This window comes from Python bivittatus, unplaced genomic scaffold, assembly GCF_059951505.1.
Source record: "Python bivittatus isolate LINGU-HERP-01145 unplaced genomic scaffold, Pbiv_v1 ctg000700_np1212, whole genome shotgun sequence".
Classification (NCBI taxonomy): Eukaryota; Metazoa; Chordata; class Lepidosauria; order Squamata; family Pythonidae; genus Python; species Python bivittatus.
This window is the reverse complement of record NW_028277098.1, coordinates 20,932,841-21,146,451: the sequence shown is the minus strand read 5'-3', so window position 1 is coordinate 21,146,451 and position 213,611 is coordinate 20,932,841. Positions and strand designations below refer to the sequence as shown.

General features: G+C 38.3%; 4 protein-coding genes across 10 annotated transcripts; 3 read left to right on the top strand and 1 right to left on the bottom strand.

The window, feature by feature from the left end:
- The first annotated feature begins 881 nt into the window (after positions 1 to 881).
- SLC30A7 (solute carrier family 30 member 7) lies at positions 882 to 32,170 on the top strand. Its single transcript, XM_007420248.4, has 11 exons — positions 882 to 1,173; positions 1,966 to 2,067; positions 6,219 to 6,332; positions 8,163 to 8,250; positions 9,373 to 9,499; positions 10,853 to 10,996; positions 13,221 to 13,271; positions 17,435 to 17,570; positions 29,263 to 29,353; positions 30,226 to 30,375; positions 31,451 to 32,170. The coding sequence occupies exons 1-11, from the start codon at positions 1,094 to 1,096 to the stop codon at positions 31,496 to 31,498; spliced, it is 1,131 nt and encodes a 376-aa protein (XP_007420310.1). The 5' UTR covers positions 882 to 1,093; the 3' UTR covers positions 31,499 to 32,170.
- A 5,282-nt stretch (positions 32,171 to 37,452) lies between these two features.
- DPH5 (diphthamide biosynthesis 5) lies at positions 37,453 to 72,953 on the bottom strand. 3 transcript variants are annotated; one of them, XM_007420245.4, is made up of 8 exons: positions 72,854 to 72,953; positions 70,432 to 70,614; positions 69,313 to 69,437; positions 64,927 to 65,035; positions 47,824 to 47,944; positions 41,446 to 41,485; positions 39,480 to 39,583; positions 37,453 to 37,865 (listed from the first exon to the last, which is right to left on the bottom strand). In XM_007420245.4, the coding sequence occupies exons 2-8, from the start codon at positions 70,564 to 70,566 to the stop codon at positions 37,660 to 37,662; spliced, it is 840 nt and encodes a 279-aa protein (XP_007420307.1). In that variant the 5' UTR covers positions 70,567 to 70,614; positions 72,854 to 72,953; the 3' UTR covers positions 37,453 to 37,659. The 3 variants fall into 3 exon arrangements, with proteins under 3 accessions (XP_007420307.1, XP_007420309.1, XP_007420308.1); XM_007420247.4 differs by lacking the exon at positions 72,854 to 72,953 and adding an exon at positions 72,692 to 72,847; XM_007420246.4 differs by lacking the exon at positions 72,854 to 72,953 and adding an exon at positions 72,534 to 72,673.
- On the top strand, positions 72,941 to 164,738 carry LOC103049047 (putative oxidoreductase ZK1290.5). Of its 3 annotated transcripts, XR_015798449.1 has the most exons (9): positions 72,941 to 73,171; positions 103,581 to 103,829; positions 111,932 to 112,033; positions 133,280 to 133,371; positions 137,976 to 138,158; positions 139,277 to 139,336; positions 145,491 to 145,593; positions 148,927 to 149,742; positions 163,111 to 164,738. XR_015798449.1 is itself a non-coding variant. In XM_007420244.4 (8 exons), the coding sequence occupies exons 1-7, from the start codon at positions 73,051 to 73,053 to the stop codon at positions 145,584 to 145,586; spliced, it is 903 nt and encodes a 300-aa protein (XP_007420306.1). In that variant the 5' UTR covers positions 72,942 to 73,050; the 3' UTR covers positions 145,587 to 145,593; positions 163,111 to 164,738. The 3 variants fall into 3 exon arrangements, 2 of the variants coding, with proteins under 2 accessions (XP_007420306.1, XP_015742911.1); XM_007420244.4 differs by lacking the exon at positions 148,927 to 149,742 and having other exon boundaries at positions 72,942 to 73,171; XM_015887425.3 differs by lacking the exons at positions 145,491 to 145,593; positions 148,927 to 149,742 and having other exon boundaries at positions 72,942 to 73,171.
- A 6,543-nt stretch (positions 164,739 to 171,281) lies between these two features.
- S1PR1 (sphingosine-1-phosphate receptor 1) lies at positions 171,282 to 179,419 on the top strand. 3 transcript variants are annotated; one of them, XM_025164163.2, is made up of 3 exons: positions 171,282 to 171,509; positions 174,873 to 175,130; positions 175,466 to 179,419. In XM_025164163.2, exon 3 carries the CDS (start codon positions 175,597 to 175,599, stop codon positions 176,734 to 176,736), a length of 1,140 nt encoding a protein of 379 aa, XP_025019931.1. In that variant the 5' UTR covers positions 171,282 to 171,509; positions 174,873 to 175,130; positions 175,466 to 175,596; the 3' UTR covers positions 176,737 to 179,419. The 3 variants fall into 3 exon arrangements, with proteins under 3 accessions (XP_025019931.1, XP_007420303.1, XP_007420304.1); XM_007420241.4 differs by lacking the exon at positions 174,873 to 175,130; XM_007420242.3 differs by lacking the exons at positions 171,282 to 171,509; positions 174,873 to 175,130 and adding an exon at positions 171,516 to 171,801.
- Positions 179,420 to 213,611: the final 34,192 nt, after the last annotated feature.

Below are 213,611 nucleotides of genomic sequence, written 5' to 3'. Positions count from 1 at the left end.
GTGTAGTAGGGGCTTCAACCACTCTGTAAGTGGATTTTTTTTTTTTTTTTTTTGGTGCAGGCTCTGCAGCCTATACCTCTGTGGGAAAGGGTGAGAACTCCAGTTTCCCCTCCTTCTCCTCCCCACTTTGCCTGCTTCCCATGATAGAGGTGGGGGGAACTGGTGACAGGAGAAATGGGGGTGGAGTGGGGGTGGGAGAGAGAAGTAGGCTGGTGAAGAGCAGAGGTGGAAAATGGCTCCTTTGGTGCCCATTATTGGCAGCAAAGGACCTGTGGATAGCTAAGGTTACTGGCACCAAAGGAGGTACTCCCTACCCAGCTACTGTCTTCCCCCAGGATCTCATTGCAGAGAAAAACCAATTCTCTTTTGTTGCCAGGCTGAATAGAGGTCTGAAGTACGCTCAGCATGAACTTTATCCCTGCTACTGCACTTGATTTTTATTTTTGATTGATTGATTATATGCCATCAAGTCAGCATGGACTCTTAATACTTCTTTGGGAAAGAGCCCTTGAAGCTCACTGGTTATCTTAGTTCCTTAGCCTGGTAAAATAGAAATTCTTAGGCAACACAATCCTAGACCCGTTGGCTTGGAATAGACACCTATTAACTTAATAGAATTTACTTCCGGGTAGCATACCCATCTGTAACGTCATGTAGACTTATTCCCGCTGTACTCAGTGGGGATTACATCAAGTCCACATGTTAAGGATCAGCTGTAAAGCTGTATTAGTTGAAGTCAATATACCTCTGCCCTCCTAGTGTACCACAAGTGTCACAGATTGCTATACACAGATGAACAAATCGCTATACAGTACATCACACAACTATTTTTACAGCATTAAATCCCTTCCTTCCTTCCTTCCTTTCTTTCCTTCCTTCCTTCCTTCTGATGTAACTTAGCCACCCCCTCCTATCGCGCAGGCTCACTAGCGACGCTTAGCTCCGGCTGTGCCGGAAGTTGCTGCTCAGCGAAGAGGCCGGCTTTGCCTTGCAGGCGGCTGCCTGGCCAAGAAGCGAGAGTTGGGGGCGCCGCAGCTTTTTCGGCCCCTCACGCTAGGTTAGGCCCCGGCTTTTCCCTTCGCCGCCGGGAAAGATGCTGCCTTTGTCCATCAAGGACGACGAATACAAGCCTCCGAAGCTTCATTTGCTCCGAAAGATCTCGGGATGGTTCAGGTGAGGGCGAGGGGAGCCGCATCACCCGGGGCTGCCGGGAGAAGCCCCGGGTGGCCGGGAGTTGGGAGCCACCAGCGGGTGGGATGTGAACAGGCGCCCGAGAAGAGGAAAGCGGGAGCCCCCTTGTGCTCAATTCGAGGCCGGGGAATGATTGGCTTTGACTGGGGGCTGGGGAGGAAGGGAAGGAGCCTCGTTGGGTGGGCTGAATATTGAAATCGAATTTAGCTGCGGGCTTGCAGACTTGCAGGATGAAGGAGCCGGATCCACGGGGTGCGGGGCAGGGATCTCTCAGTTCCTCGTCTGAGTGGCGGAGCCGGCTGGCCGCAGAGGGAGGGAGCCGTGGGTTGACTGTAGCGGCATGTTTCTCCTATTTGGCGTGGACTCCAACTCCCATCGCACCCAGCTTAGCTTAGCTGGCAGAAGAGGTGCTCGACCAGGGTGCGCGCTGGCGCGCCACTCGGGGCCGTCGCTTGCGGGGCGGGAATACGGTCGAGGGAAGGGGCCGGTGTCCCCTCGGCCGGGCAAGGGGCTTAGAGAGGGAAGAGGCGGCGGCGTTTCGAGGCCTGGCTGTCAAGGACGTGCCTCCCTCGAACGTTTGCATGGAAACCGGAGCAAAGGCTCTGCGGGCGGGTGGCAGTTTGCAACCGTCGTTAGGCTACTCGAGCGTGGGAACGGCCCGACGACCTTCTCTTCTTCCGCTTCCCTGGAAGGCCTTGCTGGCTTCTGCCGCAGAAAACCGGGGTCTGGCCTCCTCGCTTGACCCTCTCCCGCCCTCCCCGTCCCTGTTTCTAGGTCGATCCTCTCGGACAAGACGTCGCGCAACCTCTTCTTTTTCCTCTGCCTCAACCTCTCCTTTGCCTTTGTGGAGCTGCTGTACGGCATCTGGAGCAACAGGTACAAAGGGGAGGCGAGGGAGGCGGCGCTTCGCCCTTGAACGTCAAGTTCAGCTCCGCTGGTGTTGCCACGTCTTCCTCTGGCCGGGCTGAGGAGGAAGCCCCGTTGGCCGGCTCTGAAGGGGAGTGCCCTTAGCTTTGGGAAAGGGTGGTCTCAGGCCTCCCCTCTTGGAGTACTTGAGATCTTATTATGGAGCTGATTTTTATGCTTCAAGGGGAAAACCAGAAAGGTTTGGACAGATCGCTGACATTGTCATATGTACCTGGGAAAATTCTGCAGGGATTATAATTTGTTATCTTTTAAATTGTCCAACTACAGTTTATTCAGTCTGGACAGAACTGTTGAAATGTGGTGTCTAAACATGTTCAGGGCAAAGGATCAGTGATGAACTGCCCTTCTTTTGTGAATATGCAATTACTCCATAAAATATCTAATGGCAATGCCATTTACACTGCGTTTATTGTTGAAATAGATCTCAGCGAATGTATAGGCCTTTTATATTTTTGTTGCAGGTATTGATTTTACATAAATTAGTTGTAGTTGATAATGGCTGGGACTTGCATGCTCCTGTATTTGCATCTTAGGTTCAGTTCAAAACCAAAATTGTGCAAACATGTATCATCCTATCACCCATTTAGTTGTCTCTGTTTCATGTGCCCAAACTGACAAGGGCAATAGGAGCTCCAGAGAAATCATGACGCAACGGATTCTGTAGAATGCAGTGATTTTATTGAAGTGATAAAATTGGTGTTGTGGACCATGATGCAAGATCCATCCCCTTTGTGTTATGAAATTACAGCAAATGTAGAAATGTAGAAAAGGGTGGCAGCTTGGATTGTAGTGGCAGTCATCCCCACCTTTCCATAGGCTCTTTTTAATTTCCTGTATGCTAAGGCCTGTTTCTATGTGCATCTCCCTCAAAATATGTAATTATCAGTATAGGAAGCCAGAGTAGCTTCGCTATTTAGGCACGTGTGCAGTATAAACTCTCATATTGTGTACACATTGTGTATGCCATGAATGGCATGAATGATGGGAGAGCAGGGGTAAGTAATCCATGACCCTCCAGATGCAGTTAGATTTCAATTTCCATCTTCTCTAAGATTGGCTGAGGATTATAAGAACTGAAGTTCAACAATTTCTAGGAAATTGTCACTCCATGAAATAGGAAAACACTATATGTAAAATGATCTTATTGCTATAGGTATCTAGTAAGCTAAAACAAGAAAGCAAAAAAACCCCAAAACTTTGAAACAAAATCTACCACTTTGGGATAAGGTCAAAGATGACATACCAGATTAGCTTATTCAGTATTCATTAGTTTGGCTGGTGTATTTAACAAAGGTACTGTACTACACAAATCAGTAACAATTGATTTTGCAAATGAGTTTCTGCATTTGAGCATGTATCTATTACGATGGTATATCTTAATATAAGATATTAGAGAAATGATTGGATGTCTTTATGTCAGGACATACACAGTTACAATCTAAAGAAATATGTATTTCACTTTTAATACTAGACTGTTTTTTATTCCCTATGATATTTCTCAACCTTCAGCATTTTGGCCTGCCTAGCTAGTGTGATGTCTGGTGAGTGTGCTAAATAGCTTAGCTTCCTTCAAACTTTGAAGCAGTGGAGATGAATGAAAATTTCCAAAGTACTATGATACCTATCACCTCCTAAACTCCAAAGTTGAATGGAAGGTGTAGCCTTTGTATGAAGTCATACCTTCATAATAAATACTCTTTTTCTTCTGTGCTGCCTATTCTAAATAATCAGAGAAGAGGGTTGGATTAAGTGTAAACAATTGGTAAATTGATGGACAGGGAAAGCTGACGTTTAAATTGTGTATTTCTATTAAATTTCAGAGGGCGTTTGAAATAAATTACTTTGTAATTACAGTATTTATTTCAGAGACTTCCAACATGGAGTTTAGCTTGATTTGATTGATGGATGGATGGAGGGTACTTGTGTCAGAAAAGTTTAAAACGCCATTAAATTTCTAGTGCTGAACTAGATCAACTTTAAAACACCTGAGAAATGGTCAAGAAGCAGTGGGAGGCATTCATGGTGAGAGTGTTCCATAATAAATATACCTTGGTAGAGAAAGCTTTTCTTCCAATCAACACCTTCTTTGCTTCATGGATGGATAAAGAAATTTGGAAGGGAAGGCCTCTAAAGCTAATGCAAGTTATTGGGCAGCTTTGCATGGGCTAAGAATGCATTCTGTCAGTGTCTCAGAATGGATCCTGATTAATTCCATTTGACTCAAATGAGTTTATGGAATGAGCCTAATGAAAGGGATTATTCCTTTTTTTAAATTCAGTTATAAATCTGAGGATTTGTTAGTAACTCTTGGTAACATAGTTCATTGTAAGAAGGCCAAAATGAAAGCTGCACTTTCAAATGAAGGCTAAATCTACCAAGAGATTATGTATGTATGTATTTATATCTGATGTTAATAATAGTTCCAACCCAATCAAATCTTTTCTCATCATTCAAGAAACTGTGAGGCATAGCATCACATGCATTGGTGGCCTTGTAACAAAGTTATATAATGGAATGGTATTGTTCGGTACTTACTTTTTAAACTAAACTAAACTAAACTAAACTAAACTAAACTAAACTAAACTAGACTAAACTTGTATTTATGGATAAATTAGAGAATAAGATGGAGTTTTCCAAGCAGTGCTGTTTTGGGATTATTACTGGAAGACTGTATTGGAAGATGCAGTATTACAGTTCATCCTATGTTATAATGCCTGGGAATGACTGGGAATGTACCACGTGGAAGACATTAGACTGTGAGAACTAATAAGCTTCATTATAGTTCATAACTATTGAATTGTGGACATTGAGAGCCAGCTTGGTGCAATGGTTAAGGTGATGGACTAGAAACCAGGAGACTAAGAGTTCTAGTCCTCTCTTAGGTTGGGTGGCTCTGGGCCAGTCATTTCTCTCAGCTCAACCTATCTTACAGGGTATGTGGAAAACAGGAGGCAGAAGCATTATATATACTGCCTTGAGTTGCACACAATAAAGGGAGAATATAAATCTAATAACAACAACTATGAAGGGCTAAACAAACCCTTCAGAAGAATGTTTTAGTACGACACTTTCCTATATATAACAAGTTATTGTATCTATTTGAATGGGATATAGACAAAATAATTCTCTATAGAATTTTATTAAGTGACTAAAGCCCTCTTAATCTTTGGCTGGCTTCATAGTCGTCATCTCTCTTGTGAAGATGGCCATTGAATGGACTTGCTCAGAAAAGACTTTCCAATAAGTCACTAATCTTTAAATTTTTGAACCCTAATGATCCTAACATTTGTTAGTGAAATCTTGGGTTTTTGAATAATGGATTCTCAAGTGTTTGTACAGATTGGTTTCCAAAGACAGATTTATATTTTGGCTGGTATTGGGCTAAAATGAATCTCTGCTAAAGAAATTAACACTTCTTATAGCTTCTTGTATTGAATGTTCCTAATACTTATGCATATATCCAGGGGCCCAATCTTTTAGAGACAGTGGACACATTCAGAATTTTGAGAATGTCTGATGACCATGTCTCATAAAATGTTTGTGTTTGGCCAATATTAACATGCCCATATGCCAGAAGGTAAACAAAGCACTAAGCTGCAACTACTTAATATTTTATTTTCTAAGAATGCCTCTAGGGCCTATATGGTGACCAGCAGCATTTTTGGAAACAGATTATTTTTAAGGTTGGTGCTTTGTTTTGCAGAATATCATCTTCCTATTTTTTTAAAAAAAATAAAAACAAACAAACCAAAATTAAAATGGTTAAGGAGTTTGGTTTATGCTGAGTTATGTGTTGGCAGGCACAGGACTGGCCTGGGTGCCAGATTGGGGACCCAGGGTGCCTATAAACCTAGTAATTGGGTTTACTTCATTAGTTCTAATTCAGTTAAATGGGTTATTGGTCTTGAATGGGCTGTACCTTTACTGTAGCATATTATATGTATATTCTGAGAGAATTGGGGGGATAACAACTTCAGTAAATGCAGGGTCAAATGGACCCTGACACTAGTACTGGGAGGATTTTTTTTTTTAATGTTCTAATGTACTGTACCTTCTGTAACCTTCTGTACTTAACTGATTTTTTATCTTTATATTCCCAGTCTAGGTTTAATATCAGATTCATTTCACATGTTTTTTGACTGTACTGCTCTGTTAGCTGGACTTGCAGCTTCTGTTATTTCAAAGTGGAGATCCAATGATGCTTTCTCCTATGGGTAAGCTTTCATGTTCTGAGAAGCTTTTTGTTGAAACATTTACCTGTTGATGATAATTGGAAAGAAGGTGCAGTTTTATTACAACATGCTGATAAAGCAGTCTGGCATTTGTATTAAAGTGGTTAATGGAATCAGCCTATAAATACTTCTTGTGTAATTTGGCTAATGTATATGAAAGATATACTATATTTCAGCACTTTTTCGCAGGAGAGGAGCCAAGTCTACAATGCTTGCCTTGAATATTTTCCTTCTTGATATTAATGACAATGTTGTTAAATTAACCATGCTAAACTAGTCAACTGTTATTTAATGCTGATATAGGCATATTTTCTAAACTCAGGAAACATTTGGTAAGCCCCAAAAGTCTGAAGCTTCCATTATTTTCTCTCAAAATAGATAATGAATATTTAATATGGATGCATAGTGCCCAAAGATCTAACTAGCACCGTTCTGGTTCCTGTTCTTTATAGGTTATTTTTTATGTGGGATTGCCACTGCCTACTCTGTGTGAGAGCAATAGGATGCACTTTGTAGCTGCCATTGGCCTTCATCTAATATTATATAATAACACTTCACTTTGTGTTATGGAATTTATTTCTGCTTTCATCCTTGAATGCACTTCAACTTTCCTCTCAGGAGTCCCCCATGTTCAGGATGTTGGTGGATATAAAGTAATGGAATGGATCAAAACCAACATATATTGGATCAAAACCATCATATACTACCAAGTATCAAAGTTATTATTTGTTCATATACCTTATTTGTTCTCATGATAGTAGTTTTTAGTTGGTGATACAGAAACTACATACATAAATTTATGTTTATATGTATGTATACATGTAAATATGGTATCTCTCTCTTTTTTAAAACGTAAAGTTTCCCCGCCCCTTTTTTTCTGGACTTCTGGTGATTACATAAACACATCCATGTCATTTTCTTGTCAATAATACATGAGAATGGCTTGTCATTACGTTCTTCTGAATCATGCACAAAAAATAATACACTTAAGCACAGAACATAATACATTTAGAATTTAAGAATTCTGAGTTCAAGAATTTGTTTGAGTACCAAAAGTAAACTGCAGATGCAATCTTCCCACACAAAAATCCATTCCTGGTTTTACCCCCCAGGAAGTTATTTTGGCAATATAATTAGGAAGTGATGAACATTGTTGTTTAACAGTAGGATGTCAGTAATCCTTGAAAACTACTTCAGATCATCAAGAAATCTACTCTTAGGTGCTGATCTTTCTTCTGTTGATCTCTATGCTAAATATATAGCTATCAATTTTGCTCTAAAGCAAGGATGTGCAGTGTACTTTTATTGCTGAATGGAATATGTGGGAGGTAGGAATGAAGCCCATCCCTGTCTAGCTGTCTACTTATTGTTTTTCCCTACACTTTATTTAATTCTATCAATTTCTTGTTCTAATATCAGATGTAAATGAAATGAAATGAGGAAGAGTTGAAATAGTTGAAGTGCTGTACTTTAAGACTAAAAGGGGGGCACTTAATTATGTACTGTTTAATGATAAAAGTAGGCTTCCTTGTGAATGATATCTTGAGAATCAAGGAATAATCTTGTCTGTTTTAAAAGCAGAAGCAGTGCTGTATTTATTTTCCAGCGGTTATCCTTTCTGGAAAATGAGACATTATTATAGGGATAATTCTGGGATGATATAGTTCCTACATGTCTGTCATTTTATTTGGCTGTGACTGATCAACCATGACTACCTTTGTGTTTGTCTTCTATATGTGGCAAAAAACAAGACATGAAATTAATTGTGGATTTTGCAATCTAGAATGGTACTATCTGCTTTTTTCATCTTAGGTACGTTCGAGCAGAAGTATTAGCTGGTTTTGTAAATGGCCTATTTTTGATCTTCACAGCTTTCTTCATTTTCTCTGAAGGGGTTGAGGTATGTTCTGAAGATGGTTAAAAATATTTTCCTCTGTTGAATGAAAAGATTTTTGCAGAGCAGTTTTGTGGCTTTTTACTTAAAATCCAGTTATACTCACTTGGATGAAGTTACTGCCAAATGCAGCCCAGAAAATGTAAGAGAATCACTTGATTATGGCAGGGTATAAATTCAATAAATAAATAATTCTCACCCCAGTTAACCAAAAGTTGTCACCATTTGGATAGGAAGTGAATCAAAAGGCCTTCAGGATTTAACAATGCAGTTTTAAATATGTTGCAGAAATAAGTAACTTGAAATTCAGTGGGGTTTACTCAGTACTAATTGTGCTTAGGGTGGTAGCTTTACTTACTGACACTAATTCTTCAAGAAATATTATTCCACCCTTTTTTCCATAACAGTGTTAAAAATCTGACATTTTCAAATCTTCAAAAAGTCTTTTGTATTTTCAAGTAGTCTCTTTGATTACACAATATATTACTTTTATTATGTTTACTTAACACTACAACACTCGTGAAATTTTTTTCTCGTTCTGTGAAGACTAGTCTGTGACTTCTCTTAGATGTGCAGTAATTTGCTTAAAAATTATGTCACAGACTGTATAATTTATCTGAAAAAAGCCCTTTTGGATCAGATAAAAAATCCATTATTCCAGTATCTTGTTTCCTTCTGTAGCCAGTCAAATGGCCTTGAGAAACAGGACATGAAAGCATTGGGCTTCATACAATTGCTCTCCTGTAACTGGTATGCATAGGCAGTATGTTTTCTGAACCTGAATGCTACATGTAGCCAGTTGTACCTAAAATTATTAGTTAACTTTTCATCATGAGTATGTTTAGTGTCCATTAAAAGCCGTGTAAGTTGCCAGCATCCTTACCATATGTTACTTATGCACGTGGTAAACATGTCCCAAATCTCCCATCAGCCAATTTCATGGAATGATTTGAGTTCCAATGTTAAGTGAGATTATACTGTGAGCACTTGGAAATCTAGCTTTAGTTTCCAATAAAAATAAAAAATCTTCTGAATTAGACAGTATTAATATTTATGAAAATTTGAGGAAAGCTTATTGGTGAGGTCTATACATGACTTTCGTTGAAACAGTTTGTTTCACTGTTGTAGAGAGCACTTGAGCCTCCTGATGTGCACCACGAAAGACTCCTTCCTGTTTCCATACTTGGCTTCCTTGTAAACTTGATAGGAATCTTTGTGTTTCAACATGGTGGACATGGCCATTCCCATGGTTCTGGTAAGAAGTGTTACCAATTCATTGTATCAGTGACTTCTCCCCAGTTGTAGTAGAAGGATCCTTATTGTATAGATAAACTCAGGATTCATTGTTTTAATCCTAGTAGGATTGGTTGTGCTTTATTGTATAGGTGCAGGGTGACCCTGTCTCTTATGCTGCATCGTCAGGAATCATTGGTCTGATTTAACCAGCTTGGTAAAAACCTTGGAATACTTTTGCTTCATTTCATGTCCTTTAGCCCAAAGCCTCAGAATATATTTTGTTCCATGTGTTAAGGCCATTCAAAGAGGTCATGTCTCTTTAATTTAGTCAAAATGGGATAGAAGCTTACGTTTTACACCTATTATTGAGCCTCCCAGAGTCACCCGCTGGGGAAGATAGGCGGCATACAAATTTAATAAATAAATAAATAATAATAAAATTATGTCATTTAAACAAGTGGAACTTACTTTGTTTAATCAACTAGTTTGTTTTAGAAATATATAAAATGTGGGAAATTCCTTGCAGAAGAATTGTGGTGCTTAAATGAAAAATTTTATACTTTGCAATAATAAAGGTGTAATTATATAGAAATACGGACCTTTGCATTTGAACTGGTATGGTATGCTTCACTTCATAGCTAAGCCCAGGACAGAGCCGTGTTCCCTCCATACTTTTCTTATATCTCTCGCATGTTGTTTGTATTGTGACTTACTAAACTACAGTTTCCCATTGTATCTGTCCAGATCAGGGTGGTTCAGTTGGTGCTTCAAAAGAAATAAGTAAAGCCAAGATAGCTTACTGATATAACATAGTTACATATAAACTGTGTTAATTAATGAATTCCTATTAATCAAGGGCACTTTTCAATCAGAAGACTTAACTTGTCTTCTAGTTAACTTGACTAGTCTGGAGACATTTTTTAAAAAATACATTTTAATATAAATATTCATGAAACTGATAATGAAGACGCCATCTTAAGGACATCCTTTCCTGCGAGAAAACAAGGTCAATCCTCCTAAAATGTCTGCTGCGATTCATTAATTCATCAGATAAAAATATTTTTTTCAGAACTGTTACATAGCTTGGGATAGTATAACTATTATGCAAATAAATAAAATTCACAAATGCAGTTAAAATTGTTCCAATGTAAATTAGTCTATTTTAAGTAGATTTTGGGGTCTCTAAGCGCAGCAGATCGTCTGCTTTAACCTTTGTGCTGGAAAGGGAACATCTACTTGCACGGGCATTGGAATGTATCTGGCTATTTCTGCTTTATTTTCTCATTCTTAATGTTCAACCTTTTGTTGTAATCCTGATAAAATCCAGAATCTTTATTTTTAATAAATGACATCAATGAATTTCTTTTGGCAGGACATGAGCACAGCCATTCACTGTTTAATGGGACTCTTAGCCACGGTCATGGAGGACATGGCCACAGTCATGATTCCAAACATGGGCATGGCCATAGCCATTCCCATGGTCATGGGCATGGCCATTCTCAAGATTATTGTCATGGTAGGTATGTGGGTATGTGTGGCAGGCATGCACATCTATATGCTATCTGTCTTCAAAATGGGATGCCTCTATAGATATACTGAAAAGATGCTAAAATCTTCCAGTAACAAAGATAATATAAACATTGTTGAATCTTATCTTTGGCTACCTAATCTATTTCCTGTTGTTTCTGTAATAATGATGATTTGAAAGGAAATGGTAGGGAAACCTTTGGTCTTGCCTCAGTTATTAGAAAAGGTGGATCTACATCATGCATTACATGTTTGCTCCACAGAAATTATGTATGTGCAATATCTTACATGATATGCACACATATTTCCATTTGGCTGTATGATGCTGTGCCATATGTATGTGGTATGAAGGTGGTAATTACTCAAAAGGTTTCTGCATTGCCCTTCAGTTTATCAACATTCCCAGAGCCAATTTACAGTAATTTGGAAAGAGTAAAAGGTACAAAAGAAGCATATGTAGACTGAGTATGTACAAGAAATCTTTGTGAACACTTTTCCTTAAATGACTCAGTATCAGACATTTTCTTTGCGATTGCTTGAAAAATACCATGATTTCAAAGTCCATGGGAATCCTGTATTGTGTTTGTTTTCTTTAAGTTACAGGATTGTTTTAACCACATTTAAAAAGAACCAGGGAATTTTGGTTTTGAGAGGTAATGAATGCAGGGGAAAGAATGGTATATTCTCCTACTGCTTGAAACCATGTTTTTATTATATGAAGCAGGTGCTTCATGGTCAGTATGAACGATTCAATATGCTGTAATGGTTAAGAGTCTAAAACTAGGATCTAATTTCTATGAACTAATTCAATAAGGCTTTAGCTATACACTTTCCCTTAGCTAATTTTTTGATAGGATAGTGGTGAGAATAAAATTGTGCACTGGTACTATCTTTCTTCCCTGGAGGAAGATAGAGCTAATTGTGGTGGTGTGTATTACATTTTGGCAAGCATTCTTAATGCATCTATTAGAGGAGGAACAATGTGGGGCAGTTTTACATATGCAGAGTTTCTTCCCTCTGCATAACTAAACAAACAAAAAGAACCCTTGCTATGTGAAGGTTTAATAGCTCTTTCTGCATCATCCTGTTTTTAAGGAAAGTTACTTGAAATATTTATTTACTCTGAGAAAACTCCTGGTAGTTTACAGCATCAAAATCAAAATATCTGTAAGATAATACATAAAACTGATAAAATGCTGATTAAACTATGAACCCAGCCCAGTGTCTGAAGTCCATGTGACAGTTATTATTGATTAAAGGCCATATGAAGACGAGTAAAAAGAGCCATTGGAATATCTGGGGACAGGCCATCCACAGACTTCACACATGCAGGGGCGGGACCCTCAATATACCTGTTGAGAAGAGAAGACTAAATACTTTTGTTTGAAGGAGATTGCCTAGGGGCAAAGCCATAAGGGGCATTTTATTGGTTAAAACTAGCACACTGAATTGTACTTGGAAACCTATTGAGATAACAATAGTGTAGTTTTAGAACAATATGAATCCTTGCAATATCATAGGATAAATCTTTCCTGAATTGTTGATGTTAATTTTCATCTCATATTAATTTTCACTTAATATGACCTGATTGTGATTTGGCTTCTTGATTTTTAGTCTAGTGATTGACTGTACTTGGGCATTGCACACATGCCCTTGCAGTACTTTTCATTTGATTCAAAAAAAGGTGCTTTCAAATGCACAGGAGCATTAACACCACAGCTGTCTGTCATTCATTAAAGCAGCCACATAATTTTCCAGAATTGGGTTGGCCCTGGCAGCCACCTGGCTCTGGAAAAAGATGTAGCCCTTTGCAACTGGGCTTATGTTCATCCTCTCATATGAATTGGAAATTTACTCAGACCTACTCACTCACTATCTAGAAATCCTGTCTCTGTGTTCTGCTTTAGTAGACAATAAGACCTTTAGCATGGTTGAGTCTACATTGCTTCTAGCTTTCTCTGTTTTCTACCTTATATTAAAACAAAGTGTAAAAATGCTTGGAAACATCCTGTGCTTTGGAGGATTAACTGATTCCTTTTGTTTAACATCTTCTCTTTTTATGTTAAAAGGTTAATTTTTAACTTAAAAACTTCCTGGTTACTTTTAGTTAAGACGGTCTGGAGGTTGTACTTGACATACCTTAAATACTTTCAACAATAAACAAAAGACACATTGAAAGATAAATTACTTTTTCCTTGGTTCTGTTTTTACAGCTGATCACCCCATTGAGATGGCTGCAGGATCCAGCAAACAGATTTTAGAAGGTATGATATAGATATATTGTGTTAAATTTCAGGTGATGCTAACATGAAACAAAAGTATTGTATGCACTTGGAGAAAGTCTAAAGCCAAGCATTGGATAATGTTATTTATTGAAATTAATAACAAGTAAACTATTTTATTTCTTTTATTTAGTAATTATCTATTTGGTTGTATCTTAATGAATTAATAAATATGAAGTCTTTCTATTTCCAAGCTAATATTCATGTATATGCAACCTGGTGATGTCTGTCTTTCAGAATCCTATTAAAATTATATCAAAGCAGTAAGAGAAATGGGTTATTCTTTTCTTCCTAAAAGTTACATGAGCTAATACATAAAGAAATAATGGATTTTTTTTAGAATATAGACTTGCTTCTGGTTTAATATATTAATAAATACTGCTAAACTTTGGGATACTTTGAATAATTTCTCAAGGACAAAAAGATAAATGAGGCAAACAGAAAGCAACTGGGGAAAACTTACAAAGATTGTATTAAGTTGTCTCCTTTTATTTGGAAGTATACTAATATTTTACAGTCTTAGGAAAAGTACAATTACTTCAATGTCTATATTGCAATACATGAACTTTAGGAATTTTTGTAGAACCAGATCTTTTTCTGGTAGTACAGAAACTAGTAATTTAGTAAAACTTAGTAATTTAGTAAACAAAATTCAGAAATTCCAAAGAAATGAACCTTTGACATCACTAACAAGCTATGCTGCAGAGAGTAGTTCTTAGTGATCAACAGAACTTATGATTTTCCAGCTTGTTCATGGTTGTTTCAACTTCTTTTGTTATAATATTTTAACTACAAAGACATTGGAAAATTTGAAAAAAATCAGTAGAATAATTAAGTTTATAATCAGTGTTGTTATAAATGACTTCCTTTTTGTAACTTTGTGTACTGCATTTAAATTATGACTTGAATTTACAAATGTAAGCCAGTGTTTGTTTGTTTGTTTGTTTGTGTATATATATATATATATATATATATATATATATAAAGAATTTTGATTATAATAGTAAAAAAGATAATAGAAAGAAGGAGTAAAAAGTGAAGAAAAAAGAAAAGAGAGAGAGAAGAAAGAGAAAAGTAGGAATATAATGAAGGAGAAAAGAAATATATAAAGAAGTGACTTCCAACCTTCATTACAACAAATATAAACAAATTTAGTGACTCTTCACCCCCTTTAAGGTTACAAACATCTCTTCATCCCATGTCCCACCTCTTACCTATAAACAAATCCATGAAAAATCATCTTTTCAGTTCTGGTGTCAGCAGAAAGTTTGTAAAGGGTTGCCAGAGGTAACAACATGCATTGTTTTAACCTTGATCAAATAAACCAACTTTATATTCCTTCATTTTACTTGAAACAATCTTAATGTTTAGTTCATTCAAATATTGTTCTAGGATTTGATTTCTCTTCATTTCTTCTTTGTCCCATCTCACAGAGTTCTTCAAAGCTTTAACAAGCCTTTTTTGTAAATCCAGTAGGAAAAAATTATCCAAGTTTGTCTCTTGGTTTGTCATTTGTATTTCTCTTTTGAATTTTAAAGCCTCAGCCAATTTCATTTGTAGTGAAAATTCCTTTTCTAAGTCATTCTCTTGGCCTGTCATCTGTAAATCCACTTTCAATATCACCTGTATCTTGTCAGCTTAAATTTGTTCTACATCTGTGGTTTCTTCAATAACATATTTTGGGCATAGTCTATCCATAGAAGCAGGCATTATTACTGACATTTTTGATATTGTGGCTGCTATTTTCTGATTCCATTCTTCAATATTTTCATTGTTACAATGTTTTGCAACATTTTACAGGTTTGTAAATCTTTCCTCCTTCTAAAAACTTTAGTCCCCTCTTGTGTCCAGTTTTTGAAATCATGAAATTACTTAGCTTTGTTTTGTCCTGTAAAAACCAAAACAGAATGTATTTTCCACGAGAAGCTTCTTCTTCTTTATAATTAATTTCAAAATCTTATTGTAAAAGTTTCAGTATTCCAATTTTATCTGGACCCTTAGTCCGTTTATAACTTTCTAAGATCAAAATCTTGTTTAACTTTTTGCTGTTTATTTCAGATTCTTTAAATTCTTAAGCTTATGATTAAGATTTTTGAGATTTTCTTTCATTAAGGATTGAAGGCAGACTCACCCAGCTTTTTCAAACTTATCTGTCTGAAGGGCTCTAGTAGCTTGGAAGTAATTAATTAGCAATTTCTGAAAGTGATAGAAAGTGAGGTTTGTGAACTTAGCATCCTTTAAAAATCTCTGCCACAGTTGTGAGCAAGATGGCTAATTCTGTCATCTCCTGGTGCTCAAACCTGCAGAAAACTGCTGTCCTGTGGTCTCCTTGTGAGAGCAGCCATCCCATCCTCTCATTATCCAGAGAGGTTTCAGGGAACTGGTCTACTCACCAGTTCGTTGGGCTTTGCCGTGGTCATCGGCTCTGCTTTTACAGAGCTGCCTTCAGTTTGCCATACCTCCCCTGTAAGCCCCACTAGTGTTTGATATTTGGAGTATATGCAATATCTTGATACTTTATCTATTTTTTAAAAACTACTTTCTTATCTGTGTTTCCACTATGTGACTGCAGAGGGTGCTAGATGATCTTCCTATACTACTCATATGCTGTGCAGACTTTTGTTCTTGAAAACTTCTGACTTGCTCATGTCTATAAAATGACTTATTTGATTATTGTGTAAGTTTTATTTTTCTCTGATTAAATGACAAAACATAAAGTAGCATTTTTACCTTCAATTTATCAGCAGGGAGAGGGGTTATTTTCCTTATTTTTAGACAGCTGCAACACATTTTTTTGAGGGGGGGGGATCTACTGGCTTTGAAACTTGCTCAAATCTGTGAAATGTATAAGAACTTAAATACTATAATTCACCTGGCAAAAGAATGTGTGGCCAAACTGGAAAAAAATGCAACACCTGAAGTACAGAAAGAGCCATGAAAACTGCTTGGAAAAGCTTCTTTGCCAAGCTAATTAATACAACAAACAAACAAACAAACAAACCCTTTGCCAAAAGAAAGTTTTGCAAAAAGCACATTTCCTGATTTCTTAACTTTGTGGTATTGCTAATAAATTATTTGGAGGAATGTATTGTAGATAGAATTATTCGTTGCAACCAAATATACACTGAAGCAAACGATTTGTAAAAATAATTACTCTAAAAAAATGTTAACTTCTCAAAAATTGCTTGTCTCATGAAACAGTTGATGAACATGTGATCTTTAGGGGCATGTGAGAGAAATTTGTTGGGAAGCTATTTCACTTGATTGTATTTTTAACACATCTATTCCAAGAGTCATCCAGATGGCTCTTTGTTAGAAGGGGGCATATGAATAATAAAAAATGGTTTCTGTGTTTATTTACACCTACTAATAACCAGGAGTGAGGTAATTTTCCTTGCTAATGGAGCTCTGTTTCTCTCAGGAGCAACCTGTTAACTACTGAAAGAGCTACCATCTGATTTTCACTTAGGAAAGCTTTCAGACCTCCTGATAACATCCAACTTGTCCAACAAGCACAGTGCCTAAGGCCCATGAAAATGTTTTTCATTTTTTTTCAAATCAGAAAAATAAAACTGAAATAGTCGTTATCTTTATGTCTCACTTTTCAGCCTTGAAAATATACACAATAAATAGAATACAGGTACATAAAAATACAAATAAAATATACATACAGTTCAAATTAAAAGCTCAGTCATATATTAAATAACACCGAGATAATTTAATGATTCTCATAATTAATTGGCAACAACTGATTATTATTACCAAATAATCATATATCATTTACTATTCCCCATCTCTCTGTAAAAATATAAAGAAAACATTGAAGATCATATGAAATATAATTTTTATGATTATTGATTTTATGGAGGGAGGGACCACAAAGGTAAAAGTATCTAGGGCCCACAAACGACATAATGTGGCCCTGCTCCTATTGCTAGCTTTGTAGCATGGACTGCAGTAGTTATTCTGCTGAAAACATTACAGAAGATAACTGTCAGATACTAGTTATTTGAGGGACATGGTTAATATGTATTAAGTAAATGATGGTGTATTGTTATCCTCTGGCCATTTATTTAAAGCCTCTTTGAAAATTTGATCTTGGAAAAAAATTGTGTCCCTCTTACTCAGTATGTATTTTCTTGCAGGTGTATTTTTACACATTCTTGCTGATACGCTTGGAAGTATTGGTGTAATCATATCTGCACTATTGATGCAGAACTATGGTTTGATGATTGCTGACCCAATATGTTCGATGCTTATAGCTCTGCTTATAGGAGTAAGGTAAGTCTTGCAATCGATGAAGATTTAAACTCATAAGATTTAGAACTGTAACAAATATCACTGGCCTTGTTGTCAACTGTTCCAGCTATAACGATTCTCTTTTTTCCTTAGTTTGTATACCCCAGGAAAACTTTCTACTGTTAGAAATCACTTTTGCTTGTAATTATATATATTTTAGCATTGCAGAATGGCTTTTCTGACTCACATTATGAAATATCTTTATGTTATGGTTCATATAAGCATTCTACTATATTATTAAATGAAGCAGAATGGTCTCAAATTCAATGGATCCTAGTCTGCTGGCCTTGCCTTTAATTTTTAATATAGAAATATAGTTATACATATAATAACTTTGCTTTAGTATGAGATTACTTTCTATATAGAATCTACGTTTATGTAGAAGTGTGTTTATCAAAGAAGCAGTAGAGGTTATCTTATAGGTACAAAAATCATTAGGTAACCTGGCAAGGTCTGCAGCAGGCTTAATGTGGCATATCAAGAGCTGCCATTTAAAAATGGGCAGGGCCAGAGCCTGCTTTGGGAGGGGTTTCAGGAATATTAGAGATTTGATTGTGTCTAAAGCATTGGGAAGTTTTGAGGCCATTTTGTGATCCTGTCCATTCAGGGGATGGGGGTGGAGATGCTCTGAGGTCCAGAAAAGATGTTGATAATTGTGTGCCTTGCCCAGGCTGCACTTTTTACAACCATCCTGGTCAATCTCATGTAAACAGAATCAAATAAAAATATAGTCAGTTATTCTGATTGTTTTGTCTGAGCCATGTGCTATGCTCCTTGGAAATTTGCAGTCTCAACTATTAGAACTCCATTTCCATTTTGTTTATGGGAATGTTATCCTAATGGATTAGCATAGTTATCATTTTTTAAAAGTGGTTTTCTGGTGCAGTCTGAGTTTCAAGACTCTTTATTTATTTATTATTTATTTATTTAAAACATTATATAGCCACCCATCTTACATCAAACTCCCAACCAACAGTTGGTGGCTCCCAACCAACAGTTAAAACAGCATCAATATACAATTTGTTGTCTTAACACAGTGATTAATAGCACTTCGTTGCTTAATGTTGGCACTAATGACATTCTTGGCAAGGCAAGAAAAACATAATTTCTAAGTATTGTATGTGAATGCAATATGCTCATTTTAAAATGGAAAGTTTCTTGTTTAGTTCTGAAATAAAATGTTGCTGATGGCTTTTTGGTAGGTCAATGCAATATATTCATGTCATGCAGGATTAATGTACTTATTAGAGTTATAATCATGATTGTCCTTTTAAAGGCCAGAAATTGATATTAAGTTACAATTACTATTTTTAATAGTGGTCCTATTAAATATAAATAACAGTGTATACATGTGATTGTTAATTTTATTAGTACAATTTTAAGCTATTTTCTTTTTCTGGAGAATACTTCAACTCTTTATACTACCAATAGTGGCTTTGGTTGTATATTAATTATTAATCATCAAGCTACTGTTTTACAATTACTAACTATGGTAGTTGTAAAACAGTGGCTTGATTCATATGCTATGCTAAGTCAGGGATTCACCAAATATCATGATCTTCTAAAATTATAAATCAATTTGTGCAATCCTCCCACCCTCCCATTAAAGCTAGGATTTCACTGGGTAAGAAATAAATAAACTTCCCTTATAATAATTAAATTTTAATATTTATATTAAGTAAAATAATAGTAGAACCTTACATCTTTATAAAACTCTTTCCTTTGGAATTACTAAAATCAAATCAAATGTAAACCATATTTACAATGGGAAGGTTAAATTTGCTTGCTTTTACCTAATCCCTGAAATCTGATTTCATTTTTGAAATTAGCTACAGGTAGTCCTTGACTTATGATCACAATTGGGACCAGAACTTCTGTCACTAAGTGATGTGATTGTTAAGTGAGTCACACCCGATTTTACCTTTTTTGCTGTGGCTGTTAAGCAGATCACACAGGTCTCTTATATTTTATATAGTGTTCATGTTGACCATAGGATAATGCCCCCAAACAGTTGATACTATGAGAAATGCTGCAAGAAAATAATCAAGGCATGCTTGGGGTAAAATCCAAATCCTATTGATAGTGTAGGCTTCCAGTGTTATACTTTGAAAGAAATCTTACATTCTAAAGCTAATGGCAGCAAATTCTGCCTTGCTTCTCTTGACTGTCAAGTCACATTTCTCTTAGTCTCTTAAAAGCCACATGTCAGCATAAATAGCACTTTTGTACCAAGTTCCCTTTAGGTAGTAAAGTGCAGTGTCATTGTTTAAGTTGAGTGTGTTCATGTTTTGCTGCATTTGAATGATGTAACATGGTCTTGTTGTGCAACACACATATTTAATTCAGTTTTGAGGCCACCCAACTCCTCAACAACTCTGGGCATCTTACAATTAAAAAAGGAAACAACTTATATAAAAAAATACAACTGACTGGAAGACTGACTACTTATCAAACACAAAAATGGGATTCCATATCCCTTGTGGAGTCCTTTCTGTATCTTGATGGAATTTGGTGGTTTTCTGTTTAAAAGACTGGTGAAATTGTTTTCTTAATGTCTGGATATTGCCATTTTAGTGTCGAAATGATAATCACTCCTTTTCATGAGTTGGAGGAATAACCCATTGGTCCTATATAAGCAGGAAAAGGGCAGTGTTAATAGGTGGTTGCACACATCATGGAGAAAGACCTGAAGAATAATCTTGAATTGTTTGGCTGCTAATTCTTGTAAGGGGACAATCTAAACAGATGAAGAGCAGGGACAGGCAGCTCCTCTCTTCCATCTCTATCTAACATTACTACACTTCTGAGTTTTGAATAGAAAGATGTTGAAAGCTCCTCAAGTAAGACTAAAAATCATGTCTGGTTTATAAGATGAACAATACCTCTTGTAAATCCAACTTAAAGAAGAAATATATGTCCCATTTCCATATGGTCTGAATCTGAAATGACCCTGGGCAGTGGAGCAAGTCTTGGGTTGTGTATTTTTGTGTATTGCATGAAGAACATTGTATTGTATTAACCCATCTGTTTAAACAAAGTTTGGATGAACTGGCCTTCAACTTGATTACCATTATGCTTTGACTCTGCAGACTTCCTGTATTTTGATAATAGGGATTGGTTTAAACTGTTCATTATTACAGTTTAATACTGAGAACAGTGAGATCACTCTGTTTCTCCAGCAGAGCATTTCCAGGCTGTATAATATTGGGTTAACATTTGCTGGATCATAAATTCAGTTTGGTGTAAACATCACACTGAAAACTGCTGAACCACACATGCATAGTGCTAGACATACTGCATTTGTTTCTGCAAATCAGAAAGAAGGTAGATTGATGGCATAAATCAGTAAGTAGAGAGAATGTGGTGCTGAACTGAACATAGTTGGTAATGTGAGGATTTCTTTAGAAGGATGCTTAGAGTGAAAACATATAGGCCAGCAAGCACATTTAGAGAATGTATTGAAAATTTAAAAATAATTACATACTTTCTACATTATCGCTTTCAGCATTCTAAAAATGGAAAATGGTTGAATTTAAAGTTGGTCATAAAAAATCTATAGGAAACTTCTCAACTCAAAATAATGTGCTATGACAATTTATTTGTTAGTTTTATATTGCAGCTTTTGTTTAGAAGCTGAAGTCCATGTATATAGTGCTCACTCTTCCATTTTATCCCTACAACAGCAATCCTGTGAGGTAGGTTGGGCTAGTGGCCCTCTTTAGGATGTCTAGTTCTTTGCTGGAGGGGTTGGTGAGCCACAGGAACATCTTTCGGGCTACATTCTAGCTATCTGGTGGATAACATTGCTCAGATCTACTAGGAATTGCACTCTGATTGGTCATCCAGTTAAGGTGCCTGGGGCAGAGTCTTGTGGATTTAACTGGGATGAGTGAACTTGTGACTCCCAGTGAAGTGGGCAGGATCCTTCACGTTGTGAAACTGATCATCTGTTTATTAGTTCCATATCCCTCCTAGATTTTTAAGGCTGCCTTGTAGATGACATGTGGTTGGGTCAGTGTGACAGTGTTGGCTTCTGTGAGGGAGGAGATGGTGGATGTTTCTTTGCTGTTTCTGTTGGAAAGAGGGTGGGATGTGTATGTGCTTAATTAATATGTTTCTGGGTATGCTTAGTGGATATGAGAGAAAATGGTTCATTTATGCAGGTGGTGATAAAATAGGAGACACCTTATTTTATAGGCAATTTATTTCGATCATTAGGTATTAATCTGGATATTTGTTTGTTTGTTTATTTATTTATTCATATCCTTGCCCTCTTTTAGAATATGGTTTCTGATAGATAGACAGACACACGCACATACACTGGGACAGTTCAGTGCTCTGAGAAAGATGATTCGGAATCTGTGGGATGATATAAGTTGCACATTTGCAACTCTCTACTGGGGCTGCATTTTTTCACAGCCACATGGTCCTGGAAAAAGGCTTGTTTGTTTTAGAGCTGCAGACAGATGCTATTTTTATCATTCCACATATTTCAAAGCACCTTTTTGAAATTGAATCTGAAGTCTTACACAATTCTAACACAGACAGAATTTTTGTGGCAGCTGTTAAGCGAATCACCATGGTTGCTAAGTGAATCATGTGGTCATTAAATGGTAGTCCTCACTTAATGACCATTTGTTTAGCAACCGTTTGAAGTTACGATGGTGCTAAGCTACTTATGACCAGTCCTCACACTTACGGCCATCTCAGCATCCCCACTATCATGTGATCGCGATCTGGGCGCTTGGCAACCAGCTTGCACTTATGATGGTTGCAGTGTCCCAAGGTCACATGATCATATTTGCGATCTTCCCAGCTGGCTTCCAGCAAGCAAAATCAGTGGGAAACTGTGTGATTCATTTAATGATCATATGATTCACTTAGCAACCATGGTGATTTGCTTAACAGCTGCCAGAAAAATTGAGTGCAGTCATGTGATGCCTCATTTAACGACCACCCCAGTTAACAATGGATTTTCCAGTCCCTATTGTGGTCATTAAGCGAGGACTACTTGTATATATGTATTCGCATATATGCATGTGTGATATACATATGCTAATTGCAAGTGGGGAAATCCACAGGATTGGTTTCATCTGAAGTTGGCAGCCCTACATTGACAAAGTAGATTGCCATTGTGCAAGATTTTTCTTTATCTCTACTCTTTCTTCTTTGGGTAAGAGAGAGTCATTGTAAATTTAGGGATATCCTTCTGGATCAGTATGGTAATTAATACAGTATTACATTATGTATATGCTATATAGTTTATACTGTGAATAAATTATATATATATATATATATATATATATATATATATATATAGTCATATTGTGGGCTACATCCAGTGTTAAGTGGGTGCACTTAAGTTTGTATAATGGGACTGTCTATTGTAGCGTGTGTGTGTGTGAGGGAGTGTGTAAGTATGCATCGGTTTGGATGACAGAATATCAACTGTCAGGAGAATTACCCCATTGGATCCTAAACTAAAACTTCATGTACATACAGTGTCTTGTCTTTCCTGTCTGTGTTTTCCTCTCTCATGCTTAGCTGAAGTGATAGATTATGCTTTGAATGGCTAACAAAATAGTGTTGAAACAACTCTCTGGACCATCTACGGCAAAGATAACTTGTTTCAAAGGAGGATTGCAAAATGTTATTCTGGAAGCTGCTACAGAATGTTTTTACATTTACTGTTTCTGAAATTCTGAAGTGTGATAGTTTCAAGAGTTAATTCACCACAGTATAAACTAGAAAACTTTTTATTATCTTATTTTGCAGAAGACTTCTCTTTTCTGAAAATGAAACTTGATAGGGTTGCATCCCGTGGTGTCCAACCCTAATAGTATTTGCCATTGCAATTTAAAATAAATATATTTATTTACGATAGCTGTGCCTGGGAAATATAAGGATTCATATTATGCTTCACCTGCTCTTTTTATTTGACAACATGATAGAAAAGTAGTAACCAGAAGCACATAAAAATACATTGATTTGGAACTCAAGAGTGTTAGAAAATGTTATTCAATTTTCTAAAAACATTTCATAGTTCTTATATTGTTTTTGTAGGATTCATATTGACACTAGGTACACCTCTTAAATCTTCATGATTAATTGATTGATTAATAATTCTAGTCAAGCTGTCCTACCGTTTTAACAACATAAAATGGGCAATAACTCTGCCTGTTGCTGTAATAGCTTCAGCGCTAGTTCACTTCTTACATCAAGACTTGTTTCTAAACGAATGCATCAATCTTTTAGGTTAAAAAGAGCATCCATCACAGAAAAAGCATTGGTAAAGAGCATGCAGTGATGAAAGTCGTGGGTAATAAGACATTTGATTCCAAAAGCCAATTATCTAAACTCAGTGTTTCACTTTAGAGCAAACTTAATTTTCCTGTCAAAACCCTCAAGTGTAATGCATTTTGGAAATTTGCTGTTGTTCTTATATAATTATTTGGTGGTAGAATGATCCAGCTTGAAAGGAAATTATTTTGAAATTTAGCTCAGGACTGTTTTTAATACAGTAGAGGGGTGGTTTTTCCTGTATAGTCAGAAGAGATTGTTTTCTTTTAAAAAAAAAAATCTGTGCCATGTAAATTGCTCATCGTCTTAAATTTCCATTTTTGGTTTGAATGTAATGGCTCATTCTTCTCCATATTCTCCACATTTTTGATCTAGGTCTATATTAATACATTCCAGATACGTTTTGCTCTGATATATTAGTGCCTGTAATAGCAGACATTAGGCTATATGGCATGAAGTGATGTAAATATTGCAACTCTATTCCGTTATATCCTTATCGGTGAAGATCTGCAGCAGAAAACTCACTGGAGAGCTATATTAATATAGCTGCTCATTGCTGTAGATTTTGGGGGGGCTGTTTATGGGATCTTTGAGAATGTACTATGGCTGCTTAGTTCAGTGTCAAACCATGACTACATGAATAAACACGCAGGTATATATTACACGTAGATTGTGTTCATATATCATACTAAGGTGTCATATGTGCTTTTGGTTTTGGCTTAGCATGTTGTATCAATCCAGCCATGATAATGTCTTCCTCTTCTTGACTGAAATCATTTGCTTTGTTTTGTTAGAACTAGAGAACTATGCATTGAGTCTACCTGCATAGCAAGATTAAGTCCTCATATGTCTGAACCATCACAATATAGTGGCATAACAATGTTGTGTCAAACATTTCTTTCTCTTTTATTGTCTTTGTCCAGGTTAAGTGGCCATTAAGCTTTGAAAATTTCATAATCCATAGTAAGAACCGTGAAATCAAAATACACAGCTCTTAGGCAATATATCTAGATAGGGCAAAAGATTTTATCTTGGCATTGTTTACTTTGGTCTGGAGCAAGAACTAATAATAGCAAAGAGAAGTTACAGGCATATGCTGTCTCACAGTTGCGGTTTTCCAATACTCACATGACTAATTAAAAAAAAAAAAATTCAAAATTTATAATTTTCAAATGTGACTTTAGAGGTGGAAGAGGACCTCTCTTTAATTTACTCTATTTTTTCCTTAAAAAAAACCTCCCAAAAACCTCTTCACTTGAGTATTCAGCGGCATGTCCCCCCGTTCCAAGCCCCCGTCCCCCTGGCATGTTGAATTATTTGCTTTATTCGACTGAATATGGTAGAACATTTTTCCTTATTGTGCAATCTGCTTGTTATTTGAGGAAAGCCACTATTTTCTTTCATTTGCACTTTAATCACAGTAATAAAAAAATTCAGGGATTTCTAGAGTTTTCCTTTCCTGCGAGTCATGTTGTTTTAATTTCTAAGCTGCTTTTCCCCATACGTGTGGTCCAGGCAGCTCACAGCGCAAGAATAACTATATAGGGCAGGAATACTTCTCAAAACTTTATTAAAATAAAGCCAGTGTCCACCACCTTTTGGGGCTAGGGGGCACATTTGGAATTCTGAGAGCGTCTTACAGACATTCTAGTATGTGGGAGCTTGCATGTGAACAAAATGGCTGCCCTGAAGGGTGTGGCCATTACAAGGCTCATTACCCTTGAACCCAAAGGGAAATTAGTAGAATCCGAAGCAAAATAAAATTAGATGGACAAGGGAGATTGAACTAATACACAGTTTGGAACCAATTCATTCCGAAAACATAGAACAGCAATCCAATAATTCCTTTGACGTATGAAAATAATATTTTAAACTCAGGAAAGGTAAAATCTCCAAGTGGGACTTGACTCCTGTGACTTCATGGCCATGCCTGTTTTCTTTTCCTATAGGGAAGTGGTTTGTCATTACCTTTTTTTTTATGCGATGTTTATTGCCTTCCCAATTGTCAGGCCTAGCCCAAGGAACTCCAAGAGACAATGCCAATTCAATCCAGCTATGTTTATTAGCTACAACCTCTAGCAAGAATCTTCTCAGACTAAAACCCCAGTTCCCAAAGTCCTCCAGCCACAACAGTGTGAATTCCTCAGGGAGGTGCCAGTCTCATCCTCTTGTTCCTCCCAAGCGGTTCTGGCAAGCTAAGAAAATGTTTATCTGCCTGAGCTTGGCCTTCATAATTCCATTCCATCACACCAATCTAACTATAATTATGGAACTCTTTGATGTCTCCCATCCAAATTCTAAACTAGGCCCAGCCTTTCTTTGCTTTTCGAGATCAACCAAGGTCAAGTATACAAATAGTATAAACATTATACCATAGTATGAGCAACATTATCAAATGCATAAGCCAAAATTGCATCTAATACAACTTTCCACTGCAGTCATATATTAATAAGCAGTATAACCAGCAGACTATTATTTGAAAATGCCAAGTATAGGGAACAGCAACCAGATTTCTTATAGTTGTTAAAAATGTTGTATGCAGAAATACCAAGAGTCTTTGTTAAATATTGCAGGTGGGCTATCTGTGTGTTTTCTAAAGACAAAGAGCTTTACATTTGGATAGTCTTTAGTATATATCAGGCCTTGTACCACCCGTGATCTAGATCACCTCAAACGGTTTATGAGGCCATCTAGATAAAGAGGTTTTGAATTGATTTTGCAGGGTTTTTTTTAAAGGAATAATTGCTCTGATTCACTTTTTCCACACTGTTTCATCTGAACTTCATTTTAAGTTTTCTTGTATGGCTCTACTTTTAAAGTGTCCCTGAAATGTTATTAAAGCTAAGAATAAAATGGTTCATTGCCGAGGGTAAATCTACCCTCTCTGGGATCCCATTAAACCTCCCATTAACCATCTGGCTCTCCTCCTGACACTAGGGAGACTATATTTTCTTTTCCTTTCAAAAAGAACAGTTTTGCCTTCATGTCCACACCCTGGCAGCAATAACTTGATTAGGCTACATGGATTAAAGTCCTTCTCCTCTCTTTTGTTCTTATAGCTGCTGAAAACCATGTAGTTGGCTGGCAATTAGTAATCTCTTAGCCTTATAGAATTCTTAGGCCTTTATTTGGTGTTAAATATTCGTCTGTGCATCACATTTTGCACAGAAGAAATTATTTACAGTAATGCTGATGTTGAATGGTTAATTTCCATTATGTACAAGCTTCTGATGGGAAGTTGTAATGTGAACAATGTTTACAGCAGAATCGCCAGACATAATTTTCTCATTCATCTAGAGAATGAATTTTGAAAATTTGAAGGTATACCTTTTCTGCCTAGGAGCTACTTGTCTAATTCACTTTCTTTCCACTGAATGTCATTTAAGCCCTATTGTTACCCTATTTGGCCTAAAGTGGGATTAAAGCTAAGGAAAAAGTGCTTAATCTAGACTGGAAACTACACATTCTTTCAATCCTTTTTATGGTGTTATTAGAAAATTCCAAACCAGCCCTCTGAAGAATCCTGATAATGTTCTGAATCTGAGAATATTGGGTAGTCACACATATAGGCATTTGTTCCCAATCATAATGATACCCAAATGACAAAATGTGCATCGTGGTATCACAACACAACCCTTTTGTATTTGCAGTGTGATATCACACATAAATAGTGAAGTTTGCATAGCAACATCTTGATGCCTGTTTTGTTGTATACCCACCCTCCACAGATGCCTGTGGTGACCTCAATATTCCTGATATTAGAGTCATAGAAATCTCAATATTCTGAGTGGTGCAGTTGTGTATAATCTGTGATTCTAAGCCCTTTATCATGGGAATTGTGTGTCTCTACTGATACCTCAATATGCTCATTTTACAGTTGTCGAAAGGAGCCTCTAATTGCTTCCAAATGCTCCCTGCTTATGCTCTGCTAAAATCCCCGGGTTCCCTTATTTCAAGAAGTGCAGAGTTGGCTGTTTTAAACAAGTCATTTAATTATGGCTGAACTTGTACCTACTAATTTAGTTCTAGGAACTTTCTTCTCCCACTCGCACCCCATTCCTTATTATCTTGGATTGTAAGAAAAACATTTTCTAAACCAGAGACAAAAGCAAGCATGCTTTTTAAAAATTCATGTATTATATATCTTGATGGTTGTTTTAATTACTATTGTAACTGAGCCTGGTTTAAAGAACCATCCGTATTTTTTTTTCCTATTAGTGTTGTCTCTTCTGTCAAGTGCCTGAGTCACAGCTGAGTTGTATGTTGCAGCATAACAATCTTGATCTCCATTTTTCTCTGTGGGAAATTACCATAGTTAGTAAATGGCTTTTTTTTAGAGAGCGAGGGATGCATATTTAGGATATATAAATTGAATCACTCCATAATGGTTAAATTTGGACAATCAAATTTCACCATAATGTTTTGAATAAACCTTATTGCTGCTCACATGGTTTCACTGATCTTTTCTTTTTCTTGAAAGTGAATCAAACCAGGAAAAATTCATTTGATATTTTGTCTAATCCAACCAAGGATGGTATATTGTATTATATCACCATGTTGGTTTGGTTCTGAAGTTGCTTGATGTGTGAACCCAACCATTGTGGATTGTAAATAGGGCTTATGGCTTAGAACAGGTCATGAATGAGATCATTGTGAGTTGCTTAGCCAGGTATACAGAGTTAAAATAAACTGTCTTAGTGTAATGTGTAAATCCAGCAGTCATTTTCTGGTTTGGATGAATTGGAGAAGATCATTAGTCAAAGGATTTCTGTTTTAATTGCTTTGGAAAAGTGAGGGGTAAAGTGATACACACGCACATAAACGCGCACACAGAGAAAACATACATACAGCCATTATCTTTAGAGTCTGAACACTCTGAGAATACTGTTTCTTTTAGAAAGAGTCCATGCACTTAAAGGATAGTGTTTCTGCTATGTTACTTACAAGTAAAGAAACTGCCTAATACTACAGACATTTTAGAATGCTGGTGATTTTAATGATTGAATTTATCTCATTCTAATTTGTACTTAAATTTCACCATGATTTGTGGGGTACAGCTGCCATTACAACAATTTCATTACATTTGTTTTGTGTCTACTAAGAGTTCACAATCCAAATCATGAGTGTGGATGTATCCAGGCAATAAAACAGAAAAAAAATAAAAAATCATAGACTGTGTTTACTGATTAAAAAAATATTCTGCTGATTGGTCTTTTTTGCTTTGTTTTTGTTTTGCTTATTTTAGTAGTTTTTATTGCTCTAACGTAAGAAAGTGTATCTTCATGAGAATGAAGGAACCTAATTCCGATCTGTTGCATAAATATACCTTTTTTTAAAAGTGACATTTAAAATAACTTTAAAAAAACATTTCTAGCGTTGTTCCACTTCTGAGAGAATCCATTGGAATTCTGATGCAACGGACGCCTCCTTCTCTGGAAAGTACTTTGCCTCAGTGCTATCAACGGGTAAGTTGCAGTATCTTGATTGGTTTGAAACATACTCCTCAAATAGAGCAGCAGAAGTTCAACATCTGGAGAACACTTGTCCTTCAGGAAAGCCTGTACAATTCTTTTGGTAAATGAACAAAACACTAAAACTAATCATAATTATCCAATGAAACAAATTTGTGAATTTGTACACTTTTCATCCTATACAAATTGAAACCTGATTCTCATAATTGCAGAAAGAATGAATAAACAAGGAACATTCGTGTCCTGTCTAGCTTTCAGTTATTTATGCCAATATAGTCTTCTCCAATATGAAGCCTTGTAGGTGTTTTTTAGACTTTGGCAGGTGGTCTAAAACATCTGAAAGCAAATTACGTGAAAAAATGTATTACCAGTGTCTCTCAGTATTAAGATCATGTTGAGTTATAACCCTGTTTCTCTCATAATGTTTAAGCCATAATGTGGTGTGGTTGTTTTGGGGTTAATGTATGAACATAATTTTTGTTTAGGGTTATGTGCAAAGCAGATTTTATTATTTCTTTAACAAGTTATGATTTTAAAAAATCTGGTTTAGTATAAGATACCGTAATGTTCCTAACAGCAGGAAAGAAACATTTTGTACTCTGTGGATTAAATTTTGGGAACAGAAATTAAAACAAAAAAACAAAAAAAACTCCACCCTCTCTTCAGAATAAGATTGAGACTGATTTACTATATTTGGTCTTAGAAGAAAAATAATAATTGGGCTTTTTTTTTTTTTGTGAATTCATTTTGCTTATTATGTAATATTACATAGAATTTTTCAGGGTTCAGATTAATTGGTTCTTATAAATCACTCTTATGAATCATTTAAAAGAAGGAAAAACTAAATACTAACTTCTGTATTTTAGGTTCAGCAGTTGCAAGGAGTTTACAATTTGCATGATCCTCATTTCTGGACCCTTTGTACTGATGTTTATATAGGGACTTTGAAACTGTTTGTAGCTCCAGATGCTGATGTAAAGTGGATATTAAGCCAAACTCACAACATTTTTACTCAGGTAAAATTTGTACATCTAGGTTATAAGTTGCAATGCTGTTTTTAACAACTGAGGAAAATATTATTAAGGTAGAATGATTTTTAACATGTTTTGGAGTCTTCAAAAAAACTAAGTTGAATTATAAAATTCAGGAGTTGCAAGAAGCCTTATTTCTGGATTTAAATTCTAAATAATCTAAATTCTACATTAATTTATATTTACACTTATTTCTAGATAGATGCTGTTTAGCTTTACAAATATCTGTCATTTTTCTGTTGATTGTTGGTCTATGGATCACTTCTGTTCTAAGGGAGAAAATTTGCCTCTTATTTTTCTTTTGCTAAAAATTATGAGATGTATGTTAAAGTACCTACACTGTCTAGCATTTTTAAAAGTTTAAAAGCTGCGCTCCATAAATCTTTGGCTATGGTTCTTAACTTTAAAAATAGCGTCAATCTAGTAATATGTATTATATATGTGTGTGTGTATGTATGTGTGTGTATTTTAAATTTTTCTTTGTGACTATTCACAAAAATCTTTTCTATTGGCTAGTTCTCATTTTCATTACATTAAGTGTTTTACACAAGCAAAACAACCTTTTTCAAGCATTCTTATGAAAATATTTTGAACCAGAAAAATCCATTTGTTTTTACAATCATAAAACCAAGGGACAATGAAATTAAGAGCTTGCTGTAGGGCCATTTTATTAATAAGAACCATGTATACATAATACTGGTCATGTTTATTGAATTTACATCCTGCCTTTCTGCTGGGAACTCAAGGCAGCAGACATGGGAACCTCCCCTCATTTTATCCCTGCAACAGTCACTTTCTTTGGGGAGCTGGGATGAGAGAGTGACTGACCCAGTTATGCAGTGACCTCTGTGGTTGAATGACGAATTGAACTTGGGTCTCCCTGATCCCAGTCCTATATCTCAACCACTGTACTACACTGGCTGTTTTCCTAAATGGAGCAGACCTCAAGTGGTTTGCAAGTCAGTTCCATGATCGATCATACTGAGTGACTTTATAGCATTTGAAATGTGGCTCATCTGTTCTCATTACTGACTTATGTGTTTCTTCCTTGTGTTTACAGGCTGGAGTAAGGCAACTTTATGTACAGATTGACCTTGCCACTATGTAGCGAACCTTTTCATCTCCTCCTTGGACCAAAGCTTTCTAGTACTGTCATTTTAAGACTTTGCTCTTCCTTTGGAACTGAAATTCCTTGTCTCAGTTGTCCAGCATACTCTCTTGCTGTCTGATTAGCAAAAGAGAAAATGAAGGGGGCCTCATCTTGATTACCTGGGATTGACTTTCAGGAGCCCCAAACCTTTATGGATTCCTTGCCAAGTTTGTTCCTACCTACAGCAGACTTAAAAATACAGATGTGGTATTGCAATCATTGACTGTGCTTTCTGTAAAGCTGCTGCAGAGATTTCTCATTCCCACAGAGCCGGTATTATTGCAGGGAGGGGGATTAACGGAAATTACTTTGGGGTGTAATGTCACAGTGGTTGACATTCTACAGCATAACTGTTTATAAGACTGTTTGTACTTTGCAAACTTAACGAACCAAACCATATTGGGTTTTCAGAGTGCCTTTATATCAAAGTATCTGTCAGCACAGAGAGGAAGCATTGGGGATTTTTATTAATTTTTATGGCTGTGACTAGTACCAGTAAGGTTTTTGCCTGTGATAGATGTGATGTAAATGTGTAATTGAATAGAGAGATGATGGATTCCCTCTTAATGTTACATTTTTAAGTTTCTGGGGAGGTGACTCTTCAGTTTTCAAATACAAAGGTAAAATGAATACATAAAACTTGTTTGCAGATTGTTTGATTACTATGAAGTCTTGGCTGTTAGTTCTGCAGCACCTGACAGTAATTGGGCGTTACTACATGTAGCCACCATGCAAAAGGATGGCTTGCAAGAATGTGATGTTTCTCTCTGATCTGAAGTCTTTTAATTGTTTTTCATACATGGACAAGTCTCACAGTGAAGAATTAGGTTTTTTTAATTTAACTTTTATGAAGTGCTCAAAAGGAGAGATGCTTTTATGGATTTGCTTCTTCCTGCATTACTACTTCCTATTTGGAGCCTTTATGTTGGATACATTTATTTTAATTGAAGGGGTTTTTTTATGCTAGCCAACAGACAATACATGCTTTTGCTTCGTACTCTATATGTTTACTTAACAAATTATTTGATCCTCTTATGAATGTTAAGCCAGGATAGTCTGGCAATCTCATCAGTGTCTGCATTGTCTTAGGTTTACACATTCACATTTTAACTGAATATAATGAGTTTTCCTAAATCATACCCCATATTTGAAGTTTGACTTTTTCCATCAGATTCTTAAAGGACCTTTAAATCTTTCAGCAACATTTTCTGGCACTTAATTATTTAGTGAATTGTTCTGCCAACGTTGGTTCTGTGCTGCTGTTGTCCATCATAATTGAAGTTCTTTTAAACTTCACAGGGACACTCTGGGTAATATGTCTTCCGTGTGTATCCCACAGTGCCAGTGTAATATTTAAAGGTTTTCTTTGGACAGTATAACAAAGATGCCACATATGCATTTTGCTGTTTCTAATGCTGGAACTAAAGCTGCTTAGGAGCTAGTCTCCATTTTAGGTTAATAAACAAAGCCCTGATTAATTGTTTGTCACTTGACCTTGCAACTGGAACAAAAGTGTGTCATGCAAGCAAGATGAGCTTGCCTAGAAAAATGAAGGTTAGTGTTAACTCATGGTCAGAAATTGTTTTCTTAACACCAAAAATTGTTTTTGTTGCTTGCATGAAATTGCGTTAGGCATCAGAAATACATAAAATGGATCTGAATTTTATACTGGAAAAGACTGTAGTATCGATTTTTGGTTTTTATGGGAATAACTTCCCTTTATTATTTTTTAATCCACTTGTTCTTAGATAACTTATTACTGGCTGATTAACTTCTAAACCCTGCTTTGTTTGGCTTACTGTTAATATAGAAATATGAGTATTTTTATGCAACCTGTAATTTAAACCCTAATAGAAATTTTGATTCATTATTTTTGCACAGTAACATATTTGGGCCTCATTCCTTTCCATAAGACACAACTGAAACTGTTTGCTTATTACTGTTTTCTTATGGAGATTCCCATCATACGTGAAAGACAATAGGAGTAGATCCCTGGAGACGAGAGCGGAAAACATTTGTGCTGTTTTCGCCTGGTGCAGAAATACCATTTCCCCCCCATATGGAGATAATTATTTAGCTCTGTGTAGACGAATGTGAAATCCCATTGCCTCTGAACCTCTTTCAGCAAAAGAGTGCTGAAATAGATTGTTAACTCGTTGTTAAATAGTTAATTTGTAGTCACTCCTTCAAAAAAGAAAATCAACCTCTTCCACTGAATTGTGCATCTGCCTGAATTTTGCTTATGCTATAACATGACTGCTTCTGTGGTTTTTGCTGGCATGTTCTAAATCCTTGGGCGTGCCTAAATAAGAGAGGCTGGAAACTGCTTAACCTTTTTTAGTGGGGTTAATATGCTCTTTGTTTTCTTCCTGCAGGATGTCATCCTCTTTATTGTTGCTGACTTCTCTCAGCCAAATGTCAAATAGTAAGGCATGTTAAATTATACTTGGCCAAACATGTGGCACTGAAACTTGCTTTTATCTAACTTTGGCAAAATAACATACATTGAATGTGTTGCCTTTGCATAATGTCATGCAGCAGAGGGCTCACTCAGTAAACAAATGTGCATTTTTGTCTGTCATCATAAGACAAGGTATTTAATTTACGAGGTGAGGTTTATTATAGAACGTTATCGCCCACCAAGCTCAAAATAGATAATATGAAGGAAAAAAGTGTCCTTTATACTTTTAAGTTCAAAGTATTAGGCTTAGTCATAGGATCTGTTTAATTCTTGAGCGAAAGTAGGCTGCCCAACATAGCTGAGGGCTAAGGGCATCATTCCTACAGATGGAACCAGCAACTTGAGTAACATTCTTCTTTCAGTGCTTTTTCATTACTAAAAATGAACACTTGCAATCACATTCAGATATTCAGAGTCTTGTCTAGTAAACAAAACACTGTGGTATAACTGTGGTTGAAGTTTCAGAAGAGATGGAAGAAGAGATGCTAACTGCACTTTATCAAATGAATAGTGTTGGCATATGAAGAAACCAAGACTGGCAGTTGAACTATCAACAGCCGGTTACTCCACGATAGGGGTACTAAAACCAGTGAAATTCATTATCATGTTTTCCAAGGGAAAACTGCACTACTACTACATTTTTTTTCTTTCAAATATGGTTGGTATGATTTAGATGAAACCCAGGGTTGTTACATGCCTTATCCAATTTAGAAAATATCCTCTAATTAATTAGTTCAGTTCTACTTTTTGTAAATCATGATTCTGCTTCTATTTTGCTGCAGAAAGTGCTTCAATATGGATTTTCCTCAGATTCTTGCATCCTTTCCCTTCCTCCATTTTAACTGATGCTTCCTACTTTGACCGAACTATCTTTTTGCAACTGGTTTTTGACCTTAAAGGAATTGTGTCCCACTAATGATTAATTTTACTATGGAGCTCTGTGTCTAAGCTTTAGTAGAGATGGAATTTTGTGTTTTTATTGTCCCATTGTTGAGGGGAGGGGACGGAAAATCAGTTTCGACATAAAGAAATACTTAAGAGCATTGTTTGCATATGTTAGTATGGTATCAGTTCCCAAAAATTTTATGCAGGGATCAGCAATCTTTTCAGGCAGTGGGCACCACTCTGCAGCCTGTAGCTGTCAAATAAACTTCTAATAGGCCAAAATCTGACATGAGAACACTGATCTAATGAGGTTTCAACCATCTATTTTTAATTTTTGAGATCAGTAACCACCGTTTAGTGGTAGTGTGTCTTGTTGCCAAGCCCCAATTTAAATTATAGATTATAGATTGTATTTATGGCCTAGCCATACATTCTCCTGCATGAGAAAATGGCTGAAACTCTTATTTCCTGAAAATGTATTTGTATTTTCAGATAAAATGGAATTTTGCTGCCAACCAATCTTTTATTCAGTTTCTAAAGGCCTGGTGTTCTGTAGAGTTTAAGGAGTTTCCTGTACTGGTAAATTCAAAGTGGTGGCTGAATATACTGAAAATAACTTGAAAATACTATAGCTAGTGGCCAGTCTTGACTTGGCGTCAGTGCAATATTGACCATTTTATTGCATCTTTTTTTTTCTATTTTAATACAGTCTTGATTGAAACAGCAAAAATGTTTGACACAATATTTGGGATCAATTTTTCCTATCAATAAACTCTTTTTTTCAAAAGCTCAAATGTTGTGTGTGCAGTTATTGGGGCCAAATACATCCTTTTAAATCATTCTTAAGCTCTCTTCTAATTGGCAAAAAACAGTGGTGTCATAGGCCCTAATGAGTTGTAAATTGTGGATTATGCATTACAGCAGCTGGTCTTGCACAGCACGCTAAGCCACATTTTAGTAGAACACAATATGTGAATCAAAGAATACAGAGATACTGTGAGGTTGGTTGGCTTGTTAGATTTATATCCCACTCTTTCTGCAGAAACTCAAGGCTGTGTTAAGGCTCCTCCTCATGGAAATAGCACAGAAGAGATGACATCCCTTAATCTCCCTTGAAAATCATTTCGAGAAACCTCCAAATCTCCAGAAAACAGTATGGAGAAGGAGGACTCAGTGAAAATAGTACATTGAACCAACTGTCAAGGTCCATTTTCTACATCAGAGACAAGATGCTTGAAAGTGGATACTTCCTGCTTGCTCCAGAGGCAGGGCCTAGAGATCTTTTTGAGTCTACTTCCTTTGGGAGGAGACAGCCTCTTCTCCAGTTTTGAAAGGACAAGCTGTAAAAAGAGCTTAAAGAACACTTGAGAAAAAAAGGACAAATAAAGGAGAGCTACATGAGAATTATGAACCACTAGCTGCATATACTGATGGGGCCACAAGACCCTTTCCACTTTTGAAATGGCCTGGCAGCCTGGATGCCTTGTCTCAGCTGTACAAAATTGACCTTGGTAAATCTGCGCAGTGAACTAGTAAAGCAATTCTAACACAGCTTCTGCAAATATACTACTTTTGTCTGTGAGGAATTTTTTTGCATGGATTCAGTCCAGAAATCTCCATCTTGCACTTCCTCATACACAACCAGTAAGCAACCTAGACTCGTATCTCATTTAAAAAATGGTAGCTAAGGCATTTAACATGGATTCATTATGCCCGTTCTTGGGCTGACAGACCCTTCTCATGGTTACTCATGCTTTAGTCACCTATCATTTGGATTACTGCAATGCGGTCTATATGGGGCTGCCCTTGAAGACCACTTGGAAAATACAGTTGGTCCAGCATGGAGTTGTATAAGTAGGTATGGACACAACTCATGTGCTCATGCAGCACCTCTGTCTGTGAGCAGGTGCAATTCAAGATGAGGGGTATCTGTAAAGCCCTACATGGTTCAAGGCTTGATTATCTGTGGGACTAACCTTCCCCAATTGTCTCTGCCCATCCTGTAAGATCAGACAGGATAGGCATGGTTCAGTGCTTTCAGTTAAACAGTGTCATGGGATCCTAGATGCATGTCTTCTCTGTCACAACTCCTGCCCGCTAGAATACCATTCCTCCAGATATCTACTTGGCCCCATCCCTACTCTGCTATGGAAAATACTGAGAACCTGGCTTTTTGAATTTCCCCAAAGCGCTGATTATTTCCTGTTTTTGTTTTTGCTGAATCTTTAATTGTAAGTTTCATTAAGTTTCTCTGATCCAATAGCCTTATAAGAATGCTCAGCAAATACTGGTATTTAAAGTTCAATTCAAGCTTTATCTACTGCTACTATTATCATCATCATCATCTGCAGTTTGAAATGGTACAGTTCAGGCACAGGCTTACTACCTTGAGATATTTACATCTCCATCGATATAGGGACAGATTTCTTCTGAAAATATCAAAGTCTAACACTGAAAACAATCAGCCATTCTAGCCAAGTGCTATATTTTAACTATTGAAACTTCTCTGTCTTCTGCCATACTGATGGTTCTCCCAACACCTACTACACAGGTGGAATCAAGACACTACTCTCAATTATTTTATTCTAATTCTGTCAAGTAACAAAACATTTAACAGTTGTAAGCAGTGAACCTGAGCCATGAAGAATCGCAACCGGGCTTCCTAGGTGTCTTCTTTGGCAAGATACGGGTTACTTCTTTGCAGAGTAGCTTTTATTACTAACAAGGATTTTACCAGCTTCAATTCACAATAGGGGTACAAAGAGTTTCCAACTCAGTGGTGTTCAAAGATGGATTTATCTACTGCAAAGAGTTTAAGCATGTCCACTTCCAGGGGATGCAATACTCCAGTTACGATCATAGAGTGCAGAGGATCTCCAAGTGCCACTGTAGTCATTTCCTGTAGAGTACCTGAAGCAATCTTCTGATCCACTGCACCAACTCTTGCTAAGCCTACACAGATGGTGTTTTCTGTTACTTCTGCAAAAAAAAAAAAAGGACCATGATATTCAGAAAATTTACTTTAAACTTCTGATAATGCAGCACTTCTAAGTGATTCTCCCTCTTTATTTTAGCAAAAAAGTTACATCATCCTTATATTGACACCAGGCAACCTTCTGAAGAACTCCACAATCACTTCCTTGAAAATTGGACAGCAATTGAGCAATGCCTGTAACATTGCCTTGTAATAGGATATGGCAAAACGTGTAAAGAACAAGCACAGGAAATATGGTGTTCTATCAGGAATCTGAACTTCAGATATAATAATTTGCCAGGTAGGTTCTCAGTTATTTAAGTGAATGCAGCCCACCAGAAAGACTATTCTATTCCTGGTAACTGGGGAATTTTCCTAAAAAAACAACATTCAAAGGACAAGGGAGTATTTATGAAATATCTGTGGACAGGATTTCATACCTGAAAAAGGTTTCTGTAACTAGAGAATATGAAAAAGAATTTGCTGGGATTTTCACTCCCATTTTTCTTGCTGTTTTGATGGGGTGTGTGTGTGTGTGCCTTCACTTACCATAATCTGTACAACATGCTAAATTGTACTGTTTTATGTTATTTGAATCAAGATTATGAATTAAATTGTGGTTAAGGCTCCCCTTAACCATAATTCTTATTTTTATGTGCTTTTGCTTCATATGAATGAAATGTGCTTCCAGGTTTACTTTTGATAAATAGTGTATCTAAACTAGCATCTTGCCCTTATATGGAAAGTAAGTGTCCATAGTTTGGTTTGCTGTAAATTGCCTGGGATCAAACCCCAATGGACCAGAAGCTTTATTACTTTAAACCTTAAAGCAGGGATGGGAAATCTTCAGCCAATCAGATATCGTTGAATTTCAGTTCCCATCATCCCCAGTTAGAATGACTGGATCATAACAAGGATGATGGGAGTCATAATGCAATCCTGGTTTTCTATCCCTGATCTACAATTTTACTATTAAAATGCTTGAGGATCAAACCAAGGTCAATTTACTTAACTTGATTTTTTCTTCTACAACACAAAAATATTTTACTAACAGGACTACTTTTGGTTATATTTTTCCCACCAAAGTTTGTATTTCTTAACATGATGTCAAATGATTAGTTGAATACAAGATGGCAACGTATGGTATATGTATTTTTTTTTTTGTGCTGATCTGAGGCTGTAATATTCATTCAATTATTTATATTAAAAGTGCTTTCCTACTCTTGATGCATTCAGGACCAATGCTTTGTGGCATGTAGTATGAAGGGAAATGCATCATTTCTTACGAGTGTGGGAAATGATTAACGTCAATGTGATTCATTCTTGAAATACATCCATGTGGAATGCTTTTTTTAAAAAAATAAAATAAACTGGGTCATTGAGCTTGTGGCTGGTTTGTGTACAGGCCAACATTCTGCGGCCTTTAGATATGTGCTTCCAGGCTAGTGACGTACACTTCATTATGGATGATGAGCCGGTGTAAAACTTTGGCTTCCATGCAAGCTATATCTTTGCCAAGTTCAGGATGGCCCATCTCCATACCGCCATGGGAGCTCTTGAATTCCGAAGAAATTTCAGCCAGGGTACCTTTCTAGCAGAAAAGATAGACATGCATATACCTGGCTCTTGGCCCTGTAGCCGCCTATTCTGGACAACTGCAAGAAGCTGCTCTGCTGCTTGATTCACACTCATGTAGCGTGGTGGCTCAAAGATCTTCTTTCCCCTGACGGAAGAAAGTCAACGATGTCAAAAAAGGAGCTTCTACATCCTAGTCACATTGGAATTCATGAGCACAACAAACTGACATCTATACTAGCTGGTCTGCACATTGTGGTTTATTCAACAAATCTTGGTTATACTCAACCGTGACTTAGGTTGGGTTCGCTCATCACGCTTTTTCTATTCCAGATTTTTCTTTTTCAGATGAAAAGTGGTGCACACTATGCACAGTAGAAGGAAATGTATTAGCACGCTCTTCTATTGACCTCACTGGCCTAGGTTTACATGTGCATACAAAGCTGCACCCAACACTTAGGTCAGTGGGAACAAAAATCACTCTTAGGCAGCTGTGGCTGTTTTGAAGCTCTTAACCAAGGAATTATAGCCTGCATGAATCAAATGAATGTATTCTCCACTTCTAAAAGAGGTGCCACATGTTTACCCTTGCAGTACAATCCATATCTATTCCTCACCCCCTTAAATGTAGTGTTACTTCTCCTGCACCAGCATCTGAGCTATTCATGCCAAGTTTAAAGGAAAGCCTGTATTTTTCTACCACATACTCTATAGTTGTATAATTATAGTCCCCCAAATCCAGTGTTCAGGAGTTGTTTTCAGCAACGTTTGCCAACCCTGGACTTGGCCAAGCAGAGTTTATGAAGAAGTTCCAAAATAAATCATCTCCAGAGATTGTCAGTCCATATGAATATGAAACAAAACCGAAGTAAGGATGTGTCCAGAAACCATCAACTGTTCCATACGATGAGCTGGCAGAGAGACTAAGGAAGCAGACTGATCCCCCCAGATTAGAAATACTGAACTGGGAGCGGAAAATAATCATACCATGGATAAAATGACTTGGGTTAGAGCTAATGTTGCTCTATTCGCTTCTTTAAAAATGGGAGACAGTTAATATATGCTGAATGCAATATGAATTAAGTTTGCTTATGAACCAGGCAGTTTATCTTTAACAGAGAAGGATGACTAAAAAGAGGTTTGGGGGCATTGGCCAATGACACTGCCTGAAGCAGAGGCCAAGTGATGCCTCCAATCCCAGCTAGCACAAGACTTTAAAGCTACTTAAAACTACAAGGAGAGAGGTCTGGGCTAGATATCGAGAAGAACTTCCTGATTGTGGAACAGGCGGCTACCTAAATAATGAGCAATTCTTCAGTAGAGGTCTTCAAAAAGAGACTGGACAGTCATCTGTCAGAGGTGATCTGGTGTATCTTGCACAGAACAAGAGGTTGGACTAATGTTCTTTAAGATCCCTTCCAACATGAAAGCCAAGGGTGCTGTCTCTTGGAAACCTATTCCTGGTGTTGCTTCCTGAAGTAGGTGGTGTTTCATCCTACAATGTGGTCACACTGTTGTGAACAAGACTAAACTAGCTACTATTAAAAGCCTCCTAAGAGTGGATGCAATAAGAAGTCAGGCCTCTGCATTTCAGAGAAGTTGAGAATGGATTGCAGTAATGTTTCTGATTGTGCAAAGGCCTTCAACTGCATTCAACTGATGAGAAAAAATATATTTGCAAACCTCTTTTTGGATCTTTGGAAAAGCTTATACTGGAGGCAAGGTCTGGGTACATATTTATTCCAGATTCTCTACATATATTTAAACCTAATATTTGTAGAAATACACTTGTAGGGTTCCAGTGGACTTCAAATATGATTTAACTCTGCTATTGATCTGTCCCATAACCCACATATAAGTGATGACAATTCCTTCCCATCTCCTGCATTAATTATGTATATAATCCTACAGACTCCTTTAACAGTTATTCTACTTTCAAGTGTTCAACTATCTACACACACTACTCAGTGCCACATGCTGACAGTCCAGATGCCTAGTGACACAACTTACCTCATGAGATTCTCCAATGACTGCTCCTTCACTTTAATGTCTGCAAAAGAAAAAAAAAGTGCACATACACTGGAAGTTAATTTATGTAGAGACTATTAAGATTCAGATTTTATTTTTCCTTTGCGTCTGATACAGAAATATTCCCATAGACTGTTCTCTCTGACCCACTTCTGCATGTGTGATCTTACAATCTCTGTTCCAGAGAACATTTTTTTAAAATGGGACTAATTCCAGCCAGCCAGCACAATAGTATTCATTGCTCTATTGTCTAATGCATGGTTAGCATTTTGTTGCTGATAGCATTTTCAATTGTCTTTGGGCCGCGCTGTGTGTGTGAATTAATGCCCCCTCCTAAACACAGCTCTTTGCAAAAATAAAACAAATAATTCCAGAGTATCTCTATTCAATATTAGTACATAACAAGCGGTGATTTTAACAAAGAGTTGGTATTCAGGTTCCCAGACAGCCTCAACCAATTCTTCCATGGAGGTCTAACTGTTCTCCCTCCTTCCCAGTTTTCTGTTCAGGAGGCTCTCCAAGCATTCTACGGGTATTGAGCAAACTCTGTCTTTGCTACACTTTTGGATATGTTTTTGCTGGACTTTTTCCTTTGTATTTCTTCCAACACTGGGGTTGACACTGACACATCCCTCTTCTGTGTGTGGATTGGCTTCTTAAGGTCCACTCTCAGAGAATGAATTGCCACTAGCATATAACTAGCATTATACACACACACACACACACACATATATATACACAGACACACACACTCTCTCACACAAACTATATCTATGTATCTATAGATATATATCTATGTCTATGTCTATGTAATGTAATGTAATGTAATGTAATGTAATGTAATGTAATATATAAAAATAAAAAACTGGACAGCCACTTTGGTCTAGTGGTTAAGGCACCAAGCTAGAAAGCCGGCTGGGTGACTTTAGGCCAGTCACTCTTTCTCAGCCCAACCCACCTCACAAGGTTGTTGTGGGGAAAACAGAAGGAGGAAGGAGCATTAGATATGTTTGCCGCCATGAATTTTTTATAAAAATCATACAAGGTGGATTAAAAAAAACTAAAAATAAAAAATAACACAGCATGTAAGACACAATCCATTTTTCATAATTAAAAGGATTTCCTTTTGCATTAGACCAAAGTACCAGTCTTAACTGAAGTCTGTTAGGTAGACATTAGCTTTAATGAGTTAAAGCTGTTCCATCTGGAACCAAATGTGTGTTTATAGGACTTAAGGTTGAAGAGATCAATAATATACTTGAAGTTTTTCATCTTATCTTCTAGTAGAAAAACATATTGTCTGTCATGCTTCCTTCAGACTATTGGTTACTGAATTTGATACTCTATCAAGCTTAAGCAACATGAATGAGCTATGAAGAGAAGCCATGGATATAAATATAAGTGCTGTTTTGTTTCTATCAGCTGTCTGCCTCCGGACAGTGAGAGCCACTTTAGCAGGATAATACTGGAATCGCAGATGCTTCATTGGCCTCCAATCATTTCTGAATACAACCCAAAGGGCTGGTATTAACCTCTACAACCCAAAGGGCTCAACTCCCAGGTATTTTAGGGAATGTCTCCTTCCACCTGAGCCTGCCTGACCTGAGCACTCCATCAGAGAGGGAATGGTTCTGGCTCTCCTCACTCCGAGGCCTGCTCAGCAACATTCCCTCCCCTTTGCACTGGCTACCCCAGCCCCCACCCCAAGATTCAATGAAGGCACCAAAGCAGTGTTGACTGTGTTGTGTTTGATTACAATGGGCTATTTATGGAAGTTTTACTGAATTGCTTGTGGGCGAGATTGTTGGATTTGTTTTATGGATTTTTATTGTGAGTCACCCAGAGTCATGTGATGGATTAGTAAATACATAATGTAATAAATTAAATGAAAGAACATTCCAAGTTTGCTTTTTCTGTAAGAACCGAACTGCCCCCTCTCTCTATTCTAGTGCCATTTATATCCATTGTTTATTTCATTCTAGTCATCCAAAATCTGGATCTAATTCATTTTCTATATGTAACCAATGACTTTATAACTGCATTTTAGTTTTTAACCAGCTGCTCATACCTCATGTATCAGCATTCCTGACATGGAACTTTTACCATGATAAAGTGAATTAATCAATGACTGTATTCATACACTATGCTAAGCCATAATACACTTTGATTTTGATGTGTGGGCTGAGCAATTGTAATTTGCAAACCAGGCTTGCAGCCGAGCACTCTATGTGAACACAGCCAATTGTACTTTATTTAAAAATGGTTATCCTAGAGTGGCTTAGCATGATGTGTGTACCTAGTTAATAAAATGCTCAAGTAATTTTCCTCAATGAATATTTTTTTAACATAGAAATGTTTGTGTGTACGTATATGAAAAACACACAGCACCCTGTAGGCAGATTAAATTTTCTCTAATCTTTTGCCCTCTGGATATAGTTCCTATAGCCTCCCTGTGGTGGAGGCTTATAGAATCTAAATCTGATGTATCTGGGGGCACTAGGGAAGAAATCATATAGTAGAGAAAATAGAAGGATGTTGAGCATGGTGGTATCAAGAAAAGAGACTGAAGAGATTGGAAGATGTGCTGAGTAGAACACTGTCCAAAACATCTGGCAGGCTGCTGTTATACAGAAAGATTGTGACATTCTTCTTTCACTCAGCATTAATTACAGAGAAGAAATGCATTTTTAAATCTCTTTCTGAAAATGCATTCCAAATGCCCAACATCTGTGCAGTTTAAATAGCTATATGGCTGTTGATACATTTCAATAATTGAGGAACAATTCCAGTAAATTCCCCAATGTATAAATTATCTCCAGACCAATTTCTCCAGCAATCATGTTGACTGATTACATGCTGGCAGAATTCAGATCTTTCCAAAACATACAGAGAAATTGCCTTTGGACTTAGAGGTTTTGGGACATAATGCTAGAACTTCTGGCTTTTAATCAAGAAAAGCAACAGAGGTCATAAGACCATTAGTTGCTTGCAAGAACTCACCACCAACCTACGTTCACTGAAAAGGCTATGGTTAAATCAACCCCAGTATCTAAAGAACACTGAATGAGCTAATTGCATCAGTCCAATTTCCATCTGATAAAAATTCCATGTGTGTTTGTTTGGCTCTGTATAATGTCTCTTGCTGGAAGATTACATGTGAAGTCCCATTTTGTCTGAAAACTCTGGTACAATTTTAAAAAATCGTGCCTCTCTACAAAGCTCACTGGGCTGCTTCCTTTTCTGCAGGCCAGATCTTTGTAGTTTTAAGAAAAGTACAGAAATGAGTAACTTGCGTCCCCCTCTGCAATAGATGAAGCTAAATCCCTTTATATCATATTACTGTTAAAACTCAGGAGCAGAGCCAGTAAATAGCCTAGCAATCCCAGTGAAGGGATGTGCCTTGCTAAAACTTCATTTTAAACATTTCTTTTAGATGTTTCAGGACCAGCTCCCTAATTAATGGAAGCACATTTGCGTGGCCCTCTTGATTGCAATTTAAGACTTCTTATTGCACAGTTCTGGGGCAATTTAAAACTCTGCAATACTCTGCAATATTCAGTTATTATTCAGACTCAGGTTTCCTTGCAGCTTAATATTAGATAAAGTGGTATGTATTTCATAAAATTAGGAAGTTAGTGGATGAGGAGAGTCAGACTTCTACTTCTTCCAAGTGTTAAGAGAACACTGCAATTGATTACTATACAGATCTATCTATCTATCTATCTATCTATCTATCTATCTGATCTAGCAGTAACACTTGCTCTAGCCCATTCTACTAGGCTTTAGATGAACATTTCCATAAAGAAAAAAAGCCTGAAACAAACTCTGCCCTGGAGCAAAAATAAAGGGAAGGCTAAGCAAATACTCTTTTTGGCTTATACTATTTTTCAGTGTATAGGAAAATGCCTGGCTTGCTTAGATAAAAGAACAATTAAATATCCTATTTTCCTTTTAGCAGCACAAAATGGAACACTCCCAGAAAAAAAAAAAAATTGCAGATTTGATGTGTGTGTGTGTGTGTGTGTTATGTATGTGTATGTATGTGTGTGTGTGTGTATATATATATTCCTAGATCATCATCACTGATTCATTCATTCATTCATTCATTCATTCATTCATTCATTCATATATATATATATATATCTTCATATATATATATATATATATATATATGAATGAATGAATGAATGAATGAATGAATGAATGAATGAATGAATCAGTGATGATGATCTAGGAATCACTGATGTATGAATTTGGATTTTTCTTTTAGAAACAGCAGTGGTAAAGGATGGGGTTGCATCTAGACTGGGATACTTTTTTTTTTTTTGCACCTTTGTACTAAATTCTATTGTGTGGATAAAGAGGGTCAAATTCATATGCCATTATCCTAATGCAGCTTTCCCAGCCACTTGGTCTAAATGCACATTTCTATGAGCAGAGCCATTTGGAATGGACTAACACATGGTACTGGACCATGTAATCTGGGCCTCAGAATGGTTCAGAAAGAGATCAGACGATTCAAGTCAGCTGACTCTTTCTTAAGCTACTTCTCACTGGAGCAGAAGCCAGCAGTTATTCCACCAGGCTGCAAGGCCAGCCAGCCCACTGGCTCAGCTATAACCAGCCAATGTAGGCTTATCTTCTTTTTAAGTTGCTTCGAATAAAAAGAAAAACAATATTTGGCTACATTATAGTAGTCTAGTTCCATGCTTATGCCTGCATTTGCTGTTATAGCTGGTTGACTAAATGAACCCAATTTTCTGGATTTGCAAAATATAATGAGCTATACATTGACTGGGGGGAGGGAGGTCATGCCCTTAGCTCCTCAATTGTGGGATGTCTCTAGGCTTGAGGGTCTCTCCCTGTTTAATATCTACATGAAATGGCTGAGGGAGGTCATCCATCTGTTTGGGGTCTGGTATCATCAATATGTGGATGATACCCAGCTACATATCTCGATCTCAGGCCAACCAAGTCATGCTCTCAAGGTCCCGTCCCAATGACTGGAGGCTGTGTGGGACTGGATGGAGAGGAACAGACTCAGGCTCAATCCTGACAAGACTGAGCGGTTGCAGATACTTGGGCCTCCTGGGACTAGGATTTTCCACCACTGAGCTTGGAAGGTGTTGCATTTCCCCATTCAAGAGTAGTGCGCAATCTGGGGCAATCTTGGACTCACAGCTCCTGTTCAGATGGCAGGTGTGGCCAAGAGGGCCTTTACACAAGCACATCTAGGGTGCTTGTTGTGCCCTTTCCTGGGCCAGGAGGCCTTTCAGACAGTCATGCATGGACTACTGTAACAGGGCTGCTCTTGAAGACCACTCAGAAGTTACAGCTGGCCCAGAGTGCAGCAGCACGGGCAGTGATCAGCATGCCTCATTATGCCCATGTGACCCCACTGTCTGTGAGCCGCACTGGTTATTGTTTGGCTTCCAGGTGCAATTCAAGATGCTGGTTATCACCTAAAGCCCTTCATGGCATAGGGCCAACTTATTTGAGGGCCACTCATCTCCCATTGTTTCTTCCTTTCCAGTAAGACTGGGCAGAATTGATGTAGGTCAGGTTCCTTTGTTCAAACAATGCCATTTATTGGGACCTGGGAAGTATGCCTCCTCTGTCATGGCGCCTGTCTTTGGAATAATATCTCTCCAGAGAGCCATTTGGCTCCCACCCTGAGGATGTTCTGGAAGTCTTTAAAAACTTGGCTGTTCTCCCAGGCCTTAGGAAGTTTGCTTGTGTTTTGTGGTATATGGAGTGTGGCCTGCCCAGACATACACATTTTTTTTCTTATTGTTTTGTATCCCTTTTAAAGCGTAAGTCACCCACAGTTGTCCTGGAGTCACGTGGCCTCTAAATAAAATAGATAAATAAACCTTGAACAAGATGTTCAGTTAAGTCATTTATGGCTCAGTGTGTCATGTAAACACAGCCTACAAGACCCATTATGAGGTTAAAAATTGATCTCTCTGCTCTTTTCTTTTCCTATCCTTTTTTATTGATCTGAAATCCTTTGGGAGTCTTTTCACTTGAAGAATGGATGAAGTTTATAAGTAACCAACAAATACATCAACAAAGGCAGCAGCCATACAAGGCAAAAGATGCTCATCTCTTTCCATTCCACTTTTATCTACATTTTGATGCTTCTTGTTTGATCAGGAAGGATGAATTATTCAATTAGTCGTTTATTCACAAAAGTGCAGTAGTTTGCACTGATGAAGCATGATAATGGACAGCATATTTATGACAAACATTTAATTCAAAAATTCTGGATGGTATATGAGCAATTTAAAAAAGGCATCCAACAATTGCCTCAATTAATTAAAATCTCACAATGCAATCTAAATACTAGATGTTTCTTACCAAGTAAGCACAGAGTGTGCATCCCATTTTTCCTGTTTTTTATGATTTTGTCAAAAAAACTCTCAGGCTTCCATGTGTCTGTCCAGAACACAATAGAAACTGTTTCTCCAAAGTTGTAGAGCTGTGAAGAAGGAGGGAGAGAGGAAAGAAAATCTTCAGTCATCAGTATACTGTAACCCATAAAGTAATATAAGATGGGGTTACAAACATTTAGTATTGTGGGATTTTTCAAGTGTACAAGAAATGGTGAATTGTACTTATTTTTACATGTCAAATGCAGTGTCTGGAACCAACTGAAGTACACTGGCCAGAGATGTTTTTGAAAATTGGTCCTCCATATGTCCTGGAACTGCCCCAATTTCTTCTTTGCCTATTCCTGCTATTTTAAAATGGTATAATTATATAACTACTGAGTGTCAATGTAAAGTAGTAGTTTGGATTACGACCAGAGAGAATCAGGCTCAAATCCATCCTCAGCCAATGAGGCTTACTGGATGGCTTTGGGTCAGTCATTATGGTTCAACTCAACCAATCTCAGGGTTTTCCTACAGAGAAAAATGAGGAGCCGCTATATACACTGCCCTGAGCTCCTACAGGAAAGTGGAAAAGAAATACATCTAGTGAGTGAGTGAATGAACACATAAAATTACAGATAACTGTGAAAGCAAGCAGATGCTATCAGTTTTTCAGTCCCATCAAAAATGAGTAACTGAGTGGGACTTCCGGGGGAAGTATGGCAAATGAAGATGATTCTGTGAAAGTGGAACAGACTACTGCAGCAAAGACCAAGGAACCAGTGGGTAGACCAGTCCCATGGAACCTTTCCAGGTAAGAGGACAAGAGATTGCCCACATGTGCTGTAATGGCTGCTCCTCACACGGAGACTACAGGACAGCAGTTTTCCACGGGTTCGAGTGCCGGGAGACGGTGGAATCAGCCATCTTGCTCTCAACCACAGCAGAGCCTTTTAAAGGACACTAAGTTCACAAACCTCACTTTCTAATCACTTTTGGAAATTGTCTATTAACCATCTTAAAGCTACTAGACACCTTTGGAACGACAGGTTTGAAAAGTCTTCATCAGGTGAGTTATCTTCAACTCTGAACAAAAGAAAAATTAATTACAGGCTTACAAACTTAAAGAATTTGAAATAAACAGCAAAAAGCTAAATAAGATTTTGATCTAAGAAAATTAGAAATGGATTAAGGGTCCATTTGTTTGGACATTCCAATATTCCAAGATAAATTTGGAATATTGACTTTTACTATAAGATTTTGGAATTAATTATAAAAATAAACAACCTCTCATGGAAAATACACTTATTTTGGATATCCTGGCTATTGCAAGTCATAACAAAAGATAAGTGATGATTTTAGAAACTGGACACTAGAGGGGACTAAAGATTTTAAGCAGAAGAAAAAAAAATACAAGCCTGATGTCAGTTAATATTGGGACTCACAAAATGACACAAAATGTTGTAACAGCAGAAATACTAAAGGAGATCTTTGAAGAATGGAGCCAAAAGTTAGTAACTACAATATAAACACTGTCAGTAATGATGTCTGCTTCTGTCTAAAAGAAATTAATCAAGGAATGATAGATGTGGAACAAATTTTATCTGACAAGATAGAGAAAGTACAGAATGTGGAACTACAAATGACAGGCCAAGAGAATGTTTTAGAAAAGGATGCTTTATTGGCTGAAGTTTTAAAAATTAAAAGGGAAATATAAATGATAAATCAAGAGAATGACCCAGAAAATGTTTTGTTACCAGATTTACAAAAGAGGCATGTTAAAGCCTTGAAAAGATCTGTGTGATGGGATAAAGATGAATTGAAATCAAATCCTATGACAATATTTGAATTAAAGGTTAAGACTGTTAGAAGTAAAAAGAAGGAATATAAAGTTAGTTTATTTGAACAAGTTAAAATAAGACTTTTGCAGTGTTCTGGTAACCCTTTATGGACTTTTTGCTGACACCAGGATTGAAAAGTTGATGTTTTATGGATTTGCTTATACAGGTGAAACTCGGAAAATTAGAATATCGTGCAAATGTTCATTTATGTCAGTAAGGCAACTCAAAAGGTGAAACCAGTATATGAGATAGATGCATTACATGCAAAGCAAGATATGTCAAGCCTTACTTTGGTATAATTATGATGATTATGGCATACAGCTTATGAAAACCCCAAATTCACAATCTCAGAAAATTAGAATAGTGTGAAAAGGTTCAATATTGTAGGCTCAAAGTGTCCCACTCTAATCAGCTAATGAATCCATAACACCTGCAAAGGGTTCCTGAGCCTTTAAATGGTCTCTCAGGCTGGTTCAGTAGGAATCACAAGCATGGGAAAGACTGCTGACCTGACAGTTGTGCAGAAAACCATCATTGACACCCTCCATAAGGAGGGAAAGCCCCAAAAGGTAATTGCAAAAGAAGTTGGATGTTCCCAAAGTGCTGGATCAAAGCACATCAATAGAAGGTTATGTGGAAGGGAAAAGTGTGGTAGAAAAAGGCGTACAAGCAGCAGGGATGACCGCAGCCTGGAGAGGATTGTCAGGAAAAGGCCATTCAAAAGTGTTGGGGACTTTCACAAGGAGTGGACTGAGGCTGGAGTTAGTGCATCAAGAGCCACCACACACAGATGAATCCTGGACATGGGCTTCAAATGTCGTATTCCTCTTGTCAAGCTGCTCCTGAACAACAAACAACGTCAGAAGCATCCTACCTGGGCTACAGAAAAAAAGAACTGGTCTGTTGCCCAGTGGCCCAAGGTCCTCTTTTCTGATGAGAGCAACTTTTGCATCTCATTTGGGAACCAAGGACCCAAAGTCTGGAGGAAGAATGAAGAGGCGCACAATGCACGATGCTTGAAGTCCAGTGTGAAGTTTCCACAGTCTGGGTTGATTTGGGGAGCCATGTCATCTGCTGGTGTTGGTCCACTGTGCTTCATTAAGTCCAGGGTCAATGCAGCCGTCTACCAGGAGATTTTGGAGCACTTTATGCTTCCTTCCGCAGACAAGCTTTATGGGGATGCTGACTTCATTTTCCAGCAGGACTTAGCACCTGCCTACACTGCCAAAAGTACCAAAACCTGGTTCAATGACCATGGGATTACTGTGCTTGATTGGCCAGCAAACTTGCCTGACCTGAACCCCATAGAGAATCTATGGGGCATTGCCAAGAGAAAGATGAGGGACATGAGACTGAACAATGCAGCGGAGCTGAAGGCCGCTATTGAAGCATCCTGGTCTTCCATAACACCTCAGCAGTGCCACAGGCTGATAGCATCTGTGCCATGCCGCATTGCAGCAGTCATTGCTGCAAAAGGGGCCCAAACCAAGTACTGAGTACATATGCATGCTTATACTTTGCAGAGGTCCGATATTGTTCTATTTCCAATCCTTGTGTTATTGATGTCATGTAATATTCTAATTTTCTGAGATTGTCAATTTGGGGTTCACAGCAAGTATAAACAAATTTAATAACTCTTCACCAATTATAAGGTTAAACAGGTATCTCTTCATCCCATATAATTTATTTTCTTTTTCTTTTCTTTCCCTGCACTTTTTATTCTTTCTTTCCATTCTATTTTCTTTCTCTAAGTGTACTTTGTATTAGGTTCTATTACTGTAATTAAAATTCTTAATAAAAATTGTATTTAAAAAAAAATGAGTAACTGAGTAAATTTGAAGGGAGAGTAAGTTCTAAAGCCAGGATTGGGTAACTACTAACAGGCTATGCAAGTACACTGGCTTCCGCCACACACTTTAAATTTAATATAGGGAACTCTGCCTTCTTTGTTTAAAAAGAGTGACTCTCTAGCACTCATTGTGCAACCTAAGTTTTAAAATACATCTAATCACTAAGACATTGTTAGGAACCAAACCTGCAAACTATACACATAGTGTTATAATACAGTATGCCTATTAGTAATATTCATTCATTTTAACTGTTTATTTAAATAATATTGGCTCCCATATTACAGATACCTTGTGACAAGCATGATAAAATAAGATATAAACTGAAGTAACAACAATATAAACACTGCATTAAAAATCCAAACATTAGATAAACTTTCCAGCTATTAAAATATTCAAAGCATTAAAAAGATGGAAGAGGGAAGAAGTGGCTATAAGGATGGAAAAGGAGCGGGAAAAAAGTACTATTTGTGAATTGGTGACCAGGAGACAACTTAGCTATGCAAGCAGAGTTTATAATGCATGAAGCAACCCTCATTGCAATGGCCAGGTACAAGAAGACACTGCTCAAACAGAAAACCTATGCAGAACTCTTATGGAAGAGACAACATCCCTTCTGTAATCCAGAGACAATACTGAATTGGCCATTCAGGGAAGCTTTACTGCCCGTGTTTTATCACATGTTCACAACTCAAGTTTGCCCCATCATCCTTGCTTTGGTCAAGAGATCTAATATGTGGTTACTGGACAAGCCATGCTTGAGAAGAAGAAGAAGGACACTTATCTGAGGGCCACATTTTTGCAATGCCCAAAGTTATTAGGACCTGGGAAAATAATTTGATTTAGAAATAGGGTTTAATATTTTCAGATATCCATATCCTCCTTCTGGCTGGTGTACAATCTCTGGGTGTTGGACTTGGGGTGGAAACCTTTGTACATTGTGAGGAGCTTTCAGGTCTTCACATTGGCAGCGTCCGTGTCCTCCTTTGGCCAGCTCAATATACTGGCAGGGTATTTGATGATGACTGGCAGGGTGTACGTGTTGATGGCATGGATCTTGTTCTTCCCATTGAGCTGGCTTTTCAGGACCTGCCTTATCCTTTGGTGGTACTTGGATGTTGCTGTCTTCCTTGCCTCCTCATTGTGGTTCCCATGTGACTGTGGGATACCAAGGTACTTGTAGCTGGTCTGTATGTCTGTCATGTGGCCTGCTAGCAGGCCACATAGCAGACATACCCCTTCAGTCTTACCTACCTACCCTCTCTTTACTACCATCCGGCCACACTTCTCCAGTCCGAATGATATCCCAATGTCCTCGTTGTAGATCTGTGTCAGGTGGATCAGCAATGTCTAATTCACTCTTAGTATACAGCTTGATGCCATCCATGTAAAGGAGGTGGCTGATGGTAGTTCTACTCTTGAACTTGTATCTGTATCCAGTCCTTGTGATTATCTGGCTGAGTGGGTTTAAGCCTATGCAGAACAGCAGTGGGGACAGTGCATCACCTTGGTATATGCTGTACTTGATGGCCACTTGCACAAACTGTCTTAAGTTGACTTCCGGTATTGTCTTCCACAGTCCCATTGAGCTCTTGAGGAAGGTCCTTAGTGTCCTGTTGACTTTGTATAGCACCAGGCATTCACAGATCCATGTGTCTGGCATTGAGTTGTAGACTTTCCTGTAGTCAATCTAGGCTGTGCTCAGATCAGTCTGTCTAGACCTTGAGTCTTAGGCTACTGCTCTATCTATGAGCAACTAGTGTTTTGAGCCTCTGGTGTTGTTCCCAATGCCCTTCTGAGCTGTGCTCATGTACTGGCCCATATGGTCTTGTAGCTTGGCGGCTAGGATGCCTGATAGGACTTCCCATGTTGTGGGGACATAGGTTATTGACCAATAGTTGGATGGTGCTGCTCCCTTGTGGGGGTCTTTCATGATCAGCACTGTACTTCCTTGTGTTAGCCAGTGTGGGTGGGATCCTGCTACTACAGCTGGATCATCTGTGCTACTAGGGGTTCATGGACTGCTATTAGTTTCTTTAGCCAGTAGGTGTGGATCATGTCCAGGCCAGATGCTGTCCAGTCCTTCATGTTCTTGAGCAGCTGTTGGATGTCTGCTACTATGATGGCGACTGGTTCCTGTTCTGGGAGATTGCTGTGGTCTGCTCTCAGGTCTTGCAGCCACTCTGCATTGGTGTTATGTGTCTTCTCTTTCTCCCATATATTCTTCCAGTACTGTTCAGTTTCTCCTGTTGGTGGCTCTGCTGTTACTGTGTTGTTGCCTGCAGTTAGGAGTACACCTTGGATGGTTCTTTGGAGAACAGGGCATTTATCTTCTTACGCTCTGCTTCTCTAGTGTACTTAGCCTGGCAGCCAGTGCTGTGAGCCTTTGTTTAGCAGTCTCTAGGGCTCCAGATGGAGCAGGCCCTTGTATTTTTTTCAGTAGCTGAGCCTTATCCTTAATTTCCACACCTTTTTGTAGTTCCACCAACTGACTAACTTCTGAGTTGTCTTAATCTTAGCTTCCTACCTCATTTTCCTGGGGGTGGGGGTATGTACTGCTGTTCTTCTTGATTGTGTAGCCAAGCATCTCCAGGATTACAGTGGCTGTAGTGTATATCAGTTCACTGGTTTGAGTTATGGTGGTAGCAGGGATTGTCGTGAGAGCTCTATTGGCAACTTCTAGCATAGTATTTGATGGTACTTCTCTACTGAGCCTTGGTAATCGGACTCAAGGGTTGACTGTAGCTAGTTTGTTCATGATCTTATGCCTCATGTCAGCTGCTATGCTCTGCAATGGAGGAGGTGGCAGTGATGTTCCAGCTTCAGGTGTTGGCTGCACATCCAGTTGTTCTTCCAGGTCTTCTTGAGTCCAGGACGTAATGTGTAGTTGGTCTATCTCAAGTTGTGAGAGCAGCTTCCTCTTCACTATGTCGACACATTGGGTAACTAGCTGTTTCTCAGTTAGTGTGGATGTAGGTCTTCTGTCCATCCATAGTTCCCTCACACATTTCATATCCCTTTTCATTAGATCTACTGTTGTAGTAGCGTTCCATCAATTCCAGGTTCTCTTATCTCGTCCAAGTATGGTTTGTTCCAATAACACACTTATCGTCAGATTGTCCTGGTTCCCAACATCTGGCATGGACCTTGCAAATAGGGGCGATGTCCAAGCCAGCATCACTCTCTTAGTTCGTGTCACTCTCATATCCCAGGTAGGCAGGTAAAGCATTGGGGGGCCTTTGCCCATGGACTCCTACTAATAAGGTAAGTACCAGCCGAGATTCAAACTCCAGTCTCCTGCGTCAAAGTGCAGCACTCTAACCACTATACTATCCAGCCGTTAAATATATTGCGCTCTCTCTCTCTCTTTTTTTCTTTGTTCAGTTTCATTAAACAGCATTTTTTAAAAATCTGAGGCCAAAAGCTCATATAGTAAATCCCAGTTTAATTCCTGCAACCCCAAAATTGAGTTAGGAAAGGCCACACCATGTATCTTGGGTTACAGCTATCAGCACTGATCTAAGAAGGGTGGCCTGTAGGCTTCCTTTCTATGGCCTTTCCTAAACAGTTCCCAGTGTGGCAAACAAGGAACAGGAAGCCTAGGAGAAAAGCACAATTTTGTACTTTTGTAAGGCACTGCTCCTATAGATAGTACACAAGCTACCTGAAGCATTGCTGAATATGTCTCTGAGCACTGCAGTCTCAGAGATGTCCGCAGGTGCTCTGTGTTGCATTCTTGCCAACACTTCTAATTTTCCTCCTGGCAACGCAAAATAAGGGAACTGCACAGAGGGAGGCAGGAACAGGGAGAAGGACTGAATGGAAGTGAGAATGAATGGATGAACTGAGGATGAAAAGAGGGAGGGCCACTTTTGCCTGAAGGCCTAACTCCTTTGTCTGAGGCCTTATCCGCTACAGCCAGAATGTAGCCCAACTACTTTGCCTGGAAGATATACAACCCTCTATCCCCAAACACTTTCACACCCTTTCTTTGCCTTGTAATGAGCTAGATGAATTAGTGGCCTGGATTTTGCACACGACAGCTTGCTTCATTCACACTCCTAGAACAGTGTGCTCTGTTGATGGTTCTTGGAATAGTACACAAAACATCTTAAACACTACACTTGGGTAAGCCAAACGAGAATGAGCAATCCAGATTTTGCATTTCACAACCAAAATTGCCCTGCCAGGAACTTGAGAAAAAAAAAGTTACTCAAGATAGGGGGAAAAGGTCAAAATGCAACTTTTAACTCTTCAATGCCTCTTAAAATATTCAGTTTTGCTCCCCCCACCACATTGTAAAAGTAGCTGAATGCCTTTTTTAAAAAGGGAACTGATTCATCATTGTGAGTTATGCAACTCTATTCCATGCCCAGCTCAATTGGTAAGGACAGAAATTAGAGTGTTTGGAATGCATGACCCAGACATTTGGGAACTGAATTAGAGTACAAAGGAAAATAAAAATGAAAATTGGAGAGCTGTGCAACGTTCACAGATGTAACACAGTTACAATGCAATCAATGTCTAGTAAAATGAGCCAAAGGAAATTACTGAAAAGAACTGTACATTCTTAAATACTACACTTTAATAAGAGAGCTAGCTTGTTGTAGTAGTTAAGGCACCAGGCTAGAAACTGGGAGACTTTGTGTTCTAGGCCTGTCTTAGGCATCAAGTCAGCAGGATGACTTTGGGCCAATCTTTCCCTCTCAGCCCTAGGAAGAAGGTAGTGGCAAACCACTTCCGAAAATCTTGCCAAAAAAGCTGCAGGAACTAGTCCAGGCAGTTGCCAGGAGTCAACACTGACTTAAAGGCACCAAAAAACAAAACCATGTGAATAAGCAAGAATGAACAAGCAAAGAATGTACAACAGTTCTTTTCTGAGTTCTTGCTAGATATTCTGCTCAGGTATTCCTTCCACCTGCAGGGCCAATACATGCAAGATAAATTGAGGATGTACTCCATGGCCCTATACCAGGATGCCCTGGTGGGTTTTTAATCTAACAGAGAGTAACAGGGAAGCAAACTTAACCATAGCCTAGACATATTTTCAGAGAAGTCCCACTGAACATATTGGGGTACAGGTAGTTCTCGACTTATGACCATTTGTTTAATAACTGTTTGAAGTTACAATGATGCTGTAAAAGGGACTTACGATCAGTCCTCACACTTATGACCACTGCAGTGTCCCCATGGTCACGTGATCAAAAGCCAGGTGCTTGGCAACCAGCATGTATTTAGGATGGTTGCAGATCATCACGTGAACATGTTGTGGGGTAACGTGATTGTCATCTGTGACTTTCCCAGGGGGCTTCCAACAAACAAAGTCAATAGGGGAAGCCAGATTCACTTAATAAGCACATGATTTGCTTAATCAACAAGGCAAGAAGGTCATAAAATCGGGTGCAACTCACTTAACGACTGCATGACTTAGCGATGGAAGGTCCGGTCCCAACTGTGGTCGTAAATCAAGGACTACCTATATATGATTAATATGAAATTCTCTCTCTCTCTCTCTCTCTCTCTCTCTCTCTCTCTCAATATGCTGTTCTATTTCATGTTCTCATTCTTGAAATCACCTATGTGAATAAATAATGACCACTGAATAATTGTATTTAGAAAGTAAAGACGATGACCTTGAAGGAAAGATGAGCAATCTGTTAACAAAGCAACAAGCAGTTAAACATGGCTTAAATCCAGAACAAGAAGGAATGTGTAAACATCTCAGATTGGCACCCCCCTAATTTACAGGGTGAGTATAAGAAAGGGATGTGGCAAAGCATAATCAGATTTGCAAGATTCTGTTACAATAGTTCATCTTAATAAAAGTAGATTTAGGCTTCTGTGGAGTCTGTTTCTTAGCCTGGTCTACATTGTGGGGCTTACATCATATGATGATGTAATGAAAACAATTCTTCAGAGGCAAAATTACTCAAGTTCTAGCCTAAGACTCTTATAAGGAAAGAACCATACTTTCTATATAGATAGGAGATGCTGGGTTCAAATAGTGCCTAAACCATGATGCTTTCTGTATAAACTTAGTCCTAATGTACTTCACAGAATAGTTAAAAACTCTTCATAAGACGCTTCAAACAGAACTTGACAATGTAGAGCTTTGCAGTCAACTCTTTGATGGGAATAGATAGTTCAGTGCTTGCAAAGTCCATAGCTGAAGGGCAAAGAGAAAAAAAATGAACCAAATGCGTGGAAAATGGTGATCCCAGCTATAGCTTTGTTCAGATAAGGTCAGTGATGCTGCACATCTGCATTCGGTTGGAATAGCAAATATCTACTCCATCTAGTGACCTGAAATGCTTCCTGATAGTGATATAGATTTTGGACCTTTAAAACCAGGCCAAAGATAATAATTTTTACAAAGGTAGCATCTTAGCCTTGTAAGAGAAGTTGCATTTGCTCAGGACTTTCTCTTCAATTTATCACTCCAAGGATGGGAGATCCATCTTCCTTTGCAATTGGTCATCTTAATTTCCAGGCCAAATTGAACTCTGATTTTTATCAGGAGACGGTTTTAAGATGTCACTAATTTGCAGATCATCATCAGGAGAAAATGTGGTCTATGTGGTCCCTAAGAGACGACAACGACTTGATGGTACTTAGTCACTCAAATTTGCAGGCATGATTACAAGTATCTTCATACATAAAAAGCTGATATTCAACATGTCAGAAGCTTAGTTCTCAGTTGTTTGCTTTTGGCTTTAGAGGAGTTCCACATATTGCATGTATTGCAGTAAACATTGAACAAACCTTCAGATAAACATGTGTATCTGGCCATTAGGTTTCCTAAATGTGTGCATCTGAGTGCTCCATATCCATGTTGCATGCATTTGCTTCTAGAAACATGCTGTAAAACCAATGCTTCCTGCAACAGCTGTAAGAACTGCCCTTCATTACCAACTGTTACCATAGGTGGGCACATCTAAACTACTTATCCAGCAGCCAGGTGAAACTAAAAGGATCTCGCTTAGAGTCTGTCAAAAGCTATCTGAGAAGTAAAGTCGCATAAAGATGTTCTTCGTGACTGCTCATGCAGAACTCCTCCACTGGAAAGATGCCAAACCCACAGTCTTTTTCAGAAAGGGTATATGAACTTTTTGCACAGGCAGCTTTGGTGGCAGAGGTTGAAGCAGTGAAAGAATAAGTTTCAGTACATATTAATTATGAGGTTTGACTCGAACTGAGAATTTAAAATACATAAATTGCTTCTATTTTCAGAAAGGGGTTCAGGTGTCATTACATTGAGAAACATCATGGTTCTACTAATGCAAGCTGCATAATGATATTCAGATAACATCTGAGAAATGATGGATGGGATGGTTAGATATCATTGTGGTAGAATTCAGCCTCGATCTTGCCAATAAAGCTGGAGTGATTTAAAGCCTATGATATGTAAGACAGGTGAGGCAATGTCCTGCTTGCTCTTTGTTCAGAGTTTTCTATCCAAAATATCACTCCTCTATTTTAATTACAGTAATACCTCGGTTCACGAATGCTTCTGTTCACGAACAATTCGGTTTGCGAACAGCAGCGTTCGCAAAATTTTGCTTCTGTTCGCGAACTCCGCTTCGGGTGACGAACACGACCCGCGGCCATCTTCCCTGCTCTGACATGTGGTTGTGGCTTCCTCTAGGTGAGATCGCAGTCGCAGACAGACACTTGCTGTGAAGCTTATTAGTGTCGCCTCAAGCAAGGTTAGTGTTCTCTCTCTTCATACTGTACTGTACTGTACTTTGTTTCATATTTTTGTGGTTAAACAAAAAAAATACATATGGTTCAGAATGGATTAACCTTATTTACATTGAACCTTATGGGAAAACTTGATTCGGTTGGTGACCAATTCGGTTGGTGACCACGTTCGTAGGGGTCAGAACGTATTAACCTTATTTACATTGAACCTTATGGGGAAATTTGATTCGGTTCGTGACCAGAATCGTGGGACGAATTAAGTTCGTGAACCGAGGTACCACTGTATATCTTACCACTCAACGAAAAATGGCACTGATGAGTCAACAGCAAATGGTAAATCAAGCCCACACATTGCTACTGTTACTTCTAGCTGTATCCCCAAGCTCAGCATATCAAATAAAGCACATATAGTATTAACCATTTAACCTGTCTTTACTGAACCCCTCTTCAAAAATCACTTTCAGCCTTAACTAGCACAATCTCTTGCACATCACCTTTAAGTCTTTCAGCAGTATAGCGCTCATCCTCACCTACAGCAACCTCTCTTGGCCAAGCTGTCTCCCTCATATGAAATTTATTTTTTTAGCTATGTTTCTTTTCCTTTTTTACAAAAAGGAGATAACTGGAAAGCTGGTATATTGCAAAATGCCCGCTATTAACTTCACCTATCTTCACAAAAATGCCCCTGAACCCAACACAGAGACAATCATAGAAAATAAAGATGTTAGGTGGCTGAAGCAAGTGTTTCACTTGAAAGTGCAGCAGGTGGTAGGGAGCAACATTGCCATCTTTCCATCTGGTAAATGGGCTTTTTGCCACTGGCCACATCCCCATGACAGCTCATTTGTGACAGTGCCCTCAAGAGACTCTTTTTTTTTTTTTTTGCTTCACCCTCAAAAGACTCCTTGGAATTTAGGTGCACGCCCCAGCCAAAAAAATTGCCCACCCCTGACTGAAATGAAGAATAGGATACAAGTGGAATAAAAGATGCATGCACTATGATGAAACAATCCTAATATACTATCAATGATACAATTATACATTCCTGCAACTTTGCTGTCTTCAAACAACTTTGATGTCTTCAAGCTGGACGGGTGGGGGATTGAACAAAGGTGGTAATAATGTGTTGAAAGAGGAAAGAGGACCCAGGTCCAGGTCAGCGGAAGGCAGTTTCATGCCTGCTACTATGTCGTGTGAGTCAACTGGAAGGTTGTTGTGATGAGACAGTAATCTCAAGGGGGAAGGAGCATTCCAACAACTGAGAGAGCCCTGAGCACTGGTTGATATAGAACAGTGTTTTTCAAACTTGGCAACTTTCACATGTGTGAATTTCAGCTTCCAGAATTCCCCAGCCAGCATGTTCCCCCATTGCAACCAGCAGTTAATGCAGATAAACATTTCATAGAGGAGAAAGAAAACCCCAATATAGGGCTGCCATTGTTAGGATCAGCCACATATTTATGTAACATCTGTTCTACCCTCTACCTGTGGCAACTGTAGAAATTAACCTCTGTTGTGGTCTCCTAACCATGATGGTTTAAGCCCAAATATCCCTTCATAACAGCTATAAGAAAAATTTTCAGAAATAAATATGCCCTTCTCAATTCTGCACTGAAATTGAAAAAAAAAAGAGATTAAAAAAAAGGATGTGTATTCACATGTCATAATGCAATAACTTGACAGAAATCATGAAGTAATCTTTTCAAAACCAAATGTCTATTTTTGCAGCATCCTTTCCCAGCATGATTGCTGCATTCACAGCTGTAAGAACAGTCAATGCATTTCTCCAGGTCATCCTAAGCATTTATGATTCCCATTTTCAGTAAGTGTCTAAAACAGTGTTTCTCAACCTTGGTAACTTTAAGATGTGTGGATGTCAGCTCCCAGAATTTCCCAGCCAGCATGCTGGGAAACATCCTAGATCATTACAAACTAACCTAACCTAACCTAACCTAACCAAACCCCTGATTAGGGGCAAAAAACAAGTCTTTTATCTCATTCCATAAGTGAACAAAACTTTTCAACAATCTGATTCAGTTTCTAAATGCTTCGGGACAAACACACAAATAATTGTCAGGCTAGGGATCAGATGCTTCCAATTGTATCTGTCTCTGAACCATTCCCACTCCACTGAATTATTATAAGATACTGGCACAGCCAAGGTAGGTGCCAGAATTTGGATTAGAAAACCCATCATCCCCACCCAACCAGGTCACTGGGAGCCTTTAAATACCTAAATCAAATAGGTGGGTGGTTATGTGAAAATGTTGATGAGGCCTGCATTACATCCAAAGTGGAGAGTTGTAGTTTTGAATGAGATCTCCCAGAAAAATAAACAAACATGAACTCACACAGAAAGAACTACACCAAACTTTTCTTGATACATTTAAGTGAATGAATAGTCAGCAAATGAGAATTACTTGCAAGCCACCATCTCAGTTCTGCATAATATGCAGAACTTTAATTTTATGCTTGTTCCTTTAATCCACAAGTGGTACATGTATGACGGAATTACATACGTGGCTCTCTTTTGTTAGGTGAAAGCTAAACTCATTGACCTAGGCTCTACCACACTTTCTTCAAATTATTTCGCAGAGATAACAAAATAAATTCATGAGATTAAAATCTGATCACTCCATCTCGTTTGAAAGGACTATAACCGTCGAACATGAAAATATATACTACAGCACACTTGTCAGTATATAAGACACTTTTTGCTTCTGCGTAATAGCTGCCACTCTCAAGTGTTCATGAAACACAAACCATAATTTTCTCCTACAGCTCTTGTGCAACTGGCTTAAAACTGGCTTCCCCCAACACAGGTCATGCTGGCACAACTGTTGTAAAGGTGTTTATAAGAAATAAATTAGAACTCAAAATGTCATTTGCTTAGATATCACACATCTGCTGCTCTCCAAGGCAGAATTACACCATAGGGTTCAGCGCACCCTATGTAAGCTTTTTTTTTTTTTTAAAAAAAAGTAAAGGTGTTTCCTGTTTTTCAGTATTGGAGTATGAGCCTCTGCATCAAGACCAGTCTTGAATACATACACATACAAACACGAGCTCTTATTTTGGGAAGTGGATATAAGATAGGGTGAGGAACATGGTTCTCCAGGTTTCAGTGGACTCCCACTCCCTTAATCCCCAGCCAAAATGGCCGAGGGTCTAGAATGATGGGAGTTCTTTTAATTTTTATTTTCTATTTAATAAATTTATAAAATTTATAAAATCTATAATAGATTTATAAAAGCAACAGGCATCTTGGGTTTGCCATTAGAACTAAGATCTTTCTGACTGATTTCTTTTAATCCATTTTAAAAGCTGTTTTAATTACAAACCTTTGCCACTTTGACAATTCCAATAATGAATTATGAAATAGGCAAAGATCAAAGATTTTTCCCCCCATTTATCCTTAACCTCTTGCCAAGTAAATGAGATATTTATTTATAAAAATGTAACCCACTTTGCAGTATTATTTTACCATTACAAGGTAAATAAAATAAACAACAATGCAATTAACAATTTCAGTGAAAAAACAACAGTAGGGAAAATGTTGATACTACCTTTGCAATACATATCTATACTTGCAAAGTACATAAACACTGGTAAATTAAAACAAGAACTTGTATATTTTAATCTTGCGAAGATTGACAGAATTTGTGAAATTTCGGTATAACATGAAATTCTGGGGGAGAATGCCAAAATCTTGGGATATTTGGCAATCTCCTAAGATTTTGGCCCTTAATCTTCATGTTATTTCGCAGCTGCATAAGGGAACATCTGGATTTCCTTTTTATATTACCAAGGATACTAGACCACAAGCTGGATGCTATTGTTCTAGATATCCTATTTTAAGAAAAGCCCTAAAAGTGCTACACCAGAGTAATTCTAAGAATTATCTCCAGCACTGAAGCAGTGCAACTATTTCACTCAGCATAATTCTCTCTCTTTAGGGCTCCAGCCTTTGTTTCATCATTACCTAGATTCTGATAGCTACATCAGCCTTCTGCAACTCAGTGCCATAATCAGATTGACTATATGGTTATGGGAAAATATCCAGAAGGCATCAGATTTGGGTACTTGGTTTCTATCAGATCTGGGGTGACTAGCATAAACTGACTAGCCTTGACAGGGCTCAACAGAGTGCCTCAGAATGGGTGTGAGTCTGCTACTGGCAAGCCCTTAACATGAAGAGATGGAGTTTCTTTAAAGAGGTGCTAAGGACGCAGCTATGTGCCTCCATACTCGCCTGAAGCATTCTTTCAGTTTTGGATCTGAAGTATACCATCTCTCTATGACAGCTATCCAGTCACAGGAATGAATCTGTTTAATCCAGTGCAAAAGGAGGTGGTGGTAGTACAGTATACCATAGGAAAGAGGTACATAAAATACAAATCAAACAAGAGGGAAAAATATACTGATCCTAAATCCTTATCAAGTTTGCCCAATTCACAATCCACCAAATGGCAAAATTTTGACAGTACACAATACCATAACAGTTACATATTATATTTTGCATTCATAATGCTTCACCCACTGTTTCTTCTCTAGGTCAATACCACTCTAAATTATGGTCAGGTTGCTACAAATCTATCTTAAAATGTTGTAGATCCCCATCAAAATTGGGACTGTCATTGTAAAATTCAACATCATAATCACCTTCCATTTTCAGGGGGCATGGCTGTGACAATATGGTATTAACTAGGATGGAGAGTATATCTGAAATTTCTGACTGTTTCAGGGTCAGTATTTTAAGAAAACAGTCCTGTAATGCTAATTATTCCTATATTACAAATGTACAGCTGAGGCTAATAACATCTTAAACTCAAGAAAGTTTCGTATTTAAGTCAAGATTTGCACAAGAGAAATTTCCAGCTCTCAACTTACATTTTCTGCCACGTCACCATAGAAAATATCATCTAAATTGGAGGTATACAACATAAGCCCCCTTTGGTGTGTACCCCCCAGAGACCTCCACAAATTATCAAATTCTAATTTTTAATGTGACATTAACAGGAAATATTAACTGAGTGTGAATATAAAGTAAATCAAAGAAAATTTAAAATTTATATTGGCTCTACTCATTACTAAATAAATTTAACTAAATAAGCTAAATCCATTTATTTAGGTGGGCTTTTGAACAGAAGTGGTGATGTATGATGCTATTTGGAAGGAATGTTTTAAATTATAATTTTAAATTATGTTTTTAGGGTATACTTTAAACCAACCAAAGTCTTGGGATGGGGTTGTATATGAATTATGCAAATAAATAGATTCATTTGAAGAATGTGGCCTCTGCGTGCTACTGAAGGGTCAAGCCAGCAATACCTACAAAGAGTGGTATATCCCTGGTCTTAGATTATGAGTTTTATTCCCAAGGTCTATGGGAAAAGCACTGTCCATTCTTATCTTGCCCATTAGAAAAAAAGGAAGCTTTTACTGTTTAGAAGTTCAGTTACAATATCTTATCTTATAGTACTTTGAGAAAAAGGAAAAAAGAAAAAAGGGAGGGAGGGAGGGAGGAAGGGACCACAACTGATTCTGAAACACAAGACCAAAAAGTGCACAACTTTCATAGCTATTTCTTATAGATCAATGGCCTGTTATCACCTGCTTTCTACAACCTCCCTGATTAAAAAAAAAAGACAAAGCTGTGGTTTTCTTAAGAACAGAATGCCATGTGCTCAAGACATATACCTGTAGACCGGAGCAGCCAACAGCATTCAATATGGAAGCATTGTGGACCACTCTGTAGGGAATTCCCAGCTTCACAGCCCGGAGAACAAGGTCACTGTGTGTAGTTGCCCTGCAGTAAAAAGGTGAGGTATGAAACATGGTAGCCTACTGGATAATTTTCTGTAGCACTGCAAGGGTTTGCAACTCCCTCCCCAAAACATAAAGCTTTCAAAATTCTTCTTTTCCAATTCAGATGCAGAATTTCATGTATCATGGGCTGTGATAGATGTTTACCTCCATATCCCAACTCCCTAGTTCTGTTCCTGCTCCTCAAGCACCACTGTGTGCCTGATTACAACTCATGGCCTGCTGCAAATCTACAGACCTACAGATCTCATGGCATCTTGTACAATATGGAGATGGGATGATAGTTATCCCAAATTGAAGGTGAATGTATACAATCAATAAGTTCAAGTAATAATTGTTTCCCTGAACTGTATCATTCCAAGTTATAGTGTAGGTGAGTCACACTGCAGATTAGATGCTTTCCTTGGTGAGCAGGGAGAAGATTAAGTTGAATCTTCTTCCTAACTTGTTAGTTTTCTGGGCAAGGAGTAGATTCCTTATGTAAGGCCACATACCTTTTACATTAAATAGTTTATTCTTGTGATAGCTTTGCCATTTAGTCCTCTCAATTATCTTACACGGTTCGAAAGGAGAAGTTCACTACCCCAGGATTGTATGTGACCCCAAAAGTCTTGGGTACAGTCCCAGAGAACTTCTAAAGTTGTTATTAAACTGTAATTCTTAATGCGATTGAAAAGAAAAAAAGACTAAATATGTAACAAGAGCAATTGTATTAATTAAACATAATGAATCTATTTATATAATGCAATGCAGTTGAAATAGAAACAAAATCAAATCAAATCAAAATGTGTTTTTTTCCTGCCCTGTTTTCACCTTCCCCCAGGTTAATGTAGTTTCTGGCATGCCAGTCAAAGGCTAAGTACAACTCTGGCCGCGAAAGTTGCAAAACTATATCGTAAGTTTGAAGTTCACACATGTACACTTGAAAAATATGAGCATTCAGATGGCCCTCAGTGCAGCAAGAGGGATGAAAATCCAAACTGAACTCAACCATCTAAATCTGAAAAAAATTCAAAAAATTCACCAAAGCTAGGTGAAACACCTTAAAGCTAAAAATTACAGTTGTTTGCATTTTAATTTTAATAAATAATTGCATCTGAAAACTAGGTGTTCCACTTCTTTGTGTCTTTCAGAGAACTGCAAGACATCTGTTGACTGGCAAACAGCAACTCTGCTCTGCACAAAGAGTAACTCTGGCATAACTCCAATGCTCCCTTTAATTACTGTGCAAACGGAGCTTCATGTAATTGCAGATGAGAAACTTGGTATGCATGCTTTGTACTTGCACCAGTATGCAAAACGCTTGTTTTCTGATACATTCACATTTGCTATTCAAGAGGAATTCAGGGAAAGTGAATGGTAGCCCCTTACAAGTGCTAGATTTCCACTGCATGTGCCAGGCAAACATCTAGCTTAAAAAAAATCTCTTCTGAGGGATTTAGAAAACAAAAGATTACAAGAAATCAAGAGAAGTGCAGTAGGGCGTACAGAAAACATGCAAATTAAGGCTGTGGAGCTTTAGTTAAAAGAGCAGCAGCCCCCTATAGACACTGATCACTGATTAATGTATGGCTAAAAAAAAGATATTTATTGGAATTAATATGGCCTACTATTCAGATACTAAGATGAGTAGGCCAGAAGTACATGGTCAACAAGAATCATTAAGGCATTTGAATGCAAAGCCAGACACTGCCAAACAGAAGACGTTCCCGCAGCTACTGACTGCTCAGAGCTTCGACTCTGCAAAAACCCCTAATCAAACATGCATCAACCACATTTATTGCATTATCCAGCCAAATGTAGAAATTAATTTAATAAGAACGCCAAACTTAAACAATGGCTTCAGCTGCTCCCATTTCCCCAAGGTATCTTGGTTTAATGCTGCTTATTTGAGGGAAGAGAAAGAGGGACAAGAAAGAGCATCTGGCTGAAAAGAGTGATTAAGCAGTCCATTTTCTGGCACTGGTGCTTAATTCCCATTGAGGTGCATCCAAGGCTTGTTCAGACTAAACCTTCTTCTATCACTTTTTTGAGGTTCTGTAACTGCTCTGGCCATACGTTGTATAATATAACAACTTTTGTTGCTCAGAATACTATATGTGTACCCAGTTGTTTAGATTTTGGGTTGGTGTACAATTCTGGTCTTTAACTGTAAGTAAAGATTAATCATTTTTTTGTAACTAGGAGATTTTAGGGACTGATGGGAGTAATAATGGCAACTGCAATAGTTAGAAAACAGCAAAGGATAGTTTTATTTATTTATAAAACCTAACTAACCACCTGGAACCAGGCGGACTCTAGGCAGCTAACAGAAATGAAATTTTACTCTTAGAACTCACTGTAAAGAATCAAAAAGGCCACACTTTTCACAGATAGGAAAACCAAGTTAAGTAGACAAACAATTGACTGGGAACTATGGCCCATAACCATCACAATTAGGAAGGGCTAAGCTTTCATGCCCTACCCTACTCAACTTCATTCCAAATTGATTATGTTTTAAAATGATTAAAATATTTTAATATCAGCACCTGGCCCAGGCTTGCAAATACAACTGATAGCCAATGCAACTGTAACAAAACTGGCAGTTGCATTTTTCAGACTTTTGGATCTCCATTAGAATTCAGACATTGTGCTTGTTTGTTTTTTAATACAATATTCAGAGGCAGTACCGAGTAAAGGTAACTGCAGTACTCTAATATGGAGATAACTGGCATATGATTAACAGAAGCCAGATAACCCATCACTGATAAAATTAGCCTAGACTGGCAGAATGCATTCCTTGGCTATTGCCACTACCTGCTTCATTGGCCTATAAGTCCAAGAATATCTGAGTATTTTGCAGCAGAGCAGATTCTTTCAAGACTAAATTAACATTTGCGTACAGACAGAAAGATATCTGAATCTTCAAGCCCTATAAGGATTAATTCTGTTTTTATTCATCTGGATTAATCTTTAATTATCAGATTGCCAGACCACCAAAGCTTATAAACATTTAAAATTCTGAGATTCACCCACAGCAAAGTTTGGAAATAATTTTGGCATGAAGTTTGTGTTTGCATGATTTATATGGAAACAGTGTTTTGGCACAAAGATTCAAATAAGACACCTTTAATAATGTAACTGCTTTCTTGAGTGGGGTAATTATATTAATTCTCCATGGTTGGCATCATCTGTAGTTAAGTGCCATTTGTTTAAAAAGGCAAGAAGAAAGCAAGAAAATAGCCTTCTCATGTTGCTAAGGATGTGAATGTGCATTAATCTCTCTCTGTTTATGTATATGCATACATTTATTTCCCAGCAGGAACCCCTCAGATGATGTCCATGGTGATTACATTTTCCCAACACTCTCATCAAAAAGACAATATTAATTTTAAATCCCCAGCTGGAAATGAAAGCTTCTTTCTTTTTTACACTGTAGATTGATGATGCTCGACTTGCTAGGGCAAAAGGGCGTGTTCTGGAGAAAAGAAGGAGTACAGCGAGGAAATGGAGCAAGGGCACTTAATAAGCCAAACTCATGAGAGATCTGTAATGACCCAGATGTCTACAGTATGCATAAATTGCACAACTTCTACTGCAGCATTAAGTTTCAAAAACCACCACATGGGTTGCAGATACAACATGAAAATAAACAAAATAGTCTGAACAAGCCTAATTGAATCTCTTGAGAAACCAATAAATAACAGCCTGTACAAAAAATACTGCTTTCTAAGAGGTAGCTAGGACATTGATAATCAATTTTCAGGCCATTGCTTCATTACTGATGAGCAAGGTGGTATATCATGCAAACAAGTCTGTATTCTTATTTAAAGATGCAACACAGGTGGCCATCCTGGCAGGTCTGATCCCATCAGAGCTAAGAAATTGGGAGCATGCTTTTCCTGCAATTTCTCTTCACGAATTCCCTTCCTTTCCAGGATCTGGCATTAACTACGATTACTAAGAACAAGACTCTCACATAAGTCATTACGATCAGGCAGTGTACACATTATGGTAAATAAATAAAATAACTGTAAATAAATAAGGTGGGCCTCCAAATCCATTTTAGACCCTAGTTTTAAATTCTGACATTAGCCTCCACTGATGTACAATTATGGTGTTATTCAGGGAAGTTATGAAAGTCAGACAGGAACTTGAAGGAAGAGATTCTGAAGCAAACATATTATAGATTAGAAGTTACTTTTTTCAGTATAATCAAACCAGAGATTGAGATTTAAGACCATCAACAGTAGGATTCTTTTCAGAGGTTTCTCTTCTTACCCAAAAGGATCGCCAACTACAAGAAAAGCCACATCAGTTTTATGTGCATCTTTCAGGATAGTATCAGCATCTTGCTCTACAATTTCTCTGTCAGCAAGGATCAGCTCTTTACCATAGAACTCTTCCTAGAAAAAGAAATAATGTTATATCTGTATCTTATATGTTCTAAAGGAAAGTAAGGTGACATGCAAGAGGATTTGGCACTGTGATAACCACATAGCAATCCTGTAAAGCAGGTCAGGATGAGGTAGAGTGGATGCTTAAGGTCACTCATGCAACTCTCCTAAGTATCAAAGCAGGCAATCTTTGGGTGGATGGACATGGAGGATAGACACACATTTTTTAATACTATTCTCAACCACGGAGGACAGCAAGTGGGCCTGACTTTTTCATGTCTTTCTGGGCTAGGGGGCAGCATGTTTAATTTTTAAATTACTTTTGTGGTTTAAGGGGCACTAAGTCCACTTGAAGACTTGGAAAAAACATAAGGCATGCTATTTTAATTCAACAAGAAATCACACAGCCAGAATTTAGTGACTTACTGACCAACTGTAGTAGCACAATTGAGGGGGGCTTTGGGTGCTACAAGCAGGGGCTGAGGGCCATATGGTTTATTTAAAAGGATGGTGTATTGCAAAAGGGTGGGTTTGCCTGTTGCATTAAGCCATCTACTATTGTTAACAAATCACATTGCCTGGTACCCATATCACATTAAGCCAAAGCCAAGTTACCCACCTTGGGGTTGGAAACTGGGCACCCAACTTCAATGCCAATTGTATATCTTACCAGTCAGAACTTATAGTTTCATCATTAAAGGGTCATGGTAATCTGATGCTAAACTTCTAAAACATTCAGGTTCTTTGGATCAGAATTATTTAAATGCATATGTAATTACCATGCCAAACTGTAATTATTTATAAAGCTTTTATTTTTATTGACTTTTTACAGCTGCATTCTATCTTTCCTCCACAGAGGTACTCCCAATTTTATGTAGGCTAAATCAAGATATAGTAACTAGATGCAACATTATATAGAACATTTCACGGCAGATTAGGGATCAACTGCTGCGCTGCTCTGATACTGTTTGTTTTATACTTCTCCTTGCCTATATTCACATACCAGTGCTTCTTTTCCAACAGTGAGCATAGAAGTGTAGGCTTCCAAATATACTCTGCTACACTGCTTTATTACTTCCAGCCCTTTTACTGTAATATCTTTGGCATCTCCAAGTCCAAGACCAATCAAGTAAAGCATTTTTTTAAAAACAACAACCAAGGAATGCTTTGGTATGGATTTTTACACCTGTCAATGAAACAGACAAAAATACAATAAAAATTCAATATTGGAGCTTAACGTTAGGTAATAGAACATATGTTTGAGAAATTCTATAGCTACTATGGTCCAAACATAGAGGAAAAAAATTGCTGCAAGAGTGCTTGGAATATCTTGGCAGTACAATATGTTAGTTTTCAGCTTTGAAGTTACAAAAGCAAAACCAATAGATTTATACATGCAAGACAATAATATGTAGAGATTATACAGTTATACAGAGATTTCAATATTCCAAAATATGGAACAGAGATGTTGTTCAACATTAACAATTTCACAGTACTATTCACATGTCTGATACCTACACAACCACAATCAATGTGCTGATTACTTTATGCCATTAATGAGTATAAAGCTGATGTGGAGAAACTGAAAAGGTTCTTCCAATGATTTGCCACTGGTAATTTTTTTTCTATGGTGCAATAGTAATTGCTATTATTTATTTATTTTTGTTATGTACACTGTATTTTATATTAAGTTGTTTGGGGATTGGGTTAATTTTATCATAAACATTCTATTATATGATTGTTTTTGTAAGTAGCCATTAGTCTGGAAGAATTAGCAATATACAAATTTAAATAATAACTAAAAAAGTTGACAGCTCCTTGGAAGAGTTATAAAGTATCTTGTACGATAATATTTTTACTTCACTTCTGTTCACTTTACTTCTATTCCACTACCAAAGGGAAAAATATCATTTTACACATGTGTTTATTTAACCAATTAAAAGTGTTATACCCTACCTATGGTCCTATATATTCTCCATTTTAATACCACCCACTTTTCTTAGGTTTACTCATTTTTCAATAAGCCCTTGGGATTTCATATAAAATGAATACAGTCTTTGTTCCAAACCCAGGTGTCTAACCACTCAGCAGTCCCTCAGCTGCAACTCTCAACTAATTCTGAAACCTCTTATCAGATCATTTTGTTCTGACTTGCAAAATCTGTCCATAAGATACACTGTTACAAAGCAAAAACTGATTTATCAACAATTCATCATATAGACAATATTTATAAACTCCTAAAAATGGTGAGGGATGCTATAGCTGAATAATATTACAGTTCCCAACTTTAGATTCTGTCTTCCAGACATGCCTGAATTGTTTTATTTTAAAAAAATTAAACCACTAGAGCATAACTGCATTCCTGATGACCCTTCATATGACCTAGTCCACTCCATTTCCAAGACATCCTTCTTTATAAAGTTCCTCTGCTCCATATTAAGCATGGGCTGTATTTGCACAATATCCTCATTCCTGGTTAAGTGAATTAATCCAATTGCCTGGGTTTGCACAACAACCCACACTATAAGCTTTCACCATTGGCTGGGTTCACACAATACTCCATATTTTAACCTAACATGCTAAGAGATCCTAGCTGCAGAAATTCAGTCAAGGCACAATGAACTGGGCTGGAGAACTAAAGGACTCCTGTAACATTTGTACAAAAAGGTGGATTTCAGTAGTAAATCATCATCTTTGTAACTGCATAATAAGCAACATATATTAAAATCAAGCATTAAAAATAGGTGTGAATATATATATATATATTGTTAGTAATAAAAGAACATATTTAGCTTTGTATCTGGTTAACCTTATGCACTGAAAAACAACTATCAAATTCATTCAAATTCTCAATGGAGCTAAATCGCTTAGGAATTATACATAAAACTACTGCTTGATAGTCCTTGGGTCTTCCGGGAAGCAAGCTTCATCTCTAGGAAGTAAGACTACAATACAATTCTAAAAATGCTTTTCTAAGAGTAAAGAAAATTGAATCCAGGAGACTTTGTTCTAACTCGAATATCCATTCACGTCTACGGTAGTACATTCCACAAAGCTACAAAGGTTGTTCATTGGATGAATCTACTGGCCACTCATTCTCTTTACCTAATGCACCTCACAGGGTTGTTGGGGGGAAAACACTGAGTGTAAATGACCCAGGACTCCTCACTGAAAGATACGGGACCCACGAGGCCTCTAGAAGATAAATTCACAGGAGCAGGTCCTCCCGCCCCCAGTACAGAAGTAATCAAATTTTGCAGAACCTCTGCTCTTCATTCATGCGTAATTCCAAACACCCAACTCTCTGCCGTATGCAAATGAGGACCTGCTTAGCATGGCATCGGAAGCCCACGCTTCCTCCTAGTGGCTGAGACACCGCGCGGAACCCCTGTCTCGCGCAGCGCTATCCCTTCCCTCCCGCTTACAGCGCGTTCCCAGCTAGCGTTCGCCTCTTTTCCCTTCCATGCTTTCGCCTTCGCTTCCGGGGTCTTTCAGTGCTTGCCGTAAAAAGACTGCTCGTCGCTTGCGACGTTTTACGACAGCAAGACTCTGGCTCTTTGCTCTCTCGGTGGGCTTTTGGTGGCTAGTTTCCGCCTGGGGAGGCGATGACGGAGGCGGGTAGATGGTGCCTTTGATGCTGAGGTGCAGGCGGATCAGGATGAGCACCTGGGAGTCCGGCAAAGCATTGCGGGTGCCCACGGTTCCCCTTTCTAATGGCTTAAACATTCCCATATTGGGGCTGGGTAAGTGCACAGATCCCCCGCTCGCCTGGTTGCGAAAACAAGAGCAATTGTAAATGTGAAAATGATCGCCCAAGTGCATGCGTATTTTCATCGCCTTTGAGCTTCTTCTCCACGTAGGGTTCATCCTGTATCTGCACGCTATAAAGCAACGTTATTGCATTCCTCCAGGTGCGATGAACTACAGCTTCCATCATCCTTGCTGCAGTAATGGGTAAAAAGGTCAGTGCAGGGTAATGGATGACATCAGGTCTCTTCCCTCCCAAATTAAGCAGGATGCTATACCTAATACATTCGAAAAAGGTCAGGTTTGCAACATGCGACTGCCGTCATGCAACAATGTATATTTATTAATATGTGAATGTCTATGGAATTCTAGACAGGAGCAGTTATTCTGTACTCTATACCTTGGAATAAACTCTTTCGTTTAAGATGTCTGAGTAATTATCTGTAAGACTGGATTGTCAAAACAGCTAATCGAGTCCTTGGTATTCTCTGAGCATGATTGTTTTCTTGCAGACTGTTTGTTCCTAGATTAGGCTGTTCTAGATTAGGCTGTTCTAGGAACTATCAAGGAATCTAGGAACTACCAAGTATCAATCTAGGAACTACCAAGGAAAAAACAACTCCCCCACCAACACAGATAGGGCAAGTTACTGTACATAAACAGAGAGCAAACCGCACTCCCTTTTTGCACTTAAGATGTTACGTAGACAGGTCACAAAATGTCTGCAAGAAAACAACCAAGCTCAGAGAACACCAAGGACTCCATAGTTCAATCCTGAGCTACATATATTCTCTTCTATTGAAAACAGCTAGTCCTCTCCTTAGGCACCACTCTTCTGCCAGGATTTATTAAAATCAGGTAGCTTCCTATCTGGAACAAAGAGGAGTGAACTTGTTATCTAGGCCAGTGTTGTCCAAACTTGGCCACTTTAAGATGAGTGGACTTCAACTCCCAGAATTCCCCAGCCAGCATGGGAGTTGAAGTCCACTCATCTTAAAGTGGCCAAGTTTGGACAACACTGATCTAGGCGTAGTCTTGCCAGCTCATTCAAAAACGCCCAGTGCAAACATAAGCTAAACTACCTTATAGGAGGCTGCTAGTGAATTTCTAAATGAATCACTATAGAAATATACATATTCCATCCGTAGGTACATATTTTTGGCTTTTTGGAGTGCTTAATTTAGGTTAAGGATTTTCTTTTTCTTTTTAACTGCATTCCTCTAGATCAGTGTTTCTTAAACTTTTTTTCCTCTCAGGACCCATTTCAATTTGAAAAATTATGGAGGACTCCAAAAGAGCTTTTGTTTGTATGGGTTATATTTTTTGATATTTATCACATTAAAAATTAAAATGGACACATTTGCTGCCACTACCACTTCTTGTGATTGTTTGATGGGATTTTAATATTGTATTACTTTTCAACATGAGCTGGCAAATAATTTTGATTTTGCAGACCCATGAGAGGATCTTGAGGGGTTCCCAGGGGTCCTAAGACCACACTTTGAGAAACACTGGTCTAGATATCTATTAGGAATTGATAGTACTACTTCTTTGCTTGGGCAAGGGGTTTGCACAGAAAAAGCAGGAGACTGTCAAAGTCTATTCCCATAATGCCTAAGCAAGCCCACAGCAGATTTGCACAGGCAAAACAGTGAGCAAAGCTTAAGGCTAGTTTTGTGAGATGGTTAAACCAGTGGATCTAGCCATCTGTCAAAATCTACCAATCACAGCAGTGCTGGTGACTTCTAGTGCAGAATGTACTCTGTTAGTCTTTGGAGTGACTATGAAGTATATGGGTTAATGAAATTCAGTATTTTTCACCATTATTTTAAATAAATAGCCTTTCAGAATGGAAGTTTTTGATGGACACTAAGAGAAAAGCTAAAGAATAAAATAAAATGTAAGTCAAGAAAGTATGTTGAAAGTTACTTATATTTTAGTAAATGGTATGTTTATTCCTTGCCAATTCTACCCCAGTGAAATGATTTGTTTTATTCATTCATAGTATGGCGAAGTCTAAAAACCGCTGAGTTAATTTGCCACCAGATGCAAATTTAAGATATCTGGAATAGCTTTTTTTTTTTTTTTTTGGACAGCTGTACAGGTTAGCACTGGCATGACAGGTAGGAGCAAGAAATGCAGATTTCTTCAACTTGAAGATACAGTAGTGGGGGAAGTCCCTTCCTATAGCTGTTAGTTCCTTTGTCAGGGGAACAGCTGATAAAATAATTACAAGGAAAGCTGCACTGTGATTTCAGAAATATAAAAATATAAAACATACATCAGTTCCTTTAATATTGAACATGCTGTAATAATAAAGCATACATTCCATCAACCTCGATAAATAAGGTGGTACAGTAGTTGGGAATTTAAGTAGTTTCTGGCAGTGATTATACAGCAAATGCACTGCTGGTTAATTTAACCACATTTATTCAACATAAATTTCTGGATATGTATGACTCAGAGAACCATAAACAGACCCCACAAACTGAGTTTGCACTATATGCTAGGCTAAAATGTGATTAACTGGTTTGTGGTTTGGTTTGTCATGTGAACATAGTCTATATATTAAGGAAAAATTAGATTGGCTATACTGTGCTCTGTAACAACAGAGTCTTTTTCCTTGTTATGCAAAATAATGTAATTGCTACCTCTAAAAACAGAATATGGTAGGAAAAAGAGACATATTTATTTTATGTTGGTGATGGCAACATATTACATTTATTATTTATGTGATATAATATCTCCATTTTAGCTTGCTTTCTATAATAAATGATTAAGACTTGGGAGACCTTTATTTTATCAGGCAAGAAGCATCAAAACACCTAACTTAAGTGATGATAATTAGCCCTTATATAGCACACTTCAGATATTTAGAGTGTTTCATTATCTGAACTATTCTTTAAAAACTGAAATGTCTTAGTATAATAGGGAGGCACTGTCTCTGGGCTTCTGATCTGATCGCTGTTCAGAAATAGAAGAACATTATCTCTGTACCTTGCCATAGGATTATTTATTTATTTAAATGATTTATATGGCTGCCCATCTTGTAAAACAGAACTCTGAGCAGCTCACAACAGTAATAAAATCATAAACAGTAAAAATGAGAAAGCCAAGAAAAAACAGGCCCGTGGTCCATCAGCTCCATCCATTCATCTATACAATCATGCTAGCTCTCAGTAATGTTTCCAAGATCTCATATTCACTGGTGGAGAACTATATAAAATAGGTGTTTATTGTTTCTTACCTTCTTTGGAGTGGTGAGAGGAAGGATCAGTCTCCTGGAGAGTAAATTCAGGACTCTCTAATACAAGATTAAGTCCTGGCAAACTCTTTTATCTGCACATTCTAGAAGTTAGAGAAGGGTAGAGCAGTGGGGGAGGAGTTTGTATTTGAAGAGAGAGTAGAGATCCTAGCTTCCCTAGTTTCCACAAGCAGAGGCTTCTAAGTAGCATTTGTCCATCGGTGTTCTAGATGTAAGCAACCAAAAGATAATAAAGACGTTTGTTAGTAGCTTGTTTCTTAAACGGCAGCTCAATCTGGGCTGCAAAAAGCCCAGGAAGAAGGGATTCATAATGTTCAAAGTGACTCCATTGTAATGCATTCACCAATAAAGAGGGGCTGTGGATTCCACTCACAGTTTCCACAACTTTCTACCTCTCTCCTATTTCTTGCATTAAAGTTTCGTATTGAAGTAAGGGAATTTAATTGTCAATTCTTATTTCCTTGATCATGTCCTGCAGCACAGGACTTCACACCTATTGCTATTCTGCCGCAAGCTATGATGCAAGCTTGTATAACAGCAGGCTCAGGAGGAAGAGGAACAGGCCCATTGGGACCAATTGGAAAGGGACTGTTATGACACCAAGGAGTGAGCCTGACATTGACTTATTTATTCAGCAAAGCTATATGGCTGACCTCTAACCACTGGAACTCTGGGTGACGAACAAAAATAAAAATATATCCAAATCAATTACAAGAAAAACCAAGTTGGGGCCCCTATTAAAATCTCCTTACCAACATGTCGCCCACACTTACACCAGAGCTCCACTAACATCCTTGTTGCAGGGCCTGTGGGAAAAGACAGCTCTTCACTGCCTTCTGGAAGGCCAACAGATTTGGGGTTGTCCTTATCATCATGGTTGTCCTTAACATCATTATGATGTTCCATAAGGCAGACATCATGACAGAGAAGCCACAGTTTCTAAGACCCACCAGGTGACCATGTTTCACCAAGGTGACCCAAACATGAGGCTGAAGTCTAGGAAATGGTTCATTAAGAATGGATGAGAGAAAAGGAGTGTAGGTGGGAACTTCAAGAACAGGAGAAGACCATTCTGGAACATTGCAAATGGCAGTCTCCTGCCTTGGTCTATCTTCCATTGCCCTCTCAACTCTGTATAGAGAAAAAATAACTGACAGAGAGCAAGGATATTGACTCTAATTTAACTGTGTTTGAAAGAGTGGCCACCGTGTGTAAGTGATGATGGTCCTACACACACTTGGGCATATTTCATCCTGAAGCTTGGAAAAATTGCCTCTTATCTGTGGTGCAGACCAAATAAATATTCTTTCCCTTTCTACAGTTCTTTGAGAACTAGAGAAAGGAATTATTTTGTTCACTGAACTGCAGTTGTTGTGAAAAAGTGGTTTTTTGGATTACAGTGTTCCTTTTGCCTGACCCTGGGACTGATTCTACTATTTCTTTCTCCCTTCTTTTGCCTCTCTCTTTCTATAGCTATAAGAACTGGCAATTTGGTTGCTCACCAGAGCCCAAGCAATAATATTTTGTGCCTGTTGAAGTCTTCAGGAAAAATTATGTTAATCATTAGATGCTCTTTGTTGAGATCCATTTTCAGAGATTAGGATCCTCTTCTTTTGATAAAAGGTGCTTTTAAGGGAAAAATAAAGAAAAGGCATCAAAGCAGGTGGCAGATACAGACTTAAATTGTTTCCATTCTTGATCTCAACTTAGGAAGATTGGTAATTTTGAGCAATACATTTTTGGGGGATGTTCATCCTCAAGTAGTCTTTGATTTGTCTCCAATGAACTTAAAGGTTTACCAAGCTCAGGGGAAGGGGGAGAAGAGAATCCAAAAAGTCCTAGTTTAATTTAAAAACTATTGAAAGGGGACCACATATTGCTTTATATATATATGGCTTCAGTTTAATAAATGAGAAACCATAACTTCCTAGTCTTTATTAACTCTTCTGTGACTTTGAAGATATTATTTTTAAGTGTTTCATTTTAACAGAAGAACTAAGAATAGTTGTAAAAACACCTATTGACCCAGAGAAGCTTTATTAGCTGAATAAGCTCTTTAGAGGCCATTTAGTGTGACGGTTCTTGTTGAAAGCCAGGGATAGAGACTTAGTAGAGTATTGTGGCATGACAAAAATTGACTAGCAAGATATTTCTGTAAACTTTCTTTTACAAAAAGCAAGGCTGCAGAATAGAAATAAGTAATAGCAGAACTGTTCACCATGTAAAAGTGCTAGAACTTTGTGTGCATGATAGGTACTCATGCCAGGCTTTTGTGGTGTTTAAAAGTTGCTTCTCCACAGTTCAGTGGTTTTTTGTTTCCTTATTTGAAGGAAATTTCTTGTCGAATTTCATGGATCTTTCTTGCTGCCATAACTTTCAGAAAATTGCCATAATTTTAAGTTGGATAGGCCAGTGTAATAGTATCCGTACAGTTGCTGTCAGGGAACTAGCATAATTTGATATGGGCAGATTTTGGACATTGCACTAACCCACTAACCCACTGTTAAACTATAGTTTATTGAATAAGCTACAGTTGGCCAGGCTTCTATAATACGCTAAGGCAAACCCAATAATCTATCTTAGAGCATAATGCAGTATGTGAACCAGTCACAATTTTGAATTTAGGTCAGGCCTTCTGAAGTTTACATTCTTGCTTAGACTTGACTTGATGCCCTGTGAGACATCCAAACTAACCCACTTCACAGGGTTATTGTGAGAATAACATAGGTAAACCCCATCTGTTAAAATCTGTAAGCTTATTATAGAAGAGGGTTTTTTCCCCCCACAAAATTACTCTATGTATAGAATATAGTCCTATTTTTTAAATTACCTTCTGAAGAATCCAGAATATGCAATTGAACCTGCAATCTGCCAAAAACAATAGAATCCAGTAGGGTTTAATTTGGGTACACCTATATAAGATTACAAATAAGCAAATTGTACTGAATAAAGCATTAGTATATTTTGACAACCAGGAGGTGGATGATCTTTATTCTTAGGAATTCATGATGTTCCCTATTGACCTTGAAGCATTTCTTCTTGTTACTCCCAATTTGCATGATGATAATTATTAATTGAGGGAAGAAAATGCTTTGAATTCCTCCATTAAGAGAGAAAAGTGATAGAAGAGAAGGTGTTGGGTTGTGTGTGTGTTTATTTACCCTATAAAGCAGTGTATCAACCAGTATGGGATTTATTTTTTCTGTCAGGGAAGGGAAAGCTATAACTTGTCTCTGTCACCTCTCCCTTGTAGGGAGCCACTATGAGCCAATGTTTTAACATGGTTTAGAGCCTTGAAGGGGGCTCTTGAAATCTCTTCTAGATCAGTTGGGAATTCTTAGCTCAAGGTTCCTGGACTGCATTCAGGTGGCAATTCCCAAAGACTGCAGTAGCAATAAGTAGAACCATTTTGGTAGTTACTGGGCTTACACAATTCACAGTTAGCCCTAATTTGCCTAGCCATAGTTTTTTGGAATAATTTACCTACACAGTATGCTAAATCATAAATCATGACTAAGCTTGAATAGCTCAATTTATATGAAGAAAACAACATTGCACCATAGTGTGATGTGTGAACTTAGCCTGGATGCATGTATCAATGGTGTGGCTGGAATGGGGCTGCCTTGTAGCCTTGCCTAGTGTTGATATGCAGCTCATTATTTCCTTCCGTAGAACCAGTGAGATGCTGAAACATCCCCACACACCTTCTTAAGTCCAAGAATGTTTTTATTTCCACTGCGTGGACCACTTGTGACAGAGATTGCATTATTGTGATCCATAGAGTTGGTGAACCCAACATTAGTTGCAACTGGTAGAATATTTCTAGCGTATGGCTTTAAGAGAGTGTTTCTCACTTAAATGAAAATGTCTTTGACAAAACATGATATTTGCTTAGTAAATCATTGACAGATACTGCCGTGTGTCTTACGCGAGGGTGATACAAACATGGAAGCGATACATAAATAAATGTTTCCTTTCTTCATCCTCATAATTTGGAATTTTGGTGGAATTATCTGAATCTGGGAACAAAAATGGATGTTTCCAAAATATTGCAGAACAAAAAACAGATGGACATTTTTGTGGCATCAAATAATTAACATCCTCCCCATTAAACCAAGACTCGGGTTATAAAGAAGATCAAAGGCAATAGGGAGATCTTGCCTTAACAGGGAAACTGGAGGGCTGGGATTGGGAATGGAAGCTTTGGGGAGGTCAGGGCGGACTATGCTATTCAAGTGGTGACGGGGAGGGAGTATTACAATGGGAGTCAGAGGGCAGGCCACTCTCTGAGAAGACGCTCCTGGTGTTTAATACCAGTGGCGTGTTCCGGCCCACTCGACTCAGACCCGGCCCTGGACAGCAGACCTGCAGAGACCCTGGCTTTCGGCTGCTGCTTCTTAACGCCAGGTCAGTTAACAACAAGGCCCCCTTATATGTGAGTTGATCATTGAGGAACGGGCCAACCTGGCTTGTATCAGTGAGACCTGGCTGGGCTCTGAAGGGGGGGTGCCCCTTTTGGAAATGTCCCTGGCCAGGTTTATAGTTTAGCACCAGCCGAGACCCCAGGGTAGGGGAGGAGAGGTAGCAGTTGTCATCAGAGAATCTCTGTTGGCCTTCAGGGGCACTGCTCCACAGGTGGCCGGTTGTGAGACCCTGTTCCTGAAGTTGAGTTCGCAATCACAGTTGGGATTGTTGTTACTGTACCAGCCTCCCTGCTGCATAGCAGCCTCCCTGCCTGAGCTGCTGGAGGCCATCAGCTGCTGGAGGCTGGGGCTGGCAGTGGAGTTCCCCAGACTGATGGTCTTGGGGGACTTCAATCTGCCGTCCCTGGGGCATGCCTCAGAGGCAGCCCGGGAGTTCATGGCTACCATGGCAGCCATGGGCCTGTCCCAGATTATTCATGACCCGACTTAGGACAGTGATCTCACACTGGACTTGGTTCTCTTGTCAGAGCAGTAGCAATGTGATCTGAAGGAGGAATTACATCTGTTCCCCTTGTCATGGTCAGATCATGGTCTTGTGATTCTCCTATGCTGCTCCCCTCCACAGGGAGGTAGGACCCATTAAATTGGTCCACCCCGGTGACTGATGGACCCAATTGGGTTCCAAAGGGAGCTGGGGTTATACCTGAGAATCTGCTGCACAGTCCAGCGGAGGCCTTGGCCATTACCTAGAATAGGAAAGTGGCCGAGGCCTTGGACAAGATTGTGCCCATGCGACCTCTCTTGACCCATTGAACCTGACACTCCCCGTGTTTTACGGAGGAGTTGAGGGTTTTGAAAAGAGTTAAAAAATGTCTAGAGCGCCACTGGAGGAAAACAAGGACTGAACCTGACTGAACACAAGCTAGAGCCGCTATTAAGGCCTACCTTGGGGCGATAACAGCGGTGAAATGTCGATATTTCTCTGCTCTTATTGCATCTGCAGAATGCCACCCAGTGGCCCTGTTCAAGATCACCCGATCTCTTTTGGGAAAGGGGGGCTCAGTAGCCTATTTACAGGGCCGCTCAGAGGAGTTTACTAGGCATCTGGAGGATACAATTGCTCAGATCCAGTTCCAGTTGGATACCAAGCGTGAGGCATGGTCTATAGAGATGCCCAGGGTATGTTCTTACCCTGTTATTTGGGAACAGTTTGATCCTGTTGAACCTGAGGAAGTGGACAAGGTCCTCCAGATGGTCAGTGCCACCACCTGTCAACTAGATCCATGTCCCTCCTGGCTAGTTAAAGCTTCCTGGGAGGTGATGTGTGGGTGAGTCCAGGCAATGGTGAGTTCATCTGTGAGGGATGGGGTGTTTCCAGCTGCCTTTAAGGAGGCACTGGTGCACCCCCTCCTCAAGGAGCCATCACTGGATCCCACCATAATGGACAATTTTCGTCTGGTCTCCCACCTCCCCTTTTTAGGGAAGGTGGTAGCGTTGCAGCTCCAGAGGATCCTGGACGAAATGGATTATCTGGACCCTTTTCAGTCAGGTTTCAGGCCCGGATACGGGATGGAAATGACATTGGTTGCACTCATGGATGATCTCTGGTGGGAGCGAGATGGGGGTAGCGCATCCATCCTTGCTTTTCTTGACCTCTCAGCGGCTTTCGATACCATCAACTGTGGTATCCTTTTGGGTCAACTTGGGGAGTTGGGAGTGGGCGGCACAGTTTTGCATTGGTTCTCTTCCTTCCTTCAAGGTTGATCCAGTCGGTGTTGACTGGGGGCAAGAGGTCCAGCTCGCGGCCCCTCCTTTGTGGGGTGCCTCAGGGTTTGGTACTCTCTCTGCTCGTTTTTAACATCTACATGAAACCACCGGGTGAGATCATCTGTCACCATGGGATGAGGTATCATCAATATGCTGATGATACCCAGTTGTACAAATCCATCCCAGGTGAGGTGAGTGATGCTGTGACCACTCTTTCACAGTGCCTGGAGGCTGTGGGGGTCTGGATAGGGTGCAACAGGCTTCAGCTGAACCCTGGTAAGACTGAGTAGCTATGGATTGGAGGCCCCTCTGTATCCAAGGATTTACCATCTTTGGCTGTGGACAGGGCTGCACTGCCCTGGACAGACCCAGTGCATAATCTGGGGGTCCTCCTGGATTCACAACTCCTGCTCGAGGAGTAGGTGGCAGTCGTGGCCAGGAGAGCCTTTGCCCACCTTCATGTGGTACGCCAGTTATGCCCCTTCCTGGATCAGGAGGCTCTCCGGTCAGTCACTCATGCCCTGGTCATTTCTCGGCTAGACTATTGCAATGTGCTCTACGTGGGGCTATCTTTGAAGAATATCTGGAAGCTACAGCTGGTCCAAAATGCGGCCACACAGATAATTTTGAGTGCCCCAAGAATGGTGCATATAACACTTTTACTACGCGAGCTGCACTGGGTCCCAGTCTACTTCCGGGTCCAATTCAAAGTGTTGGTTATCACCTTTAAAGCCCTACATGGCATGGGTCCAGGTTACCTGAGGGACCATCTTAGCCCTGTCACATCAACCTGTCCCACCTGGTCAGGCAGAGAGGGCGTGTTGCAGGTCCCATCAGCAAGAGAATGTCGACTGGCAGGGCCCAGGAGGAGAGCCTTCTCTGCCATTGCTCCCACCCTTTGGAACATTCTCCCCCCAGAGGTGTGGCAGGCCCTTACCCTACTGGCCTTCCGGAAAAAATTGAAGACCTGGCTCTGCCAGCTTGCGTGGGGGGATAACAACTCTACCCAATCCTGGGGGTGGCTAGTGCCTTGATGATGCTTCCTGAGTGATCGCCAGTTATTTTGGATCTTTTTATTTTTTATTTATTATTGTAATTTTGTAATCTTAATTGATTTTAACTGTTTTGTAAACCGCCCAGAGTTGTTTAACGAGATGGGCGGTGACAAATTCGATAAATAAAATAAAATGTGCTCACTAATAAATGAAGGCCAAGGTATATATAGCCAGTTTCCAAGATTCTGTAACCTAATCTCTCTTTCCTTGTAATAACTGTGCCTATTCTGAATCTGGGAGACTCCTGATTTTATGGTTGTGAGCTGCTCTAAGCAGTGCAACAGGTTTGTATTTGTACAGTATTTCTTAAATTCAGCAAAGGTGGCCGATGGTATTTACTTTTAGTGCATGCTTATCACATTTGTAATTCGAGATTTAATTTTCTTTGCCAAAAGCCTTGGCAAAATCTGGAAGAGCTGCATAATGCAAGACTACAAGTTGGGTTGCAGCCATAGCATCTTCAGCTAAGTTAAGGGGAAATTGTTGATTTTGTGCTTCCCTTAGGACTTTTTGATATGTCTTGTCAAAAGAAGCAACGATGTAGAGTACTGGATTAAAAATTTCCTTTTGCAGCTAATGCATACGGTATTAGATACTGTGAAGAAGTAGAGGAATAATCCTCTGTTGCTTAGTTCTTGCTTGCCAGTATGAAGTGGAGGAAAATGAATGTACACAGACTTGTAGGATGCCTTTTATCAGTGAGATTCCAGCTTCTGAACATGATAAGTGGTCTGTCTTGTCTTATAGTCTTGAAGACAAAATGACATTAGTATGCGGGACTACACAGATGTCATGCTTATTTTATTTCATGAAAAGCATACTTGTTTAATCCAGAATAAGTGCCAATGGAATTTTATATCTGAAATAAATATGCATAGGATTGTGGTGTTATTCATTAATGCATCCTAGGAAGGTAGAGGCTTTCATATACAGTTGTGTTTTATCTACAAAAATGGGTAAATTAAGCATAGTTAATTGGTCTCTCAGCTGCTACTCTTCCACCTCACCCCAGTAACTAAGGAACTTGCACATTTCTGGACTGAAGTAGGACAGCCTCGTAATTTTAGTTTGGCTTGGCAATTTCACAGACACAATAGGGCTCTCACTAACTCTGATTAGGTTCTGTAGGCCACAATGAATAGATTGACAGGACTATTGGAGAAGGAGAAAGTCAGTATTCTGCAAGAAATTGAATAATTGCTAGAAAAGAATTTAGTTTCCATCTCAGCTTTACCGTGATTACACTTGTCCTTTGCTCTATCTTTGCTTATATTTGTGCAGTTAAATTGCTGAGTTAAAAAGTGACAATAAATTATTACTTCTTATTACTGTGCCAAGGAACCTTAAGTTTACACATTGCCCCTCTGGTAAACTATGACAAGGAGATCAGAAGCCTTTGTTTCCATTTTTGATTGATCATTCATTCATAGACAGAATTTGAATCAAACTTTGAAATAAGAATTAAATTTGAAATAAGCCATCTTTAAACTAAAGGATATGAAACAAATTTGTTCTGACAAATCATAATTTATCATAGTTTAAGTTTCTGACAGATTATTAAACTGCAGCTAATCTGAAATAGGAATAGTTGTGTGAGAAGAGGAGGGGGATGGGGAGCCCAAGATTAACTGGGCTTCATTTTGTCCCAATATAGTCAGTGTGTCTTTCTTGCTAGGTCCTTCTACTAAAATAGGCTTGTATCCTATATTTATTTCATGTATATCTTACAGCATGTCACTGGATTCAGAACGGTGCAGTTTTTCTAAGGGTTAATAATCTTGTTTCCCCGATAATTTTCAGTTGATGGATACTTTAATTAATTACAAAGATCAAACAGAAATAATAAATGGAAGCTGATTAAAATAGAAAATGTTAACTTATCAAGATAATCCATTCACAACTAGTGATACAATTGTAACTAGTACTTTTTAATTAAGGTGAATTCTCCTCAGGCTGCTCTCAGTTAAAGAACTTTGAATAATTCTAATGCATTATGATGATATTTGACAGATATAATAGCAAAGACAACTTTTCTTCAGTTATATCTGTAATTCTGCCTGATTATCTATCTTGTTCTAAATAATAATATAATACAATGTATTTGTTTGTAAATGCTGGCCTGGAGAGGTAGTTTGGAATTTAATAGATCATTCTGTGAAAGAAATTAATTGCTTGAAAAGGATAATACTGTTTTTACATCTCATTGTTGCAAAACTGTTTGCAAACAGACTATATCTTGTCAGGTTTCTCTGTACTTCATGGTGGGAATTAAAAGAAAATTAGAGAGACTGAAGATCCAACCAGGTATACTGTAGTAAGTCCTGAAAAGTCATTTCAGTTGGGCTGTAACAAAAAGAATAGAGTGGAAATAATTTTAAACTGGTTCACACCAGCAATCCTTCGTCCGCTATTAACTGTTCAGATCTAGTCACAAAACATTATTCTGAGGAGAAAAGGTTTAGTGAACCCTGGAAATTGGATTTGATTTATGCCAGAAAATCTGCCTTTTCACTGCTTGAGATTTTCTATGGAAGAAAGCCACAGCCTTTTACCAAACGGTTTCTAAGGAAACATCTTATAGTCGAGCATCTGAAAACAATTTGGTTGTTAATGAGAAATAGTTCTCACAACGGTGGGAAAGTGTTGAGTGAAAGAAAAGACTTCAAGATTTTGGCACTTTTTCCAGAAAGACATTTGAAAATAAAAGTGTGCTGCTGCTGTAGCACAGCTTATGAAATTTCTTACATGGAGTGGGCTTTCATTACCTGCTTTTCAGTTGTCTCTGCTCCGGTTTCAGATCTCCTCCTCCTTCCTGTAGATAAACTTTTTAAACTTACACTTCCTTTTAAAAAGGAAAAAAAAAAAGATGAAAATTGGCAGTATGGAACAGGGACAGCTAACATACCCTTGAAGGTCCGCACATCTGGAAGAGCCATAGAGAAGAGGGATGATATAAAAACTGGGTTTATTCTGATGCTAAGCCATAATATGGTTTGTTTGGTTTTGGCATGCTGTGTTGTGTGCAACTATTTACTGTAGTTTATAAGTCATGGTTTATGGCTCAATGCATGAACCCAGCCATATGTTACATGGCTGAGCATAATCAGTGGATCTTTGTTCTGTTCCTGGATTAAATCTAAGATTTGGATAAGGGTTCTTAATATCTAGCTGGAGGCCCTGTAAAGATAGGTGGGGCATTTAGCCCACATGTAAAATGACCCCCAAAGCAGCTCCAACAGCCATAGCAGCTATAGTAGCTGCTTTATCTGCTTTTCTGCAGTTTTATCCCTGGCAGTGGCCTGTATCCCATCTGAGGTCTTGGAACCGTCACATCCCTGGATATTTATTTCGCCTAGCCAGAAGGGCCTGGAAGGGGGGATAAGGTATTTATCCCAGGCCTTAAGCAAGTGGCAGGCAATGTGCAGAGTTGACCTCTGTGGGGTTGACCTTGAAGGGAGGCCTCAAAGAGGTTTGCCCTTTACGGTTGCTTCTTTGAAAACTGCAAGGGTCCTCTTTTTTGCTGAAATTTGGATGATATTGGGAATGGCTGGGCTCTCTCAGGGTGAGAATGTGGAGGTAGTAAGGATGATGACCTTCATGGAGATAGAAACTGTTGCCTAGGCAAAAGGGGCTAAAGCATTTTTTAAAGTCCAGAACGAGATAACATTCGGAAGCGGCTCCAACAGATGCCTCCCTTATTGACTGAAGCATAAGGAGGAGGAGGAATCACAGCACAATCAAACTTGCTAGGTTCTGTTATTATAGCCAATTTCAACAAAAGGAGTTTGTGGGGTTGATTTCGTGGTCTAATCTACCTACTGGGGTTGACAGAATATAATGTCACTGGCAGGGTCACCTTTTAATACATTGTCTAGCTGGTGGGATGGATGCATGGGGCTGGGATGAGAGAGCTATGGATGTGATCTGCCTGTATACTTACAGGGCGTGAATAAATAGGCTGGGTTTATGAGCTGAACGGGGGTAGCTGTTAGTTTGTAAATGAGATCTAAGGCAGAGTATTTCTCATTTTTTCTTCATTTTCTATTTCTGTATTTTAATGTAGCTATGTTTATTTTGTTTCTTTCTCAGTTGGCATCGCATTTCTGTAGTTTAGGGGAATATGTTTGTGACCTGGGTATATCTGTTTTAACTTCTTTCAGTGCCACTGGTGCCCCTATTTTTGTAACGTGAACAGAGAAAGATATGGAGGAATAAGAACAGGTTCATTTGTGAAGGGAGGTCAGACCCATTTGGTTATCATTAGGGGTGTGCTTGAAACTGAAAATGTGTTTTGGTTCGAACCCCAAAGAAACATACTACGCCTTTGAAGTTCTGCTGAATTGTTCTGGAAGGGCTGTGGTTTGGCAGAACTGAATCCCGGAACATTTTGGTTGTTCCAGGTTTTGGCCAAAATAAATCCAGAGAGTCTTATAGGTTAAGTAGGGAAGACTTGTGAATCTCACTACTCTCTACCTTCCTCCTGGACATGGCCTGTGCACAGGTTCTTCCCAACACCTTTCTTTCTTCACTTCCCCTTAGGTGCTGCTGCCACTAATGTCCTTGGCTTCAGGCTTAGCATATCCAGCTGGGACACCTTCTTTTCCCTAGCTTCTCTTAGAATTAGATATTCTGCCATGGATATGATTGATATTTACAGTCAATTCTGTAAAGTAAACATTTATTACTTTAATAATGCTTTAAGATCTGTTTTTAAATTGTACAGTAGTTGTGCTTAAACTGTATTTTTGTGAGCCTCCCTGAGCCATCAAGAGAATGAGCCACATACACGTATTCTAAATAAAGTAATAGTAACATTATATTATATGGGAGCCTTCTATTTACATACAGTTGTTTCCTTACCAATAGAAGAGAATATGTGTAGCTCAGGGTTGAACTGTGGAGTCCTTGGGGTTCTCTGAGCTTGGTTGTTTTCTTGCAAACGTTTCACTACCTGGCTAGGTAACAAAACAGTGGAGTTTGCTCTCTGTTTATATACAGTGACTTGCCCTGCCTGTGTTGGTGGGTTTTTTTTTTTTCCTGGTAGTTCCTTGATTAGGGTATTGTTTACTGCTTGATTGTATGTCTTGGTGTTAATCTCTGCTTATCTGTGTGATGACTGCTGGTGAGGAGATGTTCTGGTCTTTTGTTTATCTCTATGTGCCTGTTGATGGCTGCCTTGTCTGAATACCAAGCTTCCAGGAATTCCCTTGCATTTTTGGATTTAGCTTGGTCTAAGATGCTGACAGTTTCCCAGCTGAAACTGTGGTTATATCTGTCCATGTGTTGTGAGATTAAGTTTTCATCGTGTCTTCTGACTGCTAGTTGGTGTTCATGGATGTGCTCTGCTAGCCTTCTGCCTGTCTGTCCTATATAGTGGTTGTTACAGTCCTTACTCCATATGTTGTAGATGACTCCTGTTTTTTCTTCTTGGGCTACTGGGTCTTTTGGTTTGCTTAAGATGTTTTGGAGGGCTTTAGTTGGTTTGTGTGCTACAGAGATGCCATGTGGTTGTAATAGTCTGTTGGTAGTTTCTGAGATATTTCTGATGTATGGCAGTGTTATCCTTTTCATAGCTTGTGTTGGTTGTGTTGTAGTAGGTTGAGTGGTCAGGCACTTTTTGATAAAGTTGCTTGGATATCCATTTTTTTGGAAGATGTTGTACAGGTGGTCTGTTTCCTTGTTCTGGTGTTCTGGGTTGCTGCAATGCGTTTGTGCTTATTTGAATAATGTTCTTACACAGCTCCTCTTGTAGGAGGTTGGGTTGTTACTTTGGTAATGGAGTACTTGGTTAGTGTGGGTTGTTTCCTTCCTGGGATGAGCCAAAGGTGCAATACTGTTTTCTTTCCACCCTTCAAATGTGACCCTTCAGTCAGTTTTCCTGACTATATGCTGTTTAGATTTTCATCTGAGCAACTGTGGCTTGGACAGATTCTCTCATACTTCATTCAAGTGAATCTGCTTCCTAGATCTGACTAATAATAGCACAGCCAACATACAGAAAGTGCTTTAGAAAACAAATTCCTTAAAACCCCCAGCAGATCAGTTGTATGTAGGAAAACAAAGAAGATACAATATAGGTTAATACAATTTGAAATAAACTATTGAAGTCCATTTTCAAGAACACATATTGCTGCATGATATAAGTAAGATTGCTTTTAAGGAAACTGTTCCAGTTCTGAAATTATTAAATTTAGGGGAATATGCAGTGCACCAAATGTATAGTAGTAGTGGAAATGTATCTTTTGACAGGTGAAGTGCTAATAGTCATAGGAAATGATAACAACAGCATAACCATAAAGTACACCACTGCTTTTTGTTTTCAACTGAACCATTTTGTGTGAGTTTTAAAGAAATGTATATATCTCTATCTTAAGGTATATTACTATTTTATATTGCAATTATTATATAAGGTGGAAATATTCAGAATAGAATACTGAATATAAACCAAAAGGACCAAAATCACAATCTCTACTTGTTGCAAAACTTACTAGGACAATTTTGCAGTAGTTATTATACTGTAGAATACAGTACAGAATACTGTAGAATAGAGAATGTGGAAATAATACTGTAGAAATACAGTATAAGCCTTGAGTGCTTTGACGATAGAGTGGACTTCATATGTATATAACAGATTAATCTTACTTGTTAACAAAAATTATTCTTAAATATTGCTGTATGGTTGTTCAAGAAATGGCCATTTTGTTTTCATGATTAACTTTCTATATATTTTTACCCTTTATTCCTATGCCTAAAGTATCAGGATTCTGTGGAATAAAACTCTTAGTTACTAGCTTTAGTTAGTTTTAAGGGTTTTGATTTGGTTAAAACTGGGGTAATATGAAGCGTAGGGCTCCTCAATTTATTTAAACCTTTTTTTATATCCATAATTTAAGCACTGCTTCCGTCAAATTCTGCATTGAATGCTGAAATCTCTTGTGGAAAGATATTAAAATATTTAGCTTTTTAGAACTTTATAAATTTGTCTGATATTGAAACTGATATTGAAACTGTTCCTATCTTTAGAAGTTTTATATGTAGTGCTGAGACTTATTTTTTGGCTTCAACACTGTGAACCTAGCCATTGTAGTTTATTAATCATGGTTTATGTTTTAGCACCACAGTGTATGATCTTGACCAATTGTTGGGAATCATATTAAACAAAGTAAATCTTAATGTGATGTGTGAATTGACTAGCTGCCTACCTATTTTTTAAAACACTATTTCACAACACAAAAAGCTCAGTTTTTTGTGCTTCTTGTGTGGAGTACTAAGTTACCCATATGAAATAAACAAACAGGAAGGCATATCTAAATGTATATTTTAATACAAGATACTGTAACCTTTTCAGGTGAAAGGAACCATCACAAAATCTCTCATGATGTCTCATCCCTTTCCCAAATTATATATAAAAGAATTAAATGGTGAAAGCCTTGCAAAATTGTGATATCTCATCCCCAATATCTTGCATGGTCTTGCCTGAAAAATGCTAGTCTCATGAGATAATAACCATTATTAAATTTTTAAAAAATCATTTAATTTGGGCTCTTCAGGTGCCATCTAGGGATATTGTGGTTGTCATACTGCCAGCCTTTGTTATAGACTCTTTTAGAAAAACGGGGAGGTTCCAGCTGGAATTTTCATTTGAGTAATTCCTGTACATTTTTTACAATATTTGTGAGTGATTCAGTGAATTCCCACAGGAGATGGCTAAGCCCTGGAACGAATCCTCCGTTTCCCTTGAAGTGTTGTCATACATCATGGGAAAGACACGTAGCAATGACAAAGCTGTTTTTCCAAAAGCTTTTCATTTCATTAGGGGACGAGATAACTATTTAGGGAACCCCTGGTTTTCCAGACACACATTTACAAACTGCTGTTACAAGACACTCCTATGAACAGGGCTTTGTAAACAGCCATTATAACCCAATCTTACCAAGCTAGGTTCAACTGACAGCTTCAAATACTTTGTGGACTATTGCGCTTGAATGAAGAAATAGATCTGATCCTTTGACAAGCTGACATTCAGACTATGTAATACTCAAGAATATTCTGTGACCTCCTATTTGAGATTCATTTCTAATTACCATAAAGTCATAATCACACATGGTAACAATTCATGGCTTGCTTTGTATAAAAAAAAAAAAAAGCTTGCCACTAGTCCTATGACCTTTTCATGGTGCTAGACTAACCACAGTTTTTATGTGTGATTAGATGAACGTGCTATTGAAGCTTAAGCTCTGCTAGAGAAATGGTGCTTTAATTTTATTTAAAAATGACATTTATTATACATACTTTATTAATTTATTAAAAGTAAGATAGATGGTTACAAAAACTAATAGAAAGTTGCCTTCTTCTTTTAGATCATGTTTTTGCTTTGGGAATAAGTTTTTTAAGCAAAAGAAGAGAGGTGAAAAGTCGATCTATATTTCATTAAAGCATTCCTATGATGCCTGAATGTTAAGTAACTCAGAGGAAAGCAAACACCATTGCCGTGGGACTGTAGAACTGAAAGGCAACACAGTCGGGCCTCATCCATCAGCCAGAAGATTGAGGGTCTCGCTCTGAAAAATCATCATGGCCAGAGGAGACCAGCTTGGCCCTGCTCAACTTCTTTGTTCTCTGCCAGGAAAACACTATAAGCTCTAGTGTCAGAATTTGCTATTTCCCTCCTCTCTTTTAATCCTTTTCCCCTTTTTTAGGGTATAAACTTGAGAACAGGCCTGTCTTGTGTTTGTTATCTAAAACATCAGGTAAAAATAGTTTAAATTAATAAGTGGCAAATTTATTTTCCATTTTACAGCCAGGTCCTGCAAAGACTTTCCTCTGTCCTTGAGATCAGGTGATATTACTCAAGATGAAGGTAGCCCAGATAATTATCCGTAGGCTCCCTTAGCACACATCCTGTTTTTATGGAAACAAAGAACTTCCAGAGGATAAATACCTAAGCTATTATTCTGAATTGCACTGTAGGAAACACAATAGTTAAAAAGTTTGAAGCTTTTTAGGCAGGAAATTAATTCTGAGAGCTGAAAAACAGAGTAATGGGCTATTCATAGCAGAAGCCAAGTAAATGTATAAAACTTCACTGAGCTGTTGAAAACTTAAAGAGCAGCCATTTTCATTTATATGCTGTGGTGACAAGATTAGTGAATGATTAGCTATAATTAGGATTTAGTGCTACATGATTTTATTTTCATTTATATTTTTTTGTATAATTTTCAGGGGGTTCTACAAGGTTTTTATTCTCCCCAAGAAACTGCTTTTCTTTTAATCTGCAACAGCACACACAGAACTAAAAGCATACAGCCAGGTTTTGGAGAAAAACTGAGACAACAAACCTTCCATAGGGCTACCATATCAGAGTTTAAAAATATGCTCGCAGATGATACTGTTTTTTAATTCTTTGTTTGAAAAGCAAACGTGTCTTTATGTTAAATCAAGCATTGTAGCACAATCCTGTGCATGTCTCTACAGAAGTCTACTTTATTTAATTCCTATCTAAGTATGTGCAGGATTGTAGGAATGAGATAAATCATTAAAATATGCCTTTCCATAAAGAAAATATAATAGCATTTGCATGTCCAGCCATTAAACAAATGAGAAAGAAAAGGCTCCAGAATTAAAGCTATAGTCCTACATCTGATTTGGCCTAAATTTGGATTAAGGGTTTGGAAAAAAGTTTACTGCAGGCAGAATCTGAACCACAAGATGTTGTCAGCTGATCCTACAGGTAATATTCAAGACCCCCCCTAGATGCTTTTCGGCCGCTGTGCAACTTTTAAATTAAAATTCTGCTGCAACTGTCAGTCTTTGTTTACTGGAATGTGGTTAATCTGGACTTGAAATAAAAGGGAAACTTGAGGGAAATCAAGTTGAAGGTGGGTAGATGGTTGCTTGGCAACCATGGATGCCTCTTCTTGCTTCCAGATTCAACAGGAAACATTAGAATTGGATAACTGGCACTCAAGGACCTATACACTTGACTTACTTTGATAATAGTGTTTATCTCTGTTTGCCCCACATTTTCTTACTGGAATCTGTTATGCATAAAATGATCTGAGGTGATTTGCAAGACCTTTAAATGAACCCATTCATTCTGCTTTCTTAGAAATGACGATTCAATTGGAAACAAATGTAATAGTTACAACATAATTTCATTGGCACCTATACCCATTTATTAAAAGGGAAGGATTTGTTATGCATAAAGTATGGTAGTTCTCCTTTAATATATTCTTAGTGTTTTTATGTAACACATTATTTATACTTTCTGACTTTCTTTATAACATTAATATGGGATTTAATTACATGTACACTGTAGTCTGACATATGGGTATTTGAATATTCAGTGGGTCTTCTTGAAATTGAATTTACCAGGTTTGCTATTTTTGGTATTTCATCTGTGTGATTAATAATACAAAGGACACTGTTTTTAGATTATTCAAAAAGTAAGAACAGAACTTAAGGCTTCCCTGTGGATATATCATTATTTAAAATAGGATACATCAATTAATTCTTACATATTTGATAAAAGCTATGACAATGGTGTTGCAGTTGTAGAAAGACATGCTTACATATTTGGTGTTGGGGTGGAAAATAAAATGTAATTAACTCTATGTCTTCATCTGGAGGAAGTAACATAGATCTAATTAGAGAGTTCTCTCGCTAGCAAGAGCTTCTTGTTTTATTTCAGGATTATGGCATTCAAACTTGGCAGGCTGATAGTGTAATGCTAAGGCTTTAGAATTTAAAGGCAGCTTTGCACTGAAGGCAATCTGTCAAAGGGAAAGCTTAATGGAAGCAAGATATAATTTGCCTATTAGAAAAAAGGACATAAAATATTTGATTTATAAAAATTTGAGTGAAGAATTTATTTCAGCAGGAACGAAAAAAAGAAATGGAGTTGTTTTGTATATACAGTACATCCCCAACTAAAGCCAGAACTTGTATTGACTGATAACAAGGGTAGATTTGTTAGGGTGGAAGTTAATTTGTATGGGACTAAGACTCTGATATAGGGAATCTATGCCCCAAATGTGGATAAAGTACTGTTCTATAAAGGACTTATGGAAAGACTAATAGGTTTCTCTTATGAAAATTGGTGTTTGATGGGGGATTGAGATGGGGTGAGTTCCCATTCTGGATAGAATTTCTGAGAAAAATATTAAAATCACTCAAGGCAAATTACCAAAAGTTTTCTTTGATTTGATGGACAGTTTAGGGCTGGTGGACATATGGAGACAAAAAATGGCAACGAAGAGAGTACACCTACTTTTCTGAAGATGAGAGAATTGTGGGAGTAAAGATCAAAAAAGAAACTTAGAAGTTAAGGACTTTTGCAGATGACTTGGTGTTGGTTTTGGAAGATCCTTTAAAGGGAATTGAAACATTAATGGGAAAACTAAAATAACTTAGTGCATTGTCAGGTTTTAAGATCAACAAACAGAAGACAAAAATGTTAACAAAAAATGTGAAAATAGAACTTCAAACAGAACTGATGAATAAAACGGATTTTAAGATTGAGAAGAAAGTAAAATGTCTGGGTATCACTATGACAAATATGAATTGTATGTTATTTCAAAATAACTATGTTAAGACATGGAATGAAGTTTTAAAAAATTAAAACTGTCATTGCTGGGAAGAATTTCTGTGTTAAAAATGAATGTCTTGCCTAGAATGATATTTTTGTTCCAGACAATACATGTTTTGACAACTGATGCATCATTTAAACAGTGGCAAACAATATAGCTAAATGTGTGGGGCAGGGGAAAAAACAAGAGTTAAATATAAGGTGTTATACGATGCAAAGGAAAAAGGAGGATTGGGTTTACCTGATTTGAAATTGCATTTTGCAGCTTGTTGTTTGGTTTGGATGAAAGAGTGGGGTTTGCTGAGAAATAGATGACTTTTGGAGTTAGAAGAACATGACCTGAGATTTGGGTGGCATGGGTATTTGTGGTAAGTTAAAGTCAAGGTTAATGTAGTTTTCAAAAATCATTATGTTAGATGTGCCATATTGAGAATATGGAATAGATACAAATCCAGGCTGTGCCCCAGAACACCTTTGTGGCTCTCAGCACAAGAAGCATTTCATTTCATTTCATTTCATTTCATTTCATAATAATTTTATTAAAAATTACAACTACAACAATAAAAAACTAATACAACTACAACAATCAAATACTTATTCCAGCTAAATAAAAAATAGAATGTGCAGAAAAGAAAATAGAAAAAAAACAGAAAAGAAAAAAATAATGTAGTAAAGAAAAAGAAAAGAAAGATATTAAGAGATTACTTCCCCTTCATCATAAGTATAAACAATTGTAATAACTTATCACCTTCTCTTAAAATACAACAAACAATCTCTTCTTCCCATATCCTATTTCTTATCTATAAACAAATCCTTAAAAACCTCGTCATTTTAGCCCTGATCAGCAAAAGTCCATTAAGGGTTACCAGAGATAACATATCTATTTTAAACATGATCAGATAAACTAATTTTATATTCCTTCCTTTTACTTTTAACAATTTTGATCTTCTGTCAAAAAAATGACCTAGAATTTGATTTTTTTTTTCATTTTTTCTTTGTCCCTTCTCCCAAAATTCTTTGAAGCTTTAACAACCTCTTTTGTAAATCCAATATAGGAAGATTATCCAGGTCATTCTCTTGGTTTGTTATTTGTATATCCCTTTTCATTATTAAGACATCAGCCGGTTTCTTTTGTATGTCCAGTGTAGCATCTTTTTCCATATCATTCTTGTAGCCTGTCATTTTTAAATCCACTTTCAGATCAGTCTCAGTCTTGTCTGGTAAAACTTGTTCCTCTTCCATAACATCTTTTAAACATAGTCTATCCATAGAGGCAGACATTCTTAAAGTTAACTTCTGGGTCCATTGTTCAGAAATATCCCTTAATATGTTGAATGTTGAAATATTTTGCTTCATTCTGTATTAGTAAGTCAAATTTGAGTGTTATTCTCCTTTAATTGTAATCTTTAATTCCTTCTAGTTCCCCTTAGTGTCCAACCTATTTTTTTTTTAAGAATTCAGAACAACAGCATTTTCTCACAGGAAGGATTCTTACAATTAATTCCAAAATCTTATTTCAAATTTATCTGGTCCCTTAGTCTGTTTGTAACTTTCTAAAATCAAAGTTTTAATCACCCTTTTGCCGCTTATTCCAGAAAAATAATTTTAAGTCTTTAAACTTGTATCTAAAACTCATTTCACTAAAGATTCAAGGAAACCTACTGGGTGCTATAACACTTGTTGATCCCAACATTCCTAATAGCTGAAAAGCAGTTAACAAGCCATTTACGAAAGTGATTAGAAAAGGAAGTAGGTGAACCCAGTATCCTTAAAGGCACCGACTGTGGGTTGAGCAAGATAGCTATTCCCTCATCTCCCAGAGCTCTAAACCCCCTGGAGACTGCTGTCTTGCTGTCTCCTCACAAGGAGCAACTGTATGGCGCACTTGTGGGCAATCTCAAGTCCTCTCCTGGTCCAGAGAGGAATTACAAAGAGCCAGTCCACTCGCTGGCTCTTCATTCCACCATGGTAATTGGCTCCGCAGAGCCATCTTCAGTTCACCATTTCTTCCTGGAAGTCTGATTTCCAGCATGAGAAGCATTTTAAAGACAAGAAATAATAAGCAAATACAAATGCCTAACTTATTATGAGATACTAGAATTTTGTGAAGGGGAATACAAAATAAAATCAAGAGAAGAACTGATGGCAGAGGGACGTAGTTGCCAGTGGTTTTCTTATTTACAGTTATTAGAAATATTTAAAGTAGACAAAAGAGTTCATGGTTTTGAACACTGTAAGTTTGAAATGGAATTATGCACAAATTATGAACATATAATTGCTAAAATGTATAAACTTCTGTTGAAATTTGAAACAAGTTTCAAAAAGAACAAGTGAAAGAATGCATGATAAAGTGGGCTGAAATTTTTGGTTATAATATACAGATGGAGCAATGGGAAAATATGTGGTTGAAAAGATTGAAATTTACACTGTTATAATTTTAAAGAGATTTTTTACAGAATGATGTAGCATTGGTATATGTCACCAGAGAAATTGTCTATTATGTATAAAGGCACTTCAAATACATGTTGGAAATGTAAGCAACAAGAAGGGATATTTTATTATGCTTGGTAGTCACGTAAAAAAGTTAGAAAATTTTGGATTGAAATACATACACTGATTCAGAGGATTTTAAACATTTGAGACCAGAGCTGTTTCTTGGGACTGATGGACAAAGAGTTCGAAAAAAGTCATGGAAGTTTGTTTTTGTATATGATAACTACAGTGAGATTATTGTATGCGCAAACATGAAAAGATTTGGCAATACTGACAATGGAGGAATGGTTGGTGAAGATGGAAGATGCTGAGATGGCCAGTTTGATTTCTTTGATTAGAGAAAATCTAGGTTTATTGTTGACTGGAAACCTCTTATGGTTTTTTTTGCATAAAATAGAAAAAAATTATCTTATGATGTATGGTTTTGATGATTAGACAGGACAGATTATAGAAAGAAGAGAGAAATATTGTAACTTTAGAGAAAGAGGTAAATTTATAATTGTACTTATAACTGGTGTGAAGAAGATTGGAAGCTACTTCTTTATATCTTTTTTCTTTCTTTTCTATTTTCCTTTTACTTTTTTTCCTATCTTGCACTTTTAACTTTCTCTTTGATTTTTCTTTTTCTTTTTTCTTTCTTACGTTTTATTAGTTTGTATTAGTTTTTATCTTTTAAAACTTTTAATAAAAAATTATATAAAAAACAAAAAAAATGAGAAAGATTAATGGCCCTTGCAGTTCAGTGCTCTTAACATTGGCCATTGGTATATTACTGACCACAATTGGGACTGGCAATTCTGTCGCTAAGCAATGTGGTTGCAAAGTGAAACATCACATGACCACACCAACTTATGGCATCAGTTTTGGCTGCGGTCGTGAAGTGAATCGCTCGTTGTTAAGCACAATGTCACATGACTGCAACTTGTGACTTCCTTCCACCTTCCCCATTGACTTTGTTTGTCAGAAGTTGGCTATGAAGGTTGCAATTGGTGATTACATGACTACGGGATGCTCCAACCATAGTAAATGCATGCTGGTTGCCAAGCGCCTGAGTCGCAGTCACATGACTGTGGGGGCGGTGCGATGGCTGCAATTTCAAGGACTGGTCATAAATCTCCTTTTTCAGCACTATTGTAACTTCAAATGGTTGTTGAATGAGTGGTTGTTAAGTGAGAACTACCTGTATAATGGCTTATAGACTGCTGCTTTATAACTTTTAGAAGAAAAACAGATGGCCTTTACATACTCTCCGTTAACTTAGAATTGCAGAATACAGTCAAACCTTGATTTACCAGACCTAGATAAAACAGACCAAATTTCCATGATGATTTACATCTTTTATATAATGGTGTCATTGTACCAGTGACATAAATGATGAAATTTATGTCACTTGTATGGATCAGAAAATGATACACATTACATCATTATGCCAGTTATGTATTTTGTGTCATAATGCATATGTGCCTACATACAAAAGCTGGTGTATAATAAGGAAAAAGCAAGAGATAATATGGATCTAATATGCAACCTTACTGCAAAGTACTAGTAAAGCAAGTCATTTGCCCTATTAAAAGTACAGTAGTAGTTAAATATTTCTGAATTAACTATTTCTGAATGTGTTGTTTAAGAGTTGAGAACCAAAATATTTTGTATGAAAAAGATGTGCTAGGGCATAACGCACCTGCCTTAGAGCTTAATTAATTTTTTAAGAGGCAAAAATTAAAAAAAAAATAGTACACATACTTACGGGACCATCTCTCCCTAGTAGGGTACACCCGTCTTGCTAGATCTGGCAGGAGAGGCATGCTCCAGATCCTATCAGCAAGAGAGTGTCATGTCTCGAGACCCCTTTCTGCTGTGGCACCTGCCCTCTGGAACATCATCTCCCCTGAAATTAGACTAGCCCCAACCCTGCTAGCCTTTCTCAAGGCACTAAAAACCTGGGCTTTGCCATCAAGCCTGGGGCCCTGATAGAATGGGTGAGCCCGTTTCATGCTTAGTTTGAGTATTTATGAGTGCTCTTGGCTGCTATTTTTTTTTGTGCTATTTGTTGTTTTTTATTTTAGTTTTTATTGTTCTAACTCTGTTTTAATTGTTAGACACCCCAGAATCATGTATATGAGATGGGTGGCCAAATTAAATTATAAAATAAAATAAATAAAATGCTATTTTGTCACTGAATTTCAGGGGTGCTGCCTGAGGATCTTTAAAAGCTACAAAAATAAATCAAGGAATGGGTCATGTATCAAGAAAATGATCACGAGAGCAACGAAGAAGTAATAGAAAAAGAAGAGCAAGACTTATTTTAGAAAGCATAGTAAGAAGAGGTCATTAATCATAAAGACTGAAACTGAGTGGCTTTATATATCACGCTTAGCTTTAGTATAGTTTGCTTGATTTTGGGTTGCTATGATGTAAGCCTAGCCAATTGTAGTTTATTCACAAACTGGGCTTAATCTATTAATAGATTCTTAGATGAGTTTTACTTAGCTCAAAGTGTGAAACAGTAGTTGACATGGAAATGTTCCTTCTAGTGGCAGACTAATGCTAATAATAGATATTGCATAGCAGGAGATTTGATTTCAGGACATTAAATGGAAAGTTAAGTGCTATAGACAAAATAAAGGCCCATCTATATTGATGTATAATACAACTTTGAAAAAATATCTGGAAGTACTTTAGACTTCACTTTTGTGCAGCGTTGAAAAAAAAGATGTTGCTTTAAGGCATTCATGCATTAAAGCTAATGCTGTTCTTAAAGAAGCAGCAAATTTTTACAGGCTCATGGGGAAGCCTGAAAAAAGCTGAGTTGCTTTCTGAATCATTTTTGAAATGTGAATGGACCTGCGATATAAACTATAAATATCTTCATCAAGTTTTAGTAGCAAGAGTTAGCTGAGAGTAGAGGAAAAATATACATCTGCAGGACATTGGAAATGAGTCATAGTGGCTAATATCAGGTCATTTGATGTTTTGGCAGTAAAAATCAGTTGTTTCATCAAAGAATTATAAGGTATCAGTTGGCCCGCTACTTACTAGCAGCCTGTTAACTATGATTTCATTGCATCCATTAATTATATAGCTGAAGGAATAAAACATCCATGATGAGGGCTGGAAATAAGGAATTAAGGCTATTGGGTTTCCTATACTGTAGTGATATTAGCGCTGTTTTAGTGGCAGGCATGGCCCCAGAATTGGGGTGAGTTGCCTTTGGCCTATGAACTGCTTGCAACCAGCCCTCTGAGTCTTGCCTCTGACTGCATTTCTGTTGTTGCTTGGGAAAGAGGGAGAAGCTTCATCACCACATAGTGAGAAAAGAAAGGGAAATGCTGGGTAGGATGGATATTAAAACATCTCTACTGCCTAGCATAGAACCATGGAGGTGGGGGTGAAGAATCTGAGGGAGTAGGTAGTCGAAAAAAAAGGATGAAAGGCTCCAGCATTTCATAGACACATTGCATGTTGAGATAGGGGAATATGGAGGGATAGTGGGAAGGATAAAAGAATGGTGAGAAATCTGGGGAAAAGTGTGTGGGGGGTGTCTTTTCTGGCTTCCATTGAACCATAAAAGAGGAGGTAATCTAAAAAGTGAAGCGTTTTTTTTAGTGAAATAAGACAGTGGCAGGTGAGAAGAGGAGATGATTCTGCCTACCATTGCTGTGGTCCCTCATAGGTTTTCTCATGAATCAGTCCATAGAGAGATTTCTAATCTCTTTCCTAGAACAATTTGTACTTAAAAATATGGAAAAAAGTAGCCTGTATGATGGCAAGCAGAAGAAATTCAATATAGGTTGTGTCTCACTTTTATATATTTGCAATTATATATCTATGTTTTAGCTCATATAAATAACTAACATAGATCAACCTGATTTTTCCCTCTCCTGTATCTATTTTTAAGGGGAAAGTAGGAGTGAATTAATGACAATTTCAGATGACACCAAGCTTGGAAGCAGTATTAAAACCTAAGTCTCAGGAAACTGTACATTACGAACTGGACAATCTCAGGAACTGGGCTAATACAATGGAATATAGCAGTGTAAAGTTATGTCTTTGAAAACAACCTTTCTCAGGGTTAGTTTACATTATATAAAGTATAGGGCTACAGATCTGGTCTGCAAAATGTCAGACAGCCACTAGGTGGGGGGAAAGAATTATATATTTTTTAAAATCTCTTCTGCTGCCATTTAGTGGTTGGGTAGATTTTTGCAGACCATACCTGGTAGTCCTAATAAACATGTATAGAGTCCTTTATACCTTATGATAATGGGGAGAACAAGATGTTTGAGCTGGTTGATGAGCTAACAGCCATGTTGTGTGAGCCTAGCTTATGGTTTACAAATCATGAGTTGTGACCTAGTGTGATGTACAAATCCAACAAATTCTGATTTGTTCAGTACACTATGGGTGGACAAAACATGGCTTTTACATTGTAAGCCCACAGTGTGCTGAACTTTTATCCACCTGTTTGCATATAGAAATTTGAGTATGAACTTCAGTTTTAGTAAGTACTGTAGTCAATTAAAAAGCTGACCCAACATACACCAAGCAGGTGACCTTGGAAACTTTGGCTATACTCAAATGATTGAAATAGGAATACATGCTTCCCTAAATGTTGAGCTCTTGTCTGGTAGACAAGTGGGCTGTTGGCAGGAAAAAACAGCTGAAGGAAAGTCTAAGATAAGATAACTACAGCCTTCTACTCTTAGGGTCCAGCCTACTTTATCTTGTAGGCCTCCTGCTATTTTTTTTTCCCAGCTAAACCACTTCCTCTCCTGCTGCCATACATACTGCACTTGATGTAAACATCCAGCAAATGCCAGGGTGGAACAAATGCATTTAACATTGTGCCCCCCATATATCACCACTTTGCATATACCTACAATTTCATTTCCTCATTCAGAGCAGGTAAAGGGTTCTGTAACACAGTTCCAGGGTTCTGTAACACAAATAATTGTGGAAATGTAACCATTTGGACAGTTTTATTCCACCTAGCACCCTGCAAGTGAATTAATCCCTAATTTTCATCAGCATAGAATGGGGAATGCTATGCTAGGGGAACTGATCCCCGTTGATAAGGTGGTGTTAGAAAATGTTAAATACTGTAGATTATCTGATCAGCATCTTTAGAAAATTATTTTACTGGGCATCAAACAGTTTTACAGGAAGAGAGAGATGGGGAGGAGAGGGACAGTAGTAAGTGTAAGTGGAATAATTATGTAGTGTAGCTTTAGGCTTCAAGAAAGGCAAAGAATCTGTGACTCTGCAGTGGGGCTTCAGAAAAAGAACAAAAAGTTTTTTTAAAAAAATATTTGCTATGTCAGAAAAAGCAAAGTTAGGGGTAAAGATTTAAGGAGATATAAAGTGGAGGTCAAAAGGATCTTATGATCCCAAGGAAAAATAAATGCCCATTCAAAATTGAATTTGCAGGATGCCAGAAAAAGTAGCTTAAAACCCAGTCCTACATATTGTCCTCTTAATATGTATGTGTAAAATCACTTTTTTCCTGTTTTATTTGATTTTAACCTGTCTTACCTTACTTTATCTCATTTGTTCCTTCTCTTATTTCATTGTATTAATCTCACAAACATTTTTTTCCTTTTTAAATTGGTTTTTCACTGTAGATTTATAAATTAAAAAGTAATGAAATAAGTTGCTTAAAATAGCTGTGACAGAGAGATGCCCTAGATAATAAAACAAGCCCTTCATTGCTAGTCAGCTTGTTCTACTTAGTTTATTTTATATTTCTGTAATGGTCTGTATGAAGTACAGAGCATATTAACAAAAGAATAACTTCTTTTCTTTTGGTGTTTCAAGGAACATCCCATGAAGGTGGCTATTCCCACGATGCAGTGATACATGCACTTCAGAAATGTGGCATTCGTCATATTGACACGGCAAAACGATACGGCTGTGAATCACTCCTGCGGAAGGCTATCAAAGAGAGTGGAATAGAACGGCAGGATCTCTGGATAACAACCAAACTCTGGCATGCTGATTATGGCTATGACAAAACAAAACAAGCCTGCTTAGAGTCTTGCAACAAACTTGGGGTGGAATATCTAGGTATGGTGTTCCTTTTTTTAATCCTGTTCAGATTATTATATTAATAAATCTTGGTGAGCGTTTACTATACTTTCCTTATTGCATCACCTGCAACAGCATGCTCTTATGATTGCTCCAGATCATAAACAAGAATTTTTAATAGGGGGATTATTCAGAGCAAATACAGCAGGGCTGATCTCTTAACCATAGAAAAGAAAACGCAGCTTAACAAGGATTTTGAAGGTCATTAAGAGAATTTGTCTGCTTAGCCTTGACTGATTGACTATGTGCCATCAAGTCAGTGTCAACTCTTAGTGACCACATAGATTTTCTCTTGGATGATCTGTCCCCAACCTGGTCCTTCAGGTGCACCCGTTGCTATTATATCCATTGTGGTTGTAATTGAGTCCATCTTTCCCAACATTATAGACTTCTCTAGAAATCCAGGTCTTCACATAACGTGATAATTTGAGCCTAGTCATTTGTACCTTGACTGAGACTGAGTTGATTTGTTGAGTTATCCATTTGTTTGTTTTCTTGGCTATCCATGATACAGGTAGTCCTCACTTAATGACCATAATAGGGACCAGAAAATTGGTTGTTAAGCAGGGTGGTCATTAAGCAAGTGACCATGTGACCAGACCCAATTTTACAACCATTTTATGATAGTTGTTAAGTGAATCACTGTGGTTGTTAAGCGAATCCAGCTTCCCCAATGGACATTTTTACCAGAATTTGCTTAATGGCCGTGTGATTTGCTTAATGATCATGTGATTTGCTTAATGACTACTGTGATTTGCTTAACGATCGTCATAAGAAAGATAGCAGATCATGATCATGTGACTGTGGGGGGTGCAATTGTTTGCAACGGTTGTAAGTGCACTTTTCCCAAGGCCGTCATAACTTTGAACCATCATGAAATGAACCATCATTAAGCGAGGACTACCTGTATTCTCAGGACTCTTCTCCAATGCCAAAGTCCAAAAGTGTCAATACTTTTCTATCCTGCTTAGCCTTAACCATTGTTAATATCAATGCTAATTTCAGTTCTCTTAAGGCACCCCTTTCAGTTAAGGCAGAAGAGAAGAGTTCAGAAAAAGGGTCGTGATTCTGCACTCCTTACCTTAAATGTTTGCTTCTGTTAACATTGTAGCACTTAATCTTGTATTTAGCTGCTATGCTGTCATAAAATCTCTACAGAGCTAGAATAAGTTCAAGTTTAGTGCTATTTAATAGCATCTTAAACTGATCTGTGCTTTTTCTTAAACTTTCTTACAAATTGAGAGTCTCAAATTTAAACTTCTTAGAAAGATGCTAAAAATTGTTTTAAGGCTTAGAAGTACACTCATGAGTAGTATAATTAAACTGTTGCAAACAATTCCTTATCCTCTTATTACAGCAATGTGATTAATTTACTTGAGAAAAAGTCAAGCTTGATGCAAACATTCTTAATATTCTGGTTGCATCAGAAATTAGTGTGGATGGAAACCTTCCCCAAAGGAAGATCAGTATTTCAGTTGGGTTCATATATCATGCTAAAGCCAATATGTTTTGGCATAGTACAACCATTGTGATGATTATTTATGGCTTAGCATGTGGTGTGAGTTCAGCCAGAAATTCAACAAGCTACTGTGAAGCAAGCCATAGCTTAGAATGATGGTTGCACCAGGACACTTTCTTCAAATCAGGGAGAACTGCAGAAGGACATTCATGTGTTCCAGTCTCCTTCTAAGAAGATTCAGAAGCCAGAGAAAGAGGAAGTATCACTCATGCCTTTTCTGTGTTTGTGTCTGTTAGACACTTTAAAATAGTTATGGATAGCCTATTCAGCATGTTGTGATTCAAACTGAAATAAAGTCTTGAAATGTTCCTCCTCCTTGAAATATTGTATTTGTCATGTTAAATCGGTTTACTGAAAGTTTCCTTTTTATTCAGAAAATGATGCTGAACTGCTGTAGTGTTTCTGTTCTGTTGCAGATACTAAGGAATATTCTCATAAACAAAGAGCCAGTAATTAAACACTGTCTGAACAAATAGTTTTGTTTTTCTTTCCTATCTTTTAGTTCCTCTACCTTTTTGTCTTTATTCTTTCATTTTAATTTGGTTTCTAATGCTGAATATTGCAGAAAGGAAGATTGGTCTAACTCTTCTCCTTCCTCTTTTTTTCCTAATGCCCTTTCAAATAAACCACAAGTTTATTTCAGGAAGTTTATTATTTCAAAGAAGCCTCATATTTGGACCTTGTGCTTCTCAAGACATATTTCCATCCCAAATATTCTTCATTATGGTTTGGTATATAGTTGAGGAAGTTGATATATTTCTGTTTGTGTAGTGTCTGCTTACTTTTTTGCCAGTTTAGCCTGTTTGGATTTCTTGATTTCTACTTTTCGATAGCATAGCTCTCCTGGAGATTTCAGATAACGACTTCTGCTTAGTTTGTTCATGAACTTTCCAAAGTACAGCATTATTTTGACCTATCCATATAATCTAATGTATTTTCTTTTGATTTACAGAATTGTTGTCTATTATCTGTGCATTTATATGATAGGACTCTGCAGCACTTTGTTTTCAAAAACAATAGATTCTTTGTGGTATTTGGGGTCATGGATGTAGCACCTCCCTGTAAGTCCTGAAGGCAACCATGGCTTTTCTTGGGATCACATGGCAGATCTGGATGGGAGCCACGAGATTCTGGGGAAATGCACATCTGCTTTAAGGAATTGAAGGCAAATGTTACATGAACACTAACATGCACTTTGTATCCCATGACATTGCAAAGCTTTGTCTTGCTCTCACATGAGCATTATAAGTCACTAGGAAATTCTCTTCTAATCTGTTTGAAATGAGTTGGAGGTATATGAACTGGAATTATGCATCCTCTCCCAGTGTGTGAAATAAACTGCAGTCAGTTCTTGTAAATGCATGTGAGAACTGACCCTACTCAGAGGATCAGTTTACTTTTTTAGAAGTGGATGGAGCTATGACTGAAATAGCATTCATATATAAAGTTGTGATGGGATGAATATTCAAAATTGGAAGTCTTAAAAAAGTGACTCTTGGAGCATAAATCATTCCCATCCTCTTTGCCAGACCTCTGTCTCTGTCTCCGAACAACAGCCTGTTACATCTGTGTGTGCAGTAGGATATTATTTATCAATCTGAGGGTTGCATTTTACCTTCTTATGTGTTTAGTTGTCACTGACTAATGACTATCCAGAAGCAGTTAGATTTGGTTAGGTTTATCAGTTATCTGCTCTGTTGCCCTTTGAGGGTCCATGTTCAGTGTTTCTATTTCAGACAATGTCCTACTTTTAAAAAGCATCTCACTCATTTCAATTATAAGATCTTAAGAGTTCTTTCACTCATATCATCAAAATCATCAGTTAAAATACACACCACTGCACATCTGCAGAGGATTCCTTCTGAAATTCCTTACAAAATTAATAGGCACTGCAGCAAATGGTTGGTCCATTTCTACTTATATACAATTCAGTGGATCTGGAACAGAAATTGCTCCAAAATAAAACACTAACGCAAAATGTCGGGTGCCATTGGGCTTTTGTGAGTCTTAAGCTATGCTGATAAAGATCTGTGCATGGGGGCATCCTGAAGCTCCCATCTGCAAATTACACACCAATGAGAAATTGAAGATGTACCAATTTGTGGGAGCAGTATTTTAATAGATGCATTCCACTCACTTTTTATAAAATATATGATTTTCACTTTTTTCGTATAAATTATTATAATCTGGCTTTGGGTATCCACCAATGAAACATTGCAAAAACATAAAATGTTTAGGTTTGGCTTTAGAGCTTGCATTCCTTGGGATCTGGACTCTATGTCATGATAACACCCCCCCCCCCATCAACCTTGTGTGCTGAATATATAAGCTGTTCTATTCTCTCCCATATATGTTTTGAATTGCTTTCTGGTCCTTGTTAACAGCTCTCCTTTTATTGTGTTAGAATTTGATGGAATTGCAAATATTAGTTCTAACAATCATGCTGATAGTCTTGCATTTTGAATGAAGATGAACTTCTCTTCTAAGCCCTGACAGTGCCTGGAAACAAGCAGTCAGTGAAAATTAATGAGATACCAAGTGTGGCTTGAGAAGGCAGAATAGCTGGCTAAAAATCTATACACATTGAAATGTGTTTTGTTCTCCTGTTTGTTTGTTAATGGACATCCTAATGTGAGATTCCTATTTTACCATTGTGTAACTTCTTTTTGATTGTCCATATTGAATAGAAATGCAAAATTGAAGAAACTGGTTTCATTGTCAGGTGTTTAGTATGTAACCATTGTGCTAAGCTAAAAGTTACAGTACATATAGCACAACAAAATAATATTTTTTTCTTACAATAATATTTAGTATCAGTAGCAAATAATACTTGCAGCTTATTGCTCATTTAAATCCCACTGAAGAAAATTAATATAATTTCCAGTGAGTTTTACAGACATGTGATACATGTTTAAAATGATTCCCATGGGAACTGCTGATGCATAAACATGCAAGAAACAACATAATTAAGCTAAAATGGCAACACAATAGCACATACAGTCAACAGTTCTTAAAAGCAATCCTACAAAACAGAAATAAAATTATTTTGTTCAGTGGTACTACAGGTAGTCTTGTTTAATGACCACAACAACAGTCATGAAAAAGGTCGCAAATTGCAATCGCATGACTGCGGGGGTGTGCGCAATGGTCATAAGTGCGAGTATAGGTTGTAAATCACTTTTTCCAAAACCACCTAACTTTGAACTGTAATTAAACAAACCATTGTTAAGCAAGCAGTACCTGTAGAAACAAGCTTTGTGTTATTTGAATATTTGGGTATATATGGCCAAGTACAAAATATGTGTGCCCTGAACGGTGATGGCATACCTTTTTGGTTCCTAAGATGACTTTTAAAATAAGATGATGTTCAAAAGTCACTTCATGCTAGAATGTATCAACTTCTCTACTTCAATTCATTTGCATGTAAGTACATGGGCTATCCCCTCTGGCACAGGAGCTAAAGTCTTTTTTCTCATGCAGCTTGCTCTCTTGCTTGCCCTCGTGCTGATATAAGCTCTCTTATATCAGGTGGTATTTAAAACCCTGATGTAATAAGAGCAATTACTGGGAGGAAGGAAAGTGAAAGAGGTTAAGCCTTCCCTCATTGTGCATACAGAAAATCAAGCCTAGAGACATATCAATATGTAATGGTATGTGGGAATGGCCTCGGGAGACAGGGGGAAGAGCCACAGCCAGAAGACTGGTCGGATAAGAGGCAGCTTAGCCTGCAGAAGGAATGTGGGTATGGCAAACATCTCCAAGGGGACCTTCTTTAGTTTCCTGGGCTATAAAGGCGATGGGGGAGAAATGTACTTTCAGACTTGCAGATTCTGTTAACAACCTTACAATAAACTAAAATTAGTTCATCTGGGTGTGCTTCCTGTCTGGACTACTTTGCAAGGCTAACAGAATACTACTTATTTAGTAGCATCCTAGATATTTAACATATAATTTGGCCTCGGCTTAGAATGCCGAGGAAAGGAGATGCTTTTGTAAATCAGAACACGTTTGCATGAAACAATGAAGCAGAATTCCAGTAAGATTTTTACACATATCCAGAGTGGGGTTACTGCTTTACGTGTTAGAATAGCAGTCCAGAATTTGTTAGTATTTTCCCATTCTTGGCTTATTTGAAATGAAAAATTAGTAATCCTGGTTTGGATGACATTCCAAATAAAAAGCTTTGTGGTTTGCTTAGTGATTGTTTTGCTCAGGAGGAGAAAAGTGTGTGGGGGGGAAGTCTCCCTATACCTGCATTTAGCCTATTCACAGTAAACTAGAAGACAAGCATCATTTTCTGCAAACATATTCAGTCTGTGCATTTATTTCAACATATAGTTTGTATGATTAAGTGCAAAAAGTCAAATGAAATTTGGGTCCACCTTTAAAAATCATACATTTCTAAAGCTGTTCTCTGACATTGCACATTTAGCCACTCAAATGATGAGTAAGCATTTGCTTACTATTTATTTGAAAGTTGCAGTGTCAGCAGCAACCCTGGATTTTGTCCTTTCCTCAAATCAGTTCACCCATTTGCGCATGAATGTAGTTGTCACCAAAAGCATTATAGATCCCACAAGACAGTTATCAGCTTCTGTATGAGCAAAATATAATTCTTCCCTTGGCAAATTGGAAATAACATATTGCAGGTCTCAGACTGAGAGACCTCAGCCTAGTTGAGCTATGTCTTCAGCCTAGTTGAGCTATGTCTTCAAGTGGATAGAAGCCCAGTGTAAGCCCTTTGAAGTAGGCCACTTCAGGAAACAGACACCACAAGCAATACTAGAACTCTACATTACTATATAGACTATGATAAAAGAATCTCAAAAGCCTGATAGAGTTTCTCTTTGTTTCCCTCTTATTGGACCAAGGTGGTCCAATCTTGAGTTTTGTCCTCACCCCTTCATGTCTTCCTAGGCTTAGCTGATTTTTTTTTTTTTTAACAATTGCTCCATATTTTTTTCAAGGTATTTTCTGTATTCCTCTACACCTGGATAAGGTCCATAGAGACTGAAGTTCATTGGTTCAGTAAATAACTTTGATCAAATCAGTCTCATGTCTCAATTAATACAAGGAGAATGTCCCAATTTTCATAGCTCTTTAGTGATTAGTGAATGTCCTTTTATTCCAACTATTCCGATTTATTTTACTAATATAGTAACATATTACTCTAATGGAGTGGTTGTGTATATGTGTATATCTAGGAATGTGGTGGTTTGGGCCCTCCACCCACAACTTGCTGCATCCTTCCACACTGTTTAGTATGCTGCAATCTAGATTCTGTCTGCACTGTTTCTAAGGAGAAAGAAAGTGGGGAAAAAGTCCTCCTGTCTTAGATTGTTCCTTTTCTATAGCCTAGCAGAGCAGATGGGACATGTAATTAGCTGAATTCCATATCAGAATGAGACTACTGATTTCAGAAGAACGTACCAGTCTTTTATTTGGGTGAATTAAGATTAAGGAATTAAATGAGAATTGAAGATAATAAGAAAAAATAGAGAAAGAAGAAATCTTTACTCCTGCAGGCTTTCACTCAGTGTCTCCTTTTCCAGGCAGGAATATATCTGAATGCACACATAATACAAGTACAGCCAAATAGGACTCATGATAAAAGGGCACAATTTCAGGCAATTCATAAAATAACTCAACAAAAGGATTTTAATCCATACCTAGTTCTACTATTTCCTAGATGGCTATTTTCTTTCTGATTCTCCAATCTCTGTAGATTTTCTAATGCTCACCTGAAAGAGAGAAAACTTCCTGGTCCAAAATTGCTCAGAGTTTGAATTTCCTAGATTTTGCTGGTTTCTGCCCAATCTTTAGATTGGCAGGGCCAGTTTAAGTATCCTTTAGCTCTTTTGTATCTGAAGCTTTGGGGACAGAATTGCTACTCTTTCATTACAACTACTTTATTTCTGAAGGAGCCTATTTAAACAAATGGCTGCCATTCATTTGTGTATAAAAAAGTAAGGGGCTATATTTGCACAGTTTGCAGTGAGGGCAAAGTTTGCTGTCTATAGTTTCTTTACAAGGATTTGTTAAGGCCATTGTCTTAACATTATATAATAACCTGGCATGATATACAACATATCAAGCTAAATGTATCTCAGCAGTTACATGCAACAGCATACAGGGATCTTAGTAAGCCTCTTGATTTTGCTTTCTGCCTGGGCCTTACAAAAAGAGGAAGAATGACTGAAAAACACAAGAAACACGGATGGTTGTCCACAATCATCTTAGTACAGGCCTATTGTATAAATGCTACATAAATTACGGCAACCACTACTGAATATTCTCATGGCTGCTACTTTTTCACTCAGTTTGTGGAACTGGTTACATGCAGTGCATGGTTTGAAGCTATTTTTGTACATGGCTATCCTTAGCATAGCTACTTTTGTGACCATCTAGAAAAGTGGTTTTCCCTGGATTTTAAGAAGGAGCATTTGAATTGGAATTGTATAAATAGGACTTTATCTTTGTACTATATGTACTGCGCACATCATTAGGCTGGTTGATTAATGAAAAGTATAAATAAAATAGTTTCGTTTGTTTGTTTGTTTAGATCTTTATTTAGTACATTGGCCAGATGCACATGTCCCTGGAAAAAGCAGTCGAGAAGTCAGAGCAGAAACTTGGCGGGCCATGGAAGAGTTGTATGAGAAAGGTAAGATGACTTCTGTAATGCATTTGTACTAGGGTTTTTCCAAATAAAATATTCCAAATAGGTTTTATCCTATCCTATCCTATTATCTTATTCTATTTATTTAAAGTCTATTATTGTTCATTTCAAATCTTGGCAATATCACTGAATAAGGGCTTCACTTGCAGATTTCTTTTTGGAGCTCATTGTTCCTACAGTATTCCTTAAAGCATCTGAATTGAAATTGTGGGAAAGCTTGCACATTTTTGGGGGGGGTCAGCTGTTCATCTAGTGAATATTAGTGACACAGAAATGAAGTGCATGGAATGAGGTGGCAGGAATGAGAAGAAACTTCTTTCCACCATTAGCTGCCTCTCCTCCCACCCCCAATTCCTGTAAAGGGATAGAAGCCTGGTTTTCACCATCATGCAAACACTCTGACAAGTTACAGTGTCTGATTTCAGCACTAAAACTGACTGTAACCCTTTCTTACATCTTCTGGAACTGGCTATAGATATCCCTGACAATCCCTTTTGGTCAGTAAATGTACAGCATGCTTTAGTATTCTCGTGCTGCACATAGAAAAACTTTCTGGGACAAAGGAGGACAACCTCAGTAATTATTTTCTCATCTTTACATATGCCCTTTGAAACAAAGTGAGATGAATACAAGAGAGCTGAGCTGAAACAGCTGGATTTTATGCACCACACCCAAGTGCTCCAGTTACTCTTGGGTTTGTAGGTTTCTTGCACATTCTGAGTTCTAATATTATTAAAGAGGAATCCTAATAGGCCCTAAAGAGGGTTTGTGATGGTGAATAGAGATTTTATCTGTGTAGCAATTTCATGTTTGTGGTTTTTATGATATGGGCATTAGTTTGCTAACTCAATGATGAACTGAAACTGAAGACTGTTCTGTTAATTATGTTTCACAGTATCTCTTTGGGAAAGTTTTGAATTTTCTCAAACCCTTGCTTAAATTAGGTCACAACTAGTTCTGACAATAATTCATCATGTTAGTCCTTCAAAATGAGAAATATCTAAATAGTTAATAATTAAGATGCACTAAGACCTCTCGAAAAAAATCTGCATTATGTCATCAGAGATAAAAAACATGGTGAATCACAAGAATACCAATAAGAGAAGGATTCTCAAACTTTGTGATCCCATCATCCTCTCCAGCTTTAGATAGAATTGAAGTTGGGGTTCTTGTCTCGATATCATAAATTCAGGAATCTGCTCTAAATCATACAATTTAACCAAAGTTAAACCGAAACCCTTGAAAAATGCAGTGGTTTTGAAATGTTAAGACTGACAAAAATATTTTCCATATGAAGAATTCCTTTTGAGTGGGATGGTAATTCTTGATTATAAAAGATTACTTGTTTCTGGTTGCTGAACTGAAGACAGGGAGACATTACTTTATCTCCCTGTTTAGCATGGCCAATGAAAGTATTCTACGAGGGTTTAAGCAATTTCCCCCCTTATGTAACATTTTCCCCCTCTTATTAATATTGCTGATATGGTAAACCAATAATTAGAACAATTTTAAAGGCTTTACAAATTAAAAGGGATCAGCTGCATTCCTAAACGCATTGATCACACTTTTGCTTAGGATTGGGTTGAGGTAATAACTGTTGTGCCCAAGAGTCCTACATGTTCATGTAAACATTTGGGAGACATTTTCATCTATAAACCATAACTATACATATCCATTTCTCTTAAAAAGGAATCAGCTGATTTCTTATCAGCTTCTTGTCCAAGTATTTTCAATGCAGTTGAACAATTAAGCCAGACTTTCATATTTTTCCTGTTCTGCCTGGACAGGTTGGCCATTGGAAAAGTCAGGAGTTCAATCACATCAGGGCTGTGGTGTTGTATTTATATTCAAAGCCCAATCTAACTCAGATTCACTTTGGGCTTTCCTTCCTTCTCTGTCTAGACAAACAGGAAAAATGTGAGATTTTGGTTTTGCGGCTTTGTGTCCAAAAATTTAATGGATAGTTTTCACAAATTGGCTAGATAATATCCCTGCCCTTGCTGTTACTCTCTACCATTTCCTTCTTATGTGTATCAATTCAGCTAGATTATCTGTCTATACTAGATTGAATATTGTATGAGGAATTAAAATTGGATGTTGGAAGCTACCTTAATTTATCACTATAATTCAGAGCTTTATAGTTCTTATGGAGCCATCTCCCCTTGCATGCTATTTGCGATTTTCTCCCTTCTTACATTATTCAAATTAATGGCATGTAAATCTCATGTGAGTTAAAATAGCTTCTGTGTTGTCTGGTCTCATCTGCTCTACAAATCACCATTTTTCTTTCTTGTGTGAAGCAGAGTTTTAGAACCTCTGACCATGTGTTTCTGAAATGATAGGCAAATGTTAATAAATGTGGAGGCTGAAATGCAGTAGCCCATGAGGAAAAAAAGATTAAATGCTTCATTTGCATAATTAACCACTAAACTTTCAGTTGACATTCAGATAATACTTAATCATACTATTTGTCTTATGGCACTGATCTGGGATTTCTTGAGCTGTCTTTTAATTTACATTGTTTGTTTGATTGTTCAGCTTTGCAATCCTAACATACATACATACAAGAGAGTAAGCACTACTGAACATTCTCATTTACTTCTGGGTAAATATTTATTGGATTACACTAGAAGAATGAGAGCTGGAGAAGAATTTATTTCAGATCTTTCCTTAGCCACAAACTCATTTAGGTTGTCTTAGAAAACTAGTGATGTGTTTTACAGGGATTTTGTAAAGACTGTTGACTTGACTTAATAGCTTTTGATATTTGAAAAGTAGGATTTAACTTAATTACTTTTGATATTTGAAATGTATTTTTAAATGCTATAATTAATTTACTATTTGTGTTCTTAAATTTGGGTAGGTGGTATTGGTTGTTGCATTAATTAGAACATTTTGACTCTAAAGAAATTGACTGATAACTTTCCTGTGATTTCAGATTTTCCATTTTCTAACAACAATCGGCCTTATCAGTTAAATTGCAGCTTTCATCTCAGTCTTGTAATTTCTGTTCCTACTCCAGTGTCTCATCTTCTGCTGTTCATTTTCACAAACCCCAGGTCCATTTTATTATATGCATTTAAATGCCTCAATTTTTTAAATGAACTATATAACTATATGGTTTATATCTCACAGGATATGTAATGGAAACAGTTCAAAATTTATATGACGGGGCAGGGATTATCTCGGGGGTATTTTGCTCATTTGGGTATTTTGGACCTATTTAAGCCTAACATGGGAAGGAAGATTGTGGATATTACATATATGGACATTATGTACGTGGAGACTCAAACTGAAATGTTACAGTCTATTGCTTCAGTGTGCCTGAACTTTGCAATATCATGTCTGATATAGTCTCTCCCACCTGCTGTCCTCCAAATGTGGCTCCACCTTCTAAAATTTTCTACAAGCCTGTTGCCTGGAAGTTCTGAGGAACACATTTGAGGTGTCCCAGTTTGGGGAAGGCTGTTCTAGTATGTTTGTCAAGAGCTAAATTGGTCATTGCTGCTAATTTATAGCTTAGGACCCACCCACACCCACCCCTCTAAGGCTGAAACAAATTCAAAGAGTCTGTTATTCACAACACCTAAGAATATAGGCTAGATTGAGATATGGAATTCCAGAATTCTGGCATGCCAGAAGCTGGAGGTGAATAAATTTTCATAAGGAATCTATTGATTTATCTGTATGCTGCTGAATTTTCTAGGCTTCTCAAAAAATTATAAAATAATAAAGTACAGTACAATGTTACATGCCAGTTAAGAGTAACACAATATAGTACACTAAAAGAACAAACCATTAATATAGTAGCTAACAATAAATAGATAATATCTGAGTAAAAGTACTGGAAAATCACACTTTAAAGGCCCTCTTAAATATTTTACTCTTTAAAAGTTTCTGGAAAGCCATCACAGTGGAGGCCAGTTGAACTTCAACCAGGAACCTGTTCTATAGCATAGGTGTAATGATGGAGAAGTAATACTTTCTAGTTTCAACCTCCCCTCACTTCATGGGAGTGGGGTACCATGAGCAACTTCTCCTTTGAGGACTTCCTTGGATGGGTTGAATCTCTGGTGGTCTTGTAGGTACATGGATGTCAAGCCATATAGGTTCCTTTAAAACAAGGTTTTATTGAATTGCTAGAACATATTCCTCTCTCCTGAGGTGTTCTTAGTTGTGTGCTACTGCTTCAAAGTGGAAATTCAGGACATGGCTACAAGGATCTCCTAAATGTTTTCAACTGATGTTGTTGTGCTTATGATTCTGATATAATGCTGCTGATTATTCTATAGTTATGTTTGCCATGTGGTTGTGCATATTGCAATTGACTGTCAAGGACTGAGTCTCTATCTCAATAAACTTTGAGAAAACATTACTGAAATTGTGCTTTACATATCACTGATGAATTATCAGAATGCATTCTCTTAGTAATAGTAACATTATGCACACTGAATCTTGCCCTGAGGATTGCCCTACTTGCAAGTCTCTCCTTCCTTCCTAGGATAGTAACTGGGCTCCCATTCCAACAACACTAAGTTTTTATTTTTAGTTTAATTATCATTTTAAAGTTGGAACTACTCCAAGATCTAAGTAACTTTGTAAAATATGTTAGTGCAGTCTACATGTTGAAGCTAAGCATAGAGAAAGGGGGTGAGATTTGTGGATACCTTTTGCAGTCTTGCAATTCACAAACAGGTGTTTATGAAAGGGACATTAGAAATGTCAAGCCTTCACAGCTTGTTATCAGTTGCCATGATAAGCAGAACAGTCTTATTCATTCCTATTTTGTACACCTCTTCAGTATGCAAACTGGCAGGGCTTTATCTGTGCTAGGATTAAGCCACTGCTCATCCAAAAGCTCAGTCTGGTCCCATGTCTTGTCCTTCAGCTCACGATATATCATCTTATCTAAGGACATCTTCACTTTTGACCCATTCTCCTCAGCTCAGGCATTTTTAAATAAAACAAGCAGCAGTAGCAGCTTTCTGAGAGTTTTTCTGCCATTCAGTTTTACATATGAGAGTGAGCAGTTGAGGCAAATAAGGAATGGCCTGGCAAAACTAGTTTCAATTTGAGGAGGAGCCCATTGGCAAGCCTTATAAGGCAGTGTATAAAGTCCTTTGTGCTTTCTTTTATTCAAAATATATTATGCATACTTTACTTCCCCAAGTGGCACAACTGGATTTCATTTCCTCTGTAACTGTGCACTGCTGGTTTATGGCATTTTCCTGTATATTTGAGATAATAAGTAACAAAATTAAATATAATTTTTTTGATCTAGCAGATCTATTTATCTCATATCATATCAAGCTTATTTACTTATAAACTGCAAAACTAGCCTGCCTCAATTTGATATCCTCCAGATAGTTAGTCTATAACTCCTATAACTCTTTCCATTACTTGAAATTGGTCACGTTGACTGGAGCTAAGGGAGCTTTAGCTCAACTCCTCTGAAGGTTACCAGATTGGAGAAGACTTCATAAATTTATGTTTGCACTTAATTACTTTTTACATTTACCATTCACTAAGAGGGGGTGAATGTTTCCAAGTTTCCCACTGTGACTCATTACAAAAAATGTACCTTGATTGTCATAAAATAGGGTTTTAAAGTTATTTGTAAAAGGAAATATGAAAGCCATTATAGTGTAGTGATTAAAGGTGTTGAACTAGGACCAGGGAGACCCAGGTTTAAGTTTGCCTGAGTCATGGAAATTCACAGGCGACTTTGAGCCAGTGACTGTCTTTCAGAGACAAGGGGGAAAGGTAATTTCATCTCTAACTTTGTTTTATGGATTGTTGTGAGCCACTTAGAATCATTATATGAGATTGGCAGCCATATACATTTGGTAAGTAAATAAATAAAATATGTGCAACATGGTTGCTGTTGGGGGAATAAAATGAAGGGCGATCCCCATGTAAGCTGTCTTGAGCTCTTGGAAGAACAGTTGCATATAAATCCAACAAATGAAGTAAGTGTAAAGGAATTTAGAGCTGACCTTGGTGATAGGGAAGGATTCATCAAGATATAAAGGAGGGAAGGAAGGAAGGAACATTAAGGGGGGGCTTGCAGAAAGGTTTATACAGTCCTGAGAAAGCAGGAAGCATGGAAAAGAAACTCAGAATAATCCCACCTTGATTTTATTTAACGTAAGATGGGAGAGAAAGAAATTTGGATGGACTTTCAAGATTCCATTATTCAACCTTTCTCTAATAAAGACCATTCCTGGAATCCTTGCTGAGCCTGTGTCTTGATCTGGCCTACCTTAAAGGGTTGACATAAATCATAATAAAAGAAATATATTTAAAGGAAATGGGAAATTCCATAGATGGATAAAATGAAGTTGTGACTAAAGCCATAAAAAGCTAATGTGAAAGTGGATTTTTTGTAGATGCCTCTGTCAGATTCAATCTGTTTATATATGCCTTTTTTCCTCTTGAGGAAATTAGAGGAGATGATCTTTGATAGCCTCTAAGTTTTGAGATATGTAATATAAGCAGCATTTTGTATCTAGGGAATATAATAGCAGGAGGGGAATAGAGTGTATACTGACATTTGCCCTCCCCCAGCTCTGTAGTTCCTATCAGCTTTATACTTGAGGAAGCCTTGTGCACTGCTGATATTTGTGCCTTCCTGTTTCCCTCTCTTTGGAAGTATGACTCTCACACCTTCTTAGAGGGCTTGAGATTGGGTTATTTGTTTCAACATCTGGTCACAAGGAGATGTTGCTATCAATGGATTGGGTGAAAGGAATGACATTCAAAGTGTCTACAGAATGACACTTATGGATTTAACTTCCAGATATGGTTTATTTATTTGATAACTTCTGATTTCATGAGCAGTCCTCAGTACTCATTGAAAAATGGAGCATAAACACTATAAAGTAAAAATACCCTCAAGGTGGGCTTGACTCCTGGTGGCTATGGACACACAGACTTTTTGGCAGCATTAGGGAAGTGGCTTGCCATTGCTGCCTTTCAGGAAGATTGTTTGCTTGCAACAACAACAACAACAACAGCAACAATAATAATAATAATATTGATAGGTGGATAAAAATACCAAATCCATTCTAAACAACTAGCTGACTGTGTGACCAACAATAATAATAAAAACTTGCCTCCCAATTCTCAGAGAGTCTGGGAGACTCACAACAATCAAAGAAATTATAATCAAATTAATAAAGCATGAATGATAAAGATAAAAGATGGCAAGTATGATGAAGCAAGGTTTTTCACTCTTCCTTGCTGAGGGCCTAATGAAGAGCCAAGTTTTCATGGCTCCTCTAAAAAACAGCAGAATGGGGGCCATCCGGATCTTGAGGGGAACCTTGTGATCAATCAACCACTTTGAGATTCTCAGGTGATCTGCCTAGCTTCTGAGACCAAACATGGTTGGCCTGGTGCATACATAAATGTTCTCAGCCATTGTTGGTGTGAGAAGCTGGATGAGATAAAGGTTGTTTTTCCTTATTTTAAGGTGCTAGCTTGCAAGAGCAACCCATTGATTGAGCAGGCTTAGGTTTGTTTGAGGAATGGAACTCATTTTCTTTCCTACGGGGTGTTCACTGCTCAGGTGAAAGATGGAAGGTGCTATATTTTCTGAGCCAGCTTTAGGTTAGCAGTCTGGGCCATTGCATTCCAGAAAAACAATATAGTATTTGATGGAGGGAACAATTATAGCTCTGGGCTGGAGGTTAAATGAGCTAGAGGTAAGGAAATGGAAGGACAAATAGTGGCTGTTCTTTTTTCTATTCCTTCTGCTGAGTTCCTTCTAGAAATTCCAGATCTCCTGCCAGTTTTGCTCCCATCCTGCAGTTGTCAGTGTTTCTTGCCACGTTGGTCTGCAATAAAGCCTCTAAAGATCTGTCTTTGGAGGAAGGCCAGCTACGTTTGTCTTCTTCAGACTGGTCTGAATGAAGCAGAAGGCTTTCTATGGTACAGCAAGTTCTAGTCTGGCCTTGTTTGCAGCCTTAACCCAGGAGAGTAACCAGTGACATGGAATTACATGAGCACAGATTTTACCTTGCTTACTGAGCAAGCCCCTTTAATAATTGTGTGTGCTTTTGCTGGCTGAGTATTTGCTATTAAATGTCTCATATTAGGCACCAAAGTTAGACTAGGGATTCTGTCCATGAACATTAGCTGCGATTGGTAGTGTTGCATACGCTATGAAAGGTGCCTGTTCCTCTCCCCTCCCTATTTCTGCTGTCCCCTTCTATAAATATTTTTTCTCCTGTAGAAGAGTACAGAACTGGAGAAAACTTAGAGTTTGGGGAGGAAGGTAGTGATTCATTTGTTGTTCCCTATGGATCTTGTAGTTTATCTGCAAAGGAAACAAACTACTTAGTGTATCTCAGTACAATTGCAAGTTGGGATCTAATGAGAGGAAAAGCCAGTAATGAAAGGGATTCAGCATTGCAGCTGCCTTCAGCATCACCTGAAGGACAAAGATAAAATAATATGATTATCTTTGGAATCTCAAAAACCAATAATGATTGTCTGAATAGGGAATGACTTGTATGGGTTGGAAGATGGACAAGAAAATCAGCTGATCCTGCATACTAGGATTTTGATTGATTTCTGAAGCAACACAGTAGTAAGATCTGGCACATCTTCCTGTGAAGGATCTTCCACACAGCAAAGTTTCTGCTTCTAGAGAATTGTTGTCGAAATTCAGTCTGTGGGGATACTCAGAGTAAGAACAGAATATAGAAAGGATTTCATATAGGAGAAGTATGGAAGATGGTCTTTCTTAAGCCATGTATGCCCCTATCCACTTAGAGCTTAAAAGACATAGAACCCATATTTTGAACTGAAAGATGAATCAAACAAGCAGACTTGTGAAGACTGCTCAATAGTGAAGTATTGTGTTTCAAATGGAGAGTAGCCTAGTGGTGGCACTTTTCCAGCACGTCTTCAGGCAAAGCCCCAGATTATAGTAATCAAATTTGGAGCATGGATAATGGTTACAGCCATTCTAACTATTTCAGAAAAGGGCATAAGTGAAGTACTAGCTGAAACTGGCAGTAGGTACAGATAGTCCTCACTTAACAACCACAATTGGGACTGGCAACTCTGTCGCTAAGCAAAACATCACATGACCATGACAGGCTTATGACCTCACTTCCACTGCAGTCATTAAGTGAATCACTGTGGGTCATTAAAGGAGACATCATATGACTGAGACTTGTGATTTTACTGCAGGCTTCTCTGTTGACTCTGCTTGTCAGAAGCCAGCTGTGAAGTGCACAAATGGCAATCATGTGACTGCAGGGATACTGCAACAGTTGTAAATGTAAGGACCGGTCATAAAGTTACTTTTTCAGTGCCATTGTAACTTCAAATGGTCACTAAACAGAGCAGTTGTTAAGCGAGGTCTACCTGTCTTCCTAATTGCTGCTGTAACCTGACCCTTCAAAACAGTGCTGAAGAAGTATTCACATTTTTTCTTTATTTTTCAAGGGGCAGTCCCTTTCAGAATAGGCTAAATGTTGCCTACTCCAACAGTTCATTAACTCATAATACTCCTAACTTGATTAAGTTTCAGTTTGTTTCCTCCCAACCAAATCCTGTTTCCTTCCATTACTATTCATCTCTGAATACAGTAGACCATAAGAATACATAGTCTCAAGAGAACTTGGGTCATTCCATAGTACATGTTTTAATCTCCATTGCTTCTGTTTGTATACTTGTTGACCATCTGTCCATTATTCAGTTTGTCACAAAGCCTCTGTTGGGAAAAAGCCAACAACTTGAGAACTGAAGGTGCATTTCTTGAGTAGTTTCTTTTTTTTGTTCTTTTTTTTTGTTCTTCCTGTAATGAGTCAGAGAGTGTGGCATAAGGTGTATCTTTTGAGCAAATAATATTATAAATATAATATGATTCAGAAAAAAGTTCTGAAAGGTATTTTGATGTATGAGTTGGTACAATTAATGCTCAAGGTTTAAAATTCTTGATACACACCCATAGCAGTGTTTAGGAAAGATAAGGCTTGCTATTGTAGTCAAACAAAGCTTTGCTGCTGAGAACATTTATTTATGAATCTTAGTGTTAAAAAGATCAGCATGTCCATCTTATTCTGTATATGGAGTACTTTTCCCTCTTCTTTTTGATCTTTATGTGGAGTTTGTTTGAAGACCATTTTTTTCTGACCAGCAAATATTGCATAGCAGCATTCAGTGTTCAGCTAAACTGTCACCTGCACAATACAGACTTGAGAGGGAGTGAGGTCAAGCATTTGCTTGAGTTCCAAGGACAGAAAAGTGTTCGTCATTATAGCAGCATGACTTTTCTTACTTGGCATGGGACCATCATGAAAGCTAGAAAAAAGCTCATGATTTGTAGATCTCTATTTCTTCCAGAAGGATCACCAATATTGCTTTATTTAAGAGTTTCCCAGATCTTGGAGATAGCATTGCTTATCTTAAATGACCCTTTCTCAATCTGGGGCTTGCTAGATCTACCGAGTTATGACTAACCTGGTCATGGTTTGGAGATGATGAGAGCTGTAATCCAAAAAGGTTTGCAGAAACCAAGTAGGGGCTTAAATAGCTTGTGGTCCTACCAATTGATTTTTCTGATCTTCTGATGATCTTTTTCTGGCAAAGTAGTTTTGGCTAGAAGCTTGGGGGTAGAAATGTATTTCTTCCTACACATAAGTAACTATGTTTATGTCTGATTTAGTATCAAACATTTTTAAAGGTTCTACCTTTGTATACTTATTGATAATAGATTTTGTTGTGTGAGACAAATCTATTTTAGGGCCATGTTAAAACACATGAATATCTCATGCTAATTTGTTTTTTTCTGCTGCAAAAGCAGATTATTGCTCCCCCCCCCCACTTCTAGGTGTCTGACAGAAACCCACACACCAGAAAAATTAGTTAACATGAGTTAATATTTGTTCTGCCAAGAAGCTAATTTTATTGTAGTTCATACTGTGTTATTTGCATAGAAAACCACCCTGAAGGGAAAAAGCAAAGTTGTCTCTAGTTTCTTTCCTCCTCTTGTGAGGCCTTTTCTGGAAGGACAGGTCTTCATTTGCAGTGATAGTAACCGTATTTTAGATAAAAACTACCTTGCATACCTATGTGAAAGTCACAGTAAACGTAGTGAAACTTTCATCTTGTCCTTGCAGAAGTCAAACCCTTGTAATGAAGATACATTGGATTAATAGAGTAGACAAGGGTGGTCATTGATACTAGCGTGGCATATCTGGAAGAGAACAGCTGGCTTTATGCATCTGTATCAAAATTAACTGCCTCTGGCTTGCTAGCTCAACAGAGGTAATTGTAATCTTCTTAGTATAAGTTTACATGTATATAAAAAGTATTTACATTTATATAATCTATTATTCTGCTGTAATATTATTGTAAATTATGTAATTCTTTGAAGCAATATCAATTAATGGGGAAAAAAGTACTACAAAATAATACGTTGCTGACCCATGCCTTTTCCATGCTGCAATGGAATACAGGTTTGTTCTAGGCTACTTTTGGAAAATTGATTTATTTGTATGGTCTATGTAGGCTTACTTATTACAATACTGCTACCTCTTTTTTCATCACAGATTTAACCTCTGGGAGTCTGACCTGTACTAACAGATTATATTAGGCAAATTGCAGTATTATGGGTTGTAAACCCAGTTAACAGGACACAAATTGAAATATGGTCATTAGTATGAGTGATATTTGTCAGAGAGTCTAGTCAGTATAGCTAATTTCAGGTGTACTGCTGGAAACAAGTCTTAACTTGGGCTCTGCTCAGGAGTCTCAATGGTCCTCATCTAAAAATGCTTCCAGTGGCTCTTGAGGCTATTTTGACTGGTGGAAACATGTAAAATGTAAGGTATGCTGGTGGCACTGTTACACTAACCTTTAACAGTGAAATTGTGAACCCAACATTAGCACCTGAGTTTTTGCTAATATTGGAGCTGGAAATAATTAGGCAACAGATCAGTGATACTGAATTTCAAAGTGAGCTGAGCCAAACTATGAAGATTCATTGATTACTTAGGAAAACTCACAAGCTCATCCCAACAAAAATCTCTGTATATTCTTACCTATTATAATGATCAGTGGGCCTTCATTAAGGCTCATTTTAATAATCTTCTCTCAGCAGTCTTGGAGGGCAGATTCAGCAAAATTCCATTATCACAGAGGTTATGCCACACAGTTCAGGTGAAACTAATCTATGGTATGTATTTTCTGTGCTAAATATTTTATTCTGACCTGAGACAAAAGCTGCTAGAGACATTTTTAAAAAATTTGCCCAGTTGAATAGAGGAATTTGACCCAAGTTATTTTGTTGCAGACAGAGGTTCCACAGTTGCCTATACAGTTGCCAAATTCTGCTACCTTGCATAAAGGCTGTGCAGTCAGAAGATCGCCATTATGGGGTCAGGATGACTAATCTGTTTAATTTGATAACTCTTTGGATGTACATTAAAAGGAAGAAAGTTTATCTTTCACTCTAAGTTTGGTCTGATCTATGGCCATAATGAAGTTTTGTTATTGAATACAGGTAGTCCTCACTTAGCTACCACAGTTGCTAAGTGAAACAACATGTGACTGCAACAGACTTACAACCTCACTTGTGACTTGTGATTTTATTGCCAGCTTCTCCATTGACTGCTTGTCAGAAGCCAGTTGTGAAGTATGCAAATGGTGATCATGTGTCCACAGTATACTGCAATGGTCATAAATGCAAGGATTCATTGTGAAGTTACTTTTTCAGTGTAGTCGTAACTTTGAACATTTGCTAAACAGGGCAGTCATTAAGCGAGGTCTACCTGTACAACTTTATAGGCTCAATTTACAAAAAGTTTCTTAAGCTCTGTAAGCTCTGTTTACTTAAAAAAAAAAAAAAGGTATATCTTATGACATTAGCTTTGTCTCAGGTATATGTTAAAGTAAAACATAGGAAACTTGATTAATGCTAACTTTTACATGTGCAGATTATCAATGAGGCAAAGTCTGTGAATCATACCTACAGCTGCAAATGTTGATAATCACCTAAGAGTTTTGGCATTCTCTAACCACTGGAACATACACTAGTGAATTCATTACATTTATTTATGTATTCATTGTATTTATATTTTTCCTCTTCCTTCAAGATGTCAGCATTCTCAATTTATCACCCATTCTATCCACAAATATCTGTGAAGTCAGTTAGGCTAAGCAAAGGCTCAGGGTCATTCTATCAGCACTAAAAGCTGAACTGTTAAGAGTGTTAAGTGTCATAGAATCACTGCTTTTGTATTTGATTATGGATATGTAAAAAACCAAGTGATATGTTGCTGCTCCTATTTAGTATGCAAATATAAGCTGAATAGTGCATCTGAATTGCAAATTTTTAATTTATGCTAATATGTATTTATATTTAAATCTTGGATTAAGGTAGGTTTCCATCCCATTATATATCCTGGGATCCTATTAGCATTAATAGAAGTCATGCAGACATACTTGGTTGACAACACAGCTGTTTCAAATGGACAGGTTCTTTCCATTTATGTGGGATTTCTGTGACAAGACAAATCACCAGTGATTTCATGCATCAAATGGCTATGTGCCAATTCATTAGTATGTTAATAATCTTCCTGTGTTATCTGGTTGCAGTCTGCAGTTCCTGTTTTCACTAGAAAGAGGCTGCTGAATTTGCATTACCTTAGTGTTTTGGGAAATGTGCTTATGGCTTCTCAATTTTTTCTTGCAAATCCACATTAAAGCACTGGAGTCCACCAATAAAGTACTGAGTTATATACTGCATTAAGCTGTGGTTTGCTGAACAAGCCATAATGGTCTAGTTCACATATACTTAAGCCATATATTGTGTTTTGCAATTCACAGAGTTGAATCTTACAAGATAGAGTATGGTTTATTTGATTTGGCTTAGCTTAGTTTATATGAACCCAGCTTATGGTTTGTAAACTGGTTCATAGCTGAGTGTTATGTATTAATCTAGCCATTGTGCTTATTCTCTTCATTCTATTATTTTCAACCCATTTCTCTAACTCATAAACATAATTTTGAATGTTGTTTGCCTTCTACATTATTAGCTATATGACCCAGTTTTGTATGATCTTGAGATTTGATAAGAATTCCTATCCCTTTCATCCAATCTTTAACAAAGATGTTAAAGAGTGTTGGGTCCTTGTGACACCTGCCTTTCTCCAATTTGATGAGGAACTGTTGATAAACATTATTTGAATATAGTTTTCCAGGAGCCTATAAAACATGCAATTCAGCCTAAACCTGTTTCTTGTTCAAAATGCCATGTCAAACATTTTGTTGAAATCAAGATCTATTTGTTCACAAGATTCCCACAATCTAGTGAGGAGGCTATGTGAGCTCCCTATCTATTTATATATGTGACTTCGAGTCAGTGTTGACTCCTAGCGATTGCTTGGACAGTCCCTGCAGTTTTCTTGGCAAGATTTCGGAAGTGGCTTGCCATTGCCTGCTTCCTAGGGCAGAGAAAGAGAGAATGTTTGACAAAGCTAGTCCTTGACAAATCTGTGCTGGACTCTGATAGTCACCATAATGTGTTCAAGGAGCTAACAGATCCATTACTTTATTATATGCTGTAGAATTTTCCAAAATACTGATTAATGATTGAATGGTCTGCATTTCTGGGATCCCATTTATTAAATAACATCATTTGCCCTCTTCCAGTTATTAGATACTTTACCCATTTACCAGGATTTTTCAGATATATTGTAAAGGATACAGGTTTGGCCAGATGGTTGGGAGTTTCTTAATTACCTAACATGCAATCTTTCTGGCCATTGGATAGCCTCACTGTACAGAAATCTAAGTAGATAGGATTTTTTTTGCGTGTTTCCATCTGTCAGTCACAGAATTAAACTGTTTCCATTATTATAAAGTCAGTAATATTTAAATGGAGTCTTCTGGCATTAGCTGGCTTCTTTGAGGAAGCATATACATATAGTCCATGGATTAAGAATGCCCGGGTTACAGACAACCCATAGTTAAGAACATTTGTAGCAAAATTTGAATTAAATACACAATGATTCAAGTTAAATGCACAATGATTTGAGTTAATTACAGAATACTACTTATACAGTGTTGTACAATAATACTGTTCCAGCTTACATACAAAATACCTTTGAATGTTCTACCAGTAGTAAAACTACATTTTTAAATTTTTTTAAACTATTTTGTCTGTTAAAAATACTAGAAAGTTGTCCATTAAGTAGGCTATTTATTCTGAGTTCATGTGTATGTGTTTACAGTGCATTCGGAAAGTATTCAGACCCCTTTCCCTTTTTTCAATTTTGTTATGTTGCAGCCTGATACTACAATCATTCAAATTCATTTTTTTCTCATTAATCTACACTCAGTACCCCATAATGACAAAGTGAAAACAGAATTTTAGAAATGTCTGTAAATTTATTAAAAAGGAAAAACTGAAGTATCACATTAGCATAAGTATTCAGACCCTTTGCAACAACACTTAAAATTTAGCTCAGGTGCCTCCCATTTCTCTTCATTGTTGCTGAGCTGTTTCTATGCCTTGATTGGAGTCCACCTGTGGTAAATTAAATTGATTGGACATGATTTGGAAAGGCACATGCCTCTCTATAGAAGGCCTCACAGCTGACAACACATACTGTATCAGAGCAAAAGCCATGAAGTCAAAGGAACTGCCTGCAGAGCTCAGAGACAGGATTATTGCAAGGCATAGATCTGAGGAAGGCTACAAAACAAATTCTGCTGCACTGAAGGTTCCCAAGAGCACAGTGGCTTCCATAATTCTCAAATGGAAGAAGTTTGGCAACACCAGGACTCTTCCAAGAGCTGGTCACCTGGCCAAATTGAGCAATTGGGGGAGAAGAGCCTTAGTAAGAGAGGTGACTAAGAACCTGATGGTCACTCTGACTGAGCTCCAGAGATCCTGTGTGGAGATGGGGTAAAGTTCCAGAAGGACAACCATCACTGCAGCCCTCCACCAGTCTGGGCTTTCTGGCAGAGTGGCTAGATGGAAGCTTCTCCTCAGTGCAAACACATGAAAGCCTGCTTGGAGTTTGCAAAAAAGCACCTGAAGGAGACTCAGACTGCGAGGAACAAGATTCTCTGGTCTGATGAACCAAGATTGAACTGTTTGGCCTCAATTCTAAATGTTATGTCTGGAGGAAACCAGGCACTACTCATCACCTGCCCAGTACCATCCCAACAGTGAAGCATGGTGGTGGCAGCTTCATGCAGTGGGGGTGTTTTTCAGCAGCAGGGACTGGGAGACTGGTCAGGGTTGAGGGAAAGCTGAATGGAGCAAAGGATAGAGATATCCTCAATGAAAACCTGTTCCACAGCGCTCAGGACCTCAGACTGGGCCGAAGGTTCACCTTCCAACATGACAACGATCCTAAGCACACAGCCAAGACAACACAGGGAATGGCTTAGGGACAACTCTGTCCTAGAGTGGCCCAGCCAGAGCCCTGACTTGAACTGTATTGAACATCTCTGGAGAGACCTGAAAATGGCTGTCCACTGACGGTCCCCATCCAACCTGACTGAGCTTGAGAGGATTTGCAAAGAAGAATGGCAGAAAATCCCCCAATCCAGGTGTGCAAAGCTTGTCACGTCATACCGACAAAGACTCGAGGCTGTAATTGCTGCCAAAGGTGCTTCAACAAAGTACTGAGTAAAGGGTCTGAATATTTAAGTACATGTGATATTTCAGTTTTTTCTTTTTAATACATTTACAGACATTTCTAAAATTCTGTTTTCACTTTGTCATTATGGAGTACTGAGTGTAGATTAATGAGAAAAAAAATGAAATTGAATGAATGTAGTATCAGCCTGCAACATAACAAAATTGAAAAAAGTGAAGGGGGTCTGAATACTTTGTGAATGCACTGTATGTGGATTATGAACACTGATAGGGCCAATAACTCACTATGTTTATTTATAAAAGCACAAGTAGTCTCCAACAGTGACAGTAAGACCACTTTTTTGTAGATTGGTGCATCAGGTTAAGTAGAAATTCACCTAGCTTTAGTCTGAAGACTTATCAGAAATAATGTAATAAGATTCTTTTTTTTTCTTTTTATGAGGATTATAGCAATTATAATTTGGTAGAAGCCATACAACTCTTCTAAAAACATTATTAGTTGGATAAAGTCCCAACAATTACTCTCTTTACCATACTACTGTGCGCTCATACTGTATACTTAAAAAAGAAATCTGAATTAGCACAAGTCTGTCTGATATACCATTAAAGTAAGTTAAAATACTTCTGTAGCCTCTCAGTAATTCCTTTTTAAGCCTTGTATATATGGCTAAACTGTCTATAATAGAAATACTTTGTTTCTTCTTACCCATATTGCAAATTTTCCTCCATTCCTAAATGTGATCTCTATTCCTTAATCCCATAAAGAAGATAATCACTATTTTATTCCCATTGTTCAGGGCATGAAGATAACTTCCATTGCAATATTATGTAGTATACAGAGGATAACATTTAAATCAGCTATGCTGCGAACTATGAAAATGTCACATTGTCCATTGTACCATATAATTACTGTAAGCCAAAACAGATTCTCTTTTGTATGGAAACTTCCTAGCTTCCTAAGCAAAAAAATTAGTATAGTGAGCTGCCCAGGATCAGCCTGGAGTTGTGCGGTGCTTAAATTGAATAAGTTAAATAAAGTGAGTTGAGAAAAGAGGTTTTCTTTAGAAAGCCAGATAGCCTCTGTGACTGCATTGCCTTGGGACATCCTGGGATAAAATTGTAGCACTTCTGGGGGCATGATGTTGGAGAAGGCTGTCTGAAACTCTGGGTTTTATCCATTGGCTTTTAAGAAAAAGGTAACTGGTTGTTACACTGAGAACTTTTTCCTTTTATGTTTTTTTCCTGTATTTTTAAATTTAAGGAATAAAATAAATGACTACATAAAAGAAGAAAAAAGCAAGTGAAAAAGGACATAGTGGATGGAAAATAAAACATCAATAAATAAAGATTTACAGTTGTCATTAAATTTTAAATTCATCACTGCATTGATTAAATAATTAATTGAATATATAAAACCAGGCTCATTATATCGTATTGAGAAATAATTGTAAATCACTTAAACTCTAAACTTTAAATATTTATTTTGATGTCATCACTATTTATCATTATCTAAAATGCCTATGATATTGTAAAAAAAAGAACAATACTAAAAACTGCAAAAACAATAAGTTCTAGATTCCATCCCATTGTACTTGACTGTTGATTACATCAAATTATTTATAAACTTTAAAATTGCTTTTGGTTACTGTTTTACCTCAGATATTTCTCCCTTAAAAACCGTACTCTTAAGTATCTGAGTTTGCCTTCTTTTGTGACATGCAATATATAGAGAAGCTATTTGTGTTAAGTTTAACCATACTACTTCCTTTTGCTTGATTTTAGGACTGTTAGTATAATTCAGATTTATACAGTGGGGCAAAAAAGTATTTAGTCAGCCACCAATTGTGCAAGTTCTCCCACTTAAAAAGATGAGAGAGGCCTGTAATTTTCATCATAGGTATACCTCAACTATGAGAGACAAAATGGGGGAAAAAATCCAGAAAATCACATTGTCTGATTTTTAAAGAATTTATTTGCAAATCATGGTGGAAAATAAGTATTTGGTCAATATCAAAAGTTCATCTCAATACTTTGTTATATATCCTTTGTTGGCAAAGACAGAGGTCAAACGTTTTCTGTAAGTCTTCACAAGGTTTTCACACACTGTTGCTGGTATTTTGGCCCATTCCTCCATGCAGATCTCCTCTAGAGCAGTGATGTTTTGGGGCTGTCGCTGGGCAACATGGACTTTCAACTCCCTCCAAAGGTTTTCCATGGGGTTGAGATCTGGAGACTGGCTAGGCCACTCCAGGACCTTGAAATGCTTCTTACAAAGCCACTCCTTCGTTGCCCAGGCAGTGTGTTTGGGATCATTTTCATGCTGAAAGACCCAGCCACGTTTCATCTTCAATGCCCTTGCTATGGAAGGAGGTGTTCACTCAAAATCTCACGCTACATGGCCCCATTCATTCTTTCCTTTACACGGATCAGTCGTCCTGGTCCCTTTGCAGAAAAACAGCCCCAAAGCATGATGTTTCCATCCCCATGCTTCACAGTAGGTATGGTGTTCTTTGGATGCAACTCAGCATTCACGACGAGTTGAGTTTAGACCAAAACGTCCTACTTTGGTTTCATCTGACCATATGACATTCTCCCAATCCTCTTCTGGATCATCCAAATGCTCTCTAGCAAACTTCAGACGGGCCCAGACATGTACTGGCTTAAGCAGGGGGACACATCTGGCACTGCAGGATTTGAGTCCCTGGTGGCGTAGTGTGTTACTGATGGTAGCCTTTGTTATTTTGGTCCCAGCTCTCTGCAGGTCATTCACTAGGTCCTCCCGTGTGGTTCTGGGATTTTTGCTCACCGTTCTTGTGATCATTTTGACCCCACGGGGTGAGATCTTGCATGGAGCCCCAGATTGAGGGAGATTATCAGTGGTCTTGTATGTCTTCCATTTTCTAATTATTGCTCCCACAGTTGATTTCTTCACACCAAGCTGCTTGCCTATTGCAGATTCAGTCTTCCCAGCCTGGTGCAGGTCTACAATTTTGTTTCTGGTGTCCTTGGACAGCTCTTTGGTCTTGGCCATAGTGGAGTTTGGAGTGTGTCTGTTTGAGGTTGTGGACAGGTGTCTTTTATTCTGATAACAAGGTCAAACGGGTGCCATTACTACAGGTAACGAGTGGAGGACAGAGGAGCCCCTTAAAGAAGTAGTTGCAGGTCTGTGAGAGCCAGACATCTTGCTTGTTTGTAGGTGACCAAATACTTATTTTCCACCACGATTTGCAAATAAATTCTTTAAAAATCAGACAATGTGATTTTCTGGATTTTTTTCCTCATTTAGTCTCTCATAGTTGAGGTATACCTATGATGAAAATTACAGGCCTCTCTCATCTTTTTAAGTGGGAGAACTTGCACAATTGGTGGCTGACTAAATACTTTTTTGCCCCACTGTATGTTCCCTTTCACACGTGTACATGCCTGCACAAATCCTCATTTGTATTTATTTTGGAAAGCATTATGATCTCAGGTACTTGGGTATTATAGTGGCAGGCAGGAGCAGAAATGGAAAAGCTCAATATAAAATCTGTGCACTCCATGCTCTTAATCCTTGACTTCTTAAACATAGTTACATTTAAAAAAAAAAAAAAGTTATATAACAACTTTTTTTGTAGTAGTAACCTGGAAGGAGTCGGAAGTCTGTTTGAACTGTTTGTCCCTGAAGTTTTTTTTTTACTTATACCCTATTCTATCAGTGTTCCACTTTTCTCTAGTTTTTGGCACACTGCTCAGAACACCATTTCCTCCTTTTCAACCTGGTGAAGTCCAATTGTTCTTTGCTTACACTACATCAGCTTTTCCCAGAATTTAGCCTGGAACGTGAATCCACTAGGGAATCCCCAGGGTGTTTAGATTATAAAACTGCTTCCTAAAGGGATCTTGATTGGACAGCATCCTTAGATAATGCTGTCATGTTGGATTTTCAACAATCAACCCCTTCCGCATGATGTTTTTCAGCATAGTGTTCTACAGACATTGATGTATACGTAATCGCTCTTCCTCACGTTTTTTTAGCTGATGGTGAATTCATCATTCTTGAAATGAATAGGCTGATCCTTCTTGCCTTATAAATCAAAAGAGGGGTAGGAAGAAGACTAAAGCTGAAACAGGGTGATTTGCTTAAGGCTTCCGAGACACAGCCAAGATAACTTTTACTACTGAAACTCCTATACAGAGCATATTCAAAATTAAATGCAGAATCAATATGTATTCCCAGCAATTATGTGCAGACTCTGCAATTTAACATCAAGAGAAAGATTTAGGCCATCCTTTGATTTCAAACATTTAAGCTCATCTCTGTCCTTCACCTTATGCATTTTATTTTATTTTTTATTTTTTATTATATTATATTATATTATTTTTTATTTTTTTTTATTTTTTATTTTTTTATTTATTATTTTATGCATTTTAGTCCCCAGTTTTAAAATATAACATTGGTCTGGTCATTTGAGAAAAAGTGGTCAAGCTGGAACCTCTGTCTTTAAGTTCAGCATTCCTTGGGCTGCATCAGAAGGTTAAAACCACTGTGCTTTTGGTTTGTTGTAGAAAACGATGACAAATGGTTACACGTGTGTACTTCCTTTTCTGTTTTTATTAAGGCATATGCAAGTCGATCGGCGTAAGCAACTTTCTTATTGAGCACTTGGAGCAGCTCAGGAAGGACTGTCAGATAACCCCACATGTAAATCAGGTGAGTATGTTATACAAAGTGCTTATATAGCTTTGACTAGCAAATTAGTGACTCTCTGAAATGCTGAAAATAGGATGGAGAGCAGAATGCTGTCCTCTCCAATTTGGATGTATTTATTTATTTATTAATCAAATTTATATGGCTGCCCATCTCACAAAAAGTGATTCTGGGTGGCATACAACAGTCCAATAAAACAATAAATATATAAACATTTCATTACATAAAACCATTATATTGTAATTATTAAAAAAAAACATTAAAAATGACAAAAACAAAACTAAGACAGGAAAAGAAAATAATAGGTGAAGGGATGTTAATAATAGAGCCACCTCACTAGTTTACCTGTCCCCTAGGGTCCCCAGGCCTGCTGACATAACCAGGTCTTGAGGGATCTTCAAAAATTCAGGAGTGATGAGGCCAATCTCATTTCTGGGGGTGGGGGGAAGGTTCCACAATGCAGGCGCCCCAGCAGAAAAGGCCTGCTGCCTAGGGCCCACCAAACGTAGCTCCCTAGACAACAGAACCCGTAACTTACCCACTCTGTTAGATCTAGTGGGAGAGGCAGATAAAATCGGGGAGAAGTGGTCCCTTAAATAACCTGGTCCTATAAAAGGTTTTAAAGGTCAACACCAGCACCTTGAATCGGACCCGGAAACAGACAACCAATGCAGCTCACAAAGCAGAGGTGTAATGTGTTCTGCCAGAAACACACATAACTGCCCATGCTGCCGCATTCTGCACCAGCTAAAGTTTCCAGATACTCTTCAAGGGCAGCCCAATGTAGAGCACATAGCAGTAATCCAACTGGGAGGTGACCAAGGTATGAGTAACCGTGAGTAAGGCCCCTCAGTTCAGGAATGGGTGCAACTAGTGCACAATATGACGTGGTGCAAAGGCCCTCCAAGCCACGACTGCCATCTGCTCATTGAGCAGGAGTTGTGAGTCCAGGAAGCTCACCCAGAGGTCTCATGTAGATGTTGATTAGGAGAGGAGAGAGCACTGACCCCTGTGGCACCCCACACAGTAGGGGCCGAGGGTGGGATCTCTCTTCCCCAATCGCCACCAACTGGAATCGGGGTAGGTTGTGCACAAGGTCTGTTTGGGGCAGTGCAACCCCATCCAGTACCAGCAATGGTATAATCCCAAACTGGAGGGCCTCAGAACCCCAGGCCATGCAGTCTTGCCAGCATTCACTGGAAGCCTGTTGTTCCCCATCCAGACCCTCATAGCCTCCGTACACCCAGGTAAGACATCCATAGCATCACTTAAATCGCCAGGAGCGAAGATGTACAATTGGGTACAATCAGTGTATTGATGATACCTCACCCTGTGGCAACAAATGAGCTCACCCAGAGGTCTCATGTAGATGTTGAATAGGAGAGGAGAGAGCACTGACCCTGTGGCACCCCACACAGTAGGGGCCGAGGGTGGGATCTCTCTTCCCCAATCGCCACCAACTGGAATTGACTCTGGAGAAAGGAGGTGAACCAGCACAACACTGTGCCACCTACCCCCACTCCTCTGAGTCGATCCAGAAGGATACCATGGTTGATGGTATTGAAAGCTGCCAAGAAGTCAAGTGAGGCAAGGATGGACACACTAACACCATCCCACCCATGCCAGAGATCATCCAAAAGCGCGACCAATGCTGTTTTCATCAGGATTGATGGCTGAACTAACATGACCCTCACTGTTTTACAAAAGTTTTATTTCCAAATCCAGTGAAATGGCATTTTTAAAAATCTACTCTGAACTTTCTGTCTTTTTCATTGGATGATCCTAAATGAAGAATTCTTGCAAAATCTTTCTCATTTCATTAGTTAGTCTTAAGGGAAAAACTCATTCATAATAGTCTGGTACTCAAGAACGTCCACTGAAATTCATAATACTAGAAAAAGAGAGAAAATGGCTTAATCTTTTTTCATAATTCAGGTAATTTTATAAATTACTATTGTGTGCAAACAATTCAGTTTTTCTTTAGAGGCAAAATGTTCCAATTAGGCAGATCATTTTTGGATTGACCTTTTCTTTCCCAATGTTTTTTCCCTCCCATAAATTTCCAGTGATCATTCTCTAGAGTTTAGGGATTCTGTGAAATGGAAAGATACACCCAGATGTCTTGCCTCTCCCCTCTTCCTCAAAGAACTCCAGTGTAAGTACTGGAAATGGTCTCTGTTGTAGCCTGTTTGGGTACAAGCAGATGAGCAAATGAATGTTTCTGTACAGTTTCTCTGCAACTGTAAGCATGTGGTGGAGAAGGCCACAGAGAGGTCAAGAAACTTCAAAGGTTGAAGAAATGGATGTGTCTGCTGCTTGAACCTTGTTTCCCATCCAAGCAGTCATTTTTGATCACAGTAGGTTTAGGCTGACTAAGCCTACCATTGGAGTGCCTGCGTTTCTCAGAGCCAGTATTGAGCAGATGCCAGCCTATTGTTTCTGGCTATTGTTGCCTGAATAGACAACATGTCCTAAAGATGGGAAACAGGAAACAGCCCTTCATCCTTCTCAGGGTGGATGAAAATTTCCATATTCCTCATGTTGATGTCATTTGTGCTAAACTATGATACTCTTGCTGCTGCTGCTACTGCTACTGCTACTGCTGCTGCTGCTGCTGCTTCATCATAAAAATACACAGACATTTAGGTCATTGGAAGAAGATTGATGGCAGTTTGGGATTGCTCTCTATGAACTAGCTCTATCACAGAAATTCTGTTGTGTTTTGTATGTATTGGGAAGTAGCTTTTTCTGTGCAGGCATTGTGTCAAGATTTTGTTTTTTCAGTCTTCTGTGCTAAAATTACAGGGAGAGATAATACCAGGATAATTCACCTTTTTCCAGGTTTTACCACATAATTATTACTTGTGAAGAACTTGGGGCACTGTATCAGTAAACTCATGTTCATCATGTATTTATTTCCTGTTTGTCTTACCTATTTCTATGGTATTCTATCATCTTCTTTGCTCATATTTTTCTTGGATCACTCTCCAGGATGAATACGGATTTTGAGAAACAGGAAGCTCTTCAGTGGACCTGTAAACCACTAAGTAATGTTACGGAGAAAACACAAACATAGTATGACTTGTCCAAGAAAGTCAAGCTGTATATTAATTTTTTTATTAAAAATATTTTCACCTTTCCTTGGCCTATGATGTATCTAAGCATCTCTCCATTCCAGTACTGCCCAGAAAATGTGCCATATTTCTATCACTACTTAACTACTATCTACGCAAGATTAAACTCTGCACTAAACAAGAGAAGTATTCACAATGCATATTTACCTTTACTAAGGAGATTTCACCATAGATGTATCTTTGAAATCAATGCCTTCCAACCTTTTCTGTTATGTGGAACACTATATCATAACTAAAAGCTTTTGTGGAATGCCACATAGCCAGATGTTGGCAATGCTATGTTTTGCAACTGTACGATCACCAAGTTAAATAAAAATTAATCTATTTTTTTAAGGTTCAAATTTCTTAACAATTGAGAATATCAACCAAATGAGATTTCAAAATCTCCCAGAATTTGGCAATCTTTGAAATGTCAATTATTTTTAAATAAAATATTTTTATTTTCATATCCACACCATGGAACATCTGGTATACCTTTGTGAAACCCTGGCATTTTTTTTTTCATTGTCTTTCTAACACTAAGCATGCCAAGAAGTCTCATTTATTAAAAATTTGCATAGAAGCTAGCCTGGAACTTGAATACTAGTGAAATTTGAAGAGCTTGAATAACTGAGATATGTATACTGTGTCTTAAAATGAAAACTGAGAAGTAAAACACAATAGGAAGAGTGGCTTCTGGCATCGTTTCCAGTCCCTTTATCAGCAATGGTTATAGGAGGTGTCTGTATTTTCTTCTGTATAACAAAGAAATGTATTGTATTTGTGAGTGTCTTGTATTTCTTAAGCTGGCTATCATTTAAGCTGGATTCACTTTGTTCTATTTCACCAGCCTCTAGGGATTCTTCATTTCACCTATTGGTTGAATAATGAAAAACTAATCTAGTGGAGGATTCTAATGGAAACATTAGTGTTCAGGCTTCCTGAGCATGTTTGAGTTGAGAATGTGTTGGACTATTTTGCATGTTCCATGTAGGTCTAGAAAGATAGGACAATTGCAAACATGAGAGGAAGAAGGATAGCTTTAGGATTTCTTTCCATTATCATCATGTATAGCTATACTTTCTAGAGAACAATACCTAGGCTCCAGTCAGTGAAGATAAGAACATGAGTCCTATCCTGGAAGAGGAGAGGATATAATTGATGCAGTTATGTTATGACTGCTGTCTAGGGTTCTGATTTATCCAGGAAGCAGTTACGTAGATTACTGTACAGAGTTTATGAACTAATAGTTTCTTTTATACATTCTGAGGATGCTGGTAACCATTGTCCCATTTTTTCAGAATTACATGTTTCCTCACAAGGGAATTTTTCCTGGCTTTTGGAAGGAAAAAAGTTAATAAGTTTTTATTGTCATGATAGTGTTATGCCAAACCTGTAGCTACATTCAGTAACTTGACCTTTATGTTGTAATAACTTATAAACTGACAAGCGCTTTGAAGCAATTTTTCTTCTTTTTTTTTTTTTTAAAAAAAGGTAGAATATCATCCTTTCCAAAGGCCTCAAGAGCTAGTGGAGTATTGCCAAAGCAGGAATATTGTTTTTGAAGGCTACTGTCCACTAGCTAAAGGTGAAGCCCTTATTCATCCTAACATTGTTCAGCTTGCAAAGAAATATGGCAGAACTCCTGCACAAATCTGTATTCGTTGGAGCATCCAGGTAAGTCCTGAACTTTCACTAAAACTTTAAAACTTTCATTAAACAATTATTCACAAAATGTAAGAGAATACATTTCCTGTCTAGCTACATAAAACTTCCCAAGCAATAATACTTGTCTCTTAGTGTCGTAAGTCCACTGAACAGCTGATTTCTCAGTACCCAGAAGCTGAAAGTAGAGCAGTATCTGAAACTGTTTAAAAATAATTTTGTCTCAGCTCTGTTGTAGTAAATAATTATGAGGAATAGGTCTGGAGTTTTTCATTTTCCATTCTGCATTTCACTGGTGTAGTCTGAGAAATGGCCTTATTTTAAATCTGTTACTTTTGAGTCCCTTGTGATGTGTTCATGAATCTGAACAGATATGGTTGTAGTATGTTCTGGTTAAAAGATATATCTGTAGTAGTATGTAAGTTTTCAAGAAAATATGGTATTTATATGTTGTAAATAGTTATATAATAGCATTCAGAAGTAAATCTGTTACATGAATTAATCTCATTTTAGGATGTCGGTGAAGTGAAAATAACTCAGATTCTGGTGAAACTTCATTTGGGGTTCCTTCCCAGAAATCATAAAATGTCCCAGGTGGAGACAGGACTTTAGGAAAGCTGAGAAAGCATGAATAAGCAGCCATGAAAATTTATAGTCCTTACAATTGGATACCTCAACTATCATAGCACCAGTGTTTCTTGAAGATATATATCCATCTACAAGTTTTTACAGCATTAAATTATGATACATAACACCCACCAAAGTGACTATCTGAATCTTTGCATATAAATCCTTAGGGCCTAATTCTTTCAAAGAGTAATGAGGTAGTAAGCTTAGGTATTTGGCTCTGTTTATTGAAATTGCAGATGGGAACTCAAATGACAGAATGTTTTCTACAAAAATATGTGCCTGTACATAGAAGTATAACCTATCAAGGAGAGGCTTGTTTTGTGACTAAGTTTGCATGTAACACATCATAAGGATATGATTTATTGACAAATTACACTACTGTTAACTCACTGAAAATAGAGATCATCCTAAATTATTTCTCTTTCCTTTTGTGTGTGTGTATGTGTATTTTAAATTAGGTCTTTGCTTCTATTAATAATTGATTTTATTTTTTCTTCTAGAATGGCATAGTCACCATTCCAAAATCTACAAAACCAGAGAGAGTCCAAGAAAACTGTCAGGTGAGAGCAGACTCTCTTCTGCCAGTTGTACACAGCATCAAATATTTAATATGCAGGATTACTATAAATATTTTGTTAGTTTACACAATTTTGAGTAACCTTATTTCTATATACCTAAGTTAAATTACCTTAGGATAAGATGTGAAAGAACTAAAAATGATTGGCATGTGTAATAAATCATTTAGAAATTAAAATAAGCAGCTGACTCGCCTAAACTATGAAATGTGACAGCATAATGGCAAAGCCTTAAAGAAGTAGATTAAAGCTATGTGAGTTAGGCACCTCTGCAAAGAGAATGAACATATACTATATTATTTAAAACAACGCCAGGGTGTACTGTGTTAAGGTTTGAACCTTAAAGAGATTAAGTGACCTTTTTTATACTCCTGAACAATTAAATCCCAAATACAAGAGTTTTAAAACTGCTTGTGAGAAGCTTTAATATAAAAAGTGCAAAAAAAAATTGGTTCTGCCTGGGAGGGGAAAAACTGAGCTTGAATTCCTGAAAGAACAAACTGCAGAAGAGATTAAATGCTTACAAGTAACTTTAATCAACATTAACATGAGTTGGTTTTGTCCAGCTATAGCTTCATTTTGGTTTCAAATCATAGAATATGTTAGTATAATTTTGGAAAGAAATGTAATAGTTAAAGACATGTGATATTAAATTATATTTCTAAAAGATGGAATTTGTTGTTTTATGAAGAGCTTTGGCATTACTGAGTTTGGGCCTTGGTAAAGAAGATATTCTTACTTCAGTGGGAAAGAAACTTATCCTCCTGATATAATGGAATAGATTCAGGATATAGTCTGTGATCTGTTTTTGAGAAGTCTTTATTTTCTAAAAATGAAAAGGTGAAGCAATATGATTTATAAGGTCTAGATTTAAAGACAAGCTTAAAGGACAAGGACTGAATTAATCCCACATTGATACTAAATGGATATTATATGGATTTTTTAAAAAAATTCTCTTTGTGTTACTTTTAGTTTATTTTAATCATTGCAATATATGTCGTATATTTTAAAGTTTATAATCACTACTGTATTCTTTTGTAGTATTGTTTGCATTTCACTATATTAAAAATAAAAATTAATAACTTTAAAAAATTAACCAAAGACAGGTCATTGCTGAAGGTAATGTCGTTGTGAGTTTTTGAAAAGTAATCCCTTGGCAAGCTTTATTTGTGTGATGAATAAATAGATTAGTATTAGCTAAAAGTGGTGGGGGGAAAGATCTAGCCTTGAAGTGATAATTAGAAACTTAGAAGTTTCTGGTGAATATGATTACAAGGGTAATTTCCTCATTTGGTGAACATCACATGTATAATTGATGAAAAATAAGTGATTATGATTTCCAGCAGAATTTAATTGAGAGATCTTGGAAGTCAAATGTAGGTGGTTAGACAAGAAGCTAATGCTTAGGACTTTTAAGATAGCATTTTCAAAAAGTATTTCATACATAGGACCAGCTAGGCAGGGCTAGTAGGGACTCAGTGCATCAGTGAGTAGTGATGTCAGAAAAAAGGAATTAGTTTGGCCAGATGGTTGAAAGAATTAAAAGGCAGGCAGAATCACATGTCCACAGTTAAAAAAAAGCTAAAGTGGTGTGGGCAAAATTACACCAAAATGTAATATTTGGAGAAGAACTGTGCAGTTACAAACAGATGTGTATTATCTAATTCCAAAACATTCAAATCCAGATAGACAGTTGGAATGATTATTATTATTTATTTATTTATTTATTACATTTATATGGCCACCTATCTCACACAAAGTGACTCTGGGTGGCATCTTTCTTGTTAAAAGAAAATGTGAATCCAGTAAATCCAATGATTAGATCAAGAATCTGATGAAAAAATAAGAATACTATTATACATGGATATGAAATCTATCAAAAGCATTCATGTCCACCCATCCAAATGCCATAAGTCTGAGATGGAGCAAGAAATGTGGAGAAAACACAAAAATGAGTTAAGTATCAGTAACTTTAACATCCACATATTGCCTGGAGAAGTGTATGTTACTAGTTCTAAAAGAGACAGCTTCTATTAGTGGAACTAAAAGGGGGAAATTCCGCGTTCCCTTCTGTACTCTTACGTACCCATAAAATACATTCCAGGAATTCTCCAGAAGATTGGATAATACTCTAGAGCATATTTTGAGGGCAAACAGGCAAATATAAAGGATAATACAAAATCTCATAGCTTGAGCAGATTTCCCCACAGATAAACTGAATTTTGCTGAGTATTTCTATGTGTAATAAATGATTTCGCTCTTGAATAGTTAGTCACAGAACTGACCAATCTTTGTTCAGCTACACAGGAACACTGGCTACAGTCCTATTACATTCAATAATTGTGTAAGTGGATAGCTGCCCAGAAAGCCCAAAAGCTTCATTTAACTTCTAAAGGAGGGAACATTCCCCCTAAATGGAGTGTTAAAAGCAAGTTAAAAGGAAAAATCAGAAGAATAAAATCTGTTAAAGATTATTTAAAGCCAAAATAATAGAGAAAACAGATAAAGAAACTACTGGCAAAGAAATAAATGAACAAAAGATACATATGAGGTCATGAGCAACATCAGGTAGGGTATAAATATAATAAAACATATTCCAATACATCAATAGAAATGTATAATATTATGAGATATTTCATATTCATTTCCTAGTCAAAATCCACTTGTGGGAAAGGTATCAAAAGCAAAAAGACTTCCTTTAAAAATTGAACTGAACAATTTTGGCTGTTCAGGAGCAACTGGGAGAAGCAGCTGGTGATTCGCCACTTTAAGGAGCTATGGGGAACTAGGGCTTGGAGAAGCTGCTTTTCTGTAGTAGGAACTGCTCTTTGGAATGGCCTCCTATTAGAGCTCAATTTAACTCTGACCTTGGCGTCTTCTAAAAGTAGCTGAAAATGGACCTCTTTTGGAGGGCATTTAATTTTGGATTTTTTTAGGTTGCCAGGTTTTTATTGTTTTTATTGTAACATGGATGTTATAATTGTTTGCATACTCTGTAAAGACACCAACAATCTTGTGGAATTTTGACAGGGTATAAATTTAATTAAAAAATTAAAATGAGATTTTAAAAATCTGGATTATCGCTGGATAAGTCATGAAAATAGACAGGAGCATCAACTCTGGCCAAATGCATGCCAGTTTGCAATATGGCCAGAAGACTACAGGACTGAAACAATGTGTATTTCTTTACATACCACAAAAGCAGGAAACTCACTAGTGAAAGAATGATTTTATTACAGCCTGTCCCCAATTGTGCACCTCAGTGTATGGTGGACTGCAATTGTCATCATTCTCAGCATAGTCAGTGGTGCTGGGGAAATTGTAATTCACAGTGAGAAGGTTTTGTGCTGCTCTACTAATATATCTCAAGATTTAAAAGGATGAGGGAAATGAGAGGAAGATTACAGGGAAATAAAGAATTTATTTACTGTTGAAGAGGTTCACCCTTGAACCCACTCTTTCAGGAAAGGCATCTTGAAGAACATAAGATTGCAATCCCAGTTTGGATAGTCTGCTTCCTTGTACATGATGGGAGCAATTTCCGTTTCCCATGAAAATGCAAGAAATAATGAAATGGTTCCAAAACCGATGGGCACATTTCAAACAAGGACTAAATAGCACATTTACATACATTTTTTAAAAACTTAAACATAGATCAACACATTAGTTGATCTAAGAAAAATGTAGAAACTGGCACCAAAATAAGTGTTTTTCCCAGAGGACTGCTAATATAATCATAATTAATAACTAATCACAAACCCTTTAGCTTAATTCTGTAGCAGCTAAATTGTATAAGAAGCAATGTAATATTCTTGGACTTGTAAAGAAAGAAACTTCTACTGTCTCTTGAGTCATGCAGGTTTTCTGATGGGTCAGTAGCAGATACGAATTCATGAGCAGTTTTTGCTATTAAATAATTTCCTAGAGAATTAATATTGGAATCAGTGAAAGTTGAATTAGTCATAAATGATCTGGAGTTAGGGTGAATAATGAAGAGCCAACCTTGCAAATGACAAGTCATTGAAAATAGTGCAAAGTAAGAGATTTTAAGTTCTTAAACAATGTCAGATCAGTATACAATGGAAGTGGGTTTTTTTAAGTAAGTTTTATGTTGGAGACTAAGAACTATGGCAATAGAACTGCAAATATCATAATTCTTTTTATATAAAGGCTCAAGTTGCATTTGAAATATGGTGTGCTTTTCTGTCATACCACTTTAAAAAAATGGAAAGCAAGCAGAGGATGCGGGGTGACAATGTATAATGAATATGTCCTATTCTTTCTGTATTATTTTTATAGCGCTTTGATATAGTCAGACAAATAATAAATAAAACTTTTTGTATTATATTGTATTGGAGAGTTATCCTGCTGACGGATGGACAGAGTCCTGAGTAATCTGGGATAGGTCCATGGCTGTCATAGTAGCCATCTACTCCTGAGCTGCTTTAGGCCCCTCACCAAGAGAAGGCAGATAGAAATCCCCCATTTTCAATTTCATTCTCAGCTGAGCGTTGCTGCTGTTTCTGTAGCACACAACTCCCAGCATCACAATGCATTGCTAATGACATCACCACACTTGTGCCAACTTCAATCACCACTTCAGCCACCTAACTGCCAGCTAATAAAATAATAGTTCCTTTCTAATCCCTGCTCATACCATTTAACCTCCTCTGGTTCCTATTACTCTTGAAATTCATTGCTGGAAGATATGGTGATGACCCCTTCCTTCAATGAGCTCCCAAATCAGGTCTGGCACAAAAGAGGTGGGGGAGCCAAGTTTTTGTTAAAACTGTCCCTTGCCAGTTAAAAGCCAAAACCACTCCAGTCAATTACTCTCCCAACAGAATCAGCTTAGGCTTGAGAGCCTTGTTTTGTTGAATTATGCTAAAATGACACAGAGGTGGTCCTGAATGAGAAGTGATGCACTGTAGCTAAGACCATAAACAGATTAGAGGGACTTTTCAAGAAGGCATTATATGTGTAGCATAGAAACTGTATCTAACGTTGCTGGCTCTGCCTTCATCCATGCACACAGCTTACAGGAACTCCCTGGCTCCTTAGGGAGCAGGCAAGGAAAGGGGGGAGGCAGACAAGGAAATGGCCTTTCATTCTGTGACATCTACTCCTTTTCTATATTTCCCTCTTCCATGCCTGTCCTTACACTTAGTAAACTCTAGGGAAGAGACCTCCTTAGCGTCTGTATCTTAGTCTATCCTCCCAGGAAAAAGAACCAGCAGTGCTACGTGCCAACTGCTGTGTTCCAGGAACTAAGTATATGTGGCTCAGAATCTGTGTAACAAGAAGGGATGACTATTTTGTCTGGCCAGGAGAAAAGAGAAAGTCTTCTTTTAAAAAAAAAAAAAAAATCCCAGCCAGGGAAACCCCTCTGTCCCAGAATCTCTAGTCATGATCAACAATCTCTCTCAGTTAATTCACCTATTTTCTTATAAAAGAGGCCTGAAAGGAATAGTTACTGATTTCATTTTTCTCTTGTCCTCAACTTCATTCTCTGTTTTTGCCCACATTCTTTCTACATGATTAATGAAGATTTACACAAAGCTGCAGGACAGGGGAGTAGAAGGTATCCAGCAACACAGATCATGGACCTAAGGTTTTGGACTTAAGAAATTATGTGTATTGTAGTTGTGGAAAACTCCAGGGACATCAAACTACTTCTTTACAAATTGAGCCATAATCAGTTTGTGTGTTTAAAGAAAAGTGTAGTGGCAAACATACTCCTCTGTGCCAGCATTAGACTCCTGGCAAAAACAATCCAGCTTCGTTAATCAAGCAAACAAACTTATCCACATTATATAATTAAAGTCAAACTTATTTCCAGTTAAATAGAAACTGGTCACTCTAAACCAGCCTTCCCTAACTTGGTGCTTTCTACATGTGTTGGAGTACAGTTGTCTGCAAACTTAGCCATGCTGCTATCTGGGTTTGATTGGAGTTGCAGCCCCTTTTAGAGGGACTGATTGAGCAGATTGAGGAATGTTTTTCTAACTTATTGTGTGACTCTGGCTTTAGAGAGAAAGCCTTGAATCAAAATAACAAGCATGCTGGTTAGGTTTAAGTAGCAGACAAACCTAGTGTAGCCTATGTATATATTCCACTAATCTCTATGCATTCTCCTTAGGTCTTTGATTTTTCATTAAGCTTTGATGATGTTGCAGTTCTAAATGGAATGCATGATGGGAGACATGTTTCCTGGGATCCAACCTCAGTTGTTTAAATGCAAGGTTTGTCTGATTTCTTGTTGCAAGTTCTGGGCAAGTTATTTATTAAGGCTTTCACCCTTTGCAATTCCTGCCAAATAACAAGGAGCATAAGACTTCCGTAATCGGCCCATATCTTCTGCTTCATCTCCATTAGCTTGGTCTACCACCTTATGCACATAGGGGGGAGAAGGTTTGAAGCAGGGCCCTGCTACAGAAGCATAATTTCCCCATTCAACTTACAATTCTGCTCTAAATTTCATAGGGGGCATATGTGCTTATAACTGCTTTATAGCCACGGTTTTCATCCTACACTCTTATTGTTCATTGGTTTTCTTTCTTAATGCTGTGTTTTCATTTATTTCTTTGGTTTATATCCCAACCATTTAAAATAAGTATTTTAAAATAAATGGTTAAATATAAATTTGTTTATATTCAGGATGGTCTGCATAGCAATGCCCCTTCTTATTTTTCCCCAAAAAACAACCCTGTGAGGTAGCTTGGACTGAGAAAGAATGGCTGAGGGAGGACTACAGTTGTGTCTCCACGGTTCTAGTCTAACACCTTAATTAAGTTGCACTTCCTGATGTTTCCTTACTCAAACCAATTCAATACATAGTAAACACTAGTTTATCTAGCTTAGTATTGTCAACATTAAATGGCAACCACTGCCCAGGGTTTTGGCCAGGAGCTTTGCCCACCCTACCTGGAGATGTCAGGGATTGCAGGGAGAGCAGATCCTGCAGTTGAGCAATTTCCCTTCTCCTCTTACATTTCTCAGTGTTTAAACCACTTTGTGATCTTGCTCCTTTTCTCAGCTACCCTCTATGGTCTCTCTGTCAGGCAGTAATTTTGTTAAACATCCACTCCCTTCTGTTTCTTGTCCTGATGCATATTCCCTTAGTCCACATGTATGCAAAATATTACTATTTTAAATATTTGACTAATCTTCTTGTTATCTCATTTTTTCCATTCCTTTTTCTTCTTGGCATACTATTTTCCTTCTTTTGCTTCCTCCTTGTTGGTTAATTATTATTTTTTTAAAATGTTTTTCATTTTCTTCTAGCTTGTAAGTTCTTTCTTTCCTACAAGTACCCTCTTCCCACATGCCATTTTTGTATTATGAGCCTGTAGTTATGCAGTGTTGCTGCTTTCACATTTTTATGTGGAGTATTTTCAGAGCAGTGATTGGTGAATTCCACAAGGCCCTTTCTTCTTTGACCCAGCGTTATTTTCCTCCATTTCTAGGGTTTGGAGCAACTGCATAAAAAGTAGGTTTTTTAGCAATCTGATACCATTGTTCTGCTGTCCTTCACAGTGTTCCCTTGAGCAGATTTCACATCAATGTCGTACCCCCGCATAGTCTCTTGCCCCCAACCAAATCACCATACTTCCTTCAGCTGGTGAGTTCCACATCTTTAAGGGCCCTCATCCTCAGATATTGATACTGCCATTGAACCAAGGGGTCCATCCATTTGTTACCTTGTGGGTTTAGCCCAGTGTCTCAGAAAGCAGTGATTATGCATCAGTTTATTCAGCTTTTCCTTCTACATTGATGCCTTTTGAAGACCAAACACTCAGCTGTCTTGAAGGGTTCTATTCCTAGAGTAAACAGATTGATAGGATAGCACATCTCTTGGTTTGGATGTTTGACAGCAATATCAAATTGTGAAGGACTTCTTCTACCAGTTGATGAAAGATATTATGCTTCTCTAGTCCTCTTCCCCATGCTCCTAGTCTTAGTGAAAACAGCAAGAGACTCCTGGGCTACCATGCATTCACCTCTTAACAAGTTGAGAATCTTTATAAATTGAAAGAAGAGGGATGCTGGTTCTCATTCCAACATTCACCTCCTAATTCTGTCAGAGTGGAGGCGTCTCTGACAGGTTCTGCTACCAGCAAATTCTGTGCCCACGGTTAAGCAGGAAGTTGGACCATCATGGCTGCAAGCTGTACTTTCGGGTTATTTTGCCCTACATAGCCAGAGATGTTTCATGAAATATGTTCATTTTTATGGTATTAGGCATCCCAATTAATATCTCATTTGCCAGAGAACAAGCAGCAGATAGTTCAAGTTTTTCAGACAGAAGCTAAGCAAGAACAATTTGTCATGGAACTGATTCAGTAGCCAGGATAATGATGTCTTCCATTGTCCTTTGTCACAACTTGATTTCACTCCTGACTGACACTGGAAACCAAGACTAGAATTTAGGATTTCTGTTTGCTGAAGATGGCTTATTCAGCACTAAGATTGATGACCCCCTGGACATGGTTCAAAGTTATACACAACAGCAAACCCTACTTTGTTCCTTCTTGCAACTAACATTGGTCCCACTTTTTCTTGCTCATTGGCAACTAGTTTTTCTAACAGGGTATATATCGTACATTGCATCCAGGGGCTCCCTCTAGATATGGCTTCCTCATCTAGCACATCAGGGTTTTATTCACCAAGCTGCATTCAAGGTATGTGGGCATCCATAACTAATGTCCTCTGGGGTCTTAGACTGTATTCTATGGTTACTTTATTGAATTTTGGGCTAACTCTACATTGAACCGCTACATTGGTTTAGGGTACTTTAAGAATTATGCCAGAAGGTCTCTCTCTCCTCTACAAACAGTGGCAATTGAAAATGTCTTCTGGAAATTGGAAGATATTTTACCAATCCCCAGAAGGATGGCAGTCTTAGATCTGTATTGAATATTGATAACCTAAATTATTTCTTGAAGCAGTCCTGATTTAGAATCTGTTAGTCAAAACATAGTCCATGGCTATCACCTTGCATTTCACTTAAATCAGGAGATTTTATTGCTTTACTTTTTTCTCAGTACCTTAACAACAATGGGTATCTCCATTCCTTCAGTGTCTAAAGAGCATTTGGCTTTTACTTGGCTATATGACAGCATTCTAAAGGGACTAGCATTTATTTTTAGACTTCCAAGGTACATTTAAAGGGTTTAATCTCTCACCCAAGCATTTCTCTAAATGGGTAAGGGCAACCATCAAGCTTTGTTATGAGTTGGTTAAACAGTAGCCTCCTCTTGGGATGTGCAATTACTGTGTATGAATGAGGGCAATTTTGACAGCCTTTTTCAGTATGGTAAGTTCTCTTACCAAAATTAAGTAGGACAGCTACTTAGGCTTAGTCTTCCACCTTCGTCCAACACCATAGACTGAATCTGTGATGTCAGACAAGAGCAGCCTTTGGAAGAATAGTCCATTCTTTGGTAGTCTTATGACAACCAGACCTTTTCCATGGTGTAGATCTCATGAATCAAAGGGGTTCAGCAGGAGGTGCACCTAGTTATGTAGAATGCATGGAGGTGGGGGGACTGCTCTAATAATTCTTTACATTTTAGATTTGGTAAGACACTCTGCAGATGCTTCACCAATCTTTGGAAATCAGAGGTATCATCTATCAAAAAACTCCAGCTATCCATCATCCAGTTCTTATGATTTTTACAATTCCAGAATTACAATTAAAAGAAAAAGAAGAGGGACGTGCACCAGTATGCAACACGAAACACCTGCAGGCATGCTCACAGTGTTCAGGAAAAATGAACAGGTGCAACAAGAGAGAGGCGGGGTTGAAACAGGCATACCAATAAAGAGAAGCCAGAGAACATCCTCTCCTGATCTTCTGACTTACGTGGATAGATTTTTTTTTTTTTTTTTTTTTGCAGTGGTAGTGCAGTTAAAAAGGGTTTTTGGTCTTTTGTTTTTGAAGACTTCACAGCAATTCTGCAAGATACAATAAATAAAAAAAGCAACAACATAACCTCAGTTATCCCTGATCTGCAACATTGTTGGGAGTCCGCGAATAATGCCAATTGAATTTTTACCCTCAGGTAGCTCAATGTCCTTGGTTTTTTGTCAAGGAATTGAGAGAGGTGCTGTTAGTATCATATCTATCTTAGCAAGGCTTTTTTCTTTATTAGCTACAGCTATTTCACCTGAATATATAGACTGTCATTAGATACCACTCCAAGTAAATCTACGCTTGTTTAGGCTGTCATAAAATTTCAGCCAGCTCTTCATAACCTTCAGCAAGTCCTCCGGGTATATTGGAACTAGGACTCAGTTCTCAGGTGCATGACTTCCCAACACATTTGGAAAGCCACAGATTGTCTTCCATGCCTACAACTGTTGTCCTTGAAAAGCCTCTTATTTCATGAGTAGGTATACATGAAGTCTAATACATACATACATACTTGGGGGCATCTGTGGGGCAAAACCTTCTCTCAACAGTACGATGGGCTCTATTTTGAGTTTTAGCTTTGTTGCAGTTTCGCTAAAAGCTAGTTTAGCTTTTACCCAACGTTGATTTGGAGTCAAATACTGTACTGTTCTTGGAGCTTGTATTTAAAAGCATATATTAATATCTTTATAGTGCAATCAACTTTTAGAGAGCACTATTCGATTATCAACTTGGTATTTGGTAAGTACTCATACTGGTCTGATATTTTAGGAGTTCCTGTGTCCAGAAGAGTATGGAAAGTCTGACTGTGATTTATATTGTTTTAGGACTTCCTGGAGCAGTTTTCCCACTGCTGTGCTGTTTTAGTCGTATCACAAAAAAACATGTTCCTTGCTTTTTATCAACACCCAGCTTGCAGTGGGTTGGTATTGTTTGTCCCTGAAGCTTTTTTACTAATACTTCAGAGACAATGTTTTTGCTCTTGATTACATTTTCCAGAAGATTCTGTCAGCATTTCAAAGAAAGTTCAAGATTTGTCTCCTGAGATATATTTGTTCATGTTTCAAGAGACAACTTTATGATTAAGTTCATTTTCCCCCCATCTTTCTCTTTCAGTGTATCTTAAACTAATCCATATACTATGTGTATGTGTAATACCGAATTAGGATTTTTAACCATACTGTTAATACCATACCAATAAGCCATAGTTGCCAGTTTCATTCATTATTCTATGCCAAAAGCAAACCACATAATGGTTCAGTTCACAGAAAATGCTAAACCATGATGTGATTGCAAGCTTAGCTTGGACTCACTTAAATCGTTCATTTAAATACATCAATGTGTGAAACAAACCAAGAAATGTGGTTATTTATGGTCAGGATTGAGCCCCAAGGAATCCAGAGTTCTTAGACTATTTACCTTATCCCAGTCAGCCAGAAAAGGATGTTGCTTTTCCCTTTCACTGCCTGAACAAAGATTATAGTTTATAGAGTGACTCTGTAGAATGGGTCTTCTCTAGGTACTCCATCTCCAGTAAATAGTGTTTTTTTTAATAGGCAGCTGGTCAATTTTGCAAAGGAGGCTGGGGCACTGGCTAAGATAATAGTTCCAATGTAACTGGGACAGTTTTGAATTTCTTTGATAATTTGCTATTGTGTTATGAGTCAGATTTGTTATGCAAGTGCAGCCATACTAGAACTAATCTAACTTAGTTTTAATAATGGTTAAGATGTTTAATAAACTCTTCTCATACAGCACAGCAAACCACCACCAGCCACAATTTGAGATTCTCCTTTCTTTTTGCCCAATATCAAAGCAAACATTGCAGTGCCTGATTGGCAGGTATTTCCTTTTTTTATATATATATTTTTGTAAAACCTGTTTTAAAAGATGTAGTGGTCCAATCTGGGTTGAAGCAACTGTCCCCAGAATATGGGAGGTCTGTCAGGTTCAGCCCAAGAACAACAGCGAGACAGTCCAGAACAGTTTAGCTCCTTTATTAACTTGCACCTAATAGACAGAATCTTGCCAGACTAATTCTAATCCCCCAAAACAGCAACTATAACCATGATGCCCTAGGGAGGGGCCAGTCTCATCCTCTTGACTTTCCCACACTCCGGCTGGAGGCTGAGGAGGTGCTTCCCCTGGAATCTCTCTTCCCCCTCCCGGCAACCTTCCAGAATCTTCCCCACTCATGCCTTCCGTCACAAGGTCTGAACTTTCATCTTCTTCCTGCCATCTTCATTTTAATCCCCGACATGTCTGGTGCAACTGGAATTATTCCAGCTGAAGTGGCCTCATTTCATCCAGAAGGGAGTTTTAATCATATGATTCTTTGCACATACCTTCCATCAAGTGGAAGCCATACTTAAGGTAAATAAATCTGCTACCAAAAAAAAAAAAATGGGTACAAATTGTGATTGATGTGCCTCTACCTGACCACAGTTCAGTCCATGGTCCAGGTTGACACATCATGCTAGGCCTAATCATTTCATAGTTTAGTGTTGTACAAACCAAATAAGGATTATATGCTCAAGAATTATCTGCAGAGCAATCAGCTCTTGACAGAATTACTTGCAATTGTGTGTGTGCGTGTGTGCATGTACTGTAGTTACATTTTGAGTTTCTAAATATAGAAAAATAAGTATCTTGAAATAGATTGTGGTGTGCCTTTTCCTTAAGAGATCCTCTCCCTGGGTCTAACCATACTTGACAACTATGGTCAAGGTCTCCAGCCTTCTCCTTTTGGAAGAGAGGCAACAGTTGAGTGTTCTAGAGGTAATGGATTATTGGATTCCTTTCAGTCAGATTTCAACAAGCTGGATTTGCTGTCGGCTATGTTGACAGTCAAAGGGATAGTATTGCCCCAAGAGACCAAGTCTTTGACTTGAGTATTCCGGACTCAGAGCTACTGCTAGATGGTTAGATAGAGGCTTTGCCCAGCTTTAGCTGGTGCACCAGTTGCAGCCTACCTGAAATTGTGGGAGAACCTCCCAACAGTAACTCACATCCTCATTGTTACCCAAATGGATTGCTACAGTGCCATCTGCGTAGAGCTGTATTAAACAGTGGTTGGTACATAAACCAGCAGTTTGCTTATAGAGGCAAGGAACATATTACACCACTGTTTCAAGCCCTACATAACTTGTGAAATATATTCAGAAGTGCCAAGAGTCTTTTTCAGTCTTTTTTTTTAATATTGCAGCAATATAAAAAGTAAATGAACAAACAAATTCTGTGTGGGGAGAGATTGTCTGGGTCTCTTTGGAGAGTGAGACCATGAAGACACTGTTTATATAGCCAACATATTTTGTGGCACTGAAATTTCCCACAACAAACTCTATTAAGTATGAATGGCAGATTCAGATTCCGAAATGCATGGCGTGATCTGTGGAACTCTGACCATATCTCCTCAGAAGATATTCACTGATGGATTTACAATATTCACGTTTAGGTATTTACCCAGTTAAAGATCCCATTTCTGTTCTTGCAACGTAAGATGTGATGTCGCTGCTCCACATAGTTGCCTTTATGTTCCAGGTCAGCATCAAGGATGTTTGTGTGGGGTGTATAAACTTGGCATATTTGTATACCTGTGTGTGCTAATTCAGCATGGAAATTATGTGAGAGAGGCTCCTTTACTAGTACACTTCCCTTCATAGAACAGTTACTGAAAGTAACAGTTGTGCTTAATGATTTCTTCTTTTTTTCCTAAGTTCCATTTTGTGCTCAACACAGATGCTGCCCCTATACAGATATTTATTGTGAGTTTCTCTCAATTCAAAAAATGGGGAGCAGGGGAGTAAACCTACCTAACACATACACACCTCCCCTATGAAATGAGTCCTTTTGTTGCACAATTGGTAGCTTGATTTCTTGCAGAAGTGGGAGAGAGGCTTATAAGGGTACAAAGATTTGAGTATTGGACAAGAGGAAGCATGCCCCCTTATGCCAATCACTGAGTGTGAGCATCTGTTTGTTGTGCCAAGTTCTTCCTTTCTGCTTCATGTACAGCATGTGACAGCTATTGCACCACTCAAGTTAGGAAGAGAGTGCCTGATCTGTAGAAGCTGGTACAAAATGCCTTGGCCAAGGTAATAGAACCCAGTCACTATGAGACACTTGTAGCAACAGAATGGTAGTAAAAGTGAAATAAGTCCATAGAACATGATGCTGTAGAGTGGGTATTAGAAAGTCAAAGTGTTACAGTGAATTTAGTTGGAATGTTTATTTGCGAAGCTATTTTGCCTAGCCGGTAGAACAAAGATACCCAACCTGAGGCCCCAGGGTTACGTACAACTCCCTCACACTTGGATAAGATTTCCCAACACCTAGCCAAGCATGCAGCCTGATCCTAACTTTTAATCTGAATGAAGGAAAAAAGGAGTATTAGCTTCACTGAACTAGTAATATATTTCCTTCGAATTTAATTAAATTTGTAAATTACTGTAAATTATAAAATTATGAAGTTGAGAGGTGCCATTTAGGCCATCCACTCTAATTCCCTCCTCAACGCAGGAACCCTATTTATTTATTTACACATACGTACATACAAGTTTTGTATATGAGATCCAATCTTCAAGCATCCCAGACAAATCGCTATCTAACCTTCACCTGAACACATCCAATGAAAGGAAGTCTGGTACCTAGCTGCCTTTCTAGGTATTAATTCCACTGTCACACAGCCATATTTAATTTTTGTTCTAGCCATTTCTTGGCATTCACACACACACCCCAATACAAATCAAAGCACTGCACCCCACAGTGCCATGGAGGAAAAAAGGGGAAAAAGATAACCACAAAACTCCTCTACTTTTCACCAATTTAGAACTGATGATACTTGGAGCTGACCAGTGAGGGCTGTTTCAGTGACTTTATTTCATGGACCTGATATGTACCGTGCATTTGGAAAGTATTCAGACCCCCTTCACTTTTTTCAATTTTGTTATGTTGCAGCCTGATACTACAATTGTTCAAATTAATCTTTTTTCTCATTAATCTACACTCAGTACCCCATAATGACAAAGTGAAAACAGAATTTTAGAAATGTCTGTAAATTTATTAAAAAGGAAAAACTGAAATATCACATTGGCATAAGTATTCAGACCCTTTGCAACACCTGAAATTTAGCTCAGGTGCCTCCCATTTCTCTTGATCATTGCTGAGCTGTTTCTACATCTTGATTGGAGTCCACCTGTGGTAAATTAAATTGATTGGACATGATTTAGAAAGGCACACACCTCTCTATAGAAGGCCTCATAGCTGACAATGCATACTGTATCAGAGCAAAAGCCATGAGGTCAAAGGAACTGCCTCCAGAGCTCAGAGACAGGATTATTGCAAGGCACAGACCTGGGGAAGGCTACAAAATTTCTGCTGCACTGAAGGTTCCCAAGAGCACAGTGGCCTCCATAATTCTCAAATGAAAGAAGTTTAGCACAACCAGGACTCTTCCAAGAGCTGGTTGCCCGGCCAAACTGTCCCCATCCAACCTGATTGAGCTTGAGAGGATTTGCAAAGAAGAATGGCAGAAAATCCCCCAATCTAGGTGTGCAAAGCTTGTCACGTCATAGACTCGAGGATGTAATTGCTGCCAAAGGTGCTTCAACAAAGTACTGAGTAAAGGGTCTGAATACTTATGCCAATGTGATATTTCAGTTTTTTCTTTTTAATACATTTACAGACATTTCTAAAATTCTGTTTTCACTTTGTCATAATGGGCTACTGAGTGTAGATTAATGAGAAAAAAATGAATTTGAATGATTGTAGTATCAGGCTGCAACATAACAAAACTGAAAAAAATGAAGGGGGTCTGAATACTTTCCGAATGCACCGTATATAAAGTAATTGTGCTGAGATAGATGGGTACATAGGTAGGTAGATACAAAAATTCCAGTATCCCTGGTTGGGCAATTCTGTTAATTAGGACTGGTCAGGTACACAAGTCATGCCTGAGTCTGCAGTGCCTTGAAATATGTCTAGGGAACCCTTAACCAGACTTATGATGGTTACACAATTATTGTAAAATATGTATGCATACCTTACCTGAACAAGGTGTAGCAAGTGACATGTGCACTGAAAATTCGTATATGAAGCTGGTTTCCATCTAATACTGATGAAAATTTGCCGCCCTGCTTTCTTTTTTTCCAGGCTAGCATTCTCTTCTTTCATTCTCTTGCATTTTCTTGTTCCTCCTTTTACAACCCCTCTGTTGGCAGTTCCAAAGGAGTCCTGCCTCATGCTTATGGCCCATGTACAATGCTATGGGTACAAGTCTCACAGCCTCTTCTTTATAGGCATTCTGTGACATGCAGACACCTAAGTCAGAAAGCCTCATTTCCTGAAAAAAATACGGATTCCAACACAGCATGAGTGGGATGCTCTTATCTAAATCATAACTTTAGCTTATTTATCAGTAAATAGTTTTTAATTGTCTTTTACAGAGTTCTTCCTCAGCCTTTTTATTATTCTGAATTCAGAAAACAAGGACAAGCTGTTCTTGATACTTTTTTATTTTAAAAGTACTATTGCCACTGAAGTTTTATATTTTAACTATCCTATTTTTTAAAAAAAGAATTATCTGCTGTTAGCATTTTTAATAAAGATCTGTGGGGTTGGAGAACAAATGTATGAACTTTTATAACAATGGAAAACTTAGTCTAATTCAGTGTGTAGATTCATTGGATGATTGCACACCAGTTTTCTATGTGGCAAATAATACTGACCAAACAGAATTGCTGATTATGTTTGATTTGTAATTTTTTCTCTGGGGGTATATTTCATTGCTTAGTTTCTGCAAGGAGCAATAAAAAAGAAAAGCCTAAGCCTAAGTAATGTTCTAAGCAATTTAAATTCCTTGAAATACAATAGCAGCTTGCAAATCCGTCCATCAGAGTTGTTGATATCTAGATACTCAGCAGCTGGCAATAAATGGCCAACTTTGGGCTCAGAAGCTAAGCAGGATCAGATTAGTACTTTGGTGAATGATCATGTTGGAATACCAGAGCTGTATGCTAAATTGGGAAGTCGTTAAAACATCCCAGAAGACAATGACAAACTACTTCTATATTGCTGATGAGAAATTATGAAGTTACCAGGAATTGAACTTGACCAAAGAAGATTTTATCTATCCAGGTCTACCTTTGTTGTGGGCCAGTTGTGCCCAGTTGTCCATTGGATACATGAGGAAGAAGCTGCTATGATAACATTTGAAAGCAATTCTTCATGGTAGGCATTTGGCTCTTTGGAAATTTAGCTTGTATAAATGGGGGAAAACGTATACAAGAATAGGCTTATAGTTTAGTTTATATGAATGGGGGGAAATCATAGAGCAATGTGATTTCTTTGCCTTCTATCCCAGAAGTAGAAAATCTGATACCCACCAAGTTTTTTTTTTAAATTATTATTACAATTCTCATAAGAACAACTCAGCATGACCAATGGTTGGGGACTATAGGTTTCATACTTCAAAACATCTGGAGGCTAATCACTATTCTAAGTAATCTGAAAGAGAGGGTTAAACAAACAAAAGAGGAAGAACAGAGTTCCTCATCTCTGTTAGGAGTTTCAGATTGTGCTGCTGTTCAGGATATTCACGAGCAACACTGAAATCCCATTTCTGTTAGAAGCAAAAATGTACTGTGAAGGGGGCCAGCAGTTTTAAAAGACAGTTCTAGTTATGCAAACTAAAACCAAGCTCCACCATGTTTTCTGTTAACAGAGTACCCAGGATATCATCCACCGGTGAAGATTGCTTTTATAATATATGGCAAAAATATATACGCACTGTATTATTCCTACATAGAACCAGTCTCAGTCTCTGGTAACTTTCCCTCCACTCCAGTTACACATCCATCAACTGTAGATTTATATTTATCCTGAACCAACTTAAAGCTGTAATTTTATGTATATCAGCTTATAGCCTTCAAATGTTGATATAAATCAAATGAGACCCATTTGAGTAAATCTTCATAGGCAGGCATTTTCATTTGGGGAATATCTTTTCATCAGGGTAATAAACACAACTGAAATGTTTCACACAATCTAAATTAAAGAAATGCATTAATAAAAACATGTTTAAAATGTTTTCATGTCATATTTTCTGCTGTATGTTTAGCATTCAAGAATGATTCATTTTAGACCATTTTTTTGAAGGCCAGAAGCCCCCCCCTTTTTTTCATTGTTCTTCTATTTTGGCAGAGAGGTTCAGGGGCTACCAAGGAGTGGACACCTTGTGACATCCCACAAGTATGCGAGGTTGCATTTTTCTGAAAAAAACTGTGGTAAAATCTTGGGGGGGGTGCCACAGAAGGGAGTTTGGGATGTCCACTCCTGTTTAGAAGAAAATACCTTCTCAGGGGTCCTTTTAACATTCCTGAGAGAGACAGAATATGAAAGCTATTATTCAGAGTCTCTTAGAGCAGGGTTCCTCAACCTTGGCGACTTGAAGTTGTGTGGACTTCAAGTCCCAGAATTCCCCAGCCAGCATGGCTGGCTGGGGAATTCTGGGAGTTGAAGTCTACACAACTTCAAGTTGCCAAGGTTGAGGAACCCTGTCTTAGAGCACACTGGAGCTAGTTGACAATCCATTCATGTGTGTACTTTGGGCCTTTGTATGCAGTGCCTTTCAAGACAGCTTTGAATCTAGTCTTTCCACATATGAAGCGCTGCTTCTTAATTCCAAAATGTGAAAGTTGGCTTTGGTTGCTCCATTTAAGGAGATACAGTGGTACCTCGGGATACGAACTTAATCCGTTCCGTGACTCTGGGCGTATCCCGAGTTGGTCGTAACCCGAAGGAAATTTCCCCATAGGGTTCAATGTAAATCCGGTTAATCCGTTCCGCCCTCTGAATTTGGTCGCACCCCGAGGCAAATTTCCCCATAGGGTTCAATGTAAATCCGGTTAATCCATTCCGCCCTCCGCCCGAATTTGGTCACAACCCGAGGCAATTTCCCATAAGGTTCAATGTAATTACCGTTAATCCGTTCTGGCGTCCACGGACCACACGGAAAGCGGCCGGGCGCAGCGTGGTGTGGCGCGAAAATGGCCGGGTGCAGCGCGGCGCAGCGTGAAAACGGCCCGGTGCGGCGCGAAAACGGCCCGGCGCGGCCCGGCGCGAAAACGGCCCGGCGCGGCGCGAAAACGGCCGCGGACCACGCGGCAGGGCCGGAAAAACAGCCGCGGACCACGTGGCACGGGCGGAAAAATGGCCGCGGACCACGTGGCACGGGCAGAAAATGGCCGCGGACCATGTGGCACGGGCGGAAAATGGCTCGTACCCCGAGGCGGAGTTCGCAAACCGAGGTAAAATTTTGGGGCCAGAGCTGGTCGTAACCCGAAAAATTCGCAAGCAGAGGCGTTCGTATCCCGAGGTATCACTGTACTGTCTTTGTCTTAGGATATTAGTGAACTGACTATCATGACATATTTGTGGCAGAAAATTCTACAGGACTATTACAAAACATTTTGTGATGACTTGGTACAGACATCCATTCATACTGCTGGCTTCCTGTTAGTGGAGACTGAGCTCTCTATTCTCAGGTATGGTAAGTGCGCAGTACATTTTCCACTTTTGTGACTTAGGCCCTAAAAATGTCATTTTTCATTTGGTGAATTCATTATCTACAGTGAACCACAAATTTAGCCTCTCGTATTTCTCAGATTACAGTCTGTTTAATCTGTTCTGTTGGAGCTATTAAGAATGGAATCAGACTTAATCTATATTGTCCACCCTTTATTTCCATGCTGCAGTTCTGCTGCTTGTTATGATTAAAGGATAAACAGTCTTTTTTACTATAGTATAAAGGAATCTTGAGGTTTTCTGAGCATGGAAAAGATATATTATGAGTGAATGGTGAGTATTTTTATAATATTGATGCTTTAGTACCAAAAACTATGTTCTGATTCAAATTACATCCCCTTCCCACAACCAACTTAAAATTAGATCTGTAAATCCTAGAGTCTTTTGCAAGGAATGAATTTTCTAAGAGCCTACCTTCTGAGTGATAATTACAATCATCAGTTGTAAATGGCACGTTTCTTTCTGGGGTTGGTTGAGAACATCCCATATTTATCATCCCTTTCAAAGGCAGTGTATTTGAGGGTGTATTCTGGCAATTCCAAAGGGAATTATTTGAAAAGTTTGGGTGGCCTGGGCCTTTCCAGTTGTAGCACAGTAGGTTTTCTCTCTTTCTCCCTCTTTTTTTTTTTTTTAAAAACCCTCAATATAAAACGTCAGGTGCTGTGTAGATGTGATAATTCTTTTTGCTAGAACGTCTGATTTGTGGTTTCACTCCAGAACGTATGAAAGTACAGGAAATGGTAACCACCATCTGACAAAAGCCTGGCTTTTACCACTTATGGTGACAGGATTAATACATTTTTCAACAGAAGGGGAGAAAAAGTGATTCCACCACAGATCAGGCCTACTTCTTACGAATTTGGGGATGACATCTTTTTTCCAAATCAAATTCCAATTTAGTGACATCCATGGAGGGGTCAAAACGAGCAAAATGGTGGTTGGAACGACACTCTTCTCCTTTGTGGTGCATGCAACAGTGACACACATGCAAAAGGGTCAGGGCTTGAATTGCAGCTGTTCCAGTTTGAGAGGAGGAGCTTTATGATGGCCAAAATTTTGAGGCAAAAGTTCTTCTGGGAACTCCTCTTTGGTTTAGCTCTATTTTTTACTTGTTTGTTTCCACCTAAATAAAACTTCTGTGGGGTAGCACAATTAAATAAATCAGTAGGGCTTTTCTTAGGTTTGCTCATAGGGAAACTAGAAAATTGACGGCATTTTAATCATTATACTTGGGACAGAAATAATGATTATGTAGAGCCCTGAAGTGTGGGGGCAAGCTGGTATCACTGTTTGGGCAGAAGTAGGAATACGCTGCCTACTTTGAATATTGAAGTGAAAATGTCACAAATTCTAGCTAGAGCAGCATTGGCAGTGACTCTGAAATAAGAGCAAAATCAGTTTTAAAAAGTGAAGGGGAAGAATGCGGCCTTTTTCTGAGGCTGTCCACCTAGAGTTTTCTGTCCCCTTGTTTGGATCTTAATTTTTTCTCTCTCTTTTTTTCTTCAATTGTTCTATGTGGGCTGTTTCTTCAACTCCATCTTTGCTGCTGCTGGTTGTGAATAATCTCCTCCTCCATCATTTTGATGAAATGTAGCTTAGACCCTCTGGTTGAAAAAAACCAATGGTGGCCTAAAATGCACACGTAAGGGATTTCTAACCAAGCTCACATATGATTGCAGAGAGTCGAAGTTGCTCCGGCCCCTTTCCTAGCCCACAACTGAGGCTAGAAGATAATTATGTCACTGCTATATAGGCAGTAAACAGGCTGCAGTAATTATAAGTTCAGAAGCCCTCAGAGTCAAAATATATGTGTTACTGGCCTGATATGCTCTGGTAAATACCAGTCTTTTTCCCTTTAAAGTGGTACGGTGATGTTACATTGACAGGAAAGTTAGCGACAACTCTTCTTTCAAAGCTTTGTTCCTGGATGAAAATTGTTTTGTTGATGTATAAACAAAGCCTGCACATGGTCAAACGGTTTTGTAGCATGTTTAATATCTGCCAAGAATGAGCCTGTTTTATTTTCAGATGGCTCCTGCCTTACTCTTGATAGTTCCAATGAAGGTGACTGCTTTGGGAATCTCAGATTCTTGAACATGCTTCTCAGGCTTCCGAAAAATTCTGTATTTCTGAGGGAAAACATGAATTTATCCCATAAGCCTCTATTACAGTTGTGTGAAATATATGAGGGCGCCTTCTTTTATCTTTCCCTTAGAGCAGCATCTTTTCTCTTTCTTTTCTATGATACCTCATTTGGACAGTTAAAATGCAGGTATCTGGCATTCATCAGTTTGGAAAGTCCACCAAAAGGCTCTAAGGAACTGGATTTAGAAAGATAGATATCTGCACAGATATCACTGGTTTTGGAGAGTTCGATCAAAACAGACATATTAGAATCAGTGATTAGATTTTTCAACATTTTATTTTCATGTATCAGTAGCTGTAGTTTGGGAGCTTGATTTGGGTGGGACTAGAACTCACCGTCTCCTGGTTTCTAGCCTGGTACCTTAACCACTAGATCAAATTGTCTGGCTGTCATTTCATCCGTTTTTATCATGCATCCTTTTCCTTTGTGGAGCATTTTTAGAGCTATTTTGTTTTGTTTTAAATAGTCATTTTTCTTCATTTGTTTCGAAAGATTGACTGACATTTAGTTTTCAATTGTCTTGTCTTAATTGTAAGGCTCTGTTTCTCATTTGGTGGACTATTGTTTGTGGACCAGAGAGAAATCTCCTTCAAAGCCAGCTCTTACAGGAGAGTTTAATTAGGACAAGACATTTACTTGTATGATTTTCCCTTCTTCTTTCTAAGAATTTCTGTTGTTTTTGTTTTTTAAAGATCACTGTCAGATCCAGTAAATATGTCAGCAACAATATACTTTGGAAAACCTGTCTTCTGTAACATGTAAATTTATTCCACTTTACATACTTAATACCAGTACGGTTCAAACATAAAAGCACCATAAAAATAACAGTATTGAAAAAGTATTATATGAATTGGGTCTCAATTCAACCAGTTGAGAGTCAGTTTGGTGTTATGGTTAAGGTAGCTAACCTAGAAACCAGGAGACTCTGAGTTCTAGCCCTCCCTTAGGCATAAAGGCCACTGAGTGATTTTGGGCCGATCACTCTCTTTCAGCCCAACCCACCTCACTGGGTGGTTGTTGTGGGGAAAATAAGAAGCAAGAGTATTAGGTATATTTGTTGCATTGAAATAAATAAATAAATGGATAAACGGATAAATGGATAAAAGGATAACAATCTAATAATAATTTGAGATAGCTGGATTTTCTTTATCAAATCATAATACTGATAATTTCTTCCTCAGTAGTAGTGTGTATCTTTTGGCTTTAGAAAAGATAATACTCCCATCAATTACTTTTCCTTTGTGAAGGAAAATAATTCATTTCTGTTAAGCCATTAACAAAAATAGCTAATTCGGATGTGTATGGGGATGTTGGTTTGTGTATGTGCGCCTTCAAGCCAGTTTTGACTCCTAACAACTGCCTGGACAAATCCATGTAGTTTTCTTGGCAACATTTTTGGAAGTGGTTTGCACTTGCCTTTTTCCTTGGGCTGAGAGAGAGTGACTGGCCGAGGGCCACCTGACTGGCTTCATGCCCAAGGTAGGACTCAGAGTCTTCTTATTCCTAGCCTGGTACCTTCAACCATTACACTGAACTAGCTCTAACTAGGATAGTTTAGTTATTTCAAATATGCGTCTAGTTTTCACCCTTTATAATTAAATGATGCCTTATAATCTGAAATATAATTCAAGCTCTCATAATGCCTAAACTAATATGAAATAGCCTTTGCAATTTAGTGTCTTTTAAGCAAGTTTGAGCCTTCTAATAGGCAGTCAGGGTTCCTGACTACTGAATGTTGGACATGTCGGTCTTTTAAGAGGCTTGAAAATCTGCTTAAAGTTTTGTTTCCCCAGAAATGGACAATTCTTTCAACTTGCCGTGACAGCTGATCAAATTGATTTTGCAGATTTTTGAACCAGTGCAAAACTGGGGGGTGGGACCTGTTTGCTGGAAATGAAAGTAGTGCAAGTCTACTCACCAGGAGCAACAGCAATTTTCCTCACAGACTGCCATCTTCAAGTCTGAAGGAAAAACACCTATCCTCTGTCTCCAGTACAAGTAATAGTAGTTTATGTGCAGAACAAAGATTGATGGTGCTGTGGGTTAATTATCAAGAACATTGTACCAGAATATTATAATTTAATGTACTGATATTATTCTTTCATTATTGATTTCCAGGTCTTTGATTTTAGGCTTGAAAAAGAAGATATGGAATTGCTTGACTCCATGAACATCAACAGTAAATTGGTCTATCTAACCTATCCATTATGGAAGGGATAACCATAAAGTAGTTACAGAATGCAGTGGCTGAGAACATGATGACTTCTGGATTCTCCCAAGCTTCTTTCTGCTATTTACTTAATGCATTCAGAGCTAATGCAAATTGAATACTTTTTGCTTAAACCTATCTTCCTTTATTAACAAATTATTACACTACTGTACATAGTGTTCCCATTTCTCACTAAAACATTTTTCAGGAACTTGTAAGTTACTCTTGAGGCTAACTAGAACTGAATAAAAAAGACATTGCTAAACTTAGCTGCGGCCCTGTTGATTTTGGCCATGTGTGAGACAATTGGAGTTTGGAACTGCATGATAATGAAAATTAATGTTTTAATTAATTAATTAAGGACATTAATGTTTGATTAATATTTTGTTTTATCTACTCATTTTTTGCATGGAGGTAATCAAATCAGTTTAGAACTGTTTACTGTTACACAGTTGCAATCCAATTTTATTGCCAGTAAAAATATTTAAACCAATGTTCTGGGAAGATTTATTTTAATTAAAACTGTTGTAAAGAACAGGTACTTAGCAAGGGAGTTTGTGGAAAGAACACTTTCACTTGATACAGGCTTCAGATCTACTAAAGATATTTGTTCAGACCAGGAGACAATTGGTGCCACTACTCATTCTTTGTCCCATAGCAGTAGAGTATTTTATTCTCATTTTTTTCCTTACAAGAGATAATAAATAATCCTTCATTTGATCCAGAACAGTACAGCTTCTGATAACATGTGGGAGAGGCTGCTGAAGTGACAAGAAAGGAAGACAGGGGTCTTGTGGTTGAAATATTTCACCCTCAACACTCCATGTGATTGCCCCTTAAGAAGCATCCATGTCCATTGACATTTTGATATAATTCTAACTTCCAGTTTCAGATCTTCATACTTCAATGGCAAATTTGAACAAATTGAATAGAATTCATCAACTCTGTAGTACAATTGTGGGCTGGAGTAAGCATGGGTATGATTATTCTCGAGTGCTAGTGATCTTTCTATGAACATACTGTATATCTAAAGTGTTATTTTGCTGGTGATTGCACAATGTATTTTCATTGAGTCTTTCATGTAACTACAAATATATAGTATTATAAGACCACAAGTTGGCATAGGAGATTCTGCTATGGTCTATAGTCATATATTTCTGTTCCTGAACTATATCAGGCAAAGTCCTGAATTCTTCCAAAGTCCTGAAACTCTTCCTCCATAGAAAGCGTTTGTATAGCATTGAAATATCTTATGGGATAACCACATCTATATTTGGGCATGTCCAGCAGGAACAGCTTTCTTGAACATTTTTTGTGCTTTATGCTGTTTATGGAGTATATGATGTGGGATCCCTTAACCCACAGAAGTAACAGATATCAAAATAAGGAACCTTGCAATTTAAGAATTAAATACTTGGAGAACAAAGTAGTGGTAGACAAACAGGAGCTTTCTATGTCAGTTAATCATCTGAGAAAATTCTGAATTCTGAAATCTAATGTTTCTCTTTATTCAAGTATTAAAATCTGGTTTGTTTAATTCTGTGAGTCCTTGATAATTAATTAGACATATTAAAGAGGCAGTGGCCTGGGTCCTTAAATATGGATCTGTCCCATTCAAATTTAAGATGGGCTTTATATACTTTTAAATTGGAAAAAAACCCTAAACTAAGCTATCTTATAGTTATTATCTATTCTTCCCCTCTGCTAAGTTGAACTCTTATCATTTATGTAGCCCAGCTGAAACAAAATATGTGGAAAGGCTACACTTAGGGTAACAGTTGAGTATCTCTTCCCATGTACTACTTTATAGTATTAAATGCAAAGCTCTGCTTTACATATGATTTGAACTAGGCCTATATTTAATTTTAAGAACCTGCCACCAGTATAATCAGCTTTGATTGACTTCAGTAAAGATGTGAAACCTGTAGAATTCCAAATACTGGATTGCAGTGTTCACAGTCCTTGATGGCTGGCCTCATGAAGGTTGGAGTTCAACAACAAGTTATCTCTCTTGCATTATGAACGATGGACAGGTAGAGGTTAACTTAAACAACAACAACAACAACAAAAAAGATACATTTTGTCACAAATGAAAATGGTCACATTTTAGTATACAAACAGTGCCTTAACTTTGTCAGTAACTACAGCCACTCTCAATTGTATTTTCAGACAACTTGCCTGTCCTGGGAATTACGGGGATCATATCCAATACAGCTGAAGGGTGCTATGCTGTGGAAGGTTGCTTTGGGGAGCAAACTTTCAAAAACAGAAAATGGGTCTCAAAAATACAACTGCTGGTCAATGTAACTGGATGAGATAGAAGATCCATGATGATGCAAATTCAAACACCATCTGGGTGGAGGGGACTAAGTGATACAAACAGTGTGATGCAAACCTTTCCCCTATTATATGTGCATTGTGACATCACAGAATTAAAAGATACAAAGAATTTGAAAAGGCACTTGGTTCCTTTTTCATGAACTGTTTCATACTGGAATGAATGGAAGTTCCTTTCCTGGGCCCCCATTTTTTTCCCCTGGCTATTCTTACTGGACAGACCACTAGTCACAACAGTATTTTGCAAAAGTTCAGCTTGCTGGAAAAAAGAAAATGGCATGGATGGCTGGGCATAACTTCATTTTATAGTAGTTCACCCATTCTACAACATTGACAAAAAAGAGAAAACACATTGTAGCAACTATCACAATCATCGGAGTCCCAGGGTTGTGTCACTTGGAGCTGTACCATTCATCCATTGCTAAGCTTGTCATTGACTCTATAAGCAAATATACTTGAGCAGTTACTAAATTCCTGTAAAGTAGTAACATGTTAATTCCTGTTTTTCACTAAGGACAAAAATAAATGGGATGCATTAAGTATTTCCATAGGTCTTACCCTTGTTCTGTTTTCATTTGTGGCTTGAAGAACAAAGATATTTAACCCCATTGGTCGTCTTCCTGGAGCAATAATGCATACTTTGTTACTGGGAATATCTATAGGGGTTCTTTTGTTTCTGAATTCTGTAGTGCAGCCATATTCTTTGTAGCATATAGAAGAACCCAGATGTAGATGTATGCAGTCTGACAGAATAATAGACTATAAGGGTTGGAAGGGATCTTGGACATCATCTAGTCCAGGGTTCCTCAACCTTGGTAACTTTAAGGCAGGTGGACTTCAATTCCCAGAATTCCCCAGCCAGCCTTGCTGGCTGGGGAATTCTGGGAGTTGAAGTCTACCCGTCTTAAAGTTGCCAAGGTTGAGGAACCCTGATCTAGCCCACTCCCCTGCCCAGTGCAGGAATCCACAGCTACAAACATCCCCAACTGATGGCCATCCAAATGCCGCTTAAGCATCTCTAGCAAGGGGGAGTCTAACTTCATCCAACGTCACCTTTCACTCTTGAACAGTTCTTACTGTTAGAAAACTTTTCTTGATGTCTACCTGAAATCTACTTCCCTGTAATTTAAACCCACTGTTTCTTGCCCTGTGAAACAATTCTGAACAATTCCATCCCCTCTTCTACATGTCAGTGGTTCAGATATTTAAAGACAGCTATCATACCTCTAAGCAGATATAAATATATATTACCCAGTGCCTCTAACTGTTCTTCATAAGGTTTGGTTTGGTTTGGTTTGGTTTTCCCCATCCAGGCCCTTTATTCCAGTGTGGTCCAATGCAGAAGAGAGGAACAAAAGCCTCCCTTGATCTACAATACTTCTACTGATGCAACCTTCTACTGATGCAAACTATACTTCTACTGATGCAACCTAGGATTACATTTGGTTGGATGGGAAAAGTTAGTATATGAGCTTGTAGCCACCCATCATATTATTATTTTCAAAAATCTTTTATGTACCTATGTGGTGCTCAAAAGCATTCTTCTAAATAGAAGGGATGCAAGAGGCTGGTGCTTTCCTTTTTCATTTACTTATTAAAACAATCTAAAAACCATTTAGATGAAGCAGAGAATCAGCCAGGCACCATGGGAAGTGTCCTTCAGCACATTAGTGCCCATGGGCACCAAGTTGCCTACGCTTACGTTTGGGATTTAAAATGTGGTTGATCTATTGATTTTTCAGAAGTAATGTATGCCTATTTTTCTTTTCCAATTAACTCCTGCAAGACGGGGGGGGGGGTTGCCTTTGTTCACAGGATTATGCTTTGCTTTTTTGCGCTGATGATATTAGTATCTAAAAATGAAACTTTCATATTTGATTATGAGTCACTACATCCCTCAGTTATGGGACACCCTACTTGGATATATTAATTGCTCCAGATATGGCATGTTAAGAACAGGTTTCCAAAGAAAGAGGTATCTCCCATTTTCTTGCCTTTCTGTTTATACTATAGCAAAGCGTGCAGCTCCTGATTGTGTGGCCGTTGCAAAGAATGTCTTCAAGTTCATTTTCCTTCCTTTCTCTTCCTTGACAGTTGCAGAATAACGGTTCTTTTGTCTGGGGCTCATTTTCTGCTAATCTCAAAACATGAGGGTGTAGTCAGAAAGAGGCGTGGAACAATTGAAACTTAGCAAAAAAAAAAAAATGCTCTGAGATCAATTTTAACTGTCAAGATGGGTCGATCCATTTAACAAAACCGGAATTTCTGTCTGAATCAGTTTTATGATATTACTATCTTGTGGTTAAGGGTTTTGTTTTTCTGTTATGCCAAGCAAAAAGATGACAGTTCCTTTTGGGGATCTTATATAATCAGCAACATATATATCACTGTCTTAAAAACACAGAAAAAATAAAAAGCTATTTATAGCAGAATCAGCCAACCTGTCCATTTATTTATTTAAAGCACCAATATCTTATTCCTGAGAAGGTTTTCTGGAACAAATTACAGCTGAACAAAACACAAAAAAGCCTTGTGCTTACAACTGATCCTTTGGCTTACAGATTTTGTATTGCATGCATTGAAAAGGAGAAGAGATGGGGAGAGAAGAGGGGAAGGGAGGGAAGGTGACCAGGAGTTCTTAAGGAAATGTAGGGATCTTGTAATTATTGTAATTGATTTGATTGATTGTAAGCAGTTATTGTAATTTCTTTGACTGATTGTTGTGAGCTGCCCAGAGTCATTGAGAGTTGGGCAGCATACAAGTTTAATAACAACAGCAACAATGTCCACTATCCTGGAGACAGCAGAATAGAAGAGAAAGAACTGAAGAAAATCTGCAAATAGAATGACTATGGCAAAAGAAAGCAAAGATAGTACCAATAGTAATAGGTGCCTTGGGTGCAATCCCAAAAACGTCTGGAGCACCACTTGAAGACCACCAGCATTGACAAAATCACAATTAGCCAATTGCAAAAGGCAGCTTTACTTGGAATAGCTTTCATCCTGCGACGATACCTTTAACACCATCAACAACAACATCGGCCTATCCTAGGTCCTTGGGAAGGACTCAATAGGTGGATAAAAATGCCAAATCCAGCCTAAACATCTGGCTGACTGTGTGACCAACAATAATAACATAATAACAATAAAATGATGTCTGCTCTGACTGATAGCAGTTCTTACACATTCTCATGTAGACATTTCTTGTATCCACCTTGCAAGCTGGAGATGCTGAGGACTGAACTCAGAACATCCTGGCAACAAGGCATGTGTTCTTTAACTGATCAACAGTACTTTCCCAGGAAGTTTTTGTCAATGTTGTATATAAGAAAACAGCCTGACTAGGAATTAGGGAGACAGGATTTCCTTAAGGACACTGCTTGTCTTTTATTTCAAAAAGGAAAAGAAAAAAACAGTGTAGTAGCACCTTTTCCGTCTAACAAATTTTATTAACAGGCATAAATATTGGTGAGCCACAGGTCACTGCATCAGATGCATAGAGTCATAGAGATACAGTTCACATGAGAAGCTAATTGAAAAAGGTACTACCGGACCCTGATTTTTGGCTACTGTAGACTAACATGGCTCCCTTCCTACAATGTCTTCAAGAAGCCAGTCTGCTGCTCATATCTCATACTTTGAACCCAGGTTGCTGCACAGAGGGAGTAATGACTCTCTTGTGCACCTGATGTAGCCATTGTCAGCACTTGCCTGGGAATCTCATTTCCACAAAAGAGAAAGAGAGGGAAGAGGGGGAAGATAGGTTAGGGGCAATCCCTACTGCCTGTGCTACAGATATGGCTAGGCTTCCCTTTCCCTGATTGCCAAGTAGAAGTGGTTGCCCCAGCTTAGAGGAACAAGGGGATGGCATATTCCCACATTGCCTTAGTTGAGCATGGCAAGAAACAGGATAACGCATCTTGACTCTAGCACTGGGGCAACAGGCTGCTCTAGTTTTCAGGGGGTTGCATGAGAGGAAGGAACAGAATATTTTCACAGAAGGGAAGGAAGGCCATGCAACAGCCATCTTCCTGGGCTTCAAGCCATAAATAATGTTTGCTTGGGGATGGGGAGGATGGCACTGCCTGTTGCCCTGATCTTTTTCCATTTGGCAGTTCAGAAGCAGCATGACCCATTCATTGAGTTCATACGTCCTGTCAAGATATAGTACACCCAAATCATCATGCTGTGTTTTAATTAAGTTTGTGAAAGAAGCTCACAGATCTTGCTTATCTGGTTTGAGCTTAAAGTGTGATATGTTAAGGCTTGTAAGCCATGTTTATGGCTTAGCATAGGGATGAGCAGGCCATTTGCTATATATGCCCCCATCCCTCCATTGGGTACCCTGAGAACATGTCACTGAATTTTGGCAATAAAAGAGATGAATTATCTTCATTCATTGCTTAAAATTAATGGGGAAGTTGGGGATCTCCCACTTACAATTCCCAGTCTTTACCACCCAAATATAAAATAATGGTCCAAGGCCATTGTTTTCATCCCAATTTCATCTTGTGTCTTCCCAGGGTTTTATTTGTGGGAATGAAGGTTGGAGACCATACCCATAACCTCACCCCACCGCCGCAGTTTCAAACCACCTGTGGGGTTGGAGTGGCTTTAAAGGAAGCAATAATGCAATTTGTAATCTAAAAAGCATCAGCAAGATGCCAAGCTGGGGAAAATTTCTGCCCCAAGAATCATTGACCATGCACATGTGTGTGCCTACCAGCCTGTAACATCTACAATGCCTTGTCCCTGGCTTCAGAGGGAAAGGAGAGTTTACTGAAGACAGCACACAGTCATTTCCTGCAACTTCTCTATTAACCACTTTGTTTCACCAATCAGGGTGGTAAATCATTAAAATGAAATGCCTTCATTCACTGCTCATGATCTGCTATTGTTTTTCACAACTTTTCTGGGTAAACTTTCAATTCTAATTGACTGGTCTTGTGGGGAGGGAGGGTATTGAAGTGGTTGGTTGTCATTTTTAGCTGTTACTCTGTTGTAACTCATCCAGGTTCCTCTGATTGGAGCAGGAACATACAAGCAAAAATGTGATGAAGTGATTTATCATGCAGAGATATCTGGAAAGGGGAATAGTAATTCCACATTAATATACAGTGGTGCTTAAAAGTTGGCGAACCCTTTTGAATTTTCACTAATTCTGTATAAATATGACCTAAAACGTGATCTATTCTCCACACATAAAACCCAATGAAACAAATGAGTCAAAAACATAATAGTGCTCTTTCGATTCCTCCTGAAGGGAGTGAAAAAGCAGGATCTGACCTACCCAAAGGTTAAGAATTTCAGGGGCCAGAGACCAGCTCTTAGCTCCTCTTTTCTTGCACTTGTTTTGAACGGGAGAGGAGCATTAAAACGAAAATGGGATGGCAAATCGGGGACCCCAACACGGAGCCGGAGGAGGTGGCAGGAGACTTCGGCAAAGTCTAGGGAAGCGACGCTAAGGCGACCAGCCGGCACGTTGGTGTCTCCAGCAAACCACCTTTCGCGCGTCCTCCCCCTCACCCGCTCTGCGGTTGCCAGGCTCCCTCCCCCCGCGTGCACCTTCCCCACATTTAAAAAAAAAAAACCTAGACAAAACTTTGAGAGCACGGCCAGAGGCGGTGGAAACAGGTGTTAACCCTTCCGCGGCCAGACCCGGGTTAAGAACTGCCTGGTGAAATCAGAGCGGCCAGACCGGGTGGCCTGGTCGCCGGCTTTCCCCTTTCCCTCGCTGACTCCAGGCTGGGCACGATGGCAAAGCCCAGCAAGAGTTAAAGTCGTCTCCGCCGCGCGAGAGAAATAGGAACCTCAAGGGGTGGAGACCACGCTGGAAAGGAAAACGTTTCCAATGAGCTCAGGAGGCAGCCCTGCTTTTGTTATGCAAGGGGGGCGACGGGTGGGCCTGGCGCGAGGTGAAGGGTGAGCGATGCAGCCTCCTCCAGCGAGAGCGGCGCCCCGGGCGAGCGAGGTAAGAGCTGGGCGAGGGTCTCGCGGGCTTTGCTCGAGTCAGAGGAGCGTTTGCGAGAGAGGCTGAAGCGCCTCGCTTCCGGGCCACTTTGAAACACGCCGAGTGGGAAAAGCGGCCGCAGCGTGAGTTCGTCTGCAAGCGGCTTCGGGCACGGCGAGGGCTTTTAACACCTCCTTGTGCTGGTGGTGATGCGTCCGCTGGCAAAACTCCGAATCCCCGGGGAATAGGACCCAAGGACTGGCCTTACAGGATCATCCATGGAATTAGTTGAAGTTTAAGCCGTTGTTACCCGGTATGTGTCGCTTGGGCTGTAAGCGCCGCTTTGTTCACTAGCATTTACTTCCACGAAAGCGTGCATAGGGGCGCAGCCTTCAGCTCCCTGCTTTGACACTTGCCCTTTTCCCTCTCGAGCGCGAAGGCTGGCTTTTTCCCCCCCCCCGGGAGCTTGCCTGGATATATTATCAGGAATCGGTGGGAAGGGGCGAAAAGGTTTACGTTGTTTTAAACCTGGCCCAGCAAACTCCCCTGGAAGAGTGCGCGCGCGTGTACAAACCGGGCAAAATTCCCCCTTAACTTTTTGCTCCTCACAACTGAACGCGTGAACGAAGGAGTCTTGTGCTTGAACTACCAGCTAACTTTGTGGTGGCATTTGATTTGTGCAAGCTTCGTTCCGCTTGCCAGTCCCTATCTAGCGTTGCAGCAGGCAGCAGATAATGAACGCGCTTAGTAAAAATTCAGCCCTGGAAGGCTAACTGTTAGAACTCGTTAGAACTGTTAGAATTACCGGGAATCAACCGGGAAGCTGATGTCTGGATACGTGCGCGTAGGCTGAAGCGCGGTGGTGGATTAAGAAAGCTAAAAAGGTGAGAAAAATGTTGACGCTAACGGGAATGCGAAGTTCGTAGGGGAAGCAACGTAACTCCAACACGGAATTTACCGCTGTTAAGTCTGATGGTGATGTAGATACTAACAGCCTAGAATACAAGCCATTAGGAAAGTCTGTGGAGTGGAGACGTTCTTTCTTCAACCGGAATGAATGGCTGAGAGCTGCTTTGGCGAAATGTTTCCTCTGGTGAAAGTTGCATGTGAATATTCGATGCCATTAGAAAACTCTCCTGATTTGCATGCTATATTGTACCTGGGATGGAGGAGAGGAGGCAATCTCAGAAGGCGGCAGCAGCCACCAGAGTTCTTCCTCCTCCTGAGGAACTGAGAACAGGCTCAGTTTTAGAAGAGATGTTGAAGGAACATGACTTGAAACCAGGCTGTTTTGGAGGATCAAAGAATGGGATTTATTTTTCTGTTAGAGATTACAGCCTTGCCAGGTTTGGGCTGGAAGTCATTTCCCCCTGTTGATTCTGGCTGTTGCTATTAACCTCTGTACCACAAAAGTTTGTAACTGTGTGTGTGTGCGCGCTTGCAGTTTGATTCAGGATGGCTAACCTATTTTAATAAAATTCGGTTGCAGAAGATCGCGTTTCAGTTAGCTTGATGACCTGATCATCTTTAGGAGGTCTTTCAGCTGTAGTTAAATTCCCTTCACTAGTCTCATGGAGGAGTTTAAAGGGGGACATTGAAGTATGTCTGCAGTCAGCTGAAGTTCAAAATAAAATGCTTTGTGTGCACAGCTAGTATTCACACAGGACCTTCTCTGCCATCTTAAAAATATACCTTAAAAAAATAAATCCTACTGCGTCCATAGTTCTTTGTAAAGAAGTTTAACAGAATGTTTGATGCTTTGGATAAACGATGGTGGATTGGCATGATCTGCCCCACTTCCTATTAACTGAATGTTGTCTGGGTTTATATGGGCACCCATTTCTCTTACTTCCTAGGCATGAGATAGATACTAAAGGAATGGTGGGGGAGGGAGGAAACTTCTCTAGTTGGTTCAAAGCCCTATTCAGATCAGATGCCACACATTTGGGGACAAAAAATGACCAAAATTAAATGGTGCAATGTTTGTGTCCTGCCAAACACAGAAAGGGCATGTATCTTTTATACATCTGGCATGCTCAGTGTAAGATAACCCAGCTATTTAAGCAAGTAGGTACTATTTACTGTTTATATGGCATAAAGGCTGGTGTGTGTATCCAAGTGCAAAGATTTTTATGTGAATTGGTCCTCTATTAGGAAGTCCAGTGTATGTCTTTGAAGAGTCAGTGTTTTTCAACTTATCCTGGCTCATAGTGAGAAAAGAATAACTTTAAGATCTTCCAGTGAAGGGAATGGAACACAAGTGGTGACTTTCATTCTCTTCTTCCCTAAAAAAAAACTTCACCCAGTGAAAGTTTTAACTTTGCTTTCCCTCTTGGACTGATCTACTATTTTAAATACTTAGTGTAAACACCATGAGTATTTACTCATATTTTTCCATATGCTTTCTTTCATCTGGTAGTGCAGTGTGTAAACAGATTAGGCTGTTGAAGATGAGCTTCCAGACTACATGCAAGGCTGTAGCCCAAAGCCAGCCTTTTCTCTCTCTCTGTTCCCAATTATAAAAGTTCAAGTGGTTTTTCCTTTATGTCCTCTAGGTTTTTGCTGAGTTTATTCCAGAGATCTGAAAGTGGTGATGGGAGAATGGGAAAAAAATAGCCCCTCCAATTTAATGGCCATCTCTAATTTTAACTGATACAACTAGTCCATTGTTCAAAGATGCCCTTTTCCTAAACTTCTCCTACAAAGTGATTCTTTTTCAAGCTTAACTTGCCTCTTTTGTATATGTGAAACCAACCAAAACAATTTTCTTTCCATTGCTTCAGCCACCTGAAAAAGATGTTTCAGGCATTAAGATTGCTTAGGCTGCCATCAGAGACAGGTAACCGAAGGTCTTGAAATTGATGTGAGTTGTACTTTAAAACATCTTGAAGGGCAAAAGGCTCCCTCTTTGGCTATAAACAGCCATTTTGGGATTAGTCTTACTGGTGTGTGCGTAGACAGGGATAAAGTTGCATTGTGACTGAAGATGATGTGGAATTAGGTGGGAACTTCTTGCAACAGAAATTCTGAGTGATTCCTATTTCCTTTCATTGTTTCCAAGCTCTGTCTTTCAAAACTTGCATTTAATGTCATGCCTTTGAATTGTGTTTGGCACTCTGGTTTTTCTGTTTGGTGAGATCAGTGGGCATTTTAAAAACATGATTTCACTTGTATTGTCCTGTGTGACTTTTTAAAACAAATTATCAGTGTTGTGATTGCAAACTGCATAATTTTGGCTAAGAAGGGAGTGCCACTCTGGAGTTGAGTTTAGCTGCTGATGACTACAAGGGCACATCCATATTGCTTGCTTGGCAGAAGCGCAGCAATATGGTTTGCTGTTTGCTGCTTGTGGTTTTTGATTATTTGTTTTGTTTTACTTCCCAGTTTGGTCTGTACTCTGAGGATTTCCTGATGGTATCCCATCTAATTATTAACCAGGTCCAGCTTGCTTGGTTTCCTCAAGATCAGCCAAGGATAGCTAGGTGCTGCCACCTGCTGTGATATAAGTTGGCCACCATTGTAAAAATGAGAACAACTTGTATGTACAAGTGAAAGCAGACATCTGGACTTCGCGATTCCAAGCATTCGTTTGTGAGTGTACCCAGTTGTCTAAGGCTTTGAGATGAGGCTGTGGCTGCTGTGGTATGTACATTCCTACACTTAACTTCTATTACACCTTAGAACCGCTCATCTCAGCCAGTATAGTAAACCAGATTATCGTATAGCTGAAAGCTATTATTTTTGTGGATGTTGTATGTGTTTTGTGTTTTGTGTAACCAATCAAATATGAGCAACATATAGAATTGAATCAAACCACAGTTTCTTCATAGGTCTTTCATTCTGCATAACTAAGACTTTTGCAATTCCTTGCAGGCATTGATGTTAGAATTTCAGCTTGTTGGATTTTGAGGGGCGCTGGGTTAAATCAGATGCTCTTTAGCTAATCCTCTTTTGCTTTGTCTCTCTTGATTTCTAAGGATTGTGGTTTCTGAGGTTACCCAAGAGGAAATACTGGCCATTGGAATTGCAGACTTTGGACATAGCAGTGACTGACATTCTACACCACCCTTTGCCAGTTGTTTGGAAACCTGCAATCCAGGCTGGAACCATGGACTCTGCCAGGGGCCCCCATGTGAAGGTCCGGAGTGAAGTCAGTGACTACCTCAACTATGAAATCATCATCAAGCATTATAACCACACCGGGAAGCTCAATGAGAATGCTGAAAGTGGGATCAAAGCAACATCGGTAGTCTTCATCATTATCTGCTGTTTTATCATCCTCGAGAACATCTTTGTTCTGCTGACTATTTGGAAAACCAAGAAATTTCACAGACCAATGTATTACTTTATTGGTAACTTGGCACTCTCAGATTTGCTGGCAGGAGTGGCTTACATTGCCAACATTCTGTTGTCTGGATCCAAGACTTACAGCCTCACCCCTGCCCAGTGGTTTCTTAGGGAAGGAAGCATGTTTGTGGCTTTGTCTGCTTCTGTCTTCAGCCTGCTGGCTATTGCGATTGAGAGATATATTACTATGTTGAAGATGAAGCTCCATAATGGCAGCAATAGTTTCCGTTCCTTCCTGCTGATCAGCGCCTGTTGGGTCATCTCTGTGATATTAGGGGGGCTCCCTATTATGGGGTGGAACTGCATTGGCTTCCTGGACGACTGCTCCACAGTGTTGCCTCTTTATCATAAGCATTATATCCTCTTCTGTACCAGTATATTTACTGGCCTCTTATTGACCATTGTGATCCTTTACTGTAGGATCTACATCTTGGTAAGGACAAGGAGCCGTAGGCTGACCTTTCGGAAGAATGTTGCCAAAGCAACCCGGAGCTCAGAGAAGTCACTGGCTCTGCTGAAGACAGTGATTATTGTTTTAAGTGTGTTCATTGTCTGCTGGACTCCCTTGTTCATTCTTCTGTTGCTGGACGTGAAATGCAAAGTCAAGGAATGTCCAATCCTCTTCAAAGCTGAATATTTCTTAGTACTAGCAGTTCTAAACTCAGCCACCAATCCAATCATCTATACACTCACCAACAAGGAGATGCGGAGAGCTTTTTTCAAGATCGTGCAGTGCTGTACGTGTCCCACCACAGACTCTGGAACCAAAGTCAAGAGACCAATCATTGGAGGGATAGAATTCAGCAGAAGTAAGTCCGACAATTCCTCCCATCCACAGAAAGATGAGGGGGATCCTCCAGAAACAATTGTGTCCTCTGGTAATGTCACCTCATCATCTTAGGAGCTTTGGCAAAGAGGAGGCCTGAGCCCCTTGAAGGCTGACACACGGGGAATAGCTCTGCTTGCTTGTCTCCAGACGGAAGGAGGAGAGTGAGAATGAGTTGATCTGAAGGGGAAATGGAGTACTGATTGGGGTGCAGTTGATGACATAAGACATGTTGTGTCATTTGAAAATATTTCCTCTCTGGGAGAATATTGTGTTGCCTTTGCCCTGAGGCAACTTAGGGTTGTTAGGAAAATTCAGGCTCTATACACCTCTGAAAAGCGGACACTTGGGTCAGCAGTGCCTTTGAATGGGAGTATGGGTGGGGAAGGAGAGAAATATCTTCAAATCGTTTTTCCCCCCAAGGCAAAACTTCAGTGACTCCTGAAATAAAGTTCTTGCTGTTTTAGAATGACAGCCTTCTTCAATTAACTCCTTGTCAAGGGAAGCAAATGTGCTAGTATATTCTGAGTAATAGAAAGAGAACTGGGGGGGATTTTACCTCAAGAGTTGTTCAGGTGCATGTGTCCCTTTGGCACTTAATCATAAGTGGAAAGTCAATGGGAATTAGGTGCTGGAGGCTGCTGTGGTTACTCTGAGGAACATAGCCCCATATTCCTGGTTGTAGTTGAATCCTCAAGGATTTAGTGGGGCTGTGATATGTGTGGATTAGGTTGGGTCCATTTGAACTTAATAGATGTGTCATTTGAACCTTAAAAAAAAGAGCTGATAAATATGCTGCTTTCAGTAATGAGTTGCATTTTAATAATTTTAACAGCAGCTTTATATACACAATTTTAACCACCAGCCATGTCCCATTTCTGCTCATGTAGTCATAAGAATGTAAGAACCGCCCTGCTGGAGCAGGCCAATGATCATCCTTAATCTCCTTCCAGTCAACTTTGTTGTATGACCTTCCTTATCTTAGTGTAGGATACATATTTTTCTCTATTTTTTTTTCCCACACACTGGTCAACCAGATGCATCTGGGGTGCTTACAAACAGGAGGTGGAGCCATACCTTTCTACTACTGCTCTGTAACTGGTGTTTGGAGACAGGCTGTTCTAACCTGTAGGTCTTCAAGACTAACAGCTCTTGATAGACCTATTCTCCATGAATTTATCCAATCCCTTTTTAAAGCCATCCAAATTAATGGCCATCACCCTGTCTTGTGGTAATGAATTCAATGTTAATTATGTGCTGTGTGAACAAATACTTTCTTTTGTTTGTTTTTCATCTCCTTCCAATCAACTTGGTTGGATGACTTTCCTGAATCCTTATGTTCTGAGTGAGGGATACACATTTTCTTTGTTTTCTTTCTACACAGCATACATAATTTCCTTTTTTCTAAGTAAATAGTTTAGTCATTTCTCATGAGGATGATATTGGAACCCCAATCTGTTTGCCCTATACTTTTTCCAGCTCTGTTACATCTTTTTCCAAATGTAGCAGCCAGAAATGTTAAACAGCATTACAGATATGGATGAACCCTAGATTTGTGTAAGGGCATTACAAATTGAGAGTTTTATTTAATCCCTAGCATGGACTTTGTCTTTTTCACAGCTGCCACACACTTGGTCAACATCTTTGATAGTTGTCCACTGTGACCATACAATTTTTTCTTTCCTGGTTAGTTAGAGATAGCTTAGACCCCATGAATGTATATGTGACTAAGGGGAGGTTTACCTCAATTTGCAGCATTTTACTTATTAAATCCTGAGATATAGTTTAGGCTGAAAGATGAATCACAGTTATTCTTAAGCTTTTTAAGGCTGAACAAACAAATAAGACTGGGCCTTTCTGCAACCTCAGCCAAATGTCCACACTCAAGATCCTTGTATAACCAGTATGTCCATTCATTTTAAATGGTGTTCACTGACTGCAAATCCATGTCCATCCATGGAAAGTATTATTTGTGTTAAATGAATGTATTTTATTACAGCATTAATTGCTATTTTGTGTTTGTGTGTGTGTGTATGTTAACTTGAGTCAATAGGGCTGAACGTGTAAAAAATGTAGAGATGCTAATAACACAGATGCTATTTTATATCTGGAGCAATTTTATGAGAAATTCATGATTAATCCCAACCTGGAGGGAGGGTCCCAATATTAATTATTTGGGAGATATGTCTATTTTTTCCACTTAAGAATGATCAGTTGCAAAGGAGGATATTGAGGATTCCTATACTTATAATAGTTGTGTGAGAGAAGGAATTTCTGAAGGTGCAGCTTACCATGAAGTAAATAAATGAGTGTGAGTGTGTGTGTGTGAGAGAGAGAGAGATCTCCTAAAATAATCTCTGCTGCCCAGCTGCAACAGGCACAGGAGTTGGTGTCCTTTGAAAGGGGCAGCATTCAGTGGAAGTTTTGCATCTGGGAGGATCCAAAGTTTAAATAATGAAATGAAAATGGCAGGAGTGTCTCCACTGTTGTGGTCTTTAATCCATCAATAGTGCATTACTGAGCTAATCATATGCAAAGTAGCTGCAACCAACAGATTAATGTACAAGTATTGGCTGAATTCATAGGTGGATGTTAGAAACAAGGTTATTGGCCTTTTAGCATTATTTGCAGTGCAATTTTTTTTTAAAAAGTATGTAAAATGTTTCAGACTTGGTTGTACAATTTACATATAGCTTCATTGACCTTTAAATATTAATAAACTGGGATTTTGTATAAACTGTGTTTTGACCCATCCTTCCTTTGATGTCATACATAGCTCTGCTATAGTTCTGACAGGATACTTTAAGAATTCAATGGAAATACTCATTTCCTTTCTGCGCTGAAAGGACAGCTCGCTATTAATCATAGTATCTATGCATAATGACACGCATGAACATACTCCGATATCCCCATTTATCACAGAAAATCATTAATTTGAAAGTGCTAGATCGTAGGGCTTATCACAAATACCTAATATTGGTTCTTAGATCAGTAAGCTAAGATTCAAATGGGAATAAGTAACAGTTAAGCTGTATTTCCCAATCTGACTGCTTCCAGATGTTCTGGGATACAACTCCTTTCCTCGCTATCCAACTAGCTAGGAATTGTAATCCAAGAGATTTGGCAGACACCAGGCCAGGGAAGGCTGAATGAGAAAAAGTAAATTATGATTGCAAGAAGAATTTGATTACAGGTAGATTACATGCGATGGGACCAGGTGGTTCTTTTTAAATACAGTGCTCAAACATTGAGAAAATGAGTGTTACAAAAATCTGAGGCACGTGTGTAGGTCAGGGCCCTAAAAATAACTCTGAGCTACAGCTTTTTCACAGCTATGTAAAAAAATGAAGTGTGTTTGTTTTTCTTACACACATGTATGCCAGTATACATACCGCCCCATTCAAATTAAGGGACAAATAAGACGAATAGGAGACTAATATTCCCTACAGGGTTTCATGCTCACTCTCTGGTCAAAAAACGTTTGGGCTTTTCAAGGAAAGAGTGCACGGCATGCTTTTCATAAATCCCCCCCCCCCATGTAAAACGTATGTTTCAATCCTATTATGTCCACTTAACTGGAGGAAGCCTCTACTGAACACAGTAGATCTTATTTCTGATTATAACCATACAGGAGTTATTATTAAGCTAAAATCCAGAGTTTTGACACCTTGAGTATAAGGGGATTGCCTCTGGGGAGTTTCATTAGATTTTTATTCCATTACAAAATATTTCTGTGAACTTCTCATTTTATAATGTATCAGAATGATTGAAACCCAAAGCAGATTTTCAGTGAAGGCAAAACCGATGAGAACTTACACTTTCCAGATGTTGCAGTAAACCTGAAGTTGTACAGTGGCATTGAACCATAGCTCCCATCATTTCTAATCAATGACCATGCTGGAAGACATCAGGTTGGGGAGGGCTAGTTCAGAGGGAACATGAGGTTTTGATGGTTTTTCTTCTGTGCCTCATGCTGGCTCTTCATTCCCAACCTCCCAGGTAATTCTTTGGAATTTATTGAAACTTACAGGATGCAGTTGGGTTACAAAGATAACCCTCACCTTCTTAGGTTGTGTGTCATTACTCTGTAACATTTTATGGTGGAAAAATCAGCTGCCTGACAAATGAAAGAAATGTTTTAGGTTGCAGCCTTTTACTTCCTGAAGGAAATTCCAAAAATGCCCCGAAGACAAAAAACGGAAGAAGGCTGGGATTTCTCTCCATCTGTCTCCTGGTATGGAAAAAATGACTTCATTTGCAATCATTTCCTTGTCTTGGAGAGAGTGTTTTTGGCAAAGTTTGGAAGTGGGAAGTGTCTGGTCAGAATACGCAAAATATTCAGATTAACTTCTCCAACCTAATACCCTTTAGATGCATTGGGACTACCATACCACTTCCAGAAATGCTAGTCAATGTCATGTTGTTTGGGGATTCTGGATTTGTAATAACACATTAGAAGGATGACAGGTGGTGTGAAGTCTGATTTGGCTTTTATGGATTGTTTTGCTGGTTGTGTTATCACACGTTGCTCTTAATATATTTACATGAAATATAGGAGGTTGAAAATTCAGGTTGCCCCTTTGTAACCTGGATGTTAGTCATGGCTTTGAAATGGCCTTGACACTTAATTGTTTTATATTATTATTTATGAATTGCTGTTTGCCTATACAAAGCTTTCCAAGATGAAAGCCACCCTTGAAGAAAAAGAGGAGAATTATTGTAATTTAAGATTCTTTAAAGACCACGCAGAACATAAATATTTCAATGGCTTATTTAAAATTAAACAAAAGAGATACCAATCTAAACTTCTAGGAAGGAGAGTTTTAAACTCAGGCTACAAAAAGGACCCCGGTTCTATTATTCTATTTATAGTCATACTTATAATTTCTAATAAATAAATAAATATGGAGTGGAAAAATGAGAATGAATGCAAATGTTCATAGAAATATGAAACTTTGTACTACTGGGCTGTGTTTGCATAGCATGCTTAATTTCATTAATGAATTAATTCATTTTCTAGGTCCACACAATATATTGAATCATAGCCAGATTGATTGGGTTTGGTGGAAACTACAATCACAGGGGGGAAAAAACCTACCTTGAAGACTAAAATCAAACTGAGTGTGTTTTTGTGAATGTAGCTGCTAAGTCTTTAACTGACCTGGTTAAAAGTCAGCTGTGCAAACCCATTATGTATAACTTCAATTCTGCTTGGCTAGTAGTTCTCTTTAAGAGTCAACCAATAGACTTTTCTATTATTTGCTATCTCATCCTTAAAAAAATAAGTGACAGGTTGCACACCAGATTGCCTGTGCTCTAATACTGAGTTTTGGTCTTATCACATATGGTCTGGATGGTGGCCAAGAAGATGAAGGCATGTGAGGACTACTATGACATTTCTAAGAACCTTCCCTGAGGGCAAATCAGCTCAGCCAACATCTCAAACTGGCTCTCAGGATGACAAAGAACAAATGAGATTATCTGTACAAAGCAAATGTCTAACTGAAGTAGTTTGGTATTGCTCCATTGTCTCCTGGATCACTTGCAAATGCAGTTTGAAGTGCTGTTACCAGCTGCCTCTGGAGGGATGGAAAACATAAAGGAACAGCCATAGTGTCCACCAGAATGCTACTGGATGCATTGACGGGATGGAGGATGGAATGCTGACAAATGTGTTCATTACCTGCCATATTGGCAGTTGCGTGCGTGAGTGCCAACCTCTCCATTCAGTTACATCAGTAGGGTATGGTGTCCGTGACAATAGCTGGCTGATGCTTACTTTGATCCCTCCCCAGCCAGTTTTTTTTTTTTTCCTGACTACTTGATAGAACACTGAGTTCTTCCTTGGACACTGTCTTTCAGATTTTTGAATAGGCAAAGTAGGTATTGACAATAGAGACTATCCCCATTTATGGATTTCTCTCTTCTTTTCAGCACCACACTACAATAGATTTAGTCTTCTGGGTCCTGAGATCAGTTTTGTTTAATGGTAAAGTCTTTGAGTTTCCTTTAAAAAGGAAGCAAAACATGACTGTTTTAAATAAATACATTATTTTGCCTGATTTGTTTGCTTCAGAGTTGAAGTCACTAAATCTTTGCACAAATTACAAGAGACATCTCAAAAAGAAAACATGAGAAATGCATGCTGCCCTTCATTTCAAGAAATATTTGAGAACATTGTGCGGAACCATACAAATAGAGCTTAACTTGCTCTGTTCCAAGCTGCTGCACTTATGTACTTCCGATTCTGTGATTAAAGAAAAAAAATCTTGCCTTACTTGGTATCTCTGGAAGAACTGACCAGGTTGCCCATTTGCTATCCAATCAATCTGGAGAATATTTTGCTGGGAAAGGCAAGGTGAACTTTTGACTGTGATAATATGCATGCCAACAGCATTCTGTTGAATTGAAGGTGGGAACATCAGGCTTCCTAGAACTCTAGAAAATCTGTACCGTAACAGTTTGCTTTTAAACTTACAATAAATAGTTTGTCATGTTTCCCTAATGTGGGATAATCCTGATGTTTTAGATTACAGTTCCCAGCTATCCTGGCCATGCTGATTCTGGGTTATAAGAGTTCAACTGATTTGGAAGGTATCAGGTAGAAGAAGGATAACATAATTTTTATGTAGGAAGTTGTGTTCTTCAATTCTTAAGGCCAAAGAATACTGCTGGATCTCTATTATATCACTATAGATAACATAACTCAGTTTTCTGATTCTTCCTTCTCCTCCCATTGATGGATTTTTTCTTGGTTTACTCTTTATAAAGGGTGAACAAAGAGAAGGTAAATCCCAAGCAGTTAATAGCACAGCTATTAATATTTGTGATTCAAAGTAATTTCCTCTACTCCCTTGTCCCTATGGAATTTTTATTAGAGAGTTTTGATCCAGATTATTTCATTTAGTTTTGTTTTTTAGTTTCAAAATGGTTTCTCCTCACACCTCTCTTAGCCTTAATATGATGAAACATGCTTGTTTTGTAACTCTGAGCAGAAACAACATATACCTTTAGAACAGGGCCCCTCACTACAGCTGTCCAGGACCTTCTGCCTGGGTGAGAATTCCAGGGAACTGAGGTGGCCACTTGGGGAAGGTGGAAGACTGGCCAAAGTTCCTGGGCCTGACTGCGCAAGGCAATAAGTCTACAGTAGTTTCCATTCTGGACTTTAGGCAGCCTACAATCCTTCTACAGTGTGACAACTCTAGTGTGGCAACCTCACTGAGCTAGCAGTTTGATGTGGCTACAAACAGTCAAACACAGGTGGACCCCTTCCCCTTCCCCTTCCCCTTCCCCTTCCCCTTCCCCTTCCCCTTCCCCTTCCCCTTCCCCTTCCCCTTCCCCCCCTCCCTCCCTCCCTCCCTCCCCCCTTCTTTCTTTCTTTCTTTCTTTCTTTCTTTCTTTCTTTCTTTCTTTCTTTCTTCCTTCCTTCCTTCCTTCCTTCCTTCCTTCCTTCCTTCCTTCCTTCCTTCCTTCCTTCCTTCCTTCTCCTCCTCCCTTCCTTCCTTCTCCTCCTCCTCCTCCTCCTCCTCTGATTTAGTCTTGACTCCCAGCAGTTTTCTTGGCAACATTTTTGCAAGTGGTTTGCCATTGCTTTCTTCCCAAGTTTCATGACTAAAACAGGATTAAAACTCACAGTCTCAGGTTTCTGGCTTGATGCCTTAACCACTACACCAAACTGACTCTCAAACATAGTTTTGGGCTGCATCAATAGAACATTTGTTTCCAAATCATGGAAAGTAATAATTCCTCTGCTTTGGTCAGGGCCCCATCTCAAGGTCTGTATCCAGTTCTGGGCATCACACATTAAGAAGGGTTCTGATATCATGAATTGGGTTCAGAAGAGGGCAACAAGCAGAATCAAAGCGCAAGAAAAGAAATCAGATAAGGAGAGGTAGAGAGAAATGGATGTTTAGCTTTCAGAAAAGACAACTGAGGAAAGGATATAGTAGTATTCTTTACACAAAGGATAGCCATGATCTGTTCTTTACAGTGCAAGAAATGGAATAATAGCCTTAATTATAAGAAGTCAGAATCCAGTTGAATATTAGGAAAACAACAACAAACAACAACAACAATTCAACAATGGAATCCAATACTTAGGGAGGGGTGGGCTCTTCTTTACTGGATGTATTCAAGCAGAAGCTAGACAACCGCCTGTTGGGCCTACTTTAATCCTTTAATTAAGCAATCAGTTGGACTCCACAGTCTATATGGTAGCTTTCTATACAGTGGTTCTATGATTCAGTTTCCCAGATACTTACCATGCTGTGACATCTCTGTTTTAGGTCCAGGACCAAGGCTGGCATTATCAGTATGACATGGTCAATGGTTTATCCTGCTATACTATATGAATCATTCAACAGCTGGGTGGGTTATTGTAAGCCATATTTTGTCTCTGATGCTGCTTCCCTGACATCATGATTACCTTGGGCAATGAGAGGAAGGTAAACCTCAGGTTAGACATGAACTAGCTGAGAATATGTTGGTAATATGTTCAGAGAACTAGATGCATTCAGCGAAACCTTGATGGTCTTTGCAGTCATCTGAACTTCCCAGACATTTTGTGTGGATAACCCATCATTCAAGCACAAATTATGAAAGGCAGAAGTTCTCTGCTTATCATAAGCAAAGAGCCACAATGTTTGCATGTCCTATGTACCTCCTCCATTTACAGGGGAACACAGATTCACACAATTGCAGTAGAGCGTTCCACATAGGTGGCTTTCTTGTTGCTACTGTATTCTAAAACATCCTGCTCTCTTTCACTGCCTCCTTCCTGCCCCTCAGGGCAAAAGCACTTGCTTTTAAAATGGGCAAGACTTAGTTCAGCTCTCCCAAGCTACTGACACTCCTGGAGCTGGGGTATTCGGTTTTCAAAATTCCCAGCCAACATGGTCCAATATGGCTTCAGATTCAGCAAATGGCACAGATACAAAGATCCTCCAAGCACTGTTATAGGCAGGCAGGCAGGCAGGCAGGCAAGGGGGGGGGAGGGGGAGGGAGGGGAGGGAGGGGGGGGAGGAAGGAAGGAAGGAAGGAAGGAAGGAAGGAAGGAAGGAAGGATGTAGATCTTGTAATGGATCATCTGTCTGTCTTAGTAGGCACAGTAATTGCCTATAAAAATAGACTTAGCATATTTAAGAAAAAGCTGTTTTGTCCAGTAGTTTTTGTTCTGTTTTGTTTTGGGGGGGAGGGAAAAAAACCTCCCAAACCTGACATTTATCTGAATCCACTCTATTCAAGTATTCGTCTTTCAAGGACATGCTGAATTTCCAAGGAGCCAGTTTTTAAGGTGCCCTTTTTGGATCTGAACTCATTACCAGTTTTGTTTCCTAGCTGATCCCTTGGTATGGCTTCTAATTTTAAGTTTCATTATTTGAGACTCATTCAGTGGATGACCAAAACAAAAACAAAAAAAATTCCCTGTGATCAAAGTATTGTCAGCTCCATAGTATGAGAACATTCATTTCAAGCTAATGGCCAACAATTTTTTTCTCCAGTCAGCTGAATAGCTGAATAACAGGAATGAAAAGGAGAATAAAATAGGTGTTTCCCCCCCTTTTTTTTTTTGTTCTTGTTCTAAAACCCAAGGGGGCAAAAAAGGAAAGAAAACTCTGAGTTGGGTTTTTTTTTGCTAACTTCATTCCTGCGGCTTTACAGCCACCTGCCATGCAAAAACTCAAAAGAAATGGATTGTTTTTTAAATATTGTACTGCTAAAATGAAGTAGATAGAAAAATTCATCTGTACATCAAGCTGCTGTTGAAAATAGAGTAACCAATCCAGCAAAATAGATAGAACTTGAACTGAGAATGAAATCTGAGCAGCAATAAATGCTGTTCTTTTGTGTGCTAATGATTAATGGGGAATGGGGTGGGATGGGATGGGATGGGATGGGAAGAAGAATGAAGGTCCTGACCCTTCCCTACACTTTTCAGGTGTACTGAGAAAGATTCTGAAGCCGAGCACTTGACTTCAAGCCTCTGTCAAAATGAGCAGGTTTGGCTTCATTGTCCTGAGCAGGTTGTAAAAGATGGTCTGCAAACTCTTCTTTATAGACACCTAACTCCTCTGGAAGCTGCCTCCTCCTCTCATTTTGAGGAGTCAATGGTGTCCTCAGAAACTAAGTAAAGCCTTCCAAATGTAGGAAGCAATGTAGTTTCTAAGAAGAGAACTTCTGATGTAGTTCCTGAATCAATAAACGATTTTATTGACTTTCCCTATGGTCCATTCCCTATGTTAAAACTCTGACCTCTAGTCATAGATATATTTAAATAAACCAACTAACCTATCATTTCTTTCAGATCCTCACTTTATATCATTTGCCTGACAAGATTCTTACATGAACAGAGTAAATTGCAATGGAATGTAGTCCATTCCTTTGAAGCCTATTGCATCCAAGTCTGGAAAATGGAAGTTTCATTGTATTCAGAGCTCCACCAGAGAGCTATATAGAGCAATTGTTATATATGAACGGGACTTTGATTCTGGCATGGAGATGGAATCCATTAATTGCAGTTCATAGATATATCAAACCTCACATAGGTAGTATTAGTGACCCTCTCCTCTTTAAAATATTGGTATGACACTGCTTATTCATGTATCTGTCTGCAGTGGGAAAGTGCATGTGAAAACTCCTATGGAGGCTTCTATGCAAATACTGTAGTTCATGGTTTGGGATCATATGTACAAAGAGTCTCCCGTTGCAGAAACTCACACCATAGATGTGAACAATTGACATTACAGCACAAATTTTTGGTAGGACAGGGTCCCAATGCTCATGTGGTAGGTTCTGCAGAAATGTGTATTACCTGTGGAAAAAACCAAACAACAAACAAACAAAAACCAACCCCTATAGTTAGCATCTACCCAAAGGATCAGATCTGACAGATCTTCCAGTTCTCTGACATGTTCTGCTTTTTCGCTGAATTCTCTAATATTGACATGATTGCTACTTCCTTTTATTGCTAATTTCATAGTTTCAAAAGAGAGGGGGATCTACCATTGTTTTTTTTTTTTCATCCCAGAAGTTCTAGGCATGCATAAAATAATTATTAGCTTCCACCTCTCACATTTCATTCTGACCATGCTGGTTTTTGGTTTTAGTATCAAGTCAGCCTTTTTCCTCTCTCTGCCTTTCTTCCCTAAACACTTTTAAACATCTTGCTTGATGAGTAAATCTGTACCTCTCAAAAACATGCATACGTTTATATTCTTTGATAAAAAGGTCATAGAATGAAATCCTATCATTGAGTGCCTATTTAAGTGTTTGATGAACTCTAATTTCACCTCCTACATTAAAGGTATCTTGTTATCTGATTGAAAATGCTGCACATTCCATTTGTTACTCAATATTTTTATATATATATATATATATATATATATATATATATATATATATATTATCCGCACTCAGTCGTTACTGACCCTGCGGTGACTGCCTGGACGAGTCCTTGCAGTTTTCAAGGCAATTGTTTCAGAAGTGGTGTGCCATTGCCTCCTTCCTAGAGCAGAGCCCAGCTGGCGAGCGCAGGAGGCGGTGTTTCTGTTGCTTCGCGCCTTTTTTGGGTGTGCACGGCTTCCACGTTACCGGCAACTGCTCCCATCTCCTTTGCAAGGTGCCGCCAGCATTTTTCCTCCCACCGGAGTGAGAGTCCCCATTTATCTACTCACATAAGTTTTCGAGCTGCTGGGTTGACAGGAGCTGGGGAGGAAGCAGGAGCTCACTCTGATGTGTGGAGCTGGGCTCGAACCGCTGAAGTGTCGACCATTTCTGGCTGGCAACTTTCAGCGTCATTAAGCTGCTGTGCCACCGCGTCCCTTTTTAAATATATATATATATATATATATATATATATATATATTTATATATATATATATGGTAAAATATTAAAAATTGTTAAGGATTGAGACACTTTTTCTTCATAATCCAGTAAGTCCAGTAAGAAATAGACAGGCATGAGAAAATGATATACAGAAACTATGTTGAACAATTTATGCATTAGGAACAATCAAAATGCCACAAAAGGCTATGCAAATTTTCAAGTTCTCCAGAATTTTTAATCAGGCAAGATAGTACAAAAAAAGATAGAAATATATAACAAGTTACAAAAAGTCCAAAAATAAAGTCAAATCTTGTGGTCAATTTAATCTCAGTTTCTAAATCCTTCCGGTTTCATCAGGAGTATTTGCAGATCATTTGTTTACAAATCTTGAACTGAGATTCTTTAAAAATGCTTAGTTATCTTTCCTTACTGATGTAATATTTTCTGTTACACCCTCAAGAGTTTCCTCCATTTGTTACGACATTCATAATCTATTTACACAAATTGAAATCATACCCCACCCAACCATTGGATTACTATTTCTCCCTATTTCTGGAAAGTAAAATGTGCAGAACTGGTGAGATTTCACCTACAAAGCAACATATTCGACTTGCCACTGAAAGTGCATGTGTGGATGTGTCTCTTAGAGAAAGACTTATTGAGACATCTGAAGAACCACCAGAGAATAACAAAGGAAAGATGCTTTAGTGGGAGAAATTAACATAAAAGGATGAGTAAGTCAAGCTTTTCCTCACCAAGAAATGGCAGAACTGGATAGGTCTGCCTTTGTGATGGGTATCTGTGGAGATGGAAAGAAATATGGAAAAGGAACACTGGAAGAACTGCCAAATTCCATCCACTTTGGGCAAATAATACTAATATAGCTGCATTATTTAATATAGTTTTAATTAAACTATATAAACTATACCTGCTGCAATCTCATATAGACACTCTATGGAAGCAAAAGTTGGACTTTGAAGAAGCAGGATAGGAAGGGCATTGATGTTTTTCAACTTTGGTGTTGGAGAAGACTTCTGAGAATACCTGTAGTCAGCAGAGGAAATGGCCTTGAGGGGCAGGAAGAAGACCTGCTATCAAGACTGGTCAGATAAAAGAGGACTGAGCCTGGGGCAGGAATGTAAGCTGAATAAAAATCTCAGACAAGCCCCTTCTTAGTTCTCAAGAAGAACGAGGGAGGGAAGGGGAAAGCGCATTCAGATTTGCAAGATTCTGTTACTATAGTTTTACAGTAAAAGTAGTACTGACCTACATAACACTGGATTCCTAGTCTGACCTACCTTGAAGGGCTGATAATATCATGGACAGCCAAGAAACAGACATATGGATCATCAAACAAATCAACCAGGGTCCTCACTCAAGGCACAAATCACCAGGCTCAAATTATCCTATTTTGGACGCATTATGCAAAGACCCAGCTCTCTGAAGAAGGCTCTAATGCTGGGAAAGTAGAAGGAAAGAGAAGAAGAGGATGACCAGCAGCAAGGTGGATGGACTCAGTTACAGTGACGATGAGTACACGGTCGGAAGATTTGAAAGACCAGGTTAGGGATAGATTGTCATGGAGAAAATCTATCTATGTGGTCACTAAGAATTGACAATGACTTGATGGCACATAATCAATCAATATATAAGATTTTTGTCATCTGAGCAACAAATATATCCTCCAGTTGGATAGGAAATGTTCATCTGAAGACCCAATTGTTTATCATATTTCAACTTTTGTTTCAATTTATTCTGTGGGATGAAAAGTAAAGGTAAAATCTGTTTTGAATTGAGCTCAGTTTCTGGTGAGTTTCATGGACATGTCCATATAACTTTCTTGGCAACAATTCAGGTCCCCTGGGATGATTTGTGGAATGCTCTTTACTCTTCCTAGTCTAGTGTATAGCCTTGGTGATTTCCCATTCACATACCAACCAGGTCTGCCTCTGGTTAGCTTTCAAAGAACAGCCAAACTTAGCAAGGTGCTGCCATCTAGCTGGACATTTATAAAATATTTTGATCAATGTTTACTGTGTTCCTATGTTCTTTTTCAGAAAGTTTAACATGGGTTGCAAGTACTGTATAATCAGCATTTATCTATCTTTCTGGCATATTTAGCACCTTCAGGTGGGAAGTAATAGATTGTCCGTAATATATGATTGTATACACACATGAATCATAGGTGGAGTGGCTGGTATTCCCATCCTTTGTCCACTAATGTTTATTTTGAACTGCTCTTCACCACTACTATTTTCTATAACCTATTTCTCTAATGTTTGGTAGTAGATAGTGGGGTTGAGCTGCTAACTCAATATCAGGGGGATTTGGTGTGAGGGGGGTTAATGAGTGATCACTCATGAAAGAATTTGAATGCTGGTGTCCATTCCCTGATTGGGGCCTTGTACAATATTTTTTCTTAAAAAAAGTACTGAAGTGTGTGTGTTTTTAAAAAGGAAGATGACAAACATTATGAATAGTTCTGTCCCATTTAGAAGAGATGAAAGAAAATGTAATGCACAAGGTGTAGGCAGTATCAGCTATATTCATCCCAAGTGAAACGTTATTTATCCAATTAGTAGGGAATATAGTTTAGTCTTCTTAACAACACTGACACCATCTGGTCTTTCTCTTTGCCTGCAATCCTTTTGTTCCTACCTCTGCTTCTTCCTTCCCAGAGTTGGTCATTCTCCAAATGATTTTAGTTTCCATTTTGTTATTTGTCCCCTCCCGCTCCCTGACATACACACCATCTTCCCTGCTTTGTAGTTTTCCCCTCTCTTTGCCTTCTGTGTTTTGTTTCTCTTTTCTGCATCTAATTTGCTCTCCCCCCACTTTCTTGTACCAATTCCCGCTCCCCAACAACTATTCTCTTTAGATCTATTCTCTTATATTCCCTCCTAGAATTCTGATCTCTGCATCAGAGAGATGGAAAGGGAAGGAGCGGGTGCCTTTGAAGTATTTGTGCTGCTGTGTTCTCAGCAATCCTGTGGAATTCACCAATTACAATTGGGCCCTTGTACCATCTGGAGGTAGGAGTGCAGAGCCTGCTGGCATGTGTCTTGCGGGGCAAAGCTTTTCATGGAGTAAGACCGCTTACCAAAGCAGATTTCTCTTCTCTCTTTCTCTCCCTAACACAAACAGGAGAATTTGAAGGACTGAAGCTTATTTGCAAGACCGAGGCCCTTTCCTTGCTTGACGTTTACATTGGCTCCAGAATACCTTGGCAACTGGAATGTTTTTCCCTGATCTCACACCAGCTTTATCTCACTCCCAGACTTTAAGCAGTTTTATGCCAATTCTCCATGTTCCCAAAAGCAACTATTGTTTCCTGCTTAGGTTGACACAGAAGGTGGGAAAAAACCATTGTCCTTCACCACTTCTTTCCAGGGAAATGAGATCAAGTGATTCCTTGGAAGGTATTAATAGTGGTGTGTTTTGGCATGTAGAAAGGGGCAGTGTGACCTCTTTAAGTCACTGGCCTTTGGGATATGACAGCCAGGGCACCAACCAGACAAATATTGGCACTGGATCCATAAGGGCAACATGTTCAATTAGCAAAGCCTTTATGAAGACAAAATGAAGACCACAATCTAGATAGCCCAATTCATGGTGATTGTTCCTTTCATGGACAATTTGAATGCTGGGTGATACATTCAACCCTAGAAAACCTTGAAAAACCTTGGCAAAAGATGGTCAGGTTTTTGCTATACCAACTTGATTCCAGAAGAAGACCGTACCAAAGATTGCAGGTGATAATGCATTTGTGCATGTTGGTTTGTTTTACACTTTTTCTATGCTGCCCCAATGATACGACTTCGGATGGCTTGCAATAGATAAAACAATAGCAATCATAAAGCATACAAAATAAATAAATACAATAAATATAAATACATAGCAAAAAAGTATATAATCAATAAACCAGCTGAAGGAGAGGTGGCTTCTAAACAACAACAATTACAATAATTACTGTTGGGGAAAACCAATTCTGACTAACATTGGGGGAAAATAAACCTGACCACAGCTCCCACAGAGGATAGGGTAGATTTGAGGTTGAAAAGTTATTTCTGTTTCATTCTGAAACTGATAAAATAAGATATTAAAATCCCTTCATAAAGTTCAGTAACCTCAGTGGAATAAATAACAAACGTGTATGAGTTTTGCCAGTGTAAAATGGAAAGCATCTTTTGCCTACTTACCTACATTTGTTGGTTAGACTACAACATCCTTTGAAAAATCTCTTTATTTCAAAAATGATCCAGGAAAAGATATAGATAGAGCTGCATATGAAAGGGAAATACTAGTACTGACCATGATATTTCTCCCAACCCATGTGTTCTTTTAACTGTTTTTCACATTATGTTCACCAAATGATTTCTCGACTTACAGAATTCAAAGAATAAACTGAAAAAGATCTGCTTTTTACAGATTCTCACTTGTGGACCTGGAGCTATTAATGTTCAGCAGATGGTTTTCTGCAGTGCATCACACACACACAACACCCGCCCCACCATAGTAGATGCATCTCTGGGTTGCAGGAGTGAAAAGTAAGATAGCATAGGGTGGGTCTTCTCACATTTCTTCAAGGAGATGGGGTTGGACCAATGAATATTTGAAGCGGTTATCTCTTTCTGCCCAACTTACCTCATAAAAACATCATTGGGGGGATGAACTTAGGGAGGCTCCCATACATGTTGTCTTTAGCTTTATCTGAAGAAAAATGAGCTATTAATGAGATAAATAATAATTCTCTGAACTAGTTTGTGCATGCCACCCTGACTATAGTTGTCCTAACTTAGTGTCATTCATCTATTTATGTAGCAGTCCCACTTCTAATATTTTCTCACAACAACCCCCTCCCACCCAGGGTTGGTTGGGCTGGGAGAGAATGAGTGGCTCTGAGTTACTGCTGAGCTTTTATGGCCGTGAAGGGACTTGAACCTGGATCTTTCCACTTTTAGTCCAACAATTTAATAATTACACCACACGGTGTCTTGGGAGAACAGCAGAGTCAATCTCCCATACATGAGCTCATCATCTCTGATAGACTCTGAGATCATTGAGGCCATGTTGCCTTCTTCACAGGGTCGTGGCAGTAAGTTAGTAGCTAAGTCTCCATCTTCCTCCCTACTCTAAGCAGTGGGATAGGACTACATTCATCCACACCAGTTTCATACACAATCTATACAATACCATTTGATGTCTGTTGGGTTATGGTTAGATTCTTGCCTGAGTGATCCTCCCATGAATTTATTTTATTTTCAAATAATTTTTCTTTTTATCTTTTACAGAATTAAAAAAAAGCAAAAGCAAAAGAACAATCCATCGATATACAATTATAGCAGAACATCAGTGCCCAATTGGCAGCCTAGAAGAATATCATGCATATCCTGTAGAGGTGCATTTTACTGAACGCATGTCTGCAGGAGTGGATTAGAAAATAATTTCCTCTTTTTGCATTTTTGGACAATTGTATGGATCTTAGTCAGCTCCCATAACTGTGACCTCCACATGCTCTGGAAGTGACTGATGGCGTATGAATCATCATCCTTTTCCTGACTGGGGGATTGTCCACATAATACTGTACCTGGTGCAACAGCACTAGTCTTTTTATCAAGTCACCACAAGCATACAAACAATAGTTTATTTGCAAGCAAGTCTCCATGTAGCCATACTGATTCTGAGAAGTGCTCTGAAGCTAAAGGCATTATCACTTTCAAGTGTATCAAATGGCTTTTTCTTTAAATTAAAGAATATGTGGGAAATAGCACTGGCTGAATAATCAATACAATACAGAATCTCGAAAATCCCTTCAGTTAAGGATGACTTTATATTTCCTAGTTACATTAATCGAGTAATTACTAATAGATAATCTCTACCTCAACAAATGTCCTTTTGGATAGAGATATTGAATATGGATGTTTAAAATTACATTTTACTGTCAGACTATAAATACTTCTCAAATTGTGTTCCTGAGTAGATTTTGTTTTTTGTTTGTTAGTTCTGTGTTACGCTTTTACAATTTTTTTAAAGGTTTTGTTAGCATACTGGTAGTGAATAGGGAGAAATCTCATCCCCAAAAGTTCGTGATAAAAGAATTATTTATTTATTTAGGAAATGTATATGACCACCCAACTCACACATGGTGACTCCAGATGGCTTACAAAGTAAAATCTCTAATTAAAAAAAAAAAATCAACAACACCCCCCCCCCCCGGGGCAGCCAATTAAAGGGAATCCTAAATCCAATCTGTTTATGGAATTTGGTCTGTCAATCTAGGTAGCGGGCAAAGACAATCAAACTGTTAAAGAGCTAATCAGGATCAAGAAGATTCTCCTTTCAAGCAAGCTGTTAAAAGGAGAGACAGCTCCATTTTGTTTTTTTCTCTCATTTGCTGTAAGCCAGGTCAACAACACTCCAACCCTCAGGAAACTGGAATTGGAGACTTGGGAAAAATATAGCAATCTAGAGGATAGTAGAACTAGGGGTGGTTTAAGGTTTTTGAAGTTATCTAATTGAATTGATTAGAGTTAGGTGCCTCTGTGTCAGGTTTAGCCCAAAGAACTCCAAGAGGCAATGCAAATTCAGTTCTACTGTGTTTATTAGCTACAACCTCTAGACAGAAAATCTCCCCAGACTGAAACCTAGCTCCCAAGCCAGCCAGCCAGCCACAATACCGTGAATTCCTCAGGGAGGTGCCAGCTGCATCCTCTTGAACTTCTCACGCTCCTCTGGTGAACTAAGAACATGCTTATCTCCCTGAGCCTGGCCTTCATAATTCCATTCCATCACACTCTGTCTCTGTATGTGTGGATGGCTAGTGTGTGTACTCCTAGCTGGAAAACCCTGCAGTCATCAATAGTTTTTCTCTCTTATTTCCCTTTCTCCTTCTGGTTTTCAACTCCCCTTTAGTTCTGTAACCTTGCTTTGCATCACGAAGACTTGCATTTCTTACTGATTCAGCATCTCCTTGCTAAGTTGAGCTACAGAAAAGGAAGGAAAGCAGAAGTAGAGGGTTTTTTCCTCCTCTTGAACAAACTGGAGGGCAGAAGGACTTTCTCTGGAATAAAGAGGATGTGGGAGTGTGTACCGAATAGGCTCTCCCTCAGGAGTTCTGGGAGGGTGTGGGAGGTCTGTGGGTGGAGCATGTAGCGGTCCCCTTATGCAACCCAGTACACCACATTCTGTATATGCTCATGCAAGCATACTTTCATACAAAACTTTTTGTTTAAATACCAGTTTGGTGTAGTGGTTAAGGTGCTGGCCTAGAAACCAGGAGACTGCGAGTTCTAGGCCTCCCTTAGTCATGAAAGTTGGCTGGGTGACTTTGGACCAGTCACTCTCTCAACCCAATATATATAACAGGATTAAAATAAAAATAAAAATCCATAATAAATGAATTGTGGAGGCAGGTAAGTTTGTGGGCAGAGTCCAATTTTTGGTGTAGCTACAACTGACACAAAAGCAGGACAATGATATTTTTTTCTATGGCAGGATTTTTCTAACTGCATATTCATGGAAAGGAGATAATTAAGAATAGTAATTTATGTGTTACTTTTACATTTTTAGAAACATTCATAGCTTCTAATTAGAAGCGATTGTAGTATCTGATCACAGTTAAAATGCACATAATGTCTGCAATAGGAACAATAGATGCACAAACATCATTTCAGATGGAAAATGAGTATCTGGACTCCTCCATGTGACATATTTCATATTGTCAGCTCCTTAATGCAACATAAATAACTTAATCACCTGACAAGTAGGTTCAGGCTGTTCATTTGCTTTTTACAATTCAGATACTTTCATGTTGAAATGTATCATCTATCTTCATAATACATCTTCTCTGTCTAATGCAGCCTCATAGATAAAATCTGAGGTACTGAGTCTCTTAACAGTTTCTCTCCCTATTATGGTTAAGACAATGCATTTAGAGCACATTTGCACAATATACCCTGGCGTGTCTGTTATTATCCATGGGTAAACTGTGGCCAGTTAGTTGGGAGACATTTTGACTTCACCCCAGCTATCTTTGTTGTGGTTGGCTCGCTTAATTCTGTTTTTTTCCCTTTCCACTATTTTGTTAAAAGAAAATGCAGTGAGCTAAGCAGAGTCACTGCACTTGAGAACCAGCCATCCTTTTTGGAGAAGGAACAAGGTGGGAGAAAGAAATGGTGAGTAACAGATCATCTTTGCTTTACCCCAGATTTCACACTGGTAGGCATGTGCCAGAATATCCAAAGTTCATAAAAAGAAATGCATTAAGAAAAGAAGGAAGAGTAATTTCGATTTTCCAGATGAAGTAGCAGTTGCAGGATTCATAAGAAATGAGGCCATAGGATACCATAACAGGGCTTGTGAATGTAAGTCATTTCATTATGTTCCTGTGATAGCGGCATTGTATCCATGGATGGAGAAATGCTATTTCAAGGAAGAAAATGCCACTTCAGAAATGGCAGTGTATCAATGGCTTGAAAGGGCAGTCTGCACTCTTGGTCAAGGGGATTCTTGGCTTGCCCTGATTCCATTTCCTTGGATCCATCCAAGCAGGGTGTTGCAGTCAAGGAGCCCAGATGCAGAACTATCAATGTGCTAGCCTTGGGAGTTTTGAAGAAAATGGATGTTTGTCACTATAATGAGCACAGTAACATGGAGGAATGTTGTACCTTATTATTGTTTTTCTTTTCTTTTGGGTGAAAAGTGAAAGGGAAGTGTCATTTAGTTACCTGCTGACAAGCAAGCACTGATGGGTTGACAATTACTCACTGACTATTGGCCAGAAAAGACAAATGCTGCTTGGCTGGCCATATTCTTTCAGCTCTGTAGACTCATACATATCCATCCTCATAGTATCCAGATGTCTAAATAAATCTGAAAACAATTGAAATGGTACAGTTCAGTTTTAAATGTGCTTTAAGCTAAAACAGAAGAGCTGGGAGACAGAAAGGACTGTTGTCTGGAAGTGCTCTTGATACTGAGCTGTTGTTCCTGCTCAGCCATACTGACTTCCCTCTAGCATGGAAAACTATCTGCCAGCTAAGCCATCCTTGTTGATTAATGGGAATATGCGTAGATCCATCTTGTCTTCTATCTTACATGATTTTTAAACCATGGCCTGAGACTCACCTAAGACATTCACCCTTTCCAGGCAGCGCTAAAACAAATGTGAAACCTTCAACTAAGCAAGAACAGTTAGTGCTAACAGGGAATATATGTTCCTCTGAATTCAGATGACACACTTAACCTCAGGTTATCCACCAGTTATGATTAAGCTGCAATTCAGGATGAGGTGAGGTAGAGATAAAATGGTATTGAGCATGTCCTCATTGAGTGAGTTAGTATGCCACAAAAGCATGCTTAGTACTGTGAAAGATTCAATATTCAAGTTTCTTAGATGATAATACAACAGACCCTAGCTGAGGGCTGTTTGTTTTTATTTTCTCAGGACTGACTGCAATTTTTTTTTTTGACAGAATCAAATACATTTGCTTCAGTTTTATAATTTCATTTTTACATGAGAAAAAAAAAGTGTGAAAGATTGTGGTACTTCTCTGAAAAACAATGGCAGGGCCACAGAAAATGAAACTTTCAAAACCTAGCTGGGTAACAGCTACCCAAAAAGGTTCCAGTGAGGTGGTAAAATTCACCACATGCAAGTGTGAACCTGCCACATGTATTGTAACAGAACTATATTCGACCTTCAAAGAGAGAGAAGAATATATGTAAAAATTTTTCATAACATTATTAAACAATTTAATCCAACTAAAGAATACGATATCCCATACCACCCCATTAGATGCAATATATAAAAGCTGACCAGATTTGCAGTTGAATCTGATTTCCAAATTAGCTTAGAGATATAAAACAAGTCTCACAGCATGCCCCGCTCTAATCAACCTGCACTTCTCAGCAACTTGATTTGTTTAAGCCCTAGTTAGCTGGATTCTGGTTTCTGGCCTCATTCATACAAGTCCCTAAACCTGGTCCATGACTTATGCCAGAATCTGGCAGCATTAACCACATTCAAGGCTGCCACTTGAAGAAACAATGAATCTCTATATACTTCCTCCTCCTCTTCCTGGTATCCCATGAGCCCTTGCGACAGAGTAATACTGGCAAGGCTTCATTGCATCAGTGGCCTCTTCCCCATTGGACAGGAAGGCAGCTGTGGGTGTGGCTGGAGCACTGTAGCCAACCAGTGTTTGGAAAATGTATTGGTAAGGCCATGGCAATATGTTCTCTAATGCAGGGTTTCTCAACCTTGGCAACTTTAAGACGGGTGGACTTCAACTCCCAGAATTCCCCAGCCAGCCTTGCTGGCTAGGGAATTCTGGGAGTTGAAGTCCACCCGTCTTAAAGTTGCCAAGGTTGAGGAACCCTGCTCTAATGGAATACTATACCTTGTTTTTTCAGTGGAAAGAGTTGTGATGCATGCATTTCTGTGGATTTGGATGCTATATGCATGGTGACCACATGCCCTTTATTATAAAGGACCGTCCTTTGTTTCAAAAAGCTGTCCTTTAGATTTATTTATTTTACAAAACCTCACTTTTTCCCTTTATTTTGGTCATTTAACTTTTACTGTACAAATGGTCCCAGTTAATGCACAGTCTTTCACATTCATGCGAAAAATATGGAAATTGAATTGTCTTTTTAAAAGAAATTTACATATACTGTTGGATTTTAGACATTTTTTATTAGAATATGTGCTTTTGTAAAGTTTTTCTTGGTTTTGCTCTTGAATTTTCCTTTGTAAAGCAAAGTTATCAACATTCACAATTAATTTTTTATCCTTATGAACCTCTTTCACATTTGCCCCTTTTTCAGGTGTGTCCTTTATTTTTTCCCAGAAAATATGGTTACCATAGCCATATGCCATTTTTAAAAAAACTAAGTGAATTCCTGTGTATTTTTACTCAGAATTACATTTTATAGGTTTACTAGTTCTTAGTCCCAGTAAGTATATTTAGGACTGCAAGTTACTGTTATTAACTTGCATCTTAATCTTGCACTTTAGATAATGGCTTTCCAAAATGGTTTTTATGTCTCTCTCCTTATTTTTCTCACTTCCACCAGTAAGAGTTATAATACTGCACATTCTTTCCAGGAGCACAGGGAAACCATACTTGCCCAAAGAACCATCATATATTTCATTTAGGAAAACAAAACAAAACAGAAATACTGAGGAACCATAGTGCCAGAAGTGTGGGTTGGGGAATTCCTTGTGTGGAGTCAGGATAATATGCTTATGTAGTTTGGCTTCTACTTGATGGAAGATAGGCTTACACTGCAGCTTCCCAGTGATCCCCGGGCTCACTGATAAAGCCAGAATGAGCAACTCATTAGCTCTTCAGATCAGGTCAACCATCAGTAGGAGCTGTGTGTTTCTATCTGATGGGATCCCTGATGAGATGAGGAGTGAGTCACCATATGGCTGTGGCAGTGCTATACACAAGGTCTCAGACATAGCCACTACCGTCTCCTAGTAGTCTTGGAACAATTCCTGTGTGAAACCGTGGAGAACTGCTTGATGTTGTAAAACTGGGACCCCAACATGGCAGTTGCTTATCTCCATCTGCCTGAAGACATCTCTTTTGGTGCTCATCAGCCTCCCTCTCCCCCTCTCCCTTTTCTATTATTTTAATTTTATAAAGTCTGCCCTGAATCAACATACATTTTTAAAATCCAACTTCCCAGTCTAATCCATAGAGTTGAGATTTGGGGAACAGCCAAGGTTGACAAAGTCCTGGTTCCTGTTCTAGATACTTTAATTTTAAGTACAATTAAAGAAAAAGCTGGTATGTTGCAATGCAAATCACCATACTCCAAAAATGCCTTTAGATTCCATATAGAGCCCATAGTTGTTTGTTTGTTTGCTTGTTTATTTGTTTAAGGATTTATGCAGCCACTCAACTTGCAAAAATATGAGTCTGGGCAGTTTACAATAGTAAAAGCAAAATTACAATACCCTCAGCAACAAAACATCCCAAAATCAATAAAAACAATGAATATCCTGGAGGACTGAAGGAAGTGGCAAAGCCATCCTCAAACACTTGACTTCTGGTAAATTGGTGTATTGTGATTGACTGAATCCATTGTGGCAGCCATTTTGTGGATGGGCAGGTCTTCTGTGGCTGCCATTTCCTATGAGTGCCTATGACATGTTCACAAAAATCAAAGTTGCTCAAAAACTGTTATCTGAGGCTTGTAAGGCAGTTTGGTGGTCACTCCAAGCTCAACCAGGAATTATAGGGAGCAAGTGAACTTTCTTATATTCTTCATACTGTCAACCCCACTAGGTGGACCAGACCAAGAAATCAACTCCACAGGAAGGCTAAAACTACTTTTATTGAGACTGACTATAATAACAGAATCTTGCAAATCTGCTTGTGCTCCTCTCGCATTTTATACTCCAGTGAATTAGGGAGGTCTGTCTGTCTGTTCCACCTCTTGTTGCTTTGGCAATGGAGCTTGCATATCGCTGTCAAGGTCATCTTCCTTATTCTATACACCCCCAAAGTCTCACTCCTTCTTTTCTTCCAGGAGCTCAAGGTGGTATATACAGTATAGCACTCCCTCTACCAATTCCCCAAGAAGAAGATCAGGTTGAGAGTGATTGACTGGCTTAGTCATCCATGGAGCTTCCATGGCTGAGAGTGGATTTGATCCTGGGTCTATTGAATGCCTGACTGCTATACCACACTGACTCTCACATTCAACAATCAGGCTCCTATTAACAGTTAGGTTCCTGATGCTACTCGTTGGACCAGTTGCATTGAATTTATTCTAAAATATCTGAGGGAATTGATTTAATTCATTCCAGTCCTATAAGTCAATGCTTGGTGTTACAGTGAGTTCCTCCAGACAGAACTTATGATAGCTAGGTACCAGCTTTTATAAACGGTAAGAAAATATGTTGTAGGAGAAGAGCTGTGTTAGCCTATGGTGGCAAATAATCAAAAGTCTGGTAGCACCTTTTCTGACTAACACATGTTATTAAAGATAACTGTTTTTAGCTTTGTTGTACACCACTGAGTCACTTGTTTTGTGAGATGGGTGGCTATATAATAAACAAACAAACAAACAAACAAATGTTTATGTAAGTTGCTTGATGCTTTTGTGAGCTGCATCTGATGAAGTGAGGTGTAGTTCACAAAATCTTATGCCTTTTAATAACATTTCTTTGTTATTAAAAAGCACCTGTCCTGGAATCAGGTCATACATCCCAGCTTGTCTGTGGGTCCTCTCCTTTTGCAGGAGAGTTTCAAAACCCACATTATTTGAAGGGTTTGTTGGCTAATCACCCAACCTATTCTAACTGCATTTTCTTAATCCTGGTCATGGACCATAATAAATTACTGACTGACTTATGAACAAATAGCAGATTGTCAAATTTGGATTATCTGCATTTCATTCACATGAATCCCACAAATTGAAAAAAACTGGCCAATATAGCAGTAATATTTCAGGTTGAATCCAACTTGGAAGGGACCATATACAAGTGAATGATCTTCAAAACTTTCATTTGAAAACTTTCATTTCAGTCACAGTGTTGGCAATGGCAAGTCTTCTCCTTTGGTCCCCAAAGAAAGGGGATAAACCAGGGATGAATAATAATATTTGAGCTTTCTTCAGCTTAATGCTAGGCATGACAAGGAATTTTTCATGAAAAAGTGACTTTATTTCAGAGATAAACCTGAAATCCATGACCGGCATCCACTGGAATTACTCCCCTTTCAGAAGAATTTCCAAACAATTGGGAATAGTTGCAATTGGTATTGGAATTGGAATGCAGTTCCAGTGGAATTGGAATGCAAACGATTGGAATGCAGTGACAATAAGCATGAATAGCAAATGAATTAGCTTTTTTAATTGGATAGTTCATCTAACACTAACCCACTAGCTTTTAATACACTGATCCTTGTTAATTTTCTATTTTTATTACCACCTAGTGACCACTCAGATTTTTGCAACCCAGACGTGGTGACTCTACTCATCCTCAAAGTAAAGTAAAAGTTCTGAGCAAAGGTTCTCTTTTTGACACAAAAAGAGGAAATACATAACCAATGGCATGTAGCTCTTTCTGTGCTATTTCAGATCCTGTCTGGGGGAATGTTGCCTCACAGAAGAAAAACTCCTGCTATGTGAAGAAGGATAAGTGATTAAGGCTAAGAAACTGCTTTGCCTACTGAAACTCTAGATTCAATCCATACATCTCCTGTTAAAAGGATGAGGTAACAAGTGAGGTGAAGATCCCTCTGCCTAAGATTTGGAGAGTTTCTGCTTGTTGGATTAGACAAGGCTGTGTCAGATGGACCAGTGCTCTGACTTAGTATAAAACATTTTCTGATGTGTCAGCTCCACTAGGAAGAGCAGACCAGGAAATCTACTCCACAGGAAGGCTAAAACTACTTTTATTGAGATTGGCTATAATAGCAGAATCTCACAAGTCTGTGCTGCATCTCCTCTACCTTCTGATACTTCAGTGAATTAAGGAGACGTCTGCTTGAGCCACTTCTGAATGTTACCTCACTGTTCTGCACTTAAGAAATGTTTCGGCCCCTTTTGTCTAGGTAGTGGTTCCAGCATATTTCTGTCAAGTTTATCTTCCTTATTGTCTATATGATGTCAATGTAGTTCGAAACGTGAATGTAAAGAAGGGCTGTTTTAAATCTAGGGCTGGCCCTATTGCTAAGTGCTTCAAACAACAGATTTTGTGTGAAGGATACCTACAGAATGCCTGCGCCAACCACTGTCAGCCTAACCTATTAGAATATCCAAGGAGATACTATTTATAGACCCCCATTTTTGAGAGGTGTGGGGAGCTGAAGCAAGGAGGTGCTGCTTTTCTGTGTCAGTGCTGATGCTTTTGTACAGCCTCCCAACAGAAATAAGACTGGCCGCCTCCTTGCTGGCTTTTATACTTGATGCCATCTTCTTTTTTGCTTCTGTTTTTTCCTTCATTCTTATATTTTGTCTAATATGGTTTTTGCATGGGGGCTTTTAGTCTATTAGTAAAATTGAGATTAGTTTTCTAATCTGACTGTGGATGATTTAACTCTTGTTTGATACATGCTGTAAACTGCTAAGAGTGACTTTGTGGTGGGGTAGAAATGTACTGAGTGAATAAATAATGTCTTATTGAAATTATTAATATTATTGTATTATTTATTCATTCAAATGTACTGAATGAATAAGTAATAAATGATGCCACCAGCACTCCCACCTACATAAGAGACAACACAGATTTCCTAAGAAAATTGAACTCTAAGGCAATCTCCCTAACAACACCATTTTAGCCACCATGGATGTTGAGGCACTATAAACCAACAAGCTGCAGAAACATGGACTTCAAGCATCAAGAACATCATTACTGATGCCAAAACAGCACACCTTGCCAACAGGCTATTGACTTTGTACTCATTCATCATCTGCACTCAGAGAAATGAATTTCTCACCAAATTCCATCATGATTTCAACAACTTCCACCCCACCATCAACCTCAGCCTAGATCTTTTTACAGAACAAGTCCACTTCCTTGATGCTACCATAAAACTCTACAATGGACATATAAACATCACATTCTACAGGAAACCTACAGGTCACCATGCATATCTACAAGCTTCCAGTTTCCACCCAGAACAGCAAAACTGTCATCTATAGCCAGGTTCTACCCCACAACCTCATTTGTTATAACTCACCTGACAGAGAAGCTCAACTGATGGCATTAAACCAGGCATTCAGGAGACTGAATTACCCACTCAGCAAGATCAACAGAAAAATCAATAGAGCTAATTCAGTTTACAGGAAGGACCTATTAAGCCAGACCACAGAAACAAAACAAAACACCATGGTTGTCACCTACATCAAACAGCTCAAACCACTCAAGCATTAGTGGACAACATACTGCACTTTATCAGGCTCATACTTGCATACAGGCAATCACCCAATCTGAAGCAGATTCTCATAAGCAACAAGAAATAACAGGATAATGATGATGACATGGGAACCAGGTCCTACAACAAACTTAGATGTCTAGTTTGCCCCACATCTACCAACAGCACCATCACAGACCCCAACAAGTCCATATTAGAGGCGCTTTCATACGCTTTTCCTCTAATATGGTATATGCCATCATCTGCCAGCAATGCCTTCTGGATTCTATGCAGGACAAATGGGACAAATGTTGTGCAAAAGAATTAATGGGCACAAGTTGGACATCAGGACTCAAAACAAGGACAAAATAATTTCAGAGCATTTCAACCTCCCAAGATACTCTACAGCAGACCTCAAAATAACTGTTTGGGCAAAATGGGACTTTAACACCACCATTGAGCAAGAGTTTGCTGAACTCACATATATCAAAAGGTTTCAGGTGATTTCAAAATGTCACAACAAACACAATGGGTTTTTAATACATTATAATTGTTAATTGATAAGGTATTTGCAATCTGTTTCACCTGTAGCCTGCATCTGCATAACCACTTCCTTCCCCTCAGTTTCTGCCCCTGCCACCTCACCCCAAATTAAATCTTACATCAGTCTAGTCATTCTATGAATTTGATGAAGTGAGCTATAGCTACAGTGACCATATTTTCTTGAAAAAAATAAAGGACAAACCTAAAAAATGGGCAAATCTGAAAGAGGTTCATAAGGATAAGAAAATTTAATTGTTAATGTTTATAACTTTGCTTTACAAAGGAAAATTCAAGAGCAAAACCAAAAAAAACTTTACAGAAACACATATTCTAATAAAAATGTCTAAAATCAAACAGTATATGTAAGTTTATTTTAAAAAGACAATTCAATTTCCATATTTTTCACATGAATGTGAAAGACTGTGCATTAAGTGGTACCATTTGTACAGTAAAAGTTAAATGGCCAAAACTTTATTTATCTATTTATACATATTTATATAGGACAATAAAGGGCAAAAGTGAGTTTTTGTAAAATAAATCTAAAGAACAGCTTTCTGAAATAAAGAACTGTCCTTTATAATAAAGGACATATAGTCACTGTAGCTATAGTTCATGAAAGCTTATGCCTTTTAATAAAATGTGTTAGTTGGAAAAGTTGCTCCCAGACTCCCTCTGATTTTTTGCCACTGTAAACTAACATGGCTCTATTCTGCCCGATAACATAACATTATGCCTATTCAACATGCTTTACAAGCACCTTTTATTTCTCTCGTTGTGTCTCTTTCTTTCCTTCTGTTTTGGCCTAATTACTTTTCTAAGCCAGGGCTGAACTATATGGTGTTCTTGAGATTTTTAAAGTAATTCCTATAATCTCAAATCGTTGGCCATGGTGGTGGGTGTTCATAAGAACTGGAGTCCAAAATACCCAGAACTGCCAAGTTGCTTACATCTACTCTCCAATATTCTCCCTTTCAATCACTATGCCTCTAGGGCAGTGTTTCTCAACCTTGTTAACTTTAAGATGTGTGGACTACAACTCCCAGAATTCCGCAGACAGCAGGGCTGGCTGGGGAATTCTGGGAGTTGAAGTCCACATGTCTTAAAGTTAACAAGGTTGAGAAACACTGCTCTAGACTCTCTCTCCAGAAGTCCAATGCTAACCTCCAATCCCATACATCCCTTCTGCTATTTTCTCTGTATTTAAGTGCAGTAACCATTGCCAGCATTATTTTTTAGTCTTACCATGATGAAGTGATATAGTATTGTACCCTTCAGTATCCCAGTCTTGTGTGCTGGACATTTTCCAAGGAAGGACACACCTTCAGAAGAAGGTGGAGCTGCCATTTTCCATTTTGCTTTGTCTTCTGAAAGAAGAGCGATGCCTTATGAGCGCAATGTCTTCCATCATATTGGGATATAGGCTTTTTCATCTGTACTTTCTATTCTCTGCTCTTGAGAGGTGCACTTTATGCAACCTTCTTCTCCAACCATCTGTTTGGAATAGCTCTGAGTTAATTGGATTGAGGAAGAATTATGTAGCAATTACTGAATTTTAATTTTTAAAGCAAATGATAGAGTAGGGAACCGTGGAGGTAATGAGCATGCTGAAGCACAGCCAGGGGCTGGGTATTTAACATGAAGTAAAATAAGTGAAATCAACAGTTCTTGGTGATTTCAGTCCTGTAGCTCAGTTAGAACTGGAGCGTGAATTGTGTAGGAGGAAACCGACTTGAAATTAAAGTTCTTCTAATGCCACTTCACAACATGCAGCTGTGGATAAGAGGTTTCATTTGCCTTCTGAAAATTCAAATGAATCCTCCAAAATATTGTTCCCAGAAACAACGTTGAAAATAATATGTGAAATGCATCCAGTGCCATCTAGTGCCATCTTTAAAGCATTGCTGGCTCCAGATTTGGGTCCTGGGGTATCATCTTTGGCTTTCTTCTTTTATTCTTGGTTATTTGTCAGAGGTTGTTAGTATCCCTAATGCTGTACCAAAAATCTGTCCATTTCCCCAAAGGTTTCTTTTCTCTGAAGGAGATTTCTGATTGTGCCATGACATTCTAAATTTGTTTAGAAGGTATTTTAGTACTGATTTTGGGCTTGCTATATTGTGAACGAAATTTGCTGCTGATCTGGTTGTTTTCTGTTTATTTAGTAAATTTATAGGGTGCCCATCTCATACCCGTGACTCTGGGCAGCTCACAATTAGAATAAGAAACAATAAAAACAACCAGACTTAAAAATAACAAAAACAACATAAAAATAGTAGCCGAGAGCACTCATAAACACTCAAACTAAGCATGAAACGGGCTCACCCATTCTATCAGGGCCCTAGGCTTGATGGCAAAGCCCAGGTTTTTAGTGCCTTGAGAAAGGCCAGCAGGGTTGGGGCTAGTCTAATTTTGAGGGTGATGATGTTGCAGAGAGTGGGTGCCATGGCAGAAAAGGCTCTCCTCCTGGGTCCCAACAGATGAAGCTCCCTTGCAGACGGGACCTGGAGCATGCCTCTCCTGCCAGATCTAACTAGATGGGTAGACACCATGGGGGAGAGATGGTCCCGTAAGTAATCCAGCCCCAAGCCATGAAGGGTTTTCAAGGTAACTACCAGCACCTTGCATTGCACCCGGAAGCATACGGGTAGCCAATGCAGCTCGCAGAGCAGATGTGTCACATATGTCGAACAACTGGCACCCATAACTGCCTGCACTGCCACATTTTGCACCCGCTGAAGCTCCCAATTACTCTTCAAGGGCGGCCCCAGGTAGAGCGTCGTACAATATTCGGGAGGTGTGTAAGATGTGAGTGTCTGTTACAATTTCCTTGATCACTTAGGGGTTCCATGACTGCCTATCACACAGTTCTTGGCCATCAAGAAGCCAAGGTAAGGGCAAGAAATTCGCATCCCCACCTCTGAGAATTGCATTGGAATTTCCTTTTCCTTTGAAAAGTTTGTTTTCATTCAATTGTTCTCAGATTGAATGAGAAGGACCAATAAAAATACAAAAATTACAGAATATTTTTTTTCAGCACAGTGCTTTTGGTAACCCATCTCTCCCTTCTTGCTTCTTTGGAGACGTTGAATCTGTAGTAGCTAGGATTTGTTGCCTGTGTTGATACATTATGTAGCCACTAGATGGCGCTAGATTTATTGTAATTGTATCTGGACGAAATGTAAAGGCTTGATGTCAGTATTGGTTTTTTTTTTTTGGTGGGGGAGAGAGAGAGAGAGAGAGAGAGTCTCTGGCTACACTGTCTTTTAAGCCTTTTAGTACTTTTTAAAAACAAAAACATAATGCTGCTCTAGGACATTTAAAAGCCATTCAACATGCAGGAATTTAGTTGGTATAGAGTTAGTGGGTTGCTGTGAACAAAATAGGAAGAATTTTTAGAAAATGCCAAGCAGCCACAACATTCCAATTTGCCTCTGTTCTTTATAGGTTTTGAAATTTTTATTCAGTTTCATAAGCTTTTCTTTTTCTGGATTTGTTATTAGCAACGTGTCCTGAATATGTGTCTGTACACTGCATGTACTTGGTGGGTTATGGGTATTCAAATATTGGTGGGCGGGGTGGCTCTAGATTAGAGATCTTAGTTGCATTGACTAGCCTGAGCACATGGGTGATAAAAACTGGGCTTTGGTTGTTCTTGTGAAATACTGGCCCAAAGGAGCCCAACCTGACCAGCATTGTGTCCTTAGAGGAAATGCTGCACGCGGAAAGGGATGGTGCTGGTAATCTAGTCTGTTCTCTATCTTATTAAAAAGTCTTGTGTGAAAGCCTCAGTTAACCAAAACCATGACAGGCAGTAGAGGCCTATTATGTGATGACCGTGCCATATGGTAAACTGGAATTTAGAATGTAAGAGGAGCCAATGGTAGAAAGCACGAGTTAGCAAATGAAATAAAAAAAGAAAAATAGATTTGTTGGGTGCATTTGTGAAACATATGAGAAAGGGGAAAGATATGAGTGAAATGAAGATGGGGAAAATATGGGTGAATGAAAGTGGTTTAGTCCATCGGACATGAAGGTGTAGATGTGAATAAAAGGGCTGAAATATTTGTCAGAAATTATTGCTGGGCTGCATATGAAACTAGAATACAGAGGTTAGTGATAGCTGTGTGTTATGTTCCAGTGAAAGATGATTGTGAAAGAACCAGGGGTGAGTTTGGGAGGGAGAAAAAAGCGATGCACCATTCTGAATGAATGCAACCTAAGGCAAAACATTATTTTATTAGATGGCATGAGACCATGGGTGGGGATGAGATAAGAAAGTACAGAAAAAATGATTAGGCCATTCAGAGATCCAACAATGAAAAACAATGATGATTGGTAAGTATCTCCTTAGAAAAATGTCAGTTTGCTTCTAATATGGAATTTAATCATAAATCCATTAATGTGTATATATGGAAAAGGAATGAATTCAAAGGCATAATTGATTTGATTGCTTATGATGAAAGATTGAGAGAATTAATGAGGGATACAAAAATGATGAGAGGCTCTGAATGTGAGCTGGACATTGTTTTGATAATGTCAAGAGTGGAAGAAAAAAAATGAAAGAAATAAGAGTGAAATTAGAATGACCACAGGAAGAGAAAGGACAAGCCCTGTATGTAAGAGTATTAGAAAATAGTTAAATTTCCCAGCAAGGTGAATGGAAAATAGGCGTAAGGAAAAAGAATGTAGAAACTGTTTGGAACAGAGTGAAGATAATTTTTTTTTTTTTTTTGAGTGCCAGTGAAGTGTGTGGAGTTCTGGTAGTGAGAAGTATGAAAAGGATGCTTGGTGGAAAAATTAAATGAAAAATGCTATGGATGAAAAACTCATATGAGAGAACCACTGCTGCAAAATGAAGATGAAATAAAGATATTGTGTAATGTAAATGTAGAGAAAAAAGATAGTTGTAAAGAATGTAGTCAAAGAAAGCAAGGAATGGTTAAGTTTAAAAGAGGCAGAGGAAATGCAGAATGTTTTTGATGACAATAAAAAGTTATTTTGGAAGTGGTTAAAAGGGCTACACAAGGAGTCTTGTTTAGCTCTTTTCATCCAGCAGAGCAAATGTAATTAAAAATTAAAGTGACAAAATTATTTGGGATGTAAACTGAAGTGAGGCAATCTGTAGTTTGCAGATTTATAGGAGAATGATACTGATATATGAAAGAATAAAACTGAAGCAACTGATATAAATGCTAATATCCACAAAAAAGATGGACAAAGGAAAGTTACAAATGCCATGAGAATGTTGAAAAATGATAAGGCTACAGGTGTTGATGTAAATGGAGAAATGTTAAATATGACTGTAGTTTGCTTACAGAGAAGTTATGTACCCATTTGGTTTGTTTGTGAAAACTGCATCTGTGCCCAACAACTGGAAGAATGCCTTTATTGTTCCCTTGTGTTGTGCCCAAAACCAGGCTTATCTAAAGCAACCAAATCACTCTGAAGATACAACATAATTGTATTAGGCAAACAACGTGTGTACACTGAGCTCCTAGCAAAGCACTGGCAGTTGCTGAGCAGCCCTGAGCAAAAGCAGAACCACCGCTTATATACCTTTGGCCTGCTGCATTTCAAAGATGAGACAAAGAAAAAGGCAGACACAGTGTAAATTACAGCATGACATTGGAATAATTTTGATAAACCCATCTGGATGACCTTCTCATAATTTATCTCTTCCTCCTAGGTTGTTCTGCTAGCTATACTATCTCTGAGATATGCTCAGTAAATACAAACAATTTGGATTACTGGTCCCTGTCCGATTCTTCCCCCATCACCACTCAGGGTCACTTCAGCTTGCTGTGAATGTTTTCTTATAAGGGCATTTTAAGCAGTTCCCATGTATAGGGGGGTATCTCATAGGTTTGGTAGTGAATGCAGCTCACATGGGTTTGTGTAGAGGGGGACCTTTTATCACCACACCTATATAAAAGGAAAGGTAGCAAGAGTAAATGCAAAGAATATAGGGGAATTAGTTTGTTAAGTGCTTCTGGGAAGATGTTCACATAGGTATGTACACAATGATACCAAAATGATTGAACATGCGCCACAATGTCACAACATCAGGCTCCTTTCTTTTGAATTTGTGTCACAATGTTCCAAGCAAATATGTTCTGGGGAGAGTCTGCATCACAATGCATGTTTCACCACCTGCCTGCCCTTGCCTCCTTCTGCAGGCACTAATCGGTATCTGGCAGAATTCTCATTCAAAGGGTCCAAGAGATGATGATGAGAACTTGGGAAGTGCAGTGTGGCTTTCTGGTTGTCAGGATGCACAGCCTATTTTTTGCTCTTTAGCAGGCCACTGAGAAATGTATACTTTTAAGAAAATAAGTTTATTGTATATTTGTTGATTTAGAAAATAGGCTTAAATTATGGAATGTTTTGCATGTATATGGAGCTGAAGGCTGGTTGCTGAATATGCTAAGAATGGTATATGATAGAAATAAAGCGTGGTAAGAATAAATGTAATACTAGGTGAGTTGTTCAGCACTAAGCTGGGAATAAGACAAGGAAGTACGATGTCACCTCGGTTGTTTAATTTGTTTATGGATAAATGTATTAGGAACGCTTGTTGTAATGTTAGAGGTGTGCTGGTGAGTATCTGAATGTATGTATCCTTTTGTATATTGATGACACGGTGCTGTTGGCTGAAAACTGAAATGATTTGCAGCTAATGTTAGATAAATTATATGATGCAAGACGGAATTTGGACCTGAAAATGTACTTATCAAAGACTAAGGTAGTTGTGTTTGATGGGAAAATGGAGTGAATGATTGCAAGTTATACATAAATGGAGAAAAACTAGAGCAATCAGATTAATTTCTGTCCCTTGGTAGAATATTTACTAATGATAGGGAAATGGATCAAGAAATTTTGAGATGTGTAAGTGCTGGTAGAAATGTAAATGGATAGCATATGGTCTATTGTGAGAAATAAATATTTGTCATAAGAAGTGAAAATAACTGGATATATGTAGGCATGCCTCTGCCTACTCTGTTATACAAAAATGAGAGCAACTGGGTTATTTAAGAAGTGTGTGAGGTACAACAAGAAAAGATGGGGCCAGGAATGAATGGATGTTGAATGAATGTGGATTGAATACAAAAGTGAGTATGAAAGAAATATGCTGTGGTGGCTTGGTCATATAGGGAGAATGAATGTAGATCAAACTGCAATACAAATATATGAAGAAATAGAGTTGGGTTGAAAGGAAGGAAAATAGTGAAAAAATCAAGGTTGGATAGAGCTGATGAGCTGATAAGTCTCAGAAGAGAGAAGTGAGAAGTTAAAGAAAAAAGGCAGTGTATATGGACATGGGAGAAGCAAGGATGGTTTTATGGAGAGGTATAATAAATGGTCTTGGATTTAGCATTATTTTATTTTATTTTATTTTATTTTATATTATTATTTTCTTTTCTTTTTACCTCATATCTTTATTTTGCTTACTATTTCTTACTCTTGCCCTGCATGAGGTTGCTTACCCAGAAAGGGAATGTGATGGGAATGCATGTTATCATCAAGAATTCCTGTGTTCTTAATTAGCCAAAATGGCCATAACATGTTACAGCTAGATTCTTCTGTCAGTTTGAATTGCCCCAGAATGGTGTGTTTGTGGATGTCAATATGCATACGTCAGAGAGAGATAATGAGAGAGAGAGGGAGAAGGGAATCCGGTGAATTGTATTTGCAGAGCAGTCTTCATCTGAAGTATTTCAGAATTACAAGAGATTTGTGGCAACATAAAGGCTAAACCAATTTATTGTCACCTACGCGTTCATGGACTGAAGGGCACTTTATCAGATGACAGGGAAAGTGGAAGCTGTGAAGTAAGAGGGAAATGAAATGCATGAAATACCAGCAGTGACAATTATGTTCAAACTTAAACATAGGTGAAATACTGAATACTGAGATTCCTGCATTACCGTCAGTGCCTGTTTTGCTGCTGTGTTGGTTCTGCTAACTTTTAAAATTTAACAGAACCAATTGTTGTTGTTTTGTATTTCATTTTCTTGCCTTCTTACTAATCCTCCCCTACACCTTAACAGTGATCCAAATAAACAAGTAACACATCATGAATTTGACATAGTGGCTTCTACCTCATGAAAGCTTATGCCACAATAAACCTGTTAGTCTTTACCACCGTTTCTCAGCACGGTGTCTTCCAGATGTTTTGGAATGGCATTTACCAACTAGCATTGCCAGTTTTTGGAGAGCAGCTTCAGCTCATCTGGAGGTTTCCAGTTTTGAAGGGCTGGATTTTATGGTAACAAAGAACTCTTTTTTTGGCCCAGTTCACACATTACATTATAGGCTTAACATTGTTTTGTTAGGTATTTCACAGTTGGCTATGTTTACATAATTCAGCCATAAACCATGATTCACCCATCATAATAGTTAGATTCATGCAACACAGTAAGCCAAAATGAAACAAACACCATTATGCTGTAGCATGTGAAAATGGGCAAATCTGAACAGTTACATCCATGGTTTTGGAGATCTCCTTTCCTTTTAGGACAAAGGGACTTGATTTTGCACAACCTACTTGACTGGGTCATTGAAAGGAATAGAGTGACATGCAGACAGAAAACTGTGACAATTGATCAGCCAACTAGTCAGTTGGAATCATTCTAATTGGGTTAGATATAGCCCCAAACAGCCCTGAGTATGTTTGAAATTAAAATAACTCCCTTCCTTCCTCCTCAGTC

What these genes read in the sequence shown, in the direction of transcription:
- SLC30A7 (XM_007420248.4), top strand. Translation starts at nt 1,094, where the DNA reads ATGCTGCCTTTGTCCATCAAGGACGACGAATACAAGCCTCCGAAGCTT. An exon ending in TACGGCATCTGGAGCAACAG is followed by an intron (nt 2,068 to 6,218) that starts GTACAAAGGGGA and finishes TTATATTCCCAG; the next exon opens with TCTAGGTTTAATATCAGATT. An exon ending in GCTCTGCTTATAGGAGTAAG is followed by an intron (nt 17,571 to 29,262) that starts GTAAGTCTTGCA and finishes AAACATTTCTAG; the next exon opens with CGTTGTTCCACTTCTGAGAG.
- DPH5 (XM_007420245.4), bottom strand. Translation starts at nt 70,566, where the DNA reads ATGCTTTACTTGATTGGTCTTGGACTTGGAGATGCCAAAGATATTACA. An exon ending in CTGTTGGAAAAGAAGCACTG is followed by an intron (nt 69,438 to 70,431) that starts GTATGTGAATAT and finishes TTCTTTTTCTAG; the next exon opens with GAAGAGTTCTATGGTAAAGA. An exon ending in GTAGTTGGCGATCCTTTTGG is followed by an intron (nt 65,036 to 69,312) that starts GTAAGAAGAGAA and finishes TTTTTACTGCAG; the next exon opens with GGCAACTACACACAGTGACC.
- LOC103049047 (XM_015887425.3), top strand. Translation starts at nt 73,051, where the DNA reads ATGGTGCCTTTGATGCTGAGGTGCAGGCGGATCAGGATGAGCACCTGG. An exon ending in CATTCCCATATTGGGGCTGG is followed by an intron (nt 73,172 to 103,580) that starts GTAAGTGCACAG and finishes TGGTGTTTCAAG; the next exon opens with GAACATCCCATGAAGGTGGC. An exon ending in ACTTGGGGTGGAATATCTAG is followed by an intron (nt 103,830 to 111,931) that starts GTATGGTGTTCC and finishes TTGTTTGTTTAG; the next exon opens with ATCTTTATTTAGTACATTGG.
- S1PR1 (XM_007420241.4), top strand. Translation starts at nt 175,597, where the DNA reads ATGGACTCTGCCAGGGGCCCCCATGTGAAGGTCCGGAGTGAAGTCAGT.